The sequence below is a fragment of the Heteronotia binoei genome, chromosome 6, assembly GCF_032191835.1.
Source record: "Heteronotia binoei isolate CCM8104 ecotype False Entrance Well chromosome 6, APGP_CSIRO_Hbin_v1, whole genome shotgun sequence".
Classification (NCBI taxonomy): Eukaryota; Metazoa; Chordata; class Lepidosauria; order Squamata; family Gekkonidae; genus Heteronotia; species Heteronotia binoei.
In genome coordinates, this window is record NC_083228.1 from 75,590,370 (window position 1) to 75,831,458 (window position 241,089).

The following is a 241,089-nucleotide window of genomic DNA, read 5'->3' on the forward strand; positions in this document are numbered from 1 at the left end:
CAGGAACCAAAGGATAAACTGACTTTCCCAGGTTGCAGTAAACTCACAGCAGAAATTCCATAAAAGTTAAGTATTGTGGTAAGTGGTCTGCCAGTCTAGGTACTAGATTCAAACTGCAGGCTGTGAAGACAAATGACCAGAATTAATATTTAAAATATATTTTTATTAAGGTGCAAGTAATACTTTAAATGCCAAAAACAGTTACTGTGAGCAGAAAAATAATAAAGCTAAGATTTCAGAGGCTAACTAAAATACCGTAAGACATTTGTTCACAAGTGATAAGATTTTACCCATGACTTTTTTTCTGGCAGAATGGTGTTCTGGAACTTCTTTATGGATACAGAATTCTAAGAAAAAGTTTAAAAGTTCATGAGGAGCATGTGTTTCTTCTATATTTCCCTCTTGAGAGTTTTGGCACCTCTTTTTCCAGAAAAAAAGCCCTGATTTTATCCATTCATAGTTCTGGGTTTCAAAGCAACTCTCCAGAGTCAGCAAAGCCAGTCCTCGCTGGCTTCAGCAAGCAAGAGTCCAAGATGGCCAAAATGAGCCAGGGCATGCCAACATGTCTTGGTAATATGCAGGCACCCTCCAGGCTGCAGAATAGATTTGAAGATGATTCCTTTATTACTCAGGGTCCCAGTTATTGCTAGGCCTTTGCACCAATCAGGGCCCGCAGCAATTACCTATAGTCAAATAAATGAGCCGATTGCTGATCAGATGACCTAATAGTTCCTCTAACCATGTGAGAAAGGAGATGGGTCTGTCTGCAGCCAACCCAAATTGGTTTTACAGAGGTGCTTAATTGGATGGAATGTTAATTGGGAGACTGTACCAGGAGATGACTCTAGCACAGTTGCCTGATCTCCCCATTGTAAGGTCAGCATCTTCTCTGCCCAGCAAGGCAGTTTAAGTCTCTGAGACAAAAACACTCCCAAAGCAGTCCACAACACCCTGAAGCAAACTTTTAAATCAGAATTCCATTTTGAAAGAACCAAAAATCTATGACAAATATAAAAACCAAGTCTTCTTTGTCTTGCACATACCCTTTTTCTGATGCTTGTATGACTGCTGGCAAGCAACTCTTTGGCAAGGTTGGACTAAACTTCCTTGACTTTGGCAAGGTAGGTGGACTGGCTGCAGACCAATGTGTAGAGACTAAGGAAAACAAAATGAAGGCAAAGCAGTTGCAGCAACAAAGATTGGCTGTTAATAATCAAGTTACTGCCACAAGTTTTATATTTAAGAAATACGACATTGTTCGAAGCGGCATTTAAAAGTTATCATTGACTGGAAATGAGGATGAAATTTTATCTCTTACTGCAGGTTGTTCGGCCTTGACATTTAAAAGTTAATGTCTGAACTCAAATAGCCTTCCAAAAAAACATAATTACAGATATATTACAGATAATTACAGACACATGCTGCATTTTTTAAATTTACTATAACATGAAGTGTCCTTGAACTCGTGAAGCTGCCTTTTAGTGACACCACTGATCTGTCACTGTTGTATCATCTTTTACTGCCAGTGACTCCCAGGGTCTTGGATGAACGTTTTTCACATCATCTACTACCTGATCCTTTTAACTGGAGATGCCAGGAACTGAACCTTCTGCATGCAAACAGATGCTTTACAGCTGAGCCATACCATGTTTTCCCCCATAATGTTTTGGGTTATTATGTGATTATTTTTGGTATTCCATATATTCAGACAACTGGGTGGTGCTAAAACTATGTATGTATGTGTGAGAGAGTTCTAGAGACTGAGTGACAAATGTGGCTGGCTGGCTCCATATGCATGATATCAGTCAATGGTTCTTGTATTTCAGGCCAAACTAACCTGTTTGCAAAACACCTAAGGTCAACACCTTTACACGAAGGCATATAAAGTGCTTCTAGACTTGCATACTTTTGACAGGCCTTTGTCTGCTGGGGAAGAAGATTATTTCCCATTTTGCAGCACTATTCTTCATATCTGTTACTTTTCTGGAAACTTAAGCAAAAAAGAACAATTTGAAAACCATCTTATGTTGTTAATCACCCTGATTGCCAGGGAAGCATTGACCATGAGATTTCTGCAATGATTCTCAGTAAATCAAAAGTAGGTTTGCAACACACTTGCACAGCATACTCAAGAGTGCTACAGCATAGACATTGTCTTCAATAATTCAGAGCAAGAGGTGTCAGTTATCAGAGATTTGTTAAATAAACAAAATATTGCAAGAGTGCTAATCTTTGAAGTTTTTAAAAGATTTTTTTAAGTTTTCAGTTTTTAAAAAAATCTTAATTATGCTTGTCTATGTCCTTTATAAAGTTTATCTCTCTGTTACCTGGCATTACATTTTATGACACACATGGCCAACCTGACAAGGTTGCCAAATCTGACCCTCATAACAAATGAGTTTGACACCCCTGAATAAACTATGCAAATCAAACTAAATATAAACTATGCAAATTATATTTGTATCTGCACAACTTAATTTGGTTTACAAAATAGGGATTGTTCTACATACATCAGAGCCAGATTAACAATTAAGCCAAGTAGGCACTGGCCTACGGGTCCCCACGTCTTTAGGGGCCCTGGGCCAGCTTCCCCCCTGCTTGTAGCCCTCACTGCCTGCACTTGCAGCCAGCAACTTAGCTGCTCTTTGCCTGACTTGCCTGGTGTGGCTGATGGTGGTGTGTTGCCAAGTTTGCCTCTCTCCGCCTCTTCCCTGCAACTTTGTCAAAAGGGCTTTGGAGAAGGTACCTGCAGGCTGCAGCAGAGGCCACAAGCAGCCGTTCCAACTCTGAGATAGTTTGAGGGAGGCCCCTGAGATTTTGACTGCCTAGGGGGCTCCACAGGGTTTAATTCAGCCCTTACATAGTGTAGCAGGTAAGAGTTATAGTGACAGGAACAATTCCCTCACCTGCCTTTTCTGCTAACCAAAGACCACATGTGAACTAGTAACTGCTGCCACCATTCTCCAGCATTTATGGGTTAAAAACAGCAGAGGAACATGGAGAATCACTTTTAATAATACATCTCCAGCAACTGAGAAAAACAGACAGTCACTCCCCCAGCAGATTTTTAAAACAATTATCTGAAGAAAAGCTACTGCAGGTGCTGTAAACAGCATCCTGGTGAGAAGGCAAAGGGATTTTGGAGCCATTGCAAACAAGGCGAGGTAATTGGCTTGCCAGCCACCAGGTGGGGCCAGGAGTCTTGGAATCAAGGCTGTTCTCTGGATGACCCAGAACAGTTCCTCTGGAGGAAATAGTAGCTTTGCTAATGGGGTCTTTAGCATTCCCTTGCTGCTGAACTCCCTCCCCTCCCTAAATTCTGCCTTTCCTGGGAACCACCCCCAAATCTCCAGGAATTGCACAACACTGACAACCCTAGGAGGCACAAACAAGTCAAAAGAGACATTCAGATCTAGCACCCTTAAATATCCTCTACCAAATATAGACTTCTATTTATAAAGGATTTTGGATATAAGTTCCCTGCACTCTGGGAAGTAATGCATCAGACACTTATTTGCTGAGAATTGACATGCCACTTTGGGCAGATGGCATTCCCCAATAAAAAAGCAAGGAGACCACCATAAATCACAGACTTTTAACAGGGTTAGAGAAATGGAAGGGTGCTCTACCCCTCCTCCCAAGATAATGATTTTCCATTCGTGGATGGCTGCTAAATCAGTTAAAAAGAAAAGCTGTGTCTGAGGGGCTGATTAAATCAATGAAAGGGCACGGAAAGTGACAAATCAGTAACATATGGGAAATCATTGCTACATAGGGTTTGCTTATGTGTGTCTATCACATACATATCCCTTCATGGCTTTGGTACCTCACATCTGTGGAACCACTTATCTTCCTGTTGTCTGCTATGACAGCTTCATTCATCAGAGTAGGGCCTTTTGCAGGTACTAGCTCACAAATGGGCAAAATCAGCAACTGACTGAACATATGTATCTCTGGTGTGGCTGCCGCAATGTGGAATGGCCTGCCTGATGTGGTTAGGTAGGCTCCCATCTTCCTGGTTTCTAGGACTGTTCAGAATTGAACTATTAAAGAAGGCTTTTTGAGACAAGTAATAGGGCTGTACTGTAATTAAATGCTTTAGAAAGATGCTTGGGTAAAGGGGTTAGGAACTGTGATCTATACTACTGTGTGGATATAGGAAACATTTTTTCCTTGGCTTCATCCTTCCTCCCTGCTGCCAGAATTATGGGCATATACTGTGGTTGTGATCCACCCTGAGACTGCTTGTGGGGGAGGGTGGAATAGAAATCTTCACAAATAATACATAAATACTGGCCTACCTACAGGGTTGCTGTAAGGATCACTGTGATGAATCACATTATGCATTCAAACATTTAAAGTGCTATAGAAATACTGAGTATGATGATTACTACTTTTTCAGCAGTAGCTTGGATGGTATCCCTGTTTTGTATTGTTCCAGTTGCTTCCTGCACCCTTCCTCTTTGCTTGTTTGGGTTTCTTGTGTAACTGTGAGAGTTTCTAATTACACAGCTGATTCATTTTCAATTTGATGCTGCTGGATATTTAGTCTTTGCAAAGCCTCTTACTGTTTTGTGTTTATGCTGGCACAATCTATAATTAAAACTTCCTCTTCTCTAAATAAGTGCACCACCAAATCATCTCAGAAGAAAGACATGTTGAAAAAAGTAAGACCTTTTCCAGGCCAACATTAGGACTACAGTATCCCATCCTCATGCCATGGAAGAAGGTGGGGAAGCCATGTCTTGTGCATCTGCAGGGGGGAGTAGGGGTGGAGAATATAGCTCTCTGCATGGTAGTGGTAGTAGGGAAAATGTAGCTCTACAGAGGAAGTCATGTTAGCCTGTTGCAGTAAAAACTGATTGTATATTGTGTATATATATATATATATATATATATATATATATATATATATATATATATATGATAAGTCTGATTTTAACCTTGTATTATTGACTGTTGTTACCTGCTCAGGGTCCATTCAGGAAAGGGTGGCTATAAATTGAAAATAATAAATAAACAAACAACAAACAGGAGTCTTCAACAACTTTATTCCTATATAAGCTTGTTGTAGAGAGTCTCTTCAGATGCATTTCTTCAAACCTCCTGCATAAAAGTTTAACAAACAGCAGGGTCAAGAGGCCCATGAAATGCAGAAAGCACAGGGTAAAATGCAATGTTATAAAGCAAACCTAAAGAAACTATATAGATCATTTACTAATTATGCTATGCTGGTATCTGCAATGAGTGAGGAATCACAGGTTTTGTTAAAACAGTCACAGCTATGGTAAGATTAAAATCCTACATCGAAGAGAGGTAATGTGAAATCTTCCAATCAATATCTGTTCAGCAGTTTCACACTGGAGTCTGTCTTTAAAGTTCTTTTGTTGAAATGTGGTGACTCTGAGGTCATAGTAGATTGTCATAGTAGACTGAAATATTCCACTGGGTTTAGAATATTATGGTCTTTAATATTAAATTTGTGTCCATTTGTTCTTTTGCAAAGGGGCCACCTGTTTCTCCACTACAGACAGTATAAGGTCATTGGTAGCAAGTGATGGCATATGTTGTATTGGAGGAAGAGCAAATGAATGAGCCTGTTGCCATGTGCATTCTGTGGTGTGGCTCCTTCTTGTACCCCTTTTTGGTCTATGACCAACACATCCAACTTGTCACTTTGGAGAAACCTTGCCTACTCTTGTCCAAATTGTTTTTTACAAGTAAAGTTAGGAATGTCTTGGAAGTAAGCATTTATGGTTAATGAAGTTGGAATGACCAGGAGAAAAGAAGGAATGGACCACATTTGAATGACTGAATTTCAGTCATGGAGTATAACAGCCAGAGAGATGAATAAAACAGGCACAGTCATCTGCAAAGGTGTTATTTTAGGACCTTTTGACTCAATACTAGGAGTGGACTAGCCCTAGTAAAGTTCCTGATGGGCTGCTGACTTAGAATGCCACAGGTAACCAGGGGGAAACTGAGCCCTGTGACACCTGTAGCACAAGTGATGTTGGAGGGACTACTGGGCTTGTCTTGTGCCACGTCTCTTCTAATATTCCAGTTGTCTCCTGTTCAATGCACCGATTTGTCTGCCTTGATCTAGCCTAACAGAAGGGACCCCCAAGGTTTGCAAAACATGTATGAAAAGGAGGGTTTTGCAATGATTCATTGACTTTGTCTGATTCCAAATTTCATTTGGAAAACCTATTTTGGAAATTGCTCCAGAACATGTCTCCTCTCCACCTGAAGCCCTCCCCTCTAACTTTCCTAATCAGCCAGTGCTGAGACATACTTGAGACTCTTCCATCTCCCTCTAGTCCTGTGAAAATGAAACAAAGAAGGAGGAGGAGGAGAAGTAGAGGAAGAGGAGACTGAGTCTGCCACACTTAACTACTACACCAAACTGGCTCTCTGAAGCACTAGATTGCTGTTGCTCCTGGTAATAAAAGCTGTTCTTGATATTTCTTGTCATTTGCATAAAGCCAAAGAATACAACTGCATTTGATCCGCTTGGATGGGAATTTACACTTTGCCCTCCTCTGGACACATTCCAGCTTGTTTATGTCCTTCTTAAATTGTGGCACCCAAAACTGTGGATATGTAGCCAGCCTTGAGTTAACAGAAGCTGACCAGCAGGAAAATAAGCTGCAGGCTTGTCAGCCAACATCTGGTGTAGAGCCACTGACACCCTCAAGTCCTGATTCAGCAGGTGAACTTCAGTTGGCTGTTCCCAGCCCACCAGTATCACCCACACCCTCTGCAGATGGAGGCTGAGAACAGAGCTACAGACAAGATGGCAAAGTGCTTGCCTCCTGGCCTGACATCAGCTGCTTGCTGGTAACAAAGATGAGTAGTTGTAGGATTGCTTCTGAGCAGCTGGCTGCAAGTATGATCCTTAGTCATGGAATTATAAAAACCAGCTAAGAGAGACTGTTTGATGTGGATGCAAAAAGTACAATAGATGCTAAGCCACTGACTCTGCCTTAATAGACTTCTGGACCCCTGACCTTGGACAGAACAACTTGGCCTTGCCTGACTTCTGAATCCCTGACCCTGTACTGAACAACACTACCTTGCCTGACTTCTGGCACCTGATACTCAGAGCCTGCAAGCCAGTACAGATTGAAACATGAGCATTCTGTTTTTCCTGTATTTGGGATAAGTTGCCATTTACAGCAGTAGTCAGACAAAATTTCTAGGTCCTTAGACAGTATTTCTGCAATCATTATGTCATTGGCATAAGCAAACTTCATGGATATCATCTCAGGAGCAAGGACTGAACCCTGGAGTAGACCATTATTCAGTTTCTTCTGCTTGCTGATTGACTGACCCATAATTACTTGGAAAGTTCTATAATTCAGCATGTTATAATTCTGCAGGGGAAAACTTGTACTGCAGACCATCCTTCCAGAATGTGTTATGTGGCAGTCAGATCGACGAAAACTCCGGATATCTTAAGACAATTTTGATAGTCAAGAAGACCGCAGATTTATATCCCTTCCTCAATTAAAGTTGTTAAGCTGAGAACATGGTCTTCACCACTACAATGGGGTCTAAATCCTGCTTGCTTTATAGGGACATTTTAGTTAATTCTGTCACTGATTCTGCTCAGGATTAGGCTCTCAAGGAGTTTATAACAGCAGCTCAGAAAGGAAATAGGTCTGTAACTTTTCACCAGATGTTTTGGTTTTCCAGGTTTCAGAAAAGCAACTATCTTTCACTGGCGTGAGAAACAGCAACAATCTTCCTGTTCTCATGTCAGTGAAAAACGCTGTGAGCTACTGAACATGCCACTGATAATCAAGGACTTATTATGGATGCAGTCAAAGCTTGGTGCCTTTCCACTCTTGATGTCCTTCAGTGCCTTGGAAATCTCATCAGCACTGAAATCCCCTGACAGCTCACAGTCTTCAGGGCAAGTCGACAGCAGGGCAAGATGGGTCGACAGCGGGGTCTGGCAGCAACAGGCCACTGAGGGTGTCAGCGTGGCCCAACGCTTTGCCCGGATGGTGCTGGAACTCATAGGAGTAGGCAGACAGGCACATCGTCCAGCACAGCATTTGAGATGACAGGATCTGTGGGGTCTGCCGGTCTGGAATGAAGAATCCCAACAGTTGCTTGTGGTCGATAGCGATGATGAAGTTCAGGCCATGCAGGTAGTCATGGAACTTCTTGACCCCTGCAATGATGGCCAGTGATTCTTTGTCAATCTGTGTGCAGTTCCACGCCGCAGATGACAGTGTCCTGGAAAAATAGGCTATAGGGACTTCTCTCCTGCTGGGAAGTCTGTGGCTAAGTATGGCCCCAATTTCGTAGGGTGAGGCATCACGAACTAGGACAAGGGGCTTCTTTTTGTTGAAGTGGGTGAGGACACTCTCAGATGACAACAGGTCCTTGACAGTGGTGAATGTTGTGGCTTCCTTCTGCCCCCAGGCCCAGGGGATGCCAGACTCCAGAAGGCGATGCAGGGGCTCTGCTACAGGCACCTTGTGTGGCAGGAAGGTGGCTCAAGATTGACTCACCTTTCCATCCTTCTGAGGTCAGTACAATGAGTACTCAGCTAGCTGGGGTTAAAGTGTAGATGACTAGGGAACGCAATGGCAAGCCACCCCATAAAAATTTGCCATGAAAATGTTCTGACAGGTCAGTAATGACCTGGTGCTTGCACAGGGAACTACCTTTACCTTTTTAATGTGTCCATGAAATTGTGCTGCAGTGTCCAGAAAATGAACAGGTTCAGGCTCAGGTTGATGATTGAGTAAAAGTTGTTGAAGTCCTGGTAGAATAACTCAAGAGCTTCCTTCCCATGTATCCAGACGATGAAAATTCCATTTATAAAAAAACAGAGCAGACTCAAGAGCTTTGGCCCCCTCCCACTACTTCCACCACCAGCCAGGTGAGTTCTCCCAATACAAGCCTGGTCACCTCCCTTCAGTCCAGGTAGGCAAGAGGCCACCAAGTGGTAAGGGACAGAACTGGAAAGGTGAGTTGAATGAGCAGGCATCCAGCCCTGGCTTCCAGCCTTACTTCTGCCCACCAAGTCAGGCACCTAGGCATTGGGGCTGTAGATGCCACTCAAGGCAACTTTTGATGGCCCTGGCACTTCCCCCTCCCTCTGGAACACTAGGCCTGGGTTCACCTAATGAGTAGAGTCATGGGTAGAGCCATCTGTGGTAAAATTCAGGTGTAGGAGATTGTTAGTGTTCTAAGTCAGGCATTGATGTATACTCTGTTCTAAGTCAGGCATTGATATATCCATGGCTGTGCTATTTGTGCAGGCAGTGACTAAATCTGAAGTGATTGTGGGTGAGGACTAATTGCTAAAACTTGGTAGCGAGATGTGCTATCTTATTAAGCAGTCCATTGTTGGGGTATGTGTGTGCTGACATACAGACTCAGCACCCATACTGGCCAAGATAGTATTTTGGGGAGACTGAGAAGTCAGTAGTATCTTGCAGGTTACTGGGGGTGATGATGTGTGATCGTATTTAGACTGACTCTGTGTGTCTGTAAAGTGCTGTCAAGTTGCAGCCAACTTACAGCAACCCCGCAGTGTTTTCAAGGCAAGAGGTGTTCAGAGGTGGTTTGCCATGCCCGTCTCTGCATAGTGTCTCCCATCCAAATACTGACCAGGTCCAGCTCTGCTTAGTTTCCAAGATTTGACAAGATCAGTGTTATGTCTTGAAACATAAGCTAATGTACCGCATGGCGATTGCTACAGAGGCAACCCAGGGAAACCCACGGGTCCCTGGATGTAGCTCGCTAGACGCCCCGCCCATCAAGATCTGTGGCGGGAAGTTTGACTGGCCAGGATTGGACTGGTCAGACTGGGGGGGGGGGCAGTTCCGGGAAATGTATATAAGCAGGACCCGGCCCGCGTGTTCCCTCTCTTGTAATGTACCACTGAATACAGCATGTTGCCTTCAACTCGTCACTCAGTACATTACAGTGGCAACGAAGGTGGGATTCTAGCCAGGTAACTCCCGAAGAAGGGGCTTCGCGGAGCTGGCTGGAGACGAAGAAGGCACACCGTCTAGGGAGACGGAAGTACCCGCCGCCACAGCCACCATGGCTAACCAGGGCGGAGCGACTGGGCGTCTCGAAGAATTCAACCCCACTAAACCGGAGAGGTGGGAGACCTACATGGAGCGGGTCGATTGCTACCTTCTAGCAAACATGATAATGGACAACAGCCGTAAGAAAGACGTGCTCTTGAGCATCTGTGGCGAGGCCACATTCGAGATCCCCAGGGATCTCTCGGCCCCCGCGAGGATCACGGAGAAGAAGTACGAGGAGATAGTCCGACTCCTTACTGGGCACTTTTTGCCCCAGCCCTCAATCATCGCCCGCCGATTCCTCTTCCACAAGAGGGACCAAGAGGCGGGAGAGACGGCAGCCGAATACCTGGCCGCTCTCTGCCAAATCGCAAGAAACTGTAGCTTCGACAAGCTAGAGGAGGCCCTGAGGGACCGTTTTGCCTGGGGCCTGAGGGACAAAAGACTACAGCAAAAGCTCTTCGCAAAGGAAGGGCGCCTTCAACGAGGCCACCATGATCGAGAGAGCTACTAAAGCTTTCCACAACCCGCGGGCAGAAGCCGTCCACCAGGAGGAGATGGCACCGAGCCACCCAGAGGAGGAGGAGGCACACCAGCTACGCCGCCAACCAGGGATGGAACCGAGAGCGACCCAGTGGCCTTGAGCAACGGAGAAACCAACCATCACCAAGTGCGCAAGCTGCGGGGACACGCAGTGTCGGGACTGCCCCTATCGCAACATGGACTGCAGAAACTGCGGGAAAATGGGCCACATTGCACAGGCTTGCTGGGCCAAGGCTGCCTGCAGACGCCAGTCCACCAACTAAGACTCGACCGAGGACTACTCGACCGCCTCGACCAGCCTGGAGGTAATGAACTTGCCCAGCAATACCCCCGACAAGGTCAAGATATTGATCAGGATCGAGGGCAGCCCCTGCCTGATGGAACTGGACTCGGGCTCCTCCATCTCCATAATTTCGGAGGAGTCCCTAAGAAAACTGTGCCCACGTGGCCGGCCCAGGCTGCAACTGGCTGGTTTCATACTTCGGGACTTCCAAAAGAACCCCGTACAGATCCTGGGATGGGCCACGGTGAGGGTGGAGTTTAAGAGCTTTAGGGGGAAACTGGATATACTTGTGGTCAAACGCCAGCTCACCACACTGCTGGGCCTGGCCTGGTTTCAACCGTTGGGAATTCAGATCATGGGGGTGCAGCAGCTGGGAATGCAGGGGTTCGAGCATGTGTGCAGGGAATTTCTGGAGGTATTTGATGGGGCCCTAGGGTGCTACAAGGGTCCTCCCATATTCTTACCCCTCGACCCCCATGTGCGGCTGATACGGCTAAAGGCCAGGCAGGTTCCGTTCGCTCTGAAGCCCAAAATTGAAGCAGAGCTGGACTGCCTCACAGCCCAGGGAGTGCTAGAACCGGTTTCCTATGCCACATGGGAAACCCCGATAGTAACCCCGGTGAAGCCAAATGGGGACGTGCACATATGCACCGATTACAAGTGCACCATAAACAAGGCACTACAAGATAACCCCTACCCCGTCCCAGTAGTCAGTCATGTTTTGGCAGCACTAGCGGGGTCAAAAAATTTTGGGAAGCTGGACTTGGCCTAGGCGTACCAGCAGCTCCCAGTGGACGCTGAGACGGCGGAAGCCCAGACCATAGTGACCCACAGGGGAGCTTTTAGGGTGCGACAGTTGCAATTTGGGGTGAGTGTGGCTCCGGGGGTCTTTCAAAGCCTGATGGATTCTCTCCTAAAAGGAATCCCCAGGGTGCAACCGATTTTCGACGATGTTCTGATCGCCGCACCAGATGCGGAGGAGTTCAGCAACCGTCTGAGAGAGGTACTCCGCAGATTCCAGGCGGCTGGACTGAAAGTCAAGCAGGAAAAGTATTCCCTCGGGGTGCTGAGGGTGGAGTTCTTGGGGTTTGCAATGGACGCTGCAGGGATCCACCCGATGGCCGACAAAACCAAGGCCATAGTGGATGCCCCAGCCCCCACATGCAAGGCAGAGCTACAAAGTTTCTTGGGGTTATTAAATTTTTATCATTCATTTCTGCCCCACAAAGCGGCCATAGCAGAACCCCTCCACAGGCTCTTAGATAAAAATGCCCCGTGGATCTGAGGAAAGAAGCAGGCAGCCGCTTTTCAGGCAGTCAAGGAGCTCCTCGTATCCAATAACATGCTCCACCATTTTGATGAAGCCCTGCCGGTGGTTATTCAGGTCAGGGCTAGAATGACCGTGCTATACAATGAGCGCTTTATAGAGTGACCTATTAAAAATATAATCAAACAGGTCCTTGTTTTGAGAAAGCTCTAAGCTAAATGTGATTCTTTCTGTTACTTTATTTAAACAACATATCAAAATAAGCAAGAATTATATTTGATAACTCTATCCACCAACACACAAAAAAACTCATTTTCAGCACTTTTTCAAAATGTCCAAGTAATTTATATTCAACTCTGTCTTCTTAAAATAAAAATATAACTCCCTTTACTTACCTCCCTTCTTCCCCTTTCTTGGATAGTCTTTCTTCTCTTTCTTACCAGCTCTGCTTCTGCCTGCACTACCTCTCTTTCTCCCAATCTCCAAGGCTCCACTGGCCTCGCAGGCTGAGAACCACACAGTTCCCAATTTCCAAGGCTCCCTCTCCCACACATTGGCCTTAGAGATCAAGAGGTGCACAGCTCCTGATCTCCAAGGCTTCTCCCCCCGCCCCCATACTGGCCTTGGAGGTCAAGAGCTGCACGGCTTCCGACCTCCAAGCATTTCCTCCTGACAATGGCCTTGGAAATCAAGAGCTGTACCGCTCTAGATCTCCAAGGTTTGCCGTCCTGCCCTCATACAAACATACTGACCTTAGAGATTGAGAGCTGCATGGCTCCTGATCTTTGGGGCTTCTTCACGCACACACGCCTCACTGATCAAGAGCTGCACAGCTCCCAACCTCCATATCCCCCCACATTAGTATCCATATTGCTGACCTAGGTGCAGCTCCAGGTTTTTAGACCCAGCCCCAGGGTCTGAGGGTTGTTCTAGGCCTGGAGAGCCTCCTGGTCACCAGTGCCACCACAGCTGAGCCACCAGCATGCTGGCACTCCCACTTTAGAAGAGAAAAGTAAGTGTGCAGTTAAAGCTTTTTATCTTGGGGGGAATTTAAACCCTCAATGTATTTTTTAACTTTGCAGATTTTTCTGCACACCTAGGGGGTCACCCAAGAAAACCCTGTTTGGGATAAGTGTCCCCCCTATCTGCAGATTTAGATATCTGCAGATTAGAGGGCACAGTTGAGAATTAGATATATAAATATCACTGGACACTAGTGCAGCTTTTTTTTTAAGCACGGGATCAACAACACACTTGGAGAGGGGAACAGACAGCAGGAGAGTGATCCAGTTCTAAATGTAGACATTTATTTTGTTTCATATTTTAATTTACAAATGTATATCCTGCTTCATAATCAACAAGGGAAAGTGGAAGGAGTAAATTAGAAGGTCAACAGACTTTTAGCCAGTTGATTTGATGGGCTCAGAGTTAGAATGGGGGTGCAGGCTGCTGCAAGGAAATGTAACAGAAAACTATAACACATCTCATGAAAAATTCTGCATTGCAGCAGAAATTGTCAGTGTTAGTCATCTTTTGTTCATTAAAGGCCTCAGTGTGTGATTTTTGGCTGCATTAGAGGAATGCTTCTCTTATAATGACATAATTTTTAAAGATAATACAATTCAGATGTTGAATTATAAATCTGACCTCAGCATGTGCATGCTTCAGATTTCTTTGCAGTCTGTTTTTTATCAGGTATAAATTATAAAATATTGGCAGAGTTTCTGAAATACTCCCCATTCCAGCTATCAAAAATTGTCAAATAACAAATCTCATTGCATGTCAATGGTTAAATGCAGTCAAATATTGAGTTAAATCAAGCATTAATATCAGTTCATATTTGGAAAAAATGGCTGTAAAGTTGCAGAGCAGTCAAAGGGATAAAGGGAAATGTTTGCATTAGAAGACATTCTTCTGTATCATATGCTGTTGTCGTTCATTTGCTCCTCTGACAAAATTTCCACAAAATCTGTCTCCATGTGAAAAACATTTAAGGCAACTATAACCCCCTCCTTCCCTGCTGGAACTGAAGATGAAGTGTGCAATTATTAGGGCTCCAGCAGCTCAGCTGAGACTGCCACTGCAGAGGCAGCTAAGCCCCATCAAGACAATTAGTGATGCCAGACGGAGAACGATTAATGGGATTTAAAGCAGTGTCAGATTTTCTATAAATAGCCCTCCCTGATTGTTTCAGCCTCTGCCTTGCATTATTCTGTGAATGATAAATTGTCCCATTGTTTAAGCTTGATAGGAGAGCTGGCTCTCATCAGGAAGGATTGCTCTCACACAAAATGATGCCAAGAGACTGTATTTTTTTAAAATGGGAGGGGCTAACTAAAGCTGAATCTTGCTAAGCAAATTTACCTCTGCCTGACTGATACAGTGCAAAGAAAAAGACCGCAGGTTACAGTAGCTATGTTGGTCCTAAAGAGAATCCAAAAACAGAAGACTCAAACCTTTTGTTAGTTTAATAAAATAACACAAAACAGTCTGCAACCTTTTGAGCTCTCCAAACTGGTGAAAAGTTCTTCCATCTCAGACTGTAGAAGACTGCTGGATCACATTTTGGAGTATTCCTGTATGTCTGTAACTTCTTACAAATAGAAAATAAGCACCATAAACAAAAAGCAAATTAATTCGCATTTTTTAAAGTGAAGGAATATTGAAATTTGGAATCTGCAACCTTTAGTCTGAAGTGGTACAGTCCATTCTGCCACCTCAGGTTTTCAGTCACCTCACTATCATCTCGTTCTCTCACAAGTCTGAACTAGACTGAGAATGGCTCAGCCCCTGGATAGATGGTGGGTGCTGATTCGATATGCTTGATATTCAAAATGCTCTCCTCCTGAAAGTGCTTGTAGATGTAAATCATTTGTAAATATCACAAAGCAGCAATCTTGCACTTCTGAGCAACACCAGATGGCACTGTTGCTCATAATCTTCTTACCTTTTATTGTGTGCTAAGAGGCATCAGGGTTTAAAAAAAAACACTTTCAGAATCGTGCTGGGGAGCATCTGAGCCCTAGGAAGGAGAATCCTCATCAAGGTCCAGGAACGAGACTGATCAATATGTGAAGCAGAGGGTTTTTTTTTTAAATGGTGTTGACTTATTTGACAGTCCATTGTTGTAACTGACAAAACTATGATAAATTCCGAGTTTATTCCTGCTAGTGAATACTAGGTTGCACTGATGCTGCTGTTAAGAGGAGAGAAAGATGGCAAGTGAAACTATACAATATGTGGGAAAACAGGAACACATCTAGAAAGACCGTATTTTTGTCTAGGGCTGCCAGCTCTGGGTTGGGAAATTCCTGGAGATTTGGGGGATGCAGCCTGAAGAGGATGGGGTTTGGGGGAGGGGAGGGACTTCAGTGGGGTTCAATGCCATAGAGTCCACCTTCCAATTTTCTCTCAGTGAAGTGATCTTTGTCACCTGGAGATCAGTTGTAATAGCGTGAGATCTTCAGCCACCAGGGCAAAACAATCAATTAGAACTATTAAAATTAATAATAGTACAACTCAAAACTCTAAGGAAATCACTAAGGCATTTGAAGACTTCTATAAAAATTTATATATGAAAAAGAATATAACGGAGGTGTGGGACGCACCTAAGCTAATTACAGAGGAGGAAGCAAAAGCCTCACTGGGTGCTGAGATTACACTCCAAGAGATAAAGGAAGTAATAAAAGCGCTCAAAAAGGGTAAATCACCAGGGCTGGATGGCTTTACTTCTGACTTTTATAAAGAAATGGTAGAAATTATAGCACCTGAATTGCAGGTAGTTTTTAACGAAGTCTTGGAAGGAAAGAAAGCCCCGGACTCATGGAAGGAAACAGAAATAATTTTGATATTAAAGCCCCAGAAAGATCCGGAAGAAGTAGGTTCATATAGGCCCATTAGTTTACTAAATCAAGATTATAAGATTTTTGCTAAGGTTTTAGCAAATAGACTTAAGAGAGTTATCCCGTCAATCATAAAAGGGGACCAATACGGTTTTATTGAGGGTAGATCTATTGCCCATCCTATTAGAAATATCTTAAATGTATTGCACCATGGCCAAAAGAAAAAAATAGCTCTGTTAAAGTTGGATGTTTATAAAGCCTTTGATACTCTCTCACATGAATTCTTGTGGCAAATATTAAAGAAGATAGGTTTAGAGGAACGGTTCTTACACGCTATACAGGAAATATACAACGGAGGTAAGGCCAAAGTTAGAGTCAACACTGACCACTCACAAGCGTTCCCAATTCAAGGGGGGGTAAGACAAGGCTGTCCACTATCCCCGCTTATATTTATAATAGCTATAGAGCAACTAGCAGAGCGAATTAGGAATGCCGGGAGAATAGAGGGGTATAAGTCAGGTATTGAAGAAATGAGATCTTCAGCCACCACCTGGAGGTTGGCAACCCTAGTTTTGCCAGGTAAGGCGAATAGATGCAGAGGAAGACTGGAATGCTGCACTCATATTGTAATTGTGGGAAAACCTGTATCTGCCAAATTTATCCCCTCTAAGCAGCTCTTGGAATGAAAGTAGCCCTATTTTCCTTTGTATCTGATCACTGACCATGTCTGTCTACCATCAGCCTGCCTTTCCATACACTCTCATTTACAGTATTCCTGTGCATATGAAATATATTCAGGTGATATTGCTACAGAGGATACTTATGCAGGATTCAACACACACACACACAGAGCTTCCTTCTACTGAATCAGACCAATTGGTCCATCAAGGTCAGTATTGTCTACTCAAAACTGACCACAACTCTCCAGGGTTTCAGGCAGAAGTCTTTCACATCACTTGCTTCCTGATCTTTTTATCTGGAACTGTTGGGGACTGAACCAGGGACTTTCTGCATGCAAAGCAGAGACTTTCCCACTAAGCCACAGCTCCTCCCCACAGTCTATACACATATTCCTATACGGTCTATATTAGATTGCCCTTGTAAATACAAACTCTTTGTTCCTCAGTCACCATGTCCAGAGGATGATGTTAGGGCGGGACCTACCACTGAGTGGCAGAACATCTGCACTTTATGTAGAAGGTCTTAGGTTCAGTCTTCAGCATCTCCAGTTAAAGGATCTCTGATAGAAAGTCTGAGAAATATCTCTGCCTGGAAACCTGGGGAGAGGGTGCCAATCTGAGTAGAGATACTGGGTTTCGTGAACCGATAGTCTGGTTTGATATAGGCCAGAGGTCACTGCAATAATTCCAGAGGGGTAGATGTGCTAGTATGCTGTAGCAAAATTAAACAGGAGTCCAGTACACCGTCAAGACTAGCAACATTTATTGTGGTGTAAACATTCAAAAGTAAGAGCTCACTGAATCTGATGCAGTCAAGTCACTGCAGTCTCTCATCTCTTGCTTCTTTTTCCTTTTCCTTTTATTCTTTTGATCTAACCTGATGAAGTATGTGTGTGCCATAGAGTCACAGTTGACTTATGGTGATCCTATAGGTTTTCAAGGCAAAAGATATTCAGGTAGGGTTGCCAAGTCCAATTCAAGAAATATCTGGGGACTTTGGGGGTGGAGCCAGGAGACATTAGGGGTGGAGCCAAGATCAAGGCTGTGACAAGCATAATTGAACTCCAAAGGGAGTTCTGGCCATCACATTTAAAGGGACGGCACACCTTTTCAATGCCTTCCTTCCATAGGCACCTTCTTTTGAAACTCATAGAATTGGACCCCCTGGTCCAATCTTTTTGAAACTTGGAGGGTATTTTGGGGAGAGGCGCTAGATGCCATACTGAAAATTTGGTGCCTCTATCCCAAAATACAGCCCCCCCAGAGCCCCAGATACTCGTGGATCAATTCTCCATGATTTTCTATGGGAATAAATCTCCATAGAGAATAATAGAGTTCCCAGAAGACATTTCCCTCCCCTCCCCCTGCTTTCTGACGACCCTGAAGCAGGGGGAAGGTCTCCAAACCGGGAGATCCCCTGCCCCCACCTGGGGATTAGCAACCCTAGAGCCACATGTGGCTCTTTTACACATATTTTGAGGCTCTTGAAGCTCTCACTGCCCTGACAGCTGACTTGGAAAATGCTTTTAAAGTTAAAGCTGCTTTCTTTCCACCGCTCTCTTCCTTTCCCATCTGTTTTTCTTCCTCCCTCCCTCCCTCATCTTGTGACTCTTGAACATCTGACGTTCATGTCTTGAGGCTCTCAGACATCTGACATTTATTCTATGTGGCTCTTAAGTTCATCAAGTTTGGCCACCCCTGGGCTAGCTCTTGTCGATTTTGGCCATTTGGGTGCTCGGTCCAGACAACCTTAAAGGGCCGCCACAGCTCCAAAGCTGCGACTGGCACGGGAGACAATTAAAAAGCAGCCCAATCTACAGCGGGAGAATTGGCAACCTTCTGCAACTCCCGGTTTCACGTTCCTCGAGTCTTCCTTCCTCCCAGGCCTGGCTGCTGTTGGAAATATCTGGATGCCTCGGTTGCAATTTGTGCAAAAGGATGGGGGGAGTCTCATTTCTCCCTCCCCGCCTAGCGAAGCGTGCAAATTCTTTTTGCAAAACCGCAACCTCCGCCGGGCCTCTTTTCCCGTTTCTATTTGCCGCCAAGCCCTTCACACGGACAGCTTCCCAAGCAATCCTTGCTAAGGGTTTAAATCTTAAGCCTCGCAGACGCCCCTCCCCCGGCCCAGACCCTGCAGCCAACCCCGAGTGCAGCGCCTCCTCTGAGCACGTGCAGACAGTCGCCGCCTCCTCCCCATGCTGCATCGCCAGCTCTTCCCCTGGAAGCACGAGGGGGCGTGCCGCAGCGCCCCTTGCCGAGGACGGGAACGCCTTTCCCTGGGCCCCCGCCAGCCCAGCCCTGAGTGGGAAAGACACTCTGCACGTCACGTAGCGCAGCTGGTTGTACCACAGCGTCTTGGCGGCGGCCCTGCGGCAGGGGGAGGGGGTGGCCTGGTCAGCCGCGGCTGAAGGGGGTCGGAGCCCAGCCTGACCCAGACACCCCCTCCTCCCCGCGGGAGCCGCCGAAGGGGGGGGGAGCAAGGCCAAAAGTGGCCAGAGGGCGGCCAGCCCGGGACAATTGCCGCGGTCCCGCCGCCCCTACCACTCACTGGGCCATGCTCCTTGGCGCCGTTTCCCCCTCCCCCAGCTTCCGTTTTTTTGGGGAGCGGGGGAAGAGGCTGGAAATCCTGGGGTCCCCTGCCAGGGCGGGAGGGTTGGGAAGCCTATATTCAGGGGTGGTTTGACATTGCTTATTGCCGTGTCACAACCCTGGTATCAGGGATGGCTTAACAATTAGGTCAAGTAGGCACTGGCCTATGGGCTGGCTCCTCCCCCGGTTTCCCCCCTGCTTGTAGCCCTCCCAGCCTGCACATGCAGCCAGCAACTGAGCCACTCTTTGCCTGACTTGCCTGGTGCGGCTGCTGCTGGCATCATCGCCAAGTTTGCCTCTCTCTGCCTCTTCCCTGCAGCTTTGTCAAAGGGGCTTTTGAGAAGGTGCCTGCAGGCTGCAGCGGGGGTCATGGGTGGGAGGGCAGGCACTCCAACTCTGAAATTATTTGCGAGTGGGCCCCCAAGATTTTGACTGCCTAGGGGCCTCCACAGGGTTTAATCCAGCACTGCCTGGTATTCCTTGGAGGTCTTCCATACAAATATTAGCCAGGACCGATCCTACTTAGCTTCCGAGATCTGATGAGATTGGGCTAGCCTGGGCTGTATAGAGTTCTCTGAAATTTAGAAGCTTGCACACAATTTGTGATGTTTTGGTTGGTCCTTATTTTTTTAATATTTATTTTTTTCACACCTTGGGTAATGAACACACCTAAGCAATGCTTTGTGCTCTCTTAAACTTGTTCTCCTGTTTTTTTGTTTGAAGTCTTAAACAATTGGCCCATGATTGCTTTAACTGAGGTAAGAATTTTTTTTAAAAAAAATGTGAGACCCACATCTGAGAGCCAGTTTGGTGTAGTTGTTCAGAGCAGCGGACTCTAATCTGAAGGACAGGCTTGATTCCCCATTCATCCACATGAAGCCTGCTGGATGACCGTGGGCCACTCCCAGTTCTCCATAACTCTCTCAGCCCCATCTAACTCACAAGGAGAGGAAGGAAAGGTGATTGTAAGCCACTCTGAGACTCCTTTGGGTTGTGAAAGGCAGGGTATAAAACCAACTTCGACTGTTCTTCCTCCTGCTCCTCCTTCTGTTAACAGCAATATTTGTACCTTCTTTCCTGGAAAAAAAAATCTGCCTAGTAGCTTGCACCCTTCTAAATACTTTAAATTGTAGTGTACAACTATGGAGTGCCCAGTAGCTGAGCAGAAGGCGCTGACTACACACTGCATAAGAGGCAATTATTTCATTACGGAGTGAACAGATAATGCACTTTGAACCATGAAGGGTTTGGTCTCTAACATTAATGCTATGAGCACGCACAGCCCCAACATTGGGTAAGGCTGTCTTCATGTAGAAAGCTTCAAGTGGCTGTTTCAAATCAGCTCCTAAAGCCAAAATATAATTTCACTGCCTGGGAACTGGGATAGACATTCTGTTAACCTCTCTCCTACATTAGCAGGAGAGGGAGAGAGAAACAAGAATTGCAAGCAGCATATAAGCTATTTGCATTAACTGAAGTGATTACCTGGTTATATCACAGCCATAGTTTAGGAGACACCACTGTAGTTTCAAACAAAAATAGTTTTATGGTCTTAATCTTTTAAAGATTAGTAGAATTACGGAAACTGATCCTTTTAACTGGAGATGCCAGGGACTGAACCTTCTGCACGCAAAGCAGATATTCTGGGTGTCCTGGAGAAGCAGAAGGAGAGGCATAGGAGAGGCAGAAGGAAAGCTGGCTGGACTGGGAGAAACAGATATTGACTCCCACTTTAACCACAGCTGAACTTTCTGCATCCAAGTTCCACGTTGTAACTCCATGGAACTGCAGATAAGAACCATGGTTAGCCTTTGGGTGAAGGAGGAAGCGTTACCAAAGTATCTGAATGTTTTTGTAAACCAAGGCTTCACTATTTGAGAGGATAGGGGAGGGAGAAGAGATGTTGCCATATGTGTCCTCTCCCTCTTTGCCTTGAAGTTCTGGGTTTGTTTTGGGATCAGGTTCTGTCCCCAGGAGAGGACTCCTTGGTGTCCTTCACTTTATGTGCTGCAGTATTAGGTGTCGAACTGCAAGTGCTGCAATGAAAAGAATGGAGGGTGTGCTTCTGCCTCCTGCTGTGATGCAATTAAAGGAAATGGTTTCCCAAAAGCAATTCCACATCCTCATATGTATATGTTAAATAATGAAGCTTTCCCAGGAATGCTGGAGGTCGATTTTCACCATATAACTTTTTTAAAAAAGGGAAACAGATTAGGGGAAGGTTGATTACTATCTACTAGTCTTAGCCAAATCATACTGGAGCTAATTACTCAGCTACTGGCTGAGTAATAGGAAGCAGAGAGTGAGTATAAATGGGCAGTCTTCGCAGTGGAGGACGGTAAGCAGTGGGGTGCCGCAGGGCTCGGTACTGGGTCCCATGCTCTTTAACTTGTTCATAAATGATTTAGAGTTGGGAGTGAGCAGTGAAGTGGCCAAATTTGCGGATGACACTAAATTGTTCAGGGTGGTGAGAACCAGAGAGGATTGTGAGGAACTCCAAAAGGATCTGTTGAGGCTGGGTGAGTGGGCGTCAACGTGGCAGATGCGGTTCAATGTGGCCAAGTGCAAAGTAATGCACATTGGGGCCAAGAATCCCAGCTACAAATACAAGTTGATGGGGTGTGAACTGGCAGAGACTGACCAAGAGAGAGATCTTGGGGTCGTGGTAGATAATTCACTGAAAATGTCAAGGCAGTGTGCGTTTGCAATAAAAAAGGCCAACGCCATGCTGGGAATTATTAGGAAGGGAACTGAAAACAAATCAGCCAGTATCATAATGCCCCTGTATAAATCGATGGTGCAGTCTCATTTGGAGTACTGTGTGCAGTTCTGGTCGCCGCACCTCAAAAAGGATATTATAGCATTGGAGAAAGTTCAGAAAAGGGCAACTAGAATGATTAAAGGGCTGGAACACCTTCCCTATGAAGAAAGGCTGAAACGCTTAGGGCTCTTTAGCTTGGAGAAACGTCGACTGCGGGGTGACATGATAGAGGTTTACAAGATAATGCATGGGATGGAGAAAGTAGAGAAAGAAGTACTTTTCTCCCTTTCTCACAATACGAGAACTCGTGGGCATTCGATGAAATTGCTGAGCAGACAGGTTAAGACGGATAAAAGGAAGTACTTCTTCACCCAAAGGGTGATTAACATGTGGAATTCACTGCCACAGGAGGTGGTGGCGGCTACAAGCATGCCCACCTTCAAGAGGGGGTTAGATAAAATATGGAGCAGAGGTCCATCAGTGGCTATTAGCCACAGTGTGTATATATATATATATTTGGCCGCTGTGTGATACAGAATGTTGGACTGGATGGGCCATTGGCCTGATCTAACATGGCTTCTCTTATGTTCTTATGTTCTTAATTTCCTTATTGTCCTGTCTTTTGTTAATGTGTCTCCCTGACCTGGAAACAGAAATGGAAGCTTATTCTATAATCTGCTTGTTCTCAAAAGACTCCTCTATCTGTTGCCTTTGGGCTTGATATGCCAATAATGAGTTTAACCTAGTTATTCTGGCACATTATTATGTGGGTTGTGCATAGGGGGCCCTAATCTAAAGAAGCCGTTGTGACCCTAGGCTGCCCTCTTGCTTGACAATGGTGACCAGATATTTCTATGCCACATTAGATCCAGATCATTTGATCAGTGTAGTAGAAAGAAATAGCTGGGTGACTTCTGGTGGAGTCTTTAATTTAAGATTTTAAGATCATATCACATGGCTTCTGCAAAATAGTGTGTGATCTAACTCCTTATTCCATTAATTTCTGTGACTGCACATCTTATCTATTGACATCGAATATTTATAAACAAATATTGTAAGTTTCAGGTTTCGCCTTCATTCAATTAGAATTTTCATGAGCAAAGGGGGCTCTGAGACACCTAATGCCACAGGGCCATAGTTAGATATTGTCATTCTGCAGAAGGCACTTCCTGTGATTCTCTGTTTGGTTACACATTCTACAGAAGGTGGCATATCTAAATTCCAGCTCAGTGAACAATGAAAAATAATCATATGGAGAAGGTAGAGAAAGAAGTACTTTTCTCCCTTTCTCACAATACAAGAACTCGTGGGCATTCAATGAAATTGCTGAGCAGTCTGGTTAGAACGGATAAAAGGAGGTACTTCTTCACCCAAAGGGTGATTAACATGTGGAATTCAGTGCCACAGGAGGTGGTGGCGGCCACAAGCATAGCCAGCTTCTAGAGGGGGTTAGATAAAAATATGGAGCAGAGGTCCGTCAGTGGCTATTAGCCACAGTGTGTATATATATATGTGTGTGTATGTGTATATATATATATATATATATATATATATATATATATATATATTCTTATAATCTATTAATTGGTCCAAATCCCCCGATCAGCTGAAGCCTTCCATTAAAAAAGATTTCTTCCGAGTCTTTACATCTGGATTGGCCCGTAATGTTAATTTAGCATGCAAAAATGGATCTAATCGATTTTGTCATGCCATTATAAACCATTGTTCTCTAGCTGCAGAAACTACAAGAGGGATGGGATCCACTGTGACACTGTAGACCCCTATGCATTGCATTTAGAGAGGCACTTCAGACAAGAGGCCTCCAAAAGAACCCCAGATGGATGGTCCAACTGCAAGGAGCAATCTCAATAATTAGTATTAGTTAAGAAGCATGCCTGATTATATAAACTAAATTCAGATAATCCCTGTGACAGCTGTGCAAAATATCACTGCTGCTGTCCCCCTCTCTGTTTGGCTGCCTCCCTTTTCTTACCTGTTATGAACAAATGAGGTTTGGTTTCAGTTGAGGTTAAAATTTAACTTTTTTTTTGCTGTCTGTAACCCACATGTTTTCTTACCATCTCCTCTTCCATGTGTTTTATATAAAAATGCTTTTAACAACACTGTACAATTGCAAGATTGTGAAATAAAACCAGAAAATTTCAGAACAAGTAATTTCCAAAATGATGGCTGAGGACAGAGTGCACTTTTGCCCCAGACTGCGCATATATGAAAATATGGATCCCTCAAATAGGAATACAGGATGGAGAGACAGGAATGTGTTCACTTTTAATGGAAAAATCCCTCCTGGCTTTTAGGACAGAATGATATTTCCATTTCAGTTATATGTTACACAGTGCCCAGAAACTTGATTTGCAGTGTTAATTTCAAAAGGGGTGAATGGGGAAAAAGGATACAGGGTGGGCTGTCATTTTGGGATTTGTCTATCAAGAAGAACTGAATTAAGTAGAAGAGTAATGAAGTCATAGCATTCAAGTGCAAAGATTGCCTCTGAAAACCAAGCCTTTGGCTTTAGCAAACAAGATGGGAATTGGTGTAGCGTTAGCTTTCTTAAGCTGAGAAGTTCCCAACTGAACATTCTGTTCAAGCATGAACTAAGTGCAGGCTTACTACTCAAATGATGTACATCTTTGTACACCCTCAATGGTCCTAGCCTTTGACATGTATCATCCTTCAGAATTTTGGCAAGGAATATACAGATAGACAACTAGAAGCATCTTGCATTTATACAGAGACAGGGCAAGTTAGGAAGTTCTTAGCCTGAGCTGGAATGGGATAATTAATCTCTGATGAAGGATCACCAATCTGAAGATGGTTTGCATCCATTATATTGGTCATGGTGGTGGAAAGTGCCATCAAGCGACAGCCAATTTACAGCAACCCCATAGGGTTTTCAAGGCAATATGCTTTGTAAAGAAAATATATTTCAAAAATATCTTAAATATCTACTGCTCCTTTTTCATCCACAGTAAACTGAACTCTGTACTTCTGCTCCTGGACTTCTCATGCTAGAGACAATAATTGGAAAGCACTTTATATTAAGAAGGGAACACTTGACATGATAGACATTGCTTGGTCAACACAAGTCAAGCACAACACCTCAAGCACATCTGATATTATACTCTATGGTTGCTCTTGCAGTTTCAATCTGTCATTAATTGGGATGGAATCAAGCAAATGGCCTCAAGCTCCGGATCCCAAATATTCAAGAGGGATAACTCTGGGGGAGTTATCTTAGTAGTATTTAATTGCATGTACCCAAGATGGAAACTCCATATATAAAATCAGATATATACTACGTTCTTCTTCCACTCTCTATAACCCAAAATTCCAGCAATTTATTGGGGGGGAAAACAGCTGTTCTCTGATTGCAGTAGGTTTGGAAGAGAGCAGATCTGGCTTTTGCTAAACTCCTGTCAGTCAGAGAGCAAACAGAAGGAAGAATAAGAACAGAGGTTTTTTTTTAAACCTGGAAGGCTTATTCTTTAAGTATCTGGTTTTTACCTGTTAAATCATGACTGTATTTTTCAGTTAATCAAATCTGTTGTTTATTAAAAGCGGTCTTCAAATTTTGGACCTTTCAAGTTGGATGGTAGTAACTCTTGCAGGCCAGTGAGTTAGAGCAAACTTTTTCCAGAGTCATTAACATGAGATCTGAGCTAGTTCTTCATAGTGAAGGTTATGCCTTGTTCTTATGAACAGACAGCAGGATGTTCTGATGAGCCAATGGCCAAATAAACTGGTGGAAAAGGCATAGATTTTTCATTTGGAAATCTACACCTGGATTGGCTGCTGACCTAGTGGTGTGTGTATGTTGGTGGGGTATTCGTATTGATTTTAAAAAGTGTTTAGTGTACAAATGACACAATTTGTAAAGGTAATGACAGTCATCCCAAACAACAAAGGTACTATTGTGACAGTTTGTGCTTTAAAAGCTCATACGTGCTGTATAAACATGTGACAGACTGTGTTTTAAAAGCTCATACGTGCTGTATAAACATGTGACAGACTGTGTTTTAAAAGCTCATAAGTACTGTATAAATATATGGTGGATTTTGAAGAGTTAATGCTTCACAGAACCAGAGAGCCTTTGAGTGACCGGCTGCTCCAACAGATGCCATTGGATAGCATCAGTGGAGCAGAAAGATTTGGGAACTGACTGCTGAAGATAACTCAGTTTTAGCTCTGACTGAGAACTGGAACAGTTTAGTGCTGACTGAGAACAGGAGCAGTTGTTTAGTCCTAACTGAGGAGAGTTTAATACTGACAGAGGACTGGGAAGGTTGGCAAGGAAGAGTGAGAAGGTTATTGAAAACCCCCATTTGGTCAGGAAAAGAGATAGAACTTCTAGTTAGAGAAGTGATTCCCTGCCCAGTTGATGGGAGATAGCTCTGAAGAGTGGAATGATCCCTGGTGTGTTCAGAGAAGGAATCTGGGCACTTGAGAATGTATCCTTGCTTCCTGAGACTTGAAGAGTCAGCTAAACTCATGAAAGTGTACCAGAATGTTTAGAAATCACTGAAACCAAAGGCTCTCATCTCAAAAATTCTAAGACTTCGAGAAAACCTTTAAACTCTCCATTGCTGGAAACATGAACTGGAGTGTGTGAAGTTATCAAGTTACATCAAAACTGTTACTGATTAACCTCAGACATTTCACTCTTGATTTCACCTGACTTTTCCCCTTCTATGTTGAATAAAATATCTTGTTAATTTTTGAACTTTAACAAGCCTTTCATCTGCCATTTTCAGAGGTTTAAGTTAAAGAGGTGATATTGTCTCTTCCCTCAAATTCCTGGGCTGGGCCAGCATCAAAATACAATAAAGTGACAGAGTGGGACAGCCATAGATCTTCAGAAAAGAAAATAGATAAAGGGGCTGCTCAGCCAGAAAGGAAGGATTAAACAGAGGGAAAATACTGTGTATGAGGGAGGAAATGGGGTTAGGTTGCCATAACTAATCAAAGAAAACAAAGCAGCTAATGCATGGGTTAAGTTGGGCTCATTACAAACCCCTCCCCCAACCCCCCCTCAATATAGATTGAACATTGTTAGCAATGCAAAATTGATACATTGATTTTAACCTAAAATTCTCCTCATGCCTGTATCTCCCCCTACACAGTGTCTGGTTACCACAGGGGACAGCTTGCTTCAGTTGAACTCCGCTGGGGGAGTAGCCATTTGCCTTTTCCTGCTTCCTGGTCCTACTTTAAAATAGCATATCTAAGATAGTGGAGGTCTATGTGGTACAGAGAACCACTCCCAGCATCAAGAGTTATTAACATTTATTAAAAAGAAAATGCTTACATGCATACTCTAAGCACAGCAACAGCCTTACTCAGGTCTTGCAAACTGGGGGCTGCAGCTTCCTTTATTGAATCAATCCATCTCATATTGGGTCTTTCTCTTCCTCTTTCTGTACTGCCTTCAGTTTTTCCTAGCATTATTATCTTTTCCCCGCTTCAAAATACTGCAGCTTGTTTGCCAGTGGTGAAAAGTAGTGAAAATGCATGTCTGCATTGGTTGTCAATTTTTTTTTTGGGGGGGGGAGGGTACAATTCCAGCTTGTGGTTTAAAGTTGTGTCTGGAATGTTGTAGAGTGTCTCTTCTATCATATAAGCCATACTCCTTTGAGATTTACTATTGAATTCCTGTTCAGGATGCCACTGCAAATGGATACAAGACTGGCATCCACTAAGTACAGGGCTTTTTCAGTGGTTGCACAACACTTGCTCCCCTGAAAAAGTCAGCTGTCTTCTTCATTCATTTCAGAGGCAGTGGAAGATGTTTTCATTGTGCTGCAACTGTATATGCAGAGAAAGATGGTGTTTATCCCCTAAGCAAGAGAAAAGTCTTACTGCATTAAAATCATTCTTTCCTCACAAGAAAACTGACATTCTAGCAGTTACCACTTTGGGAAGTGAGGAGCTCAGCATTTAGAAGTGAAATGTTCTGCTGGTATTTTGGTTCATCCCCAAACTGTTGAATTCAGCTGTTATGAAGCTGCTGTAGAAGAAAAATAATGAGGTCCACACAGAATCTCTGGTTTGAAGCGAGGTTTACTTCTGGTACCAAAAGTAGGACCCAGTTGGGCTTGGCTGCCCCAAAAGACTGAGTTAAAATCATTCTGCATACAGACAATTTTATTCACACAGAGGCAAGCAAGCAGGCACACAAGCTTATCTGATTTCAAAGGTCCTGCCTCCCCTGAGTTCTTTCTACTAAATTTCCATGACATATAGTCCTGTTAGTTATCTATTACAGCAAGTCGCCTCTAGGAGGCCACTCTCTCTTATCTAATCATCCAGTTGGAGCTGACACCCGCTAGGTGGTGGTCAGTCTCCAACGGAGGCATTGCATCAGACACCCTGATTTGAAAGCAAAGCATGCTCTTTTTCAATATAACAATTATTATGGGGATGTTATTTAATCATTCAGGGGCTCCTCTTCACTGCAATGATCTATATTATAGATTCTGTAAGAACAGCCCACTGATGACTGTATGGCTCAGAATTTGATTATCCAAACATTAGTTATCTCTGGGAATCAATGATGGTATCTGATCTATACTCTCTAAACCTTTTATAACTTTATTCTGGATCTGGAACTCTGATCTCCTACAAACCTGTTTTTAATAAAAGAGCAAGCTAAGATCCTTAATAAAACCCAGACTCTGCTCTCTACAGTGTGGATGTGGGGAACACATTCATATAGATAGCTTGGGGAATTATACCCGTAAACGTGTAATTGGCTTCAACAGAAATTGGAACTTTGTTGGCCTCCAAGTCCTATGATCTGTTACCAAAGCAACGTCCTTCCAGACTTGCTGTTCTTGCGTCATCTTCCTGCAAATTCAACCAGATTACCTCCTTAGGTATGTTTAAAAAAAAAACCCACCGTGGTGCACAAGAGGAACCTTATGGAACGTTATGGAAGGTGAAGTGGGAGGTTCCTAATGAAGTTGATTTTTTGAACTCATTTTCAAAAAATGAGTTCAAAAAATCAGTCTCCCCCACAACAATACTAAATCTAAGCAGTTCAGCGAAGCAGTCTCAGAAGAATGTTATTGCTTCCTTTCCCTGTTTACCATACAGAGAAGTAGGATATCTTCCTTTAAATAGCTGTGGAGTTTTCTGGTCTGGGAGCTCGTTAGTGTTGCATTTAGGAGGCTGTCCAGTTGCTGCAATATACCAGACAAAGCAGCAGTGTGAATAAAATTAAACATAAAGGTTGGTTCTTCCAAATATTACCTTGTTGGGTGATTTCTGGAGGTGCCTTCAAATTCTCCAGTGGGAGGTGTGCAATGCATATCTCATAAATTGTTTGAAAAATTTAAGTCCTTCAATATTGAAATTAAAACTAATAATATTATAATTTGATATTTGGAGCAAATAATATTAGGATCTAATAGGTGTCGCCATTGGTCTCAAAGAGAAATCTGTTTCTGGGAGTAACTCACTGTCCCTGTCTCCCTCGCTGGGATGATATTCTCAGGGCTTGCATCCCTCCCTCCAGGGATCTGATCTGAATTTCAGGCTGATAAGAGACTAACAGAGTGCCCCCTTTTACAGGAATTAATAGAGCTAACCTTCCTAAACTCATTGACTTCAATGAACTTAGAAGGGTGTAACTCTGTAGAATTACACTGTAAAATTCTCACTTGCAGAGAAGACACGGGGAGATAGGGACTAGTGGGTAAATTAGTTTCTCCCCTTTCCTGTGGATCCTCAGGTAGGAAGTGGAGAACACATCCATGTTTTAACCAAAATAGATAATATGGCCAAAGAAGGGTGCTAAACCCTGACCTCTCCCACTTAATTTGCTGTGGTGCTTTTACCACTTTTTCCCCAGGTCAGCTGACTTTGATATCAACGTTTGCCCATAGGAAAACACACTTCAGACAGCACAGCAAGGTAGGTAAAATGTTTTGGATTTGTTTAAAAAAACCCAACTTCTTTGGTTTAAACGTGGGGCGTTCCACAGCTGCTCTTAAGCCACAGTTGCCAACCTCCAGGTGGGGCCTGGAGATCTCCTGTAATTACAACTGATCTTCAGGGGATGTCAATCAGTCCCCCTGGAGAAAATGGCTGCTTTGGAGGGTGTACTATATGGCATTATACACTGCTGGGGTCCTTCCCCCTCCTAAAACTGACCCTCCCTAAGCTCCACCCCAAGAATCTCCAGGGTTTTCCCAACCTGGAGCTGGCAACCTTCTTTAAAACACGGTAAAGACATCTAAGAAATATATCCTAAATCAACAGTTCCATCTTGCAAAGAGAGGTTATTTGGTCCATTCAGGGAATTTTAGAGGGTACAGTTTATTGAGCAGGGAAGAGAAAAACAATGACAAAAGATGGAGAAGTTCCACATCTCTGGGCCTCTGCCCTGTTTCCACAGTGGCAACCAGACGTTCTGAAAGGCCCATAGTAAGGGCACAGGGGCCAAAGTTTTACCTGCTGACCCCCACCCCTGTCACTGGCATTCAGAACAATACTGTCTTTGAACATGGGGATCCCATTTAGTTATTGTGGCTAATAGCAGTTGATGAGGAAACATCGTGAGGATGTGTTTCCAAAACATTTGTACTGAACTGCTGCTGTTTCATTGGTGCATAGGTGACATGTTACAAGTGTAGAGTAGCCAACTGCCTGGTGAGGTCTGGAGATTTCTCAGAGTTACAACTGATTGACAGACTACAGAGATAGTTTCCGTCTCCTCTCCAAGACAGCCAACATAGTTAAGAGCAGCAGACTCTAATCTGAACCCCCCCCCACTCTTCCTCATGAAGTCAGATGGGTGACTGTGGGCCAGTCACAGTTCTCTCAGAGCTCTCTCAGCCCCATCTACCTCAAGATGTCTGTTGTAGGGAGAGGAAGGGAAGGTGATTATAAGCTGTTTTGAGACTTCTTAGGGTAGAGAAAAGTGGTGTATAAAATCACTTGTAGACTCCTTAGGGTAGAGAAAAGTGGGATATGAAAACTTCTTCCAAATCGCACTCTCACTGGGTTGCACCCCCAATCGCCATAAATTTCCTAACAAAATTGCCTGATTGAGAGAACTTGTAGGGAACTGGAAGGCTGGGGAGTTGAAAAGCTTTCCTCATAATGTATTTGAGGGACACAGCAAGGTGAAGGCAGATGAGATTTTTTTCCCTTTGCGAGTTGGAAGAAATGTGTGGGTGAGAGGAAAAGGGATGGCCTTGCTGTTGGAAAGAAAGAGAAGATGGTTCTGCTTTTTTGATCTCCATAGGCATGGTATCTGCTTATCTTAGAGGAGGCCACAGCAAACTGGTAGTCTTTTGCTACTGGGATGCCTGAAATTTCTGTTTTTAGAAGCACATGTTGAGATTGTGCACCAACAAATCCAGTTTCAGAAAAAAAATGGTTCAACTTTTGCCCCTAATGTGAGTAATGCTGCAGTCCCATTCATGCTTACTAGGATATATGCCCTGGTAAACTCAGTGAAATTTGTTTCTGCATAAGCATATATATATATAGAATTAAGCTGTGCAATTTATACAGATGAGTATGCTAGAGAATAGAGTAAAAGGGAGAGGAAGGAAAATATCTCAGCTTATTAACTGAAATAAACAGGAGTCTTAAGGTACTTTAAAGATTTACCAAGTTTTTATTATTTACATGTTTTAATCCTCTTTAAGATCCCCCTTAAACAGACTCCTGTTTATTTTTGCAGCAACTAACAGAGCTACTCCTCTGGAATTATTACCTAATAACTAGTGCTACTGTTGTTTTGCACATGTCCATTTAAATCAATGGAGCTTAGAAAGGTATAATTCTGTTTAGAATTGCATTGTTAGAGGCCTATTATGCACGGGTTTTTTCCCTTGCTTTTACCGTGCATGTCTGATGGGTTTTCTTTGTTGTTCTTCATTGAGGACTCCTCCCCCATACAAATTGCAGCCCTGTGCAAAAACATGGTGCAGTTGCAGTCAACTTCGCACAGGCATGCACGAGTACACACACACACATTGGCAATGATCACAGCTTGCAATGCCAGTGTCAATGGGTTCTGCCATGCATTTTGTACACTCAATATGCCCTCCCCCCAATATTATGAGATTGTGTGACTCTTTCCCACTTTTTCACAGTGGCTAACAGCACAGATTCTCCTAGTGCTCTGCTATATGGAAAACTGGGTTTCCCAGCTGCTTGTCAGTTTTAAAAAAAAGTCTTGTCAATTTTAACATCCATTTGCCTGCTTTGCCCAAGTTACTTTCTGTCACCTTTCATTCAAGAACTAACGCTAAACTTCATGCACAAAACCTGAAGCACAACAATTTAAATGGAAGGTGCTTCCTGGATGCTACTGCACAGCTGTGACACAGAAATTGCATAAATTAAAACAAAAATACTTTGGACAGCAGACTTTGGAAACCACACATCACAAGTGATGTTCCACCCTGATTTATAAAAGTGCATTTTAAGAAACTGTAGCTGAAGAATAAATACACTGATGAGAAAATAGTGGTATATAAGGCAGGTACAGAATCTGAAGTCAAGATTAGAGGCTTGGTGCCCTGAAAATCTGCACTAAAATGAGAATGTGTAATGGGCCTGAGACAGAAGTTAGGTGCAAGTTCAACACTTCCCTCTATTTACTGCATTTGAAACTACCTTCATTTCTATTTGCCCCAAGCATGGCTCAAGGTAGCTTACAACAATTAATTTAGAATAAAATCAAGATTAAAATAGTAACATATCCACAAATAAAAAATGTACCCTTCATTTTCCACATTATAGGACTGCCTGTGTCAGGCTATGAAATCCTGACTTCAAGGGCACAGCAGAAAGTGCTAACAGGGCACTGCTCCAATTACAGAGGTGCAGGGCCCTCCCTTCTGTGGTAGTCTCCTCAGCAATAGTTTGTAACATGGAGGGGGATTTGGGAATTTCATGTATGGGCTGCCTCAGCTAGTGTCTGGGAGACCAGGGTTCGAATGCCAGCTCTGTATGGAATTATCCTGAATGACCCTGGGCCTGCAACACGATCTCAGCCTTACCTACCTCACCATGGGAGTGTTGGGAGGATAAAATGGAGGATGGGAAGTAAGTGAAGTAAGCTACTTTGGGTCCCTGTGGGGGAGAAAAGCAGGATATAAACAAAGTCAAGAAATTCCTTGAGATGACTCATCACTCATGCCAGCCCACACACTAGAAGGAAAAGCATGTGTTCCCTGCAGTTATGCAATTTGCCTGGGGGAAATTCCTAAATGCCAGCATCAATGTAGCAGTCTGAATACAGAAATCCCCATAACCCAGTGCTAGCCTAACAACTGATAAGACTTTGGGTGCAAGCCAAATCTATCCACCACAATACCACAGGGGAAACTTAACCGGGAGTATTTCAACACCACCTGCTGTGTCCTTCCTAGTTGCTGCAATTTTTGATGCCCTGGAGGTAGTGAAGGCTGGCCCAGAAGATCTTGCCTTGTGCTGCACAAGCAGTGTGCTCCATCTGTTCCCTAAACCCCATTGCTACATTTCCACCCCAAGCACTGTGGATTGTGCGTAAATAAAGACCACAGATTGCTGGTTTGCATTCTGCTTACTGGTAGAGAATGGCAGGGTGTCAGACTCTTGATGACCCTGGAATGTGCTGTGCTGCTGGGAAGAGTTCATTAGAACAGATCTTTCTTCGCAACTGCATTGCCATAGGAGTTTTACCACTGCAGAGCAAGGATGAAAACTCTCCCATAATGGACTGTGACATCCCCCTGGTTCCGTTACGCAACTGAAATTACACTGATTCTCTGATTGCAACACTTGCTCCTTGAACTCTGCTTGCGCAGCATGGGGCCCTTTTGTTTTGTTTTGAAATGCACCACCTCTTCTTTTTTGTTCTTGTTGCCTCTAGCATGTCATGTGTCCACTGGGTCATTTCATAATCCTGTCATGTAAGTGATGGCTGGGGGAAGAGTTCACCGGGGTGGCAACTGCTAAGAGGAAGGCTTCTTCCTCATTAAATTAATAAGTTAAATTGGAAAGAGTGAGACAGCTCCTGCGGCACTGCAGGATGCAGGACTATGTTGGCAGCTGAGTTGGCGCTAAGAGTGCAGAAACAGAATGTGCCCACTATAGAGAAACAGAAACGGGGACGGTGGACTTCATCACAGCAAAATGTATCCCTCAGCGCCTTCACTGCTACCCCATCTCCAGGGCCTTGCAACGTGGAAGGACTTGAACAGCAAATCAGAGTGTTCCCAATTACTGTCCAGAGGCTCTAACAAGGCCATGTGCTTCTGAGCCAAAAAGAAAGTTGCTGCAGTGCGGGAGAAACTTGGCAGGAAGATGCCTGTAGCTGGCATGAGCAAAGCTGTGTCAGGCTGCTTTGCATGGTAGAGTTTGACCCAGAGACTGAGCCAAACTGCTGAATCCATTGGAACAGGAAGAGAAGCTTTGGAGACAATTGATCCATAGAACCTGTTGTCCAAAGGAGCTTTGTTGACTCACCAGCCCTCTCAGCATTCAGGGTTCCTCTCTTGGCCTCCTGCTGAATGGTTGCTTGCCAGCCAACACTACAATTAGGCACTGGGGGAGCAGGTTAATTGGGGCTGATTCACACAGCCTTTTAATCATGGTGGATGCCACTTGACAGAACAATAATTTGAGAACATTTCCCTGCACAGTTTGTCACACCTCTGCCAAGCCTTCTGTGGTTGAGATTTTCATTAACAAAATTAGACAAATGTCAACATAGATATTGACTTGAATGTCTGGCAGGAAAGGCAGACTAAGGCAAGGAATAGGCAAGAACTGGTTTCTAGATACGCTCCAAGAACAAAAAACATCAGGTTCTGAAAGACTGGACCATGACAATGGTTGGAGCTGGGAACAACAAAATGTTTAAAGTGGTGGAAGAAATTAGGGGAAATTATAGACAAACTCTTTCCAGTGTCCAAGATGTGCATCTGCTGTAACATCTGCAGTGTTTCCACAAAATTACCATTGGTTCCCAGGGATATACACCACAGGAAATACAATGCATGGTAGAGCTTGGAGTCAGAGGGCTGGATCCAGTGAACCACAGGGTCAAGGACTGTACATCTTTCTTGCAGTCCCCTACCCCTAGCGGTACTTTATAAAGGATTGCAGGACCCACAGGAACCCATAAGGCCTGAGAGGCTATAGTGGGGAGGGAAAGGGGGGAACTTTTCCCCCTCCTTCTGTCACTGGAAATGCATTGATAGAAAGGGTACTGATAGAAATGCATTGATAGAAATCCCCTTTCCTTTCCCCACTGTAACTTCCTCAACCCACAAAACTATTAGTCCATGTGGGTCCTGTGACCCTGGGGAAGAGCTGCCAAGGGAGAGAAATGTGGGAAAGATCTGTGACCAATAGCACCTTCTCCTGATGGATCATAGGATTCACTCCAGAGGCATCTGCACTCTACTGACCATTAGAAAGTGCTTCTTGGTGACCTTAATGTGGCAAATGTATAAATTACTATTGAGACTCATAGGCGTAAACTACATGGGGGCTCGGGGGCCAGATTTTCCTGGTGGGGCTGAGCCCCCTCCTGGCAACCAACCCAGGACTTGGGGCTTCAAAGGCATTAATGGGGTGATAAAGTCTATGTGTGATTTTCCCTCTGAGCTGCAAAGTCAGTAGTGTAATGACTTTACAACCTTAGCTTCTTAGAAATGCTAATTGAGCTAAAACAGACACAAATGGATTAGACAGGAGAAACTTCTGCCAGAGGCTAGGTGTCAATATGCATATTAACCAGTGTTGGCAAGCTCTAATTGGGTAAATCAATGCATTGGCAGACCTGGTAACTTTCTTTCCTGGCATAGTTCTTGCAGCACACATGAGATACAGACCTCTTGAGATCTAGAAAAGGTGACTATTTTTTTCATCCATCCAGCCGATCTAGGATGTTGAAGGATTTTTGATATTGTAAGGTAACTGAGATTTGCAAAGGTTTTCAGTTGTATTTTTGGATTCTCTGGATTAATTACTAAAGTATTGATATCCAGCACATATCAAACCTTATAAGTTTGGTGTCTGTTGGAAAATAAAGTCTGGCTGGCTACACCCACTTTTAATGTACCAGCAGTCAGACTGCAGTCAGGCTCTTTGGTAGATTCAACATACTTGCTTGGTTCCAATTTACATTTTGGGGGAAAGTGAGATTGAGTGTGGGTGGACATGAAGATCAGAGGCTTTTTAAAATGTCCTAATGGATTCAGGTGGGGTAGCTATGTTGGTATGAAACAACAGAATAAAATTTGAGGTCAGTGGCACCTTTAAGAACCAACCAAGTTTTATTCTGGGCATCAGCTTTTGTGTGCATGTACACGGTTTCCTTTAGATTACATGCACACTTATTTTATCTGACATGAGCCTTTTTTTTTTGCTATTAATCATTGATCTTATTTATTGTTTTGCTGCTGTTGGTTTTATGATGTGAGCCATCCTGAGCCCATTTTGTGGGTAGGGCAGGATATGTTGAATACGTGAAATGAAATGAATGTTTGATTTCTGAGTATAAGTGAAAACTGAATGATTTAGGTATCAACAGCTTCCCTGATAAACTGTAGCATATGATGAACCCAATATATAGTTGGTGACAGCCAGTTTGGTGCAGTAGTTAATTGCAAGGACTCTTCTGGGAGAACCAGGTTTGATTCCCCCACTCCTCCACTTGCAGCTGCTGGAATGGCCTTGAGTCAGTCATCGCTTTTGTAGGAGTTCTCCTGGAAAGGGCAGCTGCTGTAAGAAGTCTCTTAGTCCCACCTACCTCACAGGGTGTCTACTGTGGGGGGGGGGGAAGTCAAGGAGATCGTGACCACTCTGAGATTCAGAGCATAGGACGGGATATAAATCCAATAATAATATCCTCCTCCTTTTTCCTCCTCATCTCAATTTACACCCCATCCTACCCTCTAGCAAAAAAAAAAAATCCATGCCTCATGTCAGAGAAATATTTGTGTGTGTAACTGTAAAGTACTGGGGTCGGCGCAGTAAGAGACCAGAGTCGGAGAGTGATTTCAGCAAGCTTTACTTCAGGAACACACACACAGACTGAGCTCTATTCAAACTTCCCGCTCCTTTATACAATTCTTGCCCCCTTCTGATTGGTCCTTAACTATGTACAAGGATTGGCTATTTACAGGGCCCTAAGGGCCTATCAGGGTACAGTATGAGCCTAGATGTTGATTGGCTACTTATGTTTCAATCCTTCCCCTGATTGGGCACGCTTAGGCCTTCTCTGGAACCCTGGTGTGGAGTACAAGCTTTGGCTTGTTCAGCTTCCCTCCAAAAGTAACAGTTCTCCCATTTGAGCCTAGGACACAACAGTAACCCCAGAAATACTAGTGTCTGAAAAAATATCAAAAGGTAAGAAAGCACTGTGAAGGGGCTATAGACACCACTTTGTTGGTGTTAAAGGCGCCACTGGGCTCCAGCTCAGTTCTCACATTTGTTGACTGCTTTATTATCTGTATACCAATTTACTGTGATTTACACATCTTACCCATTGTGTTATTCCACTGACCAACTCCCTCCTTTTCTTGGGTTTGGCCTGGTCCATGGGCATTGCTGGGGGGGGGGGTGTTCTCTAAATGTATGGGGAGGGAGGTTCTCCATAAATTCATAGGTAGTTATAATGGAGGCCCCTTCCTACGATGTCACTGGCTCCTTCATATGATGTCATGGATCAAATATCTCCAGCTGGGCCCCAGTCTCTCCCCCACCCCCAGGGAAATTGAAAAGTCTACGCTCCTGTTGAGAATTAGTCCTTCAGGATACATTTCTATGAAGGTGCTTGCTTTAACTGGAAAGTTTGTGGTGGAGTTTGTTTTTCTTTTGCTGGATGAAATGCTCATTCAACTTTTCAAACAAACTCCCATTAAATACCTGATTCCCCTTCCTTGGCAGCATGGAATGAGCCTGTGCAACATAGAGCCAGTGCTGATCTTAGAATAGTTCCAGAACAATGTCTTCCAGTTGTTCAACAGTAAATTGGAAAAACAGAGGATGTGATTGTGCTTACATGATCTGAAGATAAAAGTGAGTCTGAAAAATAACAAATGTTTCCCTTCCACATCCCAGGCCCAACTCAAATGGTTTCTAGGAAAGGAATTTGCTGAACTCAATTGCTGTAATGCAAATAAATGGAGAGGGAGATCCTCCTCCACAAATTCCAATGAAAGGCATCTTTAGCTGCTTGATATCACAGGGCAAGTTTGGGTCATCGCTGTAGGACTCAGACAAGCAGGGTCATTTGGGACCAAGCTGTTGCTGAATAGTTCTGAAATGTGGAGGTAACCAAGCAGAAATGCTTCCTGTGCATTGTGTTCAAACAGTGCAGCAGGTCTGAACAAATAAAACCTTGCATTTTCCCCAAAGATCTACTTCTGCATTGCAACTGGAGAACAATCACAGCTCTGGGAATAGAGAGGGAAGATACAAGGACAGCATTTAGAAAGGTTTTTTAAGGCACATGTTGGGAAAGCATGATCACTTCTAGTAAAATGTGTAGATCTTACGGCCTTCACTGTGAGACAGTGTGGTTGGATTTACATAAGCTGTTTCATAAGATTTTGCATTCCACTAGTATTCAAGCAGCTTGATTAGGAACAAATGCCCTCTAATTTAAAGAGAGCCTTGTTACATTTACTGATGGGGAGGTGCTAAAGAGACTGCTACAGGTGCATGCAGACATTTAGGTTGGGCTGGATGTCTTAACTGGGTTGGATGTGGAAGGGAAACAAACACATCAGCAAAAAGAAAATGATACTAAATTGGGAAGACCTGCAAATCCAGTGAAGATAAGTAACAGTGTAGGCTAGATGGTTACCTCAGAGAACAGGGTGATATTCAGTTCTGGAGGGGAAGAAATGCAAAGCCATGTAAGATTTATTTTCATTGCATAAGCAGGTGAACTCTGGAGAGACTACATGCAGAAAGACTTCGAAGAACACAACAAATAATTGTTCAATAGACTAATTATATTAGTATTGCATAGTATTAATTATATAGCGTTGGACCCAGACTACTGTGGAGCTTGTAGAGAGAATCTTTGCTGTCTTCTCTTCTTGCTGCAGCGGCCTTGTGGCACAGAGTGGTAAAGCAACAGTACTGCAGTACTGTGATCTGAACTCTCTGCTCACGACCTGAGTTCGATTCTGGCGGAAGCTGGATTCAGGTAGCCGGCCCAAGGTTGACTCAGCCTTCCATCCTTCTGAGGTCGGTAAAATGAGTACCCAGCTTGCTGGAGGGGAAAGTGTAAAAGACTGGGGAAGGCAATGGCAAACCACCCCGTAAAAAGTCTGCCATGAAAACGTTGTGAAAGCAACGTCACCCCAGAGTCGGAAATGACTGGTGCTCGCACAGGGGACCTTTCCTTTCCTTCTTGCTGCAGCACTCTTTGCCCATGATAAGCTGCTCTTGCGGCAAGGATTGAATGGCCATTTAATTTACCAGGAAAATTCCTGAGGGGTCACATCTTGGAGCTGGCAGCCAAGAGCATGTGGTGCCAAATACCAAGAGCTCTTTCAATGCCATAAAAGCCCCTTGGCACAGACCCAATAGTGGGACCAATGACTGGTATTCACTCGGCAGTTGCTTCTTCCTGCACTGAGGGGGAACCCAAAATCCACCGTTGGTGCCACTGGCCAGTTTGAGCTGCATGTGGCCTCTGCAGTGCTTGCTCACAATGCCATAGGGGCTGCTCAGTCTGGCTTGCTTCTGAGCCATGTTAACTTCCCAGTCTGGCCCTGCCTTGAAAGTATAGGAACTTTGGGAGCAATATGGAATATGGATCAGTGGGCTGCAGTACCAGTGGGAAAGGAGAACTGGCAAAAATTTCCCTCTTCCATCTTATAGAAGGAGGAGGAGAAAGCAGTTGCAAAGCTCCCTGCCGTATAAATGGTCTGTCAGCAGAAACTGCCCCCACATGAGCCTTTACTTCATTTACACAAAGTACCTTGGTGTGTACAGGGGAATTCATTTCATGTTAATTCACTGGCATCAAATTATTAGTAACAGGGATTGAGTCCGAATGTTTCTCTTTTATTTTACAGGCAAATGAAATGGCAAATAAGATAGAAGAAAAAAAATCTTCCCTCACTCTAGACTAGAACCACTATCCTCATGATTTCTGTCTACTGTCTGGAGAAATCCTGTATGGATACTTAGAACATGTATTTTATTTGCTTTTGTATCTAAACCACCTACACTTTTGTTGTCTGCTTCCTTGAACAGACTTTGTCAGGCCTCCTTGTTAATCTGTATTCCCAACCCTTTATCTTTAAAGTCTCATGTTGAAACCCAAAGCCCTTTTTTTCCATAACAGGGGACTTTTGGGAACAGCATGGAATGTGGATTGGAAAAGTTGCAGTGAAAACTGGCAGAAATCAGCCTCCACCATCTTACACAGAAAGAAGAAGGTGGCAAAGCACCCCTCCCCATGAGCTCTGCTCTGCTCTGCTCACCTTAGCCTCGATCCAACTCAACAGCTGCAAGGCCTTAACAACACACTGCACATGCAAAATTCAGATGACAACAAGATAATAAGGAGTCTGAATAAAAGCAACAAAATAATAATGAGACTGAATGCAATGGAGAGCAATGCCAAACACCTGATGAAGTGTCAATCACCCAGAAACCAGATTTGAAAACCAAATTGTAACTATAGAAACATCACATCCCAACTCCAGACCTCCTGTAGTATACTTAATGAATTGTAAATGCCACAGCAGTAAATCCTGCCACTTTGCATGAAATTGTCATGTCACTTCCATTCAACAAGTAAATGATTAGGAAAAAAATAAAGTCCAATTAGAAACTCTGCTTAATATAGGCTATTCTTAACAGATTCATGCAGAGAACAAGGAAATAAATATGGCATTATCCAGCAAAAGTCAGTCACAATTGAATCTCGGAGTGTGCTAGGGTTGCCAAGTCCAATTCAAGAAATATCTGGGGACTTTGGGGGTGGAGCCAGGAGGCTTTGGGGGTGGAGCCAGGATACATTGGGGGTGGAGCCAGGAGCAAGGGTGTGACAAGCGTAATTGAACTCCAAGGGAGTTCTGGCCATCACATTTAAAGGGACAGCGCACCTTTTAAATGCCTTCCTTCCATAGGAAATAATGAAGGATAGGGGCACCTTCTTTTAGGGCTCATAGAATTGGACCCCCTGGTCCAATTGTTTTGGAACTTGGAGGGTATTTTGGGGAGAGGCACTAGATGCTATACTGAAAATTTGGTGCCTCTACCTAAAAAAATAGCCCCCCCCCAGTGCCTCTGATACCTCCAGATCAATTCCCCATTATACTCTATGAGAATTGATCTCCACATAGAAAATAATGAAGTGCCCAGCAGACATTTCCCTCCCCACCCCCGTTTCTGGGGACTCTGAAGTGAGGAATTGGCATCTCTACTCACAAGTTGCTGCCAACTTCTTCAAAGTAACACAGGCACACCATCCCAAGAGGAAGCCTTTCAATCGGAGACTGAAGCCTCCGGAGGTGAAAAGTCACATAGTGGCTGTGGGGGCGGGGCTTGTTGAAAACTGGAAAAGAATCTTCTAACTGGCTGGTGACATGGGACCTTTTTGACCTTCCCTTCTTCTCTCTGTTGGAGGAATCTTGGTTTGGATTTGCTAAATGCTTTCTTTGCCCTGCTATTTTCTCTGCTGCTGAGTACCACCCCATTCTGAGCCTATAAGTGGCTGCTCAGAGGAGGTGAGCTAATCTATTGACAGATGAAATGCTTTCACAATGAAAGGGACTGGGTAGATGCTCTTTAGCACCCAGGCTAGGAAGCTTTTGTGAAGATGTTTTCCCTACTTTATCTGGGTTATGTCTGAACAAAAGGATTGCCAGTTTGGTAAAAAAAATGTGATGTTGGCAACTACTGATTTATTTATTAAAACAGTTTCTGCGATAATGAGAGGCTGCCAATTCCAGATAAGGTTAAGAAACTTTTGGCAGGTGTGGGTCTAGGAGTTACATTGGCTGAAGTTAAATTTCTTGATTATATAATCAAATTCAAAAGGACCTCAAGCATGATAACTGGTTGCTTATTTAAACTATTTTTGTTGTATCTAGTGTGACATTGCTCAAAACCTGTAGGCTAAATGAGTGGTATCATCAAAGTATTATTAAAGTATTTAAAACATTTATGAAAAAATTCCTCTAATAATAATAAGAATGAGAACATCAATAGCAACCACTGCCAAGTCCGCGTTTTTTCATCTTAGACGGGCAAGGCAGTTGGCTCCCTTCCTGGATCGCGACGACCTAGCAACAGTGATCCATGCTACGGTCACCTCGAGGTTGGACTACTGCAATGCCCTCTACATGGGGCTGCCCCTGTGCCGGACTCGGAAATTGCAGCTGGTGCAGAATGCCGTGGCCCGGCTGTTATTGGGCCTCCCAAGATGGGGGCACATTCGGCCGGGTCTTCGGACTCTGCACTGGCTCCCAATAACATACCGAGTCCAGTACAAGGTGCTGGTCATTACCTTTAAAGCCCTATATGGCCTGGGACCTGCCTACCTGAAGGACCGTCTCTCCCCACACGTTCCCCAGAGAGTACTGAGGTCGGGAACTCAAAACCTTCTCACCATCCCCGGGCCTAAAGAAGTCCGTCTTAAGACAACCAGAGACAGGGCCTTTTCTACAATGGCCCCTATGTGGTGGAACCAGCTGCCGGAGGAGGTGAGGGCCCTGCGGGACCTTACTCAGTTCCGTAGGGCCTGCAAGACAACCCTCTTCTGGCTAGCCTACACCTGACTGGGAAATAAATGTAGCTTATTAGACTCCTGCTAATTATATTGTATAGATTTGATGTTAAGATTTTAAGGTTTTTAGGTTTTAAATGCTCTGACTTTTTAAATGTTTATATATGTAAATGTCAATTTAAATTCTGTTTTATTGTTTGTTGTGAGCCGCCCTGAGCCATTTTTATGGGAGGGGCGGGATACAAGTCATAGAATAAATAAATAAATAAATAAATAAATAAATAAATATAATAATTGTGTCATCAATGTAAAAAAAAAAGTGCTTTGTCCCAAGGACTTTATAATCTAATGAACCTGGAAGAGTTTCTGAATTCGTTATTAGAGTCCTTCATCCTGGAGAACAGTCTGTCTAGATGTCTTCATTTCTGGTAGTTACTGTTTTTTGCTTCTACAGATAAGCTGGATAAGGAGGTGCCATGTTCTCAGGGTGCAGGCAGGCAGGAGTCCAAAGCCAGTTCAAGGTCAAAGCCAGGAAGTCAAGCAGGAGCCAAGTCACCAATGCAGAATCACAAACCGGAATCAGAAGTCAATGGCCAAAAGCCAAAAGGTCAGGGTGCCAAGCAAATCAAGCAGGTCAGGATCAGGAAGGAGCATGGATGCAAGCCAGAGAATAGACTTGTTGCTTCCACAAGGTTACCAGGTCCTGGGTGGGAGCTATATGGGAGTCTCAATCAGCCTGCTCCCTGGGTGGCAGTGACTCTGCTAGAACTCAGGGCTGAGAGATCTGAAACATCGGTGTGCCTCATGTCTTCGCTCTGAAAGTTCTTTCCAGAGCCTGCTTCGAACTCTTGAGATGGGAGGAGACTGATCGTCAGCAGCTGACACTGGTGCCTGGAGAGTGATTGATGGGCCAGCTGCTGTTTGTTCAGCTGAGGAACTGGCTGGCAACTCTTCCAGGTCTGTTAACCCTTCCAGCTCCTCGTCAGGGCTCATGACAGGAGGAACAGGGCATATCTAAACAGTGAGTTATATGGGTGCTGCCTGAGCAGTGTTTCTGGTCTGATAAGTCCATAGGGTTTTGTTTTGTTTTCGGCAGATAGAAATTGAGAAAGGAAACTTAGTGCATCATCTTTTGACAATCCTGACTAATAGCTTTTGATAGAAGTGCTGAATAAACAGATAAAGGACTGTGAAGGGTTAATTCTTTACATTCGTAAAGTGACAAACTGTTCCAAGTGATCTGATTGGTTAGCATCAGCTGACCAGGAAAGACTTCTGAAATGGATACTGAGGAGAATTTAGTTTGATTTCAGCCTTAGCTGAGAGCAGTTTAACACAGACAGGTGAAAAGTTGGCAAGGAAGTTTGAGAAACAGGTGAAGATTCCCATTTGGGCCAAAGAAAGGGAATAGATCTAGTGAGAGGAGAATTTCCCTGCTCACTCAAACAGCTCTGAAGAGATCCCTAGCCTGGTGTGGTTAGAAACTGCGTTTAGAGACCTTGAGACTCAATTAAAAACTCAAGAGATTGCTCAAAAAATATCCCTCTTGTGACATCCTGATGCAATGACATCAGTTCCAGGTTTAGGGGAGGGGTTTCCCAAAAACTGGAGGATCCCCTGTCAGGACCTGGGGACTGGCAAGTGTAATTCCATGGCTTGATTACTGTGACAAAAAGGCAAGGGGAAGGGGCAGTGTCCTATCTGGGGTTGTTTTGGCCTTTGAGGGAGGCCTTATTGGAGTCAGGCCTGAAAGCTTCCACTAGATGACTTAATAACACCTGACTTGTCTGGCTAATGTAGGCTTGGCTACTTGCTGCTGTTCAACAGCAGCCACCCTATGAAAGCCAGTGTGGTGTAGCTGTTAGAACTTCAGAGTAGGGTCTGGGAGACACAGGTTCAAATCTCCATCTTGCTGTGGAAGCTGACTGGGTGATTTGGAGCCAGTCACATAATTTCAGTCTAACCTATCTCACAAGTGAGCAGTTTAAAAGGCGAAGAAGAGGGAAAGAGGAGATAGTGTAGGTTGTGGGACAAGTTCTTGAGGGTTCCCTACCATCTAAGTGGGCCTGGCCCAGTGGCCAGTACAACTGAACATAGTTTTCCTAGGAAGAGGCTGCTGGGGGCGGGGCGAGGGGCTGAAGACAGAGGGGCAGATAAATGTTGGTTGGCTATTGGGTGGGAAGAGGAGAAAGAAGGAGGAACAGGAGAGAGGCTTTGGGGGCTTTCAGGAAAGGGAAAGAAGAAATAGTGGAGGAGGGGGAAATGAGATGCCTCCTGCACTTCCTTCTGGGTTCCCACTTGTCCTCTCTATAGGGTTGCCAGGTCTTGCCTGGTTTCCAGCGGGGGACTCCTGGGTCCATTCTGGGTTGTTCTCTATCACATGCTTTGTGTGCACAGCATGAGGATGTCATCCAGAAGTGATGTCATTATGCTGGGTGTGTTGCACATCAATGCTCTAATATTTTGGTAAAAAATGGAGTTTGGGCCAAAATGCTACAATGTTGGTGTGTGACATGCCTGACATGATGGCATCACTTCCGAGTGATGTTATCATGTTGACGACATTGATGTGGGAAAGGTTTGTTCAGGGGTGAGTCTTCCCCCACCAATCAACTGGCAGACAGTGGATTGGAGCCCCCAAAATTGGGGACCCCCCGACTGGGGGACTGCACGGCAACCCTACCTGTCTAATGTCTGGCTTCAAAACGTTAACATTTGCTTTGTTAAAACTATATGGACATTATTTTCCCTTGCTGAATTAGATACATTTTCCACTGGTAGATTCTTGATATCACTACAGCTGTCATGAGCTAGTTTTTAGCATTCCTAAGTATCCTTTGATCTAGCTCTATCACAAAAGTGGGTTTGGAATGTATTCTGTCTTTAGAATGTGCTACGACCAGATTGGCTGGTGATAATTGCTTCCAAACACCAGAACTTCAAAATCTCTAAAACTTCTAAATGTCAAAATTTCCATTTGGGAAAATTTAAGAAGCTACTTGAGTTTGTAAACTATTTCTAGTAGAAACTCGTTGGCTGATATAATCAGTGCCAACTTTAATTAGCATTCATATTGTTGGGCCCTTGTAGAGATTGTAAATTCCAGAATATCATTGTCAGATAATACATTTTTTAAAAAATCCTTTTAACAATGAGTCTTGGTCAAAATCATATATCTCCCTAGATAGTGTAACAATCTTTGGACTGTTCTGTATTCAGGCTACTGAATCTATAGAAGACAGTCCTGCTGATTTTTCTAAGATGGTTCCTGCATGAGTCAGGAGGGGGCAAATGGTGATAGGAATAAACCTAAACATTCCCATTCTTGAATCCAATAATAAAGATAGTGAGGGCTGAACTAGATATGATGATGTCCTTGTGAACACCATAAGAACACCCCCACCATTTTAAAGTGGTTTTAAAATGCTCTCAGTGTGGTGGTCTCATGCTCCCGGTATGCCTTTTCAAGTGCCAAAGTATCTGCTGAAGGGGCTGTTTTGGCACTTGATAAGGCATAGGGGGGCAGACAAGAGTGTCTCAGGCCACTGTACTGCAGGCTCAATCAGGATCAGGCCTTCATGGCATTTGTAATCCTTTGAAATGATGGCTATGTCTCTGTGGATGATATCATCATGTCTAGTACAACAGATCTGTTTGTACTACATTTGCCTGAATGGAGCATAGAATCATAGAGTTGGAAGGGACCTCCAGGGTCATCTAGTCCAATCCCCTGCACAATGCAAAGCAGGAAATTCACAAATACCTCCCCTTAATTTCATAGGATCCTCATTGCTGTCATATGATCATCTAGCCTCTGTTTAAAAATATCCAAGGAAGGAGAGCCCACCACCTCCCAAGGAAGCCTGTTTAATTGAGGAACTACTCTTATTGTCAGGAGTTCTTCCTAATGTTTAGCTAGAAACTTTTGATTTAATTTCAGTTGGTTCTGGTCCTAGCTTCTGGGGCCACAGAAAACAATTCTGCACTGTCGTCTATATGACAGCCCTTCAAGTGCTTGAAGATGGTGATCTTATTACCTCTCAGCTGCCTCTTCTCCAGGCTAAACATGCCCAGCTCCTTCAACCTTATATTGTATTCTCTATTACCAAAACAGAACTTTTCAGTTTCCTTAACTGCAGGTAATTATCGGTAATGAAACTGGCAAACCAAGAAACTACTAAAATTACCAAAATAAACTCAAACTCAATTCCTGCTCTAATGTTATTATGTTAGACTCCTTGGGGCTGGCTCAATGGAACAGCCTAAATGCAGTGCTTAAACTTTTTGTTGCATTGTTTGTACACAGGCAAGGCTAACACAACAATTAATGGATTGGACATGAACTGGGACCAGAGGGGTTCTTAGATAATGGGAACTGGGGCCCACTGCCCTTAGACTCGCACTTTGGGGGCCCCAACTGCCCACAGCCCAGTCCTCTGAAGGAAGGAGGGAAGATGAAGAAGAGCAGGCTCCTGCTACTGTGCTCTGTGTGAGGCCTCGACAGCTGGTTCCCATTGGCAGCTGTGGCTCCAGCCCTTCTTACATGGAATAAGGGACACTGTGTGCTTGGCCCTGGCAGAAAGTGCATTGATTCTGGGGCTCCATTCTGACCACAGAATCACTAAGACTGATTCTGACTGGGAGGCACACACTTGGGCTACTAGAATTGCTGTGATGTAGTTTTCTGTGGTGAAATCTTTACTCAGAGAGAATAGGCAGTGGAGTGGCAGGGTGGCAGCTCTGAGGCTCTTGGGGGAAGGGGCTTGGTAGTTTCTAGCCTTTCTCTCTTGCGCACTTCACTAGCCATTATAATGGGAGAATTTTTCAGGCACTGGGAAAGCACTGGGAAAGCAAAAGCCCCTCCAACACAGAGGCTTCTCTTGGACCAACAACTTTGCAGAAGAAAGAAAAGGTGACAGGCAGACTTCTATGTACAAATTTTTAAAATGCCAGAATATAACAGTTCAGTGGACATTTATTTTAGCATAAGTTTTTATGAGTCAGAAGAACTCACTGCCTCAGAACTGGTATGGTGTAGTGGTAAAGTGTACAAACTCTAATCTGGGAGAACTGGGTTTGAGTCCGTACTCTTTTACATGCAGCTGCTGGTGTGACCTTGGGTCAGCCACAAGTTCTCAGCAGAGCTGTTCTCTCAAGAGCAGATCTTACAGCTCTTTTAGCCCCACCTGCCTCACAGGGTGTCTATTGTGGGAAGTGGAAGAAGACTGTAAGCTACTCTGAGTGAAGGGCAGTTTATAAATCCAATTCTCCTACTCCTCCTTCAGCTGATCACAACAGAAAGGTGAAGAGGGGTTCTACGGTACAAGGTGCTGGTCATTACCTTTAAAGCCCTATATGGCCTGGGACCTGCCTACCTGAGGGACCGTCTCTCCCCACACGTTCCCCAGAGAGTACTGAGGTCTGGGACTCAAAATCTTCTCAACATCCCCGGGCCCAAGGAAGTGCGTCTCAAGACAACTAGAGACAGGGCCTTTTCTACAATGGCCCCTATGTGGTGGAACCAGCTGCCGGAAGAGGTGAGGGCCCTGCGGGATCTTATTCAGTTCCGCAGGGCCTGTAAGACGACCCTCTTCCGGTTAGCCTACGCCTGACTGGATAAATGTAGCTTTCTAGATCTCTGTGATTACTGTATAGTTTTAATGCTAAAATTTTTTAAGGTTTTTAGGTTTTTAAATGCTTGATTTTAAATGTAATTACGTTGTTCCGATTTTATTGTTTTATTGTTTGTTGTAAGCCGCCCTGAGCCACTCGTGGGAAGGGCGAAATATAAATCCCGGAATAAATAAAATAAATAAAATAAATAAATAAATAAATAAATACAAGGTGAGGCTGGTTGAAAACAAAAGCCCATCCAAAGAATAACTTGTTCATGTAGGGTGGGTGTGAGAGACATTCCCAACTGGGGACCCTGCACAGCTTTGGGGACCCTGATCAGGCGGAAGGCAGTATTACAATGTTTTAAACAAAATAACATAAATATTAGACAAGCAAAATGTAAAGCTTATTGCGGGATAAAATAAGTAGACATAACAACTGATTACAGAGATATAGCTGCAGTAAAGAACATCTGTAAGGGATGGGATGCATTCAAAGCCATTCATTTATAGGTGTGATGGATAACCATGGCTGAAGAAATAGCTGGCACAACAGCAGATTCAGACTTTTCTCTTGTTATTGTATTTTATACCACTTTACTAATAACAAGTTCCTTAGGTTGGACAGTTGCGCACCACCTCACTATTGGTATATGTTAATATAGCAGAGTTTGTCCAGTCATAGAAATATGATACAGTAAATAAATCTCCCGAGTAGTATATTGCAAAGAAAGTTATACTCACATTCATTCAAATAGATCCAGTTCACATTCAGATTGCAGTCAAAAGAAGAGAAAGACGCCTAATCCAAAGAGTACTTTCCCTATCACAAATGGCCAGCTTGTCCAGCATCGTGTGTGTAAGAGTATGAAGGCATTATAGCTACAGGAGAGACCAGTAGTGAGAGTGAGAGGACAAAGCAAGAGAGAGGAGGGGTCAGAGGGCAGCTCCCAGGTTAAGACAAAGAGAGGTATCCCATTCAAGGAGATGACGCTTATACACACTAAAGTGATGTAGCGCCTCCACCTCCCAAGTCCAGGCATCCTGAGTCACACATTCCCAACATTCACCAACCTCATCCTCCTTTTATATTACTTAATACTTTCTTGTTGATTTCTAAGGTGCTATTGGAATCTCGCTGTCCCCTTAAATGTGTGAGGTGAAGTGAATTTGTTTTATTTAGGGTGTGTACTTGACACATACTCAAGATTCCTTAATCCTGAAATGGAGAGCACATCAACTACAAATTCAGCTCCCTTTTGCCTGGTAGCCGCCAATCTGGGTTCACAGTGACATGGGAGTCATGTATAACAAAATGAATATATTTATTTGGTTGATGTGATGAGTAATTCCTTCCCACTCCAGTCTGCTAGCTGACACAGTTCCAGAGTTGGGAGGTATGTTATAGTTAAGAGTTACAAATGTTTATTCTCTTGGCAATTTTTAAGTAAAGTCACCTTGAACAATTTCACTGTTTTCATCTGGCAAACCCTGCCTGTCAAAATCAATCACTAGCGTCCCTGCTGGACTTCCTGCCTGGTCCAGGATATCTCCTACCCCTTTTCCTTCCAAAACTGCTCTGCTTTTATAGTCCACTGGCAATTGACTGGCCTCAGGTTCCTTGCCCTCACTTCAGTATCCTATTCAGCTTTTAAAATCCGACTGGTTCTTAATGAACAGGGAGAGGGCAAAAGCTTCTCCTGTCTATCACAATAGCCATACTACCGTTGGAAAGAATATGTGTGTGACAATCTGAACAAAAAAAGAATGCACTCTCATGTGTGCCAAAGTATTTGTCAACGCTTTGCTTCCCACTGTTCAGGAATACGAGTGAAAGAGCCACATATATGAAAGTGATTTTGGTGCACCTGAGATTTGCTCTGATTATATTCTCCATCCTCTCAGCTCCCATTTTTCTTCGTTTGCCAAGAAATGAGTGGAGCATGTGAGACAGGATCAAGGTTCACACACATTTTCAGGAACTGAACTCTTTCCTAGTGTCTCCTTGTACTGGTCCCCTGCCAGTATCTCTACTTAATGGTTACTGCTGGCCAAACAACTCATTCTTCCTTGCAGAATATGAGCCAGAATGCAAGAAAGAACAATAGCTGAAGAGGGACTTCAAATGCACAGGATAGGGATTGTCCAGAGGACTACATTTTCTTCCTTTGTGGCTCAAACACAGACACCCCCCTCCCCATGGGAGGTATCACTGAGAGAGTGGGCTAAGGCATGAAAGATCATATACATGAGAACACCCTTTCAACTGCTGAACCTGCAGTCACAAAGGAATGGTCTTTCCACCTGCTGCCCTTTACTCATCATGCTCCCATGGGTTTTCTGTGTTTAAGCAGGCCACTGGGCAGCTCTCATTCATTCACAGAGCCAAAAATGTCTACCATTCTGTTGCCAAGCCCACCACCAGTGAAGCCTGCAGCAGCTGCAGCAATGACTAAAGAAAAGCTAAGGGTTGCTCTTTGTCTTCACAGGGCACCTGTGCCTTTCTGGAGTGCATGACAGACAGATGGGGTTACCTTTTATACTACTGTTTCACACAAGTTTCACACGCAAAGGATCACCATGGGAACAGAAAGCTGGCAACCCCACTCTTCAGTATCAGCTGTATGCCTGTACTCTGATAGTTAATGGAAAAAGGAAGTCATAACTTGTTACCCCAGCTGCCTTCTCAGTGGGCCACATGTATAGTTGTGGGGAGGTGGGTAAGGAGCAGTGGCTTTGGTGATACAGTACCCTATAGGTACTACATCTTACCTTGGGCTTTCACCACATGAGTAAAGGAGAAGGTCCCGTCAGCTCCATGTTCTCCTGAGACTTATACAGAAAGTTGTTGTGAATGTGATAATGAGTAAAGCAGAGTGGTTGTTATGATCTGGAATGAGTGATGATAAAAATATTGATAATAAAGTCTATAAAGAAGGCTCTGGCAGTCAGCCAAACAAACATGGGGATGGTATGGTAGATGGGAAGAAGTGGACTGGGCAAAAGGAAAGGTTTCCAAGGGTCAGATTTGTTAGACTTATACAGGTACAGAATCCAAGAGATCAGAGATTCAGTCCCTGGCCAGAGTCCCTCAGAGAGCGGGGCTGAAGAAAAGCCACAAACATGCACAGTCTCCAGTGTTGTGATATAAACAGTGGAGCAAGTGACCTGCAGTCTTCTTTGTTCACATCAAAATGCATGTTCCTTTCAACTGGGCTTGTTGCTGTCCGAAGACTAGAGTGGTCTGCAATAGGGAATGGTCTCTTTCCAGTGGTCCAGTTGTGCATTTAGTTTTGAATACTAGGCTAGGTGATGTTTGGGATTTGGTTATCACTATGTATAGACTGGTGTCGTCTCTGCATGGCTAATTTGGGGATATCATGGACAAGAGACCTTTTGATTGGTGGGTAGATGCATGGTTACCCAGAGATGCTCCAGGAGTTTCTGTTAGTGTTGCTACAGTTAACACTTTCCCACTGAAACTTGTGCTTCTGATTTTGCTGCTAGTTGAGCATAGGACTGTGATTACATCACACTAGCATTGTAGTACCATAGCAGAATCATAGAATGTCCTTCAGGGTTTAAGAACTGTCAGCTGGGGGGTGGGATAGAGAGTAGGACAGGCTTCACATTTTAGTTCTAATCTTCAGACCCCAAGGGATTGGGGTCCATGCATTAGAGGGTTGAGTGTCTCCCATGAGGAATAGCTAAGGAGTCTGTGACTTTTCTGTTTAGAAAAGAAACAACTAAGGGGAAACATAATAGCAGTTATTCACAGGGTGGAATCAGTTGACAAAAATAGCTTTTTCTTCTTCTCCCCAAATACTAGAACTCAAGGGCATCCAATGAAGCTAATGGGCAGTAGATTCAGGGCAGACAAAATGAAATACTTCTTTACTCAATGAGTGATTAAACTGTGGAATTCAGTGCCAGAGGATGTAGTGATATATCTTTATAAGGAGATTAGACAGATTCATGGAGGATAGGTCTGTCAGTGGCTATTAGCCTTAATGACTAAAGGGAGCCTCCACATTCAGAGGCAGTAATTTCTGAATACCAGGAAGCAGCATGAGAGGAAGTCGTCAGCCTCTATGCCCCATTGTTAGCCCTCCAAAGGAAGTGGTTGGCCATTGTATGAAACAGGATGCTGGTCTAGATGGCCAGTAGTCTGGTCCAGCAGGACTCTTCTTATGTTCTTATGCCAGTATACAAAAATGGTCTGTATCTTGGGTCTATGTTCCTGTTTATTAAATGGATTAAAATCTCCATGGCACATAAAACATGTTTAAAATGAGAGAGAGGAGAAATCACCATTTTATGGTTGCTTCACCACATTGACACACACATTGACACAAAAAGACAGATAACGTGTGTTAGGGTAAGACATCTGATAGCATTCCTTTCTTGTTGGGAATGTGAAGGTTGGCATAGTGATGAGGAATTGCAATCCATCCACACTGAAAGTCTTAGGGAGGGTAGGCACATACATTGCCTCCACATGGGTCTCATTGAGACACAGCCACAAAATCACATGTGACTATGGAATAGTAGCCAACACCTGCTTCTGTACTTGATGCTCATCTGAGTTACTATCTCCCATTCTGCATGTCATATTGAATAGGAGTGGGCAGATGGAAATTGCCCTTGTATCCTTGCTTCATCACCTTAATATAAAATGCATTAAAATAGGCTGAGTGGGGGAACTAATCTGCTTGAAATAGCTTTTGAATGCGCCACACTGAATAATTAGGTGGATTATTAGATGATGAATTGGATAATTGTTCAGGGGATAATGAGTCTTTGGAAGCCTCTCCCAAGCCCACCCTTCCTGTTGTCCAGTGGCCTCTTTCTCTGGGGTCCCAGGCACAAAGGCTGCATATAACTGCCCTCAGGACTTCATTTCTGAAAACAGATGAAATGGTGCTTAGTCCTATCCAATATGTTATTGTACAGACTGAGGAAATGCCTTGTTCTTTAATTCTAGAGGTCTGGAGCTGTTCTCTGTGTTACCCAATGATTGTATTATGCACCTTGTTCACACGCCTCCTTTAAAAATTGTTTGACTTCTTCTCAGTCTGAATCTTGGCACTGATAACAAGTTCTAGATGAAAGGAAGCCCACTGTCAACCACTAGCGGACTAGGAACTTCTCTTAGGGGCTGGACTATTTCAGGTTCCCCGACTTCCCCACTGAACTGCCCTTGCTGAGAAAAGCCGCTAGATGGCGCCGTGGAGTCCCGCGCGGGTCCCTCTTTGGCTGCCCGGCTGCGGCTTCGCCTTCGCCTTGGTGGCGGCGGCCGCTCACTCGGCTTCGGTTGCGAGTAGCAGAGGCACCTGGGCCGAGGGAAGGCGGACAGGTGAAGATCGGAGGACAGGCTGCGGCCAGAGCTCAGGTGTGAGGGATAGGCTGGCGGGCGGGAGCGACGGGGCTCTTTGGGGGTGTGCGCGCGCGCGTGGTGGGGTCTGATCTGGAGTTCGATGCGGTGGACGCTGGGAGCCCCCCGAGAATGTGCTTGTGGGGCGTGCGGACGGAGCAGTGGTGGCTGGCTGGGATCTGGAGGTAAGGGGCGGGTTGGTTGGTGCCTGCGTATGGGGGAAGAGATCGGACGCATTGGGGGGGGGCACATACTAGTCTTGGGGCATGGAGCACCTGAGGGTTGGGAGTATAGCAAGCAGAGCATTTTGAGATATCGGGCTAGAGGTCAAGATTTGGGAGGTGTGTATCGCTAGAATATAAACATCATGGGGGGGGGGGTGTTGGACTGAGATCTGGGATGTGAGGCTGCGTGGTATGCTGGACAAGAAGCTATGGGGCCGTGGGGAGGGATATGGTAAGACGGGCAGTGGAGATTTGGGCTGTAAATAGGATATGTGGAGAGGTTATGACGCTAGCTGGGGAATTAAGTCCTAGAGACTGTTTGGACATGGTTTAAGCTTGGGGGCATTGGTCAAGGAAATCTAATGAGGTGGGGGTGAGTAAAATGCAGGGCCCTAGGGGCAAGGGAAGTGACTAAGATTGACGCTTGAGCAGCGCTGGATATGGGATGCTTGCTGGGAGTCCTAAGCTAAACCTTCTTGGGCTCAGGTACTTGAGGTGGGAAGGCGAGTGGAAAATATTGAAATCTGGGATTAGAATAATGCTGTGCAAGCTATGGGAGAATGCTGGTGGGGGTTAGGGCAGGAGAGAGCAGAAGGTTGTTTAGGAGAAAGACTGGTGGCTTGGGAGGACTAAAAGGGCAGGTTGGGATATTGGAAAAATGCACTCCTTGGACATCTCTGGCTACAGAATGTATGGGAAGAGTGGACATAATTTATTTATTTCATTTCATTTATAACCTGCCTTTCTCCCCAGCGGAGATCCAAAACAACTTATATCATCCTGCTTCCCTCCGTTTTATTATCACAATGACCCTGTGAGGTAGGTTAGGCTGCAAGCCCCAAGTCACCCAGCAAGCTTCTGTGGCAAAGTGGGGATTCAAACCTGGCTTTCCCAGATCCGAGTCTGACAGTCTAACCACTACAACACATTTGGCTGCCTATGAGAGAATGCTGAGAGTCTGAGGGATACACCTTGACCTGTCTGTGAGAGGTTGTAGTATGCATGTTGGGAATGGCCATGATGAGTAACCATATCCAGCTGTCAAAGATAAGGGGCACTCTGAAGTGTTTGTTTTGAAATTGTATTGTGGAATAAAAGACACCATAGCAGTATGCTGTGAAGCTGTGCTCTTCTGGAATAAGCAGCCATTGTTTTAAAGTCACTTGTAGATCACTGAAGTAAAATCCATCTAATGGTGCTATTGGTGTGTTTAGAATATTGAAGGTCTGATGACAAGGAACTGTGTGCTAATGCAATTGTAGGCATTAATTGTGTTACCTTCATATTTTTTTTCTGAGGACTGCCTCACAAATGACCTTTTCTCTAAATTTGTATGAAGATCATACTGCCTGTTTTGCACCCATTGCAAAACTCCAAATACATACACAACAAAATAATTGTCTGTGTGTGACTGTCACACAGGAGTATGTATACGTTCCCCTTACCTATGTTACTATATAAGCTATTAGAGGGAAATTTGTATGTGAATCAACCCTATGATTTTCTGCATACTTGTAACCTAGACCTGAGCCAGTGGAGATTTGTGGGGAGCCAAATGAGGCTGGACATTTCTCTCTACTAGTTAAGCTTAGACTGAGTGGTCTATATGTTTTTTTGGCATGGTGGTGAGGGGAATGAACTAGAATTTCAGATTAATCGTGACTTTTGCAGTGGCACCAGCAAAAAGCTTGCAAGATAAAGAAGTAGCCCAGAATAAATAGAAAATGAAGATTTTCCCCAGAGGCTGAGAAATAAATTAGTAATGAAGCTACCATATTAGGCCGGCTGATTGAAGATCTTTTTTATGTTCCACCCCCTCTTTAATAAGTTCTCTAGAAGTGATGCTTTCAATTGAAAATTAAACTTTATGCTGAATTTGTACCATATGCATTGCTAAGTATATCCCATATTTTCTCAGGTTTGCTGCAAGTGCTTTTCTTTCCTCTGGGTTTCATTTGGCTGTTGTTTTTTATGCAGTGGGTCTCTTCTCTTGTTTAGAGTAGGCTGGGGAGGAGCAGAAGCATTATTTTTGCTGTGGTTTTTTTTCTTTTATTTTCTGGTGAGCCTCCAAACATGTAGTGGGGTTCTTAGGTTGCACTGTACACTTCTTATTTGTACAAATCTATCTGATTTGTATTTCTGTTGAAATTGAATGGGTTCTTGTTGGGGTGTGATTTATGTAGTGATTTTTGGCAGGCTGGCTATAGTGAAGAGCAGCCAGCAGAAGCACTCAAAATAATTGATGCCCACCTACTTGGGGCTATGGCAGTGAGGAGCTGCTCAAATCACAGCACCTTACTCGTGAGTGTGTCTGAGGAGCCTGGCAAGCAAGGTCTTTGCTGCAGGAGCTGGCATTAAAACAGGCTTAAAATCTTGCATGAGTGCTGGATTCCTGCATTTTCCTGGTGTTCCATGCTCTCTCCTGTGAAGTTATGGTAGCATATGGCAGCAGGGTATAAGCTCATCATTGCCTCATTGGAATAAAAGGTGCCTGTAGTTCCTGACTCAAATCTCTCCCTTGGCTAATTTGATGTGATTGTGGTTTTTTTTAATGAGTAACTGTAAAAGGAACAAAAGGTCAGGTTGCTTGGCTTTGTGGGATCTGTTTTGCAGTTAGAGCTGCACTTCTTGGCATGAAATAGTAGCAGTGAGAATAGAACCACATGCATGCCTCATGCTTAACCACTCTGTATCCATGTTTTGTAGTCCTTACAACAACCCTATAAGTTAGATCAGAGAGCACTCCCTGTATTACAGAAAGGGGAGCTGAGAGTGGATTGCTCAGTGACTGAGTGGATTTTAAACCAATGGTCTCCTGGACATGCACCTAAAAGTGGTGTCATAACATTTCTATCTCTTAATTGTTCATATATTATAATGAATGATGTCCATAGTTGGCCGAGCTCCTTTACTTGCTTTGGATGTACTGGCGCCAATACCCCTTGCAAATCAAGGGTATCCTCTTTGAGGGCTAGGAGGATGCAGTGACAAGACCCCTGTCCAGGGGATGACCCATAAATATCTGGAGGAAACTTTCCTCACCATCTGAATGACATGAAAATTAGAGTGGAGTGCCAACAAGACACCTTTTTTCATAGGATGTATTGAGAAGACAGCATCTCAGAGACTTCTAGACCTTTCTGTGCTGTTAGTTTCTGTGGTCCTACATTAAAATTCTGTATTTGCAGCCTTGTCAAACAGCAAGGAGACTTTTTCTAAGCTAGAGCTCTACCCAGCATGCAAAGAGACCTCTGACTAGTGGATAAAACATCCTTGTGTAGCTCCATGGATCAAATGTTCTGTTTCTTACCTTCTGATACTTAACCTAATTTTTTCCTTCCTGTAATTTAAACTCATTAACTCTTCTGGCTACCTCTAATGGCACTGGAGACCAACTGGTTTCCAAACTGCTTCCAGCAGCTATTAGCACCCTCAAAACCTATGGTATGATTTCAGCCCTTTCCACCCATCCATTCTTCACCCTTTCTGTCTGCTCTTTCCCTAGTCTAAACAAGCTAAAATCTTTTGAACTTCCCTCATCACTCCTGCTTTTTAATACCCCTGTCAGAAGCACATTTGGAAGGAAGTGTCACTGACCTCAAGTGGGTGTTTTCAGACCCTTGCCAAAGAGCACAATAAATGGGCAATTGTTATTCATCTGGTAGTACTTCTGATTTGGATAGATGGTGTTTTCCTAGCCAATATTTTGTAACTGGGACAATGTGATTCTTCCCCTGCTAATCATTTAAGGGCTGTGCTATGTGAGATGTGGTTGTGGGTTGATACCTGTGACATTGATGGGGATATAGATCACCCACACCACTTCTGATCTTTTCAAAAATCCTTTTCAAATTACTTATTTAACTGTGCTCTTTCCTATCGCACTATCTTAGCACTAGCAGTGAAGTCCTAGACAGAGGCCTTTCACATGGCAACTGTTTGCAAGTGGATTTTGCTATTTTTACACAATAAAAATCCAGTTGCAAAGTGCATTATTTTTTGTTTGTGAATGCACCCAGAGTTACATCCTTCTTAGTCCATTGAAGTTGATGGGATGAGAAGAATATAACTTTATTTAGGATTGCTCTGTAAAGTGCTCAACCAATTCTAGTGTCCCCCCCCCCCATCCCAAACCATTGCACTGCCATTGCACTGTTCTCAGCTTACCCTTCCCCTCTCATTTTCATCATTTTTGGGATACTAATAATGACCTACATGAACACAGGACACTGCCTTATACTGAATCAAACCATTGCTCCATCCAGATCAGTACTGTCTACTTAGACTGGCAGCTGTTCTCCAGGGTCTCATGCAGAAGTCTTTCACATTGTATATTACCTAGTTCTAGTCCTTGTATATTACCTAACTGTAGATGCCTAGGATTGAACTTGGAACCTTCTGCCAGTTATACCATGGAACCACAGCCTTTTGCAGTGTATAAAGTTGCCTGATTCAGACTCTTAGTCCACTAAAGTAAGTATTGTCTACTCAGACGGGCAGCGGATCTCCAGGTTCTCAGGCAGAGGTCTTCTTGCATATCATCTCTTGCCTGGGCCTTTGAACTAGAGATGTTGAGGACTGAAGCTGGGATCTTCTGCTGTTCCCCAGAGGCTATTCCATTAAGCCATGGTCTCTCCCCAGTTGTTAGAGAATAATAACAAGGATGGGTTGGGGTTTTTTTGTGTGCCATCAAGTCGCAGTTGACTTATCGCGACCCTTTAGGGCAGGGGTGTAAATCATGCAGTTTGGGGGCTGAATCAGCAGGCCCCCAAGCAACTGGTTGCCCTCTGCTTCCTTCTCCCTCTCTCTTGCTTTCTTCTGCATCACAGCTTGCTTTGCAAGGCTTGCTCAATTGCACAGGAGCTACAGAGCAAAGCCTCTATTTTCTCCATTTACTGAGGCTCCTCCCTTGGGAAGGAAGGAGGGAGGGAGAGTTTGCTTTGCCAGGCTCTCTCAGTCGCACAGCAGAGCTACTGAGCCAAGCCTCTTCCTTCTATTGGTTGAGGCTCCTCCCTCTCCCCAGTCCCCAGGGGAAGGAAGGAAAGAGCCAGAGCTTCCTTTGCCCAGTTCCCTGGATCCCATGGGAGAAATACAAAGAAAGCATCTTTAAGATCAATGAGTGCTAACGTTTTAAGCATGTTTTAAGGTTTTATACACACACACACACACACACACATATATATTAGATAGATAGATAGATAGATAGATAGATAGATAGATAGATAGATAGATAGATAGATAGATATAGATATAGATATATATTTGTGTTTGTCTGTGTTCTTTATAAAATTTGTATCTCTGCTACCTAATCTTAAATAGGTACACACAGAGCCTGGCCTGACATGGCTTGGCCCAGCCCTACATGCTCGGCCCCTCAAGGTCTCATGTCAGTTCTGGCCCTCATAACAAATGAGTATGACACCCCTGCTTTAGGGTTTTAGAGGCAAGAGATTTGGTTTGGCTTCCTCTGTGTCACAAGCCTAGAGTTCGTTTATTGTCTCCCATATCAAATACTATCCAGGGCTACCGCTAATCCCAGCATCTGATGAGACTGGACTAGCCTGAAGGTAGTGTAGATAAATTGAGGAAGGGAGTATCATGTATGATGCTGAACATGAAGGACTGAATTAAAATGTACTTGATAGGTATGTCAATTTGGAAAATTACATGTCACCTTTTGATTGTAAACAATACTTAAGGTGGCTTTGAGGAATATAAACTTTATAAACAAATATCAACTTATCTAAATCCAGCTCTCCCAAAAGTAGCATCTAAAAGAGCAGCCATCAGCAACCTAAAATTCGACTAAATCAGCAAAACCAAGAGTAAAAATTAGAACAGATAGAAAACTCAGAGCCAAGAAAAGTCATCAATAAAACTGGCAATAATAAAATCAGTAGTCAGCAATAAAGTAAAATGGGTATCATGGTGCAGGGAGTTCTATAGTTTGGGTGTCATGGCTGAAAAGGCCCTGTCTTGTGTACCTCCAAACACACTTTAGCTAATGCAGGCAGCATAAAGCAGACTGTTGGTTGTTAAAAAAATATTTAGAATATAGATCTGTTTTCTTAACATAAGAGTTTAGAGTTTTCTTAACATAAGAACATAAGAGAAACCATGTTGGATCAGGCCAATAGCCCATCCAGTCCAACACAATGTGGCTAATAGCCATTGATGGACCTCTGCTCCATATTTTTATCCAATCCCCTCTTGAAGCTGGCTATGCTTGTAGCCGCCACCACCTCCTGTGGCAGTGAATTCCACATGTTAATCACCCTTTGGGTGAAGAAGTACTTCCTTTTATCCGTTTTAACCTTACTGCTCAGCAATTTCATTGAATGCCCACGAGTTCTTGTATTGTGAGAAAGGGAGAAAAGGACTTCCTTCTCTACTTTCTCCATTCCATGCATTATCTTGTAAACCCCGCAAGCGACGTTTCTCCAAGCTAAAGAGCCCTAAGCGTTTTAACCTTTCTTCATAGGGAAAGTGTTCCAACCCTTTAATCATTCTAGTTGCCCTTTTCTGGACTTTTTCCAATGCTACAATAGCCTTTTTGAAGTGCGGCGACCAGAACTGCACACAGTACTCCAAATGAGACCGCACCATCGATTTATACAGGGACATTATCATACTGGCTGATTTGTTATCAATTCCCTTCCTAATAATTCCCAGCATGGTGTTGGCCTTTTTTATTGCAAATGCACACTGTCTTGACATTTTCAGTGAGTTATCTACCACGACCCCAAGATCTCTCCCTTGGTCAGTCTCTGCCAGTTCACACCCCATCAACTTGTATTTGTAGCTGGGATTCTTGGCCCCAATGTGCATTACTTTGCACTTGGCCACATTGAACCTCATCTGCCACGTTGACGCCCACTCACCCAGCCTCAACAGATCCCTTTGGAGTGCCTCACAATCCTCTCTGGTTCTCACCACCCTGAACAATTTAGTGTCATCCGCAAACTTGGCCACTTCACTGCTCACTCCCAACTTCAAATCATTTATGAACAAGTTAAAGAGCATGGGACCCAATACTGAGCCCTGCGGCACCCCACTGCTTACCGTCGTCCACTGCAAAGACTGCCCATTTATACTCACTCTCTGCTTCCTATTAATCAGCCAGTTTTTGATCCACAAGAGGACCTGTCCTTTTACTCCATGACTCTCGAGCTTTCTAAGGAGGCTTTGATGAGGAACTTTATCAAAAGCTTTCTGGAAGTCAAGGTAAACAACATCTATTGGGTCTCCTTTGTCCACATGTTTGTTCACCCCCTCAAAGAAATGTAATAGGTTAGTGAGGCAAGATCTTCCCTTACAGAACCCATGCTGAGTCTTCTTCAATAACCCGTGTTCATCAATATGCCTACTCATTCTGTCCTTGATAATGGTTTTTACCAACTTTCCCGGTATTGAAGTCAAACTGACTGGCCTGTAATTTCCCGGATCTCCTCTGGAACCCTTTTTAAAGATGGGGGTGACATTTGCTACCTTCCAGTCCTCAGGAACGGAGGCAGATTTCAATGAAAGATTACAGATTTTGTCAGGAGATCCACAAGTTCAACTTTGAGTTCTTTCAGAGCTCTTGGATGTATGCCATCTGGACCTGGTGACTTATTAGTTTTTAATTTGTCTGTCAGTTGTAGGACCTCCTCTTCTGTAACCTCAATCTGACTCAGGTGTTTCAACACCCCTTCCAAAATTAGTGGTTCTGGAGCGGGCAAACACTTCTCATCTTCCACAGTGAAGACGGAGGCAAAAAATGCATTCAGCTTCTCAGCCATTTCTCCATCCTCCTTTAGTAATCCTTTTACCCCTTGGTCATCCAAGGGCCCCACTGCCTCCGTGGCTGGTTTCCTGCTTCTAATGGTTTCCTGGCTGGTTTCCTGCTTCTTCTTGACTCTATTCACATTGGATGCTTTGAGCTATTATGAAATGAATAATGTTTTGCATGTATTAAGCATGTGCAAATTATACCAAAATGGTCATGAGTGGAGAGCATGCCCATGAGTGGCTATTCTGTAAAAATGTTAAGTGATCTTTCTGTTTGGGCTATGTAAAATTAGTTAGGTTTCGTTAGAGACTAATGTCCAAGATTCACAGCAAATTTCTGCTCTTGTGCCATACATATTTCACCTGGTCTTTAGGGTGCTACTGGTCTTGAATCTCTCTATCTAATTTCATTTTTATCCTGCCCTTCTTCCAAGGAGCTCAGAGAGGCAAGCATAGTTCTTCCTCATCTATTTTATCTGTACCCTGTGAAGTGGATGAGGCAGAGAGCGGGAGAGATTGGCTCAAGGTCACTCAGTGAGTTTCACAGATAAGTGGGATATTTAAACCTGGTTCTTCCCAGCTCTGGATCTACACAATAGCTATTATACCGTACTTAATCTCTTTTTTAAAAATGCAGCAAGGGTGAAATATAATTGTAAATCCATCTTCCTGCATGGCCATCAGTCAGATCAGAAGCCCTGTACAAACACACTGATAACTTAATTTCTATTTTTTACACAGTGGGAAAGGAAAAGTGCTTTAAGTGGCATGTGTGAATTCACTCCTAGGTTTGTTAATTTAAATTTGTGAGGGAAATAGTGCATTTTAAAAGTAATCGTCATGTCTACTTTTTACACTTTAATTATTTGACACATAGGTGTTCCTGAAGAATAATCATATGTGTGAAATGGGGTAGGGAGCTGTCCCAAAATGGCTGCCCCTGGTAAAAGTACCTCAGCCAGTATTTAACAGCAAGCAAAGCTGGGCATAGCCTTGAGATGTGGCCTGATAAGAGTATTGCAGGTGAATTGAGTGGAGCAGAGTTTGGCCTCTAAAGCAAATTCTGTATTAAAAAAAAATAATGTGAGAAGCTGTTTGAGAAAAAATAAGAAAACAAAACAGATAGAAAAACAGCTTGGATTTTAAAAACATCTTTCGGTATTGAAATGAAAGGCATGGAGCCTTGAGCCTAAGATGGCTCTGATGTTATTACAGATCAAGAAAGATAATTTGACTCCTTTCCAAACAAGCACATTTTTCTTCTAATTTTTCACCTGGTTTTGAGGATGCAAAATATTTTCACTTCTCATTAATGTTTTGTGGATTGTTTGAACTCAGATGCTTTCCAGAAATTCTTTTCTGTAGGAAAGGAACAGGATGTGTTTCAGCTCCTCTTTGGAATGATAAAGGATCAGCTATTGGAGCTAGGCTTTAAGCATCAGGATGTAAAAGTAGCTTTGTTCTACCTCTGAAGCTTTATGCACTGCTTTTGCTTAAGGGGAGAAGAAGGAAAAATCCTAGAGGATTTTAACAGAGGTTGCAGATGTTCCTGCCCACAGTATGGCTACTGTGAAGTCGTGTTCTAACTTGCTTGCTGTTAAAGGATCTTTAAGCCTGATGCCTCTTCTAAAATGTTACTGTGAATGTCAAGGTAATTTTATTGCTTCAGCATTTTGTTTGAAGTGCTGCAGCCACACAGCCTTCAACAGTTCAAATGCTATGGAGCGTGTCATCACAGTGTCAGGAAGGCAGAGGCCCCATTGCCTTTCTACAGCAAGGCACTGAAAGAAGGGCAGCTTTGAGTGCCCGCTGCAGTGCTGTCTCGGAGGGCATGACAGCTTTCCCACTTCAGAGGTGGCTTTTCAAACTTTTTATTTCAAGTGATCACTGGTAGTACCCATTGTAATCTTTCTGGAGTGTGCCTGCTGCAATGAACTCACTCTTTTAATTTAATTTAATTTTTCAATTTATACCCCACCCTGTCCTGCAAGCGAGCCTTGAATAGTAAAGTCTTGCCCTGAATAGAAAAGGATCTTTTCAAAGATGTTTGTATCCTGCTTTTGTTTCCAATGGGAACCCAAACTAGCTTACAGATCATTTCTCCCTCCTCTGTTGTACCATCACAGCAACCTAGTAAGGAAGGTTAGAATGAGACAGAATGACTGATCCAAGGTCAGGTAAAAAAAGTCCATGGTTGAGTTTTCTCCATGCTTTCTCAAATTGGATTGAAGTGTGGAGAAATGACAATGAAAACACAAAAAGACAACAAATGGACAAGAAGGATGTAGGAAGTTTGGGGGAGAAACCATTGCAGGTCAGCACCCAAATTACAGGGAAATCTCCATTTTAAAAGACCCAGTTTATGTTATATTAACTTCCTGGTTTTTAGTATCCAAGTGCTAGCATTAGGTGCTTTCGATTTCTGCCTCCTTCATTACTTGGGGGTAATCTGATGAAATACTTCACTATGTTCTTAGTTTCTTGCATTTTACATGAGAACAAGTAGGCTGTACAGAATTGCAAGACATTGCACAACAGCTGATGTGGGTCCAGCTAAGTTGTGTGTCAAGTTTGCTGTCGTTAAACCAACTGCTTCCCTTTTGGCAGATGGCCCCAAAACCATGTACTTCTAACTATATGGTGAAGGAAAGGAACTCAACTTTGTGAATTAAACATGTTATGGATGAGAGCAGGAAAAACCATTTCATGATAGGAAACGAAGCACTGACATTTATAGAGATGAACTGGTGGGGTGGTGACTGCTAGGCTAGGAAAATCTCAGTCAGTCCTGGATCAATATGTTTTTGCATCCTTTAGAGAACATAATGAATCCATCTGGTATGAGTAATACCCGACCATTGGTCCAAACTTTCTGGCAGGTTCCAGCATCAGGATTTCAGAGCCCAGATTAGCCCAGGACCTCCAACATACTTCTGGAAGGGAAACTGAAAAGGAGCTGTTTTGTTTGTGCATGTGAGAGAGAGACAGCCAGGGAGCTTTCTCCACACATATCACTTACCGTTACAATTAACTATAGATTTCTTTTCACCCTCAATAAGCTCCTCTTTTTCTTTCCCAGTGGTAGAGGAGATAAATCATAAGACAAAATAAATGGAATTTAGCCAGCACGGAGAAAGCTATCCTGTGGTTTAATGCCCCTTTAGCAAAGGAACTGAAAAAGGACATCATTGCTGCTTCCCTGCCCTGTTTTCAGGATGTGCACTGAAAAGTTCGATCAGTTGCTCTGAGAACTGCAGCCCATTTATGCCATTGCATCTGGTTCTCCTAGAACAAGGAATATTGCTATGAAATCTAGATGGTTTTAAATTTATTTATTTATTTATGTGTATATCCCACCCTCCCCTGATGGGCTCAGGACAGCTAACAACAGTTAAAGCAACATAGAATTGAAATAGAATCACAATAAAATCATTTAAATCATTTCATACAATTACAGTTACAGTCCCTACGATCCAAGATGGCATCATTTTTTCGTTCTTATTTAGCGCTATGTGTAATGATGTTGTTACATATTGTTTGGGGCTCTACATTTATACTGGGATGGTGGAATAGTGGTTGCCTCCCGGTTAGATATTAAAAGCCAGCTTGAACAGTTCTGTCTTAAAGGCCCTGCAGAACTGTGACAAGTCCTGCAGGACCTTGATGTTTTCAGGAAGGGCGTTCCGCAGAGCAGGGGCTGCCGGTGCCACTGAAAAGGCTCTAGTTCTCGTGGTAGACAGCTGAGCTTCTTTTGGCCTAGAGACTCTAAGAAGATTTTGTGAACTTGATCGTAGTGCTCTCTGAGGCTCATATGGGGGAAGGCGGTCCCGGAGGTACGTATTTTTAATTTTTCACATACAAATTGTGAAAAATTTGGAACAAAAATATTCTCAGTGCTTAATTTTTTAAAATCCATATGCAATTGTAGAATATGAGGAAGTAGAATCAACATTAAACATATTGAGCGGTGGATATGGCAAAGTGACCAAGGAGGAGAGTATTCTTTCTTAACCAAAAGCTGTGTAATAATATTATGGGTCTATAAACCAGATATTGTAAACCAACCAAAAGATACTACAATTGTAGATCAATACATTGTCAAGAAACTATAGTTATCTGGGATAATCATATTTGTGTTATTACTATCTGCTATCGGGGGTGGCTAACAGTAGCTCTCCAGATGTTTTTTGCCTACAAGTCTCATCAGCCCCAGCCATTGGCCATGCTGGCTGGGGCTGATGGGAGTTGTAGGCAAAGAACATCTGGAGAGCTACCGTTGGCCACCCCTGTGCTATGTAATCTAAAAAAGGAAGCCATTGTTCCATAAAAGTAGATTGATAGTGTTGAGTGTCCACAGGCAAAAGTTGGTCCAATTTTTTTTTCTGTTATAAAGTGATCCCCGATTCTCCTGTACAACTGTGAAAGTTTTGGCAATTCTTTGTTTTTCTTCTTGGATGCAATTTTGCCTTTGGCTGCTGTGAGTAAAATTATGGTCAAGTCTCTTCATATCTCTGATACCCCTCAGTCTTCCAGGGGCAAAGGCATCTGTTCGGGGGGGGGGCCTGGTCACAGGGGTTCCCTGGGCCAGTAGGGGGAACCAATGCAGTGGGCGGACCTGATGTCCTGGTGGAAATTTTATGTAGGATGAGCGGGAACGTGATTGTGTGTTGGGGAAGGGGCTTGGCTCCCCTGGGAGGTAGGGGTTTGGCTGAGGCTATAGTTGGCATCCTGAGTTCCTCCAAAGCAAATGGGAGGGGATACAGTAACAGGGGAAGACTTTATTTTTGCAATCCATGTGCACTTATGGTCTATACCAGGGGTCCCCAACCCCTGGGCTGCAGACTGGAACCGGTCTGTGGCGTGTTGGCAACTGGGCTGCACAGCCCCGTTGCCCTGTTCCCTCCCACAGCGACACGCAGTCTTGCTGCTCCACCCCCCCCCCCCACAGCACCTCCTCCTCCCTCCGTTTGTACAAGTTTAAGGCTGGGGAAGGCGGTGGTGAAGCGCCTCCCTGGCTTTTGAAAGGCTGACACATCCCCCCCCTGCCAATCAGGTGATCGGTGGGGAAACTGCAGCAGCAGCGTGAGTGACCGGTTGAAAAAGCTGCACTGCCCTTGCCTCCTTCCCATTTCCTTCTCACGCTTTTTCAGCCGGTGCTCACGCTGCCGCCGCCGTTTCCCCACCAATCATCTGATCGGTGTGGGGGGAGGGGTTGGCCTTTAAAGAGTCAGGGAGGTGCTTCACTGCCGCCTTCCCTGGCCTTAAATTTGTACAAATGGAGGGAGGAGGAGGCGCCATGGGGGCAGGGAGGAAGATGCATTGCAAGGGGGGGGGGAGGGAAGAGGAGGTGCCATGGGGGGCGAATTCAGTGCCCCCACCCTGCTAGCCCTGGGGCTGCGGTGGGTGGGCTGGCCCTGGGGCCAAAAAGGTTGGGGACCACTGGACTACACCATGTTTTCTGTTGGCATAACTTTCTGCCTCTGGCAAACAGCATTTCTAGGCTGAAAGGACTCAGGGAGCTGATTAACTCTGGCTGTGTCCCCAACACCACCCACAACCACACTGGCATAGAGGTCTGTGCCCAGTCGTTCCAACGACTGGCTGCCATGTCCCACTGCCTGCATCCTTGAGTGATGGGGCACCTCAGTTATAAACACTGGTTATGCTGACATAACTGAGACTTATGCCAGTGTAGGGGTAAGTTTGCTCCCAGAGTATTTGGCCCCCTGTTTTGGCTCTGTACGAAAAATATTAAGTTTTATATGGGATAGGCTTTCAGCCTGGACGTTCCAAACAATGTCTATAGAAGAAGAAGAGAAGATACTGGATTTATACCCCACCCTTCACTCGAAGTCTCAGAGTGGCTTATAATCTCCTTTTTCTTCTCTTCCTCACAACAGATATCCTGTGAGGTAGATGGGGCTGAGAGAGCTCTTTCAAGAACTGCTCTTGAGAGAGCTTGTGACCGACTCAAGGTTACCCAGCAGGTGCATGTGGAGAAGTGGGGAAGTTTTTATAAGGTTAGTTGAGACTTTTTGGTGGGTCGTCTGACATATATTTTTTTATATAAGCTAACAAGAGAGTTTAAAATTTCTTTAGAATTAGAGACAATTTTACCATGTGGGTTTTTTATAAAGTTATGTGCAGCTGAGATTCCTCCCCCCTCCCCCGAATTTTTCAAGACAGTTTTAGGATCATGGAATCAGACTGGTGAGTGGGTGCACTGCAGGATCTGGTGGAGGTCACTGGAAAAAGAAGCCCCTCTAGCTCCTAAGAGAGTTGGGGAGCAGTGAGGGATCCCCACATAGAAAATGAGCTTATTTCACACATAGCAAAAAAAGAGCAGGGCCTTCTATAGGTGCCAGCCTGCAAGCGGGCAAAATCAACAATTGCCCATACATGTGCTTCCTCCATTGTGGCCCCCACTTTGTAAACTGGTTTGCCTGAGGAGATCAGAAAGAGGCTTCCACTCTCTTGGCTTTCCACAAAACATGCAAAACAGAACAAATTTTGAATCCAGCAGCACCTTTAAGACCAACAAAATTTTATTCATGGTGTGAGCTTTTGTGTGCAAGACACGTTGGAATGGAGGTTAGCAGATATATATATATAAAAAACCACCCGTCTTTGTTGTTCTTAAAGGTGCCACTGGATTCAATTTTTTTCTACTGCTTCAGACCAATACAGCTGCTCACCTGGATCTATGCAAAGGGCTTTTCTACACAGGTAATATGGTAGCGCTGTACAAAATGATTTATAAAGCTACTTGGACAGATTATTATTATTATTATTATTATTATTATTATTATTATTATTATTATTATTATTATTATTATTATTATTATTATTATTATTATTATTAATTTTATTTATATCCCGCCCTCCCCGCCTAGGCAGGCTCAGGGCGGCTAACAACATTCAGTAAAACATGGTATAAATACAGTATACAGTATATATTAAGGACTGTGGTCTATACTACTGCTCATATCTTGCTGTAATTTGGATCTTACTATGTAATTTTCATTTTATCCTTTCCTTCAGTACTGTTTCCAGACTTCTGGTTGGTTCCAGACTTCTATGACCTCAATGCATTGTGCAGGGCTTTTTTTGAGAAAAGCCCAGTAGGAACTGGTCTGCATATTAGGTCAGACCCCCTGACATCACCATTGTTTTGCACAGGGCTTTTGTTGTAGAAAAAGCACAGCAGGGACTCATTTGCATATTAGGCCATACCCCCTGACACCGAGCCAGCTGGAACTGCGTTCCTGTGCGTTCCAGCTTGAAAAAAAAGCTCTGGCACTGTGTATTGAATGTCTCATTTTGTTGATTGTATTGCCTCACTCTGTGTAATCTGCCTTGAATCCTTGTGTGAAAGGCAAACTATAAAATAAAAACCCTCCCCTAGGTAGCGTTGCCAATCCCCAGGTGGGGGCAGGGGATCCCCCGGTTTGGAGGCCCTCCCCCCACTTCAGGGTCATCAGAAAGCGGGAGGAGGGGAGGGAAATGTCTGCTGGGAACTCTATTATTCCCTATGGAGATTTATTCTCATAGAAAATAATGGAGAATTGATCCGTGGGTATCTGGGGCTCTGGGGGGGGCTGTTTTTTGAGGTAGAGGCGCCAAATTTTTGGTACAGCATCTAGTGCCTCTCCCCAAAATATCCCCCAAGTTTCAAAACGATTGGACCAGGGGGTCCAATTCTATGAGCCCAAAAGAAGGTGCCCCTATCCTTCATTATTTCCTATGGAAGGAAGGCATTGAAAAGGTGTGCCGTCCCTTTAAATGTGATGGCCAGAACTCCCTTTGGAGTTCTACGATGCTCGTCACAGCCTTGATCTTGGCTCCACCTCTAATGTCTCCTGGCTCCACCCCCAAAGTCTCCTGGCTCCATCCCCAAAGTCCCCAGATATTTCTTAAATTGGATTTGGCAACCCTACCCCTAGGCTGAGTGGAGGTGTGCCTCCATCGCCTGCTTGCTGTCTAGTTGCACAAACAAGTAGAAGGAGCAGCCCAAGAGATACCAGGATGGGAATGATTACAATACATTTTTTAAAAGAACACACCAGAGGAATTGTTGGTCAGCGTGTGCGATATTACCAAGTTGTATGCAGAACCGATAAATGCGCTATTGATTTCTGAAACAACATGTCAATTTTTATTTATAAAGAGAGATGGTCTATACAGTGTTTAGTGTGTTGAACTAAGACTAGTAATACTTGACTTGGTCCCCACTCTTCCTATGAAGCTTGCTGCATAGCTTTGGACCGATCACTATCTCTCAGCCTGATCACAAGGCTGGTGTTGTGAAGATCAAACGTTCTATGTTGTTTCATGAGCTTTCTGGGTTTTTAATACTGGGTTTCTAATTTGTTTTAAAGCTGCTTTAAGCAGGTTTTCTGGTGAGGGAACATAGACATTTTGTCAAGCACACTTATTACTCTTCATACTTAAAAAGAGGAGAAAATGTTATTCACCAGCTCAATGGAGAGGCTGGGCAGAAATGTTATATTAAAATACACAACAATCCATCTTGTATTGGAGTTGGACCAAAATCCATAGGTGATCCAGATTTTGGACAGAGGCCTTTAAAATTCTACTCAGTCTTCATACCTATTGAGCAGGTGTGCACTCTGAGCTCTGGCTCCTAATACGAAAAAGTCATCCTTGCTTATCCTGTTATCCTGTTATATTTCTGTTGGGGGGAGGCACACATCATTAATTGATCTGACTCTTTTGATAATTTCCTAAGGCAAGTCAGCATGGTAGAAAGAACACAAATTAAAACCTCTGATCATTTATCTGGACAGTAGGCTTCATTCAGATCCACAATTAAATGGAAAGGATATATATATAAAAATTCAACCAAAAAGCTTAATTTGTGTTTACTTAGTTGTCATTTGGTATTTGGAAGAACAAATTCAAGCAAGTAAACTAATACATGAAATGTATTGTTTTCCTTGTTATCCCCATCTTGTTTTCAGCAGCTCTGGGACCTGGTGGCCTTCATCGTCAACCCCATTTTTATGATTCATGCTATTTCATGATGTAGCTTAGGCTAAGAGAGTGCTTGGCCCAAGGCCATCCATGGTTGAACAGGAATCTGAAGCTGGATCTCTCTGGTCCTAGTCTGTTGCTGGACCCACTGTATCATTCTAGCTGTCAGAATAGATGACATCTTCTGTCATAAGAATACCATCTACTTTAAAAAGAAAACCAATTACACTGTCTTATTTTGGAATTGCAAATGACAGCTTTTGAAAACTGAGTAACTGTTGTAATTGAGAGTCATTCCACGGAAATGAAACTGTAAATGAGATCCTGGTCAGGCGAATCCATTTCCCCATTCTACTTACTGCCTTGTCTCCATTTCAGTGGGTTTTGGTTTCCGAGACACATTTTGGGGCATTGGTGTTAGTCTCAGCTGCAGCTACTGTCTAATAGAAGGGCTTTTATGGGTGTTCCCCCTCCTGGTCTTGGTTTCTCACAAATGTTGGATTCTCTAGGTAAAAAAAATATCTGCCAGTACTGATGCTAGTTGAGAAAGCAGAGGAGAAACAAAGGAAAGCAAAGGAAAAGTTAAACATACAAAACCTGCCTGGCTTAGTTTTTTGCAGTACGTAATGGAGCTTGTGCCCACATTCACACTGGATCATAGAGTGTAATTGATTTTAAAATACCATCTTGGTTTTGGGAGCTGATTATTTCCCCCTGCTCCCTGAAAGAAGAGTTGTGTTTTAAATAGAAATTCAACAGGTGAAATAATTCCCATCATGCAGAGGATATATATATTTATTTTGTGTGTAACTGCTAGCTTCTTGCTTTGTGCACTTGTCTGAGAGCAGAAACATAGCCCTTGGGAGTTGGGAAGGCAGGTGGAATAAATCTGGAGCCATGACCCACTGCATATAATTCAGCAGAATACAGCAAGTTCCCATTTTCAATACTGATTGGTCTTCTAGCAGAGTCCATGTGCCAGCTATGTCCTGATCCATAATTCACCCTTCTTTCCTGTTTAACATTCTGTGCTTCTATAATATAGTGGATTCAATGCAAGGAAGAAGTGAGGTGGTAGTGATCTTAGCTCTTTATTAAGCACAACATAGTATAGGGCTGCATTCTAAGACTGCAGAACTGGGCCAACGTGACCAACTATATACAATTCAGGGTTCCCGCGCAAGCACGTTATTGGATCATTCAGACCAGCAGGGGCCCTGTGACTGGAGCAGGGCAGCAGGGATTTGGATCCTACTGCCCATTGTTTCTGAGTCCCCAAGCTCAGTCTTTATGGCTCTAATGGGAACACCCATAGTAGTTTTCACCTTGGTCCGCATACACAACTTCATTGTCCACATTGGCCACTTGCCATTAGGTAGGTTTGTTCCCCCTTAGTGCTTGGAATTATTCTAATGGAAGAACCCCCTAATTATTTATCTGCCCTTATTTTTCTCGCAGAAAGTTGAGCATTTATGTTAGCACATTTAACTGGAAATAAGTTTTTATGGCAGGTGTTTTGATATCCCTTTTTCAAATAGATTTTGTCAATGTGGTTCTGGTATTAATCAATACAAACTCACACATAATGGTGGACCACTGTTTGCTAAAAAGAGAGAGCAAGTGGTAGATCCAGGGGTGGATTTTGGTGCATAATAACATCCCACCAGATTCAGTTTCCCAAACCCTACTTTCAGATGTGAACTATGATTGTAATAGCAGCCATTACAAAGTTTTTGTCAGCAGGGAATGGGACCACAGAGGCAAAACAGTAAAAAACCACACTACACTCCACATAGAAAAAGTATTCAATATAATTAGGCTTCCCAACCCTCCCGCCCTGGCGGGGGACCCCAGGATTTCCACCCTCTTCCCCCGCTCCCCAAAAAAACAGAAGCGGGGGAGGGGGGAAACGGCACTGGGGAGCATGGCGAGCCGCCCGATCCTGGAGCGGGCGAGGCTGCCGCACCGCTGCCACCCCCTCCCTACCCACTGCAGCTGCTCCTCCGAGATGGGCCCAGGCTGAGCCCATCTTGGAGGAGCAGCCAAGAGGCGGCAGCAGCACAGGGGAGGGCGAGGCAGGCCAGGAGCATGGCGAGCCGCGAATCCGGGCCTTTCTAGGACCCGGACTCGCGGCTCGCCACGCCCCTGGCCCGCCTCCACCCCTCCCTCCGATTTCACCCCAGAGGCGGAGCGGGTGAGGCCGCCGCGCCGCTGCTGCCCCCCCCCGCCCCACCGCAGCTGCTCCTCCGAGATGGGCTCAGCCTGAGCCCATCTCGGAGGAGCAGCCACGGCGAGCGGAGAAGAGGCTGCAGCCGCGCAGCGGCGTCGCCCACTCCGAGACGGGGCGGCTCGCCACGCTCCCCGGCGCCGTTTCCCCCCTCCCCCTAGCTCCACCCCAGTGTCTCCTGGCTCCACCCCCAAAGTCTCCTGGCTCCACCCCCAAAGTCCCCAGATATTTCTGGGATTGGACTTGGCAACCCTAAATATAATCCACACATTGTCTCTTTCACAAATTCTAAACAGCGATACAGACAAAAAAGCATCTGGTGCACAACATGCCTGCTGTCCAAAATAAATAAATAAATAAATATATTGTTAAAGTCCAACGAATCATAAAAGAACCAGTCACGTTTCATTGCGGGAAAACCTTTCTTCAGGGACCATCTTTTACATTTATGGGTTCAGTGGTGCTGATATGAAATACAATGTGTGGAGTATATTGAATACTTTTTCTATGCAGTGTATGAGTGGTTTTTTTACTGTTGCAAAGTTTTGGGCAGCTGCTTCTTCTAGGCAGAAAGGCTTAAAGTTAAATTAAATTTCTGTAGAATAGGTAGGTCAGTACTCTATGGTTTCGGGTTGTACAACTGCCCATGAACAAGGAAGGAAGGAAGGCCGGCCACCTGCCATCTTGGGAAACTTCTCACAAGACTCCTGCAAGTCAGTCCTGGGCTGCATTTGAAAATGTTGCCTTTAAGCTTTTGGTTTGACAGAAAGCCCAATGTTGACTAGATTTTTTAAAATGCAATTCAGCCAGCTCATTTTTTGAACACATGAAGCTGATTTGGTTTATCAATGCAAGTATTGTCTGGCAGAAGCTCTCCAGGGTCTCAGGTACAGGTCTTTCATATCACTTACAACCTAGTCCCTTTAACTGGAGATGCCAGGTATTGAACCTGTGACCTTCAGCATGCCAATGAGATGCACTAGCACTGAGTCATAGACCTTCCCTTAAAGCAGTCAGGTAAACAGATGATGTAATTTCTTTCTAAATATATATCAGATTTTAAAAAAACCTACTGACTAGTTTTTCAGTCTTTCTTCTCTGTTGGTTAGAAAGCCCTTGTGTCGGTTCTAATTGATTATTTGCCATCCAGATAGAAATTGTGAGCTTTTCTAGAATTTCAAGCTCAGTTCCATCTGATGCTTTCTAGGCACGGGGGAGCATTCTGTTTCTTTGTCTTGTTGGATTTAACATGTGGCTGATTCAGTTATGAAAAAATGTGAACAAAGGATTTCTTACAACCCTATTTGCTTGAACCTATTTGGCCATAAAAACACTAGGGTCATGCAGTGGATTTTTAGAAGTATTTCCTGCTTTTTACTTTGCCACGTGACTCTGTTTCCCTTAAATAATTTAAAACTATAATACTGTGCCTCATGGATATTTTTCCATTTGCTGATGTTTTGCTTTGGATAAAGATTAGGGGCTATTTGCATAAGGGAAGTGCAAAGCCTCCAGAGGTCTATGAAGGAACATCCAGAATGATGGTTTTTTTAAAAAGAGTTTTTGGTCCCTTTTGAATTGGTGGTGTGCAAAGAAGGCAGGAAAAAACCTGGCATAGCCACCTGTCCTCTGCAGTTGGTTACTGAGGGACTGTCAACTCCCACTGAGGGACCTGCTACAGTAGAAGAGATCATTTCCAGTTCTAGGAGAGGCAGATAGTGTTCATTTATGAAGGTCTTTTTTTGTAGTGGGGTTTTAGCCATCTTTGGAACTTATTAGAGAAAGCTAATGAAGACATGGAAGGACTGATATGAGTTGATATGGTAGGCAGTTTACTTAACTAAAAGCAACAAAACAAAGGGAGTTATGAAAGGCCAGTTTGAGGCCAGGAATTTATAAATAGGGTTGCGAAGTTACCAATGGCAAGCAACCAGAGATACCCACAGGTGTTTACTATAATAAAGCTGCCTCTTTCAGAATGGTGTGAGGCTGCACCTTGTGCTGGGTGGGATGCAGCTTCAGTGTCATGGATTGGTTGGAAATGTTACTAAAAACTCTTATGTACCCCATCTGTTGTTACTAAACTCTTGCTTAACAATGGATGCCAAAGGGACACATTATACACTGCAGGAAATTGGTCTCACTGCCTACCAGAAATGAGCCACGCTGACTGGGGAACCTCTGCATTCAGAGACACCAAGCTTCTGAATTGCGGAGCCCAGAGGCAACATCAGGGGAAGGCCTTGGTGTCTATGCCCTGCTGTTGACCCTCCAGAGAAACTGGTTAGCCACTGTGTGAGATACTGGGCTAAATGGACCACTGGTCTGATCCAGCAGGGCTCTTCTGATGTTCTTATGATGGTTGAATACCAAATCCAAACAGTCTCTTGATACTCCTGCCCAAAGCTTTTTTTGTATAAAAAGGTCAGCAGGAACTCATTTGCATATCAGGCTACACCCCTGACACACACTGTTTCATACAGGGCTTTTTTGGTAGAAAAAGCCCAGCAGGAATTCATTTGCATATTAGGCCACACTCCCTGACACTGCATTCCTGGGTGTTCCTGTTCAAAAAAAGCCCTGCTCCTGCTTATGGCCAATCTTGGTCTTGTAAAAATAGATTCACGGCGTGAATCCAACTTGTTTTATTCTTTTCAGTGTTGCTATTGATCTTGCAGACTGTATTTCTTCAACATGCTTTCTCTCAGAGCTCTCAATGTGCCTCCAAGTATACAGTCTCTGAATTTTTGCTGTTTCGTACTTTTAGGATTCTTGTTGAGGTTTGCAAAATGCTATGTCCTTATTGGTCTTCTTCCTACCTCCAGTATGGTCCTGATGTTTACAAGATTAAAAAGAACCATCTTGTTTGCACTCTAGTTCTACATGTGCTTGTTCTCACCAGGCAGGCTACAAATCATGCGTGTATCTCAAATCACAGCACAAGTCTAAATCTATTCTAGTGATAAAGCTTGGTAATGTCTATTCTGCAGGACAATAGTTCTGGGGAATGTGTTCCTTTAACATTTCCAGTCCTGATCCTTTGTTTGTGATGCTGATCTTATTAAACCAAGACAGGTAACTACTCTATCCCTGTAGGAAGCCTTTCTTTGTTCTGGTTTTTGCATTTCACTACTCAGACGGTTTCATTAGATTAATGCTTGTTCTCCTCCTCTGTGTGTCCTCCTTATTTTTCTCCAAAAGTATTGAGTTAAGTGTTGTGCATTTCAAAATTATGATCCTTTCAAAGAAGCTATTCCTGTTTTTAGCCATGTGTGGTCATTTTTTTTAGCCAAATGTTAATGGGCTAATTGTGTGTGTGTTTAGAATTAAGTGGCAAGTAGATAATACTAGGGAACAGTGACAACTGCCACATTTTAATAGTCCTGCCTGCTGGTGATGGGGCTAGTGATCCTCACCTATGGCTGCTTGCACAGCTGTATAATTCTCATTGCAAAGGAGATAGATTAGTTATCTAATACTTGATTCATGCAAGTTGTAGAAATATTAGACTGAAAAGAATCTGGGGAGTGTTACCCTCCCCATATGCATATATAGATAAATCTCTATGACTTGAGAACTACTCTAAGATTCATCCATCACAGATTCCTGGACAACTTTTCTGTTTGTTTTTTTGTATTTCCCCTAATGGTTTTATCCCATTATTTTCATTTGGGCATTGGGATGATTATTTCTTCTTGGTAGCACACTAGCACTTGATATTTGATAAAGAATTGTATATGTTTACACTCTCTGAGTGCAGGGGATGCTTTGTCCCATGTGAACTTTCCCACATGTTAGGCATAATCTGCTTCTGTACTTATACAATTTGCCTCTGAAAAAAGATCTGCTGAAGTGTGTAACAGGACACTGTTCCCCTAGAGAACCCTTCAGCATTCCACTTTGTCTGGTCTTAACTTGCCTTCAAGAAACCATCTGCTTATCAATGCATAGAAATACCTGCTTAGATGCTTGTTTTTATTTACTTTAAAATGGACCAAAATCATGTGAGTGCAAACCATGCAGATTCAGAACAATGTTTGCTGTTGTATAAGATAACCATTTCTTGTTTTTTTAAAACAGAAAACAACATTAAACAAAAACTTGAAACCCAGATTTTGTGGCTACGGAATAAATCTGTAAAGCAATAAGGAATGCTATCACCCTGAGCCTGACTGAATAGAGAATGAAAGGTAAGGGTTCTGAACTTCTTTTCTTGAGATATCCAAGAACACTGTGTATGTGGCAATATATTTTCATTTGAAGACCATTTGTCACTCTCATAATATGTGTATGAATACTTCCATTGGATAATATTCAGAATGTTTGGATCCCATTGTTGTTTTTTTTTACTAGGAGTTATTCCCATTTCAACAGCAGCAATATTGTTAAGGGTGACAAATATTTTTTTAAGGGTTAGGATTAGCAGGACCATTTTTAAAATTGTTTTCAGATGACTCTTGCAGCTTCATGTATTTGTTCCAAAACATGCATTTATAAAAGGTTTTTAAAATTACTGGATAAATCCTACTCTTTTGACATCCAGAAAATCTAGAAACATTGTGATAGATGCTTTGGTATCCTCATGCAAAGACAAGTCCTAGCTTTTGGACCGTTCTTCTGCCAGAAATGCATCTAGATTATTGTTTCAAGGTGCTGTGTAGGTTGTTTTGCTAGTGTTGTTGAATGCGAAATACAGTGTAAGAGTTGACATTAAGGTCTTTGTGTTAGTCTGTCTGACTTGAAATTAACTTTCTAGGGTCTGTTGCGTTAGTTGTATTAATATTTTTTTTTCCTTTAGAAACCCACAAGTTTTGGAAGTTTTGGAACAACTGTGATCTTTTCCAATGGGCTCTGTACTTTGGTGGTAAGTTCAATGTCTGATCTCTTAAACATTTAATAGTGTTCTCCCCCAGATCTCAAATGGTAATTTTTCCAATTATGATTAAATTCAGAGCTTTTTTTCTTTTTCTTTTTCTTTTTTTTTAGCAAAAACGCACAGGGACGCAGTTCTGGCTTGCTTGGTGTCAGGGTGTGTGGCCTAATATGCAAATGAATTCCTGCTGGGCTTTTTCTACAAAAAAAGCCCTGTGCAAAAAAATGGTGACACCAGGGGGTGTGGCTGAATATGCAAATGAGTCACTAAATCTGTAATAAAGTTAATCTGTTTAGGGAGATTATTTGGTTCTTCACTGTTCCCACATTTATATTATTATACTAAGATGAGGAGGTTTGTATCAACAGCCCAGTCTTCTGATCTTTTCCATCAAAATCAGTATGCTTAGTGGGATCAAGTGTGTTTATATTTCAAGGGATTTTTCCTCTTCATACATTGCCCATTTTATATCAGTTTTATTATTTTGGAAAATTTAGTACTTCACTGATAATGAGCACAATGTTTCCCATTAAGCACTGCTGAGTGCAGCTTTTGGCACAGGGCAGTGGCTCTGTGAGGGAACATATGCAGAAGGTCCCAAGTTTGATCCCTGTCAAGTCTAGTGAAAGGATTTCAGGCAACAGTGTTGGGAAGGACCGTTCTTGACCTGTAAAATTGCAGAGTTGCTGCTAGGTGGTACTGAGTGACAGCGAATGATGGGCTTGGTTTAAGGCCATTTCATCTGTTCAGTCTCTTCCATTAAAATCACTTTTAGGTGCTTTGAGTTTTAATTTGGTGGGAAAAGCACTACCAGCTGTTATGCACAAATTAGGACTTTTCGGTATTCTGTATATATGTTTAAATTACTGTGTTGAAATTCAGAGGTGAAAGAACCACTGGGGGCTTCAGTCAGTGGATATACACACATGATTAAAGAACAACACAGAAGAAACTGCTTATAAATGTGTAGCGTGACAAAAGGAGCTGATGCTGGACCTAGGAAAGTATCGGCAGGCAAGCAAGAACAGACTATGAGGAGCATATTGCAAAAAACATAAAGACCAACAATAAAAATTTCTTCAAATACGTTAGAAGCAGGAAACCAGCCACGGAGGCGGTGGGGCTCTTGGATAACCAAAGGGTAAAAGGATTACTGAAGGAGGATAGGGAAATGGCTGAGAAGGTGAATGCATTTTTTGCCTCCATCTTCACTGTGGAAGATGAGAAGTGTTTTCCTACTTCAGAACTGCCGATTTTGGAAGGGGTGTTGAAAGACCTGAGTCAGATTGAGGTGACGAGAGAGGAGGTCCTCCAACTGACAGACAAATTAAAAACTGATAAGTCACCAGGCCCGGATGGCATACATGAAAGAACTCAAAGGTGAAAATGTGGATCTCTTGACAAAAATACATAATTTTTAATTGAAATCTGCCTCCGTTCCTGAGGACTGGAAGGTAGCAAATGTCACCCCCATCTTTAAAAAGGGTTCCAGAGGAGATCTAGGAAATTACAGGCCAGTCAGTCTGACTTCAATACTGGGAAGGTTGGTGGAAACCATTACCAATGCAAGAATTAGTAGGGACATTGATGAACAAAAGTTATTGAGGAAGACTCAGCATGGGTTCGGTAAGGAAAGATCTTGTCTCACTAATCTGTTACAGTTCTTTGAGGGGGTGAACAAACATGTGGACAAAGGGGATCCAATAGATGTTGTTTACCTTGACTTCCAGAAAGCTTTTGATAAAAGTTCCTCATCAAAGGGTCCTTAGTAAGCTTGAGAGTCATGGGGTAGAAGGACAGGTCCTCTTGTGGATCAAAAACTGGCTAAATAGGAAACAGAGAGTGAGTATAAATGGGCAATTTTCTCAGTGGAGGGTGGTAAGCAGTGAGGTGCCGCAGGGCTCAGTACTGGGTCCGATGCTTTTTAACTTGTTCATTAATAATTTTTAGATGGTAGAAAGCAGTGAAGTGGCTAAATTTGCGGATGACACTAAATTGTTCAGGGTGGTGAGAACTAGAGAGGATTGTGAGGCACTCCAAAGAGATCTGTTGAGGCTGGGCGTCAATGTGGCAAATGAGATTCAGCATAGCCATGTGCAAAGTAATGCACATAGGGGACAAAAATCCTAACTATAAATACAAGTTGATGGGATGTGAACTGGAGGAGACTGACCAAGAGAGAGATCTTGGGGTCATGGTAGATAACTCACTGAAAATATCAAGACAGTGTGTGATAGCAATAAAAAAGGCCAATACCATGCTGGGATTTATTAGGAAGGGAACTGAAAACAAATCAGGCAGTATCATAATGCCTCTGTATAAATTGATGGTGCAGCCTCAGTTTGGAATACTCTGTACAATTCTGGTCACTGTACCTAAAAAAAGATATTATAGCATTGGAAAAAGTGCAGAAAGGGGCAACTAGAATGATTAAAGGGTTGGAACACTTTCTCTATGAAGAAAGGTTAAAATGCTTGGGGCTCTATCATGTCAACTGATGGGTGACATGATAGAGGTTTACAAGATTATGCATGGGATAGAGAAGGTAGAGAAAGAAGTACTTTTTCCCTTTCTCAAAATACAAGAACTCGTGGACATTCAATGAAATTGCTGAGCAGTCAGGTTAGAACTGATAAAAGGTCCATCAGTGGCTATTAGCTACAGTGTATTGATGGAACTCTCTGTCTGGGGCAGTGATGTTCTGTATTCTTGGTGCTGGGGGGGGCACAGTGGTAGGGCTTCTAGTGTCCTGGACTCCTGGCCCCACTGGTGGACCTCCTGATGGTACTTGGGTTTTTTTTGCCACTGTGTGACACAGAGTGTTGGACTGGATGGGCCATTGGCCCAATCCAACATGGTTCTTATCTGAATTGTGGAGGGAACCCAGTGTCCTTGGTGATTGCATTTATTCAGCCAGCTGCTAATAAATGCTTGTATCAAAATAAATTTTGAATCAGAGACATATATATTTCTAAAAAGCCATTGAAGAGTTCATTTTCTATGCCTAATGCCCTAACAGCATCTAAATGTAATGTAATAACAGCCAAAATTATGATGTCGTTGATGACTTCTTTGTCCCACCTCACTAACTCATTGCGAAAATTATAGAAGAGCTTGACCTGCTTTTGGGTGTGACTGGTCCTTGCAGGCTTCACTTCCTGAGTCTCAATAATATATGATTTATCAGGCCTGTACCTCCATTCTGCTCTTTTTATTTCACATACTTTGCTATTATGTGCTAGTCTGGAATATAGCCTTTAAGTATGCTCCTGAAACTCTGTATACTCTGTGCAGCGTTTGGCAGAGAGCTTGGATTCTTGAGAATATTCCCTTTTATTTGTTTTAGATTAAAAGAATTTTCTAGTCCTCATGGTTATTGAGAGCACTAGATGAACTAAATGCAGCACTAAATACTGGCAGTGTCAAAACACAGCTTCAAAATCAAACTATGGGACTTAGTCTTCTGGTCTTGGATTTGTGGTGTTTACTACACAGCTCTTTTATCCATGTACTCCATCCCCGATGGCTCTGCTCATTTGCATCTTTCCACTTATTATCTTAGTCACAATAACCTCACATGGTTATTGTGACAATAAATGGGATAATCCTGCCTATGTTTAAAATAGTAATTAACCTCATTGTTGAATTTGTAATAAACTCCTGAATAGTGATGCACTTATGGTTAGCTGTTACTTGAAAGTAAATTCCTTTGAAACTGTTGGGCTTACTTTTAAGTAAGTGTTTAAATTAGGAATAGTAGTCATATATATATTTTCAGTTTATTAACTGGTGAATGAAAACCTTTTGGATGTCAGTATATAATATTCTAGAAAGGCTGCATGTGGTCAGGGGACAGAAATAGCTATCGTGCAGTCTCTTTTGAGGAGTTGTAATTGCATTTTTCTACTGCAAAGAAGTCTACCAAACAGAACCTTTGACACTTCATGGCCTTGTTTCCTCTCAAACTCAAAAGATCATCAGTATGTGGAAATGTCAACTACTGGACTGTGAAATACGTTTTACTGGGTATAAAAGGCAATGCTAATAGTTTAAAATGCTATGATGCTGCTTCCTAAGAAGCTGAGGGCATGAAGGTTAACATTTTGTTGGGCTTCCTAAGGAGGAAAAAAGGTTCACAAAGAATTGTTGGTCTGTTAGGAAATCAATTCAGCAGACCTTTTAGACTGAGGGTTGCCAGGTCTGCCTCATGAAATATCTGGGGGCTTTGGGGGTGGAGCCAGGAGATTTTGGCAGTGGAGCCAGGAGCAAGGGTTTGACAAACATGATTGAACTCTGGAGGGAGTTCTGGCAATCACATTTAAAGGGTCGGCATGCCTTTTAAATGCCTTCCCTCCATTTGGAAATAATGAAGGATAGGGGCACCTTCTTTTGGGGCTCATAGAACCGGACCTCCTGGTCCAATCTTTTTGAAATGTGGGAGGGTTTTTGAGAAGAGGCACCAGATGCTATGCTGAAAATTTGGTGCTTCTAACTAAAAACCCCCAGCCCCCCTCAGAGCCCCAGATACCCATGGATCAATTCTCCATTATACCCTATGGGGAACTGGTCACCATAGGGTATAATGGAGTGCTCAGTGGACATTCAACCCCCCCCCCTGCTGCTTTCTGATAACCCTGATGTGAGGGGAGGGTCTCAAAACCAGGGGATCCCCTGTCCTCAACTGGGAATTGGCAAATCTATGACTTGTAATAGGGGCCCCAACCATTTTGAGCCTGTGGGCACATTTGGAATGCTGACACAGCATGGTGGGTGCAGCAACAAAATGGCTGCTACAAGAGGCGGAACTGACCACAAAATGATGCCACAGTTTTACTTCAGCAACACAGCGTGGACTTGTGTGTTGCAGTAGCAGCTGCTGCCAAAGCAACATGTCAAAAAATCTGCCCAGCCAATCAAATCTCCAGTAGTCAATAGGAAGCCTTGCTGGGCACAAGCCCTACCTGGGCCCACCCACTTTCTAAAAACACTTGGTGGGTGCCAGAAAAGAGATCAGTGGGTACCATGGGTTACATTGGTAACCCATGCTCTGGAACAAAGCTACTGCAGCCTGGACTCCATTGGAGGAAATTATCCAGAGCAATTCTGTGTTCTGTTGCATATTTGGGGAAGGGGGTACTGTGCCCAAAAACAAAAGGAAAATTCTTCACTAAGAAAAACTGAAATTGACAAGTGATAGAAATTATTCAAATTAAGAAAATATGCAAACTGCATTTTGCATATTCCTGCTAGTTGTGGTGTGGGGAAATATGGGACACTAATACCATGTTGTGTAACTGCTAGAAAAACTACTGAGTCTTATTCTGGTTTTGGAGAATTCAGGTTTCTCCATATATTGACTACAATTTTTTAAACTAGCCTGAAAACTAGTTCCATTCCCCATCCCAAGTCAGAGTTATTGGGATGATTGGTGAAGCACAGTGATCTCACAAGGCAAATGCAGTTATCAGAGCTCAAAATGTGAAAGGATATATATAAAAAAATCTACATCAGCTCTTATAAACTGTATTGGCTCTTGTCAACTCCTGTCTTCTTTCTTGTCTTTCCCTTCTTCTTTCTGACTTTCTTTCTCTTATGCTATGTATGTCATTGTTCAACTTTGAATTGGCAGCCTTATAACTTGATTGGCAGTCCTTGCACAGCTGTAATCTGGATATCCTCCCAGGTTTGTATAATCCAGGGTCAGAATAAACAGCCATTTTGTGATTTTATTTTCAATAAGAGCATACCACCACAACCCAAATCCCTATATATTTCCTCCCTGGAAATAAACTGGTGGATTGGCATCTGCTCTTCTGATTGCATACTGCTTCAGCATAGATATGTTCAGGCCAGTTTTTTAAAAACATAGATTGAATGTCAGCCTGAAATGTGGCAGTGTGAAACCAGCCTTATTTTATTCTGTTTTTCAGCTTGCTTGCAATCATGCACTCTGAACCTTATCATCTGAATAGTTAATATTGGTATAAGTATGTTGTTTTGTCATACAGTGCCTCTCTCTCTCTTGCTGCTTCTATATATATTGATATCTGAGGGGACGTGCTTAATAGCCTTTGGCTAATGGCTATTCCAAGGGACTGAAATCTGTGTTGCCTGTGTAGGGAATGAAGGAAAGCAATTATATAGTTTGACTCTAGAAGGGAAACTGAAAGAAGCTTCAGTTTCTGCAGCTGTGAGCTCTACTTCACAAAAATGTACACTGGACTTAATGTTGTTAGTCTTTAAGGTGCCGCTGGATTTTTGTTTTTTTTTGGCATGAAGCACTCTTGGAATATGCTCTTGTTCTTGGTTCTATGTAATTAGACAGGACACTGTCTGTACATACATGCTTGCACTCCTGTTGTTCAACCAATATACTTTCAAATAAACAATTTTTTACAGAAGTCACCATAAGTCTCTTTGCTTTTGACAGTGTACAAGGAACTTCCTAGTATTCAGGGATCAGAGCACAATATTGACATTGGCAATAGATCATGGCCTTTCTGGGTTAAGAACATAAGAGAAGCCATGTTGGATCAGGCCAATGGCCCATCCAGTCCAACACTCTGTGTCACACAGTGGTGTGGCAGTGAATTCCACATGTTAATCACCCTTTGGGTGAAGAAGTTCCTCCTTTTATCCGTTCTAACCCGACTGCTCAGCAATTTCATTGAATGCCCACGAGTTCTTGTATTGTGAGAAAGGGAGAAAAGTACTTCTTTCTCTACCTTCTCCATCCCATGCATAATCTTGTAAACCTCTATCATGTCACCCTGCAGTCGACGTTTCTCCATGCTAAAGAGCCCCAAGCGTTTTAACCTTTCTTCATAGCGAAAGTGTTCCAAACTTGTAATCATTCTAGTTGCCCTTTTCTGGACTTTTTCCAATGCTATAATATCCTTTTTGAGGCGTGGTGACCAGAATTGCACACAGTATTCCAAATGAGACCATATCATCGATTTATACAGGGGCATTATGATACTGGCTGATTTGTTTTCAATTCCCTTCCTAATAATTCCCAGCATGGCGTTGGCCTTTTTTTATTGCAATCGCACAGTGTCTTGACATTTTCAGTGAGTTATCTACCACGACCCCAAGGTGCTCCCCGAAGATGGAATAACGAGTCAGACACAGGGTGTTGGAATAAAATTGGGCCACTTTATTAAATAAGCTCATCGACAGCAAGGGTACCCTACCAGCAGCCTGGCCAGGGCTAGGGGTCACCACGACCACTCCCCTGCCATAACGGGCGAGAGACCCAGCCCCCCGGCCAGAGCTGAGTGACTCAGCTCTTTCCGGGCAGGCCTAGCAGGGAGGCCTGCACCAGAGGCCCCAAACCCAGACGCACATCTCGCCAGAAAGCACCCTCTAGCCGAGTCTCCCGGCAGTCTGCATTCTCCACCCAGGTCTTCAAACCTTAAGGTTTGATCATGCCAGACCCCAAATTCCCCAAAAGGGGGATGCTTCACAGTCATCCCCTGGCCGCATAGTGCCCTAAACCCCCAAAAATCTGAAGATGACGCAGACTGAGGGGAGCACAGATCTGGCCATTAATTGGTCAGACCACGCCTCCCAGTCTGCACGCCCAAACGGGCGCCCCTTGACTCTTCCCATCTAGGGAAGCAAACCAGTGCTTTTGCAGTCTAGCAGCTACGCTGCAGGCTGCAAGCACATGAATCTCTCTCTTGGTCAGTCTCTGCCAGTTCACACCCCATCAACTTGTATTTGCAGCTGGGATTCTTGGCCCCAATGTGCATTACTTTGCACTTGGCCACATTGAACCTCATCTGCCACATTGACGCCCACTCACCCAGCCTCAACAGATCCCTTTGGAGTGCCTCACAATCCTCTCTGGTTCTCACCACCCTGAACAATTTAGTGTCATCCTCAAACTTGGCCACTTCACTGCTTACTCTCAACTCCAAATCATTTATGAACAAGTTAAAGAGCATGGGACCCAGTACTGAGCCCTGCGGCACCCCACTGCTTACCGTCGTCCACTGCGAAGATTGCCCCTTTATACTCACTCTCTGCTTCCTATTAATTAGCCAGTTTTTGATCCACAAGAGGACCTGTCCTTTTACTCCATGACTCTTGAGCTTCCTTCTTCCTGACCCTGAGTATTTAGTTGATAAAGGCTCTGCTACTACCTCAGAATTCTACCACCTCATTTTGCAGCAACAACATCTACAGATGGAGTAATTGTGAAAATAGTCAGGGAAGTAACTCTTTGGCATATCAATTGTGTGGTTAAAAACACAGGAACAGGATGTGGAAGCAAATTTGCAGGTGTAGCTGTGAGGTGTGGAGTATGAAAGAAGTGTGAAGTTTGCCTGAACTGGTGCAAGAACTTTGCCATTTCCTACCTGTTACCCCAAAGCATCCTGTATGCAGCCAGCATCAGCATACCCATTTCCTGTAACTGACATACTCTTTGGTGGACAGTGGCTTTAAAAGCATTTTTTTGCACCCAGAGTGACATTTTGTAACTCCTGTAGATTTGAGCGTTTTCTCGTTTATTGGACTCTGTTGGATGACACTGTTCTAATCCTTTCTGTAATAAAATAATCTCCGGGCATTAAAAGGAAAGGTTTCTATGGTCTGGAGCAACCAACCTAAGTCAAAGATGAGTTAACTTCTCCAGATTACAACTGATTTGCTTTTAAGTCTGCACTACATAAAAAATTAACCAGGGTTTTATAGCTTATTCTCAATTAATTTAATTTTGGGTTGTGGATTGCCCTTTAAGACAAAAAGCTACACATCGATTCCAAGCAAATGAGTACTTGGTGGCTAGCGTAATTGCAGCGTTAGAAAAACATAGATTCCTTCAGTCTTTGTGTACACATTCAGAAGGATAAGGACAACGGCTGCCTTGTGTCTTGCTGATCATGCTCTTCGTCTTTTAGATCCCTCTCTCTGCTTCCAGAAAGAGAGCTTATGTTGACTCTTTCCTGCTCCACTGGTTAAATTTTAGTCAACGTTTGCTTTGTGATAAGGGAGGGCCTTACTTGTTTTTTCCTTGTGCCAGAATTGGCTGGATATTCTGTCTGTAGCCAATCACCTTTGGTAGGAGCAAATGAGTAAGGTGACAAAGTTCAGTGTGTGTTTGCCTTTTGGAAACCTGACTCTGCTCTCCCTGTTTGTAACTAGCAAGGCAACATGATTTTTTAACTGAAAGGTGTATGAGCACACCCACTCACAACTGAGCTGAAGTGTACAACCCTCTGTTATCAGCCTGGCTCTATAACCTACTGGTCTGTGTGAAGAGGTGGAGTCAATTTCTGCATTCTTGTGCTTTTATATGCGACACTCAGCCCAGGGGCTCTTTAACCTGAACATCAGGAACCAGTTTGTCAAGGATCAGGTGCTCCTCCTTTGGGTCCACATACTCTCAATTTAGCCAGACTTCTGGGAGGTTATGACACTGTTGTCCTTGCATTTGTTCTTCATAAGGGTCAGCATGTTTCTGGACTGGCAGGTGCTTTGTTCATCCCATTTTTATCCTTCCTCCAATAATGCCCACATTAGGATCTTATCCAGTATGTTTGCACTTATGTAAAGTGCCCCATATGCATGGGGCGTTTAACATCTGTGTTCTGTTACTATTTCTTGAAAGTGCTTCAATGCATATTTCTTCTAGGAATATTTTAATAAAATAACTGTGCCCATGGAACAATGGAATGTACAAAAGATGTTCCATATAATTTCATTTAATTTATTTTTGCAGTTGTTTCAGAAGAAACACTTGGTGCTATGGCTTGTGCCTGTGGAAAATATAATGGTGATACTGTTGCTTTCAGAGTGTAAGTAGACACTGAGGAGTAATTGTTGTGCTTCTGATCGCCAAGGGCAATTGAGCAGGTAGATGTCTTTAGCAGGATACAACCCATACTAGTTATCCCAATCTGAGCTAGGGTTGCCAGCTCTGGGTGGGGAAATAGCTGGAGATTTGGGGAATGGAGCCTGGGAAAGATGAAGTTTGGGGAGTAAATGGTCCTCAGCACGGTGCAATGCCATAAAGTTCACCCTTCAAAGCAGCCATTTCCTCCAGCAGGACTGATCTCTGTCACCTGAAGATCAATTTCAATAGCAGGAGATCTTCAGGCCCCACCTGGAAGTTGGCAATCCAATCTCATATAAATTTAATGACCCCCCCCCTCCCCCGGTTTGGGTTCTGAGTTCTGCTTCACAACATCTTGCAGTCCCTCAGTCTAAGGACACTCAACAAGGGCTATGGCCTTTTCGGTCCAGGCCCCTACCTGGTGGAATGAGCTCCCTCTGGAGATTCGAGCCCTGCAGGGCTTGTCAAAGTTCTGCAGAGCTTGCAAGATGGAGCTTTTCCACCAGGCTTTTAACTGATCTGGCAGGCATCCTTTTGAACATCATCACTTCCCCCCACCATTTTACACACATGGTACTTGTATAGAGTTGACAGTAATTGGCCATATGTGCTGTTGTTTTGTTTGCCGCTTGTGTCTGAAATAGTTTATTTTAATTTTTTTAATTTGATTTATATCCCGCCCTACCCCACCGAATAGTGTTTGTCTCTTTTGAATATACTGCTCTGATTTTATTGCAATTGTTTTATGATGCTTTAATATCAATGCTTGTTTTTATTGTTGTAAGCCACCCTGAGCCCGCTTGCGGGACAGGGCAGGGTATAAATAAAAAAAAATTAAATTAAATTAATAGTTATTTATTGAAAGGCTTGTATCTTCCACTCTGATCTAAAAGTTATTGAAGTGGTTTACAAAGATGAAACACATTACAATAAAAATAGATGAAAACCTGGCAGAATAAAAGTGTTTGCTTTGGAACCGCCCAAATGATCACTTAAACACAAGTTGTTTGTCCCAGCTTGGATACTTTTGGGAAACCTCATGGTGCTTGCATGCACCTTCTGGGTTTTCCCTGTCCTGTGATCTTTCCCAAACCTGCTTTGCTGCAATGTTTCGGGAAGGATTGCAACAAAGCCAGGGTGGTGGTCATGTGGACGGGAAAGTCTAGCTCTCCCCATCCTGCCCACATCAGTATAATTTTCCCTATCCCAGTCGCTCATGACAATCATCTCCTTACTACCTGATGGCTTTTAAAAACATTGGCAAATAATATATTTCTATAACATCATAGCATTCTGTCTGTCAAGTTCTTTGAATTCCCCTGTAAAAAGATTAAGTCTCTAGCCCCTTTCATTGTGGAAAGGCCCTTGGTGGCATGGGGGTGGGGGGTGGGTTTTGAAGCAGGAACAATGTTATTCAGGGAAAACTGCCATATGGAAGACTTATTGCTGCAAGTCAGTTTCTGTGGGGAAAACACCAGTGTGACTTCTAGGCCTCTCAGCATCTTGTGAGTTGCAGCTTTATGTATACAAAAGAAAATTTATCGTTTTCCAGGTCTTCTTACAGGGGTGTTGTTCCTTTAGATTGTAGATTATGGCAGCAATATGCCTGCTTCATTAACTATGCTAAAAAAATGTTAGTGGAGGATAAACTCAAAAATCTTGTCAGGAGCCAAAGAACTTGCGTTCCTGTTATGAAGGAGTTGTCAGCAAAATTGTTTTCCAATTAAACAAATTATACACCACTGATAAGAGGGAATAAGTGGCAAACTTTCTTCATCCTTATATAAATGCAAATATAATAAGACATTTCTTGGTAGATTATAAACCTTAAAATTAGAAAACAAAAATGGACCAATCTGATGATGAAAATATTTTAGATATGTCTTTGTTGCACAAACTACAGTGGCTTGATAATTTCTGTCAGTTAATCACAAGTTTTCCAGTGACTTGTACTTGTCCTATTGGTGTTCAGAGGAAGGATATGGAAAATGTTATCTCAGTCACTAATGGTGTGCACAGATGGGTGGCTGAGAATGGGTCTTATTTTTGTTATGTGGTCACCATCAGATGCTGCCTCTTGGTGTTTAGGATAGTTACAAACAAATTAGACCATGTTTTAACTTAGCTTTATAGTTCATGGGTGCTTTTTGTAATTTGTCTTCAACTCGAAATGGCTCAGGGTGCATCTCGATTGGCTGTTCTCTATGAGATGTGCTACGGAGAATAGCACAAAGAAAGCCATACCACATCTGTAATCTGTTAATTTCTGGCATGCTTTGGAAAGACATCTTGCCCCATTCTTTGTCCTAGACATCTCTACCTTCCTGTCATTCATTATCATAAATTAAAACAAATTTTTTCACAATGAATTTGTGCAATAGACACTCAGCTATTACTTTTTTAAAAAATTAGAAGAAACTTGACAATTTTGTAAATGTATTGCTCCATCTCTATACATTATTGAAATGATACAAAATCAATTATTAAGAGGAAATGAATGCAAACATGCAATTGTGAAAGGAGGAAGTGTAGTGGAGGACAAACTGACAAGAAATGTAACAAGAAGGTTGGTATGAACACAGTCTTAAATCTTATCTGCTGCTTTTTGTCACCAAACCTCTTCCTCTGTCAGGCTATGAAGCAAGAGACCCATGCAAGCACATATGGATGCCAGATGCTGGTGGATGTCTGACAGCTGAATACTAGGGTTTCAGATGACGGATAAAGCTGAGCTTCTTGTAAATGGGCAGGAAAAGCAGTTGTGGTGAAGTCTGTACAATAAGTATTTGTGCATTCTGAAACAGACAAGGAAGAGGCATGCATGGAATAATAGGGCTGTCTAAGGATGTGAAACTCAGCTCTGGTTGGTGTATCTGTTGCCTGTGTGTATTTGTTTCAACTGGTAAGGAAATTGCACCAAAAATAAAGATTGGAGTAATTAATTCTGAAGTGCTTCAATGGGTTCACCAAAATTTGTATCTGAAGAGTTCCAACAAAGGACAAAGTCTCAAGTAATATGATGCCCCTTGTAGTGTATCGGACTCAGCGCAAGCGCCGCGCGACCCGAGCCACCCTCGGGTCGCCGTGCGCAGCGCGGGAAAAGCCACCGCCAATCCTGACCAAGGGCGGGAAGTTTAACTGGCCAGGATTGGGCTGGCCAGCGAAGGGGATGTGCCGGGATGCATGTATATATTAGCGGACCCGGCCGCGTGTTGGCACTCTTGTGATGTACCAGCCAATAAAGACCTATGCCTTCACCACGGCTCGTCTCCCAGTACATTACACTGGCGACGAAGGTGGGATCGAGATAGGTCCGGCCGCCCCGAGGGGAACCTGACCGGGCCGGAGACGAGGAAGGCGTGAGACCGCAGGATCGCACAGCCCGCCGCCACCATGGCGAACTCTACGGTAACGACGGGCCATCTTGCGGAATTCAACCCGGAGCACCCCGAGAGATGGGAGACCTACACAGAAAGGGTCGAGTGCTACCTGTGGGCGAACCTGATCGAAGATGACGACAGGAAGAGAGACGTCCTGCTGAGCGTCTGTGGAGAAGAAACTTTCGAGATCGCACGAGGCCTCTCCGCTCCAGCTAAGCTGACCGAGAGGACCTACCGGGAAGTCGTGAGACTCCTCACGGGCCACTTTTCGCCCCAACCGTCCATCGTCGCCCGCCGATTCCTCTTCCACAAGAGGGACCAAAAGTCGGGGGAGACAGCGGCAGTCTACCTGGCGGCCCTTCGGCAGATCGCCGGGAACTGCAATTTTGACAAAAGGGACGAAGCCCTGAGGGACCGTTTCGTCTGGGGCCTCCGAGACGAACGACTGCAGCAGAAGCTCTTCGCTAAGGAGGAGCTCACGCTACAACAAGCCTTCAACGAGGCGACGGCGTTCGAGAGGGCCACCAAGGCGTTCGGCCAGCCACGCGGCGAAGCAGTCCACCAAGGAGAAACGGAGCTGGAAGACCGAGCAGAGGAAGAAGCGTTTCAGCTCCGGCGGCCTCAGAGAACGGACACACGGGCCCCAGCGAGACAACGAGCGACGGAGAGGGCCACCGCCACCACCGGTTCCAGGTGCGCCAGCTGCGGCGACCCCCACGAGAGACGGGACTGCCCGTACCGCAACCTGGACTGCCGCAGCTGCGGAAAGACCGGCCACATCGCCCGGGTTTGCCGGGCCAAGAACAGTCGCCGCCAACCGTCAGCGCATCACGACTCCCTGGACACACACACGACGGCATCCACCAGTCTGCAGGTATTGAATTTGCCCCTCTCGGCCCCTGACAAGGTCAAAATGTCGGTCCTAATCGAGGGCGCCCCCTGCATCATGGAAGTAGACTCGGGTTCCTCCATCTCTATCATTTCGGAGGAAACCCTCAAGAAACTATGTCCCCGCCGCCGCATCCAAACGAGGCCAGCGGACTTCGTACTGAGGGACTTTCAGAAGAACCCAGTACACATCGTGGGGTGGGCCCGGGTGCATGTAGAAAGAGGGGGTTTTAGGGGGCCCCTAGACATCCTAGTGGTCAAACGCCAACTGACCACACTTCTCGGGTTGGCGTGGTTCAATCCACTGGGGATCCAGCTGGTGGGGGTGGACCACTTGCAGGCCAGAAATTTCGACGGGGTCTGCCGGGAGTTCCCCGAGGTCTTCGACGGGTCCTTGGGGAGCTACAAGGGTCCGCCCATCACCTTACCGATAGACCCTATGGTCAGGCCCATAAGGCTTAAAGCGAGGCGCGTCCCGTTCGCCCTTAAGCCTAAAATAGAGGCAGAACTGGACCGCCTAACAGCCCAGGGCGTCCTAGAACCTGTAACGTATGCGGAATGGGAGACCCCCATAGTAACGCCAGTCAAACCCAACGGGGAGGTTAGGATCTGCGCTGACTACAAGTGCACGATCAATAAGGCGCTGCAAGACAACCCCTACCCAGTCCCGGTGGTTAGCCACGTCCTAGCAGCACTAGCCGGGGCGAGGGTTTTTGGAAAGCTGGACTTAGCACAAGCATACCAGCAACTGCCGGTCGACGCTAAGACTGCGGAGGCGCAGACGATCGTGACCCACAGGGGCGCGTTCAGGGTTAAGCGGCTGCAGTTCGGGGTCAGTGTAGCTCCGGGGATATTCCAGAGCATCATGGACTCTCTCTTGAAAGGGATCCCCGGAGTTCAACCCTTCTTTGACGACGTTTTAATCGCCGCCCCCACCGAAGGAGAGTTCAGCTGCCGCCTGCGAGAGGTCCTCAGACGGTTCCAAGCAGCGGGGCTGAGAGTCAAAAAGGAGAAATGTTTGTTGGGTGTTCCGCGAGTGGAGTTCCTGGGGTTCGCCGTGGACGCGGCTGGAATTCACCCGACGGCGGACAAGACCAGGGCCATAGTCCAGGCCCCTGCCCCCAAATGCAAGGCAGAACTACAGAGTTTTTTAGGATTATTAAACTTTTATCATGCATTCCTGCCACACAAAGCCGCCGTGGCGGAACCGTTGCACCGCTTGTTAGATAAACAGGCCCCGTGGGTCTGGGGTAAACGCCAAGCCGCGGCGTTCCCGGCAGTGAAAGACCTCTTGGTCTCTAACGCGGTACTTCATCACTACGATGAAAACCTACCCCTGATCCTGGCTTGCGACGCCTCCCCCTACGGAGTAGGAGCGGTCTTAGGGCACCAACTCCCGGACGGGAGAGAGGCGCCAATCGCTTACTACTCCCGGACTCTGTCCCCTGCCGAGCGGAACTACGCCCAGATCGATAAGGAGGCACTGGCGATCGTGGCGGGGGTGCATAAGTTCAACGACTACCTCTACGGTAGGCGTTTCACCATCGCCACTGACCACAAGCCGCTCCTCGGCCTCCTAGCCCCCGATCGTCAGACCCCCCAGATTCTGTCTCAGAGGGTTTTAAGGTGGAACCAGTTCCTGAATTCATACACTTACGCACTGATACACCGCCCCGGTAAAGCAATGGGTCACGCAGATGCCCTCAGCCGCCTGCCGCTACCCACAACGGACCCAGATCCCGCCCCGGCACACGGGGTGATGCTCATTGAGTCGCTCCCCGAGCGCCCACTGCACGCGGACGAGGTGGCTCGGGCGACTGGGAGAGACCGCATCCTCGCACGAGTCAGGGACTGGGTGGGAAGGGGGTGGCCCTCGGGCAAGGTGGAAGAAGCATTCCGGCCGTTCGCGTCCAGGAAGGACGAGCTATCGACACACAAGGGGTGCATACTCTGGGGGAGCCGGGTGGTGGTGCCCCCCCCCCTGCGCAGACAGGTATTAGAGGATCTCCACGAGACCCACCCGGGCATCGTGAGGATGAAAGCCCTGGCCCGGAGGTACGTGTGGTGGCCGGGCATGGATGAGGAAATAGAGGGGTGGGTAAGAAGGTGCCAACCATGCCAGGAGTCCAGACCCAATCCGCCGTCCGCCCCGGTCCACAGGTGGGAGTCGAACGGGCGGCCGTGGTCCCGCCTCCATGTGGATTTCGCGGGGCCGTATCAGGGCCAGATCTTCTTTATACTTGTGGACGCATATACAAAATGGCTAGAGGTAATTCCGGTGGCCTCGACCTCCACCGCAGCAGCAGTCAGGGCGCTCAGAAGGGTCCTCTGCACACACGGGATCCCTGACACCCTGGTGACGGACAACGGCACGGCATTCACCTCCCGGGAATTCCGGGAGTTCACCGACCGGTACCTCATAAGGCACATAAGGTCCGCCCCATTCCATCCAGCCACCAACGGCCAGGCGGAGCGCATGGTGCGGACCACCAAAGAGGCCCTTGGCCGTATTGTACATGGGGATTGGGACCACCGCCTCTCAGCATTCCTGTTCCACAACAGGATCACCCCAAACCCTGTAACCGGTTTCAGCCCCGCAGAACTGCTCATGGGGAGGAAACTGGCCACTCGTCTAGATAGGCTACACCCGGACCGGGCGCCGGATGTCCGCGGGTCCCCCGAGGTCCGAGAAGCAGTGAGAGGATTCTTTCCGGGCGACCCAGTGTATGCGAAAAACTTCGCAAGCGGCCCCGAGTGGTTGGCGGGAAGGGTTCTGAGGGTGACAGGCTCCCGGTCATACGAGGTAACCACCGCCGGAGGCCAAGTGCTGAGACGGCACATCGACCAGCTGCGCCGCCGCACCCTACCCGAGGAGGCAGAAGAGGCAGAGAGTAGGGAACCGCCAGCAACGGAACCGCCAGAAGGGGCCCCACCAATACAGGAGCTACCCACGTACGAGGCCCCCGCAGCCGCGAGACCAGAACCGGAGCCAACACCCGACCCGGGCCGGCAACAGCCAGAAACGGCGCCACCCACGTTGGGATCGGGCCCAACACCAACAGCAACCCCGAGGAGATCAACACGGGAACGCAGGACGCCAGCGTACCTACAGGACTATGTAGTTTAAACTAGGAGGGGAGGAGTGTAGTGTATCGGACTCAGCGCAAGCGCCGCGCGACCCGAGCCACCCTCGGGTCGCCGTGCGCAGCGCGGGAAAAGCCACCGCCAATCCTGACCAAGGGCGGGAAGTTTAACTGGCCAGGATTGGGCTGGCCAGCGAAGGGGATGTGCCGGGATGCATGTATATATTAGCGGACCCGGCCGCGTGTTGGCACTCTTGTGATGTACCAGCCAATAAAGACCTATGCCTTCACCACGGCTCGTCTCCCAGTACATTACACCCCTGTAATTGTGACCAATGAACATATGGGTAACATTTTGAGGACAATACCAATGAACATATGAAGCTGTCTTCTACTTGAACCAGATAGTTAGTCTACCAAAGTCAGTATTCTGCCGGCCAGTGGCTCTCCAGGGTTTCAGGTAGAGGTCTTTCAACATTACCTACAGCCTGATCTTCTTAACTGGAGTTGAGGAGATCAATGCTTTGTTAAAGCAGTTCAAGATCTCAGAGACAGAATTACTAAAATGGTGGGGATATGACTTCTCTGCTTGCTTTGAGTCTGTCTCTCTCTCTTTGTGTGTGTGTGTGAAGCCTCCTAATTACCTACCTACGCTGAAGAATTAAGGAGTGAGAGAAAAAAAAAGGCCTCCAAGTATTGATGTGCTAGGAATTTCCCTTGGGATCTATAGTAAATACATAAGAGACTAGGGACCCAGGCTTGCACATCCTTATGGAAGAGGGAAGGTGATTTTTGGGACCACCCCCACTTCAACTCCTATAATGTTTCTGGTGTCCACTGACCCACAGAGGCACAGTTTTGGTTCGGCACAGAAAACTGTACCTGGATGGGGGTAAGCAGGAAGGCTATCACATTTATACAGTGCAGCCGTACTTGCATTGCTTAGGATACAGGTCATAATATCCCACAATGGAGCTGAGAAGGCGAGAAAAGCCCACTGCTTAATTTCTGGAAAATGAAGTACTGCTTTCTGTGTATAAAACCTGCAGAAAGTCATGTCTTCTTGGCCACAGAGTTTTGTCAGAGTCACTAGTATATTACTCTGTCTGTTATATCTGGGCTTTTGATTTGAAAAAGAGAATGCCATGAATAGGACTTCACAAATATAAGAGCTAGATGCTTCTTTGCTTAAATATCTGAGGAATGGTGCTTTGTCATATATTAAAGTTTCATTTTTGCTTTTGCTGTATGTTGTCTGGAAGTGGACATTCTCTACAATTTTATCTAGTTTTATACTTGATTTTTTAATGTGTCATTTTGTGGATATTTCTAATTCACTGAGCAAAGGGTAGTTTTAAATTACATACATGTATTTACTAATGAAATTAAAAGATGTTTGCTCCTTGGGAGGACAGCTATGGTGAACCTGGGCAGTATAATAAAAAGTAGAAACATCACCCTGCCAACAAAAGTCCGTATAGTCAAAGCAATGGTATTCCCAGTAGTAATGTATGGCTGTGAGAGCTGGACCATAAGGTAGGCTGAGTGCAGAAGAATAGATGCTTTTGAGCTGTGGTGCTGGAGAAGAATCTTGAGAGTCCCTTGGACTGCAAGAAGATCAAATCAGTCGATCCTAAGGGGAATCAACCCAGACTGTTCCCTGGAAGGCCAGATGCTGAAGCTGAAGCTCAAATACTTTGGCCACCAAATGAGAAGGGAGCACTCCCTGGAGAAGACCCTGATGCTAGGAAAGGCAGAAGGCAAAAGAAGAAGGGGATGGCAAAAGATGAGATGGCTGGATAGTGTTACTGATGTAACAAACACGAATTTGAGCACACTTTAGAGGATAGTGGAAGACAGGAGAGCCTGGTGTGACTTTGTCCATGGGGTTGCAAAGAGTCGGACTCGACTGTGCGACTGAACAACAAAAAATTTACTCAGTATATATCCTGCCTTTCTTCATTCAAAGAAAAGCTAAAACAATTTTAGAAATTTATAGTCAGTGTACTATAACACAAACATTTGATTAAAAGCTACCATTTCTATAAACCTTTTTGAAACAGGCCATTCTCCTGAATATCACCAAGGATGGGAGAGTATTGCCTGGTCATAGCACTAGCACCAAGAAGGCCCGGCTTATTGTCATACTCAGCAGGGCATCAGACAGGAAGTTTCTTTGGGAGCAGATATTGCTTTAGAATGGTGCCCAAAGTATTAAGGACTTCACCTCAATGTTACCTGTTTTTATCTTTAGTCCTTGAACAGACTGGCAGCCACTGTAACCAATACTAATATGAGTAAGACATATATCCCCTGTGGTTTATATACGATGATCCAGTCAGTCAGCTGTATTCTGATATTTCTAAGCAGTCTTGAAAGACAGTTTGATGTGGAGCACAGTGAAACAATCTTAAGTTTACCAGAGTACTTATGAAGTTATAATAGAAACTAGATACTAATTTTTAATAGTATGTACTGTTGGTGAACCATGAAAGTAGCTTTTATTTCCTGCTTAACAAGTACAAACTTGTTTTTCAGGTGTTTTCTTAAGTTCGCTTCATTCAGACTGTTTAACCCATTTTGGCTTTTGAAAGTAAACAGATTTTAAAAAAGGTTTCACACATCTTAAGGATAAAACACTGCCTTCCTACATTTAATGACACCTTAATCTGGGTTTTCTGAATCCTTTTTTGCTCCAATATGTTTTTTTGCTTTTCTTTACAAGCCAAGGTGACTTAAAGCACCTATATAACAGGGATCTTAGTCTTAAAATGGGCCAAATGTTTATCCAAGCTGTTCTTGAGATAACAGCTCTGTGAGAAACTGTGACTGGCGCAAGGTTACCCAGTTGGCTGCATGTGGAGAATTAGAGTGGGGAGTCAAACCTGGTTCTCCCAGATTAGAGTCCGTCGCTCTTAACCACTACACCAAACAAAACAAAAACACCATAACACACACAGCTGGGCCCAGCAGCCAACAATGCATAACTCTGCCACAGTTTTCCCAGAGAGAGGCTGGCAGATGGAGGGAAGGAGGGAAGGCTGACGACAGAGGGAAAGTTAAAGGAAGGTAGGTGGGAAGAAGTGAAGGAAATATGAAAAGGGGGGATATGGAAGCGGGAAATGAAATGTCCCGCGTAGGTCTCCTGCTTGTAATATTAATACATAGTATGCAGCAGCTAGATATATAGTGTAAGCATCATTAAATGGGCCAAATGTAAGCAGCAGCTAGATATATATTGACAAGGTTGCATATGTTACATGTGAAGACAGCAGATAATAAAATCAGACGTCATGTAAGCTCAATGAATTATATACAGAAGGAAAGGGAAAATAAATTCAATTGACAGCAAATATGTATGTCTTCATTTGGTGCAGAAACTTGAACAAACTCTGTCAGGCTGTTTGCTGATGGCAGTGGGATTGTGTTCCACCTTTGAGAATCACAGCGAAGAAGACTTTTCTTAATATCAACTAATCTCATCCCAGTAGAAGCAAGAAGATGTGTCTCTAGTGAATTTCTTAAGGGATGGAAAGGTGCATCCAGAATCAGAAGGTTCCCAGATTACCCTGATCCCCAGCTGTTTTTGCCTTGAAAGGTGAAAACTAGTACTTTGAAATGGGCTTGGGTGCAGATTGGCAGCTATACACTGTACCCACTTGGTTTACAATACCATCCTAGGCACAGTTATACTCTCGAGTCCATGGAAGTCTCTTTATAACAGCACCACAGGAAGCTTTCCAGTTACATGTTTAGAGATTAGTTTGTTTTTCACCTTTGCACTTTTGGTAGATGCAAACAAATTTGTTCTCTCTGTCTCCTCTTGATTCACTTTGAAGCTGGAAGATAATAAAGCCTTTATATAGTAAGTAGATTATGGATGTCTCATGTCAGAGTGGTTTTTTGTTGTCCTCACTAGGGATGGGCACAAACTTGCTGATGCACTGAAGTTCATCATGAATTTTGGCCAGCTCCCCACAGCGTTTTGCAGTAGGTTCAGGATGGACAAAAGGAAATATTCCTTTACACAGAAAGTGATTAAAATGTGGAATTCACTGCCTGAGGATGTAGTGATGGCCACAAGAATAAACAGCTTTAAAAGGGGATTAGATAGATTCATGGAGGTAAGTCTATCAATGGCTACTAGCCATGGTGACTGAGGGGAACCTCCACATTCAGAGGTAGTATCTTCTGAATCACAGGGCTAGGGGACATCATCAGGGGAAGACCTCAACCTCTTGGCTAACCAATTCCTCTGGACTGTGTGTGACAGTATGCTGAATTGATGGACTATTGGTCTGATCCAGCAAGGCTTTTCTTATGTTCTTATGCAGTTTTATTGGTTCTTGCTATGCTGCCATAATACATTTGTGCAAAAATAATGAACCCAGAAGAAGACTCTTGACATTGTAGGATTCACAAAATATATCTGTGTTTCAGAAATGCAGAAAGAATCTCTGTAATACTCAGTTCTAGAATACAATCTTAATTATTGTATATCTGTATGTTTTAATGAAATCTTTAACTTGCAGGCAGGAACCAAACAGGTAATCCATTCTTTTTCTGTGACCATTGTTGCCTGTATGATGCTAGCATTTACATATAGTGTATATGAGGAAGAATGGTTGTTGTTTTGTGTATATGAAGGAAGGAATTACCCATATATTAAATTGCCTGGGGTGATTTTCTAGTAATTGTCAAGCCTGTCATTTGAACGGTTGACCATAAACAGTAACTGCAGTTCATATCATTTTAAATCACTTCATAAGCAGCTGGAGCCATGATGAGCTAAACTTTAGGCTTTTGGCTACCATTTACCATGAGATGGAAGGAAAATGGAACAGGCAAAAGGAAAAAATGGATGCCTCTGAACAGGGTAGCTGTATGCTTTTGCCCTGCAAGAAGGTCTTAAAACTGAAGAGGTATCTGTAAGAGTATGTGTCCCTATTTAATAAGAATACTTCCATTATTTATTTATTTATACTATTTCTGTGCCACCTCCTCAGAGTCCTGCTTGAGGTGGTTTAAAGTTTTAAAACCACAGGATTACATGAGTAGCCATTAGAACACAAGCCAGTGTGTGGCTTGTTTCAAGTGTTCAAAGTCCTTTGAATCCGTATCCATTAACTCGATAATCTTTATTATAGCCCTGAGGCTTTTATGTTATCTCTACACTGGGGTTGAGTCTGAGCCCAAGTTGCTATTTTTGTACATGTCTGAGGTGAAATTTGACTAGAGAATTTTCTTGCTTTTCTTACCACCACAGTATGCCAGCTCTTGAAATTCTAAACTCTTTGTTCATAAGATGTTTACCAAGTTGTGGCTGTTCCACTTCTCCTTTTTATGCCTACACTAGAGAAACTGTTTGTTTCTTTTCTGGAGAACAGAGAGAAACCTTGGGATATCTTCTTAGAGTATCATCAAACATGATTTATCCTTGGACAGTGCATTCTAACCATAAAGACCGAGTGGCTGGGATGAAATAAGATTCTGAGCAAAGGCTTGTGGCCATTATGGAAGACATAGCATTTTAGTGATGGGAAAATGCTGAACAAAATCTCACAGGCCGTGCACGTGCCTACCTGAGGGACCTAGGGTGACCATAATGTCTGAAGGCCAGCCAGGGACACTGGGGGGTGGGTGGGCGGGTAGGGGCGCGCGCGCGCAAAGCGCTCGCACCGCCGGAAACAGGAAGTGACGTCACTTCCGGTGACGTCACTTCCGGTGACGTCATGCCACCACCGGAAACAGGAAGTGGCATCACTTCCTGTGACATCATTTCCCCCGCGTCACCTGCCGGAAACGGGAAGTGACATCACTTCCTGTGACATCATTTCCCCCAAATGACATCATTTCCCCCAAATGCCACTGCCGGAAACAGGAAGTGACTTCACAGCACTTCCTGTGACGTCCCCAAAAATCCCCCAAATATCACCGCCGGAAACAATTTTGTTCTCAAATCCTGTATATACTTCATCAGTATATGGGATAAGGCACTTTCTCAACTGTGCTGCATAATGCAGCCTATTTATTTTGTCCTGTTGGCTCTGTTGGCTCTATCTGCGCCACCTTCATCACTTTCGGGGTGTGGATCCCCCAGTGGGGTGGTCTCCCGACTCCCTCCGCCGACTGTTTCTGATAGCCCTGCGCCCCCTCTTTCATTTGATATGTGTCCCGTGCGGGTGCCACCCTCCCGCCGGGAGATGCCGCAAAATGAGCCCCCTTGAGGCTTATGGCGGCAGGGCTCGGGGGAAGCGAGCTAGACTGCTGTTCTTTTGAGGGGTTATAGAGTGTTTCGAGCCCGTCCCTGTGGCATCGGTCCCATCATTGTGGGACCCAGGGGGCCGGCGCAGCGGCACGCCGAAGCAGCCTGTCACTAATAACACCGGTCGAGATGCAGGACAGGAACCTGGAAGTGACCGACAGGCTGCTTCAGCGTGCCGCTGCGCCGGCCCCCTGGGCCCCACAATGATGGGACCGATGCCACAGGGACGGGCTCGAAACACTCTATAACCCCTCAAAAGAACAGCAGTCTAGCTCGCTTCCCCCGAGGCCTGCCGCCATAAGCCTCAAGGGGGCTCATTTTGCGGCATCTCCCGGCGGGAGGGTGGCACCCGCACGGGACACATATCAAATGAAAGAGGGGGCGCAGGGCTATCAGAAACAGCCGGCGGAGGGAGTCGGGAGACCACTCCACTGGGGGATCCACACCCCGAAAGTGATGAAGGTGGCACAGATAGAGCCAACAGGACAAAATAAATAGGCTGCATTATGCAGCACAGTTGAGAAAGTGCCTTATCCCATATACTGATGAAGTAAATACAGGATCTGAGAACAAAATTGCACTAGAAGACACAAACACAAAGCTCCCTTACACTGAATCAGTGCTTGGGTCCACCAAAGTCAGTATTGTCTACTCCAGTCACAAACACAAAGCTCCCTTACACTGAATCAGTGCTTGGGTCCACCAAAGTCAGTATTGTCACATAAGAGAAGCCCTGTTGGATCAGGCCAGTGGCCCATCCAGTCCAACACTCTGCGTCACATAACAACATAAGAGAAGCCCTGTTGGATCAGGCAAGTGGCCCATCCAGTCCAACACTCTGCGTCACATAAGAACATAAGAGAAGCCCTGTTGGATCAGGCCAGTGGCCCATCCAGTCCAACACTCTGCGTCACATAAGAACATAAGAGAAGCCCTGTTGGATCAGGCCAGTGGCCCATCCAGTCCAACACTCTGCGTCACATAAGAACATAAGAGAAGCCCTGTTGGATCAGGCCAGTGGCCCATCCAGTCCAACACTCTGGGTCACATAAGAACATAAGAGAAGCCCTGTTGGATCAGGCCAGTGGCCCATCCAGTCCAACACTCTGGGTCACATAAGAACATAAGAGAAGCCCTGTTGGATCAGGCCAGTGGCCCATCCAGTCCAACACTCTGCGTCACATAAGAACATAAGAGAAGCCCTGTTGGATCAGGCCAGTGGCCCATCCAGTCCAACACTCTGGGTCACATAAGAACATAAGAGAAGCCCTGTTGGATCAGGCCAGTGGCCCATCCAGTCCAACACTCTGGGTCACATAAGAACATAAGAGAAGCCCTGTTGGATCAGGCCAGTGGCCCATCCAGTCCAACACTCTGGGTCACATAAGAACATAAGAGAAGCCCTGTTGGATCAGGCCAGTGGCCCCTCCAGTCCAACACTCTGCGTCACATAAGAACATAAGGAGGGAGGGAGAGAGGGAGGGAAGGAAGGAAGGGAGAAAGGAAGGAAGGAAGGAAGGAAGGAAGGAAGGAAGGAAGGAAGGAAGGAAGGGAGGGAGGGAGGGAGGGAGGGAGGAAGGAAGGAGGGAAGGAAGGAAGAAAGGAAGAAAGGAGGGAAGGAAGGAAGGAAGGAAGAAAGGAAGGAGGGAAGGAAGAAAGGAGGGAGGGAAGGAAGGAAGGAAGAAAGGAGGGAGGGAAGGAAGGAAGGCCACCCCCTCCCGCCAGCCCCCCCCCCGGCCCCCTTACCTGCGGCTAGTCCGGCGGCAGCGGCGAGTCCGGCAGCGGCGGCGGCGGAGAGGCCTTTCCAACGCCCCCCCCCGGGCGGAGGAGAACGGGGGGGGGAATGCTAGAGGCCCGGGAGGGCGTCGGAAAGGCCCGCGGTGGTCGCTGGAGGGCCTCCAGCGACCACCGCGGGCCTTTCCGACGCCCCCCCGGGCGGAGGAGAAGGGGGGGGGAATGCTAGAGGCCCGGGAGGGCGTCGGAAAGGCCCGCGGTGGTCGCTGGAGGGCCTCCAGCGACCCCCGCGGGCCTTTCCGATGCCCTCCCGGGCGGGGAAGGACGGGGGGTGGGGGTTGCGAGGCCGGGGAAGCCTCGGAAAGGCCCGCGGGGGTCGCTGGAGGGCCTCCAGCGACCCCCGCGGGCCTTTCCGATGCCCTCCCGGGCGGGGAAGGACGGGGGGTGGGGGTTGCGAGGCCGGGGAAGCCTCGGAAAGGCCCGCGGGGGTCGCTGGAGGGCCTCCAGCGACCCCCGCGGGCCTTTCCGATGCCCTCCCGGGCGGGGAAGGACGGGGGGTGGGGGTTGCGAGGCCGGGGAAGCCTCGGGAAGGCCCGCGGGGGTCGCTGGAGGGCCTCCAGCGACCCCCGCGGGCCTTTCCGATGCCCTCCCGGGCGGGGAAGGACGGGGGGTGGGCGTTCCGAGGCCCGGGAAGCCTCGGGAAGGCCCGCGGGGGTCGCTGGAGGGCCTCCAGCGACCCCCGCGGGCCTTTCCGATGCCCTCCCGGGCGGGGAAGGACGGGGGGTGGGCGTTCCAAGGCCCGGGAAGCCTCGGGAAGGCCCGCGGGGGTCGCTGGAGGGCCTCCAGCGACCCCCGCGGGCCTTTCCGATGCCCTCCCGGGCGGGGAAGGATGGGGGGTGGGCGTTCCAAGGCCCGGGAAGCCTCGGGAAGGCCCGCGGGGGTCGCTGGAGGGCCTCCAGCGACCCCCGCGGGCCTTTCCGATGCCCTCCCGGGCGGGGAAGGACGGGGGGTGGGCGTTCCAAGGCCCGGGAAGCCTCGGAAAGGCCCGCGGGGGTCGCTGGAGGGCCTCCAGCGACCCCCGCGGGCCTTTCCGATGCCCTCCCGGGCGGGGAAGGACGGGGGGTGGGCGTTCCAAGGCCCGGGAAGCCTCGGGAAGGCCCGCGGGGGTCGCTGGAGGCCCTCCCGCGACCCCCGCGGGCCTTTCCGATGCCCTCCCGGGCGGGGAAGGACGGGGGGTGGGCGTTCCAAGGCCCGGGAAGCCTCGGGAAGGCCCGCGGGGGTCGCTGGAGGGCCTCCAGCGACCCCCGCGGGCCTTTCCGATGCCCTCCTGGGCGGGGAAGGACGGGGGGTGGGCGTTCTGAGGCCCGGGAAGCCTCGGGAAGGCCCGCGGGGGTCGCTGGAGGGCCTCCAGCGACCCCCGCGGGCCTTTCCGATGCCCTCCCGGGCGGGGAAGGACGGGGGTGGGGGTTGCGAGGCCCGGGAAGCCTCGGAAAGGCCCGCGGGGGTTGCTGGAGGCCCTCCAGCGACCCCCGCGGGCCTTTCCGATGCCCTCCCGGGCCTCCGCCGCCACCGCCGGGCCCCGTGCGCGGGCGGGGAAGGCGGCGAGGGAGGGAGGGAGCGTCCCTGCGCGTGCGCAGGGTGATCTGCGCACGCGCAGGGTCGCTCCCTCCCTCACTCGCCGCCTTCCCCGCCCGGGCGCGCGGCCCCCGGCTCTCTGGCTGGCTAAACCGGGACCTCTTAATGGTCCCGGTATACCCAGCCCGGGAGCCGGGAATTGGGGGCCAGAACCGGGAAAGTCCCGGGAGACCGGGACGGTCTGGCCACCCTAGAGGGACCGTCTTTCCCCATATGAACCCCAGAGAGCACTGAGGTCAACGGGGAAAAACTTAATGACTATCCCTGGGCCGAAGGAAGTTAAATATCAGAGCACCAGAATACGGGCCTTTTCGATCGCGGCCCCTACCCTATGGAACCGACTCCCCGAGGAGGTGCGGGCCCTGCGGAGCCTTGAACAGTTCCGCAGGGCCTGCAAGACCATCCTTTTTAAATCAGCATATTCGGACTGCTAAGAAAAATGGTAATTAAAGATCCGCCAATGCGGTCCAAAGATCTATACCGCAGTATAATTGTATCTACTAGACTGGTTTTTAATTTAATGTTTTAATGTTTTATTGTTCTATAATGTAATTCTAATGTTTTATTTATTATGGTGTGTTTTTATGGATTGCTGTTAGCCGCCCTGAGCCTGCCAAGGTGGGGGAGGGCGGGATATAAATGAAATAAATAAATAAATAAATAAAATAAATAAAGTTGGTTTATTGATGAAAAAAGAAGAAAACTGGTGTGGGAATAATGGTTAGAGTGTTGGACTAGAACTGGGGAGATCTAGGTTTAAATTCCCAGTGAGCCATGAAGGTGAGCGAGCCATGCTCTCTCTCATCCTATCTTCTCTTTCAAGATTGTGATAAGGATAAAATGGAGGAGAGCGGAACAACATATGGCAGCTCCGTACAAGACGGGTGGGATAAAAACAAAATAGAAAATTAATTAATTTCCCTTCCTCCAATCCAGATTCCATTTTTCAACTTTATTTTCTAAATGTTTTAATGCTCCCTTTTGTACTTCAATTAAACATTTGTTCTCTGGTAAACTGTCTTCTGCAAACATGTCTGAACAATATTTCAAGATAATTAAATATCTAGTTTATATGTGTAATTTTTGTTGTTGTTGGAAGTAGCAACCCTGAAAAAAAATTATATTTACTTTGCTTTATAAAAGGTGTGGTTTCTTATTCAGAGTAACTATGCAGAGTAACATTTGTTGTCAGACCAGAACATCATTAGTACCCTAAATTGCTTGCAGCAGTGAACATTTTATGGCACTGAACTTAAACAACTTGGAAGAGAAGATTATGTGCATGGTTAGAATCCAAATCAAGAATAGCTTTATAGCATCATTAATGGCATTTAATACCAGTCATGCCAGCAAAAGGACTGCCCTCTTTTGAATCAGATGCTACATGGTGTAACTAGAGGAAGTTCACAGAGAGGTTCAGAGTTCAAGCTTTCAACCTTTGGATGGCACAGGATCTGTAAGATGCAGCCATGAAAAGAATTTGGCCTTGAATGACAACTGTACACTGAAGGCCATTTTTTGGCAAGGTACAGAAACTTTCTTGGCTCTGTGGATTTTTTAATAAAACTTCCTTCTCAACAGCATTATGTGCAGTAAGCTGGATGCTGGATCTTCTGCTTAGAACTACTTAGCTATTCGGTTTAGTCGAAGCAATAATTCCTAGATTTAACAGTCAAAGGCTTGGTGGAAGAGCTCTGTCTTGCAGGTCTTGCGGAATTGTAGGGATAAACCAAAGAGAATGCTTTAAAGGTGTTCTTCTCCACGTTGTGTTCAGGCAGCAATCCATGCCAATTTTGCCAGGGATCCTGAAGAGGGTTTTGTTTTTTGTCATCTTCTGGGCTTGGAGCAGGGGTCACTGGGTATGTAGGGGGGATGTGATTGTGAATTTCCTGCATTGTGCAGGAGGTTGGACTAGATGACCCTGGAGGTCCCTTCCAATTCTGATTCTATGATTTTTATCTGGCTTGACACAAACAAAATTAAAAGAACTGGCACTATTGTACAGCATGGTCATTTGCATAACAAAGTTTGGATACAGTGAAAGGATGCTTTTATTTAGTTTCTTTAAATACTGTAGATCAGATCTTGCCATTTGAAACCACTTCCTTATTTGTGGTGTCCTTAATATGGTATTTATTCACAAGGAAGTAGGGTGATTTTCCATTACACTGTTTCCCCTGCTTCAGCTACAAAAGCATTTATTTGCTGAAGTATACCAAAGCATTAGTACACTGAAACATTAGTGGAGGTCTCCATGCACCAGGGACACAGTTTTCAATGTACTGGATTTGTGTAAAATTTTTAAGTTGCCTTTTAAAACTGTTCTAAGTTCCAGAACTGATATTCTTCTCAGAATTAAATTGCAGTAAGGATTCCTTGCGTCTGTACCTCATTACACGTGTATGTGCATGAAAACTAAGGCACTGTGTGGTGCTACTGCACGTGCTGCACTGAGATTTATATTCAGCAGTTGATTATAGGACTGTTGTAAGACAAAAAGTTTTCTAGTATATCTTCTTGATCAGTGAGCAGTTTTAATGGCTGTGAAATTAGAATAGCACAGAGCACTGCAAATAAATAAAGACTGCAAGCAAAGAGGAGCTGTTCCTTTCAATGTATAATGTGTTGAGCCTTCTGTGATTTTAGGAGTGTTGCCATTTACAAACATGCTGTGGTGTGCATCTGTGAAATGTAGTCACATATGCTTTAAGGGGGTGCAAGCGAGGGAGTTGAATCTGTCCTCCATTACTTCAGTAGTTCATAACACTCGGCTTTTTTTTTTGTTAGCAAGAATGCTCAAGAACACAGATCCAGCGGGCTTGGTGTCAGGGGGTGTGGCCTAACATGGAAATTAGTTAATGTTGGGCCTTTTCTACAAAAAGGCTCTGTGTGAAACAATAGTGATGTTAGGGGGTGTGGCCTAAGATGCAAATGAGTTCCTGCTAGACTTTTTCTACAAAAAAAGCCCTGATAGTACTCTTCATTTGTTTATACTGCTTAATCTGTTTGCCCTCCCAAAAGCAGCAAATGAGTCTGTTTTACAGACAGGACTTTGTTCCTTTCTTTGATTTTTCTTCAGCTTTATTTGCACAATTGCTTACTCTTGTTCAGTTACAACCAGTAATATGATACTGTTGCAAACCAGACAAATGATCCCTTACATTGCACTGTATGCAATATAGGGTATGTGTGTGTATCCAGACTGACAATTTCCCGCCCCCCCCCCCCCAAAAAAATCTTCTGCTCAAAAGTACCTGATGACTCAGTTCATATCATATCCTGTGATCATGTGCTGTTAAGCACTCCTGCTGCTGTTACTTCCAGTCCTTGTCTGTACCTCATTGAACAGGTTGAAATCTTCAAATAAGTGACCTGATCTGTATCTTCCTGGCCATTGTCCTATAGCCATTCTTGCCTTCTTTCCACTTACAAGTTTTCATTGCTGGTTTCTCATGCCACCTGTGATGAACCCTTCTTTTTTGACCCTGACATCTCACCTGGTTAATCTCTTCCATGGCTTTCTAACCATCCATCCTTCCAGGCTTCCCTTCTGTATGCAGGGACTTTCACACAGTCTACCCACAGACTGCCTTCCAGAGCACACATTTGTTACCTACCTTTTGCTTTGAAGAAGTGATTTTGATCCTCTGGCTTGGTCATTTGACTTGCTTGTCATAACACTTATCTGGCTCTGGCAAACTTCTTGATCTGGATGCTGCTGCGGGGAAATGTGTTCTCCAGTGGTCCCAGGAGTGGGCCAGTCCTCACTCTTGGGATCATAGCTCCTCCTCTTCTATTGCAGGGCTTAACAAACTTGACCCGAAGGGGAGGCGCTTGATCCTCAGAAGGCAGTTTGTTTAGCCCTGCAATCGAAGCAGGATGTGCTTAGAGCCCCTTTGAGGCTCTTGACCCGAAATTAAAAAAAAAAAAGGAAAGTAAGTTCAGATTAATCACCTGATCTCAGTGGCAAAGGAATCTCCTGGCAAAGGAGAAAAGTCCAGCCGCTGTTTTTTCTTCGAGGGAGCAATCCCTCCCGCACTGAAAGAGAGCGCCTGAATAGCCTCACACCAGAGGCACGCGTTCGCGCCCTTTCATCTTCCGGCCTCCTCCCAGCTCGGTGGGCGTGCCTGGGGCTGCAGAACGAACTTCCCCTTCAGCTCCCAGCAGGGGCACTCCGGCAACCCCAGGGGCCTGTGGAGCAGCAAATCGAAGGGAAGGCCCAGAGAGGAGCCAGACAAAGGGAGAGGACTCGTGAGTTTCACGCTGCCCTCCCGATGCACCGATCGGTGCAATAGTTCCTGGAAGGGAACTCGAAGCTGCGGTAAGCCTGGCAAAAGGGGGGGGGAACCCTCTGGAGGGTCCCTAGGGGGAGAGGAGGTCTTTAGACCTTACCCAAGCCCCTTGTTTTCCCGCGGCTCAAACTGACAGGGGGTTGAAGGTCTCTGGGTTTCAGATGCCTTTTTCTCAGCCTCCCCCCCCCCACCCCTCACTCCCTTTTTTCCTGCTTTCTTCCCTGTTTTCTCCTGCATTCAGGAGGGGTGGCCCTATCTGATATGGCCTTGGGAAAGGGAGTTTACACCAGGTTAATGCTGGGGGGGGGGGAAGGTTTTTTTTTGGCGGGAAGGAAGCCATTTTGCATATGCTTCTCGTGTTCTATAGGGCCACTCATTCTAAGATGGCCGCCTCACCAGACTTCCCATGGGAACAATGCTGGAGGAGGGAACATGTGAGTTGGAGTTGGCTGATTCCCCAGCACAGGAAGAGGGGACAGAAGATCATCAGACTGATATCTCAGCAGATGAAGCTAAGTCTAATCTTTCTTGGATTCAAGTGCTGGTCAAAAAGGAGGTTCAGGCAGCCTCTGCGGCCACCCCAACTCCTTCACTTAAGAGGGGCAGCCAAACAAAAACACAGAGAGGTAGATAAGGAAAAGGAAAGTTTTCCCATAAGGCCCTCCCAAGCGCAGTAGGTTTGAGTTGCAGCCCGTGTCCTCTGATCAAGAAGAAGAGGACTCTGACTTGTGTGATGGCTCTTCGTCACCAGATACTGGGGAACTCTCTGAGGAAGAGGAGAGGACAGCCTCTGCTCACTCCAAACTGTTTCCTGCAGAAGTGTATCCGCGCTTGCTCCCAAAAGTTATTAGAACTTTACAGATACAGTATACTCCAAAATCTAAGGATGAGGAGGATGCTGAGTTCCCTGCAGCAATAGAGGATATTGTTCCCAAGTCAGGTTCAAAACCTCTATAGGTTCCTTTGCCCTCTGGGTTCTTCTCTATAATCAGATCTGAGTGGGAACATCCAGCCCAAGCCTAAAACGGTTTTCGTCAAATTTTTCTAAGTTCTTCTCCTTCATCCCAGAGGCGACAGGAGGCTGAAGCTACCAGTGGTAGACAACCCGGTCAACAGTTTTGGCCTCTAACTCCGTACTGCCTATGGATGCAGATGGGATGCCAAGGGATCTGACAGACAAGCGTATAGAACAGGCCTTATGTCGTGATTTTGAAGCTTCTACTAGTTCCTTAAAAGTGTCAGCTACCACGTCTCTCTTCTGTAGGGCTTCATACATGTGGCTCTCCAATCTAGCTAAGAGGGAGGATCTGCCTAAGGATGTTAAGGACTCACTTAAGAAAATTACACTAGCCACTGCTTTTGCATCAGACTCTACCCTTGAAGCAGTTCAACTATCTGCTAGGGGCCATGGCCTCTAGTGTGACGTCTAGAAGGAATACCTGGCTACGTAATTGGGATGCGGAACCCCCAGCTAGAGCTAAAGTGGCTGCGGTTCCCTTTAAAGGAGCCTTGTTCTTTGGGGAGGGCCTAGATAGATACCTCATAGAGGACAGAATAAGAAAAAGTGCTGCTCTCCAAGAGACGTGCTGCCCTCCAACAAGACAACGATTTCAGTCCTTTCGTGTGGAAATCGGAGAGACTCAAGACAAACACCCTTTCAAGCAATACAGAACAAAGTGGCAACCAAAGACCAGAGATGGCAGAGCTTCCTTCGGTGGAAAACAAAGTCAACCCATAAAGGACAGAAGAAGCCTGCATCAGCATGACTGGGCAGGTCCATCGAACCTAAGTCGGATAGGGGACGGCTTCAGAGATTCTCCCACATGTGGCATCAAACAATCTCAGACAGATGGGTGTTGGACACAGTTACCAACGGTTACTCCCTGGAATTTTATTCACCTCCACGACGCCGTTTCCTGGAAGTACAGGAGAGCTCAGTCTCTAGAGAAACATCATACCTTGCTGATGGCCATCGACCATCTGATTCAGATAGGAGCCATAGAACCGGTCCCGGAGTTGGAAAAATTTCAAGGCACATATTCAGTCTTTTTTGTAGTTCCCAAAAAGAATGGAGACGTTCGGGCAATATTGGATTTGAAGTGGGTGAACAAGTCAGTAGTTACAAAGAAGTTTCGGATGGAGACTCTGAGATCCATACTACTGGCTGTCCAACGGGGAGACTTCATGGCCTCCATAGATCTGTCAGAAGCCTACCTTCATATCCCTATCGCCAAGGGACATCGCAGGTTTCTTCGCTTCTCCTACGACGGGTGTCATTACCAGTACAGAGCCCTGCCCTTTGGCTTAAAGTTTTTGCCAAGACTGTTCACAAAAGTCTTAGTCACCCTTGTGGCGCTCCTCCGGTTACAAGGGGTTCTGTTTCTGTATCTGACGACATTCTGGTCAAGGCCCCGTCGGCAGAGCAAACGAAACGGGACCTAGATCTGACCATAAAGACCCTCAGATCCCATGGGTTCATGATAAACATTCAGAAGAGCTGGCTTCAACCTTCCCAGTCTCTGACACATCTAGGGGTTCAGATCAGCTTGGACAGGGTTTTTCTGACCCCAGAAAGGCAGTCAAAGATCTTGCAGCTGATGTTGGAAGTCTAGCAACGGAAGCGAGTCAAGTTGATGCTGCTGGCAAAGTTGCTGGAATGATGGTTTCGTGCCAGGATGTAGTTCAGTGGGCACGGTTCCACAACAGACCTCTCCAGAAGTTCCTTTTACCTTTCCAGAAGCAGATAAGTACCAAAAGCCCGATTTCACTGACATTACCAGCCAGTCTGTTAAAAGATCTCGAATGGTGGCAGACGGCCGATCGCTTTTCCTTGGGACAGGAATTGCGGGAGCCCCAAAAGGGTGGTGGTGACCACGGATGCCAGCCTTTTTGGCTGGGGAGCTCACATGACCGGAGCCGTAGCGCAGGGTCAGTGGAATGTCCGAGAGGCCGAAGAAAGTATAAATCTTTTGGAATTGAGAGCCATACGACTGGCCATGCTTCAGATGGAAAAAAGAGTGATGGGGACTCATGTACTGATTCAGACAGAAAATATGACGGGCAAAGGCCTATGTGAATCGTCAAGGAGGCACCAGGTACCGGAAGCTTCAAGTCGAAGCACAGGTCCTGTTCACTGGCAGAAGTTTATCTTCAGTCCATTAAGGCCGTCCATGTGGCAGGAAAGGACAACGTGGTAGCGGACTGGCTGAGTCGGCAATCACTGGACCAGTCGGAATGGGCTCTTCATCGCGAGACGTTTCGAGACATTTGTCAAAGTTTCGGGATGCCAGAAGTGGATTTTTTTGCTTCGGACGACAATCACCAAGTGGCTCAGTATTTGTCAAGGACGAGAAGCAGAGGAGCGGCAGCTGTCGACGCTCTGAACTCAGACCTGGCCAAGGACTCTATTGTACGCCTTTCCTCCGGTCCAGATCATCCAGAGATTTCTGCAGAGGGTCCGGGAACAGAAAGTGGAAGTGATTGTGGTGGCCCCTATTGGCCCAGGAGAGCCTGGTTCCAGGAACTCCAATTGCCTTTCGATAGGGGAACCATGGCGAATTCCGTTGAGAGAGAATCTTCTGTCCCAAGGCGAACTGCATCATCCACAACCAGAAATGCTACAGCTCACTGTTTGGAGATTGAGCGGCAGCAGTTGATTAGTCTAGGTTATTCTTCTAAGGTAGTAGACACCATGTTGTCTTCAAGGAAGAGCTCTACTAACAGGAGCTATAATGTTACCTGGCAGGTTTTTCATACCTGGTGTGCAAGTAAGGGGGAAGATCCTTTACAGGCCTCAGTTTCTGTTATCCTTTCTTTTCTACAGGAGGGGCTAGAAAAAGGCCTTAGCACTAGTACGCTGCGTAGACAAGTGGCAGCCATAGCAGCAGTTAGAGGGTCCAGAAAGGGCAAGCCTATTTCCGCACACCCGCATATCAGGAGGTTTTTGAAGGGGGTGGCTTTGGTTAATCCACTGCAGGTGCATAGGTTCCCCTCTTGGAATCTAAACACGGTGCTGAAGGCGCTGTGCAGCAAGCCTTTTGAGCCTATGGCGTCATGTAGCCTTAAGTTGCTGACCTTTAAGGTGGCGTTCTTAGTGGGCGTCACATCGGCGCGCAGAGTGTCAGAGCTTCAGGCTCTGTGGATACATGAGGATCTCTGCGTTTTCCATCAGGACAAAGTAGTGCTTCGCACTGATCCAGCATTCATTCCGAAGGTGAACTCACGGTTTCATAGGGCGGAAGACATTGTGCTTCCTTCTTTCTGCCCTAATCCAGTTCATGAGACAGAGAAGTTGTGGCACTGTTTGGATGTCCGTAGAGCCCTTAGTTTCTATCTGGACAGGACCAAAGGGTTTCGTCAATCTGACTCTTTGTTTGTTTCCTTTAGAGTTTCAAACAATGGACGCAAGGTATCAGCCTCCACCATTAGTCGGTGGATTAGGGGGTGCATTTGGGAAGCTTACAAGGCAAAAGGCCTGGAGCCACCGGTCGGGGTGACAGCTCACTCCCTCAGGGGAACAGCCACTTCAGCGGCCTATAGGGCTTTTCCATCTTTGGAGGTAGTGTGTAAAGCGGCAACTTGGAAGTTGGTTCACTCCTTCACTAAGCACTACAGGATTGATAAGGCGGCCTCGGCTGAGGTTGCGTTTGGTAGGAAGGTACTCCAACATGTGGTCTCGGGGCAAAGCTGAAGTGCCCACCCAGGGACTCGGCTTTTTTATGTCCCAAGAGTGAGGACTGGCCCACTCCTGGGACCACTGGAGAACGGAAGATTCTGTTCACTTACCATGAAGTCTTCCTTCTCTGCGGTCCCGGAGTGGTCCAATCCTACCCACCCAGTTGTGTCGGGGGGAGTATCAGCTTTGTCCTGGGACTTCGGAGTTGGAAGTGGACACTGTGTTTTGGGTTCCTGGGTCCCTCGCTAGAGCCCCTTGAGTAAGGGTTCAGGATAAGCTCTGGAGCGGGGGGTCTGTTCTGTTTTTTCCCAGAGAGGTTTTCTCCTGGTGTTCTTGGAGTTATTACTAGGGAGGTTGGATAGCTGGCAGAAGAACTGACTTCTGAGGATCAAGTGCCTCCCCTTCGGGTCAAGTTTGTTAAGCCCTGCAATAGAAGAGGAGGAGCTATGATCCCAAGAGTGAGGACTGGAGCACTCCAGGACCACAGAGAAGGAAGACTTCACGGTAAGTGCAAAGAATCTTCCGTTACCTTCCATAGACAATTGATTTTATAAAAACATGAAAAAGCAAAATAAGAATTATAGTAGAAATTGTAACCCCTTCCCACAGATACGTAAGTATCAAAGGCTCAGGTCAACAACATAGATTTTGCCAGGTTCCTATACAATGCCAAAGCTGATGTCAGACAAACCTTTCAGGAAGTTTTGTAATTTAGACACAGCCTTAGAAAAGATCCTGTCTCTGGTAGGCACCCTCCTAACTTCCAAATACAGCATAGAAGGACTGCCAATAATGATCTCAGCTGATGGGCAGGCTCACATGGGAGAAGATAGTCCTGCAGATACTCTGATCCCAGACTATTTAGGGCTTTAAAGGTCAACAACAGTACTTTGGATTGTGCCTGGAAAGAAACTGGAAGCCAGCTGCGAATGAGACAATGACATGGGAATGAGGAAAGATAGCCAGCAAAAGTGGGCAACTGAATTCTGAAATCTCAAGTTGGAATACATTTTGTATCTTTTTCTTGCCAGAAGGTACAAACTTCTAACAGCTGTCTGAGAGAGAGACATTTCCAGATCTTTCCCCATTAAACATCTCTGAGTTCCTTGGTTGTACATGTAGAGAACATTTAAAGGCTTATTAAATAGTGTAATCTTTTAGGATGGAATCAGAAAGAATTATGACCCAGATCACCAAATGAGATTCTGTTAAGGACTAAGATAGAATTGCCTCTTGAAAATTTCTCCATCCTGCCCCCCCCCCCCCCCCCAGCTTACAGGCCATGGAATTAATGGAATACATAAGTTCAGAAAGTTGGTGAAAGAAGCCGGGAGTTGAAAAATAGGATTCTTGATATTCAGGGCTTTGGGGGTAGAAAAAGCCCAGCAGGAACTCATTTGCATATCAGGCCACACACCCTAATACCAAGCCAGCCGGAACTGCGTTCCTGCTTTTAAAAAAAAAGCCCTGTTGATATTAATGTGTTAGTTCATACATGAAGGTGTCTTATACTGAAGCAGACTGTTGGTCCATCAAAGGCAGCACTGTCTACTCAAACTGACAGTGGTTCTTCAAAGTCCCAGATGGAGATCTTTCATATCACCAGTGAACAGATTGTTACTGGGAATGGCGGGGATTAAACATGGGACATTCTGCATGCCAAGCAAATGCTCTGCCGCTGAGCCACAGCCCTTCCCCTAACATTAGTCTGTTATTGGCTGAAGGAAAATGTATATTATTCCTAAATATAGAGATGGATGCTGGGGATAAAGGGTCATGTGAATAATGCTATTCTCAGGCAATAGCACAGTCACGCATAATGGATAGAGGAGGCAACCTTGCTGGAGGTCAACTGGGGTGCAACTGGAGCATGGGGGGTGAACTCTGCATTTGCAGTCTGGATGTTGTGTGCTGTGGTGTGCAAGAGGGGGACATTGGTCCTGCAAGGAGAAGGATTCCATGAGAACTGAAACTTGTTTAATCTCAAGGTAAAGTGTAGAGAATCCTGCAGCCATTCTAGCTGATCTCAAGACATGTGGGAGATTAAACTGAAGAGCGTTTCCATTTTTTATTTGAGATGCTCAGTTTTAACTCACTTGTAAGCATCCTTTTTGCAGCCAGAATGCCATTGGTAAGAACACAACATGGTCATCAAGGAGGAAGTGGAAGAGATATCTCTGGTATTATCCAACAGGTGCCCATGGTAATTGTGCTAGAAGGCAGTTCTTTAAAATGCATTTTCCCAGCTTACAGGGGAACCAGTATTTTTTTATTGAAAACTATATTTTTCACTTTTATCTCCCCCCACATCTTACATGTGCCAACAAGGTAAGATTTACTTAAAGACATATAATAACCATATCCAGACAATTGAGAGGCAGTGTGGTGTAGTGGTTAAGAGTGATGGACTATATTCTGGTGAACTGGGTTTGATTCCACACTCCTCCACATGAAGCCAGCTAAGTGAATTTGGGTCAATCACAGCTTTTTCAGAGCTCTCTCAGCCAAAAAATGTCTAGCTCACTACCTAGTGGTGCATAATACTAAAAAGAGCTAAGACTTCAGACTGGCAAACTATCTTAGGATCTGCTGGCTACACTACACAAAATGTCACATGATAATTATTAATTAAGAATAAGGCCCATTGTGGGAATAAATGCAACAGGCTCTAGAAAGAGGCTCTGACCAAGTGCCCTGACCTTGGGCACTCAGAGTCAATTTGCTGTGATCAATTTGCCTTTTTTTTTGCTCCCATCATAAGTCCCTCTTCAATTCCTTCTCTACAGATCACCAACCAAGTTCTTCACCCTTGACTTCTATTCCCCACACTCTGCTCCCTTCACTTCCTCTATATTCTCTAAGGCCTCACACACCTGTTTTCACCATAGCTGCTGTAGTGCATTCCCAGCTGTGTTAGCCTTTAAAAAAATAGCAGTAAGAAACAGCATTGGTATAGGATAGTGGCTAAGAAAATGACCTTTGATTTGGGAGATTCCTGCTATAAACCCACTGGCTGGCTTTAGGGAAGCCACATCCTCTCAAGCTTTCATCTGGGAGTAGTGTTGCCAACCTCTAGGTGGGGCTTAGCAATCGCCTAGAATTTCAACCAATTTCCAAATGACAGAGTTTACAGAGAAAATGGCTGCTTTGGAGGCTAGACTCTATGGCATTATACCCTACTGAACTCCCTCCCCAGGCTCCATCTCCAACATCTCCAGGAATTTTTCAACTTGGAATTGACAGCTTATTTGAGGACAATAATTCTGTTCTGCCTTAGAGCCTAACAATATATTATGTTTTCTCCAGGTTCTCATAGGTATATGTCATCAATTCACAAGAAGACCCCATTGAGACAAATAGTACTTCCCTGGACTATTTCAGATTAGGGAAATGTCACAAGGGAGAAAGGTTGAAGCTCCTGTTCACGTACCACAGTCCTGATCTGACTAGGAACTAGGTTTCTAGCATGAACAATCAACAGATGTCTGATTTCAGCAGCCTGTGGAGGTCCTGTGGAAAAATGTACTTTGTAGTTAGGCCCTTAAAGGCTGTTCTAGGAGTTACAATGAGATAATGTACGTGAAGAGCACTGAACACTGAAAATGTTATATAAAAGATACGTGCTATTAATGATAAGGTTATTACCTTGCTACGAATAAAGTGGCACAACTCTTTGGTTCATGCTCTTGTGGGTTTTCTTCCCATTGTAGATTTCAAAAAGAAAGCAGACAGACTAAAGTAATAGCAAAGTAAGTTTTTGTGTGAAGATATTTAACTATTCCCACTTCAGTAATGTGCTGGCTATTTTCTGCTTCCCTCTACACACTTCACTGACTGAATGAGGCTGCATCCTCACTTGATTGGATATTGCACTGTTCCGTAAATATAAAAACACACTAATTACAATTAAATCACCATCCAAAAACCAGTTAGGAGTGTTCTAATATTCAGTTGATAATTTCTAATCTGTTTGTCCTCTTCCTTAACTTTTGTTTCACTTTCCGTTTTGGATTGGTTGAGAGAAATTGCCTCTTTTTCCCCATTTGCCAAGAAAAAGGCCCTCATAAGATAAAAATGCACCAATTTCAGCATCAATTACACCATCTCAGGCACATACACTAGCTCATCTTCTAACACTGTATATGCCATTAAGTGCCCTTTGGTTCTCTACATAGCGTAGACAGGTCAAACCCTATGCCAAAGGATAAATGAACACAAATCTGACATTAAGAATCACAAAATTGAGAAATCTGTAGGAGAACACTTCAGCTTTCCAGGACATTCAGTGAGTGACCTCAGAGTAGCAGTTTTATTATAAAGGAACTTCAGGAACAGACTGGAAAGAGAAACTGCTGAATTAAAGCACTTGGAAGGCTCCTCCTGCCACGACTTAGCGGAGATCTTGGGTTTTTAATCTCATTACATATGCTAAATTCATTCAGTCCTTGTATATGTATTCTCAACACAAAGGGCTATAAACCCATCCTCTTTATTTTAGTGCATTTCTTATTTGGAATAGTAGACTAGAATAGGGATGTAATGTAATGCAATTAATATTGGAATGGTATATTAGAATGCATTTATCTGTTCTGGTAACAGAGGAGACTAACACTGCACTGCAAATCATCCCACCTCAAAGAAAAAGATGCTGTTAGTTATCTCCTTGCTTGAGAGGAGATGGAGCATAACAACATTGCAGTTAATTACTCCTAGCACTCCACAATTAAGAAGGATACATTTACACATCTATCTCCAATTTTTACACATTTATTTGCTTCACTGTTTCCCCCCAGAATTAAATTCAAACAATGATGATGTAAATTTAGCTTGTTATTCCTGTTTGCATCTGTTAAAACATCTGCATTACGTTGTCTGCTAATTTGCTGTTCAATCTCTGCCTTATTTGTTTGGACTGGTAAATCTCATTTCATTTTATCTGAGGAAGTGTCCATCCACATGAAAGTTCATACCTTGAAGAAAATGTTGGTCTTAAAGGTGCCACTAGACTCAAATTTTGTTCTGCTTTAGATCAACTTGACTACCCACCTGGATCTGTGGTACTTAATGATAGCCTAATGACATTCCTCAGTTGGCAAACCCAAACTCCATAAAAGCCTAGGGGACGAGGATAGTCTCTATTGTTAACTGGCAAGTGGGAGAGCATTTCAAAAGCTGGCAAATGTCTGCAAACATGATCTTTATCTGATTTTAAAAACTATTTAGAGTCGTCAAATAGAGACTGCTGCTCTCTCTTTGCGTGGGTTTCAGTCAATGCCTGCCAAACTCAGCATAACTCGTGGGCAAATATGCATACATTCATGGAAATCTCTTGGATAGATTCCGTGTCTGGCCTCTACTTTGCTTCTTGAGAGGAAAAGTGAAACTGACTAACTTAGTTGCTTTTTCTGAGGGCTGCCACCTGCCACTCCTTCTTCTGGAGCCAGATGTGGCCCAAGGGGGGGTTGTAGTAATTGCCACAGGACCAAAACAGGGAATTTTATCCTTATCCTTTTCTCACACTGTAGCAGGTTCCCAGTTTGTTTGTTTTTTTAAAATCACAAAATTATAAATTAGAGGATAGCACTGTCTTGGTAACTGTGCTTTATTTGATGTGGTTCCAGATCAGTCATCCTCCATACTGGGGCCTTTCCACAGTGTGACCCTGACCAGAGCAGGTCCTACTAAAAGTTCAGTTTGTAACACAGTTCCTTCCTATTCCAGCCTCTCACATAATACTCAAGCCATTGAGTGTCCCAGATAGCTGTCCATGATTTGTGTATTGCTAAATCTAAATGCAGCCTTGGAATATCTGTAAGAAGACTTTGGACAGAATGTTATGGATAGGAGAAAGTAGGGCTTTTATGGCCCTCTTCCTGAGCTTTGCATTTTTGTCTGTTTCCCACAACTTCCCTCTTAAAATTTTCCATCTTGTCTGCAAGAAATGTTCTTAACTATAGCAATCAGAATAATTATGCAAACAACATTTATGAACATTTCCATATTCCTGCATGCAGAACTTGAATCATTTTGGCACAGGTCTCTCATTATGATCCAAATATAAGCATAATCAAAAGGAGATGGCATTTGCCTGCTCCCTGCATTTCAGCAGGAACCTTCACCTACTAAACTTCTGACTTTAAGCAAGTGGAGGAAAGAATCTGCTGACTCTTCCCTGCATCTTGTTTTATGCTTTAACACATTACTGTAACAAGTTTTAATTAATGCAGCATATTTCTGTGAACAACTGCTGCTGAGAAACACTCTGGTACATGATTTATTGCAGTGATTGTGTATCTGGGGTGATGTGCTTGTTGCCTGCATGTATATGTGTTGATTATGCTCTCCAGCATCACACTGACCTTGGGGGTGTTGACAACTGCTGCAAAGGCATGCCACATTGATTCTTTATTCTTGCCATTTATCATTAGAAAATTTTCTGTTTCTGATGCAGAATGCATATATGGCCTTGGATTTGAAAGATGGCATTTCACTGGTGGATATGCACATTTAGGGTTTGACTGTCACTCAATCTGAAACTGTGTGGCTTCCTTTGCTGTGGTCCTGGACTAATACCAGGGTCTAGAAACCATTGTGTTTCTCATATCAAAAGATGGCTTTTGATTTTATTTCCCCCCTCCTATTTGCAAGAATGAGTTCTGCCAGTGGCAGACCTAGTTACCTTTTTGTAATTGTTTTTGGAGTTGATTGAAGTTCTCTTCTGTCAATGCCAGTGAATCAGCACTTCTTCTGGTGAAAGCAGGGGGTGATTTTAGCCCTTCCCATGGCTGACTGTCATTTGAACTCCCACACATTTCCTGAGGGTCCCCAGGAGCAGAATTTTGGGGAGAATAATAAGCTATACTAGGAAGGGGGAAAATCCCATTCTGTGGGCTTTGTTCTACTTGCAGTAGTTTCTATCCAACCCGTTATAATTTGGTAAAAATGGTAAGTTAGACACCGGACGGTAGTTTGCCAATTCGGCCGGGTCTGCTGTACTTTTTTTTAGGAGAGGGCGAACCAACGCCTCTTTCAAAGGCGTTGGGAAGATCCCTCGTAGAGGGGCACTTCCCAACGCCTTTGAAAGAGGCGTTGGTTCGCCCTCTCCTAAAAAAAAGTACAGCAGACCCGGCCGAATTGGCAAACTACCGTCCGGTGTCTAACTTACCATTTTTAGGTAAAATTATTGAGAGGGCAGTGGTGTTGCAGCTACAGAGGTTCCTAGATGACGCTTCCGTTCTTGACCCGTGCCAGTCTGGGTTCCGACCGGGCCATGGGACGGAGACAGTGCTGGTCGCCTTGGTAGATGACCTCCAGCGGCATCTGGATCGGGGCGGCGCCGCGGTACTGATGTTATTAGACCTGTCGGCGGCATTTGATACAGTCGACCACCAGTTGCTAAAGCGTCGCCTCGCCGACATAGGGGTTGGGGGGTTGGCCCTACAATGGCTTTCCTCCTTCCTCTCTGATCGGGGACAAAGGGTGGCCATTGGGGGTGAGCGATCCCAGAGGCGCACACTTGACTGTGGGGTGCCTCAGGGAGCAGTTCTCTCCCCAATGTTGTTCAACATCTATATGCGCCCCCTTGCCCAGATTGTCCGGAGGTTTGGGCTGGGTTGCCATCAATATGCGGATGACACCCAGCTCTATCTGCTAATGGATGGCCGGCCTGGCTCCGCCCCGGGGAACCTGGATCGGGCCTTACAGGCTGTGGCGACGTGGCTCAGATTGAGTGGATTGAAGTTGAATCCAGCGAAGACAGAGGTCCTTTGTGTGGGTCGTGGCGCTCGGGGAGGGGAAATAGCTCTCCCAACTTTCGATGGCGCACCATTGGAACCAGCGCGCCAGGTAAAAAGTTTGGGTGTTTTACTGGAGCCTTCATTATCAATGGAGGCCCAGATAGCAGCCACTGCCAAGTCAGCATTCTTCCATCTGAAGCGGGCAAGGCAGTTGGCCCCCTTCCTGGAGCGCCGGGACCTCGCAACAGTGATCCATGCAACGGTCACCTCAAGATTGGACTACTGTAATGCCCTCTACTTGGGGCTACCTCTGTGCCGGACTCGGAAGCTACAGCTGGTGCAGAACGCGTCGGCCAGGCTACTGTTAGGGCTCTCGAAATGGGAGCACATACGGCCGGGGCTGCGCGGACTGCACTGGCTACCAATTATCTACCGAGTCCAGTACAAAGTGTTGGTTATCACCTTTAAAGCCCTATATGGCCGAGGACCAGCCTACCTAAGGGACCGTCTCTCCCCATATGAACCCCAGAGGGCACTGAGGTCAGTGGGTAAAAACAAAATGACCATCCCTGGGCCGAGAGAGGTCAAACTCCAACATACTAGAGTACGGGCCTTTTCAGCGGCTGCACCGGCATTGTGGAACCAGCTTCCGGAGGAGGTGCGGGCCCTGCGGGACCTCGGCCAGTTCCGCAGGGCCTGCAAGACCGCCCTTTTTAGGCAAGCTTATAACGACACTGACTGCTGAGTTGCCTGGTGTAAGAACCGCCATCTATAAGACTACCTAAACTGGCAGAACCAGCGCCATAACAGCTCAATCGCTGCCAGATACACTCATATATATCTAGGCTAACGAAAATCATGTATTTTAACTTAACTGACTGGTTTTTATGCTTAATTTTAATTGTTAAATTTAAAGTTTTATCATTTATGTTAATGTCTAAGTTGTTGTTAGCCGCCCTGAGCCGCCTAGGCGGGGAGGGCGGGATAGAAATAAAAGTTATTATTATTATTATTATTATTATTATAATTTAAAAAAAAATACTCCATAAATTGGGCTGAAGTTTTGTCTGCCCATCCCAGGAGGGTAGGTGCTATGCAAAAATTGTAAATGAAGGATTATATTTCTCTCTCATTCTTTGGGGAGCTCAGAACAGTGCTTCATAACCCTCTGACGATCCTGTGAGGAGGTTAGGCTTTTAGATCCTAAACAGTAAAAAACTAACCTGTGGGTGGGCTTTCACAAGGGCGGACTTTCTCAGTAGGAATGAGTTGTTCCTGCTCTGCTGAATTTTCTGCTCTTTGGAATGGGTTCTCTGCTGAGATCCATGAGGGCTGTTTCTGGCTGGTTTCAAACTTTACTGTTTCAGTGAGATTATAAAGGAATGGAGAGAGTGCTGATTAGAGATTTGGAAAATATGTAGTTTACTTGTCCATATCTGAAGTTTTATTTTACAGTAATCCTGTTCTAAATGCCTGGAGTGTATGAAGAGTCCAAATATACTTTTAAAAAAGAGCTAAGTGGAGATTTCAACCTTGATATCTCTCATCCAGACCAACATAGTAGCCACTGTGCTACACTGTTTTACATAGGGTTCTCTTCTTTCATGTCTTTCTACAACCCACCTGGTTAGTCCCTGGGTCATGCAGACAGCCACCAAAAGCTAGAGACTGAGTTATGCAACCTGAAGTTCCACATTCACATCTTGCCTCAGACATGAATGTAGTTAGAGACTTTAGGAAGCCACATTCTCTCAGCCTCATCCCCCCATCTGCAGTATGGGGGCAGGAGCCTGTCCTGAAGGAGTTTGTTAGGACGAGTGTATGTGAAGTGTTGTGAACGTGGGATATGTGCTTCATACATACTAAATATCAAAAATGTTATGTCTTAAAGTAGTTCCAGTAACTGGGATGGAATTATGCACCATAGTCCAGCTCGACATAGTAATTGCCCCCCACTGCCATAGATCTTAGATGAAACAAACAATTATGTGCTTTCCAATTAAATCACTGATGATATAAGGCATAAAAATGCAAAAAAAAATTTCCTTTCATCACAACATTCATTTAAGTGCTCCTCTGGGTTGCATTTATGAATTTGAGTTTTAGTACCTTACATTAAAATATCCAGGAGGATGGGAACAAATCACAATTACACAATATTCAATGATGCAGAGACTAGGGTTGCTAGCCCTGGCTTGAGAAATTCCTGGAGATTTAGAGGGTGGAACCTGGGAAGGGTGGTGTTTGGGAAGAGGAGGGACTTTAGCAGGGTATATTGCCAGAGAGTCTAACTTCCAAAGCAGCCATTTTCTTCAGGGGAATTGATAGGTATGATGGCCTCCAGTGGGTCCTCTGGAATTACAGCTTACCTCCAGGCTACAAAGATCAGTTCCCCTGGAGAAAATGGATGCTTTGTAGGATGGACTCTTTGGCACTGTACCCCATGGAGGTCCCTGTCCTCCCCAGGCCCAGTTCCCAAATCTTCAGGAGTTTTCCAGCCTGGATCTGGCAACCCTACCCCACCCCTCCAATCCCCTGCTGGTGGCCAGAAATAGGGTGGCCATAATATCTGCAGGCCAGCCACGGACACCTTGAGGGGGGGAATGATGTGTGTGTGCGCGCGCTGCCGGAAACAGGAAGTGACGTCACTTCCGGTGACGTCACTTCCGGTGACGGCATGCCACCGCCGGAAACAGGAAGTGACATCACTTCCTGTGACATTATTCCCCCCAAATGACATCATTTCCCCCAAATGCCACTGCCGGAAACAGGAAGTGACATCACTTCCTGTGACATTATTCCCCCCAAATGACATCATTTCCCCCAAATGCCACTGCCGGAAACAGGAAGTGACTTCACAGCACTTCCTGTGACGTCCCCAAAAATCCCCCAAATATCACCGCCGGAAACACCAAGATTATTTATAGAGAGGGAAAGGGGGAAATAAAGTTAAATAAAACTCTTTTTTTACTTTTTTCAAAGTGAGAAGACTAGAGAGAACGGGTTCCACGCTGAGAAGCCAGTCAGATTCCAGTGAGATTCCAGGGGAAGTTCTCCAAGAGAGTTATGCCTACACTATTAGTACAGTGTAGTGAAGCAGAATTACAGAAATCCTGACTGTCATTTGGAATAAAAAGAGCTGTTCCTCAAGGACAGAGTCAACCATGCTTTGCTGTTATGTATGAATGCAGCTAAGGGACCATTTGCAAAGGTGGTATTGATGTAAAAATTCCCCCATCTACTGACTATTCCATAAGATGTCCCTTAATCTTTAAACCTATATTAGAAGCATCTCTGCTTTAGATGGTGGGAAAGTGGTACACTGTAGGAGGGCACTAGAGCAGAGACACTGTACACATCTTGTAGAGAAAGAAGTACTTTTCTTCCTTTCTCAATGGACACTCAATTAAATTGCTGAGCAACGGATAAACAGAAGTTCTTCTTCACTCAAAAGGTGATTAACACATGGAATTCACTGCCACAGGAGGTGGTAGCAGCAACAAGCACAGACAGCTTCAAGAGGGGATTGGATAAACATATGGCGCAGAGGTCCATCAGTGGCTATTAGCCACAAGGTATCGATGGAACTCTCTGTCTGGGGCAAGTGATGCTCTGTATTTTTGGTGCTTGGTGGGGGGCAACAGTGGGAGGGCTTCTAGTGTCCTGGCCCCACTACTGGACCTCCTGATAGCCCCTAGTTTTTTTTTATTTATATCCCGCCCTCCCCGCTGGGGCAGGCTCAGGGCGGCTAACAACACAATTCAAGTTTAGCTATACAGATAGATAAAATTACAGTTAAACAACATGAACATTTAATTAAAAATCTGCTTAAGTTTTAAAATTAAATTAAATTAAATTAATAAAAGTGCTAATGCTATGTATACTTTATGTTTGCTTTTATGATGGCGGTTTCCTTAGCAATTTCCATTTTCATCAGCGAAAGCCAGTCGGAAGAGGAAGGTCTTGCAGGCCCTGCGGAACTGTTCAAGGTCCCGCAGGGCCCGCATTTCCTCTGGAAGTTGGTTCCATAGGCTCGGAGCTATAGAGGAGAAGGCCCGATTGCGGGTACATTGCAACTTCACCTCTCTCGGTCCGGGAATAGTCAACAGGTTTTTCCCGGCTGACCTCAGTGCTCTCTGGGGTTCATATGGGGAGAGACGGTCCCTAAGGTAGACAGGTCCTCGACCATATAGGGCTTTTGGGCCACTGTGTTTTTGTGCCACCTTCATCACTTTCGGGGTGTGGATCCCCCAGTGGGGTGGGCTCCCGACTCCCTCCGCCGGCTGTTTCTGATAGCCCTGCGCCCCCTCTTTCATTTGATATGTGTCCCGTGCGGGTGCCACCCTCCTGCTGGGAGATGCCGCACAATGAGCCCCCTTGAGGCTTATGGCGGCAGGGCTCGGGGGAAGTGAGCTAGACTGCTGTTCTTTTGAGGGGTTATAGAGTGTTTCGAGCCCGTCCCTGTGGCATCGGTCCCATCGTTGTGGGACCCAGGGGGCCGGCGCGGCGGCCCGCTGAAGCAGCCTGTCGGTCACTTCCGGGTTCCTGTCCTGCATCTCGACCTGTGTTATTAGTGACAGGCTGCTTCGGCGGGCCGCCACGCCGGCCCCCTGGGTCCCACAACGATGCCATAAGCCTCAAGGGGGCCGCCATAAGCCTCAAGGGGGCTCATTTTGCGGCATCTCCCGGCGGGAGGGTGGCACCCGCACGGGACACATATCAAATGAAAGAGGGGGCACAGGGCTATCAGAAACAGCTGGCGGAGGGAGTCGGGAGCCCACCCCACTGGGGGATCCACACCCCGAAAGTGATGAAGGTGATGAAAGTGATGAATATCCTACATCTCCTGAAAGCTTTTCTGTTAAACTTCTCTCTAGGAAGGAGGGAGGGAGCCTCGCCGAGAGAAAATCCTCCCCGCCCCCGGGAGCGCCTCGACTGACTCCAGTGCGAACAGATTGCGGCTCGCCTCCCCCCGCCCGGCCCGGCCTCGCCTTGCTTCCCCTCCCCCGCGGCCGCCGAGAGACCCCCTGCCCGCCCGCTCACCTCCTATTGCCACTCCGGCTCCATCCTGCCAGCGCGCTCTTCCATGGCGCGCAGTGCCAGCCAGGCGCTCCGGCCCTGCGCGGTGCGGCCCAGCCCTGCCCAGCCTCTAGGAAGCCGGGGAGGGGAGGGGAGAGGCGGCGGCGGCGGGAGAGTCAGGCGCCTCCAGCCGGGACTGCCGGATGAGGGGCGTGCGCTTTGGTCACGGCCCCTTGCCGTGCGCCCTAGGCGAGGCGGCCCCGCTCGGCTGTCCCCCTGAAGAGCGAAACAAAACCGCCGCCCCTCTCAGGCTAGGGTTGCCAGGCCCAGCCCAGCCCAGCAGGAGACCGGGAGTGGGGACATAAGAAGTTCAGCAGGGAAGGCGAGGAGGGCCTCTCCCTCCGGCTACCAGCGCAGCGCAGCTCCCCTCCCGCCTTCCGCATCACCCCTCCCGCCTTCCGCATCACCCCTGACCTTACCAAGTCCTTGGCTCGGAAGGCCAGCGCGCCTCCACCGCAGCCATGCCGCCTCCTCCTCCGGCCACGGCTCAGTTCAGCAGCACCAGCGCCGCCGCCTCCTCCTTCTCCTCCGAGGCCGGACCAGCATGCTCCTTGCCGCCCGTGCAGCAGAGGGGCCAGGCGGAGAAGCGAAGCAGGCTGGGCGGAGAAATGAAGCAGGCCCACGCAGGCCGCCTTTGCCCCTGCAGAGAGTGGAGGGGCGGGGCGCAAGTCCGGCCTGCTCCTACTCCTCCAGCGTTGCTGCTCAGGGTCCTAGAAGGACCCAGATTCGGGGCTTGCCATGCTTCTCCACAGCTGCTCCTCCGAGATGGGCTCTCGGAGGAGCAGCTACGGAGAAGAGGCAGCAGCAGCGCAGCCTCCCCCCGCTTCCACCGGCTCCTCTCGCTGGCTAAACCGGGATTTTTAATGGTCCCGGGATAGCCAGCCCGGGAGGCAGGAATTTGGGGGCCTTAGCGGGACTTTCCCGGGTGGTCGGGACGATCTGGCCACCCTACCAGGTAACTGTAGGAACTGATCTCTGTCTGGAGGCCAGTTGTAATCCCAGGAGATCTCCAACTACCACCTGGAAGCTGGCAACCCTGAACTGCAGACAGAATTGCTAACCAAAGCTGTAATAGCTTTCCTGCTGTTGTGGAGATACGGTTTCCCATTTCTGCAGTGGTCACAACACACCCAAGCCAGATTTTTTAATGAATTTCTTTGTTGTGTTGAGATTTAATTAGCTCAGCTTTCAGTGTTGGGGAGGGAAAACAATATTTGCCTTTTAAAGCATTGGGTGAAGACTGAGTTGTGAATGGCTGTGCAGAGGCCAAAGACAATCTCCCTCATGCTATATCTTTGTTGGTGGACATTAGTAGTTGAAAAAAGACAGAGAGAACACACCTGAAATATAGGCCAGTAAATATAATGAGAGAGGTCTGTGCTAGACAAGAAAACTGTTGCAGAATGAGAAAGAGAGAGGCTAGGAATGGCATCAGAAAAAGCAAATAGGAAGGTGCTGAGGCCCTGTGGCCTTGGAATAACCTATCAATGTACAGCAGCAAAAACCACAGCTTGACTTCTGTTTCTGGGTGATAGATAGCATTCCGCTCTCCTCCAACTGCTCCTCTGTCCTTCGACATATGGGAGAATTGGCAGCCCTGCATGGGAGATGGTGACTCCTGCCTCCCTGCCAGATAGTCAGCAGACAAACAGCAGTGGCAGTTCACACCTACCTGAGTGAACAGAGATGACTGTTTGAAGGAACAGCAGCCAATCAAGATGAGGAGCAGCAGCCACTATTAGCTTGCCTGTTTTTTCTATCTTAGGTTTCCCTGGAATGGCCTTGGGTAGGACAGAAGAGGGGGAGAAGGAACAGAGAACCCAGTGATTAAAGAGGGGAGTAATAGGTGGGATGTAGAAAAGGTGACTTAGTAGGGCTGCCAGTCTCATGTGAGGCCTGGAACTGATCTCCAGCTGGCAGAGGTCAGCTCCTGTGGAGAAAATGGCTGCTTTGCAGGGTGGAGACTATGGCATTGTACCATGCTGAAGCCCCTCCCCTCCCCTCCCTCTCCCGGTCAAAGTCTCCAGGTATTTTCCAACACAAACCTGGCAACCTAGTTTAGGGAACAAGTTAAGGTGAGGCAATGCTGGACAGTAGAAACCAGAGCATTGAGTAAGTTGTGTCAGGCAAGATAATCAGTTTGTATTCTGCATCCTCCCATTTTTTAGGAAACTAGGATGGCAAAATCAGTGTCCTTACAGTGGTTTGGTTAAGGAGACAGTAGTAGAACTGCTCATTTTGGTGCATCTTGATTCTTGGTTTGTGTCTGCCATTTTAAATAGTTGGGCTTAAATATTTTTACAGTTCTGTTAATGGAAAAATCCGAACTTAGTCACATGTTATCAGCTTGGAAAGTGGTACCAGTTTTGATTAGCAGCATTTAGAAGTCATGTATCTTTTTAAAAACTTCTTTTTCAGAAATTCCTCTGCAGTGACCCTCACAGAAACCAGTGGGAATATTTTCAACTGTCCAGCACCTTGATTATATGAAAAGGCTGGCTTGCCTAATAGGCAGCAGCCTTGGCTGTCCAGAAAGAATGAGAAGGTGTGTGCCCTTCACTCTGGTGGTTCTCCTTGTGGTCTCATCAGTGGGATACCCCTCCAGACGTTCTGCAATGGACTTGGATGCTACACCCCGAATGACAATTGTCTATAACGGTAAAGAAACTCTTCAGGTTTTCCTTGATTAAAATATTCTTGTTTGTTAGACATATTTGCAGTGTGTATGAGGCTGTGCTCATAGATGATTGTGTGCCTTAAAGAGGCATACAGAATGCAAATCCCATGTTCTCTGCCTTTATTATCTCTCTCCATGCATTTTTAGTCGTTATTTACATGAGTGCAGCTTTCCACATGTATTAAGGTTGACATAAGAATGTTATGACAGGTTGCTTTGACCTCACTGCCTGGCCCTCTTGTTTTTGCTGTGAATTGCAAAGCCCACACAGTTCCACCTACCTTGCTGGTCTTGTTTATATGTGAGGAAGAAGAGCCATTGGAAAGCCAGGGGAATTTGCCTTGACATTACTTTTAAATTACTTTAGACTTAGATTAACTTCTTGATTTGGTAAATAAATGTTAGTGTAAAGTGAGTAGAATAAGTTAATTCTGTAAACATTCCCTCAAATGTGGCCATATCAGACATTCTCCCCCTCATGGTGTAATTACTAATATACAGAAAAGAGTTTTCTGAGCCCTAGATGTACATTTTGGGAGGGACTGGTCCTGTATATATAAAGGATTTTGTGGCAAAATATTTGGCATCCTTGTTTCTTTCCCTCTTAAATGGTGATCAGAGGCTGATGAAGCCAGTTCTTACCTGCCTGGTCCCTAACCAATGAGAAGCACCTGTGATGTGAGGCAGAGTGGGTCTTCATAGGACTGCTGTTAACACACAGCATGAATTTGTTTAGCCTTCTGAATGATACCAGCTGGGGCAATTGATAATTATTTGGCGATACTTGCTTTTACTTAAGGCTTAATATGAGAGTGATGAGAGCTTGGTGATTTTTCTGTGACAAAATGACAATGATAGCAAGCAAAAGCTGTGTTTGCTTTATAGACTGGCAGAAGGTGCTTTAACCCTTTGCAGGGAAGAGGCAAATGTTCAATTATATAAATTCCTTTCATTGAAGCAGGCTTTTAAGGAGTGTATCCAGGGCTTTTAAGCTGTATCCAGATATCACATTTTCTGTGTGGTAGTAAAACACTTTATTTCTGGAGTCCTTGGCTCTCAGTGGCAAAACTGGGACATTAATAAGGATGCTAATGTACCCCACTAATTTCCCATTGATACTTCAGAATGAGCAGTCTTGTGTAATGTGTCTGTTCTAGAGGAGTATTTGAAACACTGGAAATAGGGGGAAATGGCAATGGATGGGTGCACATGCCCCTGGTGGTTAGCATGCAAGAGAATAAAACTTGACAAAACTAGTGGTTTTTCTGTAGAATGCAGCACCATGATGCTGCTGAGAAGCATAATGGTGGTTATTGCTTATCTTGTGGTAAGTATTTTTAACCACAGAGGAAATGTCACATTTGAGAGGCCTCATTCACAGTCCTGCAGTTTGGTCCCACCCTTCTTGTTTTTTTCACTGGGGAAGAGGGAGACAGGGAGAACCTGCTTTAAGAGCCATGGGCTCTCGCTATGTGGGAGCTGCGGCTGATTATTACATGCCAGATTGGAACTGTCAGCACTGCTGTCTTTTGCCTCAACATGCGCGTCTGATTACATCAGCATCTCAGAGCAATCTCCTGTGCTCCAGTTTCCTGGAGACCCTGAGGCATTACAAACACATGATCACAAGCCACTTCTCGTATGTGCAGGAGAGGGGGGACAGGTGTTAAGAATGTCCTGTGCTTTGCCTCTGCTTGTGCATAGATCTTCTGTCTTGGTGCCTCTGGGTAACTTCTGAATTCTTAAACTGTGTTGGCCAATCAGCACCTGCCTGCATTAACTATTGTTGGATAATGCCAAGGTTTTGCATAGTCTGTTCTTCCTCTCCAATAGAAGAAAATATCACTTGGGTGCATACATGAGTTTAGGTTTGTTTTAAAAATCTAATTTACTTTGATTGCAAAATTTGCATTTTTAAATGCCTGAAGTGATTAGGAAGCTTCAGGTCCTAAATTCAGGCTTTGATTTTCATGGTATATTATAGACTCATTTTATCCATATTTTACCCATCCTCTTTCTGGTCAGTCTTCTCCTCTAACTCTTACATATGTACATTGTATGCATATTCCGAAATGATTGGTGTTAAATGGTATTCTGTTGTCCCATATCTTGGAAGCATTTTCCTGCCATAGCCAGAGAATTACCAGGGTGCTGAAGAAGGAAGAGACAATTGAATTGAGATTGTGGAGAAAAGGGATCTTAGTTTTCCTGCTTCAGGCACAGAAATATCTAACTTTAGTAGAGATACACCCTTTAAAATCCATTGATATCAATGGGCATAGATACTGGTGATTCTCTTTAGAATTGCACTTTATGAGAAGCTGGAAGCTTTGCACTTTATGAGAGGCTGGAAGTAAGTTTTGCAGTTTCTGGCAAAGACTACGATAGCAGAGGATATGATGGGAGTGGAGGGACTTGAGCTATGGCCCATTGAGAAGGATGAGGGAAATGCATGGGCAGCTCAGTACGTGTTGCCACCTGAGGTCATATGCTTCCACCACTGTTCAGCTTCCTTTCCTATTTGGATTTCAGATTTCAAGTATACATTGAAAAATATACAAACACAAATTAACAGAATTCAGTTAGCTACTCTTTGGGGAAACCAAATATATAAATGTAGGAGAGTGGCTGGGGAGCTAAAACTAGAATCTACCTGAGTATGGAGAAAGACAGTGCAAGTGCAATGAACCATTCAGCACCCTGCTAGCAAATTCCCTTTGTTGGAATGGCTTTTAGTTAGAGCTAGATGTCCCTCTAAAGAGCTGATCTGGATGATTAAGTGCTCCTTTTCCCCAAACCAGCATCTCATTAATCTTCGTTGACTGTACTAAAGATTTGAACTGTTCACTTCCCTTTCCCTCTCTCTAAGCTCTCAGGCCTCCTTTGACCCTTTCAGAGGAAGTAGCACTTGAGGAAACAAGGAATCATCTTTTAGGGGTGCTTTTATATTTGCCTATTGCTGGTGCATTGATTTATTCATTTAACCTTTTGTTTATAGTTATCAGTTTTAACACTAAAGCAGTTATAAAGCCAATAATTAAGACAAAAATAAAACAGAAAGAGTGACAGGGAAAAACCCCCACTTTCATCTGCATTCTGAAAGGTGTGGTAAAAACATAATATGTCTGCTAACAGGAGAAAAGCAAAAAAAAGATTAAGCATTGATGTTATGGCTGCAAGGTAACACTCAGTGTTTGGCAAATAGGGAACACCAGGGCTTTTTTTGAGCAGGAACGCACAAGAACGCAGTTCTGACTGGCCTGGTGTCAGGGAGTGTGGCCTAATATGTAAATGAATTCCTGCTAGGCTTTTTCTACAAAAAACCCTATGCGAAACAATAGTAACACCAGGGGGTGTGGGCTAATATGCAAATGAGTTCCTGCTGGGCTTTTCTACCAGAAAAAGCCCTGGGCAACACTCAGGGATACCAGAAGCTACTAAAGAGGGACCCAAAGCATTTGTGATAAGAAGCAATGAAGAGTTGCAGAGGGGCTCAGAAGAGAGTTGAAGGGTTGGATTGGTTTTGTAGGAAGGAGGCAAGAACTCTATTGTGGCTCAAAACAAGCCACAAGGGCTGGTGAAGCTGGAGGGAAACAATGCTGCCAAGCCTAAGACTTCCATACCTAGCCCGGGAATTGAGATGGGTTAGAGGTATTTAAATTTTTTAAATATATATATTTATTTTAAAATAGAAAAACAATACAATACACAATTAAAGGAAGCATTGTCACACATACACATTTGTGTACATTTGAAAAAGAAAGTTTACAAAATATTTACAATAAAGGTAAAGTTGGCATTATCTCTGGGATTTCTTTATAATTTTGCAAATACTCTAAAATTGGATACCAAATTGCAAAAAAAACCCACATCATTTTTCATTTCCACTTGTTTTTTAATTCAGATCAGTTAACTTAGCCTTTATATGTGTGTGTGTGTGTATGAATTTAATTTATTTGAAGAATTTGTATGCTTATCTGCCTGATAACAGGTTTCCAAGATGCCTCTCAATGAACGGAAGTATACAAAAATACAAATAAATGTAAGGTTTATTTTTAAAGGTGGCAGTATCCAATGAAAGCTTGGGTAAAATGATGATATGAAATGTCTTCTCCCCAGGTCTCAGATGTTCTTGTTGCTGCTGCTCTTTAAGTTTGTACAGTGACTGTGGGAAAATAGCTCCCCCAATTTCTGCAGTTCTCATCCAGAAGGTATATTATGAAGTTTTCTGCACTTGTATTCATGCTTCTGAACAAGACAGAAAACTAACAATGCAGATATTAGATTTTGGCATGGAGAGCATGAAGCCTAGATTCTGTTTAAGCTTTCAGTAATATATTTCTATCCTTGCCATTTCCATGGAAACAAAAGTTAACTTGCCTGGGAGTGCAGTGCAGGCTTTCATCCAGTGTTACAATGCGCTTGAGAAGCTGTGGGACAGACTGAGTCAATGTATCTTAAACAATAACTCACTGCAGCCCTTCCTGAACACCCAGCTCTTAAAATCCTTTTGCTCTTCTGCCTTTAGCACATTGGCCTAGTCAAGATCATAGTAAACAAGTAGCGTCACACCCATGCCACTCATGTCCTGTTCTGTGTGGATGGGTGGCCCGAACGGCTGCTTTCTGGAGTTCTTTTTCTTTTCTTATCTTTTTATTGAAGAACAGCTCAGGGGAACCCCAGATATTATCATTGTATTGATTAACCTACTATTCTTGTTGTCCCCCTTCCAGTCTTAACACCATCCGTTGTCATATTCATTCCCTTGTAAACAGGGCTTTTTTTTGTAGAAGGAACTCCTTTGCATATTAGACCACACCTCTCTTATGTAGCCAATCCTCCAAGAGCTTACAGGGCTGTTATTACATGGCCTACTGTAAGCTCTTGGAGGATTAGCTATATCAGGGGTGTGTGGCCTAATATGCAAAGGAGTTCCTGCTACAAAAAAAGCCATGCTTGTAAAGGAGAAGCAGCATCTGAATCATATTAGTTCTCTTCCTTGCCTGCCACTTTATTTTATCTGTGGGGTCTTTCATGCAGAATCCCAGTTTAGCCAGATGACACTCCAGTTTGGGTGGCTCTAAGAAACAGGCTTGCCAACTCTGGGTTGGGAAATACCTGGAGATGTTGGGGGTGGAGTGTGTGGAGAGAGAGGTTTGGTATGGGGCAGAAAGCCAGTAAGGACTATAGAGTCCACCATCCAAAACAGCCATCTTCTCCAGGGGAACTGATTTCTGTAGCCTGGAGATAAAGTCTAATTGCAGGAGATCTCCAGGCTCCATCTGAAGGTTGGCAACTCTATGGAAGTATCAAAACCAGGCTTAGGTTCCTGTTGCCATAGGTCCCACCCTTGCCCCAGGCAGACCTAGGAAGGCAAGGGCAGCGAGGCAGGGCATGCTCTCCTTCAAGCCTGCTTTCCCTTGCAAGAGAAGGCAGGCTCGAAGGAGAGCATGCTCGAAGGACAGCATGTGCTGCTCCATCTGGCACACTGGATTCTGCATGAAAGACCCCACAGATAAAATAAAGTGGCAGGCAAGGAAGGAACAGCGGGGCAGGGCATGCTCTCCTCTGAGGGAAGGCAGGCTTGAAGGTAGGCTTCCCAAATCCCCCACCTACCCGGGGGACCCCCGATTTGGAGCCTTCTTCCCCCCACTCGCCAAAAATCTGGAAAGCGGGGGGGGGGGGGAATGGCGGCCCTTCCCACCCAGCCCCGATCCCAGCAGCTTCTCCTTGCCCTTCCCACCCAGCCCCTATCACAGCAGCCTTTCTTCAGTTTTCCCAGGCTGCTTCCCGTTCCCAATCAGCTGGCTGGCGGGGTGGGGAGAGGGAGCCCCGCCTGCAAAGGACCATGTGCCTTTGCACCTCTGGAGGCTTGACTTGAAAGGCTTCAATTTAGGATGGTGTGTCTGTGTTTCTGTGAAGAAGCTGGCAGCAACTGGTGAGTAGAGAGGCCGATCCAGACTCGCCAGAAAGGGGGTGGGGAGAGAGGGAAACGTCTTCATTATTCCCTATGTGATCAATTCTCATAGGGTATAATAGAGAATTGTTCTGGAGGTTTCGGGGGCTCTGGGGGAGCTGTTTTTTGAGGTAGAGGCACCAAATTTTCAATATAGTATCTAGTGCCTCTCTCCAAAGTACCCCCCAAGTTTCAAAACGGTTGGACCAGGGGGTCCAATTCTATGAGCCCCAAAAGAAGGTGCCCCTATCCTTCATTATTTCCTATGGAAGGAAGACATTTAAAAAGGTGTGCTGTCCCTTTAAATGTGATGGCCAGAACTCTCAATTATGCTTGTCACACCCTTGTTCCTGGCTCCGCCCCCAGTGTCTCCTGGCTCCACCCCCAAAGTCTCCTGGCTCCACCCCCAAAGTCCCCAGATATTTCTTGAATTGGACTTGGCAACCCTATTGCTGAGGCCACCCGAGCCTTGGGAGGCTTCCACAAAGTTCCAAAGGCAGCAGGTGCACTTAGAGCACACTCACTGCCATGCCCCAATTCTCTGGAAGCCTCGGCAAAGTCAAGGTGGGTGTGGGGAGAGGGGGCGCCTCATGGCCACCTACTTGAACTACTTCCACGTTCTCACCCTGCTCTTGACACAGATGCTCTTCCACTCATGAGCTTGAGTCCCTCTCTGTGTCCCTTTTGGCTAGGGTTGCCAATCCCCAGGCAGGGGATCCCCCGGTTTGGAGGCCCTTCCCCCGCTTCAGGGTCGTCAGAAAGTGGGGGGAGGGGAGGGGAATGTCTGCTGGGAACTCTGTTATTCCCTATGGAGATTTATTCCCATAGAAAATAATGGAGAATTGATCCGTGGGTCTCTGGGTCTCTGGGGGGGGGCTGTCTTTTGAGGTAGAGGCACCAAATTTTCAGTATAATATCCAGTGCCTCTCCCCAAAATATCCCCCAAGTTTCAAAACGATTGGACCAGGGGGTCCAATTCTATGAGCCCCAAAAGAAGGTGCCCCTATCCTTCATTATTTCCTATGGAAGGAAGGAATTGAAAAGGTGTCCCTTTAAATGTGATGGCCAGAACTCCCTTTGAAGTTCAATGATGCTTGTCACAGCCTTGATCTTGGCTCCACCCCCAAAGTCTCCTGGCTCCACCCCCAAAGTCCCCAGATATTTCTTAAATTGGACTTGGCAACCCTACTTGGAGGAGAGCACATGCCAGTGTGCTGTGCTGCTGTTCTCAGCTTTCCAGATCTGCGCAGACCTGGGAAGTTGAGAACCGCCGGGCAGAGGGTGGGGTTGCCCAGCAGTGTCCCTGTAGTCTAGGTGGCACCCTGGGCAGCTGCCTACCTGGCCTACTCCTATGCGCCAGCCCTGACCAGGCAGCAGAATAACATGATGGAACAGATGACTGCTCATCTTTCAGTCCTTGGTTTGCTCTTGTATGTTTGAAGAGACTCAGAAATTGCTGCTTTAAAGAATAGGGCAGGTGCTGTATAGCTGGAACTGTAGCAAGCAAGCCTTAATATGGCATCCATGGTATCCCAGCAAGACTAAAATGGCTCCTTGTTGTCTAGTGTTCCTACATCTGTAGTGGTAAGTACAGCCTTCGTTGTGCATTACAATGCAATGGACACTGGAGTCATCTGAACTTTGAAGCAGCCTGCATTGAATGAGAGATTAAGGCAGTACAGAGAGCACATTGTTTTGGAATTGTCAGATGTTTACTGTTGTACAGGTAGCTGAACTAGAATGCATCGTGTCCATCATAAAATATATTGAACAAATGTCACTGAAGAAAAATATTACAAAATGAATACTGAGAACTATACAGAATATATGAAATTGTTACAACAGTAACTCATAGAAACATAAAAGTTTTCACCATGCTGTGGTATTTTAAGGAAACTTTGGTTCTGTGTCCAGCACATGTTGAAATCTGAGTGGGCCAAAGTGTCTTCAGAAGGCAGTTGCCACCATCTGAAAAGAATATTATTAAAACACCAGAGGAAACTTTACTAGTACTTGGATGTTGTGAGGAAAAAACCCCTTACAGAAATCGTAATCAACTTGGTTGCCAGAGCACCTGGAGAAGTAGCTCACACACGTCTGGCCAGAGAGTGTGAGTGAACCTATCCAGGGGTGAAAGGGACTTATGCAGTACTAGCAGCCATAACGTTATGAAGGCACTCAATACCGGTACAAGAATGCCCACATGGAGAACAGAGGGCTTTCCGCCGTTCTGTATGACGTCCATCTCAGCCGTGGAGCGGAGGAGACTGCGCCGCCAGGAGCTATCCAGGCGAACGGTTGTGAAGCACTGATCATGGAATCCATTGTGGAGGGCTAACATCACATGCAGCCATCTTCCTACCATGCCAGACTCCATTCCAGTGAAGCAAACGGCTCACGTACTCGCCAGATGTCACCTGTGATTATAGGCAATCAACCCACCCCAGGCGTGGCTAATTGCCCAAATGTCACTGTCTTTGTCCAGCGGAACCCAAGACAAAGACTGGTGCCAAGAAGAAGACAGAAGAAGAGGAAGACCATTTTCAGCCAGAGCCAAGTTCCTTTGTGTAGACTGGGTGTTACCTTAGATAACAATTTGGCCCTTTTAGATAAGTGTGATTAAACTCAAGCACACCTCCACCCAGTGATTTCTTCTCTGTACTGTCCCCTTGGAGCATCCCCACCCTGGTCCATTTCAACCTGTTCACTCAGGTATCCAGGACCCAAGCCTGCTCATTGGTCAGGAATGGGCACCCAATTAGGTGCCACCAATGAACTTTCTATTGGCTATCGCAGTAGTCCAGCCCTTATGGTCACTGTGGAGCCTCCCCTTTTTGGGAGGTCATGCATCAGCTGACCACCTTCCTCCTCCCTCGTACCTCCCATCCCCTAAGGGCTCAAGAAAGTCCTTATAACCTGTGGACTAGCTACCCACAGGTGTGCTTCTAGCAGTATCCCAATTCTGCTGTCTAGATCCATCCCCGATTCCTGATCCGTTTTGGGTCCCCTCTCCCACTTCCTCGCTTGTCGCCATTGGAGCTTTCCTTGAAGACGACTACGATTGGTAAATATCACCCTGTTTGTCTACCCATGTGTTCTCTCTCTCTCTCTTTTTCTTAGGACTGTATGTATGGTTTTATGAGTATTTTATCTTGTATGGAAGCCTATATTTTTCTGGAATAAATTTTAATTGTTTTATTTAATTAGAGTCCCTAATGTTTTTAAGTATTAGTTTCTGGATGTGGAATCCTGTATATACAGGTAAAAGATCCTGATTAAGCCAGGTGCCCACCTGACAATTCCCCATCCTCGTTTTGAGGGCATTTTGGCTTACAATGTGGAATCAATATAATGTCTGCCTGAAAGACCACCAAAGAATTCAAGTAGAAGTCTGTTGGCTGTTAAGATTTTTACATTTATTGCTTTATTTCATTAAATATTAGCTAGTCGACTGCAGATTGCAAGGATGTAGTGGAGAAAAACTTCTTGATCAGTAAAACAGAGCCTGGACTGAGAATGCCACGGAGGAACACATGAGGAACAATTCACCAAGCAGCCCTTCTTTTATTTGTGTCTCTTAATAGTTTCAGTGGGGTATTAAAACAGTGGTGCCTGGCACAAATAACTGATGGATTTTGCTCACTCTCCAAATCAGGAGATGCACATGGATTATTGCCAATGGACCTTGTTGCAATTAAAGTTGCATTTGAAACATAAAAAATTAATCTGAAAATAATTAAATTATAACTAGAGTTCAGTATATGTCAAAGGCTCAGGCAGGAAACACTATTTTTACTCTCAATATATTCTGCTATCCCCAGATGGCTCAGGGCAAGTTATACATTGTGTAAAAATCTATGCAACAAATCTTTGGCAAACCTTCTGCTCAACTCTTTTAGTGGTTCTTTCTCCAAGGTCCCTAATGAATTTTTACAAATATGCATCTAGAACCATATATGGAGCAAACCATCTGGGACCTTCAGTTTAAAGTGGAAAAACAGATGACAAGTAAAAGAGTTAAGCGCACACACACCCCCTCTAGGGTTGCCAGCTTCCAGGTGGTGGGTGTAGATCTCTTGAGATTACAGTTGATCTCCAGGCCTTGAGAAAATGACCACTTTGGAAGGTGGACTCTGTGGCATTATATCACATTGTAGTTTTCCCTCTTCAAACCCCACTATCCTCAGCTTCCATCTCCAAAATCTCCAGGTATTTCTCACGCAAGAGCTGGCAGCCCTTCCCTCACTGCACACACTGTTCTATTCAAAATTGTAGCTGAGTCTGGTTTTCCATTTTTTAAAAAATATTTTGAGTGCAAAATAATTTTTGCCCTGAGAGTCTTAAGTAAATTTACATAACTGGGATGCACATAACTGGAAAATATAGAAGGCTGATCAAGATGCTGGTGTTGTTGTTTGTGTGTTTTTAATGGAATTAATTTATAATTTTAATTGTATTTAAATTGCTCAAATGTTTTAATTATTTTTTTTATGTTCATTGCCTTGTTGAAAGGCAGCATCAAAATGCTTTAAATAAACAAACTGAGGATCTGGGATAAATCAGCGTGGGTGGAGTAGCATCTCTTTGTGATCTGTTTCTGTGGAGGCAGCCCACATATCACTCCAATCAACCTGGGGATTCCCTGGTCATAGCCAGTGTAAGCAGTTGAGGGTTCCTCTGAGGTCATAGAAATCCCAAAGGCACTTTGCTAGAGCTGGGGGTTGGGGAGCAGGTAGTTACCTGCTCTTCCTAGCTCAGAAGACAATCTCTATGGGCAACATTTCTTGACTATCGAGGTTCTGTTTGACAAATATAATTGGGGGCCAAGAGGTTTGCCTTTTTCTTCTTTTCCCTGGCTTCTTTCTTCCTGGGCTGATCATGCTAGCTTAGCTACCAAATGATCCTGTCAATGAAAGGCTAGTCTGCATGAGCAAGCTACAAGTCACGTGTGTGCTGGGTCACTTCTACTATTTTTTTACAAGCTTAGAATGGAGTTAGACAAGAACCAGTTATATAACTCTTTATCTTTCCAGCCATCTGCACAGACACTGGAGATGGTTATTAACACATAGGTTAATGAAGCATCTAAAAGCTCAGTGTACAGGACTAATAAAAAAGATGGAGAGCAGGGAGGGGCTGTGGGTCAGTGGAGGAGTCCTCTGCTTTGCCTGCAGAAGGTCCCTCCCTGGTTCAATCTCTGGTACCTCCAGTTAAAAACAAACAAACAGATGGTAGGTGAGCTGACAGACGTTTACCTGAGACCCAGTCTGGGCAGAAGAAACTGACATTGATGGATCTGTAATCTGATTCAGTATTCAGTATAGAAGGAACTATAGTCTGATTCGTATGTGTATATGAGGAAAAGTAAGAAATATAAAATCTCCAGAAGACTGCCATATGGCTAGTTTAAGTGAACTTAAACTGGTTGCTGTCAATAAGATCCCCTATTGTTTATGGAGCCATCCTCTGTACCAGTTGCTACAGTGCTCTCTTCTCCCCTTTCCCCACCTTCCCCATATACCTTGTTTTGTATAGCTAGTGATGTCTTGGCTTCTCTGATTTGCCACCAATTCACTATTGCAACATGTGAATGTAGGGGCTCTTGCAGCTGGTGCAGGAGTTGTGTGTAGTCTTCTCGCCATCATCCTGCAGTCTTTCCTCTGCAGCATTCCCCACAAAGCATCACTAATTGCATTGTGGCTGTTTGCCAAATGGAGACAACTACAGCCCCCACTTCACAGTGGTGGCATGAGGTTAGCATGTTTAACGTTTGCAAATGTTATCTAAATACCAAATACAACAGGATCTGTTTATGGAAAAGCCTATGCTTTTAGAAACCAAGCCAAACTTTGGTCTGAAAAGGGAATTGTTTGCTGGAGGCAATTGAACTGGACTGAGAACAGAAAATTGATTTGGATCAAAAAAGTTGCATTCATGATTTGTATGTTTTGATACTGCCAAGACCGAAGCAACTCTGCTAGTTCAGAGATATGCATTTATTTGATTAGGAATTCATAAAGGAATCTATTTGTTTCAGCCATGCTCAATAGAAAAGAGCCCTTCCCTGATCTGCTGATTTTCATTTGGGATGAATATTGTAGACAAAGGTGTGAGCAACGTATTTTGCATAGAAACTTCCATTTATATATTTGCATATTTCTGAGTCTGTGGTTTTGGAGCAATAGTACAGTGAGCAGAATGATTTTATGCACTTGTTAATTAACCTGGAATTGTCACAATTCCTTTTAATTTCAGTGAGGGTCCAGACAGCATTGCTGGGAGCCTGGTCTATCCCAATGTTTTCCCTGCAATTTTTTCAGTGATTTTTAAAATTAAAATGCAATTGTAGAATCAGGCTGTTGAGCATAAAAACTATTATTGAAGTCTCTCAGGGCTGCTTTCCCTTTAAATTTTCCTCCCTTGCATCTTTTTCTAGCTTACTTAATTATTCCTGTTATCTTACAACTACAATATTCATGAAAGAGATATTAATTATGTTTTGTTTTTAGGGAGATTAAGAACTGCTTTTTGCTTAATAATACAGTTATGAGATTGCAAAAATGAGAAATGGCTTTGGCTGCTAAATGAAAAGTAGAACTTTATTCCCCTTTACCCTTCAAGAACTGATATTAATTATTGACTTGGGAATGCAGAGAAGAATTTGGAACAAAAGGAAAATTGCAGGGAGCAGCAGAACATTTGAATGGGACTTCTGAGTTAGCATAAAAAGCCATTTGAGGGAAAGGAGTGTTTGAGTAATGCAAAAGTGTCTTTCTGTTTGTGAATGCTGAAGGCATTTTAAAATTGCCAAATTCAAACTGGGAGAAAAAGTCCAGTGTGGAATACTTGTTGAATTTAGGTGAAAACTTTTTGGAGCCAAAAGTTGATAGTGAAATCTAAGGAGTTGGGTCTGGTGAGAACTATGCCAGCATAGGCAGTGCACACATTTTATATATAATAACGTATTTTGTGTCATTGCCTGCTATAGTTTGCTGTATTCTCAGATCTCATGGGTCATATTTACAACATAGTCTTCCTGACTTACAGGACTTTCCTCTGCAGATCAGGCTGCCACTTCCAAGAGCTTCAGAACTTTTGGTTTCTTGTCTATTAACATCTTGTTTTGCTGATATTATTCCTAGGCTTCTTCTTATTCCCTATGCTGGCTATAGAGTTTGTATGGTTGGATTTATCTAGGAGAGGAAGAAGTCCTGTTTCACCTCTGAACACGGGGAAGAAACGGGGGTGGGGGGGGAGGTTGTGCCCATTCCCTTCTATGCCTGATGTGCTTTGACAACTCCAGCATGGGTCTTTGCCTGACAGATCTTGCAGGAGGAGACGAAATAACTGTAGCTGGTTGCTAAATGATGGATGTTAGCAGCTCAAGTTGCATCCATCTGTGAATGACACATAATACAGCCTCTCTGGAGAGCTAAATGAAAGATTAGAAATTAATATTGTTTGAAGTTGAACTGAACTCTTTAGGCCTTTCAGTTAAGCTCGTAATGCAGGAGACAATTACAGCTGGATCTACAGCAGAATGACTTTGTAGTTGTGTTGTGATGGCAGGCACACAATTCTTTGAAGGGGGATTCTTTAGAATAGGGCATTTGTGCTGGTGTGTGAGTTGAAGGGAAGGCATTGAGACCAGATATTCATTTTAATCTTTCCCTGAATGTACATGCTTTCAGTATAATGCAATCACAGTAGCTAATTAGTGATCTGACAAATGATCACCATACTCCCTGGTAATTTCAACACAATGTGTATACATATTTTAGCATAACATGTGTCAAGCTATGTATTTGTTTATAAGAGGGAAAGAAATGATTTGGGAACAAAGAAATACAGCAGTTCCTTGAATGTGTTGTGTCCAGACATTGCCAGCTTGCTGTAGTGGTTAGGGTTAGCCTAGGTTCTGGGAGATCCCTACTCTGCCATGGAAATCATTGGAAGGTGACCTTGTTCCTGTCATTTTCCCTTAATCTAACTGTGACAAACAATTCTGTAAACAGAAAGGACTCACACAGCCTGTTATGATTTTGAGGGACCAGGCTTGTTTTGAATTGTGTACTTTCTTCTTGGTTACAGTTCTTAAGGTAGCAAGTGTAAACACTTTGGGTTTGCTGCCATGAGATAAGTTTTGTGGTGAGCAAGAAAAACCTGGAGATTGCTAAGGCAGAAGTTGCATGTAAATAACAGAGAATGTTTATTTGTTTACAGCTTGTTTTTAAAGCAGCAAAGACCTTGGGGGGCACAGAGGGGAGATTACCCTTCAAAGAAAAAATACCTTTATAAAACTTTTAAAAATAGTTTTGCACTTGCCAGTCTGCCAGGTGAAAGAAAGACAAGAACCCCTGAGGTAAGAAATTAATTTTCAAACCAATAAAACACAGTATTTCAGAAGTTCATGAGCTTAAAGTTCCACCAAGAAGAGCTATAGTCAGCTACCTGCTGCAAGGCATTTTGCAAGAGCCCTCTGTCTCTCTCTGTACAACAGCAATGATAAACATGTTGGCATTTTTATAGCAACTGTTTTTAGACTGTTTCAGAGGCCTGGTGGTGTGAACCATAGGACATACAAAGTTACAAGTATCCTTCTTATGCTGACTGTACAAGAGAAACATACACTTAGCCCCTCAATATAAACCTAATCGACAAGTGAACACTTTGGAAATTTACTGAGGCAATTTGTTGCCCCAAACCAAAGTCTCAAATTCAGGAAATGGTGAATTAAAGACCTGCTAATTTAAAACAAGCAAAACATGTGATTAATATTTGCTTCTGCAAATGATGCCAGCGGAGACGTAAGTGTGAAACAAGCAAACAGTATAACCGATCTTTAAAATGAATGCTGAACTAAGTGTCAAGTCTCTGATGATGTTCTCCAGAACTGCTTCCCTCCATGTATCAACTCTCAGAACACTGGTTGTCACTACAAGTGTACTAGGCGTTTGAGAAGAAGTTTGTCCTTGCCTCTGTGTAACTGCTGTTTTCCTTTTGATCTTAAGTGGCTGGAACCTGCTAGATAAATAAAACATACCAAAAAGGATCCTGTCCCAAAGGAACTGTTAAAGCCACTAAACTAAAAGGTCTAACATATCAATGAAATTCTCTTACTCTAGCTTTGCACTCCCAGGTGATGAATGGCCACTTAGGATGTCACTCTCACCACTTTTGCTTATTTATTTATTCATTTATTTGGTACATTTTTTACCCTACCCTTCCTTCCATGAGCTCAGGAAGGCATACATATTTCTGCTTTCTTCCATTTTATCATCACAATAACCCTGTTAGGTAGGTTACTGTGACAGACAGGAGGCAATCATGCCCCTGACAGGATAAACACCTGCTCAGCTATCAAAGATTTCAGGTTTTCACGGCTGGTAACATCATTAGGGATTGTAGAATCTTTTGGGCTCAAGTGCTGTGTTCTACTGGAGAAGGTTTTTCTTCCAGACGTTTTGTTCTCGGCTGCGGAGAACATCCTCAGTGGCGTTGCAGCTGGAGCAGGCGCTCTGACCTTCTTGGCTGCTGTGCATTGAGTGAGGCCAGGGCTGCTGGAGAGCTGCTCTTTCTAGGCTGGAGGGGGTGTGGTGAAAGGGCAATAGGTTTGTGGATGTGCCCATTCTTTGGTGGGGCTTCCTGGAAGGGTAGTGATAAGGAAACTGGCTGTTGAATGTGACCATTGTTCTGTGTTAATTGCTGGGAGGGTTGGAAGGGGTGTGAAGAAAAGGAAGATGGTTGTTGATTGTGCTGATTGTTCTGTGGAATGTGCTGGTTGTTCTGTGAATTTCTGCAATTTATAGTCTGTAGGGTGTTATGCAGAGCTGGATACCAAGATTGGTGGATGGAAATGCCTTCTTCCTTTCTGTTAAAGTTGTGCTGCTCAGCTATTTCACACATGAGCCTATGGGAATGCTGCTCCAGCATCCAATCACCTTTCAGAGTGGGGATGGAATGTTGGAAAGAAGAACAGCAGGAGTTCAGTTTAGAGCTGCCTCAGAGAGTTTTGGGAATGACTCCGTAAAACAGCAGACAGTTTGAAGGGTAGCTCTGTTTGGTAGCCTGGCACAGTGGTTTACCTCTGGCAGAGTATCTAGTTCTTAGGGCTCTCTCTGGTGATAAGACCTTGTACCATTTAGTCTGACTCTTAGAAAAGGGTAGACTGGTGTGGGTGGAATCCTGTGTGTGTGAAAGGACCCACCATGGTAGCTAATCAGTGCAAGCATTAAAGAGAAGTCAAACCACACTCTGAAGCTGTAATGTGCCCTGACCAGTTTCTCCCTTTACCTATTGAGTAGGTTTGCCCTTGAGACAAGCTGATTCTTGCTTTGCCAGGAGAATTAGATGTTTTCTGTTGGAAAAAGGAGATAAGAGATCTTTCTGGGGAGGGGGGATATAAAGGGTTAAGATTTTGTGAATATTTGACTGCACTTGTTGTATATCGTTCTTTTTAAAGTTTAATTTAAGAAGAATTTTTAAAAAGAATAGTGGCAGACAGAGGCTGAGCATTGCAAGAAGCTGTGTGAGCCAAAAGCACCATTACAAAGGAGCAAAGGTTGTACTTCAGAGGTCCTTCACCACTCAGAATAGTGAAATAATACGTATTTTAATGGGGAAGGGCTCATAGATCCAGTGCAGTCCACAAGAGACTGTTTGTCTTCATAAAAACTGTATTGCTGAAATTTGGGGAGGACTGTGTACATATAAGGAACAACAGGCCTGTTAAGTGCCCAGAGGAGAGTTTTAAGGGAGCAAGTCTGTGAAAGGCCCAACTTACTGCTGTTGAGTTGATGAGAAAGGAAAGGCAGCTGGTTAATACAGAATTGTTTCCTGACTCTGTGACTTGACTGGCTTTACTTGAATTATGTTTCCCTGCAACACCATATTATAAGGTACTGAGTTGCTTTAAATCTCCCAGACATGATTACTGAGCAACGGTTCTGTGAATGAGGATGTCTAAGGAGACTCAGTAAATAACAAAACATTTTTCAGCAGGAATGATGGATGGATGCAGAGCCCTTGCTGGGGATAAACTGAGAAACAGCTGTCATTACACGGAACATTTGGTCATTGCTTATTGTTAAGACCTACTGCTTGGGAAAACTTCTGTACTAAACTGAAGGACTGAAGCCTTCAGCATGGACAGCTGCACTGCAGGAAGTCTTTGTTAACTTGTCTAATTGGGATTCCTTGTGAACTTTTGGAAATGGTTAAGATCTCTCTGTAAAGGCTGGCTTCTGGTACTTTGAGGCTAAGGCAACTAGACGTGGGGGTTTAGCTTTTATCAAGTCAACTGGTTTTAGAATACTGATTGGCCTGAAATCCTTTGACTTATGGCTGGGGTCCTCATTCTTTTGGAATTCTGGGAGAGGGTGGTGAGTGCCTCCACAGAATGGATTCATGGAAAACATGACTCACCACAAAATGGCTGCTATATGAGACAGTTGCAAAATTGGGGTAGCTACTTTGGAATGGGTGTTCCCTGCAGATATTTCCTGAATTCTTCTACTCCAGTAAGGTGGAAAAAACCCAGGATTAGTTCATTGCCTGTAAAAGATTCACTTTGTGAAAGAAGCAATTGGGCATCTGGAAACACATCACTAGGCAACATGGCATCTGTGGGAGCCATGTTAAGGATCTCTACTATTAAATACCAACAATGTTCTTCAGTTACTTACATAGATCAAACAAGTCAATGCCAAAGGATAAATGGACACAACTCTGACATCAAGAATTGCAAAACTGAGAAATGCATGGGATAATATTTCAACCTTCCTGGAAATTCCATGGGGGACCTTGAAGTAGCTGTTTTATTGCAAAGGAATTTCAGAAGCAGGCTAGAATGAGAGATTTCTGAAATACAAGTTAGTACAACACTCAGGACAGTGGAACCTTCAGGGCTTAACAGCGATATCAGGTTCTTATCTCACTACACATGCTATGTCACTCAATTCTTGCATCTGTTCATTAACTCTTTTACTATCTGTATGTTAAAAACTATTCTTATCACTCAGTTATTTATGCATCTTGACTCTAATTAGCCCTTCCTAGCAACTAACTTCCTCACACCTAGATGGAATGGTTTCAATGAATCTGAAGAAGTATGTATGAACATGAAAGCTTATACCCAGAATTAAACTTTGTTGGTCTTAAAGGTGCTGCTGGACTCAAACTTTGTTATGTTGCTTCATACCAACAGAGCTACCCACCTGAATCTGCCATATGATATGTTAGAATTAGAAATAAATGCAATCAATAAATAAAGGAACGTTTTTGACTGCATTTCCCCCGTCTTTCCTTCCAGGTGCTTAAAACTGCCTTATACTGAATCAGATCCTTGGTCCATTAAAGTCAGTATTGTCAACTCAGGCTGGCAGTGGCTCTCCAGGGTCTCAGGCAGAGTTCTTTCACATCACCTACTGCCATATCTCTTAACTGGAAATACCATGGATTGAACTGATGACCCTCTGCATGCCAAGGAGTTTCTTTACCACTGAGCCACAGCCCCTTCTCCTGGCTATCTCTTCCTGTTTTATATTTGTAATAATCTTGTGTGGTAGATTTGGTTGAGAGAGAGGAGCTAGCCCAGGGTCACCCATTGAGCTTCAAGGCTGAGGTAGGATTTGAACCCAGTTCTTATCTAATACTGTAATCACTGTACCATACTAGCTTAGATGGGTACCTATATGGCTATCTACATAGGTACCCAACCATATATATACCATATGTTTTCTTCTACGTGGCAAATAGTGGAGGGCAGAGTGGTATGTAGCAAATGTATTCAGGAATAGGGTATCAGGTAAAAATGTTAAAGTCCTCAGATGTGGGGAAGCATTGGGTTTAACACGGGCATCAGAACAGAAGAACAGCTCTGTTTCACAAAATAGCTGACCAGAAAGCCTACAGCAGGGGTACAAAAGCCAGAGCCTCACTTTGTTGCTTTTTCCCGCTGAGCCATCCTAGATGATGGCCAACAATGGACATTTCCTCCCTGAACTTGTCTAATCTCTTTTAAACCATTTAAGCAGGTGACCATCACTATATTCTATGGAAGGGAGTCCCACAAATTAATTTGAGTTTGGTCCAATAGGTGTTTTTTTTTAATGTGCAGGTCTAGGGGCATTCATTCAGAACACAGTGGTCTATGTGTACTAGCTGTTATCTAAGGCAGTGGTTCCCAACCTTTTTGGTGCCAGAGGTCGGTTTTGTGGAAGACAATTTTTCCATGGACTGGGGGGGGGGATGGTTTTGGGATGATACAATTGTGCACTTTATTACTATTAGTTTGGTGTGGTGGTTAAGTGTGGGGAGTCTTATCTGGGAGAACCGGGTTTGATTCCCCACTCCTCCACTTGCAGTTGCTGGAAGGCCTTGGGTCAGCCATAGCTCTCGCAGAGCTGTCCTTGAAAGAGATTTTTCTTAGCTCCACCCACCTCACAGGGTATCTGTTGTGGGGGAGGAAGGTAAAGGAGATTGTGAGCCACTCTGAGACTTTGAAATTTGGAGTGGAGGGCAGGATATAAATCCAATGTTGTCTTCTTATTATTACAACATTGTAATCAACACTCCCTATAAGCTGTGGGCTCGTGTGAGCAAAAATTCTACTTTGTGAGCTGCTGGCATTAAAGTTGTGAGCTATTGCATAAATTAGTTTGCTCTGGGCCATTTTCCCTGAGCTGAGACAAAAAGGTGTGAGCCAGAGGCTAAAAAACTGTGAGCTATCTCATACTAACTCAGCTTAGAGGGAACACTGATTGTAATATATAATGAAATAATTATACAATTTATGGCCCGGTTGCTAACAGGCCACGAACCGGTACCAGTTCACGACCCAGGGGTTGGGGACCCCTGATCTAAGGCAATGAATATCAGTCAGTGGTGTTCTTAAATATACAACATCCCATGTATCACATTTTACTCATCTGATGACTCACACAACTATACTCCTAGCAAAACTGGGTGTATGTTTACTGTGATGGGTGCATCATTTAGTCTCTACTATCACAACAGTGTGTGTGTGTGTGTTTACCTTGCTCTGTTGTTCCTGCTTTAGGGTATACAATTTTGTTGCTGCTGCTGCTAGAGAAGCAGGGGCAAAAAAGCTCCTCTACAGGCAAAGACTTGGAAACAACCTTTTTGTGGTATAAGAGTGTGCAGTAGCTGAGGAGTAATTCCTGTACATAAAAAGTTAATACAATAAGAATTATTGTATGGCAATGTGAATAGTATAGTCAGAAAATCCTAAGATTGCTTGTCAGCCAGAAGTTCTAGCTCTTTTAGCATTATGTACCACTGGGTGGTGAGCTAAAGTTGTTTTTAAGGCAAGAGATGTTTCAGAGGTGGCTTGCCATTGTCTGCCTCTGTCTCACACCCCTGGTATTCCTTGGAAGTTGCCCATCCAAATACTAGCCAGGGCTGATGCTGCTTAACTTCTGAGATCTGATGAGATCAGGCTAGCCTGGGCATTCCAGGTCAGGGCACAGTGGATACAAGCTAAAGAGCATGTAGCTGGATTGGAGTTGTAGATTTAATACTGCTATAATCACTGCAGCTTGAAGGCCTACAGCAGGGGCACAAGCTTCCCAATCCCCTGGTCCCAGCGGGGGATCCCCCGGTTTTACAGGCTCCACCCTGCCCTCAGCCTGCTGGCCGTTGGGGAAAGTTTTGCCCCCACAGCCATCATTTCCTGCAGGTTTAGAAGTCTGCAAACAGATCCTGTTTTAAAATGTGTGTGTGTGCCTTTAAATTTGAGCAGGAAGTGAAAGCTTAATGGGGAAAAGCCAGCAGCAGAGCCACATGAAAGCAGAGTCCCTCAGTTTGTTTTGCTTTCAGAGCAAGTAAGTCTCTGTGTGTGTGTGAGAGAGAGAGAGAGAAAGCAAGCAAGTACAGCCCCTGTACTTTTCAGACATCTTTGTGGCGGAACCAGAGCCTGTGTGTGTGTGTGTGTGAGAGAGAGAGAGAGAGAGAAAGAAAGAAAGAAAGCACAGCCCCTGTACTTTTCAGAGGAATCAGAGCCAGTAAGTTTGTGTGTGTGTGTGCGCGTGAGAGAGAGCACGCCAGAGTACAGTTTCTGTGCTTGTTTTGCATTGGTTTCAGAGTCTTTGTATAGGAATCTGTTTATGTGATGGAGGAAAACTCCACCTCTCTCTTTATTTGCCAGTGTTAGCCTGAAGAACAGTAGTTCCTGTGCGTAAAGCCCCAGTGAGATCACAAAAATGTGCGCTTGCAAACTCTGTGCATTTTGTCTGCTTTGTGTATGTTCACTTTCATTTACTTGAATTGCAGCTATTGGGGGTTGAGGAAATGATGACTATTCAGGTGAACTGCACTGCTGTATTTTTATGTATTTATTTTGGGAATGGGAAAGTCTCCTGGGCTCTGCCCCAAAGTCTCCTGGCTCCACCCCCAAAGTCCCCAGATATTTTTAAAATTAGACTTGGCAAACCCTAGCTTGATCTGTGTGGGAAATGGAAGCATGAACAGTGTATGTCATGCTGCATATATGCTTATTCTGACATTTGGGACACTCTAAGGCTTAAATCCCTAGATGCCTACAATTGCTTCTTGGGAATCAAATTTTGGCAGTGCTGCTTTAGGAATTTAAACAATAATGGCAGACTCCATTGATGCATCTCTCTGTGGGGTGCTGCATGTGAGACTTGTCCCTTTGAGGTGTGCAGGAACAAGCATTCAGAAATGTGTGATATTTTGGGGGCAGATCAGGTCTTGCAGACAGCAGTACATCAGAATAGCAGAGTTTACAACCGCATAGTCAATTGTTGCTTCAATCCCAACTGACCTTGCAGATCTTTAAGCTCTGTTTCAGTCCCTAGCCCATATCTGAAAAGCGGAGCTGATATTTTGTTCTAGCAGATGTTGGTTGAAAGGTGACCTTTGCTTTGGCTTGGTTAATTTTGCTAGAACTCAATAAATTCTGGTAGTAGATCTGCTCAAAAGGGACTAAATTAAAGACTTCAAAAATCAATTCCGTGCCCATTTAATGCTATATAAACAAATGTAGCTCTTTTGTAAGCAGGCTGCAAATACCAGTGTTGGCTCTCAGGACCACAGAGCTCCTGCTTGGGAACTGAGACAGGATGGCTAGCAGTAATCAGAAAGCATGCTAGCCTTTGAAAAAAATGTGTTTAGTGCAAAATTATCCAAATTTGGGCCCATAATAGCCTTCCTAAGATAAGCTGCTGAAATCTAATTTAGTGTTATCAAGATGTATGTAGTTATTGAGAAATGCAGAATAGTTCCTTTTGGAAAAATATAGAGCCATTGCAAAAATCTTGTTGAGAAGTACTACCAGATTTACCAAAGTGCAGACCTGATCCAGGACACTGTATCTAAAGAAGAATTAAGAACTGTGAAAGACCTTTACTCAGTCAGAACCATGATCATCTGGTCCAGCATCTGGTTTCACACAGCAGCTAACTTGTTGCCCTGGGGTAGAGTTGCCAACTTCCAGGTGGTGACTGGGTATCTCCCAGAATTCTGACTGATTTCTAGGCTATAGAGATCTGTTGGCTTGGAAAAAATGGCTATTTTGAAAATTGGACTCTATGGCATTATTCTCTGCTGAGATCTCTCCCTCCCCAAACTCCACTCCCCAAATCTCCAGGAATTTTCCAACCCAGAGTTGGCAACCCTATCTGGAGTGCCTACTATTGGGGAATAGAGGTTGAGGCTTTCTGCTCATGTTGTTTCTCGGCACTGGTATGCAGAAGACTGCTATCTCTGAGATTGGCTAACCTGAATAGCACATTTGAAGTAAGCCTTGATAAATCAGCCCAACTTGAGACCAGTTTGAATATTGACAAGGCAGTGGCTCAGTTCAAATCTAACACTGCTTTCTTGTCAGACAATGGTTTGGTAGTCAGGAGCTCTGGATTCATATGTACTCTCTTCTCCCATCTCCGTTTTGGGTACCTTCATTTCCTGATTTGCTCTAACTGTAGCTTAATAATAAAAACAGAACTGGACAAATGGTAACCACATTGCAGCTGTTGCACTCACCTTTAGGAAAGTTTCTTTATTATATAAGTTCTCAAAGAGACACAAGGCGGTTCTGTTTGGGAAGGCCTTTTAATTGAATTTGGGTTTTGAAGGATGTCTGAAATGGGTTGGCTTTTGTTTTATTGTGTGCTGTTTTCACTGATGTTTTTCTTGTACAGATTGTAAGCCACCTTTCACCTAAAGAAAGGATGTTAAGTGTTTTAAATAAATAAAATAACCAGAATTGCCTTTAAACCATGATTGACAAGCCCACTTTACACCTTGGTTTGTCTGATCATAATCTTTGGGAATCTGTTATCTTGACTAGCAATATTTGTAGCTGCCTGATCTGAATGATAAAGCCATTTGTGTTTTGAACAGCCAGGGAAAAGGAGGAGGGAATTCTAAAGCCAGAGTGTGCAGGGCAATCATGCCTCATTATGGTTTTGCAGGATTGTGTCTGGATTGGGCCACTATTTTCATGTTTAAGTATGCAGAGGATGACTGTGATGTGTGTATAATGCAGCAAGTGGCCATGTGCTGTGAACATATCTTTTGTTGGCCCATATGAATTTACATTTGGTTTTTTTCACTGTAAGAGTGTATATTGTATTAAAGTTATTTATTCAGGACCTAGCTCTGGTGACTTGCATTCACAGGTTGTCAGAAGCTATTCTGGTATCTTGTTTGCAAGGAACACATAAGAATGGTCCAGAATTTCATTATTTCTGAAGGAGAGTTCTATGAAGGACTTCCTAATGTTGGTCTAATAAAAGAAGGCATTGCCTAACCTACTTTTCATGTCCTGTTTCCCAGAACCCGAATAATAGTAACTCTCTGTAGTATCAATCTAATGCAGAGAAAGGAGTAGGTGAGTGTGGATAGTAAGCTCTGTGTGTGTGTGTGTGTGTGTCACACATCACAATCCAGTATTTCTTTGTGAAACCTTCATAGGAAAATCCATCTGTTTGTGTGATGCCCCCTTCCTTCTTCCTCCTGCTTCTTTTCTTTTTTTAGCACTTCAAATAAAAATAAATACCAAGTGAACCTAGTGTGTGAAATCCGTATTGGTGGAAAGCTGTCTGGTAGGGAGAAACAGTCTGTTTCTGTTTTGTGAAATGTTAATTTAATTGGAATAAAAAGGAAAGGAATTGCTATTCTTTGGGACATAGGCATCTTATTTCAGTGACTTTTTTAAAAAACAGAGCATACCCCCTTTAAAAGAACTCATTCTTTTTCCTGGGAGCTAAGTACAACTGTAGAAAGCAAAGGGTGGGCGGTCCATGCTGGGGCTTGGTCTGATGCATTTTCTGCCCCCCATTTTACAACAGTTTTCATTCAACTCCAAACTGCTTTCCTTGGACTGGAAGCGTTAGGAGGCTAAGCAGTGGTTGGCTGATAAGGCCCTATGATGGAGTCTTGCCGCCATTTTCAAATACAATACATTTACAATACAGCATGAGGGACACTAGTCATAATTGTGTAGTTTGAGGGCATCCACTGCCTAACCATTATAGAAAGCAATGCGGCATGGGAAAGAGAAAAAAAATCCTACAGGATCAAAATCTATAATTCTGTGCATATGCAGCCTGCTCCATCAGAACTGAGAAACCAGTGTACAGATTCGCACAGTCCCCAGAAATGACAGCATCAGGTACCTAGGGGTTCCATAGCATGTTCTCTTAAATCCTTGAGGTGAAAAAAGTTGCAGAATGTTACAAGGGAACTAGAAGGAGAAACTTAAAAGCAACAGAGTTCGGTCATACAAAAAGGATTCTTGGCTCAGAGCAGTACAGCACTCTCCTCATGCTACTGAAAGCAGTCTAAGAATGGATGTCAAAGTGGTTAAGCCCTCTTTCCTAGTGAAAAGACCAAGAATTTAATCCAGACACAATTCTCCTGCACTGTAGCATCACTGTAGGGAGTACAAAGGACTCATACTTGTTGGAGGGCAATAATCCTTACCAGAGCAAAAGAGTGATCAAATCAAAAGAGCAAAACCTAACGAGAGCAAATTGAAAAACTTGTTGAAGAGGGACTGCTAGAAATCTTATGGCTCTGTTGTTATCTCATAATCTTTCACCTCAAGAAGAGGTGCAAAACATGAAGTCAGGAGACTTTCCTTCCAATTTCAAGTGCTTTGGCTGATGAGGAAGAGAGACCATGAAACTAGTTTGACAGGAGATTACAGTAGATAACCATTCTGGACTCCAATCTTACAAATATGGTGGAGTTAAAAAATTACTACAAATTTGACTTTGGACTGTGTTTGCACAGTTAGTAGATGGGGAGAGGGGTCATGTTTTTGCAGGCCTCTCATCAGCTCCATTCTTCTTGGGTTAGGCCCCCCTCTACCACTCCCTCATGCTGCCAGAGTGCTTTTTCAGGCTCTTAAAAAACAAAGAGTAATTTATCTATGGTATCTAATAGATCTTCTTCGTGGTCTCTGTGCATTCACACATATGGGTAATCCGCAGGATTGGCCCCGACCTCGGAGAGTTCAAAGCAATCTTGATCGTAGATCTGGCGCGCCTCCCACTTGTCCTGGGAGGAGGCAGCTACTGCGCATGCCTGGACAAGGGGGAGGTGCTTAGCCACTCAGTTTCTTCCTTACCGCCGACCGGATCGCACCTTCCTCGTTGATCTCCAACTTCTTCATTGCAATCTCCAACAATTACCTTCTCTTCTCTTCGCTTCAATTCTTCATCTTCTACTCCTCCTGGTATCGTATAAAAAAAAAAAAAAAAAAAAGCCTTCTCTTACTATTCTTTCTGGACTTTCCCCTCCCTCCCCCCCCCTCCCCGGGCGGATGGAAGGAAGGGACAAGATAATCTTTAAACGCTGTACCAGCTGCTCATCCAAAATCCCCTCGTCCGACGGCCACTCTCTTTGCTTGTTCTGCCTTGGAGAGGCCCACCGTCCAGACTCCTGCGTGCACTGCAGCCAATTTGGCAAACAGGCCCGCAAGAACCGCGCCGCGAGACTCAAGAGCCACCTCATGGAAACCACACTCCGACCGGCCATGCCGCATGGCGGACAAAAACAACCCGCGCCATCTTCCCCACACCTCGTGGGAGAGACGCAGTCGGCAGCTTCCGTGGCACAGAGTCCCTGTAAGCCTAAGACCGGCAAACACTCCAAGAAGTCGGACGACCCCAAAAAGCGCCGCCGTTCCGATTCCGCCCACTCGGACCCGACGGGTAGCGTTAGCTCGAAAAAGCACAAGAACCGCCCTCTCGACTCGGCCTCGAACCCGACCACCAAACCGAAGGCACCGAACCCGAGCGCCACTGCCTCCGGATCGATGCCGAAGACTCCGATGTCGAAGTCGACGGCAACACCGTCAATCACTCCGTTGGAAATCATCCGCATCTCATCGAAGTCGCCGTCCATTCCGAATTCCCCACCAGACCAGCTGCTGGATACGCACTCTACCGCATCCGTTAGGACCCGGCCTCTCGACCCCACTAAATTCATAGATCTCGCACAGCCAATAGACGCCCACGCGCTCATCAGAGAACCCTCGACCCCGAGAGCTCTCCCGACTAGACCACGATCTCGCAGTCGCAGACGCACCAGGTCCCGCAGTCGCCGACACACCAGGTCCCACAGTCGCCGCCGCACCAGGTCCCGCAGTCGCCGCCGCACCAGGTCCCGCAGCCGCCGACGCTCCCGCAGCCACCGCAGGGGGAGACACTACTATTACTCTCCATCGAGATCCAGGTCTCCATCCCCACGGAACCGAAGACGACACCGACGATCACCCTCCTACGATCGCCATTACCACAGCTACCAAGAGTCTCCTCGCTACCGAGATCACACACACAGACTCCAAACTGCATCGGTCGAACCGCTTCACCACCATGACGACCCTACGAGTCTCGGCGCCGAACCGAAACTCCCATCGCCACTGGGATCCTTACACGCGGCTCCCAAGACAACACCTCAGCCCGACCTGCACCAAGGAACCGACGACGGATCCGAGGAGGAACTCTCCGACTCCGACCACTCTTCGGGTTCGGACCTACAATCCCCAGACTCCGACATAGCCAAGCCAGCAGACCTATCACCGTCTGAGGGCCCGAGATCCTACCTCGACCTCGTAGCAAACATGGCAAGCTCGCTAAATCTGAAACTCAATACGGACGCTCCCAGAGTCTCGGACGTCGTATTTGATCTAGTGCATGCGGATCTTCCATCCAGCTCCTCTCTTCCCATGCTCCCCGTCCTCCTAGAAACACTCAAAGAAGCATGGGACAAACCGGCATCAGTACCGCCAACATCCAAGAGGGTTGAAGCTCTGTACAAGATACACGCACCTGATTCCAAGTTCCTGTTCACCCACCCGGCTCCGAATTCGATCATTGTGCATTCGTCTTCGAAGTCGAAGCAGACTAGACACCCGGTACCACCAGAACGGGAGGGCAAAAAACTCGACACGATTGGGAGAAAGATTTACGCCCTCACTACAGCCACAACCAAAATCCTCAACTACATGGCATGCTTTTCCGCATACACCCACAACCTGACCACTTCCCTCGCCGCATTGGTACCATCCCTGCCCGAGGCATCCCAAAAGTCAGCCACCACTACCCTGCAAGAGATGGCCAGAGTGAGCAAACAGCAAATCAACACTGCCCGTCACGCTGCACAGTGTTCCTCCAGAACCTTGGCCTCAGCCATAGCACTCCGCAGACACGCGTGGCTCAGGTCCTCCTCCCTCCAACCAGACATCAAATATAAGGTTGAAGATTTGCCCTTTGATGGCCTTGGCCTGTTTAGCTCATCTACAGATGACATCCTCACATCAGTAGACGATGGCAGGAAAAGGGCGAAACGACTGGGAGTCTCCCAACCTCTGACCCAATCCAATCGGCAAAGGAACTGGAGGTCCAGCCAATACAAAGGGACCAGATCCCCACGGCAACAGGAATCATGGAAGCGCAAACCACCGCAGTCCAAACCTTCCTTTCAAAACAGACGCCAAACAACCAAGAAACCTTCAACCACATCCAAACCGTCTCTCTGACCTCCCTCCCCCGAGCCGTCCAGTCTCCCTCCATCAGCCAAACCGATCAACACGACTACAACCATTCTACACTGCCTGGAGGACCATAACATCAGACGCCTGGGTCCTCGCCATCATTCAAAGAGGCTACCTAATAGAGTTTACCTCCACTCCAAGGCACCACCGATTCCTCACCACACCCCCGTCCGCACCCCTGCAGACAGAAATCGCGTCTCTGCTGGACAAAGGCGCGATAGAACCAGTCCCACCCCAATACCATCGCACCGGCTTCAACTCCCGGTACTTCCTGGTGCCAAAAAAGGACGGAGGACTCCGACCCATTCTCGACCTCCGCAAACTCAACCTACACATAACCTACAAGAAATTCCGTATGGTCACGCTTCAGGCAATCCTCCCGCTCATCCCAGAACGAGCATGGATGGCGTCCATAGACCTCCAGGATGCCTACTTCCACATTACAATCAATCATCATCACAGAAGATTCCTCAGGTTCGCCATAGGGAAGCAGCACTTCCAGTTCTGCTCCCTTCCCTTCGGCCTCTCCACAGCACCAAGGGTCTTCACCAAGTGCATGGCAGTAGTAGCAGCCACATTACGCCAACAACAGATATCAATCTTCCCTTACATAGACGACTGGCTGATCGTCGCCCATTCCAGGGAGCAACTACAACTGGACGTCTCGACCACTCTCTCCACCCTGGCCACCTTAGGCCTCCTAGTCAACCTCTCAAAATCCAAACTAGTCCCTACCCAGAGGATTCAATTCATAGGAGCAGACATCTCCACGCTCTCGCAAACGGCTTTTCTACCTCAGGACAGGGCACTCGCCATACTGTCACTGGCCAACACTATCATCGCCCAGCGCTCCCAAACAGCGCTCACTTTCCAGAGAATGCTAGGCCTCATGGCAGCAACCACAGCAGTTCTGCGGTTTGCGAAGCTGCACATGCGTCCCCTCCAAATGTGGTTCGTAAGGACTTTTCGCCCCCACACACAACATCAATCCACACTACTCACCCTTCCACTACACATTGTGCCATCCCTCAAATGGTGGACCAAGGAACGTCACCTCTACAAGGGCATGCCATTCAAGCAGACACCGCCCTCGGTGATTGTAACCACAGATGCCTCCAAGTGGGGATGGGGAGCCCACTTGGAAGACCTCACGGTGCAGGGCCAGTGGACAGACTACGAACGCTCTCTCCACATAAATTGCCTGGAGCTCATCGCAGTGCACAAGGCTTTGCGGTCCTTCCTCCCATCGCTAAGGAACCAGCACGTCCAGATCACCTCCGACAACATCGCCACAGTCTTTTACATCAACAGGCAGGGCGGCACCGCCTCCGTCAGACTCTGCAAGAGAGCCCTGGCACTGTGGCATTGGAGCATAAGCCAGGGCATCTTCCTCACGGCCGTACACCTACCAGGGGTCGAGAACACCCAGGCAGACGCCCTGAGTCGCCACTCTACCAACAACCACGAGTGGTCCATCAACAGCCGATACATCCGACAGATCTTCAGCATCTTCGGACAACCGAAGATAGATGTATTTGCTTCACCGTCAAATGCCCAATGCACCCGCTTCTACACGAGAGGTCCTCCATCCCACCTCTCCAGGGGGGATGCCTTCCTACAAACTTGGAACGGAACACTCCACTACCTCTTCCCCCCCATTCCACTTATCACCAGAGTTCTACAGAAGATTCAGGTAGACCACACAAACTGCATCCTCATAACTCCATGGTGGCCCCGCCAACCCTGGTTTACGACCTTGCTGCTCCTGTCCAACAACACCTTCATCCAACTCCCTCAAACACGGGATCTCCTCTCTCAACAGGACGGCAGGGTCCTTCACCACAACCCGGCATCGCTCAAATTAACAGCCTGGAGAATCAGTTTCTAGACTTCCCCCCGGAGGTCCGTCAGGTCCTAGTGAACTCCAGAAAACCATCTACTAGGAAATCCTATCTACTGAAGTGGAAACGCTTCTCACACTATGCCTCACAGCACAACTTCGACCCCAACTATGCCACTATACCTCAGGTACTAACTTACACCTTAACGCTCTCTAGAGCGGGTCTGTCGTATTCTTCCCTGAAGGTACACCTGGCAGCCATCTCTGCTTTCCACCCCCGCATCGATGGCACAACGGTATTCTCTCACCATGCGACCAGAGCTTTCCTCAAGGGCATCATTCGCCTACACCCACCAATCAAACAAGTTCTACCCACCTGGAGTCTGTCTCTAGTCCTGAGCCAACTCATGAAACCGCCCTTCGAGCCCATGGCTTCCATCCCACTACACCTGCTGTCATGGAAGACGGCATTACTTACGGCCCTCACCACAGGTAAGAGGGCCAGTGACATCTGCGCATTCAGAGCAGACCCACCGTATACGATATTTCATAACAGTACGGTGATCCTCCGACCTGACCCGACCTTTCTACCCAAGGTCGTCTCTCCTTTTCATCTAGGAAGACAGTCCACTATACCAGCCTTCTTCCAGCACCCCGCGGACGCGGGACAAAGGGCGCTCCACAACCTGGATGCACGGAGAGCCCTAGCCTTCTACATAGACAGAACCCGCCAAATCCGTAAAGACCCTAGACTTTTTGTCACCTACGCTACCCATGATAAGGGCAGCAGAATATCTACTCAGAGACTCTCCAAATGGATTGTTGCTGCCATCGAACTCTGCTACCAGCTGGCAAAACAACCCATCCCTCAACATATACGAGCCCACTCAACCAGAGCCGTGGCTACCTCGTCCGCCTTCATGAAAGGCATCCCTATAGAGGACATCTGCGCCGCAGCCGTCTGGTCCTCCACATCTACCTTCGCCTCGCACTACGCTCTCGACGTTCGTGCCCGGCGAGATGCCTCCTTCGGACAAGCGGTGCTACGGTCGATCTTCGACTAACCACTGTGAGTACCACTATCATTACGTTACGCTCTAACTTTACATATTCTTACAGATCCAGCACCCACCTCCGAAGAAATGGCTCGCTAATCACCCATATGTGTGAATGCACAGAGACCACGAAGAAGATGGACAGGTTTCTTACCTGTAACTGGTGATCTTCGAGTGGTCATCTGTGCAATCACACAGACCCACCCAGCCTTCCCCGCTGCTGGAAGCTAGTTAGCACAGTTATTTCCACCTATCCGGCGGCGGGAAGAAACTGAGTGGCTAAGCACCTCCCCCTTGTCCAGGCATGCGCAGTAGCTGCCTCCTCCCAGGACAAGTGGGAGGCGCGCCAGATCTACGATCAAGATTGCTTTGAACTCTCCGAGGTCGGGGCCAATCCTGCGGATTACCCATATGTGTGATTGCACAGATGACCACTCGAAGATCACCAGTTACAGGTAAGAAACCTGTCCTTCCTCAAGGATGGCTGCTCTATTGTTACTGCAAATGGCTCTGTATTTGCAGCAGCTTTAAAAGCTACATGGAGAATTATCTCCATCTAGAAGCAGCCCTGCTTATTGATTTTTATACAGAGTGTCAGATTCAGAAACAGATTGCAGAAATTTGGTGGATGGTGTATGAAACTTCTGGCTGAGGGTGTTGGGTATGGTTAATCTCAATAACTTGGAATAAAATCGCCACCTCCACTTTGGGAAATTCCTGAAGACTTAGGGTTGGTGTCTGTAGAGGGAAGGGAAGGAGTTCTGCAGGAATATGATGCCACATAGAGTCCACCCTCCAAAGCTGCCATTTTCTCCAGGGAAGCTGTCCTTTGCAGCCTGGGAATTAGTTGTAATTCCTTGAGTTTAGCCCCATCTGGAGGTTGGTAAACCTAAATGAGAATGACTTTTGAATCAGTGAATAAGGGGAAACAGTGGGAGAGCTTCTAGTGTCCTGGCCCCACAGATGGATCTCCTGATGTCACCTGGTTTCTTGTTGGTTTTTTGCCACTGTGTAACACAGAGTGTTGGTCTGGATGGGTCATTGGCCTGATCCAACATGGCTTCTCTTATGTTCTTAAGTTAAGGGGAGATTTTGGTGGCTGCCAGTAGTACAACATCTGTGAAGTGGAATATACTGTAACATGATAAGTCATTAACTTGATTACAGAAGAAGGGATGATTTACAGGAATGGACAGATTGTTTGGGAATCAAGGAAGTCTATAAAATGTTGTAGTTGTGCCACTGTGAGCCAGTGTGACATTTTGAATCTACCAGTGAACTTCTGATGCAAACCCCAAGGGTGCCAGCATGTAAAAATAGCTTCTCCAAACAGAACATAACCTACAAGTAAATTGTGTATATATATCACGTGAGCTGGTTTTCTGGATAGTTGTAATGTGTATGATTATATACCAGCAATTTATGTGCAAATCCATTTTTTTTTTTAAATTACAGGAAACTATCTACAGGATTTACCCTGAGCCATTTTGTAGATTCAAAATACAGCATCAGTTTGTGCACCATTAAGCGATAGATTTTGTTCTAGCAGTTAAATTGAGTAGCCCAGTCTCTGCTCCGATGCAGTGCAGAAAGCAGCCTTCTTAACCTCTTTTCATGTTCTGGGATTGTTCTCTAAAGAGCTGCCATTACCAACCCCCCTGCATCACTCTGGGTGATCTCTGAACCACTTTGTTCTTGCTTCTCAGTCTGCCAGGAGCTTTTAACTTGCTCTACAGCCATGTTTCCTCCTTTCCTGCAGGCAAAGGAGGAGAGTCTTTCCTGTTTTGCACAACCATTGCCTGTCCTACATCCAGGAAACTGTCCAGCACAGAGGCATCTCCTCCTGCCCCATGTTCTGAGACTGACTGATCAGATCAGAGGCTGAATGACATTGAGGACCGTGCCTGCTGGATCTCAGAACAAGGCTATGTGCAGCAGGACAATCTCTTTCATCTATGTGTTAGTACAAAGCAGGGAACCATCTTTTGCTGGGCTTGCTCTTGCTAGTGAGAGCATGTGAACTTGGGGACATTACAGAACTTGTCTTCAGGGAGATATTCGGAAATGTTGTGGGGACAACCCTTTAAACACTGTCTTTTCATTTAAAAAAATAGGAATGTAGATTAAGTATTGCTTAACACCTTTCAGACACTTTGGTTGTTATCCGGACCAGCAGCATTTTAAAATTTCTACAAGGAAAGATTGATGTTGCTTAACAGACAATTTCTGTTGTCTCAGTTTGGGTGAGCAGATGACACTGAGCTGCTCCCAGAAAATATCTCCCTTTCTGAAGCAAATTTTCTGTTTGCTACAAAGGATGATAACCTTTCTAGAGGGCATTATTATATATTATATATTATGCTCTCAGCTGCTGTTGCTTTAGAGAATAGCAAGGACATTGAATGAAAAAAAGGGGGGGCTTTCTCTCCAAATTCTCAGAAAGGGGAAATTCACTTTACTCTGGAAATCAGTAGAAGTTAAAAGTACCTTTTTATATCCTTCTCCTTCACTAACATTCATTGTGAGCGTTGATTTATAGGTTCCCCTCTAGAAAAGGGTGAAGAACAGTACAGGTCCCTCTTCTTCTTGTTGTTGATTTTTCTCTCTCACACAAAATAGATACTCTTCTTCAACATACCATACCTTCAAACCAGGATGATCTTCTCCATAAACCTTTGGAGCACCTTTACCAACAATCAGAAATCCTTAAAGGTGACACATTTCCTAAACTGGCAAATTTGGTGTGCTGGTTTAAGACTTTTGACTCAAAACTGAACAGTTCACTAATTCACTGCCTAAAGAAAAGCACCTCAGACTATGGTTGCAGCTGGAGAAAATCTGAGCGCTGGTCTGTAGCAGAACTTCTCAATTGCTGCCTATCTGTTTCATCTCGTCTTGCACTGCCTGCTGACTTTGTTTATTCTTTTCTGCATGTCAGAGTGCAATAGATGTTCTCCCTATCCCATGAGGAACAGCTGCTTCTTGTCATATTTGAGAAGGAAAAAAATTATTCTAACCTTGCTGTTATTAGTCAAGTAGGGCAGTTAGTTGACAGTGATCCCAAATACATTAGACAGAAGTTAATTCAAGTGAAATTGATGAGACTTGCTGTCACATCAGAATTCTTAAAAAAAAAAAAACCCAAACAACCCCCCTTTTTGTCCTTCTTGCACATATCTTAAAGCAGCATTATAAAGGAGTCAGTCATTTTTGCCATTTGCAGATAGGGAATTAGGCTTAAGGGCTGCTTATGGTCACTTGCAAAGCCATGGCTAAACTAGGATTTCTCTCCAGCTCCAAGCTGAATGTTTTATGCATGAGTCTGTGGGTCAAGAATGGAAAATTCACATATTGACCATCAAGTAAGGTGGTAAAGCATTCCAGTATCTGACAGTTGTATGTCTGTAGATCACATTTTCCCATGAATCCATTCTGAGCAGCTACTTAAGCTTTTTATGATACCCAGGGGTTGTTTTGTAGAACAATAGGTGGTGGAGCTCATCCAGGAATTGTTATGCAGCTGCACCTACTATTCAATGGACAAGCTGGGGAGAAGGCGGGGGAACCATCAGAAAGGTTCAGGAGCTGTGCTCCTGTGAGCTCCTGCTGAATCCGAGGCCTGATGATACCATCAATTAGGGTTGCCAATCCCCAGGTGGAGGCAGGGGATCTCCCAGTTTGGAGGCCCTCCCCCCTCTTCAGGGTCATCAGAAAGTTGGGGGAGGGGAGGGAAATGTCTGCTGGGAACTCTTTTATTCCCTAAAGCGATTTATTCCCATAGAAAATAATGGAGAATTGATCCGTGGGTATCTGGGGCTGTGGGGGGGCTGTTATTTGAGGTAGAGGCACCAAATTTTCCATATAGCATCTAGTGCCTCTCCCCAAAGTATCCCCCAAGTTTCAAAACGATTGGACCAGGGGGTCCAATTCTATGAGCCCTAAAAGAAGGTGCCCCTATCCTTCATTATTTCCTATGGAAGGAAGGCATTGAAAAGGTGTGCCGTCCCTTTAAATGTGATGGCCAGAACTCCCTTTGGAGTTCAGTGATGCTTGTCACAGCCTTGATCTGGGCTCCACCCCAATGTCTCCTGGCTCCAGCCCCAAAGTCCCCAGATATTTCTTAAATTGGACTTGGCAACCCTACCATCAAGATGGGCAGAGCCATCTTTTTCTAACTGCACTGGATTTTTGTTCTTTTCATTAGGAAGAACTACTTTGTCATGGCCATTGTTCTCATTAAGGTAGCACTTGATACCTGGGTAGCTGCATGCTGTCAGCTGCAAGTTATTTGCATGGGTGCAAATGTATAACTTTTGCAGCTGGCTTCCCAATAGACTCAGGAATGTCCAGTCAGATTCCAAAGGCACAAGTCTGCAAAGGACCTATTCACATGCATCCACATTTGGCAGTCAGAGGAGGGACACAAGGCTACCCACCTCCTATGTGTGCAAAAATGAATTTGTGGTGTGCGTGATTTTGAGTAGAGAAATAGCTGGTAATGAAAGCCTTTCTTGTCAGTGTCCTATCCGTTCTAAAGTTACTGGCAGCTGCTTTGTGCCATAAAAGAGGGGAAACAATCATAGAACTACAAGGAAAAAATATAGTTATGTCCAATTGTTGAGAAGAGGAAGGACAAGAAAGGTAGCATTTCTTGAGATACAGTTAGATTTGAGTCCAGCAGCACCTTTGAGACCAACATGATTTTCAAGGTAAAAGCTTTTGAGAGTAAAGGCTTCCTTCATCAGTAATAGTAGTAGAGGAAGAATATCCCATATTTCCTTGTCCTCAGTTTCTCTTCTGGAACTAAGGTACTAGGGATGAATGACAGCCATTTGTTTAGAATACCATTCCCACTACCGGTCTGGCTGATTCACTGCCATTTATTTAATTCTGGTGTCCAAAGACGGAAAGAAAGTTGGCAATGGGGGCATGGGAAAAAGAAACGGTTATGGGCAAGGTTGCTTTTTGCGTTTGAATGCCAGGGCTGAGAACTGAGCTCTCTGCTTGTAAATTTTAAGCAGTGTTTGTTCATTTAAAAAGATCTCATCTGCTTGACATTTGGATTAGTTTCACCCTTCCAGCTCTGTAGCTCCTTCCCAATCTTCATGCTGATAAATAGGTTAATGTACTAGGCATGGTTGATGCAGACCCATTGAATAGGACACCTTCACCAGCTCAACCTAGTTAAGGATTCAGTTGCCCAATGGGACTGTTCCACTTTTCACTGTTTTTTGCTGCTTCTCTCTGTGTCCTTGTCCAGTCAGCTGTTGCTGTGGAGGCAGAAATGTTGTCATTGCACCCTGACTGAGAATTGATCCATGAACCTTTGCTATTTTGCTAGCGAGTAATTGATGGATTAATAGGCAGATGTTGAAAGTTCTTATCTATAGAAGACAGCCCTGCAACCTCTGCTGAAAGAGATTTGAGTTGTAGTTTTATCTCTTCAATACTTTGGTGATGTGGGCAGCAGCTTCAGAGTAGGCAAGAGAAAGTACTGCTTTATACAAGGAATAACTGATATATGGTACCTTTTTGCATAATCATCAACCAAAAGGGGAATGGCAACCAAAAAATCAGAAGAAGATTGAGACTAGGAAGGGCAGCCATGAAGGAGTTAGAAAAGACTCTTTCGTGTAAGGATGTATTGCTAGCAACCAAGATCAAGTTAATCCATGCCATGGTATTCCCTGTTATTACATCTGGGAGTGAAAGTTGGACAATGAAGAAAGCTGGCAGGAAAAAAACTAAATTCCTTTGAAATGCAGTGTTGCAGAACAGTTTTACGGATACTGTGTGTGAACTGCCAAAAAGAAAAACCAGTGGGTTCTAGACCTAATCAAGCCTGACCTCTCCCTACAAGCTCAAATGACTAAACTGAGGCTATTGTACTTTGGTCACATTATGAGAGAAGACAAGGCTCACTGGAAAAGACAATAATGCTAGGAAAAGTAGAAGGCAGCAGGAAAAGAGGATGACTCAACATGAGATGAATGACTTAATAAAGGAAGCCAGGACCCTCAGTTTGCAAGACTGCAGCAATGCTCTTAACGATAGAATGCTTTGGAAGTCATTAATTCATAGGGTCTCTATAAATTGGAAGCAACTCGATAGGACTAAACACACACAGCGTTTCTCAAACAGGGAATCCAGGAACCCCTGTCTGAGGTTTGTGAGGGTATTCTGGGAGGTCTGTGAGTCCTTCACACAGATAATGAGTCCTATTCATACCTGTTCAGCTGACACAAAAACTGAGTCCTCTCGGTTTGCTAGGAATGGAGGGCAGGGACTCTGTCTCTTAGCTATCCACCCTTTCAAAGAACAGAACTCATAAAGTTCATTCTGCCCACAGAAACTCAACTTCCAGATCACCTCAGAGCACTAGACAGAAAATGAACTGGTTACATTTAACAGCTCCACTGAGTCAGTTGCCCCAGTGAGATCACTAGTGTGTGTGTGTCCTAACTGTGTTTAATTTGGCTGCTTTGCATGCATGTGTGTGTGTTCCTATCCTACTAGGTAATATTTTTTAGTATTTGTATTTGCATGTGCATCTGTGTGTGTGTGCACCTGGAAGTCATGGCAGCCTCTCATGACTGACCCCTATTGGGGGTCTGGAGGACATTCAAAGATGTGAAAGGAATACCAGCTCCGACTCTGGTATTCCAAGGAAGTGTCCCATCCAAGTACTTGCCAGAGTCGGCCCTGCTTGGCTTTTGAGATGAGATTGAGTTTGCCTGGGCTGTCTAAATCAGGGTGTACATAATTTTTCATCATTTAATGCATCATATTACTAATGTTTTTTGTCAGTTCTGTTTGTAGACTTCTGATCGGTTCTACAGCTTTAATCCTATTACATTGTGTACTTAATGTCCCATTTGCTTGATTGTATTGACTCACTCTGTGTAACTTGCCTTGCAGGCCCATAGCCAGAACATTTTGAGTAGAGGGGCCCGGGAGCTGAAAAATTTGGTGAGGGGGCCCCACAGCGCGGGGCGGATGGCCCCATTTGCACTGAGGGCTGAGGAGCCCTCAGTGCAAACTCCACCTCCCCGGGCTTTCCAACAGAGGGGCCCTACAGGGGGAAGGGGGTTTTTAATAGAAGGGCTGTCCCTCCACCCCGTGGCTACATGTCTGCCGCCTTTAGTCCAAATGAGAAAGGCAGACTATAAATAATGTAAACAAAAAAATAAGGTTAATAAGGAGGTTTCAAGTTTTCTCTGGTGCGCAGTGCCTTCCAACCAAGGGACAAGAGCCAAACTAGACATAAGGGTGTTCATAGGTCTGACCTGTGGATGCCACCACCATTTTAAAGCTATTTAAAATTGTCGCAAGGGTGATCCTTATTGGGCTAACAGTGCAAAAGACTGAGGTGCTCTTGTCCCCCCTCCTCATGTCTTTTCAAGTGTTGAAATGCCCACCCCTGCAACTAGGATTGCCTCTCTCGAGGTACCACCTGGAGTTCTCCTGCTTTACAGTTGATCTCCAGAAAACCACGATCACATACCCTGGAAAAAATTGCTGCTTTGGAAGGTGCTGCTATGGCATTAAACCCCACTGAAGCCCCTCTCCAAACCTTGCCCATCCCAGGTTCCACCCCACAGGATATTTCCCAATGCAGAATTGGCAATCCTACCTGAAACTGTTTTGGTACATTTTGGTGTCATGGGGATGGGCATGGGGAAGAGTACAACCTGCCATGCTACAGGCCTGATAGGATCACTTTAAAATTACTTTGAAATGGTAGCAGCATCCACAAGTTAGTCCATGGGCACTTTAATGTCTAGTTTAGTTCTGAGATTGATTCAAATGTGGGTCAAGGCCTTTTAAGTTGTGGCCTTATAGAATCAGCTTTCCTCTGAGTAGGGGTCCCAACCCCCCCGCTCTACCGGGGGACCCCAGGTTTCCGAGCCTCTTCCCCCGCTCCCCCCCAAAACGGAAGCGGGGGGAGAAGCAGCGTCCTCCTGCTGCTGCTGGCGGCGTCGGGGAGGATGCTGGGGGTGAACAGCATCACCAGCGGGGGTTGAGGGGGCGAGGCCGCCGCGCCGCTGCACTGCACGCCCAAGCGCTTGCATCCGAGCAGCGCCCCCTGGGCATGCAGCCAGCAATGCGCCCTCACCCTGCGCGCCCCTGCTCGGCTCACCCGCTACGGAGGCTCCAGCTCCGCTCCCGACCGCTCAGGCTCCAGCGCGGAATGCGGCCCAGCCAGGTGACAAAGGCAGGCGATTGGGCCCCCGCTCGGCCCGCCCACGGCCGCCTCTTCCTCCTCCTTTTCGCGCCTTCCCCGCCGGCCCGTGCCAAGTTTCCTTGTGCGCTGCCGTGCCAAGTGCACCCTTTGCGCACTGCCCGGGGCGAGCCCCGCGTGTGCCCGGTCCGGAGCAGGTAAGACCAGCTGGGCTTTCCGGGGAGAAGGGGGACACCGGGCCTGGCTGGAGGCGGCCGCCAGCTAGCGATAGGTCTGCCCGGGCCACGTGGGGGGTGGACTGGGGCTGGGCGCCTGGCGCGTAAACAGAGCCTCGGGCAGAGGAGGAGGTGGCTGCAGGCTGCTGTCTCCATGCGGGGTTGCCAAGTCCCACTCAAGAAATATCAGGGGATTTGGGGTGGGGGGAGCCAGGAGCAAGGGTTTGGCAAGCACCATTAAACTCCCAAGGGAGTCCTGGCGCTCACATCTGCACGGACCTCAACGCCTTGGAAATGCCTTCCCTCCATTGGAAAGAAGGAAGCAGATAGGCGTGCGGAGAAGAGGCAGCAGCGCTCGCCACGCTCCCCGGCGCCGTTTCCCCCTCCCCCTAGCTCCACCCCAGTGTCTCCTGGCTCCACCCCCAAAGTCTCCTGGCTCCACCCCCAAAGTCCCCAGATATTTCTCGGGTTGGACTTGGCAACCCTACCTCTGAGACCTGTGTAGGAGATGTGGTTTTCATTGTAGTGTTTCAAGGACCCTGTGAAGCATTCATTGTTGACATTGTTCATTGTGTGGCCCAGCACATGCTGAATTCTGATGAAGGAGGGTGGTTTGTTTGTTTGTTTTAGTATTTTTATGTGCATGTGCATCTGTGTGTGCATGTGCCCCTCTCATGACTGAACCCTACTGGGGAGAATGGAGGATATTTAGAGAGGTGGCTGAATAAAGCCTGCAGTTTAAAATCAAAATAGGGATAAATTGGGATGCTAAATTTGAGAATAGCTGATCTTTGAAATTGATTTCTTCAGGGTGTATTAAAAGGGGATTAGGCAAAATTATGGAGGATAGATCTAGCTATGGCCATTAGCTGTGGGGAATAGATTAAGCCTCCATGTGCAGAGTGCCTCTGTAAACTACTGGGTGACAGCAGTGAAGAATAACTGGTGCCTTCATGCCCTTTTTTTGGATTTTGCAGAGGCATCTGGATGGCTATGGTGATCAACAGGGTGCTGGATTGAACAAGGTTTTATGCTATTCATTAATCCAATGCAGTTAAGCGCCAGTTTATACAAAGAGAAAAATCAAATGTTGAAACTTCTGAAGTAAATCACTTGCAGTCAGAGCTTTTTTTATAGAAAAAGCCCAGCAGAATCTCATTTGCATATTAGGCCACACCCCATGCTGCCAAGCCAGCCGGAACTGCATTCCTGTGGGATCCTGCTAAAAAAAAACCCTGCTTGCAGTTCTCAGGGCACAGGAGGGAGTGAAGGCCAAGGGGATAAACATGGAATGGATAACATGACGAGAATAAATAGAATGAACATATCCGCAGGAGCATTGGCTCCACATAGTGCATGGATCCAGCATCAGGCAAACCACCTTTTGGCTGATGAACCCAACCATGCCCCAGGCCACCTGCTGGGGGAGCAGTGTGGAATAGCAAGTCCTGGGGTCCCACATGGGTTGTTCCCTTGTCTTCTGAGGGTAAGAGCTGCCTGACTGACACTGAGCTAGGCATATCACTGAATGGTTCCCCCAAGACCCCTTATGATGGTCCCCAGATGTCCCACCAAAACTGGATCCTGCCCAGTGCCCACACTGCCACAAGAAATGGGCTTAATCACATAGGCACAGAGGAAGATGGGCACTGAACTGGAGATTTCCCAGTCTGTGTAGATGTCTGCTGGGCAGCATTTGTACCCTGGCTGCTGCCAGGCTGGGTGCCCCAGTTCCTTGAGGTGGGCCAAGGTGGGAGAATTCCCACTCAAGGAGGCTACAGCCATTGTCTGTGTTCCACTGGGAAAAGAAGCCTTGGATTAAATCCCCCCAAATGGGGAAGAAAGTGAATTCAACTCACCTGCAGCATGGAGTGGTACACTCACAGAACCATGTTTTGCTGTCTGATCCTGATTGTGCAAACTGTCCTCTACTGTGTGCTATGACTATGTTTCAAAATACATTGGCATTTGATGTTACCACTGCAGATAAGGCATGTCAAATGCCCATTTGAGTCTGAAGTTCAGACACTAATTAAAATAGGTTTTAACCCTGTGATAAACATCTAGTAGAGTCTCTATGTTTTTCTCAGCACCCTTTAAGTGAGAGATGAGGATTTTAAAAGCTCTGGGTTTTTTTGCTAATGCCACAATTTAGCATTTAGGCTTGTCAAAGAAAATACACAACTGGAGTACCTTGTTTCAGAAGTTTTGGTGAAACTAATGATCCTGAGCTGTTGATCTGGTAAGTTCAAGCAACTTCCAGAAGCAGAAATGAGAAGAATTGCAGATTTATACCCTGCCCTTCTCCCTGAATCAGAGACTCAGAGCGGCTTACAATCTCCCATATCTTCTCCCCCCACAACAGACACCCTGTGAGATGGGTGGGGCTGAGAGGGCTCTTCCAGAAGCTGCCCTTTCAAGGACAACCTCTGCCAGAGCTATGGCTAACCCAAGGCCATTCCAGCAGGTGCAAGTGGAGGAGTGGGGAATCAAACCTGGTTCTCCCAGATAAGAATCCGCACACTTAACCACTACACCAAACTGGCTCTCGGAGGATAGATCTAGCTAAAACTGTATGAAACCATTGAGAAACAAGCCACAAAATGCACCAAGCAAAATGCTCCCCAACTGCAAAGTAGTCACCTTTCTCATGGGAACACAGTTGGCCAATGCAGTTAATTGTTGGCCTTATATCACTGAAGCCACTGTTGTTTTGAGGCTGGGGGAGACTGTTGCAGTGATCCCCCCTGCAGAGACTTACCTGCAGTTCCGCATTGTGGCGTAGCAATGACACTTCAAAGGCAGGTGCCTGCCATCTGTCGCTGAACTCATTCCCCTCCAGGTAGTGATGCAGCAGCAGGAAAGTGACTCTTCAACATTTATGCTTTGCTCAGGAATTTTATTACCGTGCAAACACATTGCATGTAGCAATTTGATATAACAGCCTTCTCCATCTATGCCTCATCTGCATGAATGTTCAGAGCCATAGTATTTATGAACTGCATGCATTTTGGTTAAGGGTTGCATAATACTCTAGGATGAGCTTCAAGTACAGGCATTTGAAACTGGAAAACCCAAGTTCAAAATCATACATCTTCTGTACGATGGAATGAACCAGAATCAAATCTCAACCTTGGGAACAATGGGAACAATCACATACTTCTGTGGATATTTACACAGGTAAATTTGTTATATAAACATTTTCTACAGAATATATTTGTACTAGCTGTTTAGTTGAAATTATTGCCTGGTTGTGGTCAATTTCAAACTTGCCAAATCTACATTGCAGAATACATGCATGCACCCATGTGTGCATGCATGCATGCATATACCCACACACACATTTTTGCATCTGCAGAGCATCATTTGCACAAAAGGAAATCAGTGTCAGTATAAGATTTTAAAACAATGTGATGCCATAATAAAGGCTGTATAAAAAGGTAAAAGTAGTCCCCTGTGCGAGCACCAGTCATTTCCGACTCTGGGGTGACATCACATCATGACGTTTTCACGGCAGACTTTATATGGGGTGATTTGCCATTGCCTTCCCCAGTTTACCCACAGTAAGCTGGTACTTACCGTATTTTATTGATCTTGACCTTGGGAGGATGGAAGGCTGAGTCAACCTTGAGCTGGCTGCCTGAACCCAGCTTCAGCCAGGATCAAACTCAGGTCATGAGCAGAGTTTGGACTTGCAGCTTACCACTCTGTGCCACAGGGCTCCTGTTAAGGGCTGTATACATACTTCTAATATTGTGGACTGGGTAAATTGTTTCAAAGTGGTTCTAGCCCTGTAATCCAGATTTTTGGAAGTTTCCATTCATACTTTTCCAAAACCTGTTTGATACAACATAAGAGAACCAGCAATTAATGCACATTCTCTCTCTCTCTCTCTCTCTCTCTCGGCTTGGCTTCGCGAACGAAGATTTAAGAAGGGTGCAATAGTCCACGTTTGCTGCAGGCTCGCTGGTGGCTGACAAGACCAATGCGGGACAGGCAGGTCCGGCCACAGTGGCTAGTATGCTAAAATACATACATTGCCAGCTGTAGCTAAAATAGTTTGCTTTGATTGTTAATCCACTTTCTTTCATGGCCATAGATCAATGTAAATGGATGCAATCACATTTAAAATTGCATTTTTTCACCCATGCATACCAGTAGTGAGAGAGAGGCTCAAAAGTGTCTTGTGGCATGTGTGAAATAGAAATTAGGATAACTTAACTAGTGGAGAAAAATTAACTTTGAATTCAGTTGGACAAACGGTATGCAAGCAGAAGGGAGGGAGAGAGAAAGAGATAGAGAGATGTTCTGATCAAACTACTTGAGTTTTTCTGCAAGGAGGAGGGGACGTTCTAGGCAAATTTTACATCAGTCATAAACTGATGTTGTTTTTTAAATAGTCATATAACCAAGGCTTTTTTTGACCAGGAACACTGGAACGCAGTTCCGTCTTGCTTAGTGTCAAGGGGTGTGGTCTAATATGCAAATGAGTTTCTGCTGGACTTTTTCTATTAAAAAAGCCCTATAACTAATACTGTAGTTTTATCAGAGTTTATTTTTTCTAACCACAGTTTGATGACAACTGTTGTGGCAAGATTCTCAACAATGCCGCTGTAGCTTCTTGAGGTCTTTACAGGACAAAAAATATATCTGTGTAACCTTATTTGCAAGCAGAGATCTGATTAATAGGCTGTCATTAATTAAAGTTTATGCAAAAACACCAGATTACTGCAGGATTAAGCTGCTATTTGCATGTGTGAATGAGCATCTTAAACACTATGGATAGCACTTCATCATTGTCTTAGGCGCAATGCTTTTCAAAAAAACCAGGTCAGATGTTTTGCTGCAAGTCATTATGATGGGGGAGGGGAGTCCCTTGAATAAATGTGTATATGTCTGCCATAAGTTTCATTGACTTCTGTCAGATAGATATAAATATTAGAATACTCTTGAGAATGTATCTTTAATTCTGTCAGTTTGGTCCTCACTTATATTCTAAATCCAGTTTTATCATAATTTCTCTCCTCTGAACTCACTCAAATCTGTACGTGTTCTTCATAAATGAAGGGAAACAAAACTGAACCCTATTTTCCAGCTGAATTTGCCCGACTATCTATTTATTTAGACAACTTAAATGCTGCCTCTCCAGAGACCTGCTTGTTGCAGCTAAGCAGAATCAAGTAGCAGTCTGGTTTGGACAGGGTACCTGTCACACCGTCCCCCCTTCCCAATGGCAGTGACGTGCTTTTTTTAAAGGCAGCCTGGTTAGGGAACAAACACTGCTTTTTTGCTGCGATGAAACACCAATAAACCAGGAAGGTTTTAAGCAGAAACCCTTCACCTCCTTCTGTCACAGGCACTCAAATGATCAGGATGGGAGGCGGGAAGGTTGTAGGGGCCTGAGGGCTTGGTAGCCACTTGCCTGACCTCAAACTGTCCCCTCCTGAGAACCCTGGTCTGAACTGGCCTCTTGGTGACTCAGCCAGAGAAGTGTCAGGTAAGGGGATATAAATAGCATCTAGTTTATCAGGGCAGCTGTCTGCCTGAGGCGATTGTCTCCCAATCAAGGTGATTGTTTTCCCTCTTCTCTTAAGGGCCAGGGCTTCAGAAAGAAGGAACATGTGGGGAAGGTGTGGCTGGACTTGGCTTTGTAGGTGGATGACAGCATTTGTGTTTGTGTTTAGTCCAGGATTGTTGGAGCTTGGGAGCTTTGGCCATAAAATAGGCAATTGCCTAAGGTACAGACCCTTGGGAGTGCTGAATGGGGCACCCCCCCCCCATCGCTCCAGGAGCATCATTCTGGTCTGGCTGCTCGGCTTCTTCTCAAACCTCTAACGGAGCGCAGGTCCAGAGCCTGCTGTGAACCTTCTTCGGCGATGCCTTCAGCCTTTCCTTCTCTTCCCTTTCCCATTATCTCTGCAGGTTGGCAGCAGTGTTCCCTCTAAGTTGAGTTAGTGTGAGCTAACTCAGAGATTTTTAGCCTCCAGCTCACACATTTTTGTCTTAGCTCAAGAAAAATGGCCCCAGAGCACAATAATTTATATAGTAGCTCATAACTTTAATGTCAGTAGCTCAACAAAGTAGAATTTTTGCTCACAAGTCTCTGCAGCTTAGAGGAAAAATTGGTTGGCAGTTCCCCCCACCCCCGCCCGGCCTTTCTCTCTTCAGGAGTCGAGTTGCACAAGCCGCTTTTACAACTGATCTCCAGCCAGCAGAGATCAGCTCACCTAGAGAAAATGGCTACTTTGAAGGGTTGACTCTGTGGCATTGTACCATGCTGAGGCCCCTCCCCTCCTCAAACCCTGCCCTCTCGCAGATCCATCCCCAAAGTCTCCAGGTATTTTCTAACACAGACCTCGCAAGCCTGGGGGGTGGGGGGGGGGAGAGAGAGAGAGAGATGAAGCTGTCGCAATCATTTTGTCTGTTCACTGGGAGCTTTCAGAGGCAAAAGTCAAGGGCAAGGGGGTGGGGAAGGCTGGGAAGGATTGCAGCTTGGCTGCTGGTGACAGCTGAAAGTTCTCTGGTCCCTCCCAGCATGCCTCTCTGGAGTTGCTGGTGGATGAAGCAGTACACTGTTGACTGCTACCAGCTCATGCTGGCACGGGACTCCCTGTTGCCTCTCCAGGTGACCTGGGAAAAGATACTGCTCCCTGGAAATCTAGAAAAAGCAAGATCCAGATGGATGTTGAAGTCAGTGCCACTGCTGCCAGGACAGGCGCTCCCTTCTCAGTCCATAGAGCTGGACTTTGCTTGGCTGGGTGCTGCCAGACGCAGCAGAAGCAGTGGATTGCAAGCAGGCTTAGTGAGCACTTGGCACAACAGAACTCATGAAAAGTCCAATTTTGAAAATTGGTTATCAGTGTGTGGGGGATTGGGGAGGCAGGGAGGAGATGCCAGAACATAGCCTTGCCTAAGGTGCAAGATAGTCTAGGGCTGGCCCTGTGGATGAGACTACCAAGGAAGATGGGTTGCTATGAAGAGGAAGGCAGTAACAAAACACTTCTGCTCCTAAGGTTGCCAGGTTCTACACAAGAAATATCTGGGGACTTTGGGGGTGGAGCCAGGAGCAAGGTTGTGACAAGCACGATTGAACTCTAAAGGGATTTCTGGCCTTTAAATGCCTTCCCTCCGTTTGGAAATAATGGAGGATGGGGCACCTTCTTTTGGTGCTCATAGAATTGTATTCCCTGGTCCAATCTTTTTGAAACTTGGGGGGTTCTTTGAGAAGAGGCACCAGATGCTATGCTGAAAATGTGGTGCCTCTACCTCAAAAAACAGCCCCTCCAAGCCCCAGATACCCACAGATCGATTCTCCATTTACCCTATGGTCTCCATATATAATGGAGTGTCCACAGACATTTCTCTCCCCCCCCCCACTTTCTGATAACCGTGAAGTGGGGGGACGGCCTCCAAACTGGGGGATCCCTTGCCTCCAACTGGGGATAGGCAATCCTGTCTGCTTCTGTGGATGGGGTTGCCATGAGTCAGTTATGATAACACCTTTTTCTTTTGTGATGCAAAATATGTACCATTAACTACTTATTTCTGTCCTTTACTCATATGGAAAAGGAGGGCTGAAGTACATCATCATTTATAATTTTGCATTGAAGTCCAGGCACAGGCCCCAAAGAAGTTTTCTAAGAAAACTGGTTATGTAATAATAACTGCAAGAAATTCTGCAGATGAGAGTCTTGAGTGCACTGTTAATCTGTGCCCTGTTTGTTGGCTGTCCATGTGAAGTAGGATGCTGGATAGAGATGTACCAGTATTATTTTTGTTATATTCTTATATTATCTTGAGTATATGAAGTTCTTCTTAGTAAATTTGTATACAGCTATGCAGAACAGAAAGGGGCAGCTTGCCTCATGTGGTTGATTTTGGGATACTATTGAGTAATACATTTTGAATTGTCTAGTTTATTATTACCGTATTTTTCGGTCCATTTTTCGGACCATAGGACGCACCTTCCTCCTGGGGGGCGATCCGCTGCCTCTGCCTCCGATCCGGTGCTTCCCCCACGCCTGCCTGCCTGGCTCCATCTTTTTCAGGCAAGCGCTGGGATCGCTCCACGTGGCCTCACCGCAAACCCAGCGCTTCGCAAGCGCCGGCTGCGGAGGGGCCGCGTGCTTCCTCCTTGTCTGTCTGCCTGGCTCCACCTCTGATGCTTAAAGCAAGCGCTGGGATCGCTCCCTCCGCCCTCCGATCCCTTTTACTTCCATCCCTTGAATGAGAACCATAGTTCAGGGAGATGCACAGATTCACAGATCTCCCAGTTCCTCTGTTTTAAGGTTGGAACTACCTGTCAACCAAAAACCTTACCTGACAATGACCTTGCACACTTTCCTGGAACATGAGAAGGGTGCCTCATTGGGGAAGAGCCACAGGTCACCTGTCAGCCGCAACTGGCTCCCAAATAAGTATCACTGGAATATTCACTTGCCTCAGTAGGAGATGTCACTTTCTCCTTCTTCACACAGCAGAGATCTTCAGTTCAGCCGCAATGTCCAGGTATTCCCAAGATGGGCTGGGATCTAATTTCTTGTTGAGAAACTTGCTTTTGATTTCCCTGTGTTTTTGTGCTTCTCTTTCCAGATTTGTCTTCTGTGAGGCATTTCAGCAGCCATGCCCAAAATTACACCACCCTCCTGCTAGAGGATGAGAAGGGAGTTCTTTATGTAGGGGCCAGGGGGGCCATATTTTCCTTAAATTCCACCAACATTGCTGACGGCTCCCATCAGATGGTAAGTGCAACTGCATCTCACTAACATACTAACAGTCCTTGCACAACAGAGGAACCTAGACATATCTTAAAGAGAACCAAATTTTGAGAGGGTGCTGAATTTGTGCTTTCTGAAATTTGGGATCATAGGTCACTGCATCTCAATTCTAGATGAGACTTAGATGTGGAACTCCTGTTGTCTAAAAGTCAGGCAAGGAGAAGAGTTTGTTCATGTAACAGAGAGAGGAGTATGAATCCGTAACATCTGTTCATTTAGGGCCTTTATTCCAGTGTGGTCTCTTTCCTGTGCTCTGTGCAGAATGAGAGGAAACAGATTTGGCCAGGCAAAAATCCTCCATTGTCCATGAAAGGCAGTTTTATTTCCCTCCCACCTTTACTTCTACTCACCCTGGAGCTTTCCTTTAGGCTTTTGCTTGCAACATCCAAGTTCCAATTTTGGTGAAGGGCTTTTAAAAGCTAATGGACCACAAAAATCTGCAGCACTACCCCAGGCTGCACTTTGATAAATCCACTTTTCCTGCAAAAGAAAAACATGAACTTTGAAGAGCCCTTGTGAGCTTCATGGGCTTTGCCTCTTAATGTCACTGCTCAGCCACCATTTCCTTTGTTGGGGCCCCCCAGTGAGTAATGATTCCACTTTTTATTTTGCAGATGGATTGGAAGGCCTCTCCAGAGAAGCAGGCAGAATGCTTGAAAAAGGGCAAGAACAATAAGGTATGTGCAGACGGAGTCTCTGCCGTTTTGCCCCTTTGTCTGTGCTGCTGATCTGTTCATGCCTGTAGTGAACAAATGGCACATTGTAGAATTCCTTTGCAAATCATATTATCCTTTCCTCTTTGCAGACGGAGTGTTATAACCATGTCAGGCTATTGCAGCGGCTGAACACAACCCATCTGTATGTCTGTGGAACATATGCCTTCCACCCCCTCTGCACATACATAGTGAGTAAAAGATGGGGAAAGGTTCACCCTTGTCTGATGGCTCTTTTGTGGCAGTGATACTTATGGAAAGGAGATTGGATCTCAATTGTTTGCTGCCAGAAGCTGGACTTTGCAGGTATCAAGCTACTTGAGATATCACCTGGAGGAACCATTTCTGCATACAAAACTAGTTATGGATATACTTTCTTTATATTGGTATCTGGGGCAATAACTCAGTCCCAGATCCTGGCTCCTGTGTTGGTGGCCCTTGCCAAGAAATGTCATGGTCATCATAAGGATCAGGATTTATACTGCTTGCCAGAAGGAGAGATTACTCTGGGTAGCCCCTTTTCCCCTCCTGTCCTATCCAGTATTTTGTCCTCCAGTGTGGGCTGTTTGTTCTCACACAGCGTTAAACCTTCCCTGATGTTTTAATAGCCTTGCTCTGGGCTATGCTAACATATAAACCCTTTCCATAAAAGGTGTGGGGAGGATTACAGCATGAACATGCCTTCATTTAATCCCTTTAGATCCATGTTTAATGCACTGAGATATATTGCTGTTGTCTGGTGCACTAACAGGAACAATGAATGGATCAGGGAGAAATGAAGCTCAGTAGTTTCTATCTTTTAGCTTAACTTACTTGTGAGAATACCCCATGGACTCAAGCTCCTTGGAGCAAGTATGGGATGCACATGAATAATGAGTATATCAGTTTGCTGGTAGCTACATACATAAGAGAAATTTTGATGTAAGGACCTTTTCAGGTAATGGGCAGTGGAGTTCTGCCATGTTTCTCAGCTAGTGCTTTAGTTACAGAAACATGCTCATTTCTCTGTATTCCAACTGCAGCTTAGTGCAGTACAGTGTCACTGGTTATCACCGGCACATGAATTAAAAAAAAAAGTGTCTGAAGATGTCCTCACCCATAGTGAGCTACAAAGTCTGGCCAGATTGGCAGCTAAGAAACTAGATGTGCTATCAAAGATACATTCACATGGTGCTCCCTTTTGGAGTGCTGCTCTTGATCCTCTTCTCTTCCTCCCTTCTCCTTTGCTTCCTTTTGAGGCATGAAGTTATGATGAGAACTTGACAAGGAATGTTTGGGTATGTGTGTAAATTTGTAGATGTGCCTTTGGCTGGTCACTGTGCTATAAAAAAGAGCCATTGTAAAAAGAGCTTCATAAAATGTTAAAAATTAAAAAGCAAAAAGCCTTGGATGAGGGAAAAAGTCTTTTCAGTAACGGTGCCTATAGACTACAATCTGCTGTCTTTGTACCTGAAACCTTGTTTGTGTAGGAACACTAGGGTTGCTAAGTCCAGTTCAAGAAATATCTGGGGACTTTGGGGGTGGAGCCAGGATGTGACAAGCATAACTGATCTCCAAGAGAGTTCTGGCCATCACATTAAAAGGGACAGCACGCCTTTTAAAATGCCATCCTTCCATAGGAAATAATGAAGGATAGGGGCACCTTCTTTGGGGGCTTATAGATTTGAACCCCCTGGTCCAATCATTTTGAAACTTGGGGGGTATATTGGGGAGAGGCACTGGATATTATACTGAAAATTTGGTGCCTCTATCTCAAAAAACAGCCCCCCCGAGCCCCTGATACCTCCAGATCAATACCCCATTATACCCTATGAGAATCGATCTCCACATAGGGAATAATGCAGTGCCCAGCAGACATTTCCCTCCCCCCCCCTTTTCTGGTGACTCTGAAGCGAGGGATTGGCATCTCTACTCACAAGTTGCTGCCAACTTCTTCAAAGTAACACAGACACACCATCCCAAGAGGAAGCCTTTCCAATTGGAGACTGAAGCCTCAGGAGGTGGAAATTCACATGGTGGCTGTGGGGGCAGGGATTCCCCCTGCCGGCCAGCTGACTGGGGGCGGGAAGGAGCCTGGGAAAGCGGAAGAACCCCTGCTGGGACCTGAGGATTGGCAAGTCTAAGGAACACCTTATTCTGGAGATCCAGGGCACTGAACTCTCTCCCCTGCTCTGTTATCAGTGCTGCCTGTGACTAATTTGAACTTTTCCCTCTTCCATTCAGTAGTGCTTCTTGCATCGTATGCTCAGAATAAACATGCCAAAGTAAAGGTGCCAACTCTAATAGCTGCTAGGGCTGCCAACCGCCTGGAGAAAAAAACTTCAGCTGCATGTTTCAAAATCCACACATTAAGCCTCTATTAAAGGAACAGGACATTTTTCTCGAAGCCAGTTTGCCACCCACACAGGCCTTTCCAGGACTCCAGCACAGTCTGGATAAAAGACAGACTATGCAGCCACTTAACTTCCTTCCAGAGTTTAATTTTTATTTATGTGTTGGTTTTTATCCCATGCTGACCACCGTAAGAGTGGCCCAGGTAGCCTACTCACCCCAAAGCATGAAAAAGACCATTAAAATGCAATAAGCACATTAAAAAAATTCTTTTAAACAACAGCTTACCTGCTTTTAATTAGATTTGGAAAACAAGACTTCACTGGAAAGTCTGTGGTGTTAGGCTCAGGCACGTTTCCTTGGATATTGCATTCCACAGAACAAAGGGACCCAGGGCAAGTTCTGTTGCACTCCTCAGCTATTCTTACTTTCTGCATGAGAAGTGGCTTCAACAGACACTATCCAGTCAACTTCAGGACTAGCTAGGCTCACACACAGGAACAGCCACAACCTGTGAAGCAAAGAACTTGAAATGAGATACAATCACTGACAGACACTCTATTGGCCCATTGAGTTACCTACAATTATCACCTGACTTGTCTGGATTACCCCATCATTGGGATAATGTAGGCATTGCAAACACCAGCCTACCAGAGCAATACCTGGAGATGAGAAGAAGCAAGAAGTGCTTTATAATCCAGATCTGTTCTGGGTTTAGTTCAGTGCAGTCTCTTCTCTTAGAGTCTGATCAACATAATATTTAGAGAAAGATGTAAGATCTCTGCAAGTGTGTGGATAACAGTTCTGGCAAAGGGTCTTCCTCATGCTTTAATGTAAAGCTGGTAAAGTTCATTGCTGCAGGATAAGGTTGGCACATCTGCCAAAGGATGATTGAACATCAATCTGAAAACCAAGAATTAGTTCTTCTAAAGTAATCTCAGTCATAGTTTCAGGAAGAAAGAATTCAAAACTAATTTTCTCACGAAGTCCATCACATTTACAGAGAGTGAGAGTTCTTCCTGTTTCTTGAATGAAGTATCAGCTCATGTTCCTCTTGGGCATAGAATTTGGAGATCGATGGGGTAATCAAATTTGGCAGCTTCTGTACTTAGCATTCAACTTCTAGATCAATCTTCTTGCCTAGAGTACTTCCCTTTACAAGTTCATTTATGGAAGGTGTCAAAGTCCCACAAACACTTTGACTCCTTGTTGCAGTGCTTGTAAACATGTTCTTCCTGAATGTGTGTGATTGGGAAGGAGCAAGAGAGATATTTTATAAAACAGAGAGCCAAGGACTGCTTCTACACAAGGGCCTCTTTGCTCTTCTGTAATCAACTGGAAGCAAAATTATAGTTGTGGTTCCACCCTGTGCTTTATAGAGAACTCCATCCCATTAAAATCCCTCAATACCTGTTCCCGCATAAGTAGAGCCTATGTTTACTCATCTGGTGCATTGCAGTTAAACTCCTGGCCACAGGCAGTTTTGCAAACAATCCCTTATTGTTATCTCATGCCCTGTATAGATAATCTACTATTGGTTGAAATAAAGAATTGATTCCAGGAAAAGCTCTAGCAGTGGAGCTTTCCTGGTGGCTGCCAGGTGCCTTTTCCAGGTGTGCAGTGTCACCATTCTGCAAACAACAGCAATGCAGCTCCCTCCCTCCTTCCTTCTCTCCCAGGGCCAGATGTACTTCTCCAGCTGAAGCTGACTCCTTTCAAACTCCTGCATGCTTGCCTCTCTTTTGGTATGTGTCCCTGTCCTTGTTTTTCTCCCTGAAGGCCAAGAGTGAGCAAGCGAGGGAGAGGTAAGAAGTAGGCAGTGAGGGTTTCTGTGGCAGTAGGTGGGTGGGGCTGGGCAGCTGGAGCTATATGTGTAGCTACTAGGGTTCCACTGTCACAGACAACTTGAATAAGGGAAGAAGACTGGTTGCACAATTTCCAAAGAGAAGTGGAAATTATAAACAAGGAGACACAGCTCTCATAGTCGACACACCATTACCTTGGATATCTGACAGTGGAGCTTCCACAACAATGGCCTACTCACAGTCATACAATTTTGGGGTAAAGACAACATCAAGGTAGATGGTAAGTACATAAAGAAATACTACCATCACAGCAGTAGTGGAGGTATCAGGAAGAATTTCCTCCTCCCTTGGAGACAACGCCTCCTATACGTATTCCTACCTCTTAAGAACATAAGAGCATAAGAGAGGCCATGTTGGATCAGGCCAGTGGCCCATCCAGTCCAACACTCTGTGTCACACAGTGGCCAAATACACACACACACACACACACACACACACACACACTGTGGCTAATAGCCAGTGATGACTTCTGCTCCATATTTTTATTTAACCCCCTCTTGAAGCTGGCTATGCTTATAGCCGCCGCCACCTCCTGTGGCAGTGAATTCCACATGTTAATCACCCTTTGGGTGAAGAAGTACTTCCTTCTATCCGTTTTAACCTGACTGCTCAGCAATTTCATTGAATGCCCATGAGTTCTTATATTGTGAGAAAGGGAGAAAAGTACTTCTTTCTCTACTTTCTCCATCCCATGTATAAACTTGTAAACCTTTATCATGTCACCCCGCAGTCAACGTTTCTCCAAGCTAAAGAGCCCCAAGCGTTTCAACCTTTCTTCATAGGGAAAGTGTTCCAACCCTTTAATCATTCTAGTTGCCCTTTTCTGGACTTTTTCCAATGCTATAATATCCTTTTTGAGGTGCGGTGACCAGAATTGTACACAGTATTCCAAATGAGACCGCACCATCGATTTATACAGGGACATTATGATACTGGCTGATTTGTTTTCAGTTCCCTTCCTAATAATTCCCAGCATGGTGTTAACCTTTTTTATTGCAATCGCACAGTGTCTTGACATTTTAAGTGAGTTATCTACCATGACCCCAAGATCTCTCTCTTGGTCAGTCTCTGCCAGTTCACACCCCATCAACTTGTATTTGTAGCTGGGATTCTTGGCCCCAATGTGGATTACTTTGCACTTGGCCACATTGAACCTCATTTGCCACGTTGACACCCACTCACCCAGCCTCAACTGATCCCTTTGGAGTGCCTCACAATCCTCTCTGGTTCTCACCACCCTGAACAATTTAGTGTCATCTGCAAACTTGGCCACTTCACTGCTTATTCCCAACTCTAAATCATTTATGAACAAGTTAAAGAGCATGGGAACCAGTACTGAGCCCTGCGGCACCCCACTGCTTACCGTCCTCCACTGCGAAGACTGCCCATTTATACTCAGTCTCTGCTTCCTATTAATTAGCCAATTTTTGATCCACAAGAGAACCTGTCCTTTTACTCCATGACTCTCGAGCTTACTAAAGGAGCCTTTGATGAGGAACTTTATCAAAAGCTTTCTGGAAGTCAAGGTAAACAGCATCTATTGGGTCTCCTTTGTCCATATGTTTGTTCACCCCCTCAAAAAAAATGTAACAGGTTAGTGAGGCAAGATCTTCCTTTACAGAACCCATGTTGAGTCTTCCTCAATAACTCATGTTCATCAATGTGCCTACTCATTCTGTCCTTGATAATGGTTTCTACCAACTTTCCCAGTATTGAAGTCAAACTGTCTGGCCTGTAATTTCCCGGATCTCCTCTGGAACCTTTTTTAAAGATGGGGGTGACATTTGCTACCTTCCAGTCCTCAGGAACGGAGGCAGATTTCAATGAAAGATTACATATTTTTGTCAGGAGATCCACAAGTTCAACTTTGAGTTCTTTCAGAACTCTTGTATGTATGCCATCCTCCTCTCTTGTCACCTCAATCTGACTCAGGTCTTTCAACACCCCTTCCAAAATAAGTGGTTCTGAAGCAGGCAAACACTTCTCATCTTCCACAGTGAAGACGGAGGCAAAAAATGCATTCAGCTTCTCAGCCATTTCCCTATCCTCCTTCAGTAATCCTTTTACCCCTTGGTCATCCAAGGGCCCCACTGCCTCCCTGGCTGGTTTCCTGCTTCTAATATACTTGAAAAAATTTTTATTGTTGGTCTTTATGTTTTTTGCAATATGTTCCTCATAGTCCCTTTTTGCCTGCCTGATCACAGTCTTGCATTTGATTTGCCACAGCCTGTGTTCCCTTTTATTAATCTCACTTGGACTAGCTTTCCACCACTTAAAGGAGTCCTTCTTACCTTTTACAGCTTCCATTACTATGTTTGTTAACCATGCAGGCCTTTTCTTATACCTGTTTGTGCCTTTCCTAACTTGTGGTATATATTTTATCTGGGCTTCTAGGATTGTAGTTTTAAATAGCCTCCAAGCTTCCCCAAGGGTTTTGACTGTGTTTACCTTTCCTTTCAGTTTCCTCTTCACATGCCTCCTCATCTCAGAGAATTTACCCCTTTTAAAGTTAAACGTGGTTGTGCTGGTCTTTTGGGGCAACTCTTTATTTATACAAATGGTGAAATTAATAATGTTATGGTCACTGCTCTCAAGTGGTGCGATCACTTTTACATCTCTCACCAAGTCTTGGGCATTACTTAGGACCAAATCCAGGATCGCCCCAGCCCTGGTAAGTTTTGAGACCATCTGCTCCATAGCACAGTCATTGAGAGCATCCAGAAACTCAATCTCTTTCTCTCGACCTGAACACATATTGACCCAGTCAATCTGTGGGTAGTTAAAATCACCTATTACAACACAGGTTTTACATTTAGCTACTATCATTAATCCTTGCATCATATTATAATCTTCCTCTATCTTTTGATTTGGTGGGCAATAACAAACTCCCATAGTTAAATTTCCTTTTGGGCCCTCTATTTCAACCCAAAGCATTTCTAGAAGGGAATCTAATTCTCTGACCTCAGTCTTACTGGACTGTATACCCTCTCTGACATACAAAGCCACCCCACCTCCAACCCTTCACCCCCTATCCTTCCGATACAACTTATATCCAGGAATCACCGTGTCCCACTGATTCTCCTCATTTCACCAAGTTTCTGAAATTCCCACAATGTCTATGTTTTCTCCCAACACTAAACATTCCAACTCACCAATTTTACTTTGAACACTTCTAGCATTTGTATACAAACATCTATAATTTCCCAGGCAAGCTAGGCTCGCAACCTTCCTCCTGCCCCCTTGAGACTTTGGCAGACAGTCCATACTGTTTGTCTCCATCTCAGTGGACAACTCTGATCCATTACCCGGTAGAAAAGTAACAGCTAACCCTTCATCTCTTTGAGATGAGTCCTCCCGAACCAGAGACATTTCATCTCCTGTCGGCTTTTCCCCAAGATTTAGTTTAAGAACTGCTCTGACACCTTTTTGATTTTAAGCGCCAGCAGCCTGGTTCCATCTGGGGATAAGTGGAGACCGTCTCTTTTGTACAGTTCCCGCTTGTTCCAGAAAGCATCCCAGTGCCTAACAAACTTAAACCCTTCCTCCCTACGCCATCGTCTCATCCACACATTGAGACTTCAAATTTGTGCCTGTCTCTCCACCCCTGCACGTGGAACAGGTAGCACTTCTGAGAAGGCAACCTTGGAGGTCCTGGCCTTAAGACTCCTGCCTAGCAGCCTAAATTTTTTCTCCAGGACCTCATGACTGCATTCGTTCCCTAAGGACCAGAAGCTCCTTGCATCGAGCACACACCCAAAACTTCTGTCCTGTGGGCAGATAGTCATACATGTGACACTCAGTGCAAAACATTGGAAAAACCCCCACCCTCCTGCTGGCATTCTACCTTCATGAGAGCTTTTTTCAAAAATATACAGTTCCCTTTTAAATCCTGTTTGTTTATGTGGCTCTCCTTCTGGAGGGTCTACTTACTTTATTGGGAACACAAGGAATCTGGGTTCCTGGTCCTTACAGAGCCCCCAGGCTAAGAGCCACAAGCCAAGAGCTTTTTAGCTCTCGCCCTTCGACTTGCGCCAAAAGCTCGCGTCTCTGGTAAGGGGTAGCTTAATAATGCAAAGAGGGTGGAGAACACAGCCACTCCTAATCAATCAGCAACAATCACCTTCACCCCACTCAAACCAAACAAACAGCAGTTCCCCAACAACCACAAACTCAGAATTTTCAGCAGTCATACAAACTCAGAAATTTTCAGCAACTTCCCCAGCTGCTTAGAAAGCCAAACCTCACTCTTGTAGCACTTATTGTCTGCTCCCTCTCAGAGCTTCTTTGCTCTCTCTCAGAGCTCTCTTCTCCCGGTCTCTCATATATCCTTATATATTGTACAGAATTTTGCTAAAAAAAAAAAACATCCTGTGTTCTGATAGCTGCATGGTGGCCAAAGCAGCCATGTTTCACCTATCTTTTACAATTGCTCAAAGGCCAATACCTCCACTGTGCAGTGACTGTCTGCCCAGAGCAACAGGAACGTTCTCCATTGTAGTACTGTCATACTGAATTGGATAGTGGGCAAATCCATCCCTAGCTATTTTTCTTCCACCAACCAGTTTAGAAAGTCCCCCTCAACTCCCTTAAGTTGTCAACCAGAAAATCTGGTCCAGCAAAGTGGAGACACTTCTGTACATAATACACTCAGCAATGTTTTCCCTCAGACATACCACTTGTGTCAATGGTACTGGTATACATTCTACACCCACAATCCTTGCAGCTCACTATCTCTTCTCTACAAAATCACCTAGTGGAAATCACTGTCCACTTTGTTCAAGTTCACAGTCAGTAAATGTTTTCCAACTTTGTGGTCAAAGAGTTTCTAAAGGGACTTGTGTGGTTGCACCCCCTATTTTGACCCCCACTCCCTTTTTCATGGATTCTGTTGTCTGTGATTGTTTCAAAATCACTAGGGAATCTGCTGGAACTTACGGTGACATGTGTGATTGTGTGATCTTTGACTTCTTTCATTTAAGACTACTTTCTTAGTAACCATTGTGTCTACAAAATGGACCTGGTAATCTTTGTGCTCTAAGACTTGACCCTACATATATTTCTATCAGAATAAGACAGTACTGCATCCTGACACCACTATTCTGCAAAAAAGATTTCTGAATTCTGCTTCTCTTTGAAAATCATGCAACCCATCTTCTTTCTTTATCCCTTTTTATTTTAAGCTGAAGTGTTTTCTTTATAATGCTGAATCTCACCACATTCACAAAGCCCTGTGAGTTCATTCCGCTCTTTACGTCAAATATCCTGTTCCTGCTCTCAGTACCTGCTGCTTTCATTTGAGTGCCTTCCAATTCATTAGCCTCCAGCTGGAAACTAGTTGTTTGAAAAAGAGACCAGAGTTTATGACTGATCTATGGATTCATTGAACAGCACCAAAAAGGTACAATTTGTTATCCAGCAGGAGGCTGTGCTACTGTCTGGCGTAGTAATATCTCTGGCTACAACCCTATTTAAGGTTACTTGGGAGGAAGTCCCATTGATCTTAGTGGTAGTTATGCCTTGAATGAATGTGGAGAAGAGTGGGCTGTTTGTCTGGCTTTCTTTATAGGCAATGGGAGTTGATAAGTTAGTCTTACAATTGTTAAAGAAAGTCGAAATGAGTTGAAACATTTCCGTAAGGCTGGAATAAAACTAAACTCATTCCAATCAGTGTCTGCTTTTCATTTCAGATTTATCCTTTTCCCTGACCTCAGTTTAAACAAGGTGAAAAATAATCAAGTATAAAAAAATACAAAACAAAAAGAAGTTAGTTGTCTTCTCAGTGGGCCTAGAATACTCCATTGGCAACTGAAATGATTTAGGGATAACATATAATTTGCGTGCTTTATTCTGGCATTTTTATGTGTAACTGGTGCACTGGTGTTTTTATGGGTAACTGCACCAATCATTTGCAGTCCACACATTCAAGATGGTTCTTCCCTAGATCACAATGGCTGGTACAGCTACGGTTTGCTAAATCAGTGACAACTTCCACAATAGGAAATGTCTCTTATTTGAGATGTTTCCAGATACACTTCTGTACTTTTAAGGTGTTTCTAGATATACTTTTGTACTTCTGTGACTGTAGGAAGTAAGGCTTGGAAGCACCCTTGTTGTTGGGATGGAAAGGAAAGAAGGATGCTGCATTGGGAATAGCAGCAACTGCACCATTGGAAAGGAAAGGGGATTGAGGAAGACTCATTCATTGACCAGTTAGGCTTCTAATCTGAGCCTTCTCTGTCTTCACGTGATATTTTTAAAAATGGAAACTGCAATATATGTGACTCTGTTGGGGCCAACAAATTCTCACTAGACCTCCATATTTTACCATATGCATTGTGAGAGCTGATGTGCAGGTTTATAGATAACTGTAGTGCTGTGCATGGAGCAGGAACTGTGCTCAGCCATGATGTTTTCTGGTTGGCCATAGGTGCCTATTGCTTAGCCTTATCTGCTTCTTATGGTTGATGTGAGAGTAATAGTATAAGAAGAGAAAAAAGGGCACAATATCAGTTTTCAGAGCATGAGTTATATGCTGGTTCAAATCTCAGCTTACCCATGAACTCACAGGGCAAGCTGTTGTTCTCTCAGCCTTCTAGCTGCAAAGTGTGAATAATAATTCGGACAAACCTTAAATGGCTATTAAGCTGAAGCAGTAGGAAAAGCAATATGTAGTTTACTAAACCAGTGATTTTTTTTAAATCAACCAAACTTTATTAAAAGAATAAATACCAAAATATACATATATTTCTTCATATACCAAAGTACAAAGTGCATATCAAAAATCTCAAACAAAATGAATATTATAAATTCTGGTGACCATATAAATAGTGCTGGGTGCACTCATAAAAATACAAAGAGACAAACAAACACAACAAGAAAGAGAAAGAGGAAGAAAGAAAGAAAGAAAGAAAGAAAGAAAGAAAGAAAGAAAGAAAGAAAGAAAGAAAGAAAGAAAGAAAGGAAGGTTAAGGAGAGAGGGGAATAGGAATGAAATGGCAGGGGATATCAGTGCAATGCTAGTAGAGAAAGATAGTCCGTAAATGGTATCAAACCACATTGAACTGGAGAGCCCATATTCCATGAAAGGAAAGGTTCCCATTTGTGGGGGGGAAAAGAATGGGCTCAAGAGGTGTCAGAAACAAGTTTATTGTCAGTTATTTCATCTAGCAAACAATATTCCCACAGCTTAAATAGCAACATTTTTAGACCAATGACACTGATGTATTGTCGGAATAACCTTGGAATGGCAGGCCTTCTGCCATAAGGACTCATTTGTGTTGGTCTGGGGATGCTGTTCCTAGTTGACCACAATGGAGGGAACAATTAGTTCTGGAGATAATTTCTGCTCTACATGGAAGCCGTAGCAGTGGTAGAGCTCATGTCCAGTGTGGGAAACTGGGAGTCCTTCCCTACCACAAAAAAGCTCCATTGGGAAGTAACCTCTAAACTGAACCTGGTGATCCCCCTTCCTTGTCCCCGTCTGAAAGCTCCACACAGGGACACTTGATCTCCAGGGCTGTCAGGAGGATTCAGGCAAGCTTTGGGGTCCTCCATCTTGAGAGTGATCTGTCTTTGCTCTTTCCATTCTCTAGGATACTGACAAGTTGATGCCACCATCAGTCTTTGAGGAAGGGAAGGAAAAATGTCCCTATGACCCTAGCCATGGCTACACAGGTCTGATTGTGGGTATGTACTTTCTCCCCCTTGTTTTCTCATTTCCTTTGGGTTTACCAGAGTGGGTAGGGCACAGAGTTTGGTGTGAGTGGGTGTAGGGACACGCATTAAAGTTCATCTGAGGCTCCTGATACATCTCTCTCCCCCTCCCCATCAGCCACTTCCATCTAGCACTTAATTTTGGAGGCTAGAGCAATGGCAGTCTCCCTTTCCACAAAGCACTCAGGTCTTGCTATCTGTGGGTGCATTCACACTAAACTAACAAATGCGTTTTACATTCAGATTCTTGCTATTCTTATACAGTAAAAATCTGGATGTAAAACACATTAGTTAGTGTAGTGTGAATGCACCGTGTGTGGCACAGCTGGTTCTCTCTATCCAGGCATGGGTAGAATCCCAAACCAGTCAGATGTTGCAGAGTAAAAAATGTCAGGGAAGTTCTGGGTAATGCTTTGGTTATTCTTCCTGAGATCCCCTGACTGTGTGCAGAAACTATCATGCATTGGCACCCAGTTGTATATAATCTCAAGAGTATGTGTTTTTCTATGTGGCTGTTATCAGAGGAGGCTCTTTCTGATTAGAGCAGGTGCAGAAGGATTGGTTTACCAAGGAAGGAAGCTTTCCACCTAGGCTCAGGGAGAGGGATATTATTCAGTGAGCAAAGCCAGTCAGCAAATCATCCTTTCCTAACCTTACCTCATTCGCTGCATTGTTTCCCAGATGGCAGTTTATATACAGCAACACGCTATGAATTCCGCAGCCAACCAGACATCCGACGCAGCTTGTACCAGCGAGTTCTAAAGACAGAGGAATCCCCTTTGCACTGGTTGAATGGTAGGCTCTGTGTCCCTGTTGTTTGCCCCTAGCAGATGAAGAGGCCTGTTAAGTTGCTCTCATCTAAGTCCATAGTCACAAATGGAGGGTGGGGCGCTTGAGGGGGGAATGACTGTAAGGCAGATATCAAAATATAAGTCTAATGTGCTTTAAATTACATAATATATAGTTAAAATTGGATTGTATTTGAAGCACACGGTGCCCAAGCACACCCTAGTTTCTAAGGTGATCTCTGACTGATATTCCATTCACAATAGGGAGATTATATCTGTACAATGCTGTACTACTTGACTAAATAATTTTTGTACTTCCCAGCATAAAACCATATCCTCATTAGTGGTAGTAATCATGTTTTGTCCAGGCTATCAGTTTTGGGGGAAAGAAGGAGGGACATTAATGGGTTTAGGCCTGCCTGACGATTACGCCTCTTCAAACTTTTAGCTTTTATCTCAGATTTTGAGGGAGATTAAGTTAGTGGTTTTTTAAATTGGTGAATAGCAGGCATTCTGCACATGTTCAGAATGTAAATTGCAGCAAGGCAGATTGCATGCACTGATGGCATCAGGCTGAGTGAGGCTGGGCATTCTCTTCCTGCCATCCTTCCACGACTGCTGATTCCCAAGGCAGATTCCCTGCTGCTGAGGAGCTAGCCCCCAAAGAGTATAAACACAGTCAGGGTTTTTTTGCTCTCTACTCTCACTTGTCATTGCTGACATTTAAAAAGTCAAGGGGAAAAATACAAAAGAAGGAAAAGAAACAAAAGACCACGGAGAGGGCAGATGGAATGAACTGAGTCAGAAAGAGGTTAATCAGCTCTGCAAAAGAGTCCTTGTGCTATCTTTTGGCCCTTCCTCCTACTTTGCTGCCAAGTAATTAGATGAAACAGAGATTGCATATATTCCTTTCTGTCTCAGAAAGGACAAAGACAAGAGCTGGAAATTCAGAGGGGGGGCTTGGCGTATTACTAAGGGAGCATGGCCCCCATGTGCCCCATCTCTAAAGCCATGCAGTACAGCTTCTGTGTGAGTGATCTGTTTCAAGGACTCTGCTGTCTGATGCTTTTGTTGTCTTTGGTTTATACAGATGCTGAGTTTGTGGCTTCCGTGCTGGTCAGGGAGAGCATGAGCAGCCTGGTGGGGGATGATGACAAGATCTACTACTTCTTCACAGAGCGAGCAGGAGAAGAAAGCCCCTCTATCTTTGACAAGAACCAGCTGCCCAGGGTTGCCAGGGTGGCCCAAGTTTGTAAGGTAAAGAACTGTGAAGGCTTGGGGCTGGTGAAGGGGCATGACATGCTTAGGAACTGGAAACATTTTCCCTGCTCTGGCATCAAGGCTTTTTTACAACTTGCATCCTCACCAACCCCAAGAGAGGCTGGAGGGACAGGAGCTCACTCAAGAATGTTATGTCAGTTGCGAATGGGTTAGGAGGACATGAAGGCATTGCCCTGACCAAAGTCATTCAGATTCCAACAAGTCTTTGTGCTCTATGGTCTGTGCAGCGATGATCCCCAGATCTTCTGCTCTTGCTTTATGGGGATCAAGGTGCCAAATGTGCTTTAATTGGAATGAGCAGAGACCTTACCTTTAATGGGATTCTGACTACAGCTCCCTGAGGGGAGGGTCCAGTGCCACAGAGCAGCCTGAAAGCAGAGTTGGTGGCATTTGTACTGACATGGATCATTTGATGGGATGCTGCTGAGCCCTGAACCTTAGCTCAGCCATGCTGTTCCTGGTGTTTTGTTCCAGTTCCCTGTAGCCTGCTGCCAGCTTGTTTTTGCACTGGTTCTAGACTACAAAAACAAGGACTTTGAGAGCTTGTTCACAAATTACATTTGTGGGGGAAATATCCACTGTTATCCCTAATAGCCCATCGCTTCACTTTTGATGCCCCATTGCATTTTTGGAAACATTTCTGATGCTGTGTTTTGCAGTGTTCATGACTGAACCCTACTCATTGTTAACCATTTAGCTCAATAAACTGCCATAAATCCTGGTGGGTGGATGAAAAAGAACCAACTGGTATCTCAATACCTACAGGAGCTAGCATAGCAGAAAAAATGTTGACTCATAACCATGTTTGCCTAGAAATAAGCTTTACTCAGTTCAAGAGAACTTATGCCCTAGTAGGTCTGTGTAGGATTGCAGTCCTAGGCTTAGATCCCTGCTGAGTCATGAAGGTTACAGACCAGAAAGTCACTGCTCGGACAACTATGAACAGATCTGCCCAGCATTTGCAAAGTCTGGATGTGTTCTGCCTCCCCCACCCATGCCAATTTGGATCAAGGTTGAGAGGGAGAGAGGCCAGAAGAGGATTAGCCCTTCAGAACAATGTGGTTCCACTGATCAAAACTGACCTGCTTCCTTGCCTTGATGGTGGTGATGGTAATTTCATCTAGATTGACCCTTAGCCTAGCCTAGCCTACCTGTTGTGAAAATAATGTCAGATAGCTCCATGTGAGCTCATTTGAGGAAAACTAATGTGATAATGAAGAACCACAACAGGCTACAGAATGCTTCAAGGACAAACTCTGTGTCTCTTCTGCCTGTGATGTCAGAGCAGGAATAGTTCAGAGGGAGATGAGATAGGCTTCTGGCTGTGCTGGTGGCAAGGTGCCCTTGCCCCCTGAATAAGCCATATCACTCCTGTAATTGCAACAGTCAGCATGGAAGTTTTTCCTCAAAAACCTTTGTGCACAGCAAGGATTGTCAAAGCTCAAAGCAGAAGTCTCTGCTCTTAGCATCTTCCAGGTGTGGCCAACTCTGTTCATGGCTTTGAAGTATGATCCACATTCCCCAGGCAGACGACATACGACACCCTCCATGGCTTGAGAATAAGAATATTCCAAGTACATCCAAGCAAGCATCAGGCAGAGCTGATCAAGCTGTGTGGAAGCCATATTTTGGATGCTTTTGACAGATGGTTCTGGTTCTGAGAGTGCAGAGGACTCTGCTTGTGGCTTTGTGTTTCTTGGCTAGCTGAATCTTAGTCCTTGCAGCCAGGGCAGCTGTAGGAAACTTGGAGCAGTCTCAGAGAGGAGCTGAGGAATGAGCTTGGCCACAAAAGATTTAAGAAGCTTGAGATGGGCCTGATCACAAGCTTAAGAGATGATCTGATTACTGTTCCCGGGGAGAAAGCCTTGGGAAAGAATGAGAGCCACTGGCAGGAAGTTAAAGCTAGATGAACTCAGTCAGAAATCAGATTACTTTAAAAAGCAAACAAACCAGTGAGGGTGATCGGGACTGGTTGTCTGTGGAGCGGAGCTTCACCACTCCCCTTCATCTCCCATGTCTTTGGCACAAGGTTTTGTTTATTTTCTCTGATCCTTGAGGCTTCAGCAGTATCTCAGAATGTGAATGGTCTTGTTTGGTGGAAACAGATTCCATCTTGGCATTGGGCTGGCTTTTGTTTATGTAGAGGAACAGGCAGGTTTCACTTGTGTCCACCAGACCCTGGCTTTTCTGGGTATTCTGAGAAACAGATGTAGTTATGTTCAGAAAGCAAAAGTTCCACCTGGTTTAGTGGGCCTCTGGAATGATAGAATGATAAGTTGTTCATCTGATTATTTCATTGTTGCAATATGGCATCATCCAGAGTGAATGCAGTAGGTAAAGGCTATGGGCCACATATACATTATGCTGGAGATGGAGATCTCTGACTGAATTCTCCAACAATCGCTCCCCCAATATATAATCTAGTTGCAAAAAACAGCCACTGGTATATCGGGCGGCGGGGGGGGGGAGTGGTCAGGTGATTATGGGCTGAATGGTGTAGCAAGAGCTTTTCACTGTTCCCTCTCCTGCCCACACATACACTGTTGCCTCAGTCAAAACTGCCCCTTCCCCCGTTGCCTTTAGTACAGAGAAATGATTTGCTCTTGTATTCTCCCCTGCCAGGGCTAAAAGAAAGCTGGAGGCAGTTTTGATTAGGGGAATGAGAAGCAGAGAAACCGTTTCCTAATATCATGACCCTGATCCCTTTTGGCCCATTCTGCAGTTGCATTTTGAAGATAAATTACAATAATAAAAAATAATAACATTTAGCATTCAAACATCATGCTGACCCAATATTCTGGCCCAGTAATCTCAGGCTGATGGATAAAACAGAGAGCAAGCCTCCAGATTCTCAGTATTATGTGTAATTTGGTCCTAGTGCATTCAGATTCACAGTAGCCTCATGTGTACCAGATATCGAGTGCTTACAATATCCAAAGGGCTTGGAAGTCAATGATCTCCTTGGGTATATAAAAAGAACTAGGCCTGTAAACAGCAGTCTCAGTATAATCCAAGCCACAGTTAGCACAGAGTATTTCCATTCATGTAAGGAATTTAATATGTTTTTGCCCTTTGCTGGTCATTCTGGGTCTCTTGACACATGGTGAGATTGTTAGAATGTGAAAATCCAGAAGCATCTCACAGTAGTAGACTGGGAAGGTTAAAAAGGCCCTGGAAGAAGCCAAACTCAATGTTTGCTATGGTATTACTAGCCAGCTACAGTGACCCACTGGAAAAGTCCCCTGAGAGTTAAGTGGCCAGTCCACCCTTGATATGTGTGTCTGAGGGGTTTTGGGGCCTAACATGTATGAGCTTAACATGAACTTTGTAAACCCATCTGTATTTATCCATTCCAGAATGACCTTGGTGGCAAGAAGATTCTCCAAAGGAAATGGACGTCCTTTGTGAAAGCAAGGTTGGCCTGCTACATTCCCTACTATGAAGTCCTCAAAGATGTTTATAGTCTGGATGGGGGGGACTGGCGGAGTACTGTCTTCTATGCAACGTTCACCTTATCAGCACAATGGTAAGCAAAATACACTTACAGACTGTTACAATGGACACTATCCTACCATCAGCTTGAAGCTTTCCTATATTCTGCAGAACATTTTGATTGCTGGAAAGATCATGGAGTTGCAGGATCCATGCATAGGAGCAGCTGTGGCAGTCAGCAGGCTGGAGAGTGGAGGGACACAGAGGTACACTGTCTCCTCCTCTTAGTGGAAGGAGGGATCAGTTTCACTCCCTTATCCTTCCTCACTCCAGCCCTTCCAATCCATGCAGCTGTTCCTCTGTGTGTGTCCCACAATCCTGAGACTGATTGTTCCAGGGTTGAGAAAGTGCTGCAGCAATGCAGAGGAATGTGAGGAAAACTACACCTTCCACACAGACAGTGGTAAGACACTGCCCAGTGAGCTGTGTACAGAATTAGCTGTTACCATTCAGGAAAGAGATCTACTGTGTTGTGCTTGTGAATGAAGCCACTGATTCACCAATCCAGTGCTAGACTCCCTGGGCTTTTATGCTGGGTGAGGTCCTGAATCTTTCAACTAACCTGCCCCCACAATCAGTATCCTTTTTTAGTTGCCAAGGGTTTTTAACTTCCTGGTGTATGTGTTGTGTGGGTGGAATTCAAGTTGAGCAAAGGAGACTCAGTTTTGGTAGCTAATAAAATCCTCTTTGCAAATATTTTGGCACCCATAACTGATTCATTTTGCTTGAGTTGGTGCTGAGGGCAAGTCACAGAGGGCACCCTCTGAACAATTGAGGGGTGAGCATCTGTGGAACAGGTTAATCATAGCAGCATATGCAGGAGATGACTGTATGTGTGGGGGGAATCACCACAGCACTGTGACAGGAATCACTCCAACCTTTTTGGACAAAAAGACCATAAAGTGGACTATATGACTGTTAACCATGACAATCAGTTTGCTTTAGTATTTCTTAGCCAGCCTGGCATTTTCTGCTAGTTCATGATACCATGCATTTTATCAAGCTGTCTCTCAGCTAACTAGCAGCTTTTGCCTGTAGTCTCTATCAACTTCTGTGCATGTGTAAAGTGCTGTCAAGCAGCAGCCAACTATGGCCATCCTTTTGGGTTTTCAAGGTAAAAGATGTTCAGAGGTGGTCTGCCATTGCCTTCCTCTGCGTAATGACTCTGGACTTCCTGGGTGGTCTCCCATCCAAATACTGTCTGTTTCCAACCCTGTTCAGCTTCCAAGTTGTGAAGAGATTGGGCTAGCCTGGACCATCTATGCCAGGGCAATCTCTGTTAACAAAAAAGACAAGATAAACTTCAACAGTGGTAGGGAAACTGTACCTTAAAGGCAGATGTGTTAACTGACACTGGCCATTCAGCCACAAAGGACAGTTTGGAATACAAAGTATATGTTGCTACACATGATTTTAGCATATGCAACATGAAAAAGGTTAAAGCAATGTACCTGGTACAGAAGCCGTGGTTATCGTAGGATGGTGAAGGAGAAAAAGCATTGGTTTTGTCCAGCTGAGCAATTTCTCCACAGGATGACAGGAAATGATTAAGCCTCAGGTATGCAATGTACCAGTCGATGGCAAAAAGTGATTTGATTTATTTGCCTCTAGCAAAATAACTGCAGTTTACTTGACTGCTCAGCTTACTGTCCTGATCTGGCTTTGAACTGTTTGGAAGCCCAGGGTGCGGCCAGACGTACCATTAGTGGCGACACAGCTCCGTCTCGCTGACGGATTAAATGTGTTCGTTCAGACATCCACATCTGGCAATCGAGCGTGATCCAGCGTCATTCCGACTTGCTGCAGATCAGTGCCGCATTAATTTGACACCACAGAAAGTCCAGCCCTTTTTCAAAACAGCGACACAAGATCGGCTTTTTGTTGTTTGGACAGCTCACGCACGATACTGCCTCCCACCTTGTTTTTGAAAAGAAGCCCCAGCAGACATGCGCATTGCCAGATCATCCGGGAATCTGAGATGACACTTCTGCTTCTCCAATCAACACAGGATCGGAGGGGGGGGAAACGTTATCCCACTTTTCAGAACAGGAAAAAAATCTTTTTTTTCAATGTGAGGATTTCAAGATATCATTGTCACCGCCAACTTCTAGGAAAATAATTCCTGCCAGTGCCTTGGTTTGGATTGGCAACGTTAATTCCGGAAACTTTCCCCCTTCCCCCCTGCCGCTGAAGCAGTGTTTGATTTCCCAGCTCCAAGCAGTTGGGCACATGTTCAATGGACCCCCCCCCTCCCAGAAATCACCATCACTGTGTGATCGATCAACTGCTTTTCACTAACGGGACCAACTCTTTATACGACCGTTCATGTGAACGCCACCACGTCGGATTTTTCTGCCCCGGTCCAGAAAAAGGCTCTTTTGTCTCGCTTTAAGTGGTCCGTCTGGCCGCACCCCCAGAGAAGTTTTGTGTGTGTGTGTTGGAGACAACAACCAAATCCAAGGAGAAGTACAGAACAATGAACTGGCTGCACAGGAGCAGCATTGAGAAGACCTATACAGTAGATTTAGCAAGCTCAGGCATCAGTAAGACACCACCACATGGATGACTCACAGTCCACTCAGATATTTTGGTGCTGAGAATCCAGACTGTATTCTCCACAATAGTAAAAATGGAGGGTTTTGCAAAGAGTCTAATTTCCTGTTTTGTTGGCCAAATGCTGAGTCAAGTTTCACAAGGACTGGAAGATGTGGAAGGGTGATCAGGAAGCAAAACAATAATTACCAGTAACTGGCAGCAAGGAGGAGTGCAGATTGTTGGAGAGCAGTTACTGTGACTGTCAAAATCATGACCAGGCACCCTACTGACAGGTTCAAGCAGATGGGTTGCTACTGAGCTCTGTGTTTTGGTGAAACCCTGAGGACTCTTCCCTCCAAAGGTCTATGAATTTAACTCTCTACTAGAGACCAGAGATATGACATCCCAGAAAAGAGGAGCCATAGCTTGGGTGTACAAAAATGTTTGTGTTGGCAGTGGCGCCGCCTTTTAAATTTACATTTGGTTAATTTTAATATAAGCTTTTAAATATAAAAACTGTTCAGAAATTTCATAAGCAGCAGCTGTTCCCTCTTAAATGATTTGCTTTTATGCCTCCTCATTAAAGGCTATGGTCCAGCTCCACCCTCAGTTTTGCCTCATGCTGGTAAGGGTGGCAGTTCAGGCAATAGTCTGCTTAAAGGGATGGGTTGGTGCCTTGGACAGTGAACTGATGAAGGAAAAAATTGCTGGAATGTTAGAGACTGGTGTTAACCTCCAGATCTAGAATAATAGAATCATAGAGTTGGAAGGGACTTTCAAAGTCATCTAGTCCAACCACCTGCGTAATGCAGGAAATTCCCAAATACCTCCCCCCCCCCCACACACACAGTGACCCATGCTGCATGAGCGGAAGATGGCAGAAAACTTCCAGGATCCCTGGCCAAACTTTTAAGAATTTAAAAATGTTTAAGAATATCCCAGCCATGGCCTCACTGTGCACAACCCCAGATAGATTTTGTGATGTTATTTTGGTGTTTTGGAATTATTTTCTATCTTCACTTTAGACCATCTCTGGAACAAGAATTGTTTCTTGCCAAATAAGAGATTTAATTGTAATGGATTGTTAACTAACTGATTCATCAACCTAGAATGGGGAAAGAATTCTCCTATAGGCCACATGAGCTGGTATGAGGTGAAGCACATCCCCCTCCCCCATTGGTTTCCCCTCAAGAATTACTGTGGTTGATAATGGGCCTAAACTGTCCTGTAGGTGTCATTAATTGGTTTCTTGGCTGGCATATCTCGTATCATTTTCAAGGCCAATGATGGAAGTCTGGTACTTAAGTTGGGGAACTTAAGATCAGTGATGAGAGGGGGAGGTTGAGAGCAGGGGTATGCATTTGACATAAACTGAACCAAATGAATACAACCCCCCCACACACCTTTATTGTTTTTTTTTTGTTATTATGTACCTATAAAACTGAGCCTCTCAAAAAGCTGATTTTTTTTTTTGCTTTTATTCAGGTGTATTCAGCTCTACTGTGAGAGAGCTCCAGCCAAGGTGATACAGAGCTCTCAGCTCCATGCTACCCCAGATGATCCTCTCTTGCAGCTCTGAACTCTCAGCTCTGCACCACCGCAGCTGGGGCTGGCTGGCTCCTCTGGCATCTCAGTTTAAACCAAGATGCAAGAGGAGCCATCCCAGGATTGGTTGTGGTGCAGGAGCTGATAGCTCTGTGCCACCCTTGCAGCCCAGAGCTGCAAGAGAGGATCAGTGTCAGGGTCTAGGTCCAGTCCAAGCCAAATTCCCAAGTCAGAGTAAAAGTTTTGTCCAAAGGTCAGTTAGTGAGAGAGCAGAGTCCAGTTCAGAGTACACAGAAAGCAAGATCCAGCAGTCCAAGACTGTTCAGGTGCAGTTCCAGAAGACGTGGTTGCTGAGCAGCTCCAAGGGTCATAGTTCAGAGTCAGATAGTTCAGGAGTCTCAGGAGAGAATATGGCTCAATGAAGTGGTTGTAGCATCAGCAGTAGCATGACATGTTGTTTCCACAACTGACTCATCTACCACTTCTCTTTTTTCTCTCTCTCTTTTTAATGCTAGGCTCACAGCTGAGTCTCATTGGGCTCATGAGTGAGCTGTCAGCCTGACTTGTTAGTCCCAGGTGATCCTCTTGACTTGTCAGACTGAGGTGCCCTCAGGCAGCTAGGCATGCACTCTGCCTCCTTTCAAGGGGTTCCAACTGTGCCTTCCAGTTCTGGCGCTCAAATGGCTTTGGGGATGGGAGTTGAAGTGCTGCCCATGACATCCCATCTGGATCCTGGGTTGTCAAGGTATTGCCTTCTAGGGATGACCCCTTGGCAGACCTAATGCTCATGGGGGGTGGGGTGCACTATCAGCATCCAACAGGCACTGGGGCCTGCCTCTGCTTTTTCTGTGTCACTGACAGCGCTGTAAGTTTCATTAGGACCAGCCGACTTCAGTTGATCCACAACAATCAGCTGGGGGGTATGGAGCTCTGAACTACCATCGCCATGGCTGATCCTGGGCTGGTGAGTTCTCCAGTCTAGAGTCATGCCATAGCTTGGAGAAGGCATTTAAAGGGACTAACGTCTGGGGCCCATAGAATTGAACTTGGGTGGGTTTGAGGGGAGGCACCAGCATGTGTTCTTCAAATTTGGTACCTCGACCTCAAAACAGCCCCCCCCCAAGTCCTAGATACCCCTGGATTGATCTTCCATAGTACTCTTTGGGAACCATTACTTACTTTTTTTACAGCAAGAGTTGTTCAACAGTGGAATCAGCTACCTAGGGAGGTGGTGAGCTCCCCCTTACTGGCAATCTTACTGGACAAACACTTGTCAGGGATACTCTAGGCTGATCCTGCACTGAGCAGGGGGTTGGACTAGATGACCTGTATGGCCACATCCAACTCTGTGATTCTGTGAATGGTCCCCATAGAGTATAATGGACCTGAAAAAAATTGAGCTGTCCAGTTATTTCCTAATCTCAGTACTATACTGATATTGGTATTCAGGAATATTGGGAAATACTAGTATTTTGACCCAGGAGACAGCAGACTAACTGAGATTATCATGGACTATGGGCCAGGACTATGATCTGCAGTTGCTAGAAATGTAAAAAAACACTGGTTTAAGGCCTTCTATTTGAAACTAAGGTTTGTACCAGCTTTGTTATTTTCTGTTCTGTATGATTTTAGAGTAATCTGTTAATAATCTTTTTCTATTAACATCTCCTAAATAAATGTGTTAATTATTTTTTTAAATTGTCTGATTCTTATGTAGACCTGTCCTAAAAATCCACAGGCTTTAGCCTTATGCTTCCTTGACAGCTGGTAACACCAGGACTGATCACATTCCCCTGTAACATACTTGAGCTACCTGCATTCCATTTATGAAACCTATTCATTGTTGGCATTGGAGCAGAGGGTGTTCAGATTCCTAGCAGTCCTACAGTACTGACATGTTAGGGTTCATTTACATAGACCCATGGGTTTTTGGAAACATGGGAAGTTCTAGCCTCAGTTGATGATCTTATCCTATATCTTCCAGGAGAAGCATGGAGGTCTCTGCCATCTGCCGATACAACATCTCTGAGGTGCAGGCAGTCTTTGAAGGGACTTACATGGAGTACCAGGATTCCTCCCGTAAATGGTCTCAGTACAATGGGGAGGTTCCAGAGCCCCGGCCAGGATCAGTAAGTTTCTTTCTTTTGTTTCTCATCTCATATCTCATGGGAGGGATGGGGTATAAATCAACGGACATGAATAAATAAATAAAATATATGTTACTGCCAAGGAACCAGGTGCTGCTGCAGAGCCAAGTGCTAAAACAAACAAGAAATACCCTGCTTTGGTACCTGACATGTCTTTCTTACTAGGAATAAAAGGTTGAAGATTTGAATACTCTCTGACATACAAGTAGTCTTTGTATGCACTGACTTACTGGGGAGAAGATTCTAGGCTAGCCTTTCCTCCAATCATTCTAGTTTTGTGTGCATAATAAAACTTTGCATGAGAGAACACTCAAAACATTGGATCCTCTACCTGAAAAATGAAAGGGCACAGCCCAGTGACAAGGTTTCTGTTTGTATCTCTTAAGTGTTGAAACTGGATATGTTAATAGCACTCCGTTCCTTTCCAGTGCATCACAGATCGTGCTCGCAAGAGTGGCTTCAATTCCTCCCAGGATTTACCCAACAGTGTGCTGGATTTCATCAAGCTCCATCCCTTGATGTATGAAGAGGTGAAACCTACAGATGGGGACCCCCTTTTGGTGAAGAAAAATGTAATATATACCCAGATAGCCGTAGACAGAGTCCGAGCCCTGGATGGGCAAGAGTATGATGTGCTGTTCTTGGGAACAGGTAGGTGATGGTCCTGTGCCTCCTCATTAGTTAGGACACATATCTACCTGGGAGACTGCAAGATGCCTGCTCACCTCTTTGTCTTATGTAGAAATACAGAGACTTTATAGCCACACTTTTCTTCATTGCTTTTATGCTTTCCAAGCTTATATTAGTGCATCTTTGATGTTGGGCTCTCCAGAACTATTGCCCCCAAGCACCAAGAATAAAGAGCACCACTGCCCCAGACATAGTATTCCATCTAGACCTTACAGATAACAGCTACTGTTGGACCTCTGCTCCATATGCCCTCTTGAAGCTTCATATACCCTCTTGAAGCTGTCTATGCTTGTAGACGCTACCACTTCTTGTGGCAGTAAATTCCACATGTTAATTACTCAGTTTCAGATAATCTTTTGCTTACAGTGTGTTGGATCCTCTAATTTATTGGTTTATTATTTAGTTCCAGATGCCATCGTTCAGCCCTAAAAGGCCCTCAAGGCTGCTAACAATCACAAGTCACAATAATACATTTGACAATAGTAACATAATAGTTAAAACATCAAGTACACTACAACTAACTGGAGTTTCCCCACAGTCAGTTTGATCTGATGATGTTGCAGAAAGAAACTGTCTTCACCTTTGTCCAGAAAGGCCTGTAGGAATGGCACCATTCTGACCTTCAGAGGCAAAAAAAATCAGTGTTTGTGGGCAGCAGCTGCGGAGTGCCTTTGTGGATCCCAACCAAACTTCACTTGGTTCTCACAGAAAGGCACTAGAGTTTAAAGCTCAGGCAGTCTTTTCTGCCTCTTGCAAGAGTGGAAGTCTCCTGGCACTAGAAGAAAGCACTGTTGCTATTGGAACAGATCAACTGGATCCATCCCAGTGATCCAAAGTGTGAATATAAACAATATATTGGCTAGCGACCAGAACATACATTCTTTTAAAATAGCTGTCTTCTTTTGTTGTTCAGTCTACATTGTATCTAATATTTCCCTCCATATCAGAACTAGCACAAGCATGGCTGGTGCATGGGAGTAGGCAGCCGCCTGGGGCACCCCCCTCACCTACAGGGCACCTCTGTGCCCCCTCTCCCCCTGCCCCGCCACACATGGAAAAAGGGTGAAGCTCCGTCTATATTACAAACTTAAATCAACTTTAAGGAAGTTTAACTACCATGATTTCCTTCATTGAATGTTATAAATCAGTTTTTTGTTAAAACACCCTAACCAAACCAGTGACAAACTTTAGTTTGCAGCACAGACTTACTCTTAGATTCACCTGTAAGAACTGTGAAAGATAGAAGTGGGACTGAATAAGGGAGCAGCATGAACAGAGCCATCCTAAGTAGAGTTACGCCCATTGACTTCAGTGGCTTTAGAAGTCTGAAGTCTGCTTATGATTGTACTGTAACCTCTTACTTTCTTCAGACAGTCTTCTGTTTTTTGAAAACTTGGAAGTAGATGCATCTTCCCATCAGCCAGCCAGATCTGGAAGACACCTGGATCCTATGCAGGGCTACATGAGCTAACTTCTGCCTGAATGACTTAAGACAGGCATATTTCCTTTCTGTGATGTTTGACATTTACCCTTTTGATATTTGCTCAGGTAATGGTTGGATTCACAAAGCTGTGGTTGTTGGTTCCATCATCCATATCATAGAAGAGATGCAGGTCTTCAGGGTTCCCCAGCCTGTGGAGAATCTCATCATCTCCAAAAAGCAGGTAAAGGTGGCTTCAGACTCCACAATCTACCTTTGGATGGGGTGCCTCAATGAACACATGTCCTGCTCAAAGTAGTGCATGGAAAAGGTACAGCAAGCAAACATGGCACACACATTGTTGTCAGATCCAAGAGGGTAGCCATGTTGGTCTGAAGCAGTTGAACGAAGCAGGAGTCAAGTTACACCTTTAAGACCAATCAAGTTTTATTGAGAATGTAAGCTTTCATGTCAGTTAAGGGACCAAATCAGTTCAGTTTGGACAACATGATGCCTTGCCCAGCTTCTTTCTCCCAGACCTCCCATGATGCAAAGCATCCAGACAAAGCTGTAAACTTTAAGAACTCCCATCTCCTGACCTCTGCTACAGAAGCAGAGGATGCTGGTAAACATTCTGTGAAGGTATGGCTTACCCCTTGCCTTTCTTTTAGAAAAAAACACACCTGGAATGTAGGTATGTTTTATGATGTTGTGCATTATGACTCCCACTGTCTTTGCCAATACTGTGCCGTGTGGGTGTTGATTTGGCCCTGCCCTTGGTTAAGGCATTTCTACTAACTGTTCTCCTAGGTGTCCAAAAACTTGAGCTGTGATCTCAGCAAAACTTGAAGCTTATTATTTCACAATCTGTGTGACTCACAGGGTGGCCAGCTGGCCTAGAGTAAAATGGCATGTCCCTTTAATAGAAACTTAATGTGTGGACATGAGGAGTTGAAGCTTTACAGGCATGGAGGTAAATAACAATACCTCATAAAAACAACCCATTAAAAGGATAGGACATTTTTCTCCAGGCCATCCTAGAGAGCCTTGAGTCATTTCTGAGCTGGTGCCTGTTTGAAGTTAGTTGAGACTATGTGTCCTGTAATGAAACATTGTGAGATTACTTTAGTGTTATATGGAAGAGGTTGTTGATACTGATTAACTGTGAAGCTGTATGAATTGTGGTTCGTGAATTATTTGATTTGAAGGAAAATGGAGTAGAGCTTTCCATTGCTTGAAGATTTGTTGAAAGAGGAGCTACAAGTCGACTCCCTGTACTTTGGAGCTCTATCTTCCATGAATGCACTCTTTGAGAGTTTTGTCTATGTCTCTATGTATTTGTGTATTTTCATCATTATCACATTATTATATTGCTGTATAGTCTTAGTAATTGTTGGTCACTATAACCATTTGTGGTTGTGTATTTATTCACCCTAGAGAGTCAGCATACTTCTGACATGGAGATACTCCTCTTCCCAGGCCTTGGAAGTCCCCCATATGCCTTCCCAATAAGGGTTGCCACCTTGGTTTGTTTTTCATGCAGATACTTTGTGCTTTTTAAAAGCAGTCTGTTAGCAAAAGGATTGTTTTTCTGCAACCCCATGAGCCAGAGTGCTATAGTGGTTAGCATGTCAGACTAGGAACAAGGAGTTCAACTCCCCACTCTGCCATGGAAGCTTCTTGGGTGATCTTGGGCCAAGCATGCATTCCCAGCCTCACTGGGTTGTTGTGCGGATGAAATGGAGGACAGGAGAACAGTGTGGGCTGCTTGGGTCCCCATTGGGGAGAAGGGTGAGGTATTAATGAAGTAAATAAATAAATTTTCTTGATGCAGCTTTGCAGTTGAAAGACTCACCAGGTGAGTGCTGGTGCTCATGTGAAGGAGGAGGGGTTTTTTTTTGGGGGGGGGGGGTTGGATGGAGCTGGGGCTCAGTGGCAGAGCACCTGCTTTGCATGAAGAAAATCCCAGTCAGTTCAAAGCTCAGCTAGCTAAAATGTTCAGGGGGTAGGTGAGGTGAAAAGATCTCTGCCTGAAATGCTGGAGAGCCATTGCTTGGCATGGTGAACAGTACCCCATTCAGCAGACAGATGGTCTGACAGGATGTAAGGTAGTGTGTTTCATGCCTGTTTTTTTATGTGCAGCTTTCTGGAAGGTATATCTTGCCCTGGGAGACTTCCAGTATTGCCATCCTTCTAGTGGCACTGCTGCTGGTACTTTTAACAATCAGTCTGACTTGCAGGAGTTTAGCAGATGAAGTTTCTGTTCTCCAGCATGGAGATAAAGGAGAATGGGAAATACTTTGATTTCCTGTAGCGTCAGATGTCGGCTAAAGAGGATTGTTGCTCTTCATGCATCTTGAATGGCCAACTGAAAGTACAGATTGGATTCCTGGCTTTCTGATAAAAGGGCAGCACCTCAGTTCTGCACACCAGTTGAGTGGCAGGGGTGAGTGGGAGAGGAATAGCTTTGAGTCAGGAGGGATTGAAGACTGCCTGGGTGAACCCTGCACCTTGCTCTGTTCCACTGCTTCCCTCTGCTGGGCAAACTCTGATGCTTCAGCTTCCCATCACTGATTAGCCACACTTTTTTAAGAGCCACTCAGGTGGGGATGGAAAGTAGGTTAACCTTCTGTGTGATCATGAAAGGAAAGTAGCAAGTTGCTATTCTGTGAAGGTTCAATGCTAGCCTCTGATTCTAAGGCTCTGGGTTCCACAGGAGACATTAACATTTGGCATTCTTTCCTTTAGCCTTGGGCCTCAGAACACTTTTACATTCCCCTGGCAACTAGACAGTGGTACTAATTTCCTCTCTGTACAGATGGGCAAGGTGACCTGTTCGCTTTACCAGAATAGTGTGTTTAAAGGCATTTCTAATCTATGCTCTGTTTTGCAGAAGAGTCTATATGTAGGGTCCCAGAGTGAGGTCCTCCAGTTACCACTTTCCACCTGCAGGCGATACATCTTCTGCTTCGACTGTGTCCTGGCCCGGGATCCATACTGTGGCTGGGATGGTGTGAGCTGCAGAGAACTAGATGAGACTCTGGACAGGTATGGGGACAGTTTGACCAGAAAGCAGAGGAAATGGAGAGGGGAGTATGACAAGCACGGCATTCCTTCCCTTGGTGAAAGGGGGGCTCCACTGAAGCACTGTTAATGCAGAAACTTTTCCTGTCCACGCCAATGGACCTGGACCACAGCACCACACCTTCTGTCTCAATTCCTGTTCTCTAGAGAAGGATTCCAGCATGACTCCCATGCAGTCTGCTTGGATCATTTCAGGGCTGTCTCTTGTAAAAGCTAGTTTATTAAATTTATATCCTGTCTAATCTGGGGGGAAAGGTAGCCTGCAACAATAAAAATATTATGGGTCCAATACAAAAATTGCAGTATGACAGCATTGCATAGCTGTCTAAATTCCATATGAAGCAGCATTAAAAACAATCTAAATGAAAATGCTTTCTAAACAGCTGAGTTCAGGCTTGGTCTCCATGAGATCAGGACTACAACCAAGAAGCTATAGCTCCAAGTTTCAGTTCAAGGGATTATTAGGAGTTGTACACTGGCTGCATGCTCAACCTGAACAAGATTGTTAGGCTGTGCAGGTGGCTCAAGAGGTGTCAATGAGGAATACATTGTGTACTTTGCTGTGTGTTTATGGAATGAGCATTGATGCATGCTTGAGATATCTTTAGATTTTGTCAGACATACACTGTGTGTTGGGAAGATCGTGTGCCTTTGGGCTGCTCCCCTCTCCAACTGACCAGAGTCCTGCTTATCTTTGCCAGAACGTTGCTGACCCAGGATGTGCTGCATGGCAACATGGGCTGCTGGAATGACTCTGCCCAGGGTAAGGCTTGGATGCTGTCCCTTCCTTGCCCACCTAGGAGGCAAGGGAGCCTTGGCTGTGCACCACCCAGTGGCCAAGGGCCCACCTCTTTGCTCAGAAGAGAGGCAAGCACATAGTCTGCTTCTCTTCTTCTTCACATCCAGAGTCAAAATCTCTATGCCTTAAATCATTATATGGCTCCATCATACGGTTATGCACACACACAATCCAGTTTATGTGCCCACAATTAATTATGCAAATGAAGATTTGCATATATCTCATTGCATCACAACTTTTCCTGCTTTCAAAATATTTTTCCAGTGATGAGCTGTTTCTCCCAGGGTCTGAATGGCAGGAGGGAGTGAACTGTGTGGAAATTTGGGCTAAGTGGCTATTAGAGTAGTGTGGCAATAGCTGTGGTAAAGGGATAGAATTGGGGAACTACCCAAAAACAAAGTACCAAAGGCTGTGCCCATTCCACGTATGGATGCTGAGCTTTCTCTAGACACCCTCACATTTCCTGTCTTTTCTCCAAAACAATGAGGGGTAGGTATTTGCTGTTTTTTTTTTTTTAAAGTGAACAGACATGGAGAATCTCAGGGTGCTAGCTTTTTTGATTTCCTTCTCCTCTAGCTTTTGGCTGTCCTGTCCCCCTTCAGAGACGTAGCAGTATCTTTTCCACACTATGAAATGACACACTGAACCCTGATACTTAAATCACTCCAGCTCAGGAAAGCAGTTAAGACCTGACTTTTTTCATGTATCCCGCAGCCACATCCACACAGAAGAATCGGACTGTGCTACGTGGTGATGATGTGCTCTTGCCCTGTGAGCAGGCCTCCAATCTGGCCCAGGCAACATGGCTGCTAAATGGAACAGAAGTGCTGGCAGAGGAAGGGCAAGGACGCTTCCACCTTGGGGTGGATGGGCTGCTGGTGACAGACACGCAACTAGAGTACAGCGGGGAATACCAATGCTATGCCAAGGAGAATGGTCTTCAGGCCCTGGTGGCCACCTATGCCCTGACTGTGCTGCCCGTGCAGCTGGTGCCACAGTTCCCTCCTACGGTGCCCCAGCCCTCCTGGCACGCTGCCAGCCATGCATATGGGGACATGAAGTTTATCTACATTGCTGTGATCACAGTGCTAGGTGGGCTGTGCCTAGTGCTCAGCGTGGTTCTCCTCTATGTCTCCTGCTTGCAGAAGCGCAGGGGTAAATACAGCCTAGGGGTCCCCCAGACATCCAGTGTGGAGCTGCAGACTGTCTCCTCCAACTGCATAGGCAAAGGAGGGCAGGAGGATGAGGACTTGGGTACCTACCCAGATGGCTGCCTGCAGATCATCCCTGGGGAAGCCACCACTGTGGCATCACCGTCCAAGGAGGTGCCCCCTATCCCGCCGCCCCCTCCTCCTCCACTACCCACTGAGTTCACCAACGGCATTACCACCTTGCCCAACATGCTGCGGAAGATGAATGGCAACAGCTACATGCTCTTGCGGCAGAATGAGGAACCGTGCACTTCGCCACTCTACAACTCCTTTACTGAGGAGCTGAGCAAAATCCTGGAGAAGCGGAAACACACACAGCTAGTAGAAAAGCTGGACGAGAGCTCTGTGTAGGAGGAACAGGGAGCCCATTTTGTCGGACTAATCCCTCCAGTCCTTCTGTGATTCCTCCTTCCCAATCCAACAGAAGCAGTGTTACGACTCAGCAACTACCTCCGGAGCGGCCCTCCGGAGCCGCCACAGACTCCGCATTCATTTCCTATTTTTGTTGTTGTTTTATCTTTGTTGCTGTTGATTGTTTCGTTTTCCAATTGCTGTAAAAAAGAAATCTATTTAAATGGGAATTATATTTATATATAAAAGTGATGATAATCGATAAAACGGGAGCCACACAGATCTGTCGGGTTTATCCAGCTGACCCCCTCCGGGGGAATGCCTGAAACATGTCATTGGTTTGTATGGAGGAATTGTGCTGCCTCTTTTAAAGGGTGGGGTGAGAGAGGTGACTCAGAGTGTGGCTTTGGGTCTGCACCCTAGCCAGTGTGAGGCAGCCACACCACCTTGAAGGGGCAGCATGCTCAGCTGCTATTTCAACAGGTAGGTACAGCTCTCTTGATAAAATCCAAGCGGCAGAAAAACTTGCATATCAATCTGATCACATTTCTAAGTATTTGTATATAATTTTTATTTTGCATAATGTATTCTGAACACTAAATTTAAAGGGTTTTTCCCCCTAAACAGGTGGATGTAGGTGTGGATGAATCCTTCCTCAGAGAATGAACTTCCTTTGGGTGATCTCTGGAGATTCACTCAAAACTTGCTTTTTTTATGGGCACAAATGCTTTTGCAGGTCATGCCTTCCAAGCTTCATCTAATCACAAATGGCTGTGCTGCGATGTCACAGTGGGTAATAGAAAACCATTAGCATTTGCATTCAACTGTCCATTAACAACTTAAAAAACAAAAATGCAGAAGTCTTGGCTACAGACCATATGCTGTTGAATGCCATGTGCTGTTGGTACCTACCAGTAGTGCAGTTGGATCTGTTTAGAATATTATTGGTGTCAAACAAGCTTTTATTTTTATGGATGTGAGTCCCACATCAAGTGCTTCCTGCATAACCTGTTGGTCCAAGGCAAGGTGGGAGTGGGGAAGAATTGCAAACTTTAGGTGGGGAAATTTCTGGAAAGACTAGGGAGGCAGGATTTGGGAAGGGGAGGGGCCTCTGCAGGTTGTAATACCATAGAGCATGCCCATCAAAACAGCCATTTTTTCCAGGAAAACTGGCCTGTTGTCTGGAGATGAGCTAGAATTCAGGAGATCCCCAGTTCCTACCTAGAGAGAAGAGTGAGCTCATCCGGGATATGATGCTATAGAGTGCACCTTCCAAACCTGTGTGATCTCTGTAGACTGAAGATCAGTTGTAATTCTAGGGGAATTCCAGGCCCCAATTGGAGGTTGGCAACAGGGGAAAGGTAGTCCCCTGTGCAAGTGCCAGTCATTTCTGACTCTGGGGTGATGTCACATCATGGCGTCTTCACGGCAGACTTTTTACGGGGTGGTTTGCCATTGCCTTCCCCAGTCATCTACACTTCCCCCCCAGCAAACTGGGTACTCATTTTACCAGCCTCGGAAGGATGGAAGGCTGAGTCAACCTTGAGCAGGCTACTTGAACCCAGCTTCCACCAGGATTGAGCAGAGAGCTTGGACTGCAGTATTGCAGCTTTACCACTCTGCACCATGGGGCTCATTTCATAACCCTATATAATTATTTGGGTAGCTGTGTTGGTCTGAAGCAGCAGAACAAAGTTTGAGCCCAGTGGCACCTTTAAGACCAACAAAATTTTATTCAAGATATAAGCTTTTGTGTGCAAGCACACTTCCTCAAATTGTTTCACTGTATCTGAGGAAGAGTGTTTGCACATGAAAACTTGTAACTGTTTGAGTTGTGTACTCCTGGTATAACCTAATTTCAGACAGTTCTGTACCTCATCTGAACTTTTGGGGGTGAATTGTTGGTCCCATTCTGGCTCTCTGGTTACTGGTCACCTTCACATTGGTGACTAAAAACTACTTTGAGTCAGCATCACAGAAATTCAGGGTAAGGTTTGGCATGGAATTGTGACTGCTTGTTGTGTTGGAAGAAAGACCAAAAGCCCCAATGTTCAAAAGGTAGGATCATGGAAGCGCAAGTCATCTCCAAGGGAAAACAGAAATCTCTCTAGAGAACTGGAAATGCTGCTGTCAAGTGATTCCCCAGGAGGTACCCTAAGGAGCCAGCAGCTTGTTGTGTGCAGGCATGAACAAGCACTTGCATCCATTTCTCACAGTAACTCAGGGGCAAGAAGTACCATTTCCTTTTAGGAAAGCAAGTCCGTGACTCAGGGGCTGGACAGACCTAATCTACACTAGCATACTGATCAGTGGTGTATGCTAAAAAATAATCTCAGGCACGAACTGACCAAGTGGTATTAACAGGACACCCTTTCAGCTCAGCCCCTACATGAGGCTAACAATAGCAGTCTAGTTGAAAAGGAAGTTGTAAGGCTGCACGATTCTCTAGGAATTACTTTGCATCTCTATGAAATGATATATAAATAGTGTTGCTCTCCCATTCCCTTTCACTTAGAACCTTCCTACAGCCTTCAGGGAATCTGACTTGTATTTTACATTGTATTGGCACTTCACTGTTAATATCTTATAAATAAGAGAGAGTACCACCTGGTGGAGCTGCATCTTATACCACCACTACCCATCAGTTAGCTGCTTATCTGTTTATGGATATTGCTCTGTACCTCCAACCTGACCTTTGTGTTTAGGACTAACTTTCCTTCCAGTTACCAGTGGAAAAAGCCAGAATGGACTGCATTCAAGGTTCCCAGATGCTGTATGTCACGTGACAGAATGTCCAGGCTGCTAGTCCTCTCACCATTGCATCCTAACTGCTCTAGGTGGTTTGGAAGCACCATGACATTCTAGATATATGGCAATTCAGCAGGAAATGGGGCCTCTTCCTTATTATTAAGGGGGGGAAATGAAATTATCTAGGATAGACTTGATTAGGATATTCAGGATTTCATGTGGAAGTGCAAAGAACAGCACTGGGTGAAAAGTGTAGCATCCTGAAAATCTCAGCTGTTTTTTAAAAAACATTTCTAGGCCATATGGTCATACACACAGTCTTAAATGTGTGTTGAATAAATTAATAATTGCTCTTATTTTTAGCTAGGAAGCTACAGTTAGGAGCACATTGTCCAATATACCTTCATTACTAGAAGGATTCTGAAACTGGGATACTTTAATGTGTAATTATCAAAACATGCAACACAAAATTTCCCTAACAGCAGTCGCCAGCACTCACAGCAAAGCAAGTCAGCCACATATGGCATGGGATGAAATACAGGCCTGTGGAAGTTCCCCTTGCATACACTTCAACTGAGAATAGTTACAACAATAACCAGGAATACATCTTGAGTTTGGGACAAGCAGTATGTGACAGAGTGGTTTCTCTTCAAACATTTGACAAATGCTTATACCCAGGAGACACAAGCTGTATCTACTAGAGCAATACAACAGTGGAAATTCAGAAATTCTGTACATTGCTAGGGGAAAAAAATTATCTGTAGTTCAGATTAAGTCTGTACTTATTTATTTATATTTTGATTTATATCCCGCCCTTCCCACCGAAGTGGCTTAATCTGTACCACCATTTGCCAAGTCTGAACAGATGGGAGTATGACTAGTACAAGCACCACAAAACTCAGAGAATTGGCTTCTACAACGTTTCTATTCTGCCCAGCTAGTTAATAAGTTTTGGGCTGTGCTAGGGAGCTATATCTAATCTTTGGCATTAGACTTTAGAGGAAGGGCCATAACTCAGTAGCGATGTATATGCTTTGCATGTAGAAAGTTTCAGGATCAATCCTGTTAAAAATATCTCAAGTACAAAGGACTGGTACAGACCTCTGCCTGGTGCACAAAATTACCATACCAAGTAGGAATAAACAGTATTGGTCCAGATGAACCAGTGACCTGAACCAGTATAAGGTACCTTCACATATTTATTTTCTCAACTGTTCAGCAGTACTTGATACCAAAGAAAATTCCATTTCATACAATCATTTCTGCCAACAATCTGCCAGTTGCTGATACATGTGGAACAACCTCTTTCGTAGGAGCCAGATAGAAATTTACTGGTGCCAATTTGCTGTATGCACTTTTTTCTTTCCTGCCAATATTGCTAATTGATTTAGATTGCCTGCTGCTTTCCATTAAGATATGGCAGAAACTCAGAGATGAAAAGGTTGCCTTATCTTGTATCAGAGTGTGGTGGAGATATGAAGTGGTGTGTATACCAATAACAAAATGTATTAGAAATTTTTCGTTTGATTTCTCCTTATCTGAACAAAGTTAGGGGAAGTGTGCATGTAATCATTTGTCCAACCCCAAGTGGTCCCAGCGAAAGTGTATTTTGGTGCTAAAGCATGTCTGATGTACAGAAAACACACCTGGGTTGCCTATATTATAGGTACCCTGGCACTAGGCCTGGAAAAGACTTGACCATAAAGAGCTTGATTTGGGAACTCCACGCAGCCTGACAGGACCTTGCCCATTCTAGCTGTAGGATTCCTTGCTTCTACATGTGCTATGAGGCTTGATATTGTCCCCAGATGTGTGCCTGTCTGAGAGATGGCCATGTTCTAGTGGCAGATGGGACCCTCCTATACTGTATGTCCTTTCTACTACTCTACGGTAACTGAAAAAGCTTCTCAGCACAGCAGCACATGGCCATCTCTTGGTTCTCCCATCAGGCTTTTTAGTTGAATAGATGCTACCTCCAAAGGTGGTAGAACAACCTTGGAGAAAGGCCAAAAGCAAGGTATTCTTAGTCCCTCTTGTCCTCTGCAGGAAGTGTAGATAACCTGCTTTTCATAAAGATTTACATTACTAGTTTTCTACTGATTTTCCATATGCATAACTATCACGACAGCAGCAGGAAAGCTCTTTGATGTGCCTCACACATGGCACCATTCCATTTGCTTCCAATTCCAATAAAGTATGCACTCACTAAGAGATGGGAAATAGTCACCTTCATTATAAAGCACAGATGGACTATCAGTCTGTCATATCCACTGACATTTGGAGAAGGAATCAGCTCCATCTTGATAAAGAAGGCATTGCTTGTAATTAGGTCGGTCTGTGTCTTATCTGATCACTACCACCACCAGGAATCAGGGCTGTCACATTCATGTTGAGATAGTGCTTCAAAGATAAAGTAAACTCAATTTATCCATTCAGTGATCATTTCCTTCAGGAAGGAGACCTTATCCTCACTGCAGAGGGGAAAGCACCTTGAGATTAAAGGGATTTGGTGCAAACATCTGGACTTCCCTTGGCCCAAGACAACTTTCCACTTACAAAACAGAAAAACAATTTTAAAGACACCACATTCATTTCATATCAGTACAGATTTATTTTTGTGGGGATGAAAGACACTGCTGACCAGTTTCTTGCACATTGAGCACACTGGGCTTGTTTGTGAAAGGATGCCACTGGCCTTGGATACTAGGGCTATCTGTATGAAAAGGCTTTCGAATACGTATAATCTCTAGGCCAGACTGATTAGCCAACGTCTGGATGATCTCTGCAACCTCATCTGCTGTCTTGCTGGTTAAGGGTTTCTCTTCCACAGCCCCATTCACTGGAAAAACAGAAGATAATATACTGTATGAAACCCAAACCTTACTCTCATTCCATCTAGTGAAGAACAAGTTCTCTAGGCACTTTTATATCATCCCTTCCTCAAGTTTTCAGATGCTGTGAAAGTCAAAAGAAAACTCCCGTCTTTGACCCTTACTCCTTAATCCTACAAATTAAGGCCTACTTTACATCTGCCTGATGTGATTCTTCCAGCAAACAATGCATTTGCTGCTACTGCTTTTAGAGAAGGAAGGAACCCATTGAAAACACATCTGCCTACTAAATTATTACAAATATATTTCACAAGTATTAATGGTACTTACTGATAACATGTCTCCTAATAATCAGGACTGCCTCTCCTGGTATACTCCGCCAAAGAGCACTGTGCTCTAAAGATAAGAACTTACTGGTGGTTCCTGGCCTGAGAAATCCAGCTGTCCTTGACCAGGGCCAGGGCATTTTCCATAGTGGCTCCAATCTGGTGAAACTCTGCTAAGCAACATCCATGCCCTGTGGGACTTATTGCAGTTCTGCAGGGCCTGTAAGGCAGAGATGTTCCACCAGGCGCTTGGATGAGGGCAGCAACAGTTTCCATCTTTTTGGCACTCCCATTTTTCTGGCCTCCCCCTCTCCCCATGGGGCAGCAGCACAGGCAAAAGCTTAGTGCCATCTACCTAGGCCAACTGCTGTATTTTACTGTATTCAAATTGTGAATTTTTCTTATGATTTTTAAAATTGTTGTACACCACTCTGAGCTCTGTTGTTTTTTAAACACTACCACCACCAGGAATCAGGGCTGTCACATTCATGTTGAGATAGTGCTTCAAAGATAAACCAAACTCAATTTATCCATTCAGTGACCATTTCAAGGGAGGGCAGTCTTAAAATCCATTTCCATAAAAAACCAATATTTTCCCCATACTCACAATATTCAGCCACTACTGTTGGAACTCTGCTCTTCTTTGGACACACATATAACACAATCCCAGGGTTTTGCCTGGCAAAGTCCACCACCTTTTCTTCAATATACTCTCTAGAATAAAATAAAAAGCACCATATGAACGTTAAAAAACAAATTATACTGAAGATTGAGTCAAAGCTGACCAAGTTAACAAGTATTAAAGCAATAGGCACCTTTCCAGAATTTGTTTTTAACATAACCTAAGAAAAACCCCACTGAATCAGCTCAGTGGTCGATATAGTCCGTATCTTGTTTTACACATGAGCTGATCAGGAGACTGGGAAGCCCACAAGCTTGAAGATAACCAGCATTCAATTTCTTTCATGCAACTGGCATTCAGGTATATATTGCATTTGAAGCCAAAGGTTCCACTTCGCAATCTTGGCTAATTGCTATGGATAGGCCTTTCATCTATGAGTTTTCTAATCTTCTTTAAAGCAGCCTAAACCTGTAGCCTCATCACATTGTAGCAAGGGACTGCATAAGGTATACAGAGCGTGGTGTGTGTGTGTGTGGGGGGGGGGAACCTTTTTGCCTGGGTGATTGACAAGTTCTGCTACTGTAAGCAGACAAAAAGGTATCTGTGTCCACTTTCTCCACATTGTGCATAAAGATTATCAACCTCTATCATATCCCCCTCCCTTATACTCCTTTTTCTAATCTAAAACATCCCAGGTCCTTAACCATTCTTTGTGGGCATAGTGCTCTAACCTCTTAAGCATTTTGTTTGCCTGTTTTTTTGGCATCTTTTTTTGCCCCACAATTCCTTTTTACAGATGAGGCAAATAGACTAATGCATTGTTCCAAATATGGCTTTGTTATTAATGGTGGAACTACAATAATGCTCCCCTTATTTTAAATCATACTTAACAATCCTAGAATGGAATGTATCCTTTTCACTATTGTCACAAACTGAGTTGACATCTTCACTGAGCTCCCCAAGAGCTCATTCCTTCTTGGTCACTGCCAGCCCAAACACTATGGGTGAATAAATGAAGATACTTTTGCCCAAATGTTCAACTGACAATTAACTATTTGCTATTCTTTTGCTGATTCATCAAGTCGTGATTTTTTTGGAATGCTTTACAATTTTCACCATCCTGAATAATCTGATGTTATCTATATACCTGGCAATGTCATTTTGTGAATAAGTTAAACAGCACCAGTATAAACACAAGTGGTTTTTTCTTCCATGCCAAGAACTGTTTATTCTTATTACTGGTTTGTCATCTCTTAACCAGTTATCAATCTAGCAAAAGGCCTTCCTTTTTACCAAAAGATTGCTAAATCTACTCAGGAGCCTTTTGTGAGACACTCTGAAAAATCCAAGAATATCAGATATTGCATTTGTAGTATTCATTTTTGGCACACAGCCAAGACATCTTTTCTTAAGGCATAGTTTCTCCTGCAGAGACATGTGCTGCATGTCCATAATACGTCAACTGCAATATTTTGCCTAGGCAAAAAGGTGACTCTTTCTCCAGAAGTCAACTGCTCCCTTGAAGTACCACTTCAGTGCAGAAAATGTCATATTTTTCTTTGAGGCTTTATAAATGAGTTCACAAATTATGAAGTTTACAATTGTCTTTGTAATTGCTCCTTTGAAGCGCTTGTGGAGTGCACTTGTAATGCAATATTTTTAGAAAGCAGCAGAAAAACTGTTATTCTCTCAGCCCAATTAGTATCATACTATATTGTTCTTGAATGGGGAATGAAGAACATTGCATATCATAAAGTAAATGAGACATAGATTCACCCACTTGAATAAGGGTTTGCTGTCACACTAGCATTATTACTGGACCATACACTGAACATGAGTCAGCAGGCAAATTCAATTTTTGGCTGTATCAACAGAAGTGTAGTGGTCAGATCATGTGAAGTGATGGTATTGTTTACTCTGCATTGGTTAGACCTCACCTAGAGTACTGTGTTCAGTTTTGGGCACCACAGTCTAAGAAGGATATAGACAAGCTGGAATGAGTCCAGAGGAGAGCAACAAAGATGGTGAAGGGTTTGGAGACCAAGTCCTATGAGGAAAGATTGAAGGAGCTGGGTATGTTTAGCATGGAGAGGAGATGACTGAGAGGTGATATGATCACCATCTTCAAGTACCTGAAGGGCTGTCATATAGAGGATGGTGCAGAATTGTTTTCTGTTGCCCCAAAAGGTCAGATCAGAACCAACAGATTGAAAGTAAATCAAAAGAGTTTCTGGCTAAACATAGGAAGAACTTCCTTACATTTATATCAGTTACTCAGTGGAACAGGCTTCCTCAGAAGGTGGTGGGCTCTCCTTTCTTGGAGATTTTTAAACAGATGCTAGATGGCCATCTGACAACAATGTTGATTCTGTGATAGGCAGATAATGATAGGGAGGGCAGGAAGGCTTGCATCAGTGCTTAGTTCTTGTGGCCCTTTTGACACTTTGGGGGTCAGTCAGAATTTTTTCTCCAGGCCAGATTGGCAAGGGATCCTGGAGGTTTTTGCCATTTTCTAGGCATGGGTCACTGGGGATGTATGTGTGGGGGGTGGTATTTGTGAATTTCCTGAGCTGTGCAGGGGGTTGGACTATATGACCCTAGAAGTCCCTTCCAACTCTATGATTTAATAGCATGAAAATGTTTTGCAGCTACAAATGCAATGTAAACACAAAGTTCTTCACCACTGTGAGAATGGCTTTTCAACTGTAGGGGTGCCACCAAACTGCATTCCAGCTACATTAAGGGTGGATAAAATCATTGGTTTTTATTATCTATTTTATTAAATAGTTTACATCCCTTGTTTGAACTTAATTTCTTAAATAACTGGTTCCATGATTTAAAATCATTTTCAAATTTCATTCAAATAACAAATTTTAATTATATCAAATCACTTATTTAAATAATCCACCCTGTTCACACAACTGCATCCCAAGCCACTATGCTTTCATTCCTGTTCTAAATTTAACAATCCTAGAATCATACTTAACAATTCTAAATTATCCCTTACAAAATCATTGCAATATTATGATGGGAACACAATTCACCCATACCTAATAAATTATCAAATAAGCCCAAATCACAGGAAAACAAATAATTAGATTATATTGTGCCAGAAGCGGTATACAGAAGTACTGAGATAATTCTTTAAACATAAGTTAACCACATGGCTCTGGATAGGCACATGAGTAATTCATACTATGGAAAACACAAAAAAATCAGAATCACTAGCTGGCAATCCACCTTGCTCTTCAGTACAAATTTGTGCTTTCATTCACAATAGGAGGCAAGATTTCCACTCAAACACCACTCATCATCTTCCACAAAATAAATCCCAGGTTCACATAACTATTGTGTTATATATTCCTTCCATAGGACAAACACAATTTTGTATGTTACTCAAACAAAAAAAATCTAACAAGAAAACATACATAACATCACTAAACGATACTGCTAAGCTAAATTGGACTCTTCTTCCAGCAAGAGGCTCCTTGTACTGGAGGAAGGTTGCACATTTAGCACAGTAGGCAGCATACAGAACATTATTCTTATTGGACCCATAACACAACTGAGGTTCCTACAGACTACATCTAAACCACGTCTGCAGTGTAGCTCATTTGCTGTTAAGAAACCTTAATAGATTTGAAGATGCAGCATTAACAAAACGTGTTCTAGTCAAGGTTTTAACAACTCATTGCACAATCATTTTTCATGGGAACTTCAGAGACTCAGTCTCTCAAATCTGTAATTCAGTGCATCCCTTGACCTTAGACATGGTCACAATATTGTTTTCTATCACATCAAACAAGTTCACACTCAAAGTGGGTCTGTGGCTCAGTGTTAGTGCCTTTGAGCCGCCCTGAGCCGCCTCGATGGGGAGGGCGGGATATAAATCGAATGAAATGAAATGAAATGAAATTTGATTTGCCACAAAGACCCCAGGTTCACTCTCCAAGGTCCAGGTAGTAGGTAATATGAACCCCACTCCGAGTCCTTAGACAGCTGCGACTAGTCAGACTAGACAATGCTGACCCAACAGACTGATGGCCTAACTCACTGTAAAGGAGATCTACGTATGAGGTTACCTAGAAGCTGAGCATAGGAGGGCACACAAAACTACTACAAAACACTGTTTTCAAGTCAGAAAAAGAAGTGCACTTAGAAGCTGAAACCAGATTGTAAGAGCTAGAATACAAATGAAAAATGGCCAGTCTCATCTTGCATGTGAGACATTCTCATGATGGCTATAAGGCCAACTTCTGAGTAAAGATGCATTAGGCAGCACCTACTAGATGACAGGCCAGAAACCAAAAAGGAGAAAAGTAAATCAATGCAAGGGAGTAAATGTCAGCTCACAATATGGACCAACACTAAATAAAGTTCAGTGCAAAATCAAATACAGGAATAAAGGCAAGTAGAGTTAATGATTACAATAATCACAAAACCAAATTATTAAGGATTAGGGAAATAGGGAGTATGGAAAGAAGCGGGGGGAGAGATCAGACTGGCTGTGGGAGGCTGAAATAAGGCAGGACTTCAACGTGGCAGGTTCCACTGGAGTTATGGCTTACCCTTAGAATCCTCTTCCCAGCACCAGGGTTCAGTTTAGCAAAACATAACTAACAAAAGAAAGTGGCTGAGCATATCCAGGGCACACTCCCTGCAAAAGCATTTATGTACAACTTTTGCAGAAAACTCAAGATGGCGCACTTGGATGAAATGAAATAACTACCCTCTAAATACACAACCACCTTGAGAGACAGACTCGTCCAGACGAGAACGGCCGCCCAAAGAACACCCGGTGAGCCTCAAGCCCTGCCCCCCACAACCCCGGAGATGGGCACCCGCTTCCCCCGAGCGCCAACCTCCTCTGAAGCCCAGTTCTGCCCACCTAACGCCCCGCGCACTCGGCGCATCCCGGCTGAGGGTCAAGGTGAGCCGCTGGAGCTGGCACACGTAGCGGCCCATTCCGTTCCGCAAGACGCTAGTCAAGAAACGGCTCGGCGGCCCGGAACTCGTCATGGCAGATCAACTGCAGGGCAACAGGACCACAGAGGATTTTTCTTCTTTTGGCAGTCACAATGCCGGAAGTAGAACCCCTACAGGAAGTCAGGCGTATAGCGACGGCTTTGTTCTCATAGAGATAACAAAAGATGAGGTCTCAAAACCGGAAATTCTGTTAAAAAGAGGCCGCCGCTATTGGCTACAAATCTGTATTGCAGAGAGAGATGCCGCTCTAGGTCTCTGTAAAGAAGCCCCTATTAAGCTTTACATGAGAATTTAGGTGAGAAAACCCATTTAATTTTAGACCAGAAATGCAACTGCTTAACATCATTTCGTCCCACCTACTTATCTACTCCAGAAGTGACGTTTCACTGTTGTGGTTCCGGGGTCAAGTCAACGGCGCGCTCTCCGTGGCTGCACGTGGGGCGATTGTGCAGGCACTGAAAAGGGCTCGTGGGCGGAGTTGGCCAAGTGTTGGACGGTGGAGGCAGAGCCACGGCGGATGCTCCTTGCTGAGTGGCTTATTGTCCTGGAAGATGGCCTTGGGAAGGGTGATCCTAGGGAGGTGACCCTGCTTATTAAGAGCAGTTCGTGCGGGAAGACCTGTGTTGCGAACGGAAAAGAGGCGAGACGCTATGTCCGCCAGGTCCCTGTCCTTGTGACTACCGTGTTCGGGTGGCGGGGTGTCTGAGGACGAGCATCGGAGCTTGCCGCTCAGCTTGGGGAGAGCTTTCTATAGGGGGAAATGTCTAGGAACGTAGAATGGGGCATCGCCAGTGTTGTGGGTGGGAGGTGTTCATTAGAGCCTTTCAATATGCCAAGATGGTGGGCTTGGCCTGCATAGGATACGCATAGCATACAGCTTTCTGCCACTTGTGTAGAGAAAATGTGGTTCCCCTTGCACTTCTCACGCATCTTTTCTAACTGTTGTGGCAGACGGATCCTGGCAAACAGCCATACTTGCAGACATTACAAGAAAGAGGTGCTTCCATCCCCAGAGGAACCAGTCCCACCTGTGTCAGTCACAGAGATACGACAGTACTTGAGGGCACAGGACATTCCTTTTCATGATGGCTATAGTTGTCTTCACACGCCCAGCATTTTTGTGGAGGAGAAGCAACAGGTTCGACATAGCTACAGTCTGTTTATTGACAAAACCACAGGCCGCTTTGTCTGCACTGCCACACTGGTTGAGGGTAACTGGCAAGACTTTCAGGCCAGTATTGAGTTGAAACATAATAGTGTGGCTCCCAGTGAACTACTAAAGACAGATGGGCAAAAGGACCAAGCTGGTGAGGATGCCCGGCATATTTGGGAGAGAGCTTTGCCTCTCTGGGAACTGCTGGATAAGCAGGAGACGCAGGAGGCCAAGGCTTTGTTTGGTATTTCTAATGTGTCTGATACCACCCTTAAGCGTTTTGGGGTGCGTTATCTGCGGACAGCTCAGGCCTTGGTCTTCCCATGGTTTAGCCCCCAGGGCACCAGCCTAAAGGGCTTAAAGCTTTTGGGAGTTGAGCACCAAGGAGAGTCAGTACGTTATGTAGAGAACACTCTACCCCGTCCAGGCGTCTATTACAATCTCTTTGGACTGCCCCTGATCAGCCGGCGAGATTCTGAAGTGGTCCTTACTGGACAGGAACTGGATGTCTTGGTGCTACACCAGGTGACTGGGCTACCAGCTCTGGCCTTGCCTCGAGGGATTTCCTGCCTCCCCCCTGCTCTTCTTCCCTACTTAGAACAGTTTAAAAGGATTACACTGTGGCTGGGAGAGGATCTCCGTGCTTGGGAGGCTGCCAAGCTGTTTGCCCGCAAACTGAATCCTAAGCGGTGTTCTGTGGTGCAACCTAGTGACCAGCAACTCCGTCCCTTAGAAGCTTTCACCCGTGGCTTAAACCTCACCAAGATTTTGCGTGCTGCCCTCCCTGCTGGCCACAAGTCCATAATTTCATTTCGTGAGCTTCGTGAAGAGGTATTTGGAGAGTTGGCCAATGTGGAGCAGGTGGCTGGGATCAAATGGGCTCGTTTTCCAGAAATGAACAAACTCCTGAAGGGTCACCGAAAAGGGGAGCTCACAGTCTTCACAGGTGATTAAATGTGTTATGCTTCTCCTCTGCCTTGCAGTTTGTAATTGTTCATTTTCTCAGTGCTGTTGGACTTTTGGTATTTCAGGCCATAACCTATTGGAAAGTCAGTCTTCTGTATGGCTTCTGCAATGTGTTATGCTCAAATTATGCTGTCAGTAATATCTATAAGGCTTCTACAACTAATGATTTATTGAGCCATCAATTAGAGATTACTGAATAAACTTTCAGTAACACAAATGCTTTGAATGTCTTGTCACTGTTGCCAGTCTAACAATGCAATCCTCTGCAGAATTATGCAAATCTAAGCCCATTGAAGTCAGTGCCTTTAGATTGGTGTAACTGCACAGGGTTGCAAGGTAAGTCTTGTTGTGTTCTTGAGCAGCTACCTCAGAATGTTGTCTCTTCTGAATTCACAGCTGTTTGTCTACACGAATAAGACCATGGAATTAAGGTTAGCCCTAAATTTCACGCTGTTGATTCTGATATCAGGTTTCTTTGTATCACTCCTTGCTGCAAATTTTGAATATCATTTGGCCTATAACTATGATTGTTTTATTGTTCTAACAGAGTTGGGGGCCTTTTATTCATTGTATGTTTTATTGACCAGTAATTTTTAAATTTTAAATTACCTAATAGAATGGTTTAAGAACACATGTGTGCATTCTCAGCAAGGCATGCACACACACCTTCCACACCCAGACATGTAGTCTCTCTGACAACACATTCACAAAACACCCTGTGGAAAAAGGTGCCTGTCCGTCCATATAGAAACTCATTATTAAACCAGTTCTCATATTTTCTACACCTGTTAATTTTGTTCTTTTCTCCATGGTATAGGTCCAACCGGTAGTGGGAAGACAACTTTCGTCAGTGAATATGCCCTGGATCTCTGTATGCAGGGGGTGAATACCTTGTGGGGCAGCTTTGAGATCAACAATGTGCGCTTGGCCAAGATCATGCTTACCCAGTTTGCCATGGGACAGTTGGAGGAGCAGCTGGAAAACTATGATGAGTGGGCAGACAAATTTGAGGATCTTCCTCTCTACTTCATGACTTTCCATGGGCATCAGAATATTAAGTAAAGGCATCTTACTTCTTGCATACACTGTTAAACTTCCTGCTGCTGAGCTGGAAGATATGGTGCGGTGTCTTAATTGACTGTATTTACTTGGGAAGAAATCACTGGGGAGGACTCTTTAGATCAGGGTGTAAGTCTCCTGGGGAGGAAAGGCTGTTCATAAGAGTTGGAGGTAATACAGAAGAGATTTTTGCCCTTCTAGTCTCAGAAATCCAAAGGAAGTGTGATCAGGTTCATGTTCTGCCTCCATCTGCATCAGTACAGTAATGGAGAAGCCACAAGATTGCTCATTCTACCTCTCGCAGCTTTAAAAACTGATAAATATCCTTTAGCCTGAATGAGTAACTGAAATTGGCACAGTTCTCCTTGAACCTTGGCTTTGGTGCAGGATGGGGATTGCAGGGTGATATAGTTGTATTCCTAAGCTTTGTGTTTATCTAGGCAGCTCCTTTTCCTATCCTTGCCAGGAGGTACAGGATTATAAAACATAATATGTTAATGAGGAAGCTTGCTTCTGTGAAAGAGAGGGCCTACCACTGAAGTAATTATTTTCTCCCTTGCAGGACAGTTACAGACACCATGCGGCATGCTGTGTATATGTATGACATTAGCCATGTGGTTATTGACACTCTCCAGTTCATGATGGGTCAGGAGCAGCTGACTGTGGACAGGTAACCCTTCGTGGTCCCCCCAATACATTCCTTCTCTGTTACGTTTTGTTTAGTCTATCAGTTTCCTTATAACAGTGCCCAGCATAGCTTAGCTATCCTACTTTATTTATAAGCCAGGCTACATCCTTTTCCAAAGCATGCGTACTTAGGGCCACTGAAGTAAACAATGCTACTGATTGTTTAACTTTGATGTGGAGCAGGTCATAGACTCACATGCTTCCTCTCTTCTGGAGTACAAGTTGCCACGTCAATTACGATTAAGCATTATATTGGCAGTGGCATTGTGTTGGATCCAGTGTGTGTTCTGTGCAAGGACCCCTGAGCTTCCTGGCTTTCCCGTCCTCACAGTAGCCATCTCCAATCTTATTCCTGAGATTTTGGAATCCATGTGGAGTAATAGCTATGTGTGGTGGCACTCCAGTAAGGAGAGGAAGAGAGTGAAATCTCTTTTTCCTGTTCTGTCATTGAATTTCCACTTATGGATAAGGCAGGAAGGAACCATTTCACTCCCTTCTCACTACAGCTCCGAAATATGTGTGTGTATTACTTCATGTGGGTCTCACAGTCTTGGGAATTTTTTTCCCCTGGGGTCAAAGGTGGCCACTGGAGGGTGGGAAGGCAGGGGAGACTGGTGACTGTTAGTACTTTTGGATGATAGGTCACAGGATCTACCCCCATTAACTGTGGCTAAGACTACCCAACTGTACCATTGTTTAGCCAAAATTCAAATTCTGCTTAAGTTCCTGTTAATAATGTTGATATAACATTTAACCATGGTTGAGGTGAGTGGTGAAATTCCATGCTCTAAAAATGTTCAACTATGATTGTACTAATCTTAGGTAACCCTGATGTCAGTAATAATATATAAAGATTTAAAAGGAAAGTGTACCTCATGCTTAGGCTGGTAATTAGACTTCCATTTTGTATAAGAGCCTTTGAAGACTTTTGGAGAAGGGGACATCTTTTTCTTGTTTTCTGGCTCTACTGTGCCCCCACTAACCCTCCTCCTGCCTCCCTCAGCTTTGGTTTGCCTCTCTCCCCATTTCCTGCTGCTGACCTACTCATCATTCTGTTCATCACCTTTTTTGGCACCGTTTTGAATTGCCTTAACATCCCAAAATGCCACCTGGACAGGGTATTGCTTTGTGCTGGTTTTGATGTTAAATTTAAAACATTTATTTAATCCTTCAGTTAGGATGATGGGGGTTTCTTAACCTGAGATTTTTTTTGCAAATCTGGGAGTTTCTTTGGATTTTCAGAAGCCTGGACTGGCCCGCATTAGGCACATTTGCCTACCCACATGATATTATGGATTTGCACCTGTTGCTCTCAGCATTTTTCATCCAATCCCATTAACATTCTTCCTTCAGTAAAGTGAGCATGTCAAATACTGCACCTTCTCTTTTTAACTTTCCTGCTAAGGTATCCAAAACAACTGTTTCCTCAGGACTGAACCAAAGTGCGTTTATTCCACCATATTGCTATTCCAGGCTTGCTGTCCAAGACTACATTGTGGGCGCCTTCCGGAAGTTTGCCACAGACAACAGTTGCCATGTGACTCTGGTAATTCACCCTCGGAAGGAAGATGAGGAGAGGGAGTTGCAGACTTCCTCAATTTTTGGGTCTGCAAAGGTGAGTGCTTATTGCTTGCAGTTTATGATGAGGTGAATAGGCCTTTGTTCTTGGAGAGCTCTACTGGCAGCTTGTTGGAACCTGTTGGCCTTTTTTATTTGTAAGAAACAGAGTTCATTACATTACCAACTCGCTGTGACCTTTTGAAGCTACCAGTTCCCAGCCTGATTCCCTCTAGCAGTTTGTTAACTCATCAAGCTGGAGTACACTAGAAGACTTCAGTTATTTATGTGTATTTACATCATTTATACCACAAGTTTTTCCCCAGAGGAACACAGAAAAGCCTGCATTGTTCTCCTAGCTTCTGGTTTTATCTTCAACAATGCTGTGGGATAGCTTAGGACCACAGCAGAAGGGTGAAGGAGAAAAAGATTACCTGCACATGCTTTAGCCAACATCTGTATATGGAAGTGGGACTTCAGTCTCCGATTGCCATGTATTTATTTCTCACCTACTGAAATCAATAGGAATACAAGGTTTTCATCCGTGGCTGGCTTGGATTAGTCTTGTTTTTAAAAGTCGTCCTTGTTTTGATCATATTCGATTACCAGCTTCCTAGTTTTAGCTTGTTTGTGGCTGGAAGAGCCAGTTAATGAGTTGAGGAAATTGCCATGTTTGTTTTGGGGTAGATCTGAGGGACTGTGCAAGAAACCATTAAAAGGATAGCCAGAAAAAGTGTAGAGGATCACCAGGCAAGGCCCAGTAGCTAGCACATGCAATAACATTTTGTTCACACTGCATGCATGTTAAATTTGCTTTTTAGCAGCAGTTCTAGCTCCTCATGTTATACAAGGTGGTTCTCTCTCCTTTCTGTATCTCAGGCCAGCCAGGAAGCTGATAATGTGCTGATTCTGCAGGACAGGAAGCTGGTGACAGGCCCAGGCAAGCGCTACTTACAGGTGTCAAAGAACCGCTTTGATGGGGATGTGGGAATCTTTCCTCTGGAATTCAACAAAACATCCCTCACTTTCTCTACCCCCATCAAAGGCAAAGCCAAGCTGAAGAAGGTTAAAGATGACAATAATGTGTCCCCTAAGAAAGCTCCAGTAGGTTCTGGTGGGGCTCCAAAGAAGCAGCGGGTGCAGCCACCCAGCACAGAGACTTCCTCTGATGGATCTGTCAAACCTTGAGGAAGAGGAGCAGAGTATTGAGCAGAAAGAGATGGAAGCCAGCAATATCACTGCCTCTCCCCTGATCACAGCAATAATCTGACTTCATCAAAGTCAGCTTTGGCTGGTTTTTGTGGTACTTTTGCCAGCTGGTTTTTGTTGATGGTGTTTTTTTTTTTAAATCAAGTGTTAATCTGCATGAGAAATCTATGGTCAGATGAAGGAATAGTTAATTTACCTCTGTTATCAAGCAATAATCTGGAGCTGAGACTTGAGCCCATTCTCCATTCCTTCCAAGGCAAGATTGGGGACAGGCAGGCACACACCTTAGAAAAGTTCTTGCAGGATGGTAGGTGGGTGTGAGGAAAGACTTGCCTCTTCAGCTTAGGCTGGGCCTGGCTGCTGCTTCATTTTTCATTATTAAACTGGAAAACATTACCAGGAGGAGCAATTATATCTGCATGTTGTGGGATTCTTTACCTTATCTGCAAACAGAATAAGGTTCACAAGCTGATATAATTATATATCCTAGATGTCAGTTTAGTCTTTGTTAGTCATACCTGTTTCATAGCACCATGGGTAAAGTTAGGACAGGAGCTCAGAGAAAGTTATAAATAGGGTACTAGAGGAGTCAGCAGACCTTAGTCTTAAATAAGCTAAGGATCTGGTAGTTGTAGAGGTGAAAGTGGAACTGACCAGTCAGATTGAATCATTAGCACTACAGAGATCTCCTGTAGATTGCTGGCTCGGAGCTTTACTGGTCTAGCCTAGTGTGAATTCTAGTGAGGTCTGATTAAAAAGCAAGCCATGCTGCTTGTGGATCCAAAGGGGCTTTTGAAAAATTGCCAGCAAGAGAAATAATGCAGATTTATAGTGCAAAAGCCAGTAAGGGTTTTTTCAAACTTAAGTAAAAATTGTGGATCAATTTCCCTAAGGCCTTTCCCCAAATATTATAACCAATGCAACTTGAGAAAGTCTTGAATCAGACCAGTTCCTGTTTTGAGGAAAATGGTGTTGATAAAAGAAGAAGCAAATCTGAGATTTTGGTGAATTTGTACAAGGAAGAAAATTGTAGTTTTTGAAAACTGACATTAACAATGAAATGGGCAAGTTGTAAGGCTCCAAAGTGCATTGCTGCAGCCTGTTCCATTTTAATGAGATGGAGAATTCTTCTGGGGTGCAATTTAAAGCCAATATTGACTGTAATTTTATGTGACCTTCTACTGGAAGTAGAAACTTTCATCATTAATGGTATTTGGAATAACTTATTTGGTGTGCAGAAATTATGGTAACTTGATGCTGTATTGAATGCCTGTTTTGTTTAATTTAAAAGTCCCCTGTTTGTACATCATATGCAAGTATTTCTTATATTGTCCACAAGAGGTCAGTCTGCGTTAGGTTTCCATTTGCCTAAATTTGAAATGAAAGGTTCACTTGACATTGTTTCCTCTGATTTCCATGCTTATCCACAGTGCCTTCATGGCCTGCTGAGCATCTGAATGTTACTCTGAACTTGAAATTCACAAAAACTGGAGACTGCAGTGCCTAGTTCATTAGAATATAAGCAACGATTAGTAGGGATGCCCACAACCCTGTATTTGCACTAAAATCACCTGGTGAGTATGTGTGATCTTGCCTCAGTGACCTTCCACGTTTTCAGAGGTTTGAGCATTTTGTAGTGGGGTGTATCGGCAGTGTCCTCTGCAGCAGGGACAATGGCACTGTTCAATTACTGTTGTCAAAACAACAGGGGGAGATGGACTTCGCAACCCTGGAAGCATCAATAATGGATTTCCAAAGCTTGACAGACAGCACTGGTCACCAATAAGAGAGCTGTCATTCTGTTCTATGGGAGCAGAATGATACATGCCCCCAACTTACATGCAGCTGTTGTTTTCTGTCTGCAGCAGGTGCTGCATGTTAGTTAGGCAGAGAGGGAAGGAAGTAATTCCTCCTGTGAACAGTGGGGTTGGGGGTGTTTGGTGCTTTCTCAGGGCTCTGTGGCACCTGTCCTCAAGCTAAGCAGAGGGGTTTAGCTTCACTGGTTCCTCAGCTGAGCGCCTCCGCCCCCCATTGGGCTTTGTTGTGACTACTAGCTCTGGCTGGCTGGGTTTGTGTGTGGTGGAGTGGATTCAGGGTTCTGAGCTGCCTGTTGCTCTGCTCAAACTGAGCAGAGGGGCTTAGAAGAAGAAGAAATTGGATGTATACCCCACCCTTTACTTGAAGTCTCAGAGCAGTTTACAATCTCCTTTCTCTTCCCCTCCCACAGCAGACTTCCTGTGAGGTAGGTGGGACTGAGAGAGCTCTGACAGAAACTGCTCTTGAGAGGAACAGCTCTGAGACGATTATGACTTATCCAAGGTCATACTAGCAGGTGCAGGTTGCCAGGCCCATAACTAGTGGGAGGGCACGTGGTGCTCTGCCCTTTTTAATTTTGCAGCAGTGGACGCACCTTTCAGGCAACTATTTGTCATCCTTTGCTTTCCATGGGCACCTGCAAAGGGTACACCCAAGTCTGTTGCTTCCAAAACAAAGAGCACCCAGCAGGAGGAAGGAGAGGCCCACTTTCTCTTGGCAGGGAGAAGGGGGTGGGGAGCAGGAGTCCCCTTCAGGCAAGGCTGCTCACACTGAGGGTGCTGTGGGTGGAAGTGGAACCTCCAGGCAGCCACCCTCTAGGAGGTCATTCCCACAGAGATGCTGGCACTGCCAGCGCTGTGGGGGGAGGACCCAGGATGCACTCACTTGCCTCATTGGTGAAATGGTTGCTACGGATGGCCAACATTTGTCCATACCGGAGGATGTAGTCTTTTGTTAGCTACGGCGTGACATTGCTCCATGGTATTCTATCTCCTCACAGAGTCTTGCCCTCCATGCACCACTTTACAGTGGAAATGGTCAAGGCTGAGCTCTCCAGAGCACAAGGGCAGACCGTGAACTTCAAGGCAGACCTTTGGAGGAGCCATCCGCATGGCTACCTCTCCCTCACCACCCACTGGTTGCAACTGGAGGACCTCACGATCCAAACTGCCAGGGCAAGACCAGGGCCCCAGGAAGACAGGATGGTCCTGCTGCCAGGCTACAAAGTGGTTCTGCCCCATGCATGGGATGGATACAGATTACATGACGAAGCACATTGCCATCACAATCCAAGCTAGCCTGAAGGGAATGGGTGGGTGTGGGCAGTATTGTCTGACTGCATAATCATGGATGCCAGCACCAACGTGCTGTTGGTAGTTACTGCTGTGTGCCTCAAGGGCATTGTCTGCCTGGTGCAAACACTGCACCAGGTGGTGAGGGATGCTCTCAGGCTGCGGAGCAGTGTCAAGCCCACCTGGGATGCTGCCACACTCAAAATGTATTCCTTGTTGGAGACCTGTTGGTGCCTGGCTGCCCAATTCTCAACAGCATCAAGTCTGGCTGCTGGTTGCATGAGAGGCAGATGGAGAGGGGAGCCTGGACACCAGGTCATACAGGACATGCTTATCTACTGGACTCTGTCTAGGCAATGATTGTGCATTTGGTGGAGCAGTACATAATCTTCTCCATGACCATCCTGCATGGGGAATAGCTCCAGTGATTGGTTGACACTCTCCCAAATCGAACATGTCCTGAAGTCATTCCGGGACACCACCAACACAACCATATGGCCAGCCTGGAGCAAGCCATCCCCCTGATCTGAGGGCTGGACCAGGTGCTGGCCTCCACACTGGAGCTTGGGGCAGCAGCTGTTCTCGTGAGGGTCAGGGCCTTGGCAGAGAGATTGTGGGTGTGCATGGCCACCTGATTGCATCCTCTCTGCAAGGAGGGGAAGTGCAAAATGGCCTGCGTTTGTAACTCTGCATAAAGGGCACCATTGCTCTCCATAACACAGAGCTCCTGCTATGGAAGCAGGACCTCTGCAAAGAAGTGCAGAGTCTGCAGGCAAACCATTGTGGGGGGAGAGGCTGGGGGAGAGGAGGAGCAGCAGCCCAGCACCTCAGCCCCCAAGAACCCAACCAGGGCTGATCACCATTACTGGTCCTCAGTGGTGAACTGGGAAGTCAGCAACATGGACACCAGGTGTGCCCTCATGGTGGATTCAGAAAAACCCAAGTATCTCCCTTGTATAATGAAAAAAATGTACTAATATCTCCAGCACATAAATAATATGCAAAACAATTACTTGTGAGAAAAATTCAAAATGTAACACACACTATTGCTAAAATAAGTGGAAAAGAAGGCTAGCTTGGATTTTGATGGACTGAAGGCCTGGTCTATGATTGCTCCTAATAGAACAATTACTGATAATAGTAATGCCCCTGTTGTAATAGACAGCAACATCGAGACCACTTAACCAGTGGCCTTTGACTTTTGGACTTAAGGTTTCTGCCATCTAACTTGAGTCTTCAATTGTGTTGGATAGTTAAGTGAGCTTTCTTGATTTTTGCTGTATGATTTTAGAGCATTCTGTTGCCAATAGAATAACTTTTTATTTTGACAGAAATTAAAACTTTGTAATATTTTAATACAATTAAGAAAAGGTTTGGTACTTGTGTACGACAGCCCTGGGAGACCCAAGGGTTCCAGCTTTGGACTTGTTGACAATTTTAATAATCTTAAGCTAACTTTTATTAATTTTAATAATGCTGATAAGTTTAATAAGCTAATAACTTTTCCCCATGGTGCAACAATTCATTTAATTCCTCAACAATCTGGGGGCTCAGGAGTCATTCATGGGTAGGGGCTGTTAGGGCTGTCAAGCTTCTGCTAGGGACGGGGGATCCCCCGGTTTGGGGGGCCCCAACCTCCCAGCACGGAGCAGGCCACCAGGGGGATCCCCACCCCCAAAGAGCCCCAACATCTTGTGACATGCCCTGCATGATGACATCACCTGGAAGTGATGTCATCATGCTGGGCATGTCACGCCGGGGAAGTTCTAGGATTTGCAGTAAAACTCTCCACAGTGACGGAGGGTCTTGGCAACCCTAGACTCAATGGAGGTCAAAAGCAGATTCTGCTACAAACATTCCCATGTGTTCTGTCTCAGGGAGGGACCTGGGCAACATCTTTTATTAATGTTGCTGCTGGCGATATTGGGACAAGATGAAAAGGACTTGGCCACTGCATGATGGGAACTGGAAGCAAGTTTTGGAATAAGGGCCTTTGACTGGCTGAGAGCTCAAATGTTCAGCTGGATCTAAGTCTGAGTTTCTGCTGTATCCTGGGCTGGTTCCTGTGAGTGGATAACCCAGTCCCCTGATTTCAATTAGCCTGAAACTCTGTGGCAAGAGAGATGGGAGTCCAGACCTCATGTTGCAGCCTTACCCAAATGCCCTCACGTTACTCAAACACCCACCAAACTCCAGACACTTTTCAGAACTGTCTGATCTGTGATTTTAGTTGGAACGGAGTTTTGAGCCCAGAGTTGAAACTCTTCATTGGAAGCTGAATTGTTGTGCCTGGCAGCTATTTCCATTGCTGTTGCTATTGAAGCATGTTTCAATCAGCAGTTTCTATCTTCCCAAGAATTCTAGGCACTGTGGCCAAAGTATGTCTTTGCATTTTCATACATCTCAGGGACACAGCTAAGGCAATTGTTGTTTGCATCAGGTAACATAGTCTAACCCTGTTTTCAACTGAAACCTCTGGGGAAACAAATTTGGGCATGAAGGATCCTCTGCTGGCCACAGAAAAGAGACTTCTTGGATGTCTCAATGGGAATATCTCCAGAAACTCAAGGTTTGTTTTCAACAAGGCATTGTTGAAACACCAAAACACCATTGTCTTAGCTACTATCACTTTGATCTGCAAACTGTTAAACAGGAGTACTTGGATTAAAGCCACTTAAATACCTTTGATTCCAAGAAATTAAATTAATTGTTCCTGCTAACTTGCTTGTTAATTAAGATGTTTATTTCACTGACAATAGAAGTACTGTAAATTTGGAGCTTTAAAATTCTTACCCACCCATGAGATGAACATTTTAAATCCCAGGATTAATTTCTGAAATAGCAAGCACATAACAGAAACGGAATGGAAAGTTGAGGGCATGTCGTAAGACATGTGCTGCTGTTACATAGCTAAGATTCTCTATATAATTTTGAGTACTTAAATCTATGCATTTTTACCCATCCTTTCTCCAAGGATTTCATGGTAGAATGTGTGGTTTCCTCCATTTTATCCTAACAAATCCCTGTGAGGTAGGTAAACTTCATGGCAAGTTAGGGAGCTGAACCCAGGTCTCCTAGATCCTAGTCTGATAGTCTAACCCCTACACCACACTGGATGTACATTGCCATTTCCCCTCATTGCTTTGAGATTCTGATTATTTTCTTGCACATTTTATGGTTTTGAATTTGGAAAATAATTGTTCAAATACAGGCAGAATTATCTTTTCACATTTTGGCTCTTGAGCCTAAATCTTAAAGTAGTTCCTCCTTCCCTCATATGGAGCACCGTGTGGAGATTCCAGACTTGGTAGCAACTTTTTCCTAGCCATACTGAGCGACTAAAGCTTGCCATACCTTAAGAGCATTTCACTTCACTTGCTTATTCATACAGCATTAGCAGCCATCTTGGCTTGCTGGCATCTGGGTTCTCTGCTTCTCCTTCATGTTTCCAGTGAGCCCCATCCATCAATTCATATTAGACTGCTTGCTTCTTCTACAGTTGTCCTTTCTGTCATGGCTGAGTTCCCTTGCCTGTCCTTTTCTTGTTTTCTATAAGGTTAGACCTCTCATCTCAACTCAGGAGCACATGAATAAAAATGGTGCAGGGAAGAGAGCGTCTCCTGTCAGCTGTTATGTAAAAAAAGCCTTCACCCTAGTCAACTGCAGCATTTAGCAGCTGGCTGGATTTGTCTATTGGCAAAGCTGCCTTTGAATATGCAGCTTCAGAGCTAGCATTACTATGAATACAATCTTAGCTGGAGTTTTATTACTAGCAAGGAGCAAACTTGGTTCATTAGGCTTCTGACCACTGAAAAAAAAATCCCTTTATAGTATTTTAACCCTCTACTGTTCAGGGTTTTTTCTTGCCGAAGATGGAGGATGGTTCTATCTCATAGTGGTTGGTGATAGCAGTGAAGGCTCTAACTTCCAGAGAAGCTTGAAGAGGAAAGTTCCCATGATGTTCTAGGATGTTTCATTGTGGTGTTGAACAGAAAGCTATTGTTCTATGTGCATCTGGTTAAGAGAGCAATTGATATTACTCACAGATTGGACTTTCCCAATCACAGGGTTTGTACTACTCATTCATATAGGTTGATAACTGATAGTTGCCTGTGTGGCAACAATTATACAGTGGAGATTACAGCCTTGGCTTGAACCTTGACCATGTGGCAGATTTAGGGTTGCCAAGTCCAATTAAAGAAAAATCTTGGGACTTTGGGGATGGAGCCAGGAGACTTTGGGGGTGGAGCCAGGAGACATTGGGGGTGGAGCCAAGAACAAGGATGTGACAAGCATAATTGAACTCCAAGGGAGTTCTTGCCATCACATTTAAAGAGACAGCACACCTTTTAAAATGCCTTTCTTCCATAGGAAATAATTAAGGATAGGGGCACCATATTTTGGGGCTCATAGAATTGGACCCTCTGGTCCAATCGTTTTGAAACTTGGGGGGTATTTTGGGGAGAGGCACTAGATGCTATACTAAAAATTTGGTGCCTCTACCTCAAAAAATAGCCCCCCCCAGAGCCCCCAATACCCACGGATCAATTTCCTATTATTCCCTATGGGAATCGTTCTCCATAGGGAATAATAGAGTGCCTAGTAGACATTTCCCCCCCCCCACGCTTTCTAAAGGGGGGGAGGGCCTCCAAACTAGTGAATCCCCTGCCCCCTCCCTCTCACACACACACACTTACCAGATCTTCCTCCGGACAACTCTACTTCCTGTGAAAACGAAAGCAAAGAAAGGGAGGGGCCGTTCTCAGAAGCCCTTTCTGCTTCCTGCCCAGCCTTAAAGGGGCAGACATTTTGCAAACGGCTCAGGAGCTCTACAACATGAAGCCTAAAGGTATGTTCTCCCCCCCCCCTCCACCCCCACCCCCCGCTTCCAGAGTTTTGAAAAGCGGGAGATGAGGCTGCGAACCCAGAAGTCTCCCGCCAGAGTGGGAGGTTTGGGAAGCCTAGGCAGATTTCAGATTGGTCAACTTTTTCCATTTTGGGCAAACGTTTCTACAAAAGCTGATATATTTTAGTTCATGACACAGTACTACAAGAGACATAATTTGATGAATTTTTCTAAACTACATACTTAGTAATTAAAATTAGTTCTTGCAAGAGCAGAGCATTTTATATTTTGCAAAATTACTCAACTTTTCTTCCAAGTTTATAGTGGTACCAATTTTGCAATAGACCAAATGTGTGTCAGCTATCATTAGCACTTTGAGCAGAAATGAGCAGAACAAGAATATATAAAAGCTACTTAAGTCAGAAGTTGGTTCAACCAAATTCAGTTGGGCTGTTCCCATAGCAAAGAGGTGTTCAGCTGCAGCCTTATAAAGAAATTGGCATCATGTACCTGATTTGTGAAAAACAAGGACAAGTGTTTCCTTTAAATTAAAGAGTATTGGAATCTCAATGGATCTTAGCTACATTTACTCTGAAGTAAACCCTATTGATTTCAAGGAGATACACTTCCAAGAAAATCAACATGAAAATCAGTGGGACTAAGTATGGTTAAGCCAGGACTCTTGCACTGTTTTTTGTTAAAGTCTGTTTATGCATTTGCAAGTTTTAAAGGTCTCTGTGGGGAGCAATGCTCAAGGCATAATCAGTGCAGGCCTACAGAGTCCAAGAAGCTCAGGTTACTCCTTCAGCTAAATTTTGACTTGTAATACACAAAATATTTCAAAAGATCATGACTAGGCCCTCCCTTGCAAAGTTAAACCTGTTTTCCTTTTATTTTTATTAATCTATGGCTGGCCACATAACGAAAGGTAGAATGGTAAGGTGGTCACTTAATTAACTTTAGTCATCACAGGGTTACCAACCTCAAGATGGGGCTTGGAGTTCTCATGCATTAACAACTGATCTCCAGACTACACAGATCAGGTCCCCTAGAGGAAAGGATGGCTTCAAAAGCAGATCTAGCGCTAGGGTTTCTGGCACCCTTAGGCTGAGGCCTGTCCCCTGCCCCCCCGTTCCTTCTCTTGCACACAAAGTGCACGCGGTCCAATGATGTCACCGGAAGTGATGTCATCTGACCGTGCACTTCATGCGAATGCTCAGCCTGGCCCTTCCCTGCTTCAAAGGGAGCTGACCAGCTCCCTTTGAAACAGGGGTGGGGTGGGCTGGGCTGAGCGCTCACAGGAAGCATCATCAGATGCCAGTGGGCACAGGGAGACAGAGGCCAGCGTTTGCAGAGGAATGGAGGCTGGTGGTCGCAGGGACATGGAGGGCACGGGGAGGTGGCGGGGCACGGGATGGCTGCAGGGCACAGGGAGATGGAGGCCAGCAGACATGGGGAGGCGGAGACCAGTGGGATGCAGGGAGATGGAGGACAGCGGGCACAGGGAGAGGGGACGCCAAGTGGCGCTTGAGGCGGTCGCCTACTTGACCTACTCTCACACGCCAGCCCTGTTCAGAAGGCAGATTGCAAGTAGTGTTACTAGCTTCCTGCTGGCTGTGGGAGACCTTCCACCCTCTGCTCTCCATGTATGTGTCTACTCAGCTGGATGGTGGGAGGGAATTCCTGGACAAAATGGTGTGTGATCCGTGTCCCTGGCATGATGAAATAGTTTCTGGTGGAATCCAAAAATAAAGTTTCTGGGTAAAGCTCTATAGTATATGCTCAAAATTCTATGGTTAAATCATAGAGTTTGGGCCAAATGCCAGAGTGCCAACCCTGGTATGAAGACATCATTTCTGGGTTGCACTGATTGTTCCCCCCACCCCCAAAAACCCTGTCCCTGTGTTCCCCATCTCCCACTGCTTACCAGGCCATGCCTGGTAATCCTAATTCTATGGCATCACATCTTGGGTTGAATGGCTGGCAACCAGCAGGAGCCTGCTAGGTAGGGATACCCAGCACTGCATGTACCATGACATCACTTCTGGGAAATCCTGGGACTGCTGTCATGTTACTCTAGGAATCACAGACTTTTTAAAAAAAATCTGATCACGTCCTTCTTGAACTCCCTCCCCTACGCAAATTCAAACCTCCTTAGATGCCTCCCCCAAATCTCCAGGGATCTCCCAAGATGGAGTTGGTAACCCTGAGGCCACAAGTCATTTGTTTACTCTTCTGTAATAGTCATTGGCAGAACTAGTTTGGACTACAAGGCTCTTTTCAGTGTTAAAGCCCTTTGCTAAATTGATTTCCATTCAGAAATGGACTTTTAGATTCTGGGCAAGATGTACACTTCCTCTGTTTTGGCACAGGAGAAATATCTATTTGCCTCTCACCCTGAGAAATTCTTTGAGAGTTAAAGTGGGGAAAGAAAGAGACTGGGGAAAGTCAGCAGCTGCCTCTTGGCCCAGTTGTCCAAGCCGCAGACATCGGGACCTTTCTCACAGAAAACTGGCAGCTGTGTAAGTAGCCGTTCATCTCCAGGCAGGCGGAAGATGAGGGAGGGAGGCTTAGGAACAAGATCATGTTTCCAACAGCTGGGTCTAGCTTTCTCCTTTCTACCTCTTCCCTTCTCATCCTTAATCCCCACACCACAGTCTCTCTGTCTCTCACACACCCTCCTTTCTTGAATTGCTGACTGAAAGGTTTTATAGGGAAGGATAGATTTAAAGGAAAGCTTGTTGCTCTTCCTTTACGTGATAGAGAAGCCTCTTCGGCTAAACACAAGCATAATCAGGATGTGGAAGGCAACTGTGTGAATGAGAGAGAGGCTGTTCTGGGCAAGGAGCATTGCCAGCAAAGTCAATCTGCCAAGTATGAAAAAAGGGCAGCAACAAAGAGGCAGCTGATGCATCAGTTTCCCCCCTTTTCTTCTAGCACATGTGGCTGGATATGTTACCACCAAAGGATGTAGCACCCAGCCCAAGCCACCAAGTTTCAATAATCCTTCCAGCTTTTTCCTGTCTTTTGTTGTACCTGCTTTCCTCAATGATAGTGAAAGCAAGACATTACATTATAATTTGCCCCTTGAAACACCAAACACTGGGAAGCAGGTGTTCAAGGGAGCAGGCGAGCAGGCAAGGGCTCTATTTAAAATACCGGCCTGTGGGTGGCAATGATGTAGTGGAGACTGCGGCACTGGTGTATGGACAAGTGTTAGACCTGTCAGCCTTTTTTCACTTGGAGAGTTTTCCTTTGTTGCTTCTTATGCTTCAGACTTTCTTGCAGCATGCCTACAGTGTGCCATCCCTCTCTTTTCCTTCAGATCTTCCTCAACAGTCATCTTTTCTGTGAAGTCCTTTGTTAGCCCCTCCCCCCATAGTCTGTATAGTCAAAGTGATTCCCAGTAGTAATATATGGCTGTGAGAGTTGGACCATAAGGAAGGCTGAGCACAGAAGAATAGATGCTTTTGAGCTGTGGTGCTGGAGAAGAATCTTGAGAGACCCTTGGATTGCAATAAAATCAAATCAGTCCTAAGGGAAATCAACCCTGACTGTTCCCTGGAAGGTCAGGTGCTGAATCTGAAGCTCAAATACTTTGGCCACCAAATGAGAAGGGAGCACTCACTGGAGAAGATCCTGATGCTGGGAAAGACAGAAGGCAAAAGAAGAAGCGGACGGTAAAAGATGAGATGGCTGGACAGCATTACTGATGTAACTAACATGAAATTGAGCAGCGTTCGGAAGATGGTGAAAGACAGGAGGGCCTGGCGTGACTTTGTCCATGGGATTGCAAAGAGTCGGACTTGACTGTGCGACTGAACAACAACTCCCCATAATCATCTCTATCATGCTTCCTGTATCAACTTGCCTTTTTACTTGCATCTCCTGTGGCATTTTTGCACCGTAATCCAAAACAGATTTATATCCTTTAAAATCAATTGAAGTAAATTGGTTTATAATGGTAGTAATGCTGTTTAGGATTACACTGTTATACTGTTCTCCTGCCTAAATTGCTAGTTTTTATGATGCCCTCCCCCTTTGTTCCCTATCAATTTGGCTGCAGCTCTTTCTCTGATGTGATGTTGTTCTGATCTGGAAACCAGGGCAGCTATTTATGTGGTACATTTGAGCTGATTTGCTACTCTGTGGCACTTGTATCTGTCATATAAGCATTGTGCAACACAAGCACATCTTGACTTACATCTTCTCAGTCTGCATTCTCACCAGGCACTGGAAACCAGTTTACAATGTAAAATGAAAAATATGTTTTCGAACTATGGGGCAGGTTTCCTTGGAGGTCACAAAACATTGGTTGAGGGAATGTTGCAAGTACTGACTTTGGATCACTCCATTTCAAGGGTGTGCTCTCCCCTTCCCTCAGGCTGGGTCTCACTTTACATTTTTCATTTTTAAGGACAAACTATATATGGTTGTCATCTTTAGTAAATAATAGGTCACAAGGATTTAAATGACTGCTTTTCTTGACACTTTCCCTGAATGGAGAGAAGTTTGTGGGGTAGCCTTTTCATGGGTTGGTTCTCTTTGGAGGAGAGATGACAGCCTTACAATAGTTTTGTAGTTTTTGCTTTATTTACAAAAGCAGAATAAAAGTAGAGTGCAGGTGGAGGCAAACAGGCCCTACTGATCCCCCAGAGAGAGAGAGTGCATTTGAGGTGCTTCAGTCACCAATAGAATCTGACCATCTACCTCTACCCTTTTCTCTTTTAGAATCAAATCTGCTCTTATAGACATCTAACTGTCCTCTCCTATCATCTGGGAGAAGAGAACCATCTCTTCCAAGCATGGTTAAGTGCTTGGTGCTTGGGCAAAGCCATTTTGTAACAATTAAGACCCACTGTGGGGATAGCTACCATAAAGAACCATTACTATTTTAAGCTCTGGCTCCCCACCCCCACAGGCAAGCCACTGTATACCAAGGACCAAACTGGTCACAAATCCAAAGCTTGTACAGAGATAATTATCAGGAAAAGACTCTCTGCTTTCAGATATTTTGCTAGAGAAAGCGGTAGACATATGCCCCCTTTCCTCAGTCAATGGGGCACCTGTGCATCTTGTACCTGTGCATCTTGCATCCAAATACTTCATGTAAATGAGAATCTAGAGTGGCTCTGAGACCTCATGATCTAGGAAGGCAACTTCTGAAAGAAGGAGCTGTTCAGTTCCTATTCGTTGGAGCTGAACAGCTCCTTCCTTCAGAGGATGCTCGGAACCTGTTGACCATGTCTCATTATTCTATTCTCCCTTACTGCCCCTTAACACATGACTATCTGGAGGGATGGGACACCTTGTTTACCCACAGACCAGACTGTGCAAGTGGCCTGTGCTAACCATTCTCTAGCATCAGTCCCAATCCCAAACTGGCTTCCCCTGTCTGTAGCCTCCTATGCAGATGGAACCCAAGGTAACAGAGATGAAGGCAAGAAAGAAATACTCTTGATAAAGTCCTTTTCAATATGCCTCTGCCCTACCCCCTTGACTGCACATATGCAGCTGTCTGCAAGGATTGTAGTGTAGTCACCTACTGCACAGAGAGAAGGTACTAGTGGCTGGGTGGAGTAAATTCAAGAATGCATAATATGTTTTAACATGGAAAGGCTGTAGTTCATTATGTATGAGACAAGGCAGTGTTAAAGAAATGTGAGCACTGCATTGGTTTGCTGCTGTTAACAAAAAAAAGGCTGTGCGAGGCTTGCTATTTATTTTCTGCTTCAGGAAACAAAGCAGCACTGAATATATGCAGAATGTTATGCTTCTCCTTGTTTCTTATCTGCCAGTACCTACAGCAAAATGGTTAGTCCTGTTCCTCTTAGTGGA

General features: G+C 44.9%; 3 protein-coding genes across 4 annotated transcripts; 2 read left to right on the forward strand and 1 right to left on the reverse strand.

Annotated features, from left to right (window-relative positions):
* The first annotated feature begins 53,611 nt into the window (after positions 1-53,611).
* SEMA4G (semaphorin 4G) lies at positions 53,612-209,421 on the forward strand. 2 transcript variants are annotated; one of them, XM_060241779.1, is made up of 16 exons: positions 53,612-53,761; positions 77,039-77,148; positions 128,858-129,097; positions 177,005-177,153; positions 177,804-177,866; positions 177,995-178,093; positions 189,691-189,784; positions 190,493-190,606; positions 191,690-191,856; positions 195,237-195,406; positions 201,437-201,581; positions 202,028-202,250; positions 203,838-203,953; positions 206,603-206,757; positions 207,495-207,556; positions 208,307-209,421. In XM_060241779.1, the coding sequence occupies exons 3-16, from the start codon at positions 128,926-128,928 to the stop codon at positions 209,152-209,154; spliced, it is 2,577 nt and encodes an 858-aa protein (XP_060097762.1). In that variant the 5' UTR covers positions 53,612-53,761; positions 77,039-77,148; positions 128,858-128,925; the 3' UTR covers positions 209,155-209,421. The 2 variants fall into 2 exon arrangements, with proteins under 2 accessions (XP_060097762.1, XP_060097763.1); XM_060241780.1 differs by lacking the exons at positions 53,612-53,761; positions 77,039-77,148 and adding an exon at positions 77,755-77,822.
* Positions 209,422-214,489: 5,068 nt separating this feature from the next.
* Positions 214,490-221,047, reverse strand: MRPL43 (mitochondrial ribosomal protein L43). Its single transcript, XM_060241783.1, has 3 exons — positions 220,570-221,047; positions 215,667-215,773; positions 214,490-214,741 (listed from the first exon to the last, which is right to left on the reverse strand). The coding sequence occupies exons 1-3, from the start codon at positions 220,698-220,700 to the stop codon at positions 214,512-214,514; spliced, it is 468 nt and encodes a 155-aa protein (XP_060097766.1). The 5' UTR covers positions 220,701-221,047; the 3' UTR covers positions 214,490-214,511.
* A 24-nt stretch (positions 221,048-221,071) lies between these two features.
* Positions 221,072-228,877, forward strand: TWNK (twinkle mtDNA helicase). Its single transcript, XM_060241782.1, has 5 exons — positions 221,072-222,766; positions 223,604-223,844; positions 224,408-224,515; positions 226,006-226,147; positions 226,969-228,877. Exons 1-5 carry the CDS (start codon positions 221,569-221,571, stop codon positions 227,275-227,277), a joined length of 1,998 nt encoding a protein of 665 aa, XP_060097765.1. The 5' UTR covers positions 221,072-221,568; the 3' UTR covers positions 227,278-228,877.
* The last annotated feature ends 12,212 nt before the right edge of the window (positions 228,878-241,089 follow it).

Excerpts from the sequence above, each read along its gene's own strand:
- SEMA4G (XM_060241779.1), top strand. The coding sequence starts at position 128,926 with ATGAAAAGGCTGGCTTGCCTAATAGGCAGCAGCCTTGGCTGTCCAGAA. Across the intron at positions 190,607-191,689 it reads CCCTTTGCACTGGTTGAATG|ATGCTGAGTTTGTGGCTTCC; the intron begins GTAGGCTCTGTG and ends TGGTTTATACAG. Across the intron at positions 201,582-202,027 it reads CAGAGCCCCGGCCAGGATCA|TGCATCACAGATCGTGCTCG; the intron begins GTAAGTTTCTTT and ends GTTCCTTTCCAG.
- TWNK (XM_060241782.1), top strand. The coding sequence starts at position 221,569 with ATGTGGTTCCCCTTGCACTTCTCACGCATCTTTTCTAACTGTTGTGGC. Across the intron at positions 223,845-224,407 it reads CATGGGCATCAGAATATTAA|GACAGTTACAGACACCATGC; the intron begins GTAAAGGCATCT and ends TCTCCCTTGCAG. Across the intron at positions 224,516-226,005 it reads GAGCAGCTGACTGTGGACAG|GCTTGCTGTCCAAGACTACA; the intron begins GTAACCCTTCGT and ends TTGCTATTCCAG.
- MRPL43 (XM_060241783.1), bottom strand. The coding sequence starts at position 220,700 with ATGACGAGTTCCGGGCCGCCGAGCCGTTTCTTGACTAGCGTCTTGCGG. Across the intron at positions 215,774-220,569 it reads CCGAGTGCGCGGGGCGTTAG|AGAGTATATTGAAGAAAAGG; the intron begins GTGGGCAGAACT and ends ATTTTATTCTAG. Across the intron at positions 214,742-215,666 it reads AACAGTAGTGGCTGAATATT|TGAATGGGGCTGTGGAAGAG; the intron begins GTGAGTATGGGG and ends CTGTTTTTCCAG.